General features: G+C 37.5%; 1 protein-coding gene and 1 pseudogene across 3 annotated transcripts; both read right to left on the bottom strand.

The window, feature by feature from the left end:
- Positions 1-108,876: 108,876 nt before the first annotated feature.
- Positions 108,877-233,292, bottom strand: GABRA2 (gamma-aminobutyric acid type A receptor subunit alpha2). Of its 2 annotated transcripts, none has more exons than XM_084797283.1 (10): positions 233,154-233,292; positions 232,148-232,235; positions 229,651-229,766; positions 176,510-176,577; positions 158,876-159,096; positions 157,194-157,276; positions 151,927-152,070; positions 150,434-150,586; positions 122,637-122,839; positions 108,877-111,095 (listed from the first exon to the last, which is right to left on the bottom strand). In XM_084797283.1, exons 2-10 carry the CDS (start codon positions 232,216-232,218, stop codon positions 110,799-110,801), a joined length of 1,356 nt encoding a protein of 451 aa, XP_084653409.1. In that variant the 5' UTR covers positions 232,219-232,235; positions 233,154-233,292; the 3' UTR covers positions 108,877-110,798. The 2 variants fall into 2 exon arrangements, with proteins under 2 accessions (XP_084653409.1, XP_084653410.1); XM_084797284.1 differs by lacking the exon at positions 233,154-233,292 and adding an exon at positions 232,575-232,787.
- On the bottom strand, positions 169,818-171,309 carry LOC311607700 (adenosylhomocysteinase-like; annotated as a pseudogene). The gene has a single exon. The product of its transcript is annotated as an adenosylhomocysteinase-like (transcript).
- Positions 233,293-269,882: the final 36,590 nt, after the last annotated feature.

Raw genomic sequence — 269,882 nt, 5'->3', positions numbered from 1 at the left:
AAACATAGGACCTGACACAATGCCCTGCACACATGAGCTCTCAGGAGATAGAGACTGTAAAACTCATTGAATGAATGAGCAGGCTGGGTACATTCCCTTTAGTCACGGTTTCGTCCCCACCCCCTCCTAATGCCTGCGTTCTAGTGTGCTCATTTGCAATGTACATCTCCCATCAGTCACTGGAAGATGACAGGAATGAAGAATACCGGGCAAGAACTCTGTCATTTTACAAACACAAAAGCCCACAAAACTGATTGTCCTAGCTCCCCCAGTCAAAGGCGTTGTAGCATTTGACACAGATGATCTTGTTCCTTTACCCCTGCCCAAGCGCATTTCATTTGCATTTGTGGAGCCCCTGTGTTTGGTTCCTAACTTCAGAGGCTCTGCTTTGAGTTCTCAACAGAGCCCAAGGGTTGTCATGGCAACCAGAAAGCCTCTGGCAGCTGGAACAACTGTACTGCAAAGGACCGTGGCTGTGGAGAAACAGGCTCAGTGCCCAGCCATCTTCTGCCTTTACGCCTTGCTAAATCTGTGCGTCCCAGGCATGTCGCCCAAGGATGGGGTCCTAGGCTGCATCATTAATCACTCCACACCACCTGGAATTGCCCAAATTCGGAGATGAAGTGAAATGTACCATGTAGTGACTTGAGGAGCAAACAGTTCAAAGCAGAAGCAACAGTGTTTGTGCATGCAAGGCAGGAAGGGAACTGTTGCTACAGTAGCCACTGAACTCCATTAAAGGAACGAGATGAGCCTTACAGGGTTACTGATCGACTTCCTTTGTCTTTTTCCCTTTCTTTCTTCCTTTCCTTTTTCTGTTGTTCAGAATAGCAGACATTGCAATATATTTCTTCTCGTTGACTCCTCATCAAATGAAAATACGTATTGGCCTTCCTGATTCTATTGTCTTTCTCCACACTATTTACCATTTTTCTCTTCCATAAAGTATGTGGACTAAAGCACATCACATCTAATAATTCAAATAGTAATTAAACTTCATTATAGTAGATTCTGAAATAAGAGCATTTAAGTGGCCCATGACATCAATATAAATCTAAGCTGCTTAGCCCCCTATATCAGTTAACAATGTGTTCTGCAGGATTAGTTAGCTGTTTACCAGGATGCACCCACAAATTCAAGGATCTGATTAGCCACTGAGGCAGGAATTAATTCACTAGAAGCACAGTGGAGAGTGAACGCTTTCTGGTTACTCCTTGAATTTGGCTTATAGTAAATGGGTTTTCACCACATTTTTATGGAAACACAATACCATCTAACATTCCACAACAGTAATCTTGCCAATGACTTTTAAGAAGGACTTGCTCTTATTCTTCCCATATGTGACTGGAAGGCGCTGACAGCAGTTACAAGAAATTAATGGACAGGAAAAGTGAAGGGTGTTGCCTTGGATGGTATCAAAGTACTAGTTACATTCATAAAATGGAAAAGGCTACAACTATGGGAGTTTTCTCTATTTTCTAAAATATAATTTTCCCAATATGTGCTGAGGCATTCTTCTTAAATATCTCACTGTCTGTAGCTAGTATGGCTAATCACAGTTCACCCTACAATATGTAAAATCGATGAAAGGGCTCTGCAACTTGAAAGGAAAGGAACATGATAGGTTTGTGTACTGGCCACAACTGGAACACTTGACTCTAACAAATAAAATAGTCTTACACATATTGTGACTAGGGTGCCTAGGTTCTAAAACCATCCAGTATCTTCCAGTGTATCCATCAAAAAACCTGATGTGTCTCAGGAGTACTCACGTAGGAAGAACAGTCCATGTGTCCTACTGACTCAAGGCTAGGAGGCCAGAAGTAGCCACAGGTGTGCACGTGGGGACAGTTGGCTCCCATGAGATTTGGTCATGTTGGGAGATATTTTCCATTGTCGCCATTGGGGACTGAGGAAAGTTGGAGTGGGCTGTTGAATGTTAGTAAATGGAAGCCAATATGTTTGCTTTATATTCTGATATATATATCAGAGGATATATATATATCCTCGTCCTAGGATGAGGAATTCAACACTAAAATCTCACTGGTACCAGGGAACAAAAGGCCTTCACTACAAGTGAAGAGGGTGGGTAAGTAGACTTTACCACAGTTATAAATATTTTTTCATTGACTGTTATTAAAGTCCACATTTCCTTAAACATCCTTTTGAATGACTGACCCTCTGTCATTACCTGTTCATTTTATGTTTCAATTTTGTATCTAAACAAGTATCATATGATATATTTGAACATATTTCCCTTCCAAGATCATCCCCACTTTTCTACCCACCCAACTTAATGTTTTCAATTTTTCTCAAAAAATAAGACAAAAAATCAAAAGCAAACTAAACAGTAAAAAAGGATATGATAAAAATCATCTCACATACACAAAAAATGTTTAAGTGTTAAAAATAAAAAGGAATATGGAGTCAATTTGACGTGAGTCAACTGCTCCTCACCATGAGGCCTGGCCTGGAGTATAGTTAATATACCCTGGAGAATACTGATTTCCTCTCTCTCAACAGGTATCAGTTACAAATTGTTTCTCGGATAGGGGTAAAACATTGTGTTTACCTCCCTTTTTCTATCTTGGAAGTCTGTTATGAGCCCATGCAGGTTTTGTATGCACGCTCATTGTCTCTCTAAGTACTTACATTTATCAGGTCTTCTGTGTCCGGAGCACACTGTTTCTTTGGGGTCACCCACCTCCTCTGGTTCTTACAGTCTCCCTGTCTTCTCCTTTACGTAGAGCCCTGATCATTGGAGGGATGTGTTTGATAACATCCCATTTAGGCCTGAGCACTCCAAAGTCTCTCAGTCTCTGCACGTTGTCAATGGTGTGGTCATGTATTATTTACCATCTGCTGCAAAAAAGAAGCTTCAAGCCTAAAGAGGGCTGAGCGGTTCTCTGATCTTATTTTGCTAAAGGAAATAGCCATAAAGTAATTTCTAATGATATATTGCTATAGCCATGCCAGTTACATGCCTATTAAGTCTTATACGTAGGTGTAATGACTATCAACTTGAAGGCTCACTACTTGTCATTTTAGAAAGGTTTGTGGGTTGTTTCTGGTTTTGAAATCTCTTTAAAATAAAACCATTGTTACACGTACAGGTGGACCTAATGGGTTAAGCATTATAGTAGCAACCACTTAAAGTTTTCACACATTAGAATTTGAAAGATGTTTCCATTTCATCATCTCAAAAGATCACTAGTGATAAAGTGGATTTATGATGCCATGTGCATCACTGACACAGGCAAACAGGAACCACTTACAAGCCAATCTGTCATTTATAAACTATGACCTAGGTACAAAGGCTGGTATTAAAGTGCAATGGCTACAAAGGTACTTCTTTGTCCCTTTGTTTCTTTTTGTTGTTTTAGGGTTTTTTTCCACGTGTGTGTGTGTGTGTGTGTGTGTGTGTGTGTGTGTGTGTGTGTTTATGCACACTGGTGTGCAGGTGCATGTATGCATGCACAGGAGGAGGCCAGAGTTCAACATCAGTTGAAATGACTACTTCTACCATTCTTCACCTTCTGTTGGGGTATCTCTTATTAACAGGGAGATAGTGATGGAGATGCCACATTGGCCAGTGAGACATTAATAAGACCTATATGTTCCTGTCTGTCTCCCAGAATGAGCTATATGGGCATTCAACCATGTCATGCTTACTATTTAATGAGCTGTATAGCCATCCAAACTCTAGTGGTCACGCTTGGATAGCAAGCACTTTATCCACAACTCAGCCCATTCTTTGGTCTCTCTCTCTCTCTCTCTCTCTCTCTATATATATATATATATATATATAATATTTATACATAATATACATAATATATGTATATTATTTATACATAATATATATAATATTTATACATCTGTCGTCTGTCTATCTATCTACCTATCTATCGTCTACCAATCATCTCTGTATTGATCTTTCTCCCTGTCATCTATCATCTATCTCTGTGTGTGTTTGTATCGTCTGGAGTGTAACAAAGTTGTTTTCAGGATTACATTGAATAGCATGTCAAATTAATGAATTGCCTGAATAATAGAAATAAGTCCAAATGTCAGCTATTATTACTGTACTATCAATGGTATATTTCAAATATAAGTAATTTTGCTCTGACCTTGGTATAGCACAGTCTGAGGTGTAGAGAAGATGAGTGGAGATGATCTCTTATGTCCTCAATATTACCCTTCTATCTGCCTTCTTCAAGAAAAGATACATTTTTTTGGTTTGTTTAGAAACAAGGTTTCTCTGTGTAGCCTTGACTGTTCTGGACTCACTTTGTAGACCAGACTGGCCTCAAACTCACAGAGATCTGGAAAAGATAGATTTTAATTTAATTTTCCTCTGTCTTGATATGCTTTTGTTATGATCTCTATGATCTAACTATAACCACTGAATAGCACAGTGTTTTCTTCCTTCACATAGTATCTTAGACCGTGGTTCTCCCAGCTCCATTTTCTACAAGACACTTCATCATTTTTTCTGATTGTAATTTTTTCTGAAAAAGATGTATGGATTGCTCACTGAAAAGTATTCTGCATTATAGGGCAGACCTATGGCTTTTTAGAGTAATTGTTATACATGTTCATTTGTGTTAGTATTTTTTTATCACTATGGCAAATAATTTGCAAATGACAACTAAGAAAAAGAAGGCTTTCAGGTTCACAGCTTTTGAGACTGTGGCTCATAAATGGCTGGTTAAAAAGTACATAGAATATCATTATGTTTAATATAGCAAAAATATGATCAACTTATGACTATCAGAAACAAAGAATGGGAAGAAAAGTAAAGAAACAGAAATAGCACAAATTTCATAAAACCTAGGTTTAGGAAAGTTTTCTCTTGTTCTATAGCTTTCTTTCCTTTTTTTATCAGTTGTAATTATTTTATCTTATTGGTTTGTATGAGATTTTTTATTAGTGTGTTTTTTATTCTTAGTGTTTGCCTATCATATATTATTAGTGCATTGCCTATTGGGGTTAGAGAACAAGTTTTAATAACTAAGTACCATCTTTCCTTAAGATCCTGGGATCCTAATCGGGGCTGCACTCCTCTCTCCTGCTGAGTCGTCCCATCAATCCTCATGCCAGGTATCTTTTTTCACTTTTTATCTTTTTTTATAAATAAGCAAGCACTTTGTTACTATAAATATCAGGGCCAGATTACCTAGTAGGTAAAGATTTTGCCACCAAGCATGATAATCTATGTTTGATCCACAAGACTCATATCTTTAAAGAAGATAACCATTTCCAGCAAGTTGTACTCTGACCTCCATTCCTATATTGTAATACACACATACTCTCCAATAAATAGATAAGTGTAGTAAATAATTTTGAAAAAATATATCAGTTTTGCAATGAGAGTTAAAATAAGTAAAGACCTCACCTGGGAATTGGGGATAAGAATGTAGAATAAGAATGTTGTCTCCAAATAGAGGCTCCCAGTAATGAAGTTCTCAAACCAGACTCCACCTTCTAGTTCCACTGACTCCTAATAACTGCGTCAGACTGTGTGTGTATCTAAAGAATATTCCACTAATAACTGCATCAGACTGTGCATCTATTTAAAGAATAGTCCACTAATAACTGCGTCAGATTGTGTATCTAGCTAAAGAATATTCCACTGATTACGTCAGAGCCATCAGGTTTAAGAAACATTTTAGTGATTACATTCAAGAACAAGGACATAGTCTTCAGCTTGTAACCTTTTGAAAGTGTGCATGACTATTTTAAAATATATTTTTATTAATTCTTTGAGAGTTTCAAACAAATTTTGTATGTTTGAATTTTTGTCCCTTTATTCTCCTGCTCTCACTATTCCACCCCAACTCCCTAACCACAAACATAATTCCTACGTTTTGTTCTCTTAACACATAGAGTCCCATTTTTGTTGATCAAATACTTAATCTTGGATGAGGAGTTGCTTTAAGGCTATATGACCTTAAAGAATTCCTCTCACTATTACATACCAATAGCACTGAAGGTAGTGATTTAATTTCAAGTCCCCCTCCTTTCTTCATATTGGGATTAGTCTGGCTTAAATTTGCTCATGTCTTGTGCACAGTGTCACCAATACTATGGGTTATTTTGTGAAGCCACCATTTTTAGCCCAGAAAACACTGTTTCTTTGAATTCTTCTAGTACCTCTGACTCTTAAAATCATTTTGCCCTATCTTCCATGATATTCTTTGAGCTTTGAGAAAAAAAGGTGTTGTACTGGTTTGAACAGATATGCACTCAATCTTCCTCCTCCTATAGACTCATGGTTTTGAATGCTTGGTCCATAGGGAGAGGCACTATTAGAAGTCCTGGAGTGGGCGTAGCCTGGCTGGGGGAAGTATGACACTGTGGAAGCAGGCTTTGAGGTCTAATATATATGTTCAAGCTATGCCTAGTGTTGAGCCATTCTCTCCTGGTTGCTTTTAAATCAAGATGGCACCCTCAGCTCTTAATCGAGTACTATGTCTGCCTGGATGCTGCCGTGCTTGCTGCTATGATGATAATGAACTTAAGCCCTGAAAATGTAAATTGGCCCCAACTACATGTTTTTGCTTTTGGTTTTGTTTTTAAAAAATATTCCATGGCCATGGTACCTCCTCACAGCAACAAAGCCCTAAGTAAGGCAAGTGAGTTAGACATGGCCTATTTATGACTGAATACTCCGTGTTTCCTTATTCTCTGCATCTTGACCAGTTGTAAATCTCAGGGTTAGTTTGAATCAACAGCAGAAAGAATTTTCTCTAATGAACATTGAAAGATGCACTAGTCTACGAGGCTAGCAACAAGTCACTAGGAGTCATTTTGATACTATGTCCGCTTAACAGAGTAATAGTACTAGGCTTTCCCCTAGGGTCTATGACCTATAAGTCACAGACTCTTGATAATGGTGGCAAGTATTGGTTCTATCTTGAGGAACATGTCAAAAATATAATTTAAAATATTGTATAGTTACTTTCCTAACATTTGTGGCACTAGTGAACCAGGACCTCCACTCTAGTTACTCAAAGGTTTCCTTGCTAGGTAAGACTAATGATTACTTTTATCCTGCAATAGCATTCATAGCACCTTCCACATTGTACGAATAAAGTTTCTTCATCAATACCAACTTGAAGTCTCTGTTTTATGACTTGTCTTTATGAGTAGGATCTCACCATCAATTTCTGGATGATAACCAAGAACATTGGAAATATCCTGTAATTTTTTGGGAACTATGGGAGCCACAGTAAAACAACTCAGTGAGACATAACCCGTTCATATAATGGGTTTTTATTTGCTAGCACACCATGTCTATTTGGGGTTTTGAATGGATGTATTTTATATATAAATTTTTCTTGGTGTCTGATTTTTTTCACTAACATGCAAATATATCTTTATGTATACCATTACAATTTGCATAGATGGTTTAAAAAAGTCTTTGCCCTTATAAATTTGAAGGTGAGTGGGGAGGGATAAATAGGAGGGTATGGAGGAAGGGAAAGGAAGAGAAAAATGTAATTCGATTAAAATCTCAAAAATTAAAAAATAAATAATTAAAAGCCTTTGCTCTTTCTATCTTCATTTTCTGCTGCTTCATCTCATGTTCGCTCACTAAACATCCTTGTTTGGCTTTTGTCTCTGTTACAGTAACGCTGCTCTGTTGATAATACTGGTAGATAGTCTCCATATGACCAATCAGGTGCATTTGATCCAGCTGCCACTTCCCTCATTTTCAAAAGCCTGCATTTCAACAACATCTTGTTATTCCAACTCTCCATGCCTTTGGCTTTGTTTTTAGGCTTTACTAAGTTTACTTCTACGTTCTTAACAATAATATTTTGTACTCATAAAATGCCAGCTTAGCTTATTTTCTTATTATATCAACATATGACTTTTTCCAATCTTACCTATATAAATATATGCATTTACCAATATTAATTGTAAATATTATCACACAACTATTCAGACCTCTATTGACAAGTACTCCAATTGGCTTCAGCTCCCACTTGGATATTTACAATCACAGTCTGTTTCCTGATTTGTCTATCCCTTATTTATTTGATTATATCCGCATGTACCTTTATTTAGAAAATAAAACTCTGAAATTTTTATTAAAGTACTCAATCATTTCTTATAATAGTTAAAACATGTCCTCCAAGAAACTTTTGGCCTCTCAACATGAATTAATCATCCAATTACCACATCTAATGGCACTCAGCACATTTCCTTCCTGACGCTACTCTGTATTATAATAATTCATTGATTCAATTAGTTCAAGAAGGCCACAGAACACCTGGGACTCAAACACTCTTCAGTATGCTAAAGATACCAAATAGTCTATCACGTTCTATATTTCTTAAATTAAGATATATTTTACTCTAAAATGTATTCATAATCATTATTTTATCCTGTATTTATTCTCTAGACTACCATATTTGATGACTCAGAAGTTTGTATTATTTTTCCTCTTCAGGAATGTAAACTATCAGGAGCTGATAACTGGGAAATAGTTATTTGATTTGGATAAATTAGCATATTTAAATGGTTTCAAAGTCCTGTCTATTATTTGTTACTATGACTCCTTCATTCTTCAAGTATGAAATCTGATGACAGAGTTAATATCCCTGGGTTATTAAGTGTCTGGAAGAAGCACATATGAACCTAGAGAGTAAGGTTTCTGAATTCATGTCTGGATTTGCTACCTGATAGTACCCACTACAAATAAATTATGGCACATGCCTTTAAGGAAAGGGTTCATATTTCTTTGAAGATGATCTTTGTCCCTCTGTCTAACCAATACTGTTATTTCAGTGACTACATTTTAGGCCATATTTGACATGAAAAGTTTTCATATTTCACTTTAAAGGGTCATTATATAAAAATGTCAAAAGGGAGAAAGAATTTCTGAAGAATGACCTTCAATCAGCTATGTTTCAAAGGTATATAGTCTTGTTTAAGTTATAAGACACTTGCAGGAAAGAAGTCCAGGACTTGAAGATTTATTGTAGCCTGACATTTAATGAAAACCCTCAAGGCTTCGATGGAGCTTTATTATGTAATTACTCAACTCATCTTGTATATAGCCTAATATATTTTATTTTTAAAATGTCTTGCTAGCAGATCTACATTGAAATAGTAGCCCCAGAGCACCTGTAGATGGGACCTATCCAGTACCTAACTCCCTACTCATCAGGTTTATAGCACATAATATGTCTACCTTTGTGACTTTGACTAGTAGTTGAAGAATAACATAATTTCTCCTGCTCATTATGACTGAGAGAGACTGAAGCAGAGCAAATGAGAGAGGAAAACAGGAAGATTCTACTTTATACTTTCCCCTCACTTGTCCTGTCATCGGTACACCAAGGGACATAACAATTGCGTGACAATGGTAATGAAGTATATATTATTATCAAGTGTCTTCTTAGCCCACCCAAGGAGATGCCATAAACACCAAAAGAGTTGCTAATCTCTACACAATAGAAATATTGGAATTTCTTTTGAGAATTATATATAAGGATGTTTGATCATCATAAAAAGATTATAATACTCCTTTGAGAGAATGTTTCAAAGATGTCAATACATAGAGAAAAGAATCTACATTTGCTATTGTATTACTTTTGTATAACTGGGATAAAGCAACTAACTTAACTTACTGAAGGAGTATTTCTTTTTGCTCATGATTTCAATAATTTTAGTACTTAGGCCTTTGCTCCATGGATGCTTACTCTACAGAGACACAGAATATATATCATTGAGAAAAAGGTATTTGGAGGAGCCGTCTCTTCACCTAGTGGTAAGGTTAGTAAAACGTCAAACTAATCCTTCCTTTAAGGGCATGCCTCAAATGACCCATTTCTTCCACCTACACCAGACTTCGTAAATATTCCAGAACATTTCAAAATATCACCACAAGGTAAAGAATATGTTTTAGCACACGAATCCTTGGAGAGCACTAGAAAATATAACAAATCTGGTAAAAATAAAGAGAAAGAGTGTCTCCTAAGAGTGTACTTTTCTGCCTCTCTAATAGTTTTATGGTAACATACATTAATTAAATCGAAATGCCATTGGATAAAAAATAAATTTCCAAAGAAGTATGGAAAAATTATTAGATATTCCAATCCTATAAGACTTGATAAGCCATCCCCATGCACATGTTTGAGTTTTTTAGATATACTTTCTTTCTTAGCCTAAACGTGTTTCTGAAACAAGTTCCAGCAGATTCTAAATTCTCTGTAACAAGACTTAGAAGGAGAAATAATCTTGACAGTAAATATAAAGAAGTTGCCATCATTTGTTGGTATGATGACGTTAGAGAGTTGCAGGACTAAGTAGCAGAACTTACCAGAGGCTGTGTATGTTTGGTTACATCAATACACAACAGAACACATAAAGTAGTCATCATAATTTAAGAACAACATTGGCTCATGTAGAGCCTGGGAAATATCTCACTTGGTACGACGCTGGTCATCCATGTGTGAGGCCATGAGTTTGATCTCTAGCACCAAAGGGTCACATAATTACCATAGTGTTTCCCCCTAAAATTCATTAAGGTTGAACCTTATGCCCAATTTGAAGATATAGCATAATGCGATCATTGTGATGTAAATACACTATGCTGATGGAGCCACTGCAAGTAAAATTAGTGCCTTTATAAGAATAATCTTTGGGGAGAAATTTTATTTGGACGTAGAAGCATACAACACGAAGGTAAGCTTTTACCAGACAACAGACCTGATGGCTTCATGATCTTGTATTTCCAAACCCACAGACTTATAAGAAACACATGCCTTATGTTTAAGTGTGTTATTCTGCTATACTAGGCCAAACTATGGTTGTTATTATATTATGCATGCAATTTTAGAACTGAACTAAAGGATTATTCTATAGCCTCACTGATGGATGAATATAGGAGAAAAATATCACAATATGATAAGGAAATTTATCATCTGAATTAGTATAATAACAACAAGACCATTTTACCTATTTCTGTTACCTTTTTTTCAAAACCTCGGGTATGCTAATACAAACAAAACTATTATCCTGTAAATTTACTTTTTAGTCTTTATTGTCCAAAGAATGATGCTATTGGTTTTTATATTTGTAGATGGCATTAAACCAGACTCTTTGAATTTATGACACACTGATTTCTAATTATCATAAATCCCTTAGAGGAAAGTCATATGAAGGCTATAAGATACCTTTACTAAACATTTTTACTAATCATGGACTGTATTTCATATAACATGAGGTACCCATTGTGATCTGATTCATTCTGACTAACATCATAAAATTGTTATGAAAACAAGTCCATTGTGAATTGACAATTATGCTTCATTAGTACTACCTGATATAAAAAAATGATTTAGATGGACAACCATAAGCTGAAATACTGTATTCTTTATTTCAGGTGCAATATACTATGTATAGAATGTACCCATACAATTTCTCTGAGGGTTTCTTTTAGCTGTTTATCTAAAGGAAAAAAGAAAATATGACATTATTTGCCAATAATTGAATAGAAGTGGTTGGAATGGCAAAAGGCAGACAACTAAGTTTCTGTAATCATACTCTGAGTTTATGTGTAATAAAGTCCCAAAGGCAGTATTTCCAGGACATTCTGAACATATGTAAGTTTTAGAGTCTTTTTGATGAAATGATAGTCTCATAGAGGTAGGATGTACATTAATTATAGGTCGTGGCCAACACTCAGAGGCACAAGAGTCACCATTAGAAAACTGGTGATAAGAAAGATCCCGAGGAAAAAAATTAGATGGATAATTTAAACAAGTATAGGGTATGAAGATATATATTTATGCCTGCTGTGAATTCTCACTAAAAAAACCTTAACAGAATAGAATATTCAAAATCAGATTAGTGGGATTGAGATGAGCTATATGGTAAACATCAGGAGGCCTCTCTCTCCAGCCAGTCCTGTTCTTAATTAATGCATGCCTACACAAAGCAAACCTGGCAGGAGAGAAAGGTATTACTGTGAGTGACACAGGTATAGAATTAAATAATTTTGCTGAGATTTATACATTTATGTCTACATTTATAAAAAATGAATTAGACGGACAATTGTAAGCTCAAATACTGTACCCTGTATTCCAGGTGCGATATACTATCTATAGACTCTACTCATAGAGTTTCTCTGAGGGTTTCCTTGAGCTATTTATATAAGGGGGGAAAAAGAAAACATGACATTATTTGAAAATAATTGAACGTAATTTGTTGGAATGGCAAAAAACAGACAACTAAATGTTTGCAATCATACTCTGAGTTTACGTGTAAGTAGTTTATTTGTAAAATGATATATTTTTTAAGTTCTCACTTTACATCCTGGATATAGGCCCATCTCTTCTCTCCTCCAAGTCCCTCCCTCCTTCCTTTCCCCTCCTTCCTCCCATATTCCTCAGAAAAGGGGAGCCTCACTACCCATCCACCCTATCTCATAAATTCACATTAGGACATAGTGTGTCCTCTTCCTCTCTTGCCCGACAAGGCAGTCCCACCAAGGGGAAGTGATAAAAAGGCTGGCAACAGAGTCTATAACAGAGAAAGTCCCCACTCCCCTTCCTAGGATACCCACATGAAGCCTGAAGTGCCCATTGGCTATGTCTGTATGGGGGGCTAGGTCCAGTCTGTTCATGGCCCTTGGTACTTTAGTCTCAGAAAGCCCCTCTAGGCCCTGGTTTGTTGGCTCTGTTGGTCTTCTTGTGGAGCTCCTGTCACATTCAGGTCCTTTTCTCATTCCCTCCACTTTTCCACAAGACTTCCTAAGCATTGCCCAATGTCTGGCTGTGAGTCTCAACATCTGTGTTGAGCCACTGCTGGGATACAGTGGGGGCAGGAGGTCTGAAGGCCTGCAGAGAAAGGAGAAACTATGGGCAGGGGAATCTCTGTGACAAGCTGGAGACCTAAGTCAGGGTAGGCATCTGGGTGAACATGGAAGTCTCTGGAAGAGATATCTAGTAGCAGGGGCCATAGTGACTGAAGCAGAAACCCTATAACTAGACAAGATTCCTAGTAAAGGGAGGGGAACACCAACCAGCCCACAAAAACTTCAGCCAATAGTTGTAGCCTGACTACAAGTTGTGCAGAGTCAAGATAGAGCAGAGATTGAGGGAAAGTCCAACCGAACCCTGGCCCAACCCAAGACCCACCCCATGAGAGAGAGCCAACACCTGACACTATTAATGATACTCGCCTATGCCTGTAGAAAGTTGCTTAGCAGAGTTGTCCTCTGAGAGGCTCCACCAAGCAGTGGTAAAATGATAATTTTTTTCATGAAAAAAAAATCCCAAGAATTAAACATTATCAGCACACCTTGCAGCACAGGAGTGATAAATAAAACACAGAGAGATATAAAGGTGAAATCAAAATGATTCCAGCTTTGCTGCAGCTGAACCCTTATAATTGTGATAGAATGCACAAAATCAGAGTGGAAAGGTAGAAATGCAAATTATGTCAGCAATAATTACATTAAAGTCTGCAACCTTATAAGGCACATAAGACAGAAGTCAGAAAAGTTTACAAGTGGTGTAGAAAAAGAGGAGAAATCTGTGAGAGATGTTTCACAAGATATGTGCATGTGATTGTGACTACTTTAACAGAATTGCACATTTGCCTAAGAGTTCCCAGGCTAAAATCTTTGGAGCTAGGCAATTTCAGGGCTCTTCTTCAAGTGTAGTATTTTGAACACTAGTATTTTCAAAATGTTCTGAAAATATAAATGTTATTTTAATTATGAAGTCAATCTTACACTCAGTAACGGTACATTAATTATTGCTAATAGTAACGGCTACTCATTCTGCCCCAAAGATATGCTTTAAGGTTATTATGAATGAAATAATCCTCCATGGTTGGTTTACATTATATTTGTTATGGGGAATATTCTTCATGGTAAAGGAAACAAAGTACAAATTAGACAGTCTCATACTTGATTTGGGTGCAGGATATGATTTAATAAAAAGACAAGAAAACATTGGCCTGTGAAACCTGGTAATACTTATTTTTAGCCACATATTCACACTGTGTTTTTAACAAAAAGACCTACTGAAGACTTGAAAAATGCAAACCTCCTGACACTTTATAATTTGATGGACAGTTTGAAGAGGTGAATCCTGGATGAATGTGGTAAAGACATTTGTCAAGAGATTATTAAGAATTGATTTATTTCATTAAATGTGTGTAGGGGCAAAGTACATGTGTGTACAAGCAGCTTACATTTTCAGATGTACTGGGTCCTCTGGCGCTGGTGTTAGTGTTGGCTGTGAGATTCCATGTGGAATCGCAGAAGAACAGCACTTACTCTAAACTGCTCAACCATCTCTCAAGCCCTCTCAAGAGATTCTTACGCAAAAAAAAGTTAAGTCAGAGATACAAAATACATCGGCAATTGCAGTCTAAGACTTGATTATGGTTTTGGGAAATATATTCTTTTTCTGACAACCTTAAAGTATTTTCTATATCTTAATATATATTCACTAACTGGTGAAATTTCACTGGACTTCCTTTGAGGATTTATTGACATTTTAATGAAAAGATAGATGAGATTTGTGGTCTTGTACAGTACTACCTATGCATTTAAATTTTCAGAAAAAAATTTTCCATATTTTAAATTTTTATTAAATATTTTATATATACATTTATATTATTACACATATATACAATAAACTACCTACAGCAAGAAGGATAAGGAAATGATCACGAATTATATAAATGTTACATTTATACTGTTTTGGCTATTGGTATTTGGTAGCCTTGAAGAAAACATCTTTCCTATCTTGGTGTGTTAAAATTCTGAATGTAACTCAATACCTGTCATATCTCATTATTACCAACTTAAAGCATCTATCTAAAATTAAAAACATCTTAACTTCTAAACAAATAAGCTTAATTGTAAAACTAAACTATCTGGTCTTCAACCATATCAGTGACTTCAAAAGGAATAAAATTAATTACCTGAGTACAGAGGGAATGCAAGTTAGCAGCTTCCTGAATGAATGAGAGAAGCATGGGAGAAAGGCAAAGTAGAAGGATCCAGAGGGTCCTAGAAGCCTACAAGTAGAACATTATGATAGGCAGATTTGAGCACAGGGTTCCTGCTCAAACTAAGGCACCAGCCAAGGACAATACAGGTGGTAAACTTTAAACCCCTACCCAGATCTAGCCAATGGTCAGAACATTCTCCACAGTTGAGTGGAGAGTGGGGTATGACTTTCACATGAACTCTGGTGTCTCATATTTGACCATGTCCCCTGGAGGTGGGGGGACCTGGTGGCACTCAGAGGAAGGATAGCAGGTTACCAAGAAGAGATCTGATACCCTATGAGCATATACAGGGGGAGGTAATCCCCCTCAGGAACAGTCATAGGGGAGGGGAATAAGGGGGAAATGGGGGGAGGGAAGAATGGGAGGATACAAGGGATGGGATAACCATTGAGATGTAACAAGAATAAATTAATTAAAAAATGTAAAAAATTCTAAATTATTAATTAAATATAAGTGTGCTGTTGAGCTAAGGAGATGACTCATTAAAAACAGGTTTATGTCTCACAAGTATGATGACCTTAGTTCTGATACACATGAGCCAGGTAGAACAAAGTATACACAGGACAAAACAAATACACGCTCACAAACGCAAACACACAGTAAGTGTATAAAGTATCTCTGTGTTTTTCATCAATTAATTAATTAATTAACTTTACATCCTGAATGTAGCTTCCCCTCCTTCTTCTCCTCAAAGTCCCTCCCTCTCGCCTGCCTTCCCTCCGTTATCCTCCCTTTCTCCTCAGAGAAGGGAAGACCTCCAGTGGATCTTGCACAGCTTTGGCATATCAAGTTGCACAAGTACTGGGTGCTTCTTCTATTGAGGATAGACAGACAGCTAGGTTAGGGGAAAGGGATCCAACGGTAGGCAACAAAGACCGCCCCTCTCCTGCCCTCAGGAGTGCTACCTGAAGAACAACCAGTACCCCTGTTACATGTGTGTATGGGGCGTAGGGCCATCCCAAGCTTACTCTCTGGTTTGTGGGCCCAGGTTAGCTGATTCCGTAGATTTTCTTGTGGTGTCTTTGGCCTCTCTGGCTCCTACAGTCTTTCCTCCCCTTCTCCCATAGGACTCCCCAACCTCCACTTAAAGATTGTTTGTGGGTCTCTGCATCTGTTTCCATCAGCTGCTTGGTGAAGCCTCTCAGATGACAACTTTGCTAGCTTCCTGTCTGCAAGTATAGCAGAATATCATTAATAGTGTCAGCAGGTGGCTTTCTCCCTTGCCATGAACTCAGGTTGGGGGATTATTCGTAGGACATTCCATCAATTTCTACTCCCTCTTTATCCCTGCACCTCTTATAGGTAGGAAAAACTGTGACCCTAGGGTTTTGCACCTGGGTTGGTGTCTTCATCTCTCAATGGAAAGTCTTGCCTTGTTGTAGGTGTGGCTATTTCAGGTTCCATGCCCCCTATTGCTAGGAGTCTTAGCTAGGGCAGTAGTGAAAAGCACTGTCTGCTCTTTCAGAGGTCCTGAATACCCAGTCACCACATGGTTGCTCACAGCTGTCTGTGATACTCTTATGTCCTGCAGGTATACATGCAGATAGAGAAGTCATATATATTAACAAACTAAATAAATCTTTAAGACAACACAACAACAACAACAACAACAACAACAACAACAACAACAACAAACTCCTCACATCTTCCTCATATCTCTGTATTTTAACAATTTTAATGGCTACTTTTGAAAATTCTGAATTTCTCCTTCTACTCAAATCGAAGGCCCATAACTCTGTTTTACTCCACAAAAATAAATCTAGTAATTAATTCTCTGCTTAGAATAAGTTTGTTCAATTTGGTAGAATAATTAACACTTCTTCTGGCCACTAATATCCCCAAAGTTTAACTGAGATTTGCGGGTATATTAGAGAAGACTCTACCTAGTCTAGATCATAGGAAATGAATTCACAGAGTGATGTGAGTGAATGTAGTCCAACACTGATCATGACACATCGCAGTTCTACCTGAGTGCATTTCGAGTGTCAAATATTCCAAAAAGATTTTCCAGCCATGTTAAAACTAATTTTCTAAAAATCTCATGCCTTTTAAAAATTATACAGATTGCTCCCAAGGATATACCTAATTTTTTAAAATAGTGACAATGCTGGACAATAGAGACTTGGGTAATATTCCGACAGAAATAACAAAGGCTCTATGTAACCTACGAATATCTAAGATATATAGTTACTATTTAATGACAGAAATCAACTTCATATTTGAGGTTGTGTTTTTGTTTTGTCTTGTTTTGGCTTTTCAAGACAGGGTTTCTCTGTGTAACTTTGGCTGTCCTGGTCTCACTTTGTAGAGCAGGCTGGCTTCATGTTCAGAGTAATCTGCCTGCCTCTGCCTCCTAAGTGCTGGGATTAAAGGAGTGTCTCACCACATTAATTGGTTTTAATTTTGCTTTCTCAAGTCATCTCTCCAAATTAAAAATTCTTCAAAATGTTAGTCACATCACATTTTACTATGATAACATACTCCATATGTGTGTGTGTGCATGCATGTACATATATATATATGTTATAATTGTAATTAGAGTAAAATGCCTTTTTACTGCGATCATCTTCATGTGTCTTCACAAACCTAGGGCATCTTTAGAGTGCTGGTTTAGCAGTTGTGTTTTGTCTTTTCAGTTGTGAAGCATTCTATATAAGAATAAAGTAACATGCTTCAAAATGGAAAGACAACTTGAGAAACAAGAAGAAAATCAGCTCTGCAAGACTAATTGAAATCTTCTAAAATATTCTAAAGAATCAGCATTTACATTCAAGACATTGTTTATAATATTTATATTCAAACTGACTAAAAATTTAGTACACTAGTAGATTAAAAGTAATAAAAGCTGTTATGAGTGATAATTGATTTGGATGGGATTTGTGTTTTCTCACATAGATTTATCACTTTCTTAGTCACTAGAAGGATATTGCCACATTATTATGATAATTTTCTTGATGGAGTCATGGAAACCCAGAGAAGTTGAATTAGTTGCCTAAGGTTACATAGTATCTAATAGCGAAACTAATATTTATATCAGACTTCCTAGCTATAACTCCCTACTGCTTCCAACCATACTTCAAAGGATTTAAGTAGCTGCTTAAAGCTAAGAGCACATTTCCTTTATTTAACTAACATGGTGCTAGAAGAACATCAAAGAAGGAAATCGCAAATTGGATATTAATGGCACAGGAAGCATCGATTTCTATAATCATAATGAAACTTGGGACTTGAATACTTAAATAACTAAAACTACTTTTGCCATCTAAATTTAAGAATAGGCCCTCCACGGTTTCCTTTGTTCTTTCTAATTTGCTTATTACATGCATGGGTTCATTAACAGGATTCTATGATTGCAGATTAAATTCAGGGCATCAGAATTTATTAATTAAGTAGTCAGTCTCACACATATCAGTTTAAGTGTCTTTATTAGATTCTTTCATCAAAGACATCACAGGCTTACACAGAGACAAGATTAAACGGCCACAGTGTTATACAGATGAACATAATTTATCAAGCATAGAAATACATCCAGTAAAGATGACTACAGGGAATAGTACAAAGAAAAAAATCAATCATATAAGCAAATATTAAGCTATGGTCTCTGAAGCCTTAAGCAACTCTGTGGTAGTAAAATAAATGCTTAGTAATATCTCAAAGATATTTGAAGCTAGTGTCATGTATAATGCAAAACAGTGACATGTCTGTCAGGTTGTAAGATCTTCCATCAGGACAGGGTTCTCAGTAAAATCTGCTGTATATTCTGATAATTTATGTTTAAATTGAATGTAACCTTGCATGTGGTCCATCTTCTATGGACAAAATGTGATTTAAGGGTCAGTTACAAACTATTGTTCATGGCAGTCATGGAACTACCATGTACACAAATGTGGGCTCCATTTTTTTCATAGAGCAGAATCTTATAGGCAAAGAGACTTGAATTAAACCCCTGGTCCTCACAGTTTTATGTCAACTTGACACAAGCTGGAGTCATTTCGGAAGAGAGAACATCAATTGATACAGAAAGCCTGTGGGCAAACCTGTGGTATATTTTCTTGATGGGTGATTGAAGATAAAACCTGGCTAGCTGTGAACAATTCTGCCCCCTGAGTTTGTTTTTCTGAGTGCTACAAGAAAGTAGACTGAGTAAGCACTGGGGAGTAAGCCAGTAAGCAGCATTCCTCTTTGGTCTCTGCAATAGTTCATGCCTACAGTTTCTTTTTTTTAAATTTTATTTTCTTAATTTATTCATATTACATCTCCATTGTTAGCCCATCCCTTGTATTCTCCCATTCCTCCCTCCCTCCCGCTTCCCCCCTACTCCCCTCCCCTATGTCTGTGACTGAGGGAGACCTCCTCCCCGTTTATATGCTCATAGGGTATCAAGTCTCTTCTTGGTAGCCTGCTATCCTTCCTCTGAGTGCTACTAGGCCTCCCCATCCAGGGGACATGGTCAAATATTGGGCATCAGAGTTCGTGTGAAAGTCAGACCCCACTCTCCACTCAATGGTGGAGAATGTCCTGTCCATTGGCTAGGTCCGGGTAGGGGTTTGAAGTTTACTGCCTATATCTTCCTTGGCTGGTGCCACAGTTTGAGCAGGACCCCTGAGCCCAGATCTGCCTGTCATAATGTTCTTCTTGTAGGTTTCCAGGACCCTCTGGATTCTTCTATTTCCCCATTCTCCCATGCTTCTCTCATCAAGAGCCCCAATAGGATGTCCTCCCCTCTGACCCACTTTCCTCTTGCCTTGAGTTCCTGTCCTGAGTTCCTCAGTGCTACCCACTTCATCCAACATGCAGAAAGTGATACCTAGGAGAATACATGGGTCCTGTGGAGATCCCACAGACACACACCATCCAGAATGACAGAAAAAATCTTACTACTGTTTATTTGGTAAATAGATTTTATAAATCAAATATGAACATTTCAGCATAACAAAAAAATGTGAAAGCCATAGGCTGCATTTAAGGGGGAAAGAGGTACTAAAAACTGAACCAGAAATGTGTTGTTGTTGAATTAATAAAATTTATAATTTACATATGAAGAACTAGATATTGATGACAAAAGATATTCTTTCTCTGAGTTCACTATACATAGTAGTTTAAAGAATTCCATATGGTTTTCATAAATGAACCTAAATTATTTTTATGGGCTTCAAAACAGTTTCAGTTAAGACAAAAATGAGCATATTCAGATATTGATGTATGAACCACAAGGGCCTTTTCTGAATGTTAGAATCAAGGTCTGCTATACAGAGTGAATAAAACCAAGAATAATTTTGCCTTCAAAGGCTTTAATTCTATTTGAGTATGCTGAAGTAATTCTGCTTTTAAAAGCCCTGATTCTGTTTGAGTATGCTGAACATCACAGGAGCGTTTGCCTCTGTATTTGAAAATTTATATTTAGCACTTGTATTCTAAGTAAACTGAGAATTTGAAGGGAGAATTGAGCACTATTCATTTTCATGTCTCTAGTGCTTAGCATTGTGCAAAGAATACAGCTGGGGCTTAGTGTTTTTAAAAATAAATTGAATAAAATATGAATGAATAAAGACTAGCACAAAGAAAAGCAATGTGTGCTTTATAAAGAGAAACATCATAAAAGAAGAAATGGTCTTACATGATGTCTTTAACATTAATCAAAGCATTACTTAGGCCTTGAGTTACCACCCTCTCAACAGCTTAGACCTTGAACTATACCAGTCATTTAAATGAGTTTTGCTGAAAGAATTAATTGTTATCAATTTCTGTTATGAAACTTTACACTCCAAGGCAAACTTTTCATGAATCTCGGTGTGCAAAAAAAGGTAGAAATAGATGCATGAACTGGCTGAAACCAACTCAGGGGAAATTGCGCCTAAATTCCTGATTTACTCTGGTTCTTACTTTACATTATCTGGTAAACATATTCATTAATGTGGCTTTTCCTTTGGACTCCCAAAAGCTGTTTATAAACCACAATTCATATAAACATTGTTTATGTGTCTGCCTACAAGTAATTTGAATCATGAAGTATTTAATATGTCATATGCCAGCACAATGCCCTAACCCTAACACATATTTGCTGCTACAACTGAGCAATGGTTAGGATTTTGAAGGGAAAAAAACTGTGAATACAGCTAAACCAAATATAATGGTCAGTTAGGTATTAATGATAGAAATTTTTCTTGACTTTTTCAAAAACAGTTTTGCTCTTATATTTATACTTCTGCATGGTTTTTAAAAATAATTTCAACATTTATTGGCAACTTTAATTTCTTTTATTCACTTCACATCCTGGTGGCAGCCCCATCCCTCCTCTCCTCCCAGTTTCACTCTCCCTGTCCCTCACCCACCTTCTCCACTCCTCAGAGGAGAGCGCCCCTGCCTCACCAAAGGCTCATCAGCTTGCACCAGAACTGAGCATATGCTTCTTTAGAAGAGTCTCTGTGACTCTTTTAAAGCACCTTAATTTTAATGAATAATGTAGTTATAATTACTAAAGTATATAACATTTTAGAAGATAATTAAAGATTAAGGATTCTATCATAAGTATGGTTCTTTCAGAATCCTATATTTTCCTCTTCAGTTAATTTGAAAGATAATTTCTTAATCTAATTAAAATATCACTTAGCTCATGCTGCCAGTAATGAATGCACAGAGAAACTGTACAGTCAATTTTTTCTATTAATATGCTCAAAATACTCATTTAAACAGGCTTAATTTGCATGACAGGATTTTTATTTCTAAGTGTGATATAGATTGAATTCATTTTGTCATCCAGGCATGAGTATTGAGTTATGACATGCATGTGTTTTCCCACTCTACCAGGATAGTTAATATTCTTAATGTGTCTTAAGAGCTCAGTTTCAATGTGCTGTTCAAGTTTTATGGTAATTGAAGTTAAGCATTCCTTTAAAGTTATTTACTGCCTAAGAAATACAATAAAGTCTCAACTGTTTTTTCAAAAGTACAATTCAAACCTAACACATGTTCACAGTGTGCATTTGTGAACAAAAGAAAATTTAAAAGTATGCTTTTATGTCTATCCTGCAGTTTGTACAAAATACTGAACTAGATAGTGTGTCCTTGTTTTCATAGAGGCTTTGTATATAATGAACAAGATGCAAAAAAAAAATCCATGAATGATAATACCTTTTTCTTGATGAGTTAAGTTGTGCAGGCCCCACTTAGGTATTTTTAGGATGTTAAACAAAAAGAAATATAGACACAGAACCAGGGGTAAGCCTTTAGCAATGACTACCTAATCCTCTCTCAGCCAGGAAGTGAAGAATCAGACAGGCAACACTACAGTCGTTGGCTTTTGAGAGGAACTGCCTATAACAGGTATGAACCAAGAATCTTCCTCCAGCTTTGGGCTCAAAACTATATTCCTAATTTCTCCACAGAGGGAGGAGGGTGAGACAGAAGTTTGTACCTCTAATTTTTATATTATTTCTAAATTCAAATTTTATAGTAATGCATCTTGTTTGTAAAGGTGAAGAGGACCCAATTTTTAAATAATACAGAAAAACCATAATTTTAGCATGTTTCTAAAAAAAAAAGTTCAATAGGGATTAAGTAAGCCAATCTCCTATATTAATCATACTGGCATTTTTGTTTTTGTTTGCTAAAATTATAGACCATTGTTAGTCATTGTAACCTTTTAATGACTAGATCAAAACCAAGCCTATTCATCATAAGCTGAAATGAACAGCGATACAAAATTAGCCAACCAGAAAGAATGAATGGCAGACAGGAAACATAAAAATCAAGAGATGGAAGAGCTGTTACATGTAACATGAAGAAAGCCATACAGTTCAAATATATCCTAAGAGAGTACTCAGAATTCTTCTCAATGTTTTTATTTTTAAACAGAAATTATGAAGCACATTCTTAAAATTATGTGTAATTTGTATTTTTTGGTTATAAAAATCATAACATATGATTGGAATGGAGGAGAATATGGCCTATCTTCTATAGATATTGCCACTATGACACACCCATTATCATAACAAAAACAAAATGATGCTCAAAAAATAGCCCAAGGCTTATCATAAAAAGTCTTTCATACATAGACTGACATGGTAGTAACTATGACCTAAGCATTAGAAAATATCAAGGATAAGCTAGAATTTAGGCCTGAAATACAAAATGAAGGAAAACTCAGAAATGGTACAGGACAACTGACTTATTTGTGAATAAGCTCCAGTTATTAGTCTCTGTTTAAACTAATCACAAGGTAGAGATCTAGAGTTACAGTAGTCTTAACTGCACAATCCTATCTATATAGCTTACACCATTAATTGCTGTTACTAATATTTACCAGTTTAGGAATTCCATTTTTTTCCTTTTTTTATTAATTTATTCTTGTTACATCTCAATGGTTATCCCATCCCTTGTATCCTCTCATTCTTCCCTCCCTCCCATTTTCCCCATATTCCCCTCCCCTATGACTGTTCCTGAGGGGGATTACCTCCCCCTGTATATGATCATAGGGTATCAAGTCTCTTCTTGGTAACCTGCTGTCCTTCCTCTGAGTGCCACCAGGTCTCCCCCTCCAGGGGACATGGTCAAAGGTGAGGCACCAGAGTATGTGAGAAAGTAATATCCCACTCTCCACTCTACTGTGGAGAATGTTCTGACCATTGGCTAGATCTGGGTAGGGTTTAGGTGTTTTCCGTTATAATGTACTCAGCTACAGAGACAAGTTCTATTGATTATTTTAGTTCAATGTTTCCAGGACAAATAAAACGTATTTAAAGTCATATTTTACTTTAAACTTTTTGAGTAGTAGCCACATAAATGTTACTTATGTCAGTACCACCTATGTGTCTCAGTACTTTTTATCACAGATGAATTATGGGTATTGAAGTTGTGGAGATGTTTTCACAGTAAACATCCTTCTTTCTTGTTTTAAAAGGAAACATAAAACAGTGTTGATAACAAACACTACTTGTGGAATGTTTAATTTGTCACTATGACAAGACTTGATATGTCACTAGGACTGCAGGAAAAACCAGGACTATTTGTAGTTGAAAAATAAGACAGTAAATAATAAGACAAGGCACTCTGCTTAACAGATTAGTTATGGATTGGATAAAAAGCAGGGAAGGCAAGAGGAGAGGAAGAGATGCCCAGTGCAGTGCTGTGGTCTCAAGTGATACCACAAATTCATACAAAGACCAAACTTCAGGACACCTCGTTTGAAATCCATTCCCTATTAGTTTGGATTCTAGAATGGAGAAAACATTAATAAAATTTATAGTAGTTCAAGGTCATATCCCTCAACCTTCCCATAAAAAGCTGGAGAAAACTCAGGGTTACACAAATAATTTGTTTTTGCCTCTTGTGAAGACTGGTAGAAAGTGCCTCTATGCCCCAGTCTCTAGGGGAAGGTGGCTTCTCAATGTCCATGTTTACTGCCAGGCACTGGATATATCTGAACCAATAAATGCATATATTATCCCTGTTAAAGTCTCCATTTCTCTAACTTTGGTGTGGCTGCTTGTCCCATGATTCTCCCTCTTTCTTCCTGTCAATATTCAGCTATCTATGGATAAAGTGAAACTTAGCTGATTTTTTTTTCTTGACTCTTTTAGTGCAGTAAGTATTGCTCACAAGAATCAGTCTTAAGTACTGAATCCTGGCATTCTTATTTTGGGCTGATGAGTTAAGACAAGTCAAGTGTTAGGATGTGATATACAAAAACTAACAGCAGTCCAAACTGCTAACTTTCTAGGCATAATCTCACAAAATGGAGCAGGTCACTAAAGGCAGATAAAGCTTTCAGCCATATGCTGTACCCCAGGAAATCGGAACCAGTAGGAGATAACATCTTTAATTCACTACAGTTGTGTCCTGAAGTTGTAGGATCTTATGTTTTGTTTCTGTTTTTAGAGAATTAAACTTTTTCAACTCTAAAAACATATCCAAATGTATTGTCTTTATAGGACAAAACACTATGATAATAGTAATCTGCATTTGGTTACCATAAAATGTGACCCAGTGGTAAGAATGGACTTACTTGACTGCTTCTAGAATCCAACCTTTTATTTATTTATTTATTTATTTATTTATTTATTTATTTATTTTTATTTTATTTTTACGCAATAGTTGAAAGTTAGTCTCTGTAAAACAAAATGATTTACTTCTTTCTTGTAGGCCTTTGGCTTCTAAGAGAAGTAAAAACACAGATTTTTATAAGCTAAATAGGTTGTATTTATATATTTATGCAATAAATAAAGAAAATAGAATATCACACTTGAGAGAGGAGCATGAGAGAGATTGAAAATAAGATTCCCAAAAGAAGATGGAGGGAAGAAAGAGAGGGGGAAAGTTACATAATTCTACTTCAAATAAAACACATTTTGTTTTGTGGTGTGTCTGTGTGTGTGTATAACAATTACTACTGAAAAATAGATCATGCATTTGAAAGAAAGCACAAAGATTTGTATGTAAGAGTTTGGATGGAGGAAAGAGGAACTGGTATAATTTTATTTTAATCTCAAAAAACTTAATAAATTTTAGTTAATAAGTTTATGATTTTATTTATACTTTTCTATTGATAGTTCTGTGCAAAAGAGTAGAAAAGCAATATCCTCCCAGAATGTTTGATTTTATCTCACCCACAAAGTGGTATTTATATTCCTTGAATGTTGTGGTTTCTCCTCGGGTTCACTGCTATTTATTTGCAGGTCTAGATATTCATCCACCTTTCTCATTGTCTCATAGCTGTAGGGATCACTCTGCCATGAAATATAAGCTGTTCACTGCTTTACTTTTGTTGCTTATTTTGACAAAATCAAACATTCCTCATCTTTAAAAAATTGTTTTCTTTGTTTCTCTTTTGAAAACCATGCCTATTCTTTGCTTGTGCTCCTCAAAATAATATTGTTCCACTGAAATGGAGGTCACTTGGCTGAGGAATGATTTATAAATGTCAAACCGAAAGCTAGACATTAGAGAAGCTACAGTAACTATCTTACTTTCTGTTTTGACAAAACTATAACTTGAAGTCTACTAACATTCCTTCCATACTTGAGAACATGAGATCTTTGTGTATACTTAATCTTTAAACATTTTTCAGTAATATTGTTTATCATTCATTAGAATGCCTCTAAATTCTTGGTATTATGATCCCTCTCATTGTATTATAAAGAAAATAAGTAAGGTGAGTGTGCTTTGTATTCTGGGAATACACATAATAACATGTGACTTTACTGATTTTGCAGAACTCATCAAAGCAGCATCTGGGCACAATGTTAAGGAATTCATAATACTTCATTACAGAAAGCAGATAATAAATAATGCTTGTGGGTTGATATTTTTAGTTGTGTGTAGGGATTCAAAAGCCTTATTTCATGGAAGATAGATTGCATATAAAAACATAAATACTTCCCAAGATTTATATCAGCAACTGATTACATTGATTAAATAATAAAGATGAATTCAAAAGTGATTTTTATTTGTATTAATCATTACTTTATTTGTACACATTTATAGAAAAAACTATAGTATATCTATAGTAGTGAATAATTTGCAATGAGGAAGTGAGAGTTATTAGCATCTTGGTGTCCTAAAAATACTATATAAATGTTTTGTGTTTTGCTTAAAACATAGTATTTGTACTTATGTAAAGGTTCTTTGTGGTTATCATTAGTCATGCATACAAGATATGAAAAAATCAAATTAGCATAGTCAATGATACTTCTTCACTATTATGACTTTGAGTTCAACATCTTTGATTTTCTCCATCCTTGCAAATCATAAAGTTATGCTAGGTAATTTTAAATTATAATCCTCCCACTGTTAGGTAGAACATGAGGACTCATTTCTTCTGTCTGTGTTTTCAATTATTTTCTAGTCTCTAATTAATTTCTCCATCTTTCCTAAATTCCAGTAATGATGAATAAATTTTATATCACACATTTTCATGTTCATATATGAGATAGAACATTTCATAATTTTTGAGTGTTTGGATAATTCCACTTAAAATGACATACTTTATCTGCCTACAAATTATAAGATGCAATTCTTTATGTGGAAAACTAGTAATCCACTATTTGTATGTGCTGTACTTTTGTTATACATTTATCTGTTGCTAATCATCTAGCTATGTTCCCCTTTGTAAGCATTTGTCTTAAAAGTTCAGAAGAGTTTTATAATTTGCCATAGTGTTGTTTAATAATATGCTTGTTTAATTTTATTTTGTTTTATCTGTTTAGAATACAAAAGTTGGCTTATTTTAGTGATTCAATGTGCAATACATAAGAGGGAGAGGAAGTGTCAACAATAAGTCTGTCCAAGGAAACTTTGATCATATCTATGTAAAATAATAAGGATCACAAATAAAATGCTAGTAAAAGAAAATATGGTAGACAATTGTTATAACTTGAATGTTTTCTGAAGAGAAATGCCAAGATTCACCACGGAAAAGATTTGCACGATGATACTGACATTGTTGTTGCTACTGCGTTTGTTTGTTGTTTTTTCTTTCTTTCATATTTAGAGTGAAAAACTGTTCAGAAAAGCCAAACAAATGATGATGTCATAGAAAGTAGAAGAAGAAGAAAGTCAAAGAAAGAAGAAGAAAACCTAAATTCACTCCACAGAGATCATGGAAAAGGGAAATAAGAAAACCAATGTGCACAGGGTTTTCCCCTGACCTCCAAACTCATGCCATCCCATATGCATCCACTTAGGTGTACCATACTCACAGGCCCTTCTGGAAAAGTATCACTGCCTTGCCTAGTTCCTGACAGGCTGATGAGTACATGTTAAGCCTCTTGTGTGTGAACAGGCATGTGTATCATCTACTAATCCTGACAGAGAAGTCTTGACTATATATAAACACACAAATTAAGATGAGTATTTTATTATGGGTGAAATTAATTCATGCAAACCCATCAACCCATCACACATGATTAGTTTACACAGGAAGAAGTAGATCAATCTTCATTTAGAGTTGTATGCTTTGATTAAAAACACTGCCCAGTGGAAACAATGATTGTGTTTCTAATGATGTAGTAGGCTAGGAATTCAAAAATTTCAAGTTTTCCATGGAAATACTCACAACTCGAATCCAAGAACTCATCAAATATATCATCCTACCACGATCAGGTAGGTTTCATCCTAGGGATACAGGGATGATTAAATATATGAAAATCCATCAATGTAATCCACAAACCTTAAAGAGAAAAGCACGTGATCTTCTCATTAAATGCTGAAAAAGCCTTTGACAATATCCAACTCCCTTGCATGATAAAAGTCTTGGACAAATCAGGGCTACAAAGCACATAGCTAAGCATCATAAAGGCTAAATACAGAAAGTTTGTAGCTAACATCAAATTAAATGAAGAGAAATTCCATTAAAATCAGGAAGAAGACAAGACTTCCCACTCTCTTAATATCTTTTAAATATAATACTTGAAGTTCTAGCTTGAGTAATAAGACAACCAAAGGAGATCAAGGGGATAAAATTTGGAAAAGAAGAAATCAAAGTATCACTATTTGCAAGTGGTATGATAGTATACATAAGTGACCCCAAAATTCTACCAGAGAACTCCTACAGCTGATAAATACCTTCAGCAAAGTGGCCAGATACAAGATTCATTTTGAAAAATCAATTGCCCTCCTGTATACAAATGACAAAGGGGCTGAAAAAATCAGGGGAACTACACCCTTCATAGTATCCACAAATAATATAAAGCGTATTAGTGTAACTCTAGCCAAGCAAGTCAAATATGTGAATGACAAGAACTTCAAGTCTCTAAAGAAATAATATTGAAGAATATATCAAAGGGTGAAAAGATGTTCTATGCTCATGGACTGATAGGATTAATGTGGTAAAAATGGCCATTTTACCATAAGCAATCCACAGATTCAATACACCCCCCCATCAAAATACCAACATAATTCGTTATAGACCTTGAAAGAACAATTCTAAGCTTCAAATGGAACAAAACAAGAATAACCAAAACAATCCTACACAATAAATCAACTTCTAGAAATATCTCAATTCCTGACTTCATGTTATACTACAGAGAATTAGGAATAAAATTTAATAGTGTTGGCATAGCAATAGACAAGATCAATGGAGTCAAATAGAAGACACAGAAATAAACCCGCATAAATAAAGACACTTGATTTTTGAGAAAGGAACTAAAACCATATAACCAAAAAGGGATAGCATCTTCAACAAATGGTGTTGTCTAACTGGATGAATACATGTGAAACTGCAATAAATCCATAGTTATCACTATGCATAAAACTCAACGCCAAGTACATCAAAGACTTCAACATAACACCAGAGAATGTAAATTTATTAGAAGAGAAAGTAGAGAAACTTCTGGAAAAAACACCGATATCTCAGACTCTAAAATCAACAATTAGTAAATGGAACTTCTTGAAACTGAAAAGCTTATGTTATACCGAGGACACTGTCAATAGAATGAAATGACAGACCACAGATTTGGAAAAGATCTTTACCAAACCTATAACCCACAAAGGACAAACATTTATATAACTCCTGATTCTTTCATGGTTCTTCTTGCTCTGTGTAGTTTATTGTCTATATATGTAATAATATATATGTATATGTAAAAAGAAACATAGTAAAATAAAAAGAACTCAAAACATTAAATGTCAACAAACAAAATAACCCAAGTAAAAAATGTGGTACAGAACTAAACGGGGAATTCTCAATAGAGAAATCTTGAATAGCCAAGCAGCACTTAAAGAAATGCACAACATCTTTAGTCATCAGGGAAATGTAAATAAAATCAACTCTGAGATTCTTCTTACACCAATCAGAATGTCTAAGATCTAAAAGTCAAGTGAACGTATATGCTGGTGAGGATATGGATAAAGGGAAACAGTTTTCCATTCATGTTGGGAGTGCAAACTTCTACAACCACTTTGGAAATCATGTGGAACTCTCTCAGAAAATTGGGAATAGTGATACCCCAAGACCCAGATATACTACTCCTGGCTATATACCCAAAATATGCTCCACTATTTAACAAGGGCATTTGCACACTATGTTCATAGTAGCCTTATTTGTAATAGCTAGAAGCTGGAAACAACCTAGATGTCCCTCAACTGAAGAATGGATGAATAGACTGTGGTACGTCTGTACAATGGAATTAAATCATCAAACTTGCAGATAAATGTATGGAAGTAGAAAAAAATCATCCTGAGTAAGGTAACCCAATTCCAGAAAGACACACATGAAATGTATTCACTTCCAAGTGGATTTTAGCCATATAGTACAGGATAAACAGACTGCCATGCACAGAGCCGAAGAAGCTAAGTAACAAGGAGAACCCAAGGGAGGATGCTTAAATCTCACTCAGAAGGGGAAATAGAATAGACAGAGGTAGTAGTTGAAGAGAGGGAACAAAATAGGAGAGGAAACACAAAGAGATATGAGGGGGGAGATCAGATGTGGGGAGAGCAGGGGTGGGAGGGCAAAATGCCTGTAGAGAAAAGAGAAACTGTAGTTGGGGGCACCTCTGTGACAAGCTGGAGACCTAAGTCATAGTAGGCTCCCAGGGAATATGAGAGAGACTCTAGCAAAGCCACCTATAGCAGGAGCCATTCCCTAACCCTAACCTTGCCTCCCCCTGGCTTACTACCCTTCTCCTCACCCTGCTCGGGCCCCACGTTGGGCGCCAGATTGACTAGTCCATGTAACGATAACTAGTCCACCGACCAGTCCAGCTGGTCAGTTATTGGGGGGCCGAGGGGGGTCGCAACCTGTATTTAAAGAAATGGGCGAGAGAGATGTAGAGCTCAAGCGAACAGTTGCTTGTCAAGAGCCATTTATTGAAGGTAATGGCAGGCTTTTTAAAACCTGCTTTAGTGAGGGCGGGGGTACGCAAGGAGAGTAGTGGAAAAGTACAAAATATTCTGGGTTGAGCCCCGGGAACATTTGCAAGGGGAGGGGTCTTTCAGGTGAGACAAAGCAGGATGTCTCTGTGGTTATCTTAGGATCAGATCGCTGTCTTCTCAGGACTAAGCCGGATGCCTTGCATACCTAATGAGTGGCCCAGCAGGATGTTTGCTGCAAATGCTGAATGGGTGGGGGTCGGCCTCAGGCCTTTTGGTCCCTGGCAGAGCCATAGAGACAGAAGAGGACAGCTTCTAACTAGGCACGTCTCCTCATAGAGGGAGGGGAACATCAACCCACACACAAAAACTTCAACTCAAAATTCACCTTGCCTACAAGACGTGCAGGGATATAGATAGAACAGGTATAGCAGCAACTGAGGGAATTTCCGACCAATGAATACCCCAACCCAAGACCCACCCAATGGGGGACACCAGCCCCTCACACTATTAAGGATACTCTGCTATGATTGCAGACAGAAGCCAAACACAGGTGTCCTTGAGAGGCTCCACATAGAAGTGCTTGGAAACAGATTCTGAGACCCACACCCAAACTTGTCCAATGAGTAGAGATCCTTGTGCAAAAGTCAGGGGAAGGAGAAAAGGACCTGAAAGGGACAGGATTTTCAAAAGAGGACTAACAGAAACAACTAACCAACACCTAGAAAGGTGTGCGGAGACTGAGGCACCAACCAAGGACCTTGTACGCACTGGACGTAGGCACCCTGCAAAGATGTAGCTGATTGTCACCTCAGAATTCATGTGGCTTCCCTAGTAAGCAGACTAGGGGCTCTCTCTGACATGGACTCTTGCCACTTTTTAATACTTCCTCTTGGCAGAATTGAAGAGGACACACTCAGTCCTGATACAAAAGCTTTGGTGGATGGAAAGAGGGCCTCCCCTCTTCTGAGGAACAAGGTAGGGAGTGGAGGAGAGGTAGGGAGCATAGTACTGGTAGGTGAGGAGAGATGAGGCTACAAAAAGGATGTAAATTGTATAAATATACACATTTTATTAATCATAGAAAAAAAGAAAAGAAAACCACTATGGAATAAGGTACATTGTCACTGTATAATTTCATTTATTTATAGAGTTGTTGTATTGTACAGTTCTAGTTATTATATCTCCTTCTAAACTAAGAAAACAACAAGAATCAAATATTTTATATTGGTGTGGATTTCTGAGTGATGATAGAAGATTAAGGTATATTTGCAGCAATATACATTATATATTATTCAACTCTTGTTTAAGGTATTGTGCATATGCAATTCATTTAAATATAATGCAAAGTTCTAGTCCTATAGAAGCTATTATTGTAGACTGTTTAGGATAACTATTTAGATAGGTAGGTGGCCCTCAAATGCTTCAGAGATCTACAGAATATGGCATTTAAGGTGGTTTAAAAACAAAAGGCTTTTCTGAAAGACACATCAGCTGCTGGCAGCACCTAGCTTCAAATGGGGCAAAACTAGCCGCCGGGCAAAACAAAAACAAAAACAAAAACTGTTCTTACCTCACCTGTAAATAGAATGCTCTCTACACTGTGGACACTGGGAAGTCTGTTATTCAGCTTTGTGGAGATAAGGTAGAAAAGTCATTCAAAATTCCTTCTTTACAGAAAAGTCTGTCAGAGCTTCTGGGCCTGATGGCCAAAGACAGATGCCCCTAGGACACAGAGTAATCTTGAGTGAGTGTCCAGGTAGTCTACAAGACTCTGCCGTGCTTTGTTTGGAAGCTGCTTGCTCTGTACTTCCTGTTTCTCAGGTAGACGTCATTCTTCTCAGGTCTCTGATGGGGTTGAAGACTAGGTAGTAATAGTTTTATTTATTATTAGATTCAGAAAAATTAAAAGACATAAAAAATAAGATGTTTAGGATCAAAGAAAATGTTTTAAAATCTAAGAAGATGTGTGAAAGTTTGAATACAGATAGAAAATGATGTAGGTAGAGACTTTTGGACTCACCAGGATAGGATAGGTAGTGGAATACTTTCTCCAAGGTTACCAAATACAAATACACTAGACATTATTAATATAATTCTTATCTGATAGCTCTCATAATTGTATTTATTGTATGTAATTTACTAGTGTTAGTGAGAAAGCCATTAATTAGACTAAGAGTAGAGATGTTAGGGACATTGTTTAAAGATGTGTCTCTGTATATTGGATTGCTGATTGGTAAACTAGTAGAGAGCTAAGTGTTAGCCTACTAGATGGATATTATATTGTTATTTCTATGGCTCATAGCTCTTCTCATAGTTTGTAAATATGTGTTCTTCCTCACCTGCTTATTGTATGTAATACAACAGTCAATATCTGGGCAGGAAGTGGAGGGCAGAACTTCTAAGAGAGGGGGGGTGTCTCTGGGAGAAGAAGGTAAGCATGAGAGATCCACCGGATCACTAAGGTGAACAGATGCATGAGAAGAGGAGTAGAGAGGAAAGGCTGGCCATGTGGAGGGACACAGTGACATGCTTAGTTGAGTTAAGCTAGAAAAATTGCTGAAAATCTGCCTAGATAAACCATCTAAGCTTTAAAAAGCCTCTGCGTACTGCTGGTGGGTCCATAAGTCCCACTCTAGCACCTCCCTTTTAAAAGATTTGATGAGTCTGGAGAAGAAGTTGATGGAGACATCCCAATTAGGACCACGTTTTCCAAGAGCTCTCACTCTTCACCTTGTCCAGAAGAAGATTTCTGTATTTATTCCCAACTACTGTAGAAGGAAGCTTAACGTGGCCCCTATGTACATGTCCCCTTTCGATTCTCACCACTGCTGAAAATTCCCAATTAATCTCGCTTGTATTCTTTCCTTTTGAATGGGGTGTTCAAGACAGTGCTTCTCTGGAACTCACTCTGTAGATCAATCTGGCCTTGAGCTCAAAGATCTTCCTGCCTCTGCCTTCCTCCCGGTGCTGCTATTGAATGCATGTATCATGACCATTCTGCATGCTTATATTTTCTTAATAGTCAAGGTTTCCTCTTTAACGTCTCTGTCTTTTAAAAACCTACTGTGTAAGCATTTCCCCAAACTGTTCAGCTAGGATTCCATTCTTAAATACCTTTCAATGTTTCCTTTTTCTCAAACACTTAGCTGTTTAAGAAAATGTCATGACCTTCATAGCAATGGATGTAGCTTGAAAAAAATTAGCCCAAGTTTGTTAACCTAGACGCAACACAAATAATATTGTGCTTATTCACAAAGATGTGATGTTAGATAGGAAATATTTACCAAGCAGGCTACGGTCATATAACCAAAATTGTTAGGAATAAAGTAAGGGAAAGAGGGCAGAACTATATTATCCTAGGAAGGGGAAATAGAGTAGACAGGTATATAAACAGGGGGGTGTTGAAAGGGAGAATCAAACAGGTCAGGGGGGGGGAAGTGGAAGATGAGGGAGGAAATAAGGAGAGAGACAGCAATACTAAAAGCCATGTAAGCAGTCATTTGGAAACTGAATAGAGTAGAAGCTTCCTAAACTATACATATATCAAGGTAATCTGAATGGCATCTCAAAAAACCTTGAAGGGGATGGAGTCCCAGCTGACTAGACATTCCAGTCTCTCATCGGCAAAGGAAGACCCCAGTTCCAGAAATGGATTACATCTAATTGACTTTTTGCCCAGAGGCATCTCAGGGTAATGACCAAAGAACCCCGGCTACTACCAGTGTTATCAGTTGTTCACCATAAAATGATTACCAGGGCCTATTTGTTGAATACAATATCTTCATGACTCATTGAACATGGAGAAATTGAGATGGTGCCTACTATAGCTGTTACCCCTATAGACATTATGGTATTCATGGTACTGAAGGTTGCTGTGAAGGGTACCAAAAGACAAAGGTAGACACCAACCCAGCAACAAACTCTTTGATCTAAAATGGTGTCCTATCTGCAAGCTACTCTGGTACAATAGTGGTACAAATCTTTTGGAAATAACAAACCAATGTCTGGTTGGATTTAAAGCCCAATCCATGGGATGGAATCCATTCCTGAAACTGCTCAGGTGGCCAAGAACCAAACACTTAGTAGGTCCGGGTCCTAGAGGTAAATGACATATTACTATTCTGCTAAAGAAGCATATCAACAAAATGATTCTTTTTTTAAACAAAATGATTCTTAATGATATTCTGTTATGATAATTAATCAATGTCTTGCTCAGTTATCACCAGAGAAGCTTCTTCCCACAGGAGATGGGAGTACTACAAAGACCCACAGCTGGACAAGGTACAGAGAGTGAGGGACCTTGGAGCACTCAGTCGTAAATGAGACGTATCCATCAATTCCTTTTCCTCGTGGCGTATGAAACACCAGTGAAAAGAAGCACAAAGTCTGTAAAAGACAGAGTGGAAGGACAGTACCAAGGGAACAAGGCCCTCGGAATACAGTATGGCCTTGCATAAATAAACTCAAAGACTGGCAGCATCCACAAGGTCTGCACAGATCTGAGCCTAAATGTGATCCATTTGCTGGGGTTAGAAGTGGACTCAAGCCTGTATCCCTAACATAAAAGCTTAGTCTAATCAATAACCATTTGTGAATAAAAAATTAGGGTTTTCCCAATAGAGTCTCATTAGGGAAACAAACAACTCTTAAGGCCTGGCTCAGCGGAAGATAGACAGCACAAAATGAAGTATCTCAGTGATATTTTAGGAGGTTTTATATCTCATAATGCTTTATTTTGGTATGCTGTTTGTTTGTTTTGTTGTCTTACCCTCGGGTCTTTTGTTTGTATATTATGGTTTTCTGATAATGTGTCAATGTAATTTTTGTGTTTGTGTCTGCATCTATATACATTTATTGGGATTTTTATTTGGCTCTTTGTTTTTCTGTTTGTTTGGCTGTTTGTTTTGTTCTGTTTGGGTTTTTTTTTTGCTTTTATTTTATTTTATTTTATTATTATTTTTATTTTTTAAGATATTGATATGTTTTCTAATGAGAGAAAGCCAGAAATAGTGTAGAATTGGGTGTTGTTGAAGAATTGGGAGGAAGGAGAACAGTAATCATAGCATGTTATATAAAGACAATCTACTTTCATTTAAAAAGTACATGAAGAAAAATTTCTATATTTGTCTAAAGTTTCTTTTTTTACTCAACCAATTTTCATATAACCCATTTTTGGTTGATTGTTCATGGTATTATATGGGCACAGAATTATCTTTACTGTAGTTATTTTTAAATCATAAAAGCAAATAGTATTTGTTTGTCAAACAGCAAAACACAATTGTTGATTGTAAAGAAATAAAAGTATGTTCCTAAAACACTAAAAATAAAAGAAAAAAACCTCACATATGCATTTTCAATGCAAGATACTTAAGTATTGAGCCCAAAGCCTATGATTTCAGAATAGCATGTGAAGCTGGAAGGAACAAAGGGGCCAATGCTTAGCCTTGCACTGGAAGGTTGTTGCCTCTATTTTAACTCAAGTGCACAGTGTTGTTTATATTTTGAAATACTTATGCTTATATTTTGAGTAAAATAATGTTGAAACTACATGCAGAAACTACACAACAAGACAACTCAATAATTTCTGTAGAGATTCAAATTGTATCAATTTCCTCTCATTTCAATAAAGACTATTACTCTGGTTGCTGATACTGAATACTGTCAAGAGCATCACAAACCATAACCCCTTCCATGGCATCAATTCAAGAGGTTTCAGTCATATTCATCAAAATCTTGCTAACAGATTCACAATAATGTGTGCTGTTCTAATCTTCATGAACTTGACAATCTGCTTTAGATATTTCTGATCACCTGCCTTTGTGAAGAAATATATTTAGAGAGAAACAATTTTACTAACTCTTTCTATGTTCTTTGAAAATTTCCACATGAGATCAATGCATCTTGCTCATATACATCTACCATTGCTCTTGCAACTTCCCAGGAATACCCTCAGCACATCCATATAGCCCTCTTCTTTTTTAAAATTTTTTATTTATTTACTTTTTTTTCAAACCAGTTTCTCTGTGTAACCTTGGCTTTCCTGGAATCACTTTGGAGACCAGCTTGGCCTTGAACTCACAGAGATTTGTCTGCCTCTGCCTTCCCAATATTGGGATGAAAGGCATGCACCACCATACCCAGCTTATTTATTTGCTTTTCAAAAACTATGTCCCATTAGTGTGGTTTATACGCACATGAATTTGTCTTTAACTAATGTGACATGGGAAATAGACAGGTGGCCGCAGTCTCAAGAAAAGCTATTTTCCCATCCCCAGCATCCATTAACTCTCAACAGCATCTCAGCTAGGGTCTCAGTAAAACTTCCCCTCTCCAAGCTGAAACTTTTAACTGGTTTGAGCTTGTCCAGGTGTTGTGAGGATAATAAGAGTTGTTGTGTGTTTATGTCTACAACAGCTGTGCCGTGTCCACATCACAGACACACATTGCACTGTCATCCTTCAGCTCCTAAACTTCTTTTATACCCCTTCTTCCAAAATAGCTTGAGCTTGAAGGGTAAGGGGTTAATACTGATGCCTTATGTATAGCTAAGCACTTACACTCACTTATTCCTGATCCTTTGAACACTTAGAAATCTCTGCATGAACAATTACCCACTTCTGTAAGAAACTTCCTCTGTCTAGATTAAGAACAACATTAGTCTATGGCTATACATAAAACATTTAGATATTAGTTTGAAAATCAGACCATTTAGAAAAACAATAGTCCTGACCATTGTCTAGATCTGGGTAGGGGTTTGAAGTTTACCGCCTGTATTGTCCTTGGCTGGTGCCTTAGTTTGAGCGGGACCCCTGGGCCCAAATCTGCCTATCATAATGTTCTTCTTGTAGGTTTCTAGGACCCTCTGGATCCTTCTACTTTGCTATTCTCCCATGCTTCTCTCATCTAGAGTCCCAATAGAGTGTCCTCCCCTCTGTCCCAGTTTCCTGGTAAGTGAAGGCTTTCGTGGGACATGCCCTTTGGGTTAATATGCAGATATAAGTGAGTATATACCATTTGACTCTTTCTACTTCTGTGTTAACTTACTCATTATGATCATTTCTAGCTCAATCCATTTGTCCACAAATTTCTGGAATTTCTTGTTTTTAATAGCTGAGTGGTATTCCATAGTGTAAATGTACCACAGCGTCTTTATCCGTTCTTCTACTGAGGGACATTTACGCTGTTTCCATGATCTGGCTATTATAAATAAGGCTGCTATGAACATGGTTGAGTGGAGAGTGAGGTCTGACTTTCACACAAACTCTAGTGCCTCATATTTGACCATGTCCCCTGGAGGAGAGGCCTGGTGGCACTCAGAGGAAGGATAGCAGGCTACCAAGAAGAGACTTGATACCCTATAAGCATATATAGGGGGAGGAGGTCTCCCTCAGTCAGAGTCATATGGGAGGGGAGTAAGGGGAAAAGGGGATGGAGGGAAGAATGGGAGGATACAAGGGATGGGATAACTGATAACCATTGAGATGTAACAAGAATAAATTAATAAAAAAAAAGAAGAAAGGAAAAAAAAAAAAGAAATTAAAAGCACCATGAAATCTTGACTAAACCTTAACTAACTAAAAAAAAAAAAAAAACAATAATAAATTTCCTTGGGTGCCTATGACATTTATATTCATGGTTTTGGACTACACTTACAGTACAAGACATGAATTTCATCCAGCCTGATTCAGAGAGCAGTTGGTTGTCCCCATTAACAGTCTTGACATATCTTGCCTGTGTGAATACATGGCGTCGCACTGGGAAAGCCCACTAATGTATTTTCTCCTGAGAAACCTACCTATCAACTTCCAGAACTATTAAAGTTAACCAGAAAGAAAGCTTCCTGACCAATTTACCATTCATTTCTTTATTCCAGAACCAAAATGTGGACATCATCAACAGAACGGTCTTATCTACTTATTGTGGGCAACTAAGAGCAAAAGTACACATACTCCTGTTAATCTCTTCTCCCTGTCCATGACAAAGGTATTTCTATTGTAAAGTTATGCTTCCTCACTTTCCTCTAACAGGTTCTACCTCTTATGCATTTATATATTAACTCTCTTTTTTACACCATGATATCTTTGTGAATATTATCAGAACCAAGAAGATACCTCCTATTGCCTTATGCACGCAATAATGGATTTCTCCATCTCATTTATAAACATCATCAAAATGATCTCAATGTCTACATTTTAGCATCACTGTTACCTTACAACAAGATCAAGGACAAATTCTGCCTTTCTTTTTTGTAATCCTAGCATCAAAGTAAATCTGCAAAACAATAACTAAATGTTATGGTGACTGGTTTTGTGAAGAGAAACTCTGTACAGCATATTTACAGGTCCTCGCTGAATCTCTACAGCGTTCCGGTTAATATGTTGGGTACTAGAGTATATATATCACAGGCAAATGTATTATGAAAATGCTAAGGCAAAATCACTTGGGAAACAACTGCAATATGCAACAATATTTCTAACCTGGGTTTGGAAATCACAGATGGCTTCAGTAAACTTGGTACTATTCAAACTAACTTTTATAGTTAATGGAGGTAGTGACTCTTGTTCTGAAATCTTCGGGGCACATGTATTCATTCAGCTTCAGATGTTCCTATAGTTTACAAAGAGGTAACAGAGTGTACACATAGCATATCTTACCACAATACTAATGGGAATTGGTTCTGCAGCCCATTATATGTAATTTTTTTTCTATTTCGGTAAAGAACTATTTATTATTATAATTGAAAAACAAAAAATACTTGCACTTCGGGTCAGATCTTGCCTCTGAGTGAGTACAGGTCATGATAGGTCCGCTTTTTATTTGTGCTACACCCATTCCAAGAAATAATTTATTTCCAGAGTTTCTGGGATTTTATAAAAGGAGTAAACATTTTCTGTATTTTTTTTACAAGCACTATGACTTCATACATTTGTGATTATATCATTATTACCACACTGTAATGGGTTGTACTCTTTTAGAAGGCAGACAAAGGTTAAGTTCACAGACTCAGTGCCACGAAGTAGACTGGTTTAATCATATTTCACCAAGACAGTCTGGTATAGAAGACCATGTGATAAATGAGTATAATGAGATACCTTCCTGTGAGTTACTGAAATGAAGGAAGTTGAGGATGAGAGCACAGAAAGGAGAAATGAATGATTGGGAAAGGGAGGGTGTAACACTCCAAACCCTTGTCAGAGGGAACATCATGGACCTTCTTCTAACACAGGAACTGGGATTCCGTTTCCAATGATCTCACTCACTATGGATTTGTAAAGGGCTAGCAGAAGATAAGGTTCAAGCAAAGCCAGTAAGCTTCGTTTTAACTTTATTGTAGTTCAGCTGTCTGAGAGTTTTGAATAAGTATGTAGCTTAGTGAGAAGGGTTTGGGGGTCTTACAGAGCTGAGGGCACCATCAAATACATAATAATTGAGCAGCATGCAGGAGTGGTACCTGAGAAAACATGGTTCAGAAGAGTGAGAAGGAGAATAAGGAAAGGAATAAATTTCGAGGAAGAAAGATTTATGAAAAATGCCTAGGGGAAAACCCCAAACAGCTGATTTCTCTCACATGTGTGGCTGTACAAGTTCACCACCATTACACTGTTAAGAGGGCACAAGTTCAAATTGTCCTTATTGCTGGTTGCACTTCCTCGTATTCCCTACATTACCTGCTTTCCTATTCCCCTCCCCCATTTAACCCTCCTATTTCAGTTTCCTCCTTACCTCTCCACTACACTATATTCTCCTTCCCTTCTCTTAAGAGGTCCACTCAAATCCATGGCCCATTAATAGATACTTTACCTCTCTTATTATCCAGATCATAGTACATATATGAAAGATTAAAAGCTAACTTTCACATAAAAGAGACAACATAAAATATTTCTACTTTAGTTCTGGTGTACTTCATCCATTTAATTTCAAATTTAATAATTTTGTGTCTCCTGAAATATAAATAGTGTTGCATTATATAATTTTACTATGTTTTCATTACCCACTCATATCTTAGTAGACATCTAGATTGTTTCCATTCTGGCTATTATAAATAGACCAGTAATGAACATGGATAAACAAGGGTCTCTGTAGCAGGGCATAGGGTTTCTAGAAACATACTCAGGAGTGGTTTAGCTGGTTCTTGAGGTTTATCTAAGCCCAGATTGCTGAGGAATCACCTGATTTCCATAACAGCAGTACCAATGGGCACTGCTACAAGCAATGCATGAGTGTTCTTTCCCTGTATCCTCAGCAGCATGAGCCATCTTTTGTTTTACTGCTCTTGACAATTCTGATCTGTATAGGATGCTAAAGTTGTTATAATTTGCATTTCACTGTTGGCTATGTATTTTGAGCATTGTTAAAGACTGTGTCAGCTGTTTGTGTTTTATTTTTGAGACCTCTCGGCTTAGTTCTGTATGCCATATTTTAATTGTGCCAACTCAATTTATTTGTTTAGTTCAATTATATATTGTGATGCTCAGTTTATTTAGTTCTTTATATATTGTAGAATCAAACCCTCTATCAGATGTCTAATGGCTAAAGAACTTTTCCTATTCTGTAGAAAGATGCTTTGTTCAAATAATCATTTCCTTTTATATACAGAAGCTTTTCATCTTCCTGAGGTCTCATTAGTTAATTGCTGTTCTTAGTATTTGTGCTCCCAGTGTCCTGTTCAGAAAGTCCTTTGCTGTGCCAATGTGTTGACGACTATATCCCACTTTCTTTCTTATTTTTCTTAGTTTATATGATTTTACGTTGATGTTTTGATATATTAGTAGTTGAGTTGGGGTGGGTGATTGTCGCGTCCTCCCACCGGCAGGAACGATGCAGACACCAGGATCCTTCTCAATCATGCTTTATTGGGAGCCTCCTTTGAAGCTGAAGCGAAAGACCCCGAATGCCTGCGAGCACGCTGCTTAAATACTGTCTGGATGTGGCGTGTCAATGTCTCATTGGTTACATTTGGATGCCTCATTAGCATGCCTCATTAGCATGCCCCATTAGCATGCCCGCATTAGCATGCCCGCAGATGAGAGGCTGTGTTGGAGTACTTCATTTGCATACCCCTGTCGGGAGGGGTGCATTGAGAGGGCTTATGTCTGCGCATGTGCGGGAGCTGTAGCAACTGTCACAGTTGCCACCAAGTGGTAACAGTCGCCGCCATTATCGGGTGTGGCTGCGCCTTACATCTCCCCCTTATTTATTTTATAAGAAATGAGCAAAGGGAAATCAGTCTGATCAAGGTTGGACCATCATCATGGCCATCCGATCGAGGACCAATGTGGGGGTAACACTCAATGCCGTCCCACGTGCAATGGGCAGAGTCCCTGTGCAGTGCAATGGCCATTGAGCATTGGAGGGGAATGCGTGCCTTCCGGCATGCAATGGCAACAAGGCTCAGCCGGGTGCAAAGGCCACGCAAGGGAGAAAGGGAACGCGTGCCTTCCGACATGCAATGGCAACAAGGCTCAGTCGGGTGCAAAGGTCACGCAAAGGAGGAAGGGAAGAGGGAGTCTCATTTTCTTAGGCTTGCAAGCCATACTTGAGGAGAGGCACCTTGCTCAACCGCTAGCAATGCTTGGACCATAAGCATCTTATCACGGGTGTGATTTCTTTTCATCCGACATAGTAACCAGAGACAGAACACACTGCCACAGACCATGACGGCTCCAAAATTTCCTACCCCCACCCATTCCTTAAAGTAGGAAAATGCAGAATGCAGCCAAGAGGTAAATTCCCCAAGGGTCAAAGGTTTCAATCGAGTGTCATTAAGATGAGCGATTTGGCTCAAGAGCTGTTGGGATAGCTCTTCAGCCTCCAGCATCCAGTTTCCTTTTGTTATAAGTTATGTTCTATAGCCTGGCTTGATTACATCTTCCTGTGGGACCAAAAAGGTTCGATAATGCGGAAATGTCCATAGACGCTCCGGCATCGTTATTCAGCATCCATTGGAACCAGGGCCACCCCTTATTGCCTCCTGTTGTGTTGTCTCAGGTTCGTCAGGAACACCAGGAGGATCAGGAGACTGGTCTTCGATGTATTGTGACGTAGAATCTTGTTCCTCCTCTTTGATGATTCTTGTAAGTCTTTCTGGAACCCACACTGGATCACTTTGTTCCTGTGGAAAGATACAGACAGCTCCCTTGGATCTAGCGATTACTGGATCTGGGCCTTTCCATTGTTTTGTTAATACATCCTTTCATTTTATGGACGGGAATTTGGTAAAGGAGGTATCTCCATGACGTTCCACTGCCGTCCGATCGGCAGAATCAAGCGTCAAAAAATTAATAGTAAATAGGGCTAGTGATAATTGATTCTTGGGGGTAAGCCCGGAATTTATTCCCCCTTTTTGTTTTTGTAACAATTTCTTTAGGGTCCGATTTGTTCGTTCTAAAATGTCTTGCCCTTGAGGGTTGTATGGTAACCCAGTGACATGCTTGACTTGTATGGTGTCACAGAATGATTGAAAACCTTTAGAGGTATAGGCAGAGCCATTGTCTGTTTTTAGTTCTTTGGGCTTGCCCCATGCCACCCAAGCCTCCAGGCAATGAGTGATAGTGTGAGTCGTCTTTTCTCCAGTAAAAAGGGATGCAAAGATTATCCCTGAGCAGGTATCAATGGACACATGCATATATTTAAGTTTCCCAAACTGTGGGGCATGTGTTACGTCCATTTGCAAGAGGTCTCCAGGACGTAAACCACGGGGATTAATCCCTGTGTGAGGAGGGTGATGAAAAGGCACACAGGCAGCACAGTTGGTGACTATATCCCTTGCCGTGGCACGGGAGATGTGAAATATCTTTCTTAAGGTTGCTGTAGGTACATGGTATAGGGAGTGAAATTCTTTGGCTGCCTTGACATTGTCTAGCACTACAAAGGCTATGGATCTGGTAGCAGCATCCACCAATCTATTGCCTTCGACCATAGGCCCAGGCAACATTAAGTGTGCTCTGATATGCTGTATAAAGAATGAGTGGCGTCGGGACCATATAATCTTTTGAAGGTCCCTTAGGAGGTGTGCTATTGGACTTCTGGGATAGCTGTTCCTGCCACTTCTAGCATGTGCACTGCATTAACTACATAGTGAGAGTCAGAAATCAAGTAAAATGGTCAGTGAACCATTGAAAAACAGCATAAACCGTTTGGCATTCCACCAACTACGGGATATTGTGAGTGAACTGAATCAGGACTGGTTTTTGTCCTGATACCATATAGGCCCCTAATCCTGTCTTAGACCCATCTGTAAAAATGCCAATAGCATTCGGAATAGGCGAATTAGCCGTCATCCGGGGAAAAATGACAAGATGAGTAGACACAAAATGTAGCAATGGGTCTTTAGGGAGATGGTTGTCAATCTTACCAGGGAAAATTGTTCTCAAAATTGCCCAATCATCAATGGTGGCTAACAACACTTGCAGTTGCTGAGTGTTGTAGGGAGTAATAATGACATCAGGGTATTCTCCAAAGTGGGTTAGCAAGACTTAATGCCTTGCTGAGCTAATATTGCCCACCTTTAGGGGGTTTCTGCTCACTAATGAACTGAGGATTACATGGAGGGGGTGCCGACAGGGTTATTCCATACGGCCCATATCTCTCCTGCTCATATTGAGCAGCTGCCTCCTCCAAATCTTATTCTTCTTCAGTACTTAGCTCTTCCTCTCCACTATGATTCTCGGCCTCTGATTCACTACTTAAATGCAAGTCAGTGAACTCATCGAGTACCGGGTACAGCTTATTGTTAAATTTCTTCTCCTCCTGCATTTCGTTTTCTTTTTTCTGAGCTGCTCTTTGACTATATTTATCCTTTTTCTTGCTATTCCTCTCCCTTTTCCTGTTAATTCCTTCTGTTTCCGACATACTATCTTGGTGATTAGCTAACATTTGCTGACTGTATTTTATGACATCCTCACATTTCTTATCTGCTAGGCAAGCACGTACCAGGTGCCATAACGGTTTCGTTCCTCCCCGCAGCTTTCGATCTTCTGCTGCTCTGTCTATGTCTCGGCCCAATTTATCCCAACTAGTGAGGTTTAAAGCGCCAGAGGGCTCAAACCAGGGGGCAACTTGCTGTAATCCCTGAATAGTCTATTCTGAGACTTTCAGTTTGCACTGTTTAAGAAACTCCTGCACTGGCTTGAGGAAAATTGTAGAGTGCTGATTTCCCATTTTGTGCTTTTTTCTACAAGCGGCTAACAAAAGGGTTGCCCGCCCAGTTGTTTACCTTGGTTCGTCGGGCCTCTTATTCCTAACAAAAGCACTCTTTACTCTTTACCGGGGCGGCACCTCAAAAAGAAACAGCACAGCAACATAGTTGCAAAATCAACCCAGCGTCCAGAAGGGGGTCTATGCCAAATGGAGGCACGCCCTTGAGGGGAGATTTACCGGTACCGCCGCCGCTCCGCACGTTGAGTTCTGAATCCTCCCGGGGTCTCTTGATCCCGAGGGTCCTCGCAGGTGTCAAGTGGTCCCTGTGCTGTTTTGCTGTTTTCTCCCGGGTTTCGGCACCACTTGTCGCGTCCTCCTGCTGGCAGGAACGACGCAGACACCAGGATCCTTCTCAATCACGCTTTATTGGGAGCATCCTTTGAAGCTGAAGCAAAAGACCCCAAATGCCTGCGAGCACGCCGCTTAAATACTGTCTGGATGTGGCGTGTCAATGTCTCATTGGTTACATTCAGATGCCTCATTAGCATGTCTCATTAGCATGTCCCATTAGCATGCCCACATTAGCATGCCCACAGATGAGAGGCTGTGTTGGAGTACTTCATTTGCATACCCCTGTCGGGAGGGGTGCATTGAGAAGGCTTATGTCTGCGCATGTGCGGGAGCTGTAGCAACTGTAACAGTTGCCACCAAGTGGTAAAGGTCGCCGCCATTATCGGGCATGGCTGCGCCTTACAGGTGATAAGTTGGATCTATGTGCAGCCACCCAATTTGATGGCCATCACTTGTTGAATATACTATCATTTTTACAATGTGTATATTTGATTTCTTTATTAAAAGTCTGGTGCCAGTGGTTTTGTGGACATTATATCTACATTTTCAAATCAATTCCAGTGACCAAGTTGTCTATTTTATAACATGTTGCTTTTATTGCTATAACTCTGAAGTAAAATTTGAGATTAGGGATAGTGATTCATTTCAGCAGTTTTGATAATATTCAGAATGTTTTTATCTATCATGAAATTGTATTATTTACATATGAAGTTGGAATTATTTCCAATTTCTGTAAAAAGAATGCTACAATTTTTACGGAGATTGCACAGGATCTATAGATTGCTTTTGGTAAGATGGCCATTGTCACAACATTAGCCATGCCAGTCAATGACCATTGGAGAACTTTCCATCTTCTGGTGTCTTCTTCAATTTCTTTTCTCAATATCTAAATAGTTTATTATATAAGTCTTTCACTTTCTTAGATAGAGTGACCCAAAGATATTTTAAGACTATTGCAAAAGGTTCTATTTATAAGATTTCTTTCTAGTTCACCTGTATATAGGAAGGCTACTACTTTCTGTGTGTTAATTTTGTACCCTGCTATTTTGTTGAAACAAATCTGTGCTGGTTTTAATGAGAATGGCACCCATAGCCTCATATATGACTGGTACCTAGTTGGTAGAACTGCTTTTGGAAAGCTTATGAGGTTTCATGGTATTAGAGAATGTTTGTGACTGATGTTGGGCTTTGTGGTTTCAAAAGTCTAAGACAGGCCAATTATCTCTTTCTCTGACTCCAACTTGTAGATAAGATACAAACTTCTAGCTACAGTTCCAGTGCCACCTGTATCCCCAAAGCCATGATCTCTACCACGACAGTGCTATGAGTCATCCTCTGAAACTGTAAGCATTCTCTCAATTAAATGCTTTTTTTCAGAGGTTTCCTTGCTCATGGTATAACTTCACAGCAAATAGAACAGTAACTACATCAGAAACCTATTACTGAAAAAGCTTACTGAATTATATACATATAAGAAATATGTTTAAGAGGAGTCATCAAATAATATAGGAGAGAATTTCCCAAGTGGATATTTAAAACCACTTATTAAAGTCTCCAGAGATAGAAGTAGATCACAGTTTGTTGAATTATTGGACAAAGAATTCCCATGGAATCCATTTAACACCACAAGCTGTTTCAAAGACTATTTGTTGCTTTTCACAAACTGATGGTGAGATACTATTGCTGAAACCAAAACTTACTTATGTCATCAGACATAGAGAAGCTGAGATATTGTTTAACCAGAAGTGTTTCCCCTACTGACTAGCATTCATGGTGCTATATGGTATTCTGTATGCTACCGGAGGAGAAACATCATATGGAGTATCACTCAATTATGAAGCCTGTAACCTATAATAATGACCTGCCTACAAGATATACTGTTGTAACAGTGGCACAAATGTTAGGGCAATAACCAACCATCAAGGACATCCCAGGAAGAGGAAGAGGAAACAGAAAGATTGTAATATACAGAAGTTATGGATGACTCCAAGAAAAAAACCTTCTCCAGACACAAGACGGATCTATGTGTGAACTTACAGAACCTATGGCATCAGCACAAGACCTACACAGTTTCAAGGCAGATGGAGCCTCAACACTGAGACACTGCAGTTGACATGGGGTCCCTGCCTAAACAGAAAGCTATTTGCAATTGATATCTGCTGGCAAATGGATAATCAGTACCTCCAGTAAATGCTACTGAGTATATCAACCATACTCCATGGCAAGCCACATGCCACAGAGCAACTGGTCAACACAAAACTGATTCCATGGTCTTCTGTGGCTGTTCTGTTTAGTTTTGTGTGTGTGAGGGTTGGTTGGATCCTTGTTTGGTTTTGTTTATTTGAGAGTGGGTTTCTCTGTGTAGCTTTAGCTGTTCTGAACTTACTTTGTGGACAAGGCTGGCCTTGAATGCATAGGGATCTACCTACCTCTGTCTCCCCCGAGGCCTTTAATTAAAGGAGTGCACCACCAAGCCCACCTTGCTTAGTTTTGTTTTGACATGGTTTTTGTCTTATTGATCTTTTGCCTGTTTATCTTGATTGCCATTATCATGTATTTGTGTGTGTGTGTGTGGGGGGGGTGTTTGTCATTGGTTTCTTGTTTGTTTTGTTTTTTGTTGTAGTTCTGAAAGAGAAGGAAAAAAATAAAGTTGCATGGGTAAGGAGGTGAAGAGTATCTGGAAGTAGTTAGGAAAGGGAAAGAAATTAAACACCACCAAACCAAATAACCCAATTAAAAAATGGAGTACAGAGCTAAACACAGAATAACTCTACCTCAAGACCCAGCCATACCACTCCTGGGAATATATATAATAAAGATATTTGCTCAATTATGTTCATAGCAGCCTTGTTCATAATAGCCAGAATCTGGGAACATTCTAGATGTCCCTCCTTTGAAGAAGGGAAAAACTGTGCTTCATTTACACTATGGAATATTATTCAGCTATTATAAACAAGCTAATCTTGAAAGTTTCAGGCAAATGGATGGAACTAGAGACAATCATCCTGAGTGAGGTAACCCAGACCCAGAGAGACACCTATGGCATATTCTCACTCATAAGTGGATTTTAACCATTTAATTCGGGATAACCATATTACAATACAGAGACTGATGTGCCAACCATCATCCATGTATAATGTGTACCTAGCCCCTTTGCTCAGATGCAGTAAATAGGCAGCACAGTCTCCTTGTGGGTTCCACAACTTAAAGTATAGAGACTACTTCTGACATGGACTCTGGCCTCCTAGTGTTGATCACTTCTCCCCTGGCAGGGTAACCTTGCCAGGCTACAGAAGAAGAGGTCACAGGTAGTACAGATTATAGTGGATAGGCTAAGCTCAAATGTTAGGGGGGATGGCTCACCTTTCTGAGGACTAGGAGAGGGAGAGGAAGGGGTTGGGATTCAGAGGTGATGATGGAGGGGGCTACAATTGGGATGTAAAGAATTCAAACTGCAGAGGTAACTTACATTGATAATCCCACTACATGGCAATAGCTCTGAGACCGGCTGAGATATGAATGTCTATATAGACAACATTCCTTGTTGGTCAAAGTCCATATGACTTATTATTAGATGCCATTCTTTATGACATGAAGACAGATTTGCAGATGTCTTACTTCTGCTCATACAAAGAGCAAAGAACCAGCCTTCATTGTTCGGTGCATCCAACGCACCTCATACAATTATAATTATAGAACTGTATAATGCTTGTGAGAAATTATTTGTTTTCAGAACAAAAGAACTGGACACTAATCCTGGATAAGACCTGACAGGATTCTTTCCTCTCAGCATGCTGAACACTGACATCCGGCATCCTTCATGTTCCAGCCCCAGGCACTTCAGTAGCATTTACCATTGGAACAGGACAGCTTTGTAGGAAGCTTCTGATATCAATTGGTCCAGTATTTCAGACTGTCCCACATAGGACTCCTGTTAAACCTGGAATTTCTCAACATTTAGAAACTTGAGCACAAATGCTGTCCCTGGCCTGTTTAACCATTTTGCCTAGTTTTATTTAGGCCCCTTCAAAGGTATTATTTGCCTTAAATCAGCCTGATGAAATCTTTTTTTTTTGTATGTATATATTTTATTTTGTTTTATCTATTAAATATTTTTATTTTTATATATATTTATATTATTACACATATATACAATAAACTACCTATAGCAAGAAGAACCATGGCACAAGCAGGAATTATATAAATGTTACATTCTTAGTATTTTGGTGATTTGTATTTGGCAGCCTTGAAGGAATCATCTTTCCTATCTTAGTGAGTCTAAAATTCTGAACGTAAATCAATATCTGTCATATCTTGTCATTATCAACTTAAATTTTCTAAATAGACCTAAAAACATCTTAACCCTTAATTAACTAAGCTTATTTGTAAAACTAAACTATCTGGCCTTCAACCCCATTAGAGACTTGAGAAGGAATAAACTTCATGACCTGAGTATGCTGGGAGTGCAGGTTAGCAGCTTCACAAATGAGAAGATGACAGAGACAGTTTGCTACCTGAGCAGTCACCCAAAACTCTCTATAACACTGGAGCATCATCTTCAGCCTTCTGTCCCCAAATTTTGACAGACATACTGGTGAGGCAGAAACTATTGAGAACTTGCTTACCATGTCTTGCCAGAGTGTGACTGTTGACTCTGCCTGCATCCAAGCTTGCCGCTTTTAAGGCAGAATTTTGTCCGTGGTAGAAGTGAGGACACTTTGCCCAGTGGCTTGTTTGCAACATTTGAAGCTACTACATCTGAGTAGGAGGTCTAGGTCCACATCCTACATGGACCATGGTTGGCTCATCAGTCTCTGTATTGTAATGCAGTTAACCTGAAATAAGTGGCTAGTATCTGCTTATGAGTGAGATCATGCCATGTGTGTCTGTCTGGGTCTGAGTAACTTCTCTCAAGATGATTATCTCTAGTTGCCCCCTCCATTTGCCTGCAAATCTCAAGATTTCCTTTTTTTAATAGCTAAATAGTATTCCATAGTCTAAATGTACCACAGTTTCTTTAACCATTGTTCAACTGAGGGGCATCTAAGTTGTTTCCAGTTTCTGGCTATTACAAATAAGGCTGCTATAAACATAGTTGAGCATATGTCCTTCTTGTGTGATAGACAACTTCCTAAACAGAACTCCAACAATCCATGCTCTAAGGTTAACAATTAATAAATGGGACCTCATTAGGCTGAGAAGCTTCTGTAAGGCAGGAGACACTGTCAACAGAACAAAGTGACAGCCTACAGACTGGGAGAAGATCTTAACCAACCCTTTATCTGTTTTTATTATTCTAAAGGTTTTTTCACAGTAAGACAGGCAACACGCAGCCTACCACAAAGAAGATGATGAACATCAAAGAACCTCCTTATGGAGACGGCTTCAAATGTGGCAAACAAGTCACTGGGCAAAACGTTCTCATTTCTGCCACACACAGAATTCTGCCTAAAAATGGGCAAGCTTAGATACAGGCAGAGTTGATGGTCCAGGTCTGCCAAGACAAGGTAAACAAGTCCTCAATAGTTCCTGCCTTGCAAATATGTCTGTCAGTTATATTGGACCAGAAACCTAAAGATGATGCTGCAACATTATAGAGTTTTAGATGACTGTTCAGCCAGTAAGTTGTCTCTGTTATTTTTTTCAGTTTGGAAGCTTCTAACCTGTACTTCTGGTTCACCCAAGTAATTACGTTTTATTCCTTCTCAAGTCTCTGATGGGGTGTAATATCAGATAGTTTCATCTTACGATTAAGCTTAGTTGGTTAGGAGTTAAGATGTTTTTAGATCTAGACAGATGTTTTAAGTTAATAGAGATGAGATATGATAGATATGGATTTTCATTCGGAATTTTAGACTCAACATGGTAGGAAAGAAGTTTACTTCAAGTTTGCCAAATATGAACAGCTAATTCCCTATGAATGTAACAGTTTTATAATCCCTGATTGTTTTGTGGTTCTTCTTGGTCTATGTAGTGTATTTTATTTATGTGTATTAATATAAATGTATATGTTAAAAATAAAGAAAATATTAAGTTGAGATTGTCTAACAATCTAAAGATCTAGAAACAGAAGGTTGTTAGGGGACTCAATTGAAAATATCACAATAAATGTGTGGTAGACAGGATTATAATAATCACAACCAACTAATGACATCAGGTTCATATAACCTTCCTTTAAACATATAGAATTCATTCATTTTTATATACTATGGCAGAGATTAAATAATTTTACAATGTAATAACTGCTCATTTAATTAACTTTGAATGACTCAGAAGAAAAATAAGCTCTCCTTAACCTTTTAGTAACATTTAGCTTCTGAAAAAAAGAACAGAAGCAAGCAGATACTGCTATTCCTCCTTGAGTTTAGATAAGTATAAGAGGTCATAGAATCAAAAAAAATCATGCCAGTATTTGTTTAAAAACAAGTCTAACCTTTCCATGAAAGAAGAAGAAATGGTGCGTAGAGATTTCCCTCTTGGTCTTAAAGAATTGGCCCTGTTTTGAGATCACCAATGAGGAGGTCATTTGCAAGGAAACTATTCGTACCCTCCAGGATCTGAGAGTGATTTTGACAATCTCACTTTGCTTTGTGAGACTGGCCTTCTGGGCAATGTGAACTATTACTGTGTATGTTACTTTCATAATGAACTGAGGAGTGGAAGGCCAACAGTGCCTCTTCCTGTAGACAATATAAAGAGTGGCCCTGGACTACATATAAGGTGACTCAATAAACTAGAAAAAAAAGGAGAGCTTGAGGGCTTCTTTTTATAAGATATTAATTGCTGATAAAAGAGAAAACATATGGGAAATAAAGTGAATATAAAAGTGGGAAACAGCAAGGAAATGGTAAAAATGAAGCAAGCAGTATGTATGAAATAATCCAGTGCTTTAAGGTGTAGTAATCAACATCCTTATTTGGAGTTCACATGCCACTTTTAATCACTGGAAGAAAATACCTTACATTTTACCCCATTTCTGAGCATTTGTTCCTCCAGAAAACATACCATTTTCCACCAGCAATAAGTCAGGAAGAAGCCTCCAGAGTGTGGCGATTTTCCATGCTCCATTAACAAAAGCAAGAAGAGTCCCGACTTAGACACAATGATTCCCAGGAGTGAAGACAGGTCAGAGATCAGAGTAGAATATACTTGCCAGAAAGTGCCCAGCAAGAGAAAAGAGATTTCAAAGACACGTCACATTTGTAGTCTAATTTTATCCATAAGCATCCCAAGGCAGTTAAGCTGGGGTATATTATTCTCATATTTGAAAGGTGAGCCTGAGGTATCAAAAGGGAAGCAATCTGTCCATGTGGAAGGACAGTGCATATTTTGGGGACTTCTGTCTCTAACACTGTGTGAGAACTGAGGCGCTTCAATTGTTTTTCCTTTTGATTGTTTTGAGAGTTTAAAGAACTTTGAACTCTCTGAACATTAATCTCCCTGCCACCTGCTGCAATATTTAGTTTTGTTGAGTTTTTGCAATTTTTCTTTTTACCCAAAGAATTTTTGACAATAGTTAAATCTGGAAGGAAGCTATAACAGATGACTTTTAGTTTTACATTTTATTCTTGTTTCTTTTTGGTAACAAGTTTCTAAGAAATTTGTGACCCTGGTCTATAATTGTTATTAATCTGAAATCTTATTTCACTACTGAATTGAACACTTTCAGACTAGGTAATCATCATTAAGCTAATTTGCAACAAAAGAAAAATGAACATTGTAAAAATAACATTTATTTTAAAGATAAAAGTAAATGTAGAACAACAAATGCAGCTTATTTGTTAGAGACAAAGACTATAAACCTATGATCTGGGGAATGTGCATTCTAGCTTGATGAGCCATAACCCCAGGAAAAGCTGTCATACTAATCCCCTCACAATATCTGGAACATGGCCACAGACTTCCTAAACTCTCCACCCATAAGTGCATTGCATTTATAAAAAAAAGCAATACATGTTTTGTTTGCAAAGTAATTGAGAAATAATATTTAGTTTTTACTCTTATCTGTATTTTACAAAATTATAAATTATTCCTGCTTTCTTGGATACTTAGACTAAGTATTTAATGTAGAATAATGGCATTCTCAGAGAATTAATTGTTTGAAGAAGCACTCTGTTTAAATGACCTCTGGTTTAAAATTAACATAATAATTCAGAGATGTCTAAAATATACACAGTTCTGCCAGGATCATCACATATGACTGTGTGTGTGTGGGCACTCTGCATTTGTGGGTACATGCGTGTCATCGCATAACTGTGGATTTCTGAGGGTGACACCATGAAATAGATTGTCTCCAACATTTATGTAGGTGCTGGAGATGAGAAACAAGTCACCAGGTTACACAGGTGGCGTTTTACATGCAGAGCTGACTTGCTAACTGAAGACAACTATAGATATCTTTGTAGGTGAAGTGTTCCATGTCAGCATACAGCCACATTCAGTAATTCTGGGTTGTAAAGACAGGGCTGTGATCCCTGTTCCTATAATGAGATAAGAATCCATCATAGCTCATGGGGCATGTAGCATGGCCTACACAGCAATTAAAAAAAAAACTACATCTTTATCCATTCTTCTACTGAGGGACACTTAGGCTGTTTCCATGATCTGGCTATTATGAATAAGGCTGCCATGAACATGGTTGAGCAAATGTTCTTGTTGTGTGTTGGAGCATCTTCTGGGTATATTCCAAGGAGTGGAATAGCTGGGTCTTGAGGAAGCCCTATTCCCAGTTTTCTGAGATAGCGCCCAGTCCTGCTCAATCTATGGCACCAGCCAAGGACAACACGTGCAGTAAACTTCAAACGCCTACCCAGATCTAGCCAATGGACAGGACATTCTCCACAGTTGAGTGCAGAGTGGGGTCTGACTTTCACAGAAACTCTGGTGCCCCATATTTGACAACGTCCCCTGGATGGGGATGCCTAGTAGCACTCAGGAAGGATAGCAGGCTACCAAGAAGAGACTTGATACCCTATGAGCATATATAGTGGGAAGAGCTCCCCCTCAGTCACAGTCATGGGGGAGAGGAGTAAGGGGAAAATGGGAGGGAGGGAAGAATGGGAGGACACAAGGGATGGGATAAGCATTGAGATGTAATATAAATAAATTAATTAAAAAAGAGGCAAAACTCAAAAAATTACATCTCATCTTAAAGAAGATGAGAAGGACAAACAAATGCACTTTCCTTGTCAAAAGCAGACCCCCTCACATCATTCCAAAGGCCTAAGTTTTAAATCAGACGCTTGAGAGATGGCTCTATAATTATAAGCACTGACTGCTTTTCCAAAGGACCCAGATCAATTCCTTTTTCCCACTCAGTAGCTCCCAGTCTCTGTAACTTCATTCCCAAAGGATCTAACACCCTCTTCCCCCATCACTGCATCCAAGTGGCACACAGTCACACAAACAAACAAAATAAGATCTCGAAATTTTCAGGCAAGTGAAGGGAACTAGAAAAGATCATCCTAAGTGAAGTAATCGAGACCCAGAAAGACACACATGGTATATACTCACTTAGTAGCTCAACATACATGTCCTCTGAGAGACTCCACCCAGTTGGAGGGTCTGGACTGATGCTGCGACTCACTCTAGGTGAAGTTCTGATTCACTCACATGCACCATTCAAAATAAGAAAATACCTCATCAGGAGAAAAAAACAGTAGCAGAGAGAGAGAGAGAGAGAGAGAGAGAGAGAGGGAAGGAGGGAAGGAGGGAGGGAGGGAGGGAGGGAGGGAGGGAGGGAGACAGAGTGCCCTCCAGTAATTTTTCCTAATTTTTAAAGAAAAGGTATCTCAAGGAAAAAGAATCTTCGCCAGCAATGTTTTTGGACGGAATAGATGTTCAGGATGAGACTCAATAGAACAACCCCCTTGTACTCCACTGATGAGAACGGAATTCACTGATGCACTGATAAGAAACCTATTGTTGAGCTGTGTGCCAGCACTCAGACTATGTTTTCATTACTAAAAATCTTTCATTAATTTTTTCATCATTTGTAAATAAATTCTGTTGTCTTACCTCTAGACAAGGAACAGCAGTGAACTCTCTCTTGATCCTTTGATTTTAACCATCAACACTGTAAGATGATTTAAAGACTAAGCCTGTGTTGACTAAGCCATGAATCAGTGCCTTCCTCTTTCCACATATTTGCTGTGCTGCCCCGCATACATGTATAGTGATTTGACACATTTCTGGCTGTTGTGTAACAGTACTTCTGGGGAGACATTAACAAACATCAACTAACCCCAGATAGATAAATGATGATAGACCAAAGAACAGAAAGCGCCAAAGTCCAACTCAATGAACCACTGGTTTTTATAGTGGATGTACCTTCAGGAATATGGCTGAGGGGTTATTTTGGGGCGAGAAATGATTCAAAGACAGGTACATTCCAAAAATTGTATCTTAGTGTTGGTGACAGATCACTGAACCTGGAAACCTGGAACACCCTGCCCAGCCTGCCAGGAGCTCAAAGGTTTGGAGACAGACTTTCACCTCATTGACGGGTTCTAGGTAGACAGCTCGGTTTGTGTGGGAATGTCTCTTAGCTACTCTTATGGTAGAGGACTAGTAAATCAAGTCAGTTTCAGAGATTTCCTGAGCTTACTGAACTTCCTTACAGGATAGAATATTTTACTTTCTCTTATAACATCCTTATTGATTCACCTTCTTTCTAACATCTTGCATTTTAATGAACTTCCCTCTAATATGGAAGAGTATAATTAGAAATTAATGTAGCAACAAAATTTTATACAAAGATTAGGTAAGTCAAGAACAGAATTACACATGTTTTTGTAGAGATAACTCAACATTTAAGAGCACTTTCTGCTTCTGCAGAGGAACCAGGATTGGTTCAAAGCACCCACAAAGTAGCTGACAACTATCTGCAACTCTAGTTTCCAGTGGTTAGGTGTCCTTTTCTAGTTTCCACTGTATGCATGAGGTTCATATACATACATGTAGTAAAAACACTCATATACATTAAATGAAAATTAATAAATCTTTGAGATGGAGAGATGACTCTTCACTTAATACATGCTCCTCTTGCAAGGCTGAGGTTGGCTTCTAACACCCATTTCCAAGGGCTGGGATTAAAGATGTACACCACCATGCCCAGTTGCAGGATATGGCCTTTTATTTTAAGTTTTACATCCCTTTATTAATGCCATTAACCTGAAAAAAGTACCCTGTTTATACTGAACTAACATTTTCCTTCTGTAGTACAGTGAGGGAAAAATCAGATGTTAACCAGAATGATAGGCAATTAACAATGCTGGTAATACTTATAAGGTCATTTTTTGGACACAGTGTATATTCCAAGTTACATAAGGTCTGCATTGCCCAAAACAATATCACTTATTATTGCAATGCACTGTCCTAAATTGCATCCTGGGTCTAAAAGGTGGACATTTGTGAATAAGTTGTCTTATCATAACATGCTTTTTTATTTCAAAGAAGAATAGAGAGGTGGGGATTTAGCCCAGTGACACTTCCTCTGTATTTTTGAGGGACATTAGAACACAGAAACCCATAGTATAAGAAAGAAAACTCTCCTATCAATTTTCACACTTGAATGATTCAAAATTAGGCACCCTGTAGCATGCCAAGTGGCTATAGACTTTTAAGTTATTATTACAGTGACTTAAATGTATGTTTCATGGAAATATACCTTCAGCTTTCTCTTAACTTCTGTAACCCATGGATTTTAGTAATAGAATCAATGGATTGAAGTAAAACTAAACTAGATTCATTTCAACCACTCAATAGTATAAAATGGAGTGTTAGTCAGAATAGAAAATTAAGTTCAGGGTGTTGGTATACAGCCAAACTCAAGGACGAAGCCAGAAATGAAAACTATGTGAAATGACGTTTTTGTACCTTTGGAAGTCAGAGGGTAAACTGAAGGTGACCGAGCTGTACTTCTGCTCCAAATACTGACTCAGGGTCCCTGTCAAGTACACTTTTGCCTTGGATCGTGCCTGTAACTCCAGTCAATTCCCCTATCTAGCTGCTGTAGGATATGTGTATTATTAAAGCAAGGAAAATTGATTTCTATCCAGATCTATGCTTACAGACAAGAAGAGTTCAAAGGCACTCATCCAACCATATCAATTATTCCTGAAATCTATGAAGCACAGAGTAATTACATCAGTTGCAGGAACTGACTCTTAATGATGAATACACTTCCCGTACCTTAAGACCTCAAAAACATAGAGAGGAAAATTCTCACATAGAGACATATGATTTAAGAAGCTGATAGATTTGTTTCTTCTCTCATTTTATAGTAAAAATAATGCACTTATGAAATTCTTAATAAGTATGCATATTAAATATATAGAGAAAGAAACATACATGTCATTCATATATATACATATGTATGTATATATATTTCCTCACAGTCCTCACCAATTCATTACCTCTCAACTTTAAATACTTTTAACATATGCAATAGTTTCACCTCAGTTTGCTAATGAAAGCACATATGTTTACCCCTAATGTTGAATGTAATTTCACTGCTACATGACATTCCTTTGAATAACAATAACAAAATTTATGTGTATGTTCTGTTCTTCATGTGTACATCTAATAGATATACATACCTATTAAACATATTAACTCCCTAGCTAACTAACCTGGCATTTATTATTTTTAAACTACATTCAAATTTAAATCACATTTTAATAAATATTTTGAACAGTGAAAGTCCCTAAGTATGATTTAAATATATGCCACATTAAGTTATTTCAAATAGTAGATAGAATGCACAATTAACCTTGGAAATGAATCCACATTTTATCTTGAAAAATCAGAGTTCTCTTGTTACTTAAAACTAACGACAAATAATTACAAAACTTCTCCAAAGTGTTCAAAATAGAAATTGTTTGACTCTTGAGTGACAAATTGTGCTTCTTATTTAAAATGCTATATTAGTCAGAGTGTGCACAGACTTGATTGTCTTTGCTTAAGAGACTGTTGCGAGTCCACGATGACGTATTATGACTAAGGCAAAATGAGCAGTTAAGCACATAAAAAGAGAAAGGTGGCCATTTCTGAACATGGTCCCAACTGTTCCATGGCTGACTGCCAAGAATTTTCAATAAGATGGAAGCTTCAGACAAGATGCAAGGCTTCTGAATTAGAAGGTCCTTATCGACACCCTGGACTGTAATACAGATCTCAACTGATATTCTTAAGACTTGCAGCCTGCTGAGATTCCTTTTCCTTTGTAATTCAGATAAAATTGATATTTCTCCACAGACTTAGGTGGACTAACAAGATCCTTCTTTTTATCTTTAAATGCTTAGCTGTCTGGTACATTGACTAGGAAAAACATAACAACCGTGTTTTCCTTCATATCACCTGTGACCTCACTCCTGTGGTGTTCTGTTTTTTATTTCCCTGTTAGAAAATATTGTGCTTGCTTAAATAGAGTTATATTAAAAGAGGTAACTCCATTGTTCCTCCAGGGATAATATGCTAGGTCTAATTTTAAATTGTCTTTAGCTATTTTACTCCATGGTGCTCATTTTTAAAAGTCCTTAGCATTAGAAAATCTATAATTATGACAGGGTAAGCGTCTTTACTTAAACTTGATGTAAGGGGCTTACCCCTAACCCCATGGAAAAGAGATTACTGAAAGGCATTATTATGGGTAAATTTTAGAATTGTCCAATGGGCTCCTAAGGGAGTCCACAGGATGTAGTAAACAATTCACAGTGGCGAATGTGAGTTTTATCACATGTAAGTGAGATGATATTGGAAAAATTAAGAAGCATATGATAAGCTCCAAGTCAACATTTCCCCAGAACATCTTATAGGCAGAGGAGGTTTTAGTCATAGATTTGGTGGCTGGATTAGTGCTCCAGTCCCACCAATGGGAGCTTAGCTAGGTTACAGGAGAACGCTGGTGCAGACCCCATAGCCTCCATTACTGGGAGTCCTCACAAGTGTCAATCATAGGCTCCGGGGAGTTTTCACTGCACTAGGTGTCTCTCTCACCCCTAGGTGCACACCTATTTTAGTTGTCTCTACCTGTACTGTCTCCCTCTGATGTACCCTTCCCCACCTGACCCCTTGTGTTCCCCTCCTGACGCATCGCCAGTCCACCCACAGGATGAGAGGGAACCCGTGCCTAACACTGCTGCCAAGATAGCCAGGATACAGAAGATGGGTGGCTTAGAGGTTATGATAGAATAAAACAAAGCTGACTAAAAAGTCAATGAAATGATTCCTAATGATTTCTGCTATACTCATAGGATAAGTGCCTACCCCAATAGTCATCAGAGGATCCCTCCAGCAGCTGATGGGAACAGAAATGGTGACCCACAGCCAAACATTAGGCATATCTCAGAGAACTCCACAAGAGAGGATGAGGAAGAAATGGGGGAGACCGAGAGATTGAGGACACCAAGAGAATACAGCCCACAGAATCAACTAAGCAGGGCTAATAGGGGCTCACAAAGAAAGAGGCAGCCAAGGAGCCTGCATGGGGCTGTACCAGGCTCTCTGCATACTTACCTTGAATCTTTAGCTTGGAGTTGTTGTTGTTGTTGTTGTTGTTGTTGTTGTTGTTGTTGTTGTTGTTGTTGTTGTTGTTGAGTCCTAGCAATGGTAGTGGTGAGCCTCTGACTCTTTTGCCTTTTGTGAGACCTTTTACTTCTGACTGGGTTGCCTCATCTAGCCTTGATATGAGGGTACATACCAAGTTTTATTTCATCTTGTTATCCTGAGTTCAGTTTATATCAGTGGGAGGCCTGGTGGACAGGGAAGAGGGAGCACTGGGAGGAGGGGATTGAGAGAAAGCTGGTGTCAGGATATATTGTATGAGAAAAATATATTTAAAATTAAAAAGAGCAAATGATAAAGAACCTACTCCATATAGAGTTTACAGTTGACATATATAAAGTACCTATTCAATGTGCAATATAAGTACTTTGAATATGATGAATAGTTCAGTTACATCATAGTCCAATGCTTTAAAAAAATTACACATAAAAGTTACCTGTAAAATTCCTAACTAAAAGGAATGAAATCAGAGTAAGATGGAGTATTTAATGGACTGTTCATTGCCAACTTGTCTGCATTGAGAACTAAGTAGATGGCACAGTTCTTCTGGGCATATCTGTGAGTGTATTTTTAGCTGTTTGATTGAACAAGAAAAATGTACATTTAATGTGGACAGTACCTCTTCATGGCCTATGATTCTAGACTGAATAAAAAGGAAAATAAAGATATCAACTGAGTCCAGAAATCCTTTTTGCTTCCTCTTCCACAAAGATATGGGTGGAGTCTCAGATAGATGTTTTTGCTAACATGTTTTTTTTCTGGTGGGTTTTCATAATATCTTTTAGTTATTTGACAAAGGTGACATAAAAAATGATTCAGGTGTCAGTAGATTAGAGGCAGAGGGCAGAAATGAATCATCATACCTAAACATGTCAAATTGTATCTTTCATTCCTTCTTAGAAAACCAAGAGAAAAGGATGTTACTTGAGACCTCTAGAAGAATGAAAAGTACTTCACAAATAAAACATGACACTTTTTATTCTTGATATTCTCCAGACTTTCAGATGTATCTCTGCTTACCTCAAAAGGAGTGATGTACCCCAGACTACAGACTTACACACAGGAGTCAGAGTAAAATGAAATTTAACCAATGGCTTGTATTAATGGTCTTGAATTTATTTTATTTTTTAAAGTTTGTCAGAGCAATATTTATATTCGAGCTATTTTCTTTGACTGATACTTAGTATACTTGTAAATTACATAGGGTGAAGAGTGATAGAGGATTTGTTTCCAAAAATCATGGTATTTACATGTAAATAATATGATTTCTTAGTTAAAATAATACAGCACAAGACATTCAGTCATATGTGTATTTCTTATGGCAATGAAATAAGGGAAATTAATAATAGTGGGGACTGACATATAAAACCATCACCTAATGTTTTCAACATTTTGCTATGAAAAAAGGTGAGAACATGCAGATAAACATGATGCTACCAAAAATAATGTATGAGTTGGATTCCTGAGATGTTCAAGAGGAGGAGACAACCCCTGCAAATTGTCTCCTGATCTCCACCTGTTTGACATGTTTATGCACACACAGAGGTAGAATGTAATAAAAATTACAAAAGTAGAGTAACAAGTACAAATAAATACATTTAACTGAATATAAGAACATTATTTTCCCTGTGAAGAATGAATAAAACAGCAGGGATGGTTTTGATATAGTTTTATTTACTTATTTATTCTTTTTATTTTATTAATTGTTCACTTTGCATCCCCGTCATAGGACCCTCCCTCTTCTCTTCCTGCTCCCATGCTCCATCTCTGTTTCCCCTAAACCCCCTACTCTACTCCTCAGAGAAGGGGAACCCCATCTACCCATGCACCCCAGCATATCAAGTCTCATCAGGACTGAGAGCATCCTCTTCCCCTGTGGCCTTGGGAGGTAGCCCCACCAGGGGAAAGTGATATAAAAGCAGGCAACAGGGTCCATGTCAGAGTCAGCTTCCAATTCTCCTTAGTAGGGTACTCATATGAGGATCAAGCAGTCCATATGTTACATCTGTGTAGGGGACCTAGCTCCAGCCCATGCTTAGTTGTTAGCTGTAGCTTGAGTCTCCACAGGCCCCCAATGTCCCTGGTTAGTTGGCTCTGTTGGCCTTTTGATGCGCTCCTTTCCCCTCTGAGTACTCCTTTCCTTCCTCCCACTCTTCCACAAGATTCCCTGAGCTCGAGAATCTTTTGGCTGTGGGTCTCTGCATCCCTTTGCATCAGTTTCTGGGTGGGTAGCTATGCTGGGCTCCCATCTGCAGGCACAGCAGAGTATCAGTAATAGGGTCAGAGGTTGGCTGTCTCCTATGTGGTGCGTCTGAGATTGGGCCAGACACTCCTTGGACATTTCCTCAATGTCTGCTTTATTTTTGTCCCTGCATATCTTACAGGTAGGGTAAGTGTTGGATTGAAGTTTTTGTGGATTGGTTGGTGGAATCCTTCCAGGAGGATTCATGTCTAGTTACAGGGTGACCTTTGCAGTCTGCTGCACCACTGCTACTAGGAGTCTCAGGTGGAGTCACCCTTGCATCCTCCCAGGAGTCTACCCTGTAGCAGGTCTCCAGCGTGTCACAGAGATGCCCACACCCATGGTTTCTCTTCTCTGTGCAAGCCCTCTGTCCTCCCACCCCCCAACTCTCGCTAGGTCTGTTATTGACCTTCATTTCTCCATTTTTCTCTGTGCTCCCTCTCTTACCCTGCTCCCCCTCTTTAACCAGTCCTATGTTTAGTCTATTTCCTCTTGAGTGATCTTTTTAAGCACACTCCCTTGAGTCCTCCTTATCATTTATCTTCTTTGGGTCTGTGAATTGTAACATGGTTATCCTGTACTATACAGCTAAAATGCACATAACAACAGAGTATAATTCAGAGATTCTGGGTAAAAAATTTAAGATTGATTGTGAATTTTAGACAAATGGTAATCATTGCCAGTCTTCTTATGATATTGTGTGGAGGACATGTATTTTCCCCTTCCTGAAAAGGTAGGGAGTCAAGGGGTAAGAGGGGGGGAGGTAGGGCCAAGAGGAGAGGAGGGAGGGGGCTGTGATAGGGATGTAGAGTGAATAGATAAAATAATTTAACTTAACAATGACAGTGTTTCCCCGTCTTAGTGCGCTGGCACTTATTTTCCTCTCTTTATTACTTTCCTATCTAAAACAATGGCTTTATAAATCCCTAAAAGCAACCCAGATCACTTTAGTTAAAGTGTCAGATTGTCCAGCTAGCTTCTAAAGCATATATATGCTAGAGAGAGAGAGAGAGAGAGAGAGAGAGAGAGAGAGAGAGAGAGAGATTATAAAATTTTCTTTTCCTTTTATCACATAATTTAATTGATCATTGAGCTCTGTCCTTAAACATATCAATTCTGTTTGTGCCCACATTTTCTGCACACAGTTGGGACCATATCATTTATGAGTCCTTTCAATTTATGTGTTTTATATACAAGACTTATGGCACAGCCTTTTCTTACCCTAATTATTTTTTTTTTCAGTTCTTAGTTTAGATATCCTTGCCTCAAAGAAACTTCTCCTGGATGTTTCACTATAATACCCACCCCGAATCATTGTAATGAAAGAACAGTAAAGACATAAAGTATGCAGTCTCCACACAGAGCTCTCACAATGAATGACAAGTGAAAAAATGCCTGCCTTAATTTATTATTGATTTGACATAGGTGAATGGAGTTAAAACCTTTTAACAACTTAAATTGTACTTTTAATTAATTAATTAAACCACTTTGCATCCTGATCATAGCCCCCTCCCTTCTCTCCTCCCAGTCCCACCCTCCCTTCCTCTTCCCTCCTCCCCTCCCTTATTCCTCAGGAAAGGGGAGTGCTCCCCTACCCACCTACCCTAGCTCATCCAATCCTACCAGGACTGAGCATTGCTTCTTCCCCTGTGGCCTGCCCAGGCAGCACAGCCAGTGATTGATAAAAAGCAGGCAATCTTTGGGTATATGCCTAGGAGGGGCATAGCTGGGTCTTGAGATAGCACTATTCTTAATTTCCTGAGAAAGTGCCAGATTGTTTTCCAAAGTGGTTGTGCAAGTTTGTGCTTCCACCAGCAATGGAAGCGTGTTCCCCTTTCTCCTTATCCTGGCAGCATAGATTGTCAATTGAGTTTTTTATCGAATCCATTCCGATAGGTATGAGATGGAATCTCAGAGTCATTTTGATTTGCGTTTCCCTGCTGACTAAAGACATTGAGCGTTTCTCTAAGTGTTTCTAGGCCATTCCACTCCTGGGCTTATACTCCAAAGATGCTCCACCACACAACAATTACATTTGCTCAACTATGTTCATGCAACTTTATTCATAATAACCAGACTCTGGAAACAACTTAGATGTCCCTCAGTTGAAAAATGTATAAAGAAACTGTTGTACATTTACACAACAGAATGCTACTTTTAAAAACAAGGAAATCTTGAAATTTGCAGGCAAATGAATGGAACTAGAACAGATCATCCTGAGTGAGGTAACCCAGACCCAGAAAGACACGCATAGTATATCCTCACATACAAATGGATATAAGCCCAACATAGATGTTCTCTGTGGGACTCCACACAGTGGGAAATCAGGACAGATACTGGGAGTCTCAGCTGGACTATGGGCAGAGTGCTGAGAGTTTTATGGAAGAATATGGGAGCAGAAGGCCCCAGAGAGTCAGGAGTTCCACCTACAGACCATCAAGGCTAGCAAATCTGTACCCAGAGTGAGGAACCTGCACATACTGATGCACCAACAAGAACAATGCATACAGAGTACTTAGATCCACTGTTCAGATGTAGCTGACGGACAGATCATTCCTCACATGGGGGTAGAGGGTGGGAGGACATCAGTGACTTCCTCTGACAGGAATTCTGGTGCCTCTGATTTGATCATTGCCCCTAGGCAGGGCAGCCTTGCAGGCATGTAGAAGAAGGGGATGCAGGGTATCAGGATGAGACTTGATAGGCTGTGATTAGAAGGTGGAGGAGGAATGCACCCCCACCAGAGGTCTCGGGGTGGGGAATAGGGTGGAAGAGGGAGAGAGGGTCAGGACAAGGACATAAGAGTGAGGGGAGAGGATAACAATTAGAATGTAATGTGAATAAATTATAGTATACAATTTAAAAAATAAAAGAATAGAAAAAAACCAGGCAATCAAGGCCACGTCAGAGACAGCCAACCCCTCCCCAGCTTCCTTTGCTATGGACCACATAGGCCTCAGCAGCCCATCTGCCACATCTCTGTAGGGGGCAGAGGTCCAGTCTATTCACGGCCCTTGGTTTGTGCTTCACTCTACATAAGCCCCTCTGAGCCTTGGTTAGTCGGCTCTGTTGGTCTCCTTGTGGAGCTCCTGTCACCTCCAAGTCCTTCTATCCACAAGACTCCCTACACTTTTCCCAGTGTTTTGCTATGAAGTCTCCATATGTTTGGATCTGCTGCTATGGGTGGCCTCGCAGAGGACAGCTCTGCTAGGCTCTTGTCTGTGAGCACAGTAGAGTATTGTTAATAGAGTCAGGGTTTGGCTCTCTCTTATGAGGTGGATCTTGGCTTAGGCCAGGCATTGGTTAGGTATCCCTCAATCTCTGTAGACCCAGGATGATACACATGGTATGTATTCACAAGTTTTAGCCATATAATACAGGATAAACATACTCCAATACACAGACCCAAAGACGATAAGTAACAAGGAAGACCCAAGGAAGGATTATTAACTCTCACTCAGAAGGGAAAATAGAATAGACAATCAAATGGTTGAATAGAGGGAAGAAGGTAGGAGAGGGAACACAGCGAAATGTGGGTGGAGATCTGACCTAGGGAGAACAGGGTGGGAGGACAGAGAGCCTGCAGAGAGAAGAGAAATCATGGACAGAGGCATCTCTCAGACAAGCTGGAGACAGGCAAGGGTAGGATTCTGGGAGGATGTGGGGGTGACTCTAGTTGAGATTACTAGTATCAGGGTTCATGGGGACTGACTAGGACACCCTCTCACAAGACAAGATTCCTGGTGGAGGGAGGGGAGCACCAACACACCCAATAAGTTGTGTTTTATACAGAAAGTTTTATTTAACTGCAGTTAGTCATCCTTCTTATAACCTAAATAATAGTAATTTTACAGAGTTATTAAAACCTAATCTCATGTCAGTAAGCCCAAACTAAGCAACAAAGGTGGAAATTGGGGATGGCAAGATGACTGGGTTCTTGCTGTCAAACCTAATGACCTACAATAGATTTCTTAGACATTCAAAGTAAAAGGAGAGAAAATTACCATAAACTGTCATCTGAAGTTCATGGGCATGTGCAGGTGCATGTGTGAGTGAATGTGCACACACACACACACACACACACACACACACACACACACACACATACACACACACACAAACACACACACACACACACACTTGCAGGCATACCTCTAATAACTAAATACAAATTTACAACTATTTTAATATGATACTTACATCTAATATATTGCAGCTGAAATATGCATTCGAGCTAAATGTCCCCAGTTACTCTGTGCTTGGACTGCTTCTTAATATTACACATATGAATATGAGGAAGGTGCTATTTTAAGTCTTAATTTTATTATTAGAAATATTTTTATTTTACTTTTGAGATTATAATATAGATACAAAATTTGTTCCTTCCTTTTCCTCCCTCCAAACTCTCCCATATACCCCCTAACCACCATCAATTTCATGGCCTCTTCCTTTCACTAATTATTATTTTATGAAGAGATGCATATGTATATGCTTAGGTATAACCTGTTTAGTCTGTGTAATGTTGCTTGTGCATATGTATTCTTTGTTCAGAAAAGTTCTAGAATGTTTTCTCTGTCTTATAAGGCTGTTAATACACAAGGGATCACTCAGGCACTACCAAGAATATCATTGTTGTATAGTAAATTTTACTGTATTACTAATAATAGTTTATAGATTTATAAATATTGTAAATGTAAATAATTCTGAACTTTAAATATACTTTATCAATTAAGAAAAACAAACTTCTGTGGAACAAATCCTTCCTTGAGTAAAATGGACCTCTACATGCAGTCTATTTTACAAATGACCTTTGCTGCTGTGACTGAAACCATCTTTTTTCATCCTTTCATCCCTGTCGTTCTCAGTTGTACAGCTGTCAGTCGATGATCAAACATATACAGAGAATTTCATCTGTCTTTCATCCTGAATGGAATCACTCACAGGCTCCCAAATCTAAGCTTTTATTGCACAGAATATATGGTAGCAGATTCAAAAGACATTCTCTACCTCCATAACAATAATTACAGTACCTTTGGGAAACACTAACTTCAAACAGAATGAATATAAAATCAAAAGACCTTTCTGGCTTTGCGTAAGTGATTTCTAACAAGCAGCCCAAGTTTAACAATCATCCATAAAGCTGTATTCACTCACGTGATGAGAATCTAAAAAGCTCAGTAGCAACCTTCGAGGCATTCATTCATTGGCTATTTATTTTGAACAGTTTATCCTCACTTCTTAATGTGCTGCTGGGCAGGACCTGCCCCATGCCTGTTACCTCATGTATATCATCCCAGCCTGTGTAGTCTCATTTGAGTTATTTTCCTTGACCAGACTGGCATTCTTTCTGCTTTTTTAGCTGCTATCTACACTGTGCAAAGCTTTGTACTTTCTATAAAATTTCACCCCTTTTCCCATCTTTTCTTGAGCACAGATTTTTTTTAACACTTTAACAAAATTTCAGGAAATAGTCTCCTTAGTTACGTTCTATGACTTATATGCCAGGATATATACTTATGAACATGTCTCTTGATTGCAACGTGGCAGAACATTTGGCACAATTCACAGAAAAGTTAATAATGTTATTTCTTATGATTTAATCTGCTACCCTACAGTGGACTCAGCCTGTTTAAGTTTACCCAACCATTCAAAGATCAATATGTCCAGCCTTAGTAGGCCCTGTATGTCTGAAGCATGCTTTACAATTTAGGCTAATCTACTTATGTACTCTTCCTTGCCCCAGTTCATAAAAATGTGTGTGTGTGTGTGTGTGTGTGTGTGTGTGTGTAATATCCTGTAGGTATCTTCTAGGTGATTTTATGAGTCATTTTGTTCTCAGGCTTCCCTGTTTATTTTTGATCCTGATAAACTGTCTATTGGAAAAAATGTGGCACTGAAATCATCTACTATCATTGATCTTATGTTAATGTGTGCCTTTAATTCGACTAGTGTGCTGTCTATGAAACTGTGCACACAAGAGTTTAGTGCATAGATGTTTAGTATTGTAGTTGATTATTATTGAAAATTAGTCCCTCCTAGGGATGAGACCTCTTATTGGTTATCTAATGCAGATCGATCAGACTTGAACAGATACACACCAACATCAAAAACATATTCAGGAGTTCCTAATGGCGTGTTAAGAAAAATATTCAGTAAAAAAAAAATACTGTAGTTGAAAACACAGAGTAGTCTGGACTCTGGTCCCTGGTAGTTGAGGAAAACTTCATTGGGACCACATGGTATGAAGGCATGTAAGGTGCAAAGCACAGATTTGTGTTAAGATCCAAGGCTCCAGTGACGTTTCATGAACGAACATGGCTGAGTGCTGCTAAGAACAATTCAGATTTATTATGTTGAAACAATTAATGTTTAGACATATTGTGTTCAGAAACATTTTACAATTGTCAAATCCATATGATTCCTACAGTCAGTTGTGCTATTCAATACAAGTTTCTATACACAGATTCAGTGGTCATGATTTAGAAAGTACCTTAAAGTTTCATTGTCTCAGTGTTACCTCTTAAAAATTTTCTGCCTTTGCAGACATTTTTAAGTCAATGCACCTTAATTTTCATTTTCCCATTTTAAAAAAAGTCATTACAAATTATTTCAAATTTGTTGGTAATTATATATGAGGTGGTTTTGTTTTCATGCAAAATGGTGAACAAAACTTCAAACCATAGTATATGTCAGAAATCATTGTCATTGTGGGTTAATGCTCATAACTGGCCATGCCTGCATGAAATTGTTGCTACAAATGGGAATCTATATATCTCCTGAATATTTCTAGTGAGTTTATGGGCATCACCAGATGACCTAAACTGGATAGGTTAAGGGTTTAATTTCAGATGGATAAAACTCTTCAACAGGAATTCAGAAATTATATTATATGACTGCAGAGATTAATGGCATTCCAAGTGGAATTATTACATATGAAACAGACAAAAATTTAGTGCCTTGTCATTTCCATTACAATTATAAGTAGAAATATATCACTTCAGGCAGATGGATCGCTGTGAGTTAGAGGCCAGCCTGGTCTACAAAGTGACTCCAGGACAGCCAAGGCTACACAGAGGAACCCTGTCTCGAAATAAAAAAAAAAGTAGTTAAAATGAAAGTTAAATATGAGCTACAGAAGTCACAGAAGCCATAGACTATTAGTCTTAGCAACACTGGAATAAGATGTCTAGTGGGAACAAAATAAATATGCACTTTTGACAAGTACTTCTCAACACAACTTAAAGACAGTGACATTAATTTTTTTGTTCCAAAAAGCCTTGAAGTAGCACTGGGAAATATATAAGTAATTTGCAGATGATGTTAAAGGTCTTAAAGCTATTTCTTAAAATCTGGAAGGGTCTACAATAGGCCAAGTGGGAAAGTGGAGCAAAGTGTTTCAAAGAAAGATAAAACAGAGCCTATCTGAAGGTCAGAAAACATCTCCAGGGAATGGCACATAAAATAATTTAATCTCAAAGAAAAATGGCAATAGAATGCTGTTTATAATTTAGAATGTGTACAAAGGTCATATTACATTTAATTTAAAGTTAGTCTTTCTGAGATTATTCATTAAGCCATGCCCTGGCATAATTGAATTTAGGGTTTAGAAAACTCTGTCTGGGCATGAATAGTCAGCATTAATTGAGACACTCTAGGGGAGAAACTCTTTAGAGGGATGGGGAAGGGGACTTAAAGGAGCAATAGCATTAAGGGGAAATAAAAGTGATAGGTTCAAGGTCAAAAAAGTATTCCAAGTGTTCATTTTATCTACTATGATGGTTTGAATGTCATCCATACACTCTTGTAGTTGAACATTTGATCCCCAGTGCTACTTGGGGTAAATTAATACTTTTAGGATTGAGAACATACCTGGAGAAAGTATGTCACTAGGGGAGGGCTTTGAACCTCTCCCTATTTCTAGATCTCTGTTCTCTAGGACAGTGACTAAAATATGTTCAGCCAGCTCCCTGCTCCAGCCACTGGCTGTCACGCCTCCTTGCTTGTATTGACTCTAACACTCTGAAGCAGAGCGTAAGTCAAAGCCCACTTCTTCCTTAAGTTGCTTTTGTCAACGGTGAGGCACCAGAGTATGTGAGAAAGTCATATCCCACTCTCCACTCTACTGTGGAGAATGTTCTGACCATTGGCTAGATCTGGGTAGGGGTTTAAAGTTTTACAGCCTGTATTGTCCTTGGCTGGTGCCTTAGTTTGAGCGGGACCCCTGGGCCCAAATCTGCCTATCATAATGTTCTACTTGTAGGTTTCTAGGACCCTCAGGATCCTTCTACTTTGCCATTCTCCCATGTTTCTCTCATATAGAGTCCCAATAGGATGTCCTCCCCTCTGTCTCAGTTTCCTGGTAAGTGAAGGCTTTCATGGGACATGCCCCTTGGGGTAATATGCAGATGTAAGTGAGTATATACCATTTGAATCTTTCTCACATACTCTGGTGCCTCACCTTTGACCATGTCCCCTGGAGGGGGAGACCTGGTGGCACTCAGAGGAAGGACAGCAGGTTACCAAGAAGAGACTTGATACCCTATGAGCATATACAGGGGGAAGTAATCTCCCTCAGGAACAGTCATAGGGGAGGGGAATAAGGGGAAAATGGGAGGGAGTGAAGAATGGGAGGATACAAAGGATGGGATAACCATTGAGATGTAACAAGAATAAATTAATAAAAAAAGGAAAAAAAGTTGCTTTTGGTCAGAGAGCTTTATTATAGAGAAAACTACTATCTGATATAACTACTCACAAAAGTGAGGACAAGAGTTGTTGAGAGAGAGAGAGAGAGAGAGAGAGAGAGAGAGAGAGAGAGAGAGAGAGAGAGAGAACGAAGAAAGGAAACATAAGCATGCATAGATGTAGGCTTTCTTAAACTGGCAGTGTGGATAGGGGCACTGAGATGACCTGTTCCTACCATATCACTTTGAGTGGCTAATTCTGCCAGGCCTGTGCTTTTATGGTAACAAGTATAAGAATCTTCACTCATGGAAAGTTGTTAATGCATATGCCTCTGCAAGATTTTTCAAATGCTATTCATTTTTGAAAAGGCTTCTAATCACCAGCATGAAGTTAAGACAAACACTAGAACAAAACGGACAGATAAAGTGACTATTAAGATGGTGATTGGTCCTGACACTCATCATGTGTTGTCCAGGCAAAGTTATTTAATCAAACAAAGACACCGATTTAAACATGAATCTTTTTGTTATGTTACTAAAATAAACAACAAGTATGAAACATTTGCCTTCTAAATCTTATTTTAAATAATTCCTTGATAATTTCATGCAATGCTTTTTGAACATATTAACCTCCATTAAGTCTTCCAGTAACTACATTCCCCACCCCCATTCCTTCCTATTCAACTTTGAGCCCTGATCTGTGGTTACCCTACAAAATGTCACGTCACTAATATAAACAGAAGCTCTCTCTCCCAACATTTATAGAACGTTAATAGGTCTCCATCCAGTGGTGGGTCTAATTTTACCCCTCTTTAGTGGAATTCTGTCTGGTTGGAGCTGACATAGGTCTTTACATGATGTTGAAACTACTCTGAGATTATATGTTTTAACTTCCCCCATTGAATAGATAAAAAAATCTTTGTTTAATGTTTATCTCTATCTTGGGCTTTTATAATCTTTCTGTGTCCTATTTCTTCCCAGATCTCTGAGCCGCGACAGTAGGCATGTGATATGCAAGATACAACAAAGACAAGAACAAGGAAAACAACAATAAATAACATTATCAAACAATTCCCCTAATGAACATATATGCCAAAATTCTCAATAATGTTCTTGCAAACTCAATTTAAGAATACATAAAATATTGTCCTTGGCTGGTGCCATAGTTTCAGTGGGACCCCTGGGCCCAAATCTGCCTATCATAATTTTCTTGTAGGTTTCTAGGACCCTCTGGATCCTTCTACTTTGCTATTCTCCCATGCTTCTCTCATCTAGAGTCCCAATAGGATGTCCTCCCCTCTGTCCCAGTTTCCTGGTAAGTGATGACTTTCATGGGACATACTCCTTGGACTAGTATGCAGATATACTCCGGTGCCTCATATCTGACCACGTCCCCTGGATGGGGAGGTCTGGTGGCACTCAGAGGAAGGATAGCAGGTTACCAAGAAGAGACTTGATACCCTATGAGCATATAAAGGGGGAGGAATCCCCCTCAGTCACAGTCATAAGGGAGGGGAGTAAGGGTAAATGGGAGGGAGGGAGGAATGGGAGGATACAAGGGATGGGATAACTATTGAGATATAATATGAATAAATTAATAAAATTTTAAAAAATTAAAAAAGAATACATAAAATATAGTCCATCATGATCAACTTCATCTCAAAGATGCAGCATGGATCAACATATGTAAAACAATAAATTCAACACAACACAAAATGGTGTTGAAACAGAAGCCACAGGTTCATATTAGATGCAGAAAAGTCATCTGACAAAATCCAATACCTTCATGGTAACAGTTGTATAAAATCTAAGAATGCAGATTGGGAGTGGCATTTTAAAAATCCACCTGTATTTAAATTTCTGGGTAAGAGTGAAACATCTTCTGGAGTCTACATATGAACTAGAAAAACAAAAAACAAACAAACCAACAAACAAAAACCAAAGCTATTCTACAAAATAGAAATGGAAGGAGCAATACCAAAATCATTTTATGAGGCCACAGTCACCTAAACCACACAAAGACCAAACAAACAAAAAGAACTTGAGACCATTTTCTCTTATGTACATTAATGGAAAAATGTACTCAATAAAATACTCACAAACAAAATCCAAGAGCACCTCAAAGATATCATTCAACATGACCAAATATACTTCATCCCAGGCATTCATGGGTAGTTCAATATACAGAACTCCATCAATGAAATCCATCATATAAACAAACTGAAAAATAAAACCATGATTATCTCCTTAGGTGCTACAAAAATATTGACAAATTCTAACACCCGTTCATGTTAAAATTTTTGCAGAGATCAGGGATACAAGGCACCTACCTAAACATAGTAAAGCCAATATACAGGAAGCCTATAGCTAACATCAAATTAAATGGAGAGAAATTCAAAGAAATCCCACTAAAATCGGGGAGTAGACAGGGATGCTTACTCTCTCCATATCTCTTCAATACAGCACTTGAAATCCTAGCTAGAGCAATAAGACAAGGAGATGAAGGGGATCCACTTCATAAAGAAGTAAAAGTATCACTATTTTTAGTATGATAGTGTACATAAATGACCCTCAAACTTCCACCAGAAAACTCCTATAGCTGATAAACACCTTCATCAAAATGGCCAGATATAAGATTAATTTTTAAAAAATCAATATCCCTCCTGTAATCAAATGAAAAACAGGTGGAGAAAGAAATCAGGAAAATGACACCCTTCATAATAGAAACAAAATATATAAAGTATCTTGGTGGAACTCTAACTAAGAAAGTGAAAGACTTCTATGAAAAAAAAAAACTTCAAGTCTCTGAAGAAAGAAATTGAAGAAGATCAGGAGTTGGAAAGATCTCTCATGCACATGGATCATGAGAATCAACATAGTAAAAATGACCATCTTACCAAAAGCAATCTACTGATTAGTGAAATCCCTATCAAAATACCTACACAATTCTTGAAAGATCAATTCTCCACTTCATATGGAAAAATAAAATAACTAGAATAGCAAAAACAATCATCTACAATAAAAGATCTTCGGAAGGAATCTCTATCCCAGATTTCAAGCTGTACTATGGAGCAATGGTAATAAAAGCAGCATGGTACTGGCCTAGAAACAAGCTGGTTGATCAATGGAATCAAATCCAAGACCCAAAATAAACCCTTGATTTTTTTTTGCGAAGAAGCCAAATTCACACAATGGAAAAATGATAGCATCTTCAACAAATGGTGCTGGTCTAACTGGATGACTACGTGTAGAAAATGCAGGTAGATCCATATTTATCATCCTGCACAAAACTCAAGTTGAAGTGGATTAAAAACCTCTACATAATACCATACACAATAAATCTCTTAGAAGAAAAAGTGATGAAGAGCATTAAACTCAAGAGCCAACATCCTGAACAGGACACCAATAGCTCAGGCTCTAAGAGCAACAATTAATAAATGGGACTTGGTGAAACTGAAAAGCTTCTGTAAGGCAAAGGACACTGTGAAGGGAACAAAATGACAGCCTAGAGACTGGGAAAAGTTCTCTGTCAGCTCTACATCTGGCAAAGGGCTAATATGCAGAATATATGAAGAACTTAAGAAATTAAACACCACCAAAACAAATAACTTAACCAAAAATGGGGTACAGAGCTAAACAGAGAATTCTCAAAATAGGCATATCAGATGGTCGTAAACCACCTAAAGAAATGCTTAACGTCCTCAGAAAGCAGGGAAATGCAAATCAAAACAATTCTGACATTCCAACTTACACTATCAGAAAGGCTAAGATCAAAAACCCAAGTGACAGCAAATGCTGGCGATGATGTACAGAAAGGGGAATGCTCCTCTATTGCCTGTGGGAGTGCAAACTTGTATAACCACTTTGGAAATCAATCTGGAGCTTTCTCAGAAAATTGGGGTTCATTCTACCTGAAGACCCAGTCCTAACACTCTTGGGCATATACCCGAATTATGTTCCACCATACAACAAGACATTTGCTCAACTATACTGTAGCAGCTTTATTCTTAATAGCCAGAATCTGGAAACAACCTAGATACCCCTCAACTGAAGAATTGCTAAAGAAACTGTGGTACATTTACACAATGGAATACTACTCAGCTATTAAAAACAGGAAAACATTAAAATTTGCAGGCAAACGGATGGAGCTAGAAATGATTATTCTGAGTGAAGTACCCCAGACCCAGGAAGATACACATGGTATGTACTCATTTATCAATGGATATTAGCCCAATGTTGATTTCCTCTGTGAGACTCCACCAAGCAGGGAATCAAGACAGATGCTGGTACTCACCACTGATCTCTGGGTGGAGCACAGAGAGTGGTATGGAAGAATCCAGGAATGGAAAAACCAGAGTGTTCAAGATCCTCACGAGGAAACCATCAAGGCTGGTAGATCTGGACCCGGGGTGGAGGGCTGCACAATCATTGCACCAACCAAGGACCCCTGTTCAGATATACACAAGAAACAGCTCATTTTGGGGCAGGCGGCTTCCTTGTATACGAACTTTAGTGGTCCTGGGTTGATCACTTCCCCTGGCAGGGAGACCTAGGTTGCACATAGAGAAACAGAAAGCAGGGTTTCTGGATTAGACCTGATAGCCTGTGGTCATACGTTGATGGATGAGGTCCTCTTCTATCAAAAGTCTAGGGGAGAGGAATAGGGAAGAAGTGGGAGGGAGGGTGGGAACTGGAAGAAACAAGGAAGGGATACTGATCAGGATGTAATCTTAATGAAGAATAATAAATTTTTAAATTAATATAAATAAATAAATACCCTAAAAATAATTCTGACATTCTTCTCATTCTGAGCCCTGTGTTATCATCGTAAACTATGGTGTTTGCTTTGAAGATGGGTATTGTAAATTGTTTTGTAAATCTAGATCACCAAATAACCCAAAGATGATTTACTGTTCTGAATAAATGTGAGAGTTAATTATTATCAGAAGATGCTCCAGCACACAACAAGAGCATTTGCTCAACCGTGTTCATAGCAGCCTTATTCATAATAGCCAGATCATGGAAACATCCTAAGTGTCCCTCAGTGGAAGAATGGATAAAGAAACTGTAGTACATATACACTATGTAATATTACTCAGCTATTAAAAACAAGGAATTCCCAAAATTTGTGGACAAATGGATTGAACTAGAAATGATTATAATGAGTGAGTTAATCCAGAAGCAGAAAGAGTCAAATGGTGTATACTCACTTATATCTGGACACTAGCCCAAGGGGCATGTCCCATGAAAGTCTTTCCTTACCAGGAAACTGGGACAGAGGGGAACACTTCCTATTGGGACTCTAGGTAAGAGAAGCAAGAGAGAATGGGGAAATAGAAGTTTTCATAATGAAAAGTTTCATTTGTGTCCTGATTTGAGCATTTCACAGAATCTGCAAAAAGTGGAAAATAGGATTTTTGCAAGAGCACATTCCCTGAGAATGTATAAAGAGTGATTCATATACCTCCAGAGAATCACAGATGCTCTTGTCCTAGTAGTCACTTGTGTATAAGTAATATTTAAAAATGATTCTTAATATGTACTAGATATTTCTCTCACTATGCTGTAAGATGATTTTTATGGTTATAACACTTAACATTAGATCGTCAAATTAGTGTGTTCCCCCTCAAGTTCCTTTGACATTCATGTATCTGTGCAATAAACAAGGAAGGACCTTTAAGGTTCTATGGCAGAAAGAAAAATGTTTTAATGTGTCATTACATTCAAAATAGCTTCTAATAGTCTAGCTAAATGAGTCTTCCTAATTGAAGAAAAACAATCTCTCAAAGTTTTATTAAAGAGTAAAATGCAGCAAAGATTACATCTTACTCAGGGCCTGGATAAGTAAGGGAAATTAGAACATCAGTTATAAAACTACTTTAAAGAATGTAATATGATTTACAGGAAATAGAAAATGCAACGGTTGAGTTTTATTTATGATTTTGCATTTATATCATTTCTCTATCCAGTTATATTTCTTCACTAATGCCTGACCAGTCTTGCGATATCCATCTGAGAAGAAATTACAAAAACTATGAAAAAAGTAAATATCATTACACGTATGTTAAGGCATGATGATTTCATGCATCCAGAAGATATGTATATGGGAGAGAGCCTGCTGGATGATCCTTTACATTTTCTCCTGCCTGATGCTGTTACTATGCAAGCTACCTAAGGGAATTGTACTTCAGTCTTCACACTAGAAAACTGGGTGTGAGAGTAGAGAATTTCTCATATTTTGAATATAGTAGACACATAATTATTTGTGAAATTCTTTGTAAAGGGCGAGTCAAAGTAAATATAGCTTAATACATGATAATACATGAATTTTTTTAACTGAACTATGAAAATAGGAAGCAAGAAAGAGAGAGGTGAATAATATGGCTAATCTTGGTTGTCAACTTGACTGCATTTGGAATCAACATCAACCGAAACAGCTGTACATTTCAGTGAGGGATTTTCTTTTTCTTCCTCTTCTTCTTCCCCGTCCTCCTCCTCCTCCTCCTCTTCTTCTTTCTTCTTTCTTCTTTTTGTGGTCAGAAAGTGTATATTCAGAAATAGCCAGAGCTGGACTCAGCTTAGATGATCCCAGTCTTGTTGGCAACAACCACAGCATCATAATCGGGAGCCAGACGAACACACGCCTTCTTCTCTGCATCGGGCTCTCTCAGAGTGTTGACTTTGGCCACATCAATGTCAGAGTTTCTTTATGGCCAGTTTGATGTGGTGCTTGTTAGCCTGGATATCCACGCTGAACACTAGTGTGTTGTCATCCTCTATTTTCTTCATGGCTGTCTCTTTGGGTTACCTCTGAGCAGAGGGTCTTGGTTCTCTGCCTCCACTGTCCTTGGTGGGTGAATCTGCTTTGTCCAGGTCCCTAGGCCACAATGGTCTCCCTGTGGGGCCCCCGCTCCCTCCCAGACTATCCATTCCTCAACTCTTGCATACAGTTTGCAGCTCATCTCCCTCCCATAGTCCTGCTGCAAGTCCCAGCATCTGTCCCCGTCCCCCTCAGTGGAATCTCTCAGAGGGTATCTATGTTGGGCTAACATCCACTTTAAGTGAGTATATACCATGCATATCTTTCTGGTCCTGAGTTACTTCAATCAGGATGATTGCTTCTAGTTCTGTCCATTTGCCTGCAAATTTCAAGATTTCCTTGTTTTTGATAGCTCAATAGTATTCCATTGTATAAATGTACCACAGTTTATCCATTCTTTGGTTGAGGGCCATTTAGATTGTTTCCAGATTCTGGCTATTAGGAATAATGCTGCTATGAACATAGTTGAGCAAATGTCCTTCTTGTGTGGTGGAGCATCTTTAGGGAATATACTCGGAAGTGGAATAGCAGGGTCTTTAGGTAGTACTATTCCCAGTTTTCTGAGAAAGCACCAGATTGATTTCCAATGTGGTTGTACAAATTTGCACTCCCACCAGCAAGGAGGATTGTTCCCCTTCACATCCTCACCATGTGCTGTCACCTGTGTTTTTGATCTTAGTCATTCTAATAGGTGTAAGATGCAATCTCAGAGTCATTTTGATTTGCATTTCCCTGATGACTAGGGATGTTGAGCATTTCTTTAAGTGTTTCTCAATCATTTGATATTCCCATGTTGAGAATTCCCTGCTTAGCTCTGTACTCCATTTTTTAATTGGGTTATTTGGTTTGGTGGTGTTTAATTTTTTGAGTTCTTTATATATTTTGGATACTAGCCCTTTGTCATATGTAGGGTTGGTGAAGGTTTTTTCCCAATCGGTAGGCTGTCATTTTGTTCTGTTGACAGTGTCCTTTGCCTTACAGAAGCGTTTCAGTTTCATGAGGTCTTTTTCCATTGTATGGATTTAGCTTCTATGTAAAAAATGAAGTGTCCATAGGAATGTGGGTTTCTTTTTGTGTCTTCAATTCAATTCCAGTGATCAACCAGCCTTTTTCTATGCCAGTAGCATGCAGTTTTAATTACTGTTGCTCTATAGTACAGCTTGAGGTCTGTGATGAAGATTCCTACAGAAGATCTTTTATTGTACAGGATTGCTTTAGCTATTCTGGGTTTTTGGTTTTTCCATATGAAGTGAAGAACTGATATTGAAGATTCTATAGTGAAGATCTATAAAGAATTTTGTAGAGATTTTTATGGGAATTGCATTTAATCAGGAGATTGCTTTTGGTAAGATTGCCATTTTTACTATGTTAAATCTCCTGTTCCATCTTCATGAGAGATCTTTCCATGTTCTGATATCTTCTTCAAATTCTTTCTTCAGAGACTTGAAGTTTTTCTCATACAAGTCTTTCGCTTTCTTAGTTAGAGTTACACCAAGATATTTTATGTTATTTGTGGCTATTGAGAAGGGTGTAGTTTCCCTAATTTCTTTCTCAGCCTATTTTTCATTTGTACACAGCAGGGCTACTAATTTCTTTGAGTTTGTCCTGTAATCAGCCACTTCGCTGAATGTGTTTATCAGCTGTAGGGGTTCCTTGAAAGATTTTTGGGTCACTGATGAATGCTATCATATCATGTGTGAATATTGATAATTTGACTTCTTACTTTCCAATTTGTATCCTCTTGCTCTCCTTTACTTGTCTTATTGTTCTAGCTAGGACTTGAAGTACTACATTGAGGAGATATGGGGATAGTGGAAAGCCTTGCCTTGTCCCTAATTTCAGTGCAACTGACTTAAGTTTCTTTAAATTTAGTTTTGTGTTGGCAATTGGAGTGCTCTATATTGCCTTTATCACTGTGTGCCTTGTATCACTGATTTCTCCGAGACTTTAAATATGAATGAGTGTTGTATTTTGTCAAGTGCCTTTTCAGCATTTTTACCCCATTTTAAAAACTGGATTATTTGTTTTGTTGATATTTAATATATTTGGTTCTTTATAAATGAGCCAAGAAAGAAATTAGGGAAACAATACTCTTTGCAATAACCACAGGTAATAGAAAGTATCTTTGTGTGACTCCGACCAAGCAAGTTAAAGACCTATATGACAAGAACTTCAAGTCTCTGAAGAATGAAACTGGAAAAGTTACCAGAAGATAGAGAGATCTCTCGTGCTTATAGATCAGTAGGATTGACACAGTAAAAATGGCCATCTTACCAAGAGCAATCTACAGATTCAACGCAATCACCATCAAAATACCAACACAATTCTTACAGACCTTGAAAGAACAATTCTGCACTTCATATGGAAAAACAAAAAAATCCAGAATAGCAAAAACAATGTTAAATAATAAAAGAACTTCTGGGGGTATCACCATCCATGATTTCAAGCTGTACTACAGAGCAATGGTAATAAAAATGACATGATAATGGCATAGAAATATGGTGATTGAGCAACGGACTCAAATAAAAAAATAGGAATAAACCCTCATACCTACAGACATTTGATTTTTGACAAAGGAGCCAAAACCATACAAGGGAAAAGTGGCAAGATCTTCAACAAATGTTCCTGCTCTATCTGGATATCTACACTTAGAAAAATGCCAATAGATTCATCTTTGTCACCTCACACAAAACTAATATCCAAGTGGATCAAAAACCTCAAAATAAAACCAGAAATGCTAAATCTATTAGAAGAGAAAGTGGGGATAAGCCTTGAACTCGTTAGCACAGGAGACAACTTCCTGAAGAGAACGCCAACATCTCAGGCTCTAAGATCAGCAATTAATAAATGGTTCCTCATGAAACTAAAACAAAATGGTAGCTTACAGATTGGGAGAAGATATTCACTAACCCAACATCTGACAGAGGGCTAATATCTAAGATATGATAATCTCAATATGATGGTATTTAAATGTGGAACTTCTCAGAAGTGATGAGCTAATGAATCAACTTGGAGTTTTTATTATCACACCTCAGGAAATACCCTAGTCATTTATTTAGTATGGGAACACAGCAGCAAGACTGCCTTTCTATCAATATCCAACCTGTCTTCAACTTCCCGCTTTCAGAAAGGAAAGCAATGTCTTTTTATTGGTTATATGCCGTTATTGTGATTTTTAAGGTTTATTCACATAGACTATGATACTAATGACCAATGTTAGAAGTAGACACATTACCTCTGAAATTTCTAGCTCTGGTTATCAAAGCCTGATACAATTCCTTCAGTTCTAATTTGAATATATAGAGTTTATACAGATTAACAAAATCAAACAATACAAATGATCTGTTGACTCAGATCAGTTACTATGGCCATTTGTTAATTGTAAAGATGGTATAGCATTATGTAAAAATATGACATGACCACATTATGAATGTCTAAAAGGTAATTTTAAACCCAAATGCAAACAAGGCTAATTTTCTCTCAACCACTGTTAACATAGCTATGTTAGATACAGGAAGTTCATACTGGCAGGTGTGTGGGTACTAATTTGTAACCTGGAGCTTTGGTTAAGTGAAGTCAACAGAAGGTCAGTATGTATGGCCTACATGGTTAAACCTTGTCTCAGAAAAAAAAATTAAAAAGGAAAGCAGTAATGAAGGAAGGTGAGTGGGAAGGGTGGAGAGAGAGAAGAAAGGAAAAAGAAAGATTTGATGTGAATATTAATATTACCATTCCTGAACAGCAAATCCCAAAAGGTTGTCAGATGCTGAGAAATGGAAATAGCACTTATATGCTTCACTTCAGAAGGCTTAATTTCCCTAAAATTATGTGCTGTGTATGAATAACGAAAACATATGGGAATAGAGCTTGATGCTTGTGGATTTAAAGAATATTAACAATCACAAGTTTCCATACGTTTTTTGAGCAAAGGAGACATACCTAGCATTGCCCATTGTATAATTTGGCATTATCTGCATGTCTCTGAATTAGGTTTTTAAGATATACAATGCTTTAGTTAATGAGAAGAAACTGGGACATAGAAAATCAAAGGCTAGGATTAGCAGGGTGATTTATTGGGTGTTCTAAAATCCCCTGTAACCAAGGTGGGCATACAGGTATTTTAATTAAACAGCACCATAAAAACCAACTAGATATGGAATATTATTGAATGTGTTTGGGTATCATAAGACCTTGGCAAAAGATCTGAAACAAGGATTGCATCAGAACTTAATAGAGAGATATTGAAACTCACCTAAAATGAACGTTTTTCACACTCTCAGATTTCCAATTTTAACAGCCTATGACAACCATGTGTACTTTCTGGTGTGGTGTAATATATTAACTGCAGTTCTTGTTTTTAGGACTGAATGATAGAGACACCCTTTGTGGTTATGAATCACATATCAATTATTTATCAGTGAACGCGTAAGCTACTTCCATATCATGGAAAATTTGAATAATGATACAGTGAAGACAAGTGTGCAGATATCTCTTTCCAATTTCAATTTCCTTGACATATACCAGGACTGGGCCTGTCAAACTGAGAGATAATTAAATGTTTAATTATTTGACTTACTTCTATATTATTCTGCACAATAGTTGCATCAATCTACACTTGCTCCTGCACATTTCATATTCAGTACATTCCAGTCAACATTAGTTAGCTTTTGTTGTTTGCAATAACTATTTACAAAGGACGAGGCCACAGATCCATTGGGTTTTATCTTTCATTTTCTTAAAAATTGGAATTAAATGCTCTTTTTTTTACCTTCTAGATATTTGGAGAATTGTCTAAGTTGGTAGCATTTCAATCCACTCCATTCAAAAATGAAGAGAACTTGCTTTAAAAAAACATTCTAATGGAAGGATAAAGAAGATCAAAATAATAGTAAACTTAACTTGAAGAAAATTAGGTCATTCCAAACTTTAAAATGTAGAAGTTAAGAAAGTTAAACATAAAATAAAAAATGTCCTGTGCTAATAGATTAAAATAAGAAATATTAATATTAAAATATCCGTGCTAACGAATCTCCTGATTAAATGAAAATATTAACAAATCAACAAAAGTAGTTTTTATAGATGTAAAGCAAAAATCTCCTAGCATCAGAAAGAATAACAGAAAGCTTAAAAGACAGAAATTTTTGAGAAATAACAAATTGAACACAACATGTTATCTGTTTTTAAAAGTATATTAAAAGTATAGTGCCATAATCAAGATACATAGAACTGACATCAAAATAGACACATGGTTCAAAAGAGTAAACCAGATACACAGAAGTAAGCAAACACATATAGTGTGCTATGACTGTAATATGGAAAGAGCAGTTTCCTCAGTAGCAGGGAGTAACAAGAATACTCAAAGGAAAAGGATGTAAATGGACTTTTACCAAAGCCTTGCATGAAGCTGGATATGATGGTCAATGGTAGAGTCCTTCTCCAGCAAGAGTGAGCAACTAGATTCTGTTCATAACACTGAGATGGCTGAGTGGAGGGACAGAGATAGATGGATAGATAATTTAAACATATACAAAATCAAGCCATAGGACATTAAAGCCTTAGATGTCAACCTGAAATTATGGCACTCATATAATAAAAAAAATTAAAATGAGTCAGCTGCCTTGGCAATAATTTCTTGGATATGATAGACACACATCACCAAAACCAGAAACATAAGTAGTTAAGTGAGTTTATATAAAATTAAAAACCTTCCACTGATGAAAGAAAAGATAAGCAAAATGAACAGAGATTCTAAGGAACTGAAGAAAATATGAATCTGTTAATATTAATATTCAAAGTATAAAGGGGGTAGAAGTCCCCCTCAGGCACAGTCATAGAGGAGGGGAATAAGGGGAAAATGGGAGGGAGGGAGGAATGGGAGGATACAAGGGATGGGATAACCATTGAGATGTAACAAGAATAAATTAATAAAATTTTAAAAATATATAAAAAACTTCATACAACCTAATTTCAAACCACAAAAGCAAATAATATACAGCTATGTTTTTCCTTTGTATAAAACCCATACTTATCTCAAAGTCTTTGTGTATAATTTCATTTTAAGCTGGTGTGAAGGCTTCTCAGCTATATTACTTACTGTTCTCCAGAGAAAATGAAAAAGAAAAACAAAGCAGTGAAGTCTCTGATTTCCCCATCCAAGGTCTTATACTGAAGGATGACTGTGCTGTCTCTGACCTGTCAGAATTTACAGAAACTCTGTTCTTATGAGATATAAGAAGCATACAGGCAGCAGAAGTATAGCACAAATGAGCCACAGTTTACCTGTAGTTCAGAAAATATGAATATGAAATTCACAGAGATTTTAAAATAGTGAACATCACCTTCATTAAATGCACTCAGGATATTTAGGGAAGAAGTGAATGTAATGATGTTAATCTGAGCAACTTACTGTGACTTGGGTTAAGAATTATTACGATTTTTATCTTTCTAATGCAGCAGCAAAATGCCCAGCAGGTATTATCTGAAAGGCCTTTCCAGATATTACCTAGGTCTTTGATAATTTACCTATATCCAAAGGAAGCAAAAATTTTCAGCAAATCAGCATGAAATCTTTATATTAATTTAAATATGAAAGTGATGTGTCCAAGTCAGCAGAGTGATGATGCTGATATACATGATGAACACCAAGTGATTGTTAAAAAGTAAGTCCCTTGTACTCCATACGTCCTGTACATTGTGTCACGGTAGGGATACTTAGTTGAAACATGAAATACAAACAGAATTACAGTGCCAACAGCCAGAGCAAGAGAACATGATGAATTAAACTTTAAAGAAGATTCACCCTGCCAATGCTGTCATCTAATAGTAGACATTGTAGAGCCAATACCTAGAAACAGAGTTTTGTAAAATATTGACTAGGTCTCTTCGTGAATAGAGCTTGGATGGACATTGCAAGTATGTTTCTGGCTCCTACTTTGTTAGGCTGTCCACTCTTCTTGAAATATTAAATATTGAAATATTAAAAACCTGTGGTCACATAAAGTCTGGCCCATAAAACCTAGAAGACCAGTAATAATTTAAATGTGACTTTCTGATTAAATTTGATATATGAACATATTGCTTTGACTTTAAGATTTAACTCCATGTGTGAACCTATTCCTTTGATATCTGTTGGTTTGAATGATTGGGAATTGTGTGTCACTGAGCCCCAAAATATTTTAGAAGATTTTAAAAAATAAATCCTTAACCAAAAATGTATTGTTTTTAGTAAGAGGCTTTCCCACTGAGGAGCTAGTGTGCTATGTGTGAGTTTGCCATGCAGTTCTTGGAAGTTGGTAGTTTAATTGGACTCACACAAAGAATGGGCACGCATGTAGCTGTACCAGCATGCTCAGAAGCTCAGCAAGATGAATCCTATTTTTCCGAACTTACAATCTGTAATTGCACTTCAAATAGCTATTCTTTGTGTACTCTGTTTAAATATACATGTCTACTCATCCCATTATTCTTAACCTATATGAGCAGCTGGACGCAAATCAAAAACAGACTTATTTTTTTTCTAAAGAGACATAGACTAGGCAACAATTTAATACATTTATAAAGTTGTTTGAATGGCAGAACAAAGAGGCAGTGTGTGAGCGCCTTCCTGGGATTTTCTGTTTCAAGGGGTGACTTGCTTCCCAGTCCACAGAGTGCTGTGTTTTTCTTAATGAAGCCCAAGTGTTCTGCATTGCTGCCCTATAATTTTCTGGACAGAGCGAGCTGTTTCCTGTGCCAAGAGAGAACTACACTCCATTATCTTTTCAATAGGCCTGAAAATTGTTTGTTTAAAAATCTTTCCCACTGTCACTCTTAGAAGTGTTTGCAACAGTGATTGTTATTGATTTCGTTCCTTAATTACAATTTCATAGTTGCCTCACATCCAGTTCTTCTTATGTTACAATAAGAAAATGAATTAGAACTTTAAAAGTCACCTGCTTCTTCCCCCAATAATGTCTCCCTGTTTATTTATCAATGTTTTGCCCGCCAGCTGTTCTTTTCCATTCCTTTCTTCATTACCTCCTTGCGGGTCTCCTGAGAGTACCCCTAATGTACCTTCTAAGGGAGGGACTGAACCAAGTCCTTACCTACTTTCTTCAGACAGAGTTAACACACAGTTGCTCCCTACCTCCCAGGAAATATTTGTAACTCTTGATTTTGTCCCTGATTCACTACACTTTAAAAAAAAAACATTTAAAAAAATTTTTGTCACAGTCCTCTGTGTTCCAAAACGTTCTATTAGTCAAATCAATGAGTCAATGAGCAATTCTATAGTTTCAAGAGATTTTTTTTTAGAGGTGCAGCTGTGGTTTGTGTAGATACAAGTTAGTTTCAAAGAATTTGGACCAAACTTCTCATTCTGTGCTTTCAATAAATTTGTTCAATGGTTAGTGAAGAAAACCAGCCTGACATAGCCCTCATGCCTGCCTTCAATAGTTTGGATGTTACATAATATCCAAAAGTACATGGGTAAAACTTGTCCTCTATGGAGGAAGTATCTGAGATGTTCAATATGTTTAAGAGGTAGGGTCATATTGAAGGCCCTTTGGCCACTGGGAACGTGCTCCAGAATATCCATGTGGGTGCCCTGCATGGTCCCTTTCTCTTTTCTTTGCTTCATGATTTAAGCCAGTGTTTCTCATCCTGCGTGTCAAGACCTCTTTTGGGGATCAAATGACGTTTCCACAGGTGTCCCCTATGTGATCTCCTGCATATCAGATATTTACATGGTGATTATAACAGTAGTAATATTACAGCTATGAAATAAAAATAAAAAAATGTATGCTTGGGGGTCACCACAACATGTGGAATTGAACTAAGGGGTTGCAGCATTAGTCAGGTTGAGAACCACTGATTTAAGCACTGGTTCGTCCTATCGTCAAACGTACGATTTCAAGGATCTTAGATTTAGTCATGAAATTTAATCTCAGTTTTAAGCCTGAAAATTGTGACCTAAAAGAACTGTTTATCTTTATTACTTGCGTCAGGCATTTTGTTAGAGCATCACAAAACCGAATAGCATTGGTATTAGGAAATACTCTGCTCTCTCACCAAGTGAATTTCAATCCCCATGACCAGGCTTCCTTTCCTCATTCTTCTACAATGTAGCAAATAAACATTAATGACCCTGCCTCAAGTAATTGGCGTATATAGCACTAATCATTTCTATTTATAAGTTTACATGTCTTGCTTTACAACGTAGCACCAAACAAGCCTAACTGACTTATGAGAAATAGAATAGAATCATGAAATAAAAAGAGTTGTAAGTAAAACTTATTTTTTTTTTTTTTGCTGTAGCTCCATTATTTGTTATAAGATATGTAACCTGTTTGGATTTGTTTTTCTTCTCTCTCTCTCTCTCTCTCTCTCTCTCTCTCTCTCTCTCTCTCTCTCTCTCTCTCTCTCTTCTCTCTCTCTCTCTCTGTGTCATGTTTGTTTCTAGCCTTCGGTTCTACCTCATCCAACTTCCGGTTCCTGCCCATCCAGGTAATGTGAGACATGAGACTCAAGTTAGAGAAGTCGTCATTGATTGAGCGCTCTCACACGCTCAGCCACCACGGCACCATCACATCTTACAGTCAGGACAGGTTGTAGGTTGAAAGTTTAGTGCCTTTGCTGATGTCACAGTCCCATCGTGGGAAGCTTTGCCTGGTTACTGATGGTGGCTGGTTCAGGCTTCATATCTGCCATTACTAGAAGTCCTCACTATGGTCACCTGCCTAAGTTTCAGGAAGTTTCCACTGCACTAGTTTTCCACACCACCCACCAAAAAGAGCCCCAAATTCCATTTGTCTCTCCCTGAGTTCTCCCTCTCCATTCCTCCCTCACGACCTGACCCTTCCTGTTCCCATCCCCACCTGCCCCAGTCTACCCATGAGATCTATTCTGATTTCTCTTCCCAGGGCAATTCATGTGTTTCCCCCACCTGCCCACTAAAGCTCTCCTTTTTACTCAGTCTCTCTAGGTCTGTGGATTATACCAAAAACATCCTTTACTTAACTGCTAATGTTCACTTATAACTGAGGACATATTATGTTTGTCTTTCTGGAGCTGAGTTTCTATCTGCTGTACTGAAACTCGGTGCATGAAAAAATAAATTTGTTGCATGGTTCTCTACATTTTCTCCACTCCTTTTTCAATATATCTTTTTAGACTCCCAGGGACCTAAAATTATGGATTTCATTTAGACTCCAACAAATAATTACACTTACACAGGACTTGAAAATTGAAAAACAAGAGAAGAGAGGCTTGCTTGGCTTTATTCTTTCAAAGCATGCTGGGTAAAATTGGTTTTTACCTGCCGTAGTAAGACCAGGAGTTTCATGCTTCTAGCTCCAAAGAACTTGAAAGTAATGCCAACAACATACATTTTATTCATTTTGATTTGGCTAAAATATTCCATGTGCTTCTACATGTAGACATATTAGTCTCCTGATAGTGATGGTCAGCTGTAAAGGGAAGGGTATGAGTGCCCCCCATATGAAAAGATAACATCTCTGTTTGTAATCATGTTTTTGAACTTCTTTGAGACTGTCCTAGTTTCTTCTCTTCATGTTATACCAATAACTACATGTAATTCCTATCCAGTAAATTACCCTTTGCTGATCAAAATTTAATGGATACTTTTCTTTGCATATGAACACTTTTTGGGAAAATAATCTCTAATGAATTTTAAACTTATAGCCTCCCATGGAAGAGAGAATTTGGAGTTAAGTAACTTAATTCTACTTTAAGACACCACTATTCACACAGTTGTGGCTATCCTACGCTGGAAGGCAATTATGTAATTGGCTACTTGAAATTGTTTAACTCATAGACTGAAAATTCATGTTCTATATTATACCCTAGGGTCATCGATGTTTTAGCTAAGTTATTTTTAGCCAAGTATCACACTGATCTGCCATAATTTTCTAAATCATATATTGTCTATTTATAACATTGTTGTAAAAACAAATAGGTTAATGTATTTTAAGTGCTACTGACTTGTGAGATTGCTCAGTAGTTATAATAAGTCAAGGCTCTTGCAAAGCACCAAGGCTCAGTTTCTAACGTCAGCTTGGTGCCACACAACTAGCAATAAGTGCAGGTCCAGTGCATGTAATGCCTGCCTCTGGCTTCCATAGACTCTTCCATGCATGGAATACTTCTTTTTTATTACTCTTTTTTTTTTAGCAGTTCCATTGTTAGATTTATTTTTCCTAGTTTTCAAATATTGTTAGTGCTAACATTTTATAATACATAAAATTTAGAAAGTTAACCCAATACAACTTTTTTTTTTGCTTATTAACAAAAGACGTTAAAATTCCTGGATAACACCATGCTTATGCCAGTAACTGAATCCTCAATTACTACAGATCTAAGTAAATTGAAGGAAAAAAAGAGATAAAAGTAACAAGCAAATAACAACAGCAACAAGAATAACAAACACTCAATAAATTACACTCTAGGAACAAATAAGGAAACAGAAACCCCAAGCTTAGGGATAGCAATGTTCTGTAATGACTACTACACTTGGCCTTACAGAAAGATAGACTTCTCCTATTATGCTGTAAATAAGTAGGCGTGGCCGTCTCTGGTTGGTTGGTTGGTTGGTTGAGATATGGTTTCTGTGTGTAGCATTGGCTGTTCTGTACTTGCTACTTTTATCTTCCAAGGCTGTTCAGAGTACAAAAATATTTTACTAGGTAGTCTGGACAAAGGACATTTGGTGCCTGCATTGCTGAGACATGCAGTGTTAGAAGTCACTCGTGGAGAACTGCTTTTAATGAGGTCTGCTTCCTATTCATATACCACACTGATTTCTTTCAAATGTTCCCCAACTATACGCTACTTCACAGAGTCCCCTGGTCAGTGGGACCAGCATCTCAGAGCCTACGAACTCAGCTTCTCTCCTGCAGCATTCAATCAAAGTTGTTAGCAGGATCTCTACAAACACTTTTCACGCTTATGAATCCTATATTTAAAAACTCAGTACCTAAATGTTCAAAATGATTATGTTTAAATGAATATATACTGATATTACCTTTGAAATAACTGTAATTGTCACGCATAATTTTAGAAGGTGATATGTGAGTGATATGAGCATTGATATTCTGACGCAAGTCAACTGCCAGAATTTGAAGATATGGAGGTTTCCTGTGAGTTAATGATTTTCATAAAGTCTTAACAAATATTTCATATCTTATTGACCTATTTTAAAGCTAAAGATCTATCAAAACTGGACAATTTACTGCAAAGGAAATATTAAACACATGGTTTTAGGCAAAGCATTTGCTTTTTCACATACTACACAAAAGGTAGGCCAAAGACATGAGAACCTCAACCAGGGACTAACAGACAAAGAAGACAGTTAGAGAACATTCTAGCCTATATCTAGGATTCCAAAAGATAGTAGAAAGTAAGGGAAAGTACAAGAAAGAGCTTCCAAAAGAACGGATGCAACTGCAGTCCCTAAGCATGCCGCAGCCTAATGGAGAAAACAGAAGCCAAGTGCTTATGAGCAACATGGACAGTCGGCAAACACAAACGTTAATAACAGTGATTTTGAACTAGATTCATATTCTGAATAAGAGGCAAGGGAAATAAAACCAGTACTTATCTTGTGTTTAATTTAATTAAAATATAATTGCATAAATCTCCCTTCCACCCCTTTTGTTTTATCCATCCCATGTCTGCTCCAACCCAAGTTCAAGGCCACCTTTTCTTTAACCTTTGTTGCTAATATGCATACAGTTGTTTATATACATAAAAATCTGACCTTATGAGTCTTTTCAATGTTGCCTACATGTAATATATTTATTGCTGATAACACGGGGGCATTATCCCTTGGGAAGACTAATTCTCCCTTATGCATGGGTCGTTAATTGCCTATAGCTCTTCATCTGTGGGTGAGATCCCACAAGTTTGCCCCATTTAAATTGGAATGTAACAGTTGGAATTGTTCAGTACTGTTTTTAGACAACCGTGCTATTGAGATTTCTTGGGTGTAGCTCCTTTGTCATAGCTAGAAGGCACAATCTCACAGCACACTTTCTGGTCCTCTTTATGGAAGCAAGTAGGCATTCAATGGGACTTTCCTCAAATGCAACACCTCATTGTAAGATAGCTGAGGAGTGTTGTGCTACTCATTCTCGGAAGCATGAACAAAAACTACTCAGCCAATGTAAGACACAAGTGTCAGACCAAAAGAAGCATTGCACCAAAGTGAGTATTATATATATATGCACAAATATGGCTTTGGTATTAATTGTATGGAAGTGGATGACGGAAACATCTTCATTATTGGACAAACCTGCTTGATCTTGGACAATTTCAATTTAATACTTAGCTTCAATTATCTTTCCATGGTAGATAGAATCTAAAGTCTCCTAAAATCACATGTACCTAGGAGGTAGGGGGCCGAAAGAGCCCGGACCCCACCCTTCCATAAGGGAGTACTAATAACCTTGTTTCCATTACCACAGATCTAGCTCTCACCACTATTCTGTTTATTTCACTGCCTTAACTATGCAGTAAAACATTCCATAAACCACAAAAGCAGGCTGCGGTACTGATAGCCAATAGTCATCTCAAACCTTTGTCCAGATGTTTCCTTTCTAAAGAAAGAGGAAAATTAAATTGCTTGCCCAATATAATATTATAATTTTATGTAATAGTGTATGGTTTGTTAAAATACTTAATCTCAGTAATCAGAGTGTCACACAAATAACAAATTATTAGCTGGTGTTTAGCTTCTGTTGTTAATAAAATATTACCTTCAGCTGCACCATTTCCATATTGCTAGAGATTGAGGTCTGATAGTGTACAAATTATGTATGGTTAATATTGTCATTACCAGTGCCATTATGTATATATTGGAACTTCATACTTCTGAGCAGAAAGTAAAATTATAAATTTGTGCTTTCAGTACAATGTGTTGTCATGAAAAATGCTAATCTTTTCCAGGATCTTGTTCTGGCCTCTGAAAGGAATTCAGATGAGGCTGAGTGCAGTGTAGAGGACAGAGTTTATACGGAATCATGGGAGATGAACATTGTCGATGTCCAAGGGAACTGTTGAAAGGAAAACACTTTCCTTGCATGGCAATGGGGAGCATTGACAAAGGGAACATTGTGCCATCTACTTACTAGCTTCACATTGATGCTAGTTTCTAAAATATTTGGTTCATCCATCTTTCTGAAGGGTATTTTCCTGTTGATGCAACTGACAGATGCGTTTGGATTAAATTATTTAGGGAGAAGATAATAGTAGTGGTTCCTAACAAAAAAAAATAATGCATGCCTTTACCAAGATCTATAGAAACATGAAATATAACATCTTTTGACCAAAACATTACCTTAGTATAAAAGAGTAGACTAAAAGGAACTAAAGAAATAAATTTCAAGATATAAAAGAATAGCTGGGTTTCCTTAATGTTTTACAAGATGGACGCAGTCTTCCTTTATTGGGTCTTAAATAATGTCCTACTACCTTAACCTTCCTCCCTCTCACATAATATTTACAATTCTAAATTCTAGATTCTAAATTAAAACTTTATTATTATTAAATAATAATATACAGATTATATATTTACTGGAATAGATTAATATTGAGTGTAAATGCTAATATCTATTCCTAGAAAACAGAAGAAATATTTTGAGTGATATTTCTCTCTACTAAGGTCATGCCACTAGTTATTTAATCATTATATTCTGCTAGTGACTTCAATTTTTCTTTATAATTTTAGAATAAAGTCACTTTTTAATTTAAATAAAATATAACTACATTATATTTTTTCTCCTTCTCCTTGCAGTCCCTCTTATGCCTTTCCATTCTATCTCAAAACAATTTCATGTCCTTTAATTACTGTTGTTCATGTGATATAATCCATCATGGATGAACACCATGGTATATGGATTGTGGCCATTAAGAATATTAGAGCAGCATCCCCTCAGGCTGCTTCCATTGCTCAGGCCTTTCCAGCAGTGATAAGACAGAAGGGGCTTGCTTTGAATAAAACAAAACACTGTAGAGTGAGTTCCCTATGGGCGTTCCCTCCACCAGAAATTCCATGACCCCCCAATACAATCTGCCCCAGATACCATAAGGGCAACTACTGGAGGAGAGATTGTCACTCCCATTATGACAAAGATGGAAGGCCACTGGAGCCTTTAAACTTAAATGTAGCCATCTTCAGCCGTGACACTAAGAGGAAAAACTCCTCTGATAGAGGCTTTATGGGTTTCTAGCATCTCAGAAGGCTCCCACCCATAGATAACCATGAAAATAGGTGACAAACTGTTCAAATGACTCTCTGATACTGGAGCGGATGAATAAATTTTTAGATAATAAGAGATCCCACTAGACAAGGAACTAATTCCCAGGGCTCAACTTCTAGCCATAGGAGGTTGCTTTCATGTCTTTACAATCAAAGAAGCCTACAAATGGGACGGCCCTAATGGGTCTAGCTGCATGATACACCCTCTTCCTGCCCACATCACCACCAATCTTCTACGAAGAAATATGCTGGAGGCTCTGGAAATTAATCTCAGTAGTCAGCAAAAAGAAAATTACAGTAGAGTAAATGATTATACCCATAATTATAATTATACTCATTAAAAACTGTAAAAACTCTCCCCTGGGTTACTCCCATCTCTGAGGGCTGTTTTAAATATAACACCCCTGCCTTGACTGGCTCTCTAATGAGCCTATCTGGGTTGAACAAAGGCCTCTATCAAGGGAGAAACTTGGAGCACCAGCACAGTTAGTAGAACAATGGCAGCTTCACCGTATTTGCCCTTCCCTCAGTCCATGGAACTCCCCTGTGTTTGCTAGAAAATAGAGCTCAGGGGGATGGAAACTGCTACACAACTTCAGGGAGGCTAATACAACCATGCAGGTGCAGGCATCCCCTGAGAGCTACTCCTCATCTGTGCCATCCCTGCCTACCTCGCTGTTCTCTTCCAGCAGCATTGCTGTTGCTTTGTGTTCTCAATACCCCACCCCCCATTAACCACTCTGGCCTGGCTTCATTATATGAGTGGACAGTCCTCCCCCAAGGCATGACAAATAGCCCTACCACCTGCAAAGAAGCTGTTTCCACAGTATTAAGGCCCTAATAGACAAAGGCATCCAGTTAATCATTATATGGATGATATCTTGGTGTGGGGCGACTTCTCTTCCTCCCCAACCCAACTTAAGAATCAATTAGTACCTTCCATCTTTCCTAGGATTTAAAATAGCTTCTCCCAAAATATAGCTTATTCTGCACATCTCATTCTTGGGAATGAAAATTTCCCTTACTTCAATACACCCACTTAAGCCCATCCTTCCCTTCCCTTAAACCTTAACTCTTACCCCCCTCCAAAGCTGTTGGGAAACACTAATTGGCTTTCCCTCCCAACCAGGACCCTGTAGGCTTTATTTGATCTCCTAAAAGGGGATAAAAACCCATCCTAGCAGCAAAATTTCTATTCTGAGTTGAGGTTTTAGGAGCAATTATTAGGAGCCAAAACAAATGGCACTCACTAGGTAGGATTAAACGATGCCTGTACAGCAACTTCTCTTTTATAATTTAATTTTCTATTTTTAATTAATTATACTTTATTAAGATTATATCCTGAACATTCTCCTCTCCCTTGTATCTTCCTGTTCCCACCCTCCCTCCTTCTGCCCTATTCCACTCACTTAGATCTCTGACAGAAGGGAGTCTCCTCCCCTAGCATATGACCACAGCCTGTCCGGCCTCCCCACCAAAGGGAAGTGATCATATAGGGGCACCAGGGTTCATGACAAAGACAGTCTCTGCCTGGAGAATGAGCTGTCCATTGGCTAGATCTGAGCAGGGGGTCTAGGTTCACTGCATACATTGTCCTTAGTTGGTCCAACAGTTTGTGCAGGCCCCTTGGGTCCAGATCCATCAGCCTTGATGGTCTCCTTGTGGGACTCCTGAACTTTCTGGGTCCTTTCATCTCCCCCCCCCTAATTATTCCATACCACTATCCACACTCCACCCAGTCACAGCATCTGTCCTGACCCTTCACTGGGTGGAGTCTCTCAGAGGACATCTATTATGGGCTAATATTCACTTACAAGTGAGTATATGCCATGCATATTTTTCTGGGTCTGGGTTACCTCACTCAGGATGATTTCTAGTTCCATTCATTTGCCTGCAAATTTCATGATGCCATTCTTTTTAATAGCTGAGTAGTATTCCATTGTGTAAATGTATCCCAATTTCTTTATCCATTCTTTGGTTGACATACATCTAGGTTGTTTCCAGATTCTGGAGTGAGGTGCCACCCATATTCCCCAATTTGTCTGCTAAAAATATGTCTTTGTTACTGCTGACACATACTCATATTTCATATGAGCTATAGTACATGTGGGAGAAGCTTAAAAAGATTAATTCACTACCTGCTCTCCACCTTTCCAGTCTGGGCATTCCTCAATAGGTAAAAACTGATAATGATCCTGCTTTTACTAACTCCCAGTTCACAACCTTATGCTCACAATGGGAGGTTTCCCATCACAAGGGGATTCTTTATAGTCCCCAGAGTTAAGGAATCATAGGAAGAACACATCAAACTCTAAAAGTCCTACTTAGAAAAACAAAAACAATCACCTATCCCCCTAACTTACAATTAGCAATGGCTCTAGCCATTCTAAATATAGTTAATATTTACAAAAGCTCCAAACATCCTCCTATATCCCTCCACTGACACAGACCAGGAGTAACTCCTCCCATCATAGTATGATGCTGTGATCCCCTAGATGGGATATGAAAGGGAACCGACCCTCTTCTCAAAAAGAGAAAAGGTTTTGTTTTTGTCTTTCCACAAGTCTATTTGGGTCCCAGACATAAATGGCTGATATCATATACCAACCAAAAAGATGGCTTGTCTCTTCCTGATGGGTCAAGGAATGAGGAGGCAAAGAAGATGCCATTTCCAGTGGGACAGCATGATCTCCTGAAAGGATATCTATGATCTGGTGGCTGCTGTCCAAGCCATGTCACACCTACATGCCTCTCTCCCTTCCATTCTTATGACTGTCTTTGTAATTCTCCATGCTAATTCTGTTATCACTCAGCCGCTCCCCAACCCTCCCAGTACCCACCACTAGAGATTTTTTTTTTTTTTTTTTTTTTTTTTTTTTGGTTAGAGGAACCTGCTTCAGATACAACAACACTACAGAAATGGGATTGCCCTCCAAAAATGGTGCCAGGAGCCTTTGAGATTCCCAATATACTCATACTCTCCTGGCCTTGATCACTCCTTTACCTGCTTCCTATATTGACAAGCAAACGGGAAAAAGTCCTGTCTCTAAGATCTTGACACCTATGGGAGCTGCTGCACTGGCAATTTCAGAATAGAAGTGACAGGATCTGATATATCCAAGGCAACCACAACCCGCCAGACATCTACATCCCAGACCCCTGGAACAAACATCAGATGACGGGAGTAATTGGCAAGTTTTACTCTCACCATTTGCTTGAAAACTTGCCACTGACTTTCACATTGTTTAACAACTTGTTTTGGATCCACAACCAGTCCTACCCTACGGATACACTGTGGAACAGGACATCAATGTCACCAAGGAGGTCCGAGCCACTGTTTCCTTGTTCTAATACATCCAGTACATGGCTGAGCTCCTTTCTCTAACAACTCACCCCAGCTCCTCCCAGTGCTTTTTCTGTGCTCCCCTCCTCCACCCCCACCATTGTTGGCAGCTGTTCCCATGAACATCTCATTTCACGAACCCTGTGGGCCCTAAGCCACATGAAAGTCACGAAACATTCCTCTTTTTAATCTATCTTTTCCTTGTAGGACCTTCTTCCAGCTCTCATTCTGCATGTTCCTGTAACATCACTGTCACCAAGCAAATACGTGGAACCCATCTCTGGTACAATAACACCATCAGCCCCTGCACTAACTCCTCCTCCATCCAAGGTTTTTACATAACCATAATGATTACCCCACGTGTATACCTGTATGAACCAGAGAAAATTGCCTGGTGGCCAGGAAGTTTCTAGAGAAAAGGAGAGATCTTCATCCCTCTGCTTATCTAGTTTTGGCCTGGCTGTGTCAGCAGGAACAACTGACACCAGCCCTGGTGCAGAAATATTCCCTGGCTGACAACTTCCAGGATAAGCTCAATCAGCCCATGGCCTCCATCTGGACAGCCTTGAGTCCATGTGGCAGATAACCTTGCCTGCAGGAGTTGCCTTACAAAACGTGAGCACCCTTGACAACTCAGCAGGGTGGGACTAGTGTTGTACTGGGAGAGAAACTCTCTTTTTATGTTAATGAATCTGGGCTAGTACAACAAAACCTAGAGTTGCTTATGACTGCAGTGAGATCGCAAGCCCACTATACTCTGGCACCTCCACACAATGGTACTCAAACCCTCTGGTAGCTTGGCTTTTTCTGTCATTAGCCCCATACAAGCCATGGGAGCCTTCCTCCTCTTGACTCATGGTTTCATCCAATTTCTAAATCAGACAGTAAGCAACATTGTCAAAGTGACCACCAACCAGGTTCTGGTTCAATACCAAATGATTGCCAAGCTGCAGGCTGACTACTATGATGATGCCACTCCTTTGTAAAACAAAAAAGGGGAACAGTGGGGTCAGGGACTGGGGAAAGCTCACACTGAGCAAGAATGGAGTCTAGGTGTTTCCAAACTCCAGAAATCTTGCCATGAGATAGACAGCAGTAGGATCACCCCCCCTCCCCCGGCTGGCTCCCAACCCTGCCCTGGGCCTGCAGTGTCCCAGCACACGTAGCCCTACAACCCCCCACCCCCAGGACTTCATGTAGCCCAGTAGGCGTGTTAAAACTCCTCTCCCCTTATAAGATCAAAGGGCCAGCAACTGGAATCCCTCCTTATGCAAACGAGGCATCCCCATATTCAGCTACCCACCCCAAAGGTTTTAAACACCCTTTCTGCTCCCCACCCCGTTAAATGAGCTATCTCACCAAAGCTGTCTCCCTACTGTCAGTTCTCGTTGGCCCACAGCTGCCCCAGGTGTCCCTCACTTCCAGCTGTTCCCACCTTACTCCCCTCGATGGAACAGCCAATATAGTAACAGGCAGATAGCACAGTGACAGGCGTGGAAACAGACCCTGATGGCATAAACGCATGCAAACATACATAAATCCCATCAGCTGAGTCCATTTGCTGCTCCTTGTGTATATATTTTTAGGGCTGCCTACTGGTATCAGGAAACTAATTAGGGAATTTAGCCCTGTGGAAGGCTGATTCTCCCTCTCCCAGCAGTTCTTAATTGCTTGGAGTATTTCATTTAGCAGTGGGACCCCATGAGGTTTCCTCCATACATACTGGTACGTCGATGGTGTTGCAATTGTTAAATTCTTGTTTAAGCAGCCGTATTGTTGAGGTTTCATGGGTGACTCTCCCCTGCCTTAGCTAGAAGACACAGTACTGCCCCAGTCTTTATGGTCTCACTGCTCTTACGATCTCTACTCTCCCTCTTCTACTATGTTCTCTGAGCTGTAAGTGTATGATGAGACTGTATGTATGTATGTATGTATGTATGTATGTATGTATGTATGTACCAGCTGGATTTGAACCCCGAAGGTCACCGTCTGTGGCAAAAAGCAGTTTCTTTGCTAGGATGAAAGCAACCCTTACCGTGGGTATAAGGATCCATATTTAGAAAGTACTTAGAAAGTACTTATACTCATTTAGAAAAATGGCTTTAGTAGGATCTCCTTTAAGATCCATAAATCACTAAAAAACAAAAACAAAAACAAAACAAAAACAAAAAACAAAAACAAAACAAAAAACAAAAACAAAAGCAAAAAAGAAAAGAAACATTCTCAGAGCTTTTACTCCTGATTTTCCATGACGTTAGTGTGACCTAACAGGAATCATGAAGATAAATAATGCCAACAAAATGAATATTCTCATTACACAAGAGAACATTCCTTTCTTTCCCTCATAGCTTGTTTTCACACTCTACTCCAGTTCTGCTTCATCTCTTAGCCATGTTCATACCATTCCTCTTGACTGAAATCTGTGTGCAATGTATATTGTCAAATAACTTGTTTTAACTTAAACATCTCCATAATCCTAGCACTGGATTTGAAAGATTTTCACATTGTCCTCTGGAGCCTCACTTGCTAGGTTTGACCTACTTGCTTGAGCTCCAAGTACGTCCCATGTTTCTGAAGGGTCTGCACTGGCATGGGTCCCTGTGGACAGACATTCTTATAAGATCAAAATGCATTCATATTCATGTACACAATGAAGTATGTGAAATAAAAGTTTTCTCTTAATTACTCTATTTATATATATTTATACTTTATGCTACCATTGTTCAGTAAAATGGGTGAACAATTATTTGTCATCATTAATTGATTTTTGTTAACTAGAGAATATATTTATATGAGTGTTGGTGGTTTAGTTCTTATTTTCCTTTTATGTTGTCAGCTTTCATTTTTACTTCTGGAACTTTACAAAATAAAAAACAAAATGCGTTTTTAGTATTCTAGTCAATATTTCTAAGTCTGTGGAGCCTTTATACCTCCTTAGTGGGCACTCAGTACCCACATGTGTCCTCTTTAGTCAAGATAATTTAGGAGATAGGACCAAACTTCTTTAATCAAATTATTTTATCAAAAAAATTGAGCTGAGCTGCTCAAACAGTGATTCTTTTTATTTGATTACAAAAGTTAAGTCCATAGCCTAATTTCTTTCTCTCTTGAGCTCTGGAATTTCCATTAAATTATAATCACATGAGATTTTTTTCTCTGACTTGTGTGTGTGTGTGTGTGTGTGTGTGTGTGTGTGTGTGTGTGTGTGTGTCCATTAGCCTGAGATTTCTCTTGCTTTCAATTCAGGATTTATGGGCAGAATAGTGAAAATCAGTAGACAACATATGATTTAAAGTGAAGCCTTCTTTGTATTTGTTAAAGTCAAAACCAGAAATCACGATATTCACTATGACTACTTATTGGGCACTATATTATAATAGAAAAACAGTGATTGGTAGGAGGTATACTCTAAAATTTGGAATTTTATATTTAGAATATTTTGTTAGAATCCAGAATGCAATGGGATTTTTAATCCACCTTAGTGGCCTTTATTTACGAACATTAAAATCCTACTGTGGCTGAGGTTGCAGAAAGACTTGTGTAAGCAGAAGGGATAATTAATATTGAGTATTGACAATTTGTTTTATTGCTGCATTTACCTGACGTCTCATGTGTATTTTACAATGGAAGATCATGTTATGGTCTGGGTGTAAGTTGTGCCAAATGGCTCCTACATGTTAGGCTTTGCCTTACATTGTGGTGCCATAGATACCAGGAGTACACTTACCTCGTCCAATGATTAGTCTGTTGCTGAGTTCCTAGTGGACTGTATGAACACAGGGCTTAGGCAGAGGGAGCAGGTCACGGGATCTGGAAGGTGTGTCTTGTCCCAATCTTCCCCTCACTGACATCTGGCTTCTTGTCTGTCATGAGGTAAGCACCCTTCCTTTGTCAGAACCCTCTGGCATGGACTTGCTTTACTACAGACCTCAAAGCGATGGAGCCAATAGACTCACAGATTAAAGCTTCTACTCCCTAAAAGGAAAACCCACTTTCCACTTTAAACTGTTTTTCCTGTGTATTTTGTCATACTGACAGAGAACTATCGTGAAAGGTAAATATAAGTGGGAGGGGAATAAGGGGAAAATGGGAGGGAGGGAAGAATGGGAGGATACAAGGGATGGGATAACCATTGAGATGTAACAAGAATAAATTAATAAAAAAAAACTGCCCTGCTTAGTTTTCAGTGCCTGTGACCCAGACGTTACAGGTGCTAAGGAAGGAACATCACCATGTGTTGGAGTCCAGGCTGAGCTATGTAAAAAAGTTCAAAGTATCTTGATCTACATTCTGAGACTTTGTCTCTCCAATCAAACAAACAAAAGTAATAAAAAAATTTTTTTCTCTAAGTAAACAAAAAGCTGATATGGATCCATAGTTAATATGCATAGCTAAATAGTTATATATCTAAAGGCAATGTTATAAAACATTGATTCATAAATTAAATGTTATAAAATTTTTAAGCCATTAATAGGCTGTGGCATTCCACAGGTGAGTTCAGCTAATCTCAAAAACGTAGTCAGTTATTGATGGATGAAAGTAAATTGAAAAACCATCTCCTTTCCCATACTAAGAATCTTTCTTAAAAATTTCATATTTTCTCATCAGAAACTGTGTCTAGGTACACATTTGTCTATATTTCTCAGTGATTCTGAAATTCTGTCACAGGGAGGTGGTTTGAGACGCCAAATCTTTTCAAATCAACCTGCAACCATCTTTACAGTTTGACTATTGTTATGAAAGTCACTCTTTATATGAGTATTTTACATGTTTCACCTGAAAGGTGTTACAATTATTCTACATCTTTCTGAAGCCCCTGATGCCTTGGCTTTTCTTTTGTGAATCTTTCAGAACAAATGTGATAGTAATGTTTCTATTTATAGCTCACTAGTAGTTAAATGACTTAAGCAAAATCTGTATGGCAAATTGATGTTACAGAAATGGGTTATTCTGCCAAATCGTTTTAATTTCCAAAGGTTGCAACTTTACAAAAAAATGTGAATTTTGGGATAGCCACTTCTCATTTCATTATTTAAATCAATTATATTCATTTCAGGCAAATATCAACAAAAACATGTCAATGAGACTTTTAAAATATTTGATTAAAAAGTCACAGGGTGGGGATGATAATTATGCCTTCAACTTACACATATTGATTATTAATTTTATTAAACACAAAGGGTGAGAGAGAACTTTTAATGACTATTAAAATTGTAATTACAGAAAAACTAATTTGTTATCATGATTTGATAGTACAGCTTGTCGATTGTATTGACTTGAAATATATTCACTTAATTATATGGGTCATCTTGTCTTGCACATTATTGACCAAATCAAATGTAAAGATTAGCAAGATGAAGTCTTCAAAGGAGCATAACATTAGAAAGAACGATTACCTACATATCATAGAATAAAGCACATAAAAGAACCTTTAGAGTGGAATTACTCAGGTATGTTTGCTTGTTTTTAATTTTCCTGCTTCTCTCTTAAAATTCTGAGTTGCAGAACCAAAGCTGTAGGGTCTCCATGACACAGAACAACACGCATATCTGAGAAGAGTCCCGATGAGCATCCAGTAATGAAAGAATAGCCAGAGAAGCTTCAAACCAGACCAAGGACTCATTGCAATGAACATTTGCATGTAAGGATGTTTGAGCAAAAAATGTATATTGTGTGACACACGGTGACATATTACTGCAGTTTCCATGGTGAGATTTTTGGTTTTGTTTGTTTATTTGTCTGTTTGTTTGGCGGGTGGAATTGCAAGGGCAGAGGCTGATACGGAGGGAGAGGGAGATGAGTGAGATTGGGGTATATAATATAAAGTTAAAAAAAATCAGTGCAAAGTTAAAAACTAACTCAAATGGTTTGAAAAACTATTTCTGAGAAATGCTCTGAAGAGCTTAACATGTGGATACTTGCTATTTTCTCAGTATATTTTTTTTGTATTCATAAACATTTTATTGAACTAATCTTCACAATAACATATTAACCAAGACAATAAGGTTGATTATTAAAATAGATCCAATGAGAAACTGTCAGATTTTGGGGTTTGAGGTTGATTCTATCTAAAGAAATAAAAGTCACTGTGGAGCCAGGAGTAGTGGTGCACACCTTTAAGCCCAGCACATAGGGAACAGATCATCATGAGTTCAAGGCCAGCCTGGTCTAGTAAGCCAGTCTAAGACAGCCAAGAATACACAGAGAACTGCCTTCTTGAAAACCAAAACAGAGGACCCCAGGGCCCAGACTTGCCTATAGTTTTCCAGGACCCGCTGGATCCTTCTAGTTTCTCATTTTCCCAGGCTTCTCACACCTAACGTCTCAATAGGATGTCCTCCCCTCTTACCCACTTTCCTGGTAGGTACAATTTTTCATGGGGACGTACACCTATGGCAACAGCCAAGGAAAATATAGGCAGTAAACCTCGAACCCCTACCCAGACTAGCCGATGGACAAGATATTCTCCACTGTTGAGTGGAGAAGGAGATTTGACTTTCACACAAACTCTGGTGCCCCATATTTGAACATGTCCCTTGGATGGAGATGCCTGGTGGCACTCAGAGGAATGATAACAGGTCACCAAGAAGAGACTTTATACCCTATGAGCATATACAGGGGGAGGAGGTCCCCCTCAGACACAGACATAGGGGAGGGGAGTAAGGGGGAAGTGAGAGGAAGGGAGGAATGGGAGGATACAAGGGATGGGCTAACAACTGAGATGTAATATGAATAAAATAATAATAAACATTAAAAAACCAAAACAGAACAAAAAGCCATTATGGACCAGGTGATAGGTATGATTGGGGAGCCAGCATAAAGCAAGCGTGTGGTCCAGACATGTATAAACCCTGAAAATCTCCTGAGCCCTGCAGGAGTAAGGATTGCTGCCTCCCTGTGCTGGGCATCGATGCCCTGCCTCATGTAGCATTCCATCTCCTACCTCTGCCATCCTTGATATAGTAGGGTTGTTTGGTGGCCAGGTTTCAGGTTAAAACTTCATATTTCCATATAAGGACATGTCTAGCTAACATCTGAAATTCCTCTTCATGAAAAATGAAGGATTCCCAGGACCTCATCCTCAGCCAATGATGTAAACTTACCCCCCCCCAACGTCTACCTACATGCCCAAGGTTTATATAGGCCTTATTCACCCCCAACAAAGAGAGCTATTTCACTTAATACGATCCTGGGGAAGGCTGAGCTTCCTTCCTTCCATTCCAGCTCAATATGCAGGAGTATTATCAGCACACCCTGAGGGCGGAAGCAGAGCTAGGCCAGAAAGCCATGTTTATTTCATTTTTCATATGTTCATGTGGACATGAAAGTATAAAAATTATTGATTATAATTTTTATTATAATTAAATAATTATAGAAAGGATTATTTGATTATAGAAGGGATCCAATTATCAGTGTGAACTTACAGTTTTCATAGTACTATATTTTTGATATTTAAAAAATCCACATTGTCATTTCATACTTTCCCCTCAAAAGTTAAAGGTGGAGTTTTACTTTATTTTCACTATATAGCTTTCTTTTAAAAAAAAAATCAAGAAACTGAGGATACTTAGAATCATTATTATATGTAAAGTATGTTGTTATATCTCAAAAAGCCACATTTATAATAAATCATATTCGTAAGTAGTCATATATGAACTAGAGAATAAAACACATTAATTTCAGATCAAATATATTTAAATCAATTTTAACGGATACAAAGGGATAAATGTTTTGCCTAATTTGTGTGTAATTAGTTATGAATGTTTAATGAAATTAACATGATGACACATTTAATATTGACCAAATTGTTTACTATATGTGTAAAAAGCAGTGTCCTTTCTCAATAAGGGAACAAATTACACATATTGATTAGCACTTGAATATTTTCTTCAACCAGGAAATAGACTAGTGAAGTGCATCACCCGGAAAATTTCAAAGTATTTGCAATGACACTGCGTGTTTATTGTTGAAGTTTTATGGTTTGTTCTCTATGTATATGTACATGTCAATTTTATATTTGACTTCAGTTTGGAGTGATGTCAAGAATGATGGTAGGATACTTTGGGCTGTGTTTCATTTTTGAAAGAGGAATAACTTCACTTAAAATATTTTTTTCCAATTATCTGGACACTAGCCCAAGGGGCATGTCCCATGAAAGTCTTTACTTACCAGGAAAGTGGGACAGAGGGGAGGACATCCTATTAGGACTATAGGTGAGAGAAGCATGGGAGAATGGGGAAACAGAAGGATCCAGAGGGTCCTAGAAACCTACAAGAAGAAGATTATGACAGGCAGATTTGGGCCCAGGGGTCCTGCTCAAACTAGAGCACCAACCAAGGACAATATGGACAGTAAACTTCAAAGCCCTACCCAGGTCTAGCCAATGAACAGGACATTCTCCACAGTTGAGTGGAGAGTGGGGTATGACTTTCTCACGAACTCTGGTGCCCCATATTTGACCACGTCCCCTGGATGGGGAGGCCTGGTGGCACTCAGAGGAAGGATAGCAGGCTACCAAGAAGAGACTTGATACCCTATGAGCATATAAAGGGGGAGGAGGTCACCCTCAGTTACAGTCATAGGGGAGGGGAGTAAGGGGAAAATGGGAGGGAGGGAAGAATGAGAGGATACAAGGATGGGATAACCATTGAGATGTAATATGAATAAATTAATAAAATATAGTATTTAGAAAATATATATATATTTTTTCTTCTGTCCAAAAGGAAAGCATGGTATATTTCTAAACTTGGTAAGCATTGAATTAAACAAACAAAAATATATCTCAGCGACAACTGTAAAAGCACCAGAAATGTACAAAGTTTCCCTGTTGTCTTGTCTTAGAGGATTATGCTGTAAGGTTTCCGCTGCTCTGTGAGAAGGTCACAAGAGCATGGTTTTGTATCTGCTCAAGAAATCCTCCAAAGCAACACACTTATTAATAAGCATCAGACCAAGAAGGGCACAGATACAAGAGACAAATAAGGAAACAGAGAAACAAATTTAATGTGTGACAATGGTGGCTGAGAATCACTTTCCATTTATACGTTAAACATAATCTATATTTAAAGCAAAATCCAACTCCAACCTGTATTAAGGACCAGGGGATGTGGAAACAAATATGTAACATTGCTCCCATAGCAACGATTCACAGCCATCTAATAACACTGCTCACACCTGGCAGTCTGTGAGTCTTTACATAGAAAGGAAGTCTTCCACATAGGCGTAAAAACTGAAAATGCCATGCCACGTGAGTTAATTCCTACAACAGTCACAGAAATAACATTCGTTTGGCATCTACTTAGCCTTTTATTTTCCCCTACAAATCAGGAACTTAAACAAAAGTGTTGATAAAAATAATGCAAAATCTTTTATGTCCAGTGGGTTAGCACTTCACAAAACTAACAGTATAGAAAACAGAAATACTGCCAAAATAAGAAAGCACAAAGAAATAAGCAGAGTGATACTTTTTATTAGTTTTAAAATATCTGATGAGTTCCTGTGAGTGAAGTATGGAAAATTCAAGAAATTCTTAAGAATGTTAGTGAGTGGGCAACATCCTGAACATGGATGCTGGGTGAATGACAAATATATTTCCCTTGATTTCATTGTATTAAAAAGTACACATAGGCTTCCCAACTGGATGGACAATCTTAAAAAAGATAGGAACATAATAGAGACCAAAGCAAAAGAAAACCCGTATTTTTGTTACGTTTTTCTAAGTATGTAAGTTAAATGGATGTGTCTATTATATAAAATTGCAGACATGAAGAATTTCTCATCATAAAATGATTGCAGTTTTTGTGAGTATTAAATGGATGTGTGTGTGTGTGTGTGTGTGTGTGTGTGTGTGTGTGTGTGTGTAACTTATCCACTTTCTTAACAGTTAAAAGGGGGAGAGATTTCACTTTTCCTTGTGATAGTTCTTTCTCATTCTTCTTTTTGAATTTGCTGAAAATATGAGCTGTTAAAAACTGATAGAAAATATTAATAAACAGTATAAATGTTAATAGTAATGTTAATCAACACATACTATCAATTTAAAACATACATCCAAAAGAAAACATCTTGTAATTTGTCTTGTCCATGTGGCTGTATCTTTTGTGCAGTGCATATTTTTCTAAATACATATGTGTTAAAAGTGACTGTCTCCTCCTCATTTTGTACTTTATTCTTCTTTAAACTTTAAAGGCTGTTTTGTGTATAAATAAGTATTTACACCTCATATTTATTGTATATATACTAGTCTTTGCAAAGAGATCTGTCCTTCATGTGTGCGATAACTTTACACTTATATCGTTAAAAAATGTTTCAATAAAATACAGTTTATTGGCTTTAATAAAAATCCTGAGGCTAATAAAAGGAAATGGAAAAGTATTAATGAGATCTAAAATAAATGAAATAAATGGAATTTTAGGTCAACAATCAGTTTTCTCAATATTCCCTTGAAATTTTGAATCATTTTAAATGAAAGTAAGTCCAATAATTGCTTCAAGAATATGAAAATGGATGTAGGGATGTTTAAAACCTAATAACAAGTATCACATGTTTAGTGTTATGTCTCTAGATTTCAGTTAAGTAAGAAATGTTTCTGTTCCACCGGTCTGTGTCTGAAGGGATGAAGCAAACTTGAGCACACAGAACTAGTCCTCATGCTGCTGAGGCACCATGACTGAGTAGAAGGGGACAAAGCCTCCTCCTTCTCTCAATAGAATGACCACAGGCCATCAGGAAGTACAAAGTAAACTATCCACACAGCTTCGGTGCTTTCTCAAAATATCTGTACTACAGAGATTCCATACAGTCTATAGGGTCAGAGTTCATTTCCCTCAACCAAGAATACAAGCAAAGTTATTTATGAGATATGATAGAAAAAAGTCTATCACTATATAACATTATATAACTATATAACACTATATAACATTAGGTGGATATATATATATATATATATATGATAGATAGATAGAGATGATAGATAATAGATAGATATGATAGATGATAGGTAGATGATAGAAGGTGATAAATGATGATAGATATAGATAGATAGTAATAGATTGATATAGATATGATGAAAGATATCATCAACCAAAGATTGAGTAAAATCATGTTTTGTTTACTGTAAATAAATTGTGAGCTATTGAAGGGGATTTTTAGAAATATTGTTCAAAATTTCACTTATCCAGAGTTAAGTGATCAATTAAAGTACATCCCTGAACATATCTTGAAATATTAGGATTTTCAGCTAAAAATCTATGGAATATTTATGTTCACCTCACTTCCATAATTATCATTAGGTAGGAGAAAGAGAAAAATGGCCTCCATTTTAAGACACTTAGGTACATATCTCATAACCTCTCAAAATTAATTTACACCTTTGTGTAAATTATGTATTTATAATGAAGAAATACTGTCTTTATGTGGAGTCTGTGTCTTTGATATGAATGATGTACACACTGGGCTTTGGGAGGTTTACAAATGGTGAAGTGCAAATAAGAGACCGCTGGAGAAGTTTCTGCATGATGTGCACATGTGTCTCTAAACGTACATTCCGCACATGCACACGGTCCTCATCTATGTACATTAGATCATACTTAACCTGCCTTTGATGAACCAAGTAAACAAATATTAATATATGTTGGGTATCTTCTGAAATGTTTTTTATAGCGACACAGATGTATTCTCCTCATCTTATGTTTTAACTTTTTATTATAGAGTAATTATAAAAACCCACACGCTTTAATTGGGTCGTTTTGCTCCGTGATATTGAACATTTCTACAGGAAGAGTAAAAGGTCATTCATACATATTTGAATATTTAAAGTTTAAGAATACATGAAATTACATCAAAGTCAGAGACCAATAGAAAATTCTGAAAGACATGTTTGGGAAGTCTAATCCATCAGGATGTCATTTGATTCAAATATGATTTTCATGGATGAAATGAAAAATATTCAACTCTGTTACTTCAAGGAATAACAATAATGGTAAGTCTTCTATTCTGCCATAAAACAAATAAACAAAAATAACAAAAATACTGCCACCAACATAATCCCAGCACTTGTGAAAGATATAGATGAATCTCTGCTGTTTACCTGTGGAAAATTATTTAGAACTATTTTTACATATGTACATATTTATAATAATGTGACTAATAATAAAACAGTAAAAGGGCAGGGTGGAAGTAAAAGCTATTCATTTTAAAGATTTATTTTATTTTTTTGTTTATGTTGGCTGGTAGGGTATGTGCACACATGTGTGGTACCCGTGGAGTCCCGAAGACAGTGTCAGGTCTTCTACAGCTGGAGTCACAGGCACTTGTGAGGCACTAAGTGGGTGCTGGGACCTGAAATCAAGTCCTCTACAGAGAAATAGCTACTGTTACCCTCTGAGCTCCCTTCAGCACCCTAAACTGTTCTTATGGTATTGGCAACAAACACCACAGAAAACCCCTTACTATTTGCCTTCAAATATCACATTCCTTCACATACAGCTGCACCCATCCCCAAGCTGTGCACAAGAGCCTTTGCTGCATGTAAGTATTTAAGAAAGAGCGGTATCTTTTATTTCATTGGATGGATGATATTCACACTTTAAAATTATTTAGATGATAAGGAAGATGCTACTGGAAGGGAATTAACAAAATACATTTATTGGCTCATATAATCATTTTATTAAGGTTTATGGATTACTTTTGTCAGGAAGATTTTAACGTCAAGGCTGTCTTCATAGCGAATTGTGTTGGTGATATCCAGCTGTGACCCTGGTACTACTACAGTCATGCAAAGAACATAGTAGAATCACACTTGAAAAGAAAATTAAAAAGTTGAATGAGGCAAAGGAACAGTAGGGTTTTTTTTCTTTGAGAGTTTGCTTATTTCCAGGAGATGCCCCTTTTATTGATTTTTGTGAACAGACCTGTTTTGCACTATACTCAAATACTGTACAAAATTACAAGAAATTCCACTATTTGACTACTTAGGTTTCTACAAAACATCATTGAGAAGTTGCATTTAATTTTAAAAGTCAACTAATAACTGCTAATATACATGTCAGTCAAAGGTAAATTTAGTTTTGACAGAAACACAGTTAACTTTAGCATATTTCAGGGGCATAAATATCTTTAAATATTAAAAGAAAAATGAAATTTTCCCAGTAACAATCTGTAACTTTATAAAATTGAAAATCGTGATTTTAATGTAGCTACATTGTGTGTGTGTGTGTGTGTGTGTGTGTGTGTGTGTGTGTTTCTGTCAGTGTATGTATGTGCTGTGTGTGTGTAGGTGTGGTGTGTGTGTGTGTGTGTGTGTGTGTGTGTGTGTGTGTGACATAACCTACAATCTGTTGATGATGTGATGTCTTAAATTTGTGGTTTAAAAATGTTCAACTCTTACCAAAATCTCTTCTGGTATACAAAGCTGCTGTAAATTTGAGTCAATGAAATTGAAAGTTGCAATTTACAAAAGCAGATTTACATTAATTCTTATCTGAAAGAGCTTCTTTCTGGACAGAAAAATGTGCCAACTAACTGTCCTTTCCTTTATAATTAGTGGCTTCTCAGTCTTAATGAGAAGAAGCCTTAAGGCAGAATTTGCAGTAAACAGGAAAGAAGAGAATCATATAAGTGTTCATCTGTACCTGGGACACCTATGAATCCTCATCGCTTGGAGTTTTTGGCACAGCTTTCTAATCTGACACGAATGAACTGCACTTTGTTGCAGCCCAGGTGGCTGCTTTCTTCCATTCCCCAGCACCAGAAAATTTCAGCTGACAGCACATACCTGGAAAGACCAACTCCATATATCTTCCTTTTTTTTTTTTTTAATGTTAGGTAGTTTCCAATGATTGAAGTGAGCTGTGAGGTTCAGTTACACTTTCAAATAAACTCTGAAACTAAAATTGTAATGACCATGACATTCCAGTAGTTATTAAATTTAAGCATAATTAACATCCTGTCATGGTGACTCATAGTTATTTGAGCTTGTCATGCTTGTAATATGTACATGGCTATAGATATTCTACATAGTAATTAAAAGTTGTTTTCACATCACTATCTTTCTCCTTATGTGTGTCAAGGTTCCAATTACATTAGCAGGGGTTCTGAACACTCCTGAAGGTAGCTGACCATAGGTTCAGCTGTTCTCATATTTGAATGTCTAAATTAATCTCTGATCATCCCTAGGCAACAATAGAAGTATTTTTCTATGTAATATCTAAATCAAAGATTCTCCAAAGAGTGACATAGGATTCCAACTTTCCTGATAATTAGAAAATTAGGAAATTGTGTGATCTGAAATCCACTTTAACTAGATCCTACAGTAAATCTGTTAAGAAAAGGCAATGGCTCTTTTGGCACGGGGTGTTTTCTGCCTGTATTTCCATGAGTTAGCAAGTGCAGGTAGGTCTTCTTTAGAGGTCTACTGGTAAGCAATATCACTATATACATACTGTACACATTGGGTCATAGAATAGCAGTTATTGGTGAGACTGTACACAGCAAAAAAGAAAAGTGTAATGTTGCTATATAGCTCAAAAAACAACCAACGTCTAGACTCACGGACTGACCCCTAATACAGGCTCCCTGTTTAAATAGGTAGCCCAATAAACTAAATTAAATGTACCAAACAGAACTGGGAAAACTATTCTAGACATTCTGTCAATTTTGCTGACACTGTTGAAGGTTTTCTTGGCTTCGGCCGGCTTGTTTTCCGGCTTCTTGTTAGGCTCTGGCGTCGTTGCACTTTTTGAGATGGTGGAGAGAACAGGGTCTTTGGAAAGATTTGGTGCATAATTGGCGACAGCCACCGCATAGGCATTGTTCTGTATCATGACGGAGCCTTTCTCTTTTTTCTATTGGAAAATACAAAAAATGTATTGAGTGTGAGTTGAGCCTGCTGCTTAAAATTTTGCAAACTTTAGTTAAAAAATCTAGAAAAAATATTACTCAAGTCCACATCATTATTGGTAGAGAAGAGGAAAAGTAAACAAAGCAAGTTCAGTAAATCCTAACGCATCGGTGAGAAAACACATAGAGTTCAACACAGGCACATTTTCCTTCAGAATGAATTTCTGCTGTGTACATGGAAAATAACAATAGAGGTAATATAAAATGTTAATAATAGTTTTACTCTTAAAAATCACTCACATATGTTTTTAAATTAATGAAAAATAAATATGTAAAATGTGAGGATTTTAAGAAGAGCTCTGAACATCAACAGTGAATGACCTCAATTATTTGTCAGGTAGCGGAACTCCACCCATCTTATGATTAACTTGTGAGGCTGCAGGAAATTGTTACTTTATGTGAATGGAAACCTGTAAATCACTAGTATAATAAGACAATATGAATTCTGTCTTTTCACCTCCATAAGCCGCCTATCCCTTTATGTTTTATTAATGAAGAATCTCTAGTTCAAGTACCCACAGTTCTTGCCTCAGTTACCATCACTTGCTCCGATTCCCCTCTGTGATCCTCTGGGTTGGCCTGACCTGTCCAGCCATTAGTCACTATAGCAACAGAGATGGCCTTAGGAACCAAGTGAGAATACATCACTCCCAAGTGTCAGTCTCTACAGCAGAAGCTAGTGGAGCCTAAGATACAAACAGTATCCTTCAAACAATTGCTTCTCTGTGCTCACTACATACAACACCTGTGGGAGAACTTTAGTTTTCTAAATATTTGACATCTAGGGTACCTTGCAGTATTCCATCTTAGATACCTCTGTATTCACCCAACTTTTCACAGTATTAATTTGGTTTCATATTTTATCCTGGATTGAATGTAATTTCTGTGGAATGCCTTGCCTATACACTGACCACAAAATAATCTTTGTTCCTCATATATTCAGTCTCATAATACTTAATTTTTTTCTATCATAACATTTATTAAAGTATATAAGTACTTTCTTTGCAATGTGATTATTTGATTGAAATCTTCTATTCTCATTAGGATCTAAATTCAATGAGAACTGATTGTGTCTCTGCCTTGTTGATCTTTGTAACCTCAACACATGGTACAGAACTTTCCTATAAATATCTTTCATGAAGAAGGAATAAAATATACATGACAAAAAACTGAAAATACAAACACTACTTATCTATTTACTCAAATATGAGTACATTATGACTTACCTGTATGCCAAAAATCGAACCAACAATGAGTTACTCAAAAGGTAGGAAGCAATTTTCATATTATCCCCATGTTATTAGGTTAAGAACAGGGGCTACGGAGGTTTGAAAGCACAGCAAGGACTCTCATCAAAGAAATAGTTGAAAAAAAAAGTCACAGAAATGAGAGATGTCAAACTTCTAAACCCCTGCAATGAATGACTTTCTGTATGAAAACTGTGTTTGAAGTTTTGAATTAGAGCATTTTCCCCAAAAATATCTTAATTGAGGATTATATCACCATGTCCACATTTAAAAGGTTCAATAATCCAGAAATGCATGACAGATACTGGCTCAATTGTAATATATATGCATATATATGTATATATATATGTGTATATATCACATTTTAAAATAATGATCAGATTGAGCTTAAAGAGAATGAAGACCTTGAATAAAACTTTTGGCCACTCCCTGTTTCATCTCCCTGACTGATAAAAGGGAGAGATACTGATTAAAAATGCTATACTGACTTACTGTGATAAACAGATGAATTAACATATTCCATACTGACATTATAAAATTACTTTTTTCCAAGAGAAATGGAGTGAAAATTGTAACTATAATAATCCAGACCAGTGGTTCTCAACCTTCCTGACGCTGTGACCTTTAATACAGTTCCTCATGCTGTGGTAACCAAACCCTCCAACCACAAAATTATTTTCTTTGCTCTTTTATAACAGTAATTTTGCTATTATGATAGTTCATAATGTAAATATCTGCACTTTCCAGTAGTCTTAGGTGACTCCTGTGAAAAGGGCATTAAACACACCCCCACAATAAGGTTCCTGACCCACCGGCCGAGAACCACTGACTTAGACAATCATCATCAGTAAAATGTTTGTATGGTCTATATAACTTATTATGTATTTAGGGAAGACTACAAAAACATTGAACGGGAAGACTCAGGATGGGTTTCACGGAAATAGAGCATTAAAACTATAAATTATGGTATAGAAGTTAAGAAAGATAAAGATATATTTTGTCACTATAAGCATTTATAGATAGAAATGGAATTTTATTTTACTAATGATTCTTCTACATTTCATTTTACTATCATTCAATTTTAAATGTATAAAGTTACTAGTAAGGTCATCAATAAATGAAAAAGAAGTGTACAGTGTACACATTGTTGTCAAATAAGCAAAAGCCTCTCCCAGTAAGTACTAACCAAATATCAGTCCTGGGTATGTGTGGCATTGTTTCTGTTTCTTTTATACTAATACTATGACTCTGTAAGAACCACAAAAAAAAAAAAGAAAAGAAAAACTCCCCAGCATTTCCAATATGTGTTTGGAATTTTTATTATCCTAACTGTAAAAGAAAAAAGTGAATCTTTTTTTCATTCTAGAAAATATTGCTTTAATATTTAATATTTTATATATATTAATATTTAAAGATAAGTACACAATTCACAGGAGGTCTAAGTATGAAACAAATGGTTGACTTGACTCCAAAACACTCCCTTGGAAGTTGGAAACATTACCATTTTCACATCAGCATCAAAGAAAGTTTAACAGACACACACCCTGTCTCCTCAGGAGCCTACACTGGCTGGTGAGCTCTAACAAGTTCACTAAATGAAGTGCATGGCATCCGTACGGTGTCATATCTCCTCAGTTCTAGCCACAGCATAGCACAGCTTCCCTGACTCGTGATATAACCAAGTCCAGTTTAAAGGGAATACTGTTTCTTTCTGTGCATTTGAAAATAATGATGATTCTAAATAATTCCAACTTTCTTCATTGTTTTAAATTAAATATACATAGAAAAATATGTTATTGAACGCATTGTTCTATTTTAAACAGAAATCTTTCTATGAAGGCATTTTGTTGTATCTCCATATCGTTTTGATTCTTTGGAAAATTAGAAATGCTCTTGTTTTTCTTACTACCTATTTCCCTATAGTCAAACATAATATCTTTTTTTTCTAGTCTTCATATTTTTTAATTTTATTAATTCATTCAGATTACAATTCAATTGCCATCCCATCATTTGTATCCTCCCATTCCTCCCTCCCTCCCTCCCTCCCCACTTTCACCCTATTCCCCTCCCCTAGGTCTATGGCTGAGGGGGACCTCCTCCTCCACTCTATGGCCATAGGCTATGAAGTCTCATCTGGCTATTCATATATTAAGTCACTATGTAAGTCACTCTCTGTCACTTGGAGACCTATAGCAGAAAAAAAAAAAGAATGATACAGATCCAGGATAGATGTCAGAAACAAACTTTTTAAATGTAACATTAAAAATCAAGAATAGACTTAAACAGAAAGAGAATCAGAGAGGAAAAGTCAATGAAACTCTGTGTTTCTGAGCAATTTTTAAAAATCCTCTCTACACTGCTCAATCACTCAACTTCACTTTATTTATTTATTTATTTATTTATTTATTTATTTATGCAACTAAAACAGAAACCATTTCAAAGTAAGCTCAGCTTAAATCTTTCCACCTGCTGGCCAAATGTACCCACCCATGATCACTCCTTGGCCTGGATTGGTGCCATGATTCAGCATGGACCTCATAATTAACTGCGATTTATCCTCAAGTCAGATATACTAGAGTTTGCACCATTGCTATGTTAGTAATGACTACACTCAGCTCACACTCAGTGAGACATCACTTCCAACGGCCTCAAGTGGCCCTTCACGCCTTACCATAGCATTTAGGAACTAGTTTTTACAAAAGACCACATATATGGTCTTTCCCCGTCTTTTTCACTTAATTGGGAGCAGATTGAAAGCACAGAATGTCATGCAGAAAGCCTAGCTTAATTACTGCCACACAACAGACTCAAAAATGCTTTTGCAAAATGGTAAAATTCTATTAAAACTAAGTTTAAATAAAATAAAAGTGTAATATAAGGCAATTTGCGTTATAGGACAGAAAAAATGCTTTGTGAGACAGAAATAAAGCCAACAGTATATGCACAGTTTTACTACATTATTATCCCGAAGCTCACCATTTTTCTATGCAGAGCTGTGGAAGACTGAACAAATAACCTCAACTTATATGTGGTGCTGGGAAAGATGTGTTTGGATTGTGTGCAAGTAACCTTGGGTCAGGGGTGAGATTTATATTCAATCAAAAATGGTGTATTTTAATACATCTCTTGCTAAAAAACAATAAACTGTCACCTGCTACACACTCTGTTGACAGCTCAGTTGTCAGGGAAGTGAAATAAAAAGAAAAAGGAATATTATAAATCTCATCACTGGGAGGGAAGGAGGAACAGACACTAGATGCTTTCCTATGTATCTACTGCTGGGGCTCCTGCCCACTGAAGGGCACACACTCATAGGCCTACAGGCAGCAGTAATTGGATGGTTTGGCTTATCTATAACAAAAATAAGCAAAAGAGGCTATGAATCTGGGGAGAGACAGAGTAGGGAAACTATGGAGAATGGAGATGGTGGTTAATGGATATGATCAAATGCATGCATGGGATTTTTCAAAGAATAAAAGTATCATTAAAAATGAGAAGTGAACACTATCTTTGATAAGATTGAAAATGTTTTTACTTTATTACATTATTGGGGACTGTTGATCCATATTTAAAATGTCAAGTCTAGATGATTCCTGACTGCTAAATCCAAAGGTTTTATACATCTGCTTTACCTCGTGGCATCTTTTATGTGATAGAGAAAGTAACGTGCTTGCAAATTGAATGAACTGTCTAGGTGAAATATGGGCACCAATCAGAAGCAGGACTTGCGAGATGAATGCAAATAACTATCAGGTGGTTTCAGAAATCGGCCCTTACAGTGAGCATTTGCAAATTCCTGTTAAACAGTCAATGCAACTGGCACTGGAGGGAAAAATATCTAAGTGTACAAAAGCAAAGGTATTTGCTTTCTGCCATGCCATGTTGTCCTTTTACAGTTTGTTTTTGGCCACTGGAAATTTCAGTACTTGTAAAACAACAATAAGCTTTCTGGCCAGAGGATGCTACCCTTAACTGAGTAACCATCCTGACAGGGAAAAGTTATACTTACAGAAGAGTATTTGGAGGTTTAACAGTCCATCAACTTCTCTAAGTACTCTAAAGGCTTTGCTTGGCTTAAACTGGACCAAGAGAAAGTTATATACTTGCACCATATTAGTTTAGCTCCTTGAAGAATTGCCTTTACTGCCCTGTGTCTTAATATAATTCCTTCAGCTTTTGCTGAAGGGGACTACAAGAAACATTAATATGAAATTCATTACAGCATTTATTGTGAAAAAGTTGACACCACTTACCACAGAACCCAGATCACTCTATCATAAAATCAATTGTGAAATGAGAAAAAATTTTCTTTATATGTATTTATTTTTTTCCTCCTTTTTGATTAAAAACATATCAGCACAAACCCACCTGCAAGTTTGCTGACTTAGAACCTTAGAATGTTAAGCACAACTAAGCACAATTAAGCTGTGAGTTGTCTCCACTGAGACAGATCATAGGGGACCCTTGAAACTGCTTTTCTTCTATTTCCTACTGCTAATACATAATTTTATGATAAATTTATTATTTGATTACATAAGGTCTTTAATAAATTACCTCAAATTATTTCAGACCAAAATGTTATCAAAATTGCAAAGAAAAGGCTGGAGAGGAAACTCAGCAATTGGAAGCACCTGCTACTTTTTCAGAGGACCTTGGTTCAGTTCTCAGCACCCACACTGGAGCTCACTTTCAACTGTAACTCCTGTTTCAGATGATCTGATGCCCTCTTCTGGCCTCCATGGGCACCCTTGGTACACAGACATACGTGCAGTCAAAACATCAATACACAGAATAAAATAAAAATATTTAAGTTTACAAATGAATAAGTATACTTTGAAATGTGGTGTTACTTACAAATTAATAAAGCAAACCAAAGAATAGTGGCTTATTTCATTCGTTTGAGTACTACAGTGTTATATCTGGGTTTTATATGATTTATTTTCCTGTGTATTCTCTGCCCTTTTTGCCAGCTTGTACTCTCTATCTCAGATTTATAGATGGAAACAATATAAAAAATGAAATTTCAAGCTAAAACGGCTTTAAAACCTTGCTAAGTCCAGCTATATGATACATAGTATACTAGGTGACAGGAGATACAATGAACTGTAAGACACCTTCATTTTCTCAGGTTTTCTAATTCAGTAGTAGAAGAAATCATTTACAATAAAATAGTAATTTAGTGAATTGATACAAAACAACTTGGTGTCAGGTGCTCTGAAAAAGCAATAGAGGGGTTCAATTTATATCTAAGACTGGAAATTTTCAGACTAAGATAAGACATTTTAGGCAACCGAAAGTCAGGGAAGAAAAGAGGATATTACACCAAGAAGGAGCAGCATGTCTAATGTCAGAGACATGAATACACACAATATTTTGAGGGAAATGACTATGATTCATAAATGGTAGAGGTAGAATATGAGCACCAAGCCTGGAAAAATTGTACTTCAGTTTCAAAACTTGTGAAGTACATATCCTTAGTCAAGTAATTTTACTAAACTAATCCTCAGACTTAAATTAAATATATTTACGGGTATATAAATATAAACTCATAATACTTTTAGAAAATTCTACTTACCATTCATCATATAAACTAATCTATAAGAAAACTACATATTTGGATAATGTTAGTTGTAGAATTCTACCTTTAGTAATTCCTTATAGAGCTGAAGAGTTAAATGATCTGTACTAATAAATAGGTAACCCTAAGATGATGATGTATATTTTAAAAGTGTTACAAACAGGAAGCAGTAAATAAACTGTAAGAATATTGAGGTACATGTGCATACTTTGTAAGAAGGATAATAAGCATGAGGTAATGTCAGATGCTGAAAAATGTCTCCTGTTTGTGGGAATGTGACATGTCTGTCGTGCCCCTGACTGAGGTATCAGTTGCTGAGAAGTACTTAAATATGAGCAAAAGACAAAGATGTACATGACATTTGATTTCCTTTGTTTAGCTGTTGTTGTTGCTGTTTCTTTGTCTTTTAGGAGTTTCTTATAGCCATGTTTATTAATTATTAGATTGTTGCCAATTCATAACAATTTTACAGACACACAACCCTAGGAATTCCAGTGCCTGAGAACACCTGAGTGAACACCTGAGTGAACACCTGAGTGAATCTGAGTTGAAGTTACTGGTGCGCTTCACTGTTAAGAACACTGAGTCAAGAGAGTTTCCCCAAACAGCTGACCAGGCACATACCAGGAACATGACTCTGTCCCAAATTTCTAAATCCTTAACTTTGTTAATTAAAAAAATATTTATTTATTTATTTATTCATTTATTTTACATGTATGGGTGCCTGATTTTTCTGTGTGTATGCAGGTGTACTGCTTATATTTCCAGTGCCTTAGGAGGCCACAGTGGGTGTCAGATCCCCTGAGACAGCAGGTACATATAGTTGTCAGCCCACATGTGGATGCTGGGAATCCGACCCTGGCTCTTCTAGAAGAACAGCCAATGTTCTTACCTGCTGAGCCATCTCTCCAGCCCCAGGCCTTTATGTTTTATCACAATATTTGTAAATGTCTGGAAATATCTCACCATATGCAGTTCTCAAAGACTGAAGTCTTAGCCTCAGGTGGAAATGACCAGGGAAGAAGATGGGTGCATGGTGCTGGGCAAGGCAAACGACGTGGATGGTGTGACACGGAACTATCCGACAGGAGTGCTAGTTATAGAGTTTTGAATTGGTGTTATTTCAATAGTTCATGCCATATTTACTGAACATGTAAGTGTGTAAGAATGTTGCCAATTCATAATGTGTAATGTGACAGAGGTAAATGATTTATAAAAATAACTATGTTGAAAATAAAATAGCAGTTATTATGATGATTGGCAGGCTTAAAGTGCAAATATTCAGTCATGAAGAATGTAGGGGTTTTTCCAAAAATCAGAAAGGCATACGGACTTTTAATGGGACACAATAATAATGGAAAGAATATTCAGCTGATATACCAAAAACTGAAATTTGTGTCAATTATGAGCAAGAGTTACATGATTTTGACAATTAATGGGCTGATCATATGTTTAATGTTGTAGATATCCCTGCAAATATTTTCAGTACAACTTTGAAATTGAGAACTGCATTGTAAGCAACGATCGCTAACAAATGCATCACAGAAGGCTGCCGTGGCTTTCTCTGGGGAAACACGAGCTGCATTCTGACGGGGCCAAAGGCCTTCGCAGTGTGGAATGAACTGTGCCAGCTGCCAGGGGCGGGCAAAGGATGCTGACGTCACTAAAGCATTTCTCAATGAAAAGAGAAGAGTTGCCGAGTTGGACCCAAGGCTGTGTCCTCAGCAAAGCGGCAGAAGACTCTTGAGAACTCCAAGGGGAGGTGGCAAGATTCATGCGGTGTTAAACTAGAGAACAGATAAATTAGGGAAGGGAAGAATCCCAGGCTACAGAGGACTAAGAACTGAAGTAAAAGAGAACAGTTGGGGAGAACTCATTTCAGAAAGCCCGAGAGGTGAAAGGAGAATCAAATCTGGGGAGGGGCCGGTGCTGTAGATTTGCTTTCATGGCAAGTTAACTAGGCCGCTTATCAGGAAAAAATGAATGAGGCAGTTAATTGGGAAAACGAAGCTTTCAAGAAATAAAACCAATAAACCTGGGTGGGATAAGTGGAAGAAAAGCTTGGGTGTGGCTAGAGAAGGGCCCAGGATGTGAAGTCTTTTGCAAGTACTTGGGTGCTCTATAAACACACATCTGTGTGTCCTTCCAGAATCCACCCTCTGATCTAGGTATACACTTGTAGAATGAAGTTTTCTTCACTAACGTCGCAACTGAGGCTAAAAGCGCATAAAGATCCATGGAGATCCTGGGGCTCAAAAGTATCTGAAGCATAAAAAAATCTTTGAATCCCATTCGTTCATCACTTTGTATGTGAAGTCTAGGATCTAGACACACAAATTTAACTGCACATTTCTCGTTTTCAATTCATGGTATGGACGTGTATCTCTAAGCATTATTTTAATCTGGCAGGTATTTTTTGTATTTTACAGAACAGTGAATGAGCTATGGCTGTTCTTTGTATTGATTGACAATATAACTGCATTTACTTATGTTTACAAACGCCAAAAGCAGAGGACTGCCTGCTGTCAATGGACTGTGAAAGCACAAAACCTCTGTATTTCAAGAAAACCACTACTTTCCATTTAAAAATTAAATCTAATAAAAACTAAAGCAGATGGTAAGATTTAGTGAAGTGTCTTCCGGGAAGCTAGTCACCTCATGGTAGTCTACTTTACTGCCTTCCAGTTCTAAGGACCTATTTATTTTAAAGGTAAGTTAAAGGAATATCTCTCCAAATTCATTTTATAATGAAACTGAATGGAGTGCTCATGTAAACTCCCTATTACAAAGGTTTTGAAACACGTTCCGGTTAAGATAATTACATTCGCTCATCAATGTATATTGCAATACTAATATTAAAAATCATTTACTTAAGGAAACCTTTCAAAAAGCCTATGGTGCACTGCCCTAGTCATGTCATCTATTGAGAAAGTCTATGTATAACCAACACAGCAAAAGGGAAGTAACCACATAAATAAAATGAAAAGCAATTCACAATATGGGAAATGAAAGCAATACAAATCAGCAATAAAATGAGATGAAAACAATCAAATCAATCAGAAGTTAAGCATAGAAAATCGATCAAGTCTGTTTCCATATCTCTTTACTAGTTCTGTTAGTAGCCAAGCACAATTTACAAGTGAACCAGCTACTATCACTTTGAAAGTAGAAAAAAAGAAGAGACTTGATACCCTATGAGCATATACAGGGGGAGGAGGTCCCCCTCAGTCACAGCCATAGGGGAGGGGAGTAAGGGGAAATTGGAAGAGAGGGAGAAATGGGAGGATACAAGGGATGGGATAACCCTTTTTTGACCATGTCCTCTGGATGGGGAGGCCTGGCAGCACTCAGACGAAGGATAGCAAGTTACCAAGAAGAGACTCGATATTCTAAGAGCATATATAGGGGGAGGAGGTCTCCCTCAATCACAGACATGGGGGAGGGGAGAAGGGGGGAAGTGGGAGGGAGGGAGGAATGGGAGGAAACAGGGAAAGGGCTAACAATCGAGATGTAATATGAATAAATTAATAAAAAAAGAAAAAAGGATGGGATAACAATTGAGATGTAATATGAGCAAATTAATAAAATATATTTAAAAAAGAAAATTAGAAAAAAGAACAGATGTTTTAAACTGTAACATTCAATCTTTGTGTCATCAGCCTGTAACATAGTATAGAAATTAAATATATAAATATTTAAAACCAAGCAAATAACTGAAACAAAAGTCAAATCAAAGCAAAAGTGTTTCGAATTCTATGAAAAAAATATATATCATAGTGTTCGAAGAAATTTTCCAAATAGAAGTTTCTTCCAGTTCTAAAAATATATCTACCACATTGTGGTATGTACAAAATCTTTTCCTAAAACATATATTAATTTATAAAATTAGAAAGGAATCCACTGGTGAGTCTATACACAAATATCCATTAGCCTCTCGGTATTTGAAATATGAAAAGGTAGCTATTGATAATCTTAAAGATTAATATTAAAAATAAGTTTCACCAATTAGACCACGTGAGCAATTTAAAATCCTTGGATACTTTAGTATCCACATATGACATGAAGAAAAACGCCACCTTCCCTTATACAAAGTAGTAATAGAGATATGGATGTATGAAGACTCCCTGAGCTATTGACAGACTCAGGAAGTCTTCAATTGGGGAAATTAATGCTCATTTTCTTTTCTAAGCTCTATCCTAGTATATTGTTGTTGGACTAAAGACATGACCTTTCTGGGCAGACAGACATGGCCTCCAGTAAACTCACTGATCGGTTGTATGAGTTGCTGCGCATGAACAGCTTTACTAAGCTTGGGATTCTTCACTATGGAAGATTAGGATTAGGAAGAGACTGTGCTTACTACCGAGACTGAGAGACAGCTGGCATGTGTGAACACACAACAGTGCCTGGCATGTGTGAACACACAACAGTGCCTGGCATGTGTGAACACACAACAGCACCAGACATCGAACGCCACAGCTGCCGAGGGGTGGTTTTAAGAACTGTCGTGATTACAAGCAGCCTTAAGGATTTCAAGCAAGAGCAAACTTTTGAAGATTGCTACTGATTTTCTTAATATTAAATTTTAGGACTAATTCTGCTACAAGCTGGAATGTGTGCAAACTTCTCCTAAGTAAGATGAGAAGGGAGCGCCCACTTACCTTGTCGTTTACTACACTCTTCCCATCCCAAGCCCATCCTCTTTTGGTGAAGTAATTAACTGTTGCAAATTCAATCAGGGCAGAGAATACAAATGCATAACAAACAGCAATGAACCAGTCCATGGCAGTGGCATAAGCCACTTTGGGAAGAGAGTTTCGAGCACTGATGCTCAGTGTTGTCATTGTGAGAACAGTTGTTACTCCTGTAAAAGAAGAGACAAGAGCCAGAGGCACAATCAGTGGTCGGAAGAGAGAGTATCCCAAAGGTATTCTTTTCCTTCCCTCTGTCATTTCTGTCCACTAGAAAGTCCTAAAAAAAAAACCAAACACAAAAACAAAAAAAAAAAAAAAAAAAAGAGGAAACAAACAAAAACCCAGTGTAAGTCCATTATTTGTTATACTGCTTGAAACAGAGACACCAAACAGACCCTGAAAGTGTCTTCATTTTTCACTTTATTCTGTATGTATTAATTCCAGTTTCTCTTAAGTACAGCTGATATTTTAAAAGACTGGTAATACTGAAGCACTATTAGCTATGACGGAATGCAGGCACTTTAGAGTAACCTATTACTCATCAGCATTAATTTAAAAACTCATCCACCATACCTCATAATGATACCGATTTGTTTTATTTAGATGAACCATGTGAAAGCACCTACCAAAGCCTCATAGTGATTACAGCAGGGTAATGATTGAGAAGTGAAGACGACACTATTCATTTTAAATAGTGCTATGGAACTAACTCTGCTTGCTAAGCATTGAGCAGCATCACTTTAATTTTTTTCATGAAATGAAAAGGACAAAACTTATAAAATAGAAACTCCATTTTAAAGAACCATAAAGCCTCTTTTCAAAATGAGAAACTAACAGGGAGTTCATGGCTGTGGTGAGAGAGAGAATCAGACTTCTTCAAAGACTAGATCCCAATAGGCAATCCAATCTTAAGTGTTCAGTATTAAACACTTACACATATAAACAACACTGAATGAACTCAACAGCCTTTCTCTTTCTCCACATCCATTACTCTGTGCATATGTAGCAACGAAAAGAGAACATATCATAACTTTGAGAGGAAGTGGGGGACACAGGAGAATCCTAAAGAGTAAGAGAGGTAGAAAGAATGTAAATATGGCATTCATGTGTGATATTTTTAAAATATAAGTTAAAGGATACTTTACACATATTTAGCATTTTCCCCCAAAAGTACTTCCTCTCTCCTATAGCTCATTTTCCTGGTGGCAGACAACTCACATTTAAGGGAAAAAATGAAGATGGTAAGCTTGGTACAAAGTTGTAGCATCAGTACTCAAAAGGCTATCATCAATTGGAAGTCCAACAGAATCTTAATTGTATACATGGTTGGTATTTGAAAGAAAAAGAAAGTAAATGGCTTGACAATGTTGCTTAATAATACCACAGTCACACAGCATGGGCAAGACCACTGGTCTTATCAACAGCACCAAAAAATCAAGGGTCAAGAAGATGTGCTAGATAGGTGTATGTCAATTAGACACAAACTAAAGTCGTTTGACAGAAGTGAGCCTAAATTTTAAAAATGCATCCAGAGGGGTCAAGAACATCACAATAACCCAGGCCAAAGAATCAACTAAGCAGGGCTCATAGGGGCTCACGGAGAATGAAGCAACAATCAGGGAGCCGGCAGGAGCTCAGCTATGTCCTCTACATGTATGTTATAGTTGGGTGGCTTGGCATCTTTGTAAGACTCATAGCAGTGGGGGCAGGTGGGTCTCTGACTCTTTTGTCTGCTCGCAGAACTCTTTTCTCCTCTTGGGTTGCATTGTCCAACGGTGACATCAGGGCTTGTGCCTAGCCTGGTTGTAACTTGTTATACCGTGTTTGATTGATATCCCTGAAGGGCCTTCTCTTTTCTGAAGAGAAATGGAGGAGGACTTGCTATGGTGTAAAGCTGAGGAGAGAAGAGGGGCTGGGAGGAGATGCGGACTCCATCTCTGCAATGCAGTATATGAGAGATGAATAAATACATTTAAAAGAAAAAGAAAAATGCCTCCATGGATTCTGGCAGTGGACAAGCCTTTAGGGCACATTCTTAATTAGTTCTTGATGTGGGTGATGGCATCATGGGGCTGGTGATGCTGCTTCTATAAGAAAGTAGGCTGAGCGAATGTTGAAGAGCATGGCAGTAAGTGGTAAGTAGTCTTCCATGGCCTCTGTGTCAACTCCTGCCTCCAGGCTCCTGGCCTGCTTGAGTTCCTGTCCTGACTTCCTTCAGTAATGAATAGTGAAGGAAATGTAAGCCAAATTTTTATAGTTTGAAGACTTGGGGACTGTATTATGTTTAACTTTTACTTAGGATAGGGTAACATTTTCCCCTCATGTACAATAAAATCCCTAGTATAAAGTAGCAATTATTCCATTCAACCATGAGCAAATGCAAAAAATATGGTGGTGAGAAGAGAAAGAAAAGGCTGGAAAATAAACTGATCTCACCAGCTGATGTTAATATTAAAAATGCATTCATAAAGCCAACAAGATGACTCAGTGCATAAAGGTCTTCAACCTATGCTATTTGTGCATATGCACATTTTCACACACACAAGTAAATAATAAATAAGTGTAATTAAAATCCTTTAAAAGAGGGAAAACACATTTTTTTTATAATAGGAGAACACTGTTTCAGAGCAATATATTGATTTTAGACTGATGGATATTTTCTCTTACTATTTTTGCTCAAGTAGACAAATGAACACGTACAAATACATGACTATGTGTATACATATACCCACAATAAAAAAATGGAAAGACATCTTCCAATACTGTTTGCTACATTAATTTCCCTTTGTTTTGTTTTATGCTACAGTTTAGATATTATTTCAGCATACTCCAAATTTTATGTCCTGGAAGCTGCAGATGGTTGAAGTGTTGGGATCTTTTGGTGAAAGGGCCAGTTTGACAGTGACTGGAGTATATGGGTGCTACTCACGAATGCGTTATAGTAGTGCATGGGGAGTTGAGCTGAGTTCTAGCCAGCAAGGGAAAAAGAGAGTAAGATAGCAAAGGCAGACAGTAAGAGAAAGGAGGGGAGAAGAGAGGGAATGCAAGTCCTTCTCACAGCAGAGAGAAAGTTCAAGGCACATCTTGGAATAGCCTTGGCTTCCTGTCTCCCGATCGACTTTTTCAAGAAGCACTCTTAACTGTTGTGATGTCATATGCCATTAGGCCCTCACTAGACGCTAAGCAAATGGACCCATCTCATCTTAGACATTCAGACTTCAAAAGTGAATGCTCTTTATTATAAAGTACATGGATGTCTGTTTTGTTATAAGAAACAGAACAAACAGATATTTGTTAGTACTGCATTTTCAAATATTTTCTTAGTGGTTATCTTTGGCAACAAAATTTATAATAATATAATTTATATTAATGCCAACTAAATATCAGCAGCATACACATTTTGGCTTACTGTAACTCCATCACAAATGATAAGATGTCTGCTTTTTTTTTACATACATATATAATTCTCTCATTGTATTTCACTGCAAAATCTGAGTAAAACAAAAATGACAAAGGAAAATATACTTTTACTATTTTTTACATTTGCTCATACAGCAATGGTCATAGTGTTTTTCCCTGTGGATTTGAGTTATTTTCCAGCACATTTTAATTAGTTTGATGATACTTTATTCAAGGTCTGCTAATGACAAGATTTACTCATCTTTTGCATATCTGAGGGTAAGTAGATGCTAAGAATAAAATCTGACACATCATACATATTTATTTTACAGATTTTACACTTGTTTTACTTTGTTATTATTCTAAGAAGAATATGGGTTTTGCTTAAATTATTAAATTTAGTTTTGATTGCTTGGATTTACTGGGTGACAGTCTTTCTTTTGGCATATTGAATATGATAAGATCTCAGTGTCTTCTGGTCTCCCTATGTATTCACAATTATTAAATGATAATTATATGGAGTGCTTCTTTCATGACAAACATCAGTTTTGCTTTTTTTGGTTTTTAGTGTATTGTATTAATATCATCTATGCCTTTTTATTCATGTCTTAGTTTGAGACAGCTGGTGTGTGTTTGCGAGCTTTATAGACATCTATCTTATGAATGCACAGAGAGTCTTCCTTAATCGCCTAAAAGCAGAAACAATTTAGTCTTCCCCAAGCAGCTTCATGTGTAGTTTAATATACATAAACACAGTATTATCACATTTTAAGACGAATCCTATGATTCTACTCTGGCATACACGTTCTGTTTGTGCAGAGTCTTAAGGTCAAGCAGAAATGAGAATATCGGGTTTATCCAGGTGTCTCCTAAACACACATATAAGGCTGGCAGTATGTGACCTTATAGACCCAATAAGTAGTGTTTTCCACAATTATTATGTGCAACTCTCCTGATTCCTCTCACAATATTTGTGATCAGTCCATGGTTTGCTCCAAATATTCTTTTGTTGCTTTAGTGAAGTCTAACCCTTCAAACCTCTGCCTAAAAGTGAGCTCACTGGATATCCTCACCCACCAGATTCTAACTCTGACATAGAAGAAACTTTAGGTGGAAACAAGTACCCACCTTTGAAGTGGTCTTCCAGGGACTCACCATAAAGTCCATACAAGCTAATACTCTCTTATGTGTAAATAGGAGTGTGTGTGTGTGTGTGTGTGTGTGTGTGTGTGTGTGTGTGTGTGCGCGCGCGCGCGTGTGTGTGGTATCCGTGTATTCACCCATGTGCAGATATTCTTTATGCACTATGAAGATACCTTAGGTGTCTTCCCCTAACTCTCTCCACCTTACTTGTTTGAGACTGGGTGTCACACTGAACCTGCAACCTAAAACGACAAATCTGATTGGCCAGTGACCCCCTGTAAATCTTTCTGTCTCTGCCTCCCACCAGTGGGATGTCAGACACCCTGTTTGTAGATAGGCATCTGGAGTCAAATTATCTTACAGCAGGGACTTTACCCATATAGTCATCTCTCCTTCCCTCTCACTATCTTTGAATTCTCTGTTTTACTTTCTCCAGCAGACTATTATTTCTATGGTTTATGTTTAGCTGGGATATGAGCAATGAGGCTATACACCTTGCAGCTTTTTACTATCAACAAGATTCAGCTACTTCTTCCTTAAATAAGTACACCCTGCATTGCTGCAGCTAGCTGATTTCCAAAGTCCTGAAAAATGTCAGTTTTGAAAATGGTTTTTATGAATAGGTATAATTTCAGAACTCCATTTCATTGTTTGCGGATGTCACCTCTCCCAAATTTTTGAAAAGAATACCCTGTGACTCTGCAATTCTTTCTGATAGAACAAAGTCATGTAGGCCATTAGTTAACAGAGAGATAGGTCCTTGCAGACAGACTTCTTAACCTTGTATCCGCTGTTTGCGAAAGTTATATAAAAGGTTTAGTCCTTTTTTCTCTGGTAGGAAGCAAATATAATTTGTAATTATTGCAGTATTACATGATAAAAGGTAAGTGCTCACTTAGGGCAAAGTCTGATTCACTGTATGTGAGTGTTATTTTTAATTCTTATTTTTTCATAATATAATAATAGTTTCATAAGTCTGTGTTACCAATACAACAAAATGACATGGATTACATAATTCAGGAAGACAACCATGTGGACACTTCTCTGAAAGAAAAACTCACAAATTGACATTTACTTGCCAGAAACACTGAAAAATTATTAACTCCCCACAGTATGAACAACAGAACATAGTGGCAACGAGAAAATAGATGCAATTTTGTCCATCAGATGTTATGGTTAAGGAAATTATGCTAATTAAATGTAATGAAAACTTATTGTGTTTCTGTGTTGATACAGATTTGTCTCAATGAACTCAGCAAAATAAATCAGGCAGGATATTACAGCAATTATTTTTTAGGTGAATGTAATATCCCAATTGAAAGTAGAAATGAAATATACCTAATTTAATATTGTTCTACTTTTTTACGTTATTACATATATCTACATATTTCTATTATTTTAAAACAAATGGACTCTATCATTGTTATAGTAAAATGTAAGCTGAATGTCATTTGCTAATTTGATTTTCACATATTTTTCTCTATTTGATTCAATTTTGTTTTATTCTTTTATTAAAATTTTAAATAAAATATAACTTCTTTTCCATCCTCTTCCTCTCCCTCTCCCTCCCTTTCCCCATCTCCTCCCGCGGAATCTTCTCATATCCTACACTTCACTCCATCTTAAATTGATGCTTTCTTTGACCATTATTGTTACACACACACACACACACACACACACACACATACACACACTACACACACTACACACACACAAACACACAAACACACACACATATATGTACATGCACACACGTGCGTGTGCACATGTATGCTTCTAAATATAGTAGTGTGTGACTTGGTTGTCCATCATTTAAGGGTCGATCACTCTGAATTGGATGAGCAACTAGGAGGTCATCCATGGAAGAGACTAACTTTCCCTCCCTGAAGGTTCCTTTGGTGTCTGTAGTGTTTTGTCTGTGGGTAGCATCACTTAAGAATATTTCCTTCCACTTCAGCCCATTGACATTGTTACTGATCCAATCTATAACTCAAAGGGAAATGTTTCGTGCCTCGTACCGGATTTTTCAGTATATTGTCTAACTTTTTGTGTCACCCATGTGGTTCATCTCCAGTTAAGAAAAAAAAATACACATAAATACACACACACACACTCACACATGTATGCATGTATGTATAATTAGACAACCTATCCTCATTTTTCCCATTTCCTCTTTGTGTTGTTAAAAAAATGCAGAGGGACTGAAGAGATGGCTCAGTGGTTAAGACTACTTGTTCATACAAAGGACATGGGCTCAGTTCCCAGCGTCAACATACCACCTCACAGCCATTTGTAACTCCAGTTCCAAGGAAGTCAAACATCTCTCTAGCCTCCACGGGCACTAGACTTACATGTGATGCATGTACAAACAATAGGCAAAACACTCAAATATATATAAATAACTAACTAGATAGATATTAAACATTAGAACAATTAAATAAATAGAGTAATATATAAAAATCTTCAAGTGTAGGTTATAAGAGGATAACACTACTCACCTGTGGCAATTGATACTCAGGGAAATTTATTAATTCTCATAATTTTTTTCTTCCAGTAGTTTACTTTGCTTTTTGCTTGTTTGCTTCTTGGGTGTTTTTGTTTTTTTAAATTTGATTAAATTAATTAATTTCAAAGGGGGCATTTAATAACATCTTTAATTTCAATTAATTATGAGTTCTCACAATTAATGGATATATTAATATTCACTAATGTTAAACACTTTAGTTACTGCAAAAGTTCCTTAAATTAAAGGAGATCTGATGGAGTAATTAAATAGAGAGTAGGTAAAGGTGCTATAAAGTGGGAGAATGGGAAAATCAGGACAGGAATTTAATTGGGAAGTGGAGAAGAAAATCAAAATCAGAAGAAGGAGGAAGCAGTACAAATAACTCTACAGATGTAGATAAAGACTTAAGAAATCATAGTTTTCATTTATTTAAGTATATAATACATTAATACATAATACATATTTACATGTTCATAATTAAATATATATGTATGCCACATGGGCTGCCAATACTTCATACAAGAGCAGTAGACTAACAAAACCGCTAGTACCAGTCATGAGAAATTGCCCTTCAAATTATAGGTCAGAGTAATCTACATAACTCACAAAACACAATGGTTGTTTCCTTTGGCTGTCACAGATTGAAGGTAAGCCTCTATTACTGAAGATACCACATATTTCAAACACAGAACTCAGAATATTTGCCCTAAATGTCATCTGAGAGCCCCTTTCTTGCACTCTGTGTTCCATAGTCCCAGAAAGTACTATATGAGCTGCAAAGGGACCGAATCCATCAAAAATTCTAACCTGCTAACACAATAAGGGACTATAACAATAACCCGCATGGTCGGCTAACCCTAAGGGTGCAATAGCCGCACACATGTCTTGAGAGCAACTGACAGCTGCCATTTAGACTTCAGGCGTGCCCAATAAGAGGAAAGTAATGCTGATCCTAGAAACTTAACCAACTCCTAGGAACTGTGCAGTGGTGGATTTTTAGAGACAAATATACTACCACCATTTTATAGACCACCACAGTGTTTAAGTGCTTTCCAGAACTATGCTTATACCCACAGATAAGTATTTCTTTTGGCCCATATCAAAGAAGCTTTTTCTGGCAGCAAATGGAGGCTCTTATAGAAAACCACAGCCAGACATAATTAGGACATCAACTGATCATGAGAAACCCAGGCTTAGGGAATGCATTTACAAGGCAACTCCCACACATAAGGCTTAGGTAGCATGACAGAAGAGCAGGTATAAAGAGTGTAAGAGCAAGAGAAACAGAAAGTCAACAGTGAGATTGTTTCTCCTATAAATGACAATTAAGCTTTATCTACAATAACTCAACAATACCGGCACCTAAACAAGACTCCGTAATGACAATGACATTGTGTTGACATGAAGGTGAAAGGGGACTTACCCACAGACAAAGAACTACAGGCAACTAAGGAATGTTAAGAGAAGGAAAACTGGACTTTCCTAAGGATGAGGCCTCTTTGGTTACGTAATGAAGACTGGAAATAAGTCACGCTGTATTTAAAAGCCTGTAGCTACTAAATTACACACACACACACACACACACACACACACACACACACACACACACATATATATATATAACAATAATTAACATAAAAGAGGTCATCAAATTATGAAGGAAGTGGGGTGTGTCTGAGAAAGCTTAGAGGCAGGGGGCTTTGGGGTATTGGAGGGAGGAAAGGGAAGAGAAAGTGGTGTAATTATACTTCCATTAATTTTTTAAAATTAAAAATAATTTAAGTACAAATGACTGAGGACCATAAGCTCAGTTTTGTTTCAAAGCTGGTACTCAAAGATAAAAACCAGTGTCAGATGCATTTATTGAAGTGAATACAATGTGGCATCTGATCCCAGCGAGAATCTGCCATGCAGACAAGAGCTTTTTTACCATATTCAAATCTTTTCCATATATACCTTTTATTTTACTTCAAAAGGTTTCTGAATTTGACAAGGACATTGCTAGCTTCATCTGCAAAGTGCCTTCCTCGTGCCCTTCCTCCATCTCTCCCTTTTCCCCTTTTCACTAGGAGGATAAGATGTTCATATGCCAGCTTTTCTGTCTAATGGTTCAACCCAGATGGTTCTCATTACAACGGAAACAGAAAGAGCTGAACATTAAGAAGAGATGCACTCTCTGGAAAGCTCAGAAAACTTTGCAGTGTCTTCCAACCACAGAATCTTGCTAGCTCATCATGCACTGTGTAAATGAGGTTTCCCATAACATTATTTCAGTGTTCCTCCTGTTCAACTTGGTGTGACCTCTACAGTGCACATCTCCATTGGAAGAACTAACTCTTTCTCAGTAACACATAAAGACCACTACCTAAAGTGCTTCATCCTTAAAATCTCTGCATGTATGTGAATATGTGGGCAATACTGATGACAAAGTTCACATCTAACCCCTACCTCTTGTATATCCTGTTTTCATTTTATGTAACAGTACAAATATTCATAAAATATTGCTATGTTGAATTGCTATTCTACTCCTTGTAGTAGAGTAAATGGTCTCTATGTAAGGCAACCCTAGGCACTGGGCTAAAATATATGTTGACTATAGAAAGTCAAATCAGACAGAAGTTTCTTTTTTTTTTTTTTTGAAATGTGTAGTTGTATTTTTAACATGTACATTTATTTTGTTACGCTTGCATAAAACAAACTACATACAGCAGGGAGAACCATGAGACAATCATGAGTTATATAAATGTTACATTCATAGTGATTTGGCTATTTGTATTTGTCATTCTTGAAGTAAGCATCTTTCCTGTCTTGTTGTGTCTAAGTTTCTGAATGAAATTCAGTACCAATGTTCAGGCAGTAAACTGCCTCAGTCCTTTGTTCATTCTGGAAGATCCCAACCGGCACTACCAGTTCACTCAGACATTTAAGTTTTATCCCTTCCTAAGTCGCTGAGGAGGGTTGAAGACCAGATAGTTTAGTTTTACAATGAAGTTTAGTCGGTTAGGGGATAAGATCATTTTAGATCAAGATAAAGGATATAAGTTAATACAGAGAGAAGTTTCAGTATCACCCAAGAGTGAGTCACCACTACCAGATGTCTGAGTTGTGACCTGTGACCTTGGAGGATTTTTTCACTGCTTCTTTTGTTTAATGTTTCTTTATTTTTTTTAGAGTGCAGATTTAAAATTGTGCTTTCTAATAGTCCTGTTATTGAGACCAAATGAATTAACACATTGTGAAGCTGGGTCTTCTATTTTGAAAAGGTACACCTGTGCATATGAAGAAGGAGTAACTGGTAGGTGAATTCACGAAATTAAATAATAAAAATAATGCAGAACTACTTGTGTGTGTGTGTGTGTGTGTGTGTGTGTGTGTGTGTGTGTGTGTGTGAGAGAGAGAGAGAGAGAGAGAGAGAGAGAGAGAGAGAGAGAGAGAGAGAGGCAGACAGAGACAGAGACAGGGAGACAGAGAGAGACAGAGAGACAGAGACAGAGAGAAAGTGATAGGCAGACAGATAGAGGTGGGATAGAAAGGGTAGTCAGAGAGATAAAGACAGAGAGGGAGAAGGAGGAATAGATAGGGTGGACGGTTGGTGTGTGTAGTACAAGTTAGGAAAAAGAACTCTGAATAATCAGAAGCAAAAACTGCAACAGGAGAAATATAAAATTGTTTGATACCACCTGCTGGCTACTAGTAGAACTGGCAGTAATAAGAGTCTGAAAAGTGTTTTGTTTCTTTTTTCATTACAGTGGCAAAACAATACTCAATCCTTTCCCAAACATAATAATGTTTATGATACGTTACTACCACACTGAGAAAGGTTACAACTGTAACTTAACATAATAACGTTTGGAACACATTACTGCCACACTGAGAAAGGTAACTTAAGGCTCCCTATACCTGTCCAATAAGACGCTGAGCCTTCTATATCTTAGGTAAAATTTAGACATTTATCCTTGTTGTAAAACTTAGTTGTGAGAACACAGAAACAATTATGATCTAGAAGGTTCTACTTATGTCTTGTGGAGCCACAACATGCCTTCGGGGATGACATGTTATTCACCTGGCTTTTATGAGTAGGTCACAAATTTATTATAGCCAAAACTCATTTCCAGACTAAAAACACTTTGCTTCTCAAAGGTCTCTTTTTAGTGAAAGTGTCCACAATCTAAATGACAGCAATTTCAGATTTTAGGATCAAGTGCAGAGGCATACGTATTTTTGTCAGTGTAGGTAAATGCACATGCTTTTGCTTGACCTGTATTCTTTCCTCTGGCACACATTCCCCTTTTATATTTTGATGATTCATATTTCTGCATGCAATGAATTATTAATAATAGTTACTGAATTCTACATTTGTAGGCCCTTGTGAGCACACAAGTCAAGAAAAAAAAACAAAGGCTCTCGGTCTCTATAGAAGCCATGCTATGAGTGCGTCCCTTGCTTTCTTTTCCATGAGATAATCTTTGACCTGTCCTGTACATTCTTCTCTCTCCTCCTGTTTGGCTCAGGTTGTGCACGCATTTGACAAGTCTACACCTCAGTGCACTCTATAGGTTACACTCTGTCTTCTCTTCAAAAATAAAAAGGTATCTAGTAGAGGGTAGAAACTTACTGGACAGTTATTGAATATATCAATACTTATTTATACTACTCCCCTAGTGATCGATAATGGAAAATTATGTAGTTATTAGCATAATATCAAGAATCCTATAGCTAGTCAGACGCGGTGGCACACAGCTGTAATCCCAGCACTTGGAGAGGCAGAAGCAGATGAATCTGTCTAAGCTCAAGGTCAGCCTGGTCTACAGGGGAGTCCAGGTCAACCAAGCATGCACAGAGAAACCCTGACTTGAAAAACAAAGAAACAAGCAAACAAACAAGCAAATATAAATCTATACCTTCTGTCATGAAGGAATACCAACTTTTTGTGAACTGGGGGGCAAAATCAGAATTCACCAGGAGTGGTGGGGCACACCTGTAATCCCAGCACTCAGGGGGCCAGAGGCAGGTGGATCACTGGAGTCCACAATACACAAGGCTACACAAAGAAAACTTTTCTCAAAAAAAGTAAAAACAAATGTATGTCGTATACTACAATTGGGCTAGCTGCTTGATAACCGATAATAGGTTCGTCTGTGTAGACCAGCAGGACTGGCAAGGCTACTGCAGAGAAACAGGTGGTAAAAAGTAACGTGGTTTTTAAAAATCTACTGCATTAATAGGTAACATTTTCAAGACTACAGGACACAGAAACTAGGCCATCAGGAGCAATGTAACAGGACACAGGGAACAAAAGATAATGTGGTGATTTCAAGCCCGACCTTGACACCAGAGCTCGACTTACAGATTACTTCTTATACTTTGTCTACAACAGTAGTGATGACTTTACTTTTATTTTTGGTGATTACCATTTTCCTTCTTTAACCCCATTAAAGATTTTATAAATGCCTTTAGTTTACTGTAGTTTAAATAGATAGATTTAAAGATTTTTTTCTTAGATAGATACATACTTACTATGTAGTCTTGGCTGGTCCAGATTACTTTACAGACTAAGCTGGATAAACATTCTGTGAGCTCCTCAGTCTCCGTTTCTCTGGGGCTGAGAGTTTGAATCACCATGCCCAGATCTCTGGGTGTTCTTCATACATTTGTACTCATTCTGATTATCAAGGCTTTCTGCTCTGGTCTCTGTGGTTTGGCCTATAATTAATATCCTTAAGTTTTCAGTCATTATTATCTCAAGTGTTTATTTTATATTATCCTTACTTTCTTCTTTTTTATTTTATTTTTTAATAATAATTTTTATTAATTTATTCTTATTACTTTCTTCTTTTTTATGTTCCAACTATAAATATTTAATATATGTTGAAGTTGTAGTGATTCACCAACTAGTGTTTAGCTTTATTTTTCTGTTTGAGTTACTCTTTGGTAATTATATATATGCATATACATATACATATATATATTTACCATTCTTTTATTTTTAGACATCTTACTGCTGAACCTGTTCCTTGAATTCTGTTTCCACACTGTCTTTTAATTTCAATAGTCCCTATTGTTGCCTTTTAAATTTGCTCTTTGTTCTTGGGAATTCACGCATGCACACAATGAAATCCATGTTTTGTTTTGATTACTACCCAGTTACGTTCCTCTGCCTGTGTTACCCAGCCCTTTCTTGTCCTGTGTGTTTACCGGCAGATCCATTAAATATTAAATATTAAATGTCTGTACCAAACACAGTTTATACTTCCCATCCTGCTAAATCACGGTTTTAGTGTTGGTCTTGTCTCTACTGTTTCTGTTTTTATTTTACCTTTGGTCATATCATGCAATGTTGTTGTTGCTGTTACTGAAAACTGTAATGTGTTGGGGAATGGGAGCTGAGGCAGATTTACACTGTAGGATTTATACTAATTGTTCTAGTTTAATTTAACGTTTTCTCTACTGTGTTAATAATGCCTGCTGTACTTATGAAATGAATTCCTGGGTGTTCTATTTATCTATCTTAGAGACCTTCAATTCCTTTAATGTTCCTTCTCAGAGAAGGTCTGTGTCTTTCAGTTATTTCAGGTATAAGCCACAGACATATTGTTAAAGTCCAGGCATGGTGTGAGGAGAGGGTAAAGGGAGGGCTCTCGCTTTTTTTTGACCTGCTGACTATATCTCACTTCTGGTGGACCTGTGTCCCGTGTTACAACACTCACAAATGTTTCTCTATTGTCCTAGATGCTCTGACTACAGCATTCATTAAGTTTCCATGATGCCATTATTGCCAGACTGTAAACCATCATCTTTTTCTGGTTAAGTCAGAAAACCTACATGAACTGGATAGAGAAAGCTTCATTTCTATCACCAGGGAGAATTTCTAGCCAATCAAGTCTGTTCTTCTGAAGGTTTTGTTCTGGGTGAAGGTTTGGGAAAAGCTTAGAATTATTAGTTGCCCTGACCCTGGCTGTATTTCTCAGACCTTTCCTGAGTATCTAGTAAAGGTTCATAGTCACAGCTTGATAAATCTCTCATTCTCGCACTAATGCAGATTCAGGCGCAAGCAATTCATCAAAATTACCGTGACAGTGTTCCAGCCAGCATATGGCTCCCACGGCTTCTCTTCCAGGTAGGAGCTGCTGGCTGTGTCACTCTGAGTTTGCCTGCCTTTCCACAATTCGGGATGACACTCTTCCCGTTCCATCATCTTGGCTCTCTTGTGAATGCAAGGAGACACCGTAGTCTCCATTTTGTTCAGCTCTAGTTTGTTGTAAGAATAGGAAAGACAGATTGCAAACTCTGCACATGTCAGTGTTGAAATGGGAAGCTGAGCCTCATGGCATTAACACAGGATCTTAAAAATAAGATCCCTATTATTAGTCGGATGCCTGTCATTTACTTCTGGGATATATTGTTTTGTTCTGGGTATTTGGGTCTGATTTGTAATCAGAAAAGCTGCATAAAAGCCTACTAAAGTAACGAACCGACATAATACAAGCAACCTGTGAGAATTAAAGAGTCAGCTACTGTAAGTATTAATGGTGTGGAAAATTCACAAATATCTGAATGTGGCCAGAAAATTTAAGTAGGATGCTCAGATATTCTAATACGCCACTGTGTACTGATATCTTAGTCTTAAGAAGAAGCCTGAGCAAACATGCAAGACTGAATTTCATTGAGTTATAATATGTTAGAGAGACAGAGAGTCAGAGACGGAGAGATGGGTGCTTTCAGACTGTTGGCAACCACAGACAGATGGAAGGCACATGCAAAAGTCAAACTTCTTAGCCAAACAGATGCAGAAAAAAAGTATTTTTGTGTTTCTTTTCATCCGTTAATGTACCATTGACATAATTTCTGAGATTATCTTTAATGCATTAGCTGACAAAGATAATATAATGTATGTACAAAAAATTAAAACAACATAAGGTTAAAAAAACTCCACCTTTTTTACCAAAAATGTAAAAAGGCAATTTCTTTCAAAATCAGTTATAAGTATAAATTTCTAACATTTCATTTTACTGCTGAAGCCTCTAGGGCCTCTATTATGATAAGAACATAGAATTAACAGAACTGTTTTAATTGCTTGGGAGATGGCAAGGGGAAAATGGGTATTAAGGGTGAATGGGGTTTCGAGTCTTCTTACTTCTGTAGAATGACATGGAGCCTTAATTGCATCAAAATATAAAAAGGCATTTTAAGTTACAGAAAATGGTGGCCTTTGCACAGCACCTGAAGCTTCTCCACAGTAAACTTTTCTACCTGGAAAATGGAACTGATGCTCTCTTTAACGTTGGGCTGGATAGTATAAGCACGTATGTCTGACATGCGCTTACCTAACAACTATAAGACTCTCCTTTCTGTCTTCCTTCTCTCATACTGTAGGTCACTGACTTTGTCTCCACAATGCTGATTGGATTTTCCATTTTACAGACTTTCAATGACAAAGGTAAATGACATGCAGAATCTGCTTAATTCAGATTTCCATAGTTTCTGTTTATTAGGCTTTGAAGCCCTTCCCCCTGGATCAATGGTGGATAAAGATGCTGAGAATGCAAAGGAAGGATGTAAGAGTCCCATCTAGTGGTAGACTGAGAAAAACCAAAGAACATTGAACTATACACATGGCTTCCAAAAAGACCTAGTCATTTTATTTTTCAGTTGTTCATTTTCCATTGGGTGGAAGGATTTACCATGGATCATTAGAAAGGAGCATGGAGAAACTTCTCCTCTTCTCTTCTCCATTCTTCCACTGTTTCTTCAAATCTGAGACTCTTTTCAAAACCACTCTGTAATTCTGGATTAATTAAACCCTTGATATCCATGGCTGACCTACTCAGGCCCTAGATGTCTCAAAGGACACAATTTAGCTCTTTAATTAGGCATAACTTGATAACCATTTGGATCCTGCAATGCCATCAGCACTACAGACAAAGCTCTTGCCAACATAACCTGGCAACTCCTAGTGCACCTTGTTGAAAACTTTGACATGGTTCACACCCAACCTGAGGGTTTCTGAGATGAGGATTGTTCTGACTGCATTAAGGCAAGGTCAGGCTGGATATAAAAAGAGTCAACAGCAGATTCCTGAGTTATCGGTTTTCCTTCACCTAATGCAGTCAAACTTGGTGTGACTACTGCTAAGTCTCACAGTAATACTGTGATTTCTTGAGTTTATGATGAAGTCATATGTTTGGCACTATGACAATAAGAAAATAAGAGAATAGCAGACCAAACAAAGCCCTTTCTGTGCATATTCCCCACTGTTCCCAAATCCATTCTCTATTTCATTCTTGTAAATTGCATTGCTATAAAATGCAGGTTGAATATTGAAATGTTAATCATTTGGGAGACTTTTTATAAATCCCTAAGGTGATTTAGCTGGGAAGATATTATGTTATTTGTGATGAATAATGTATTAGGAAACTTTTATCACAAAAATCACCGAATTAGAAACTATTTGAAATGATAAGACACATTTGAACATAACTAGAAGCTTTTATAATTTTTAGAATTAAAACTCAAAAATATACATTCAAAATTTTGTTGTAGAAAAAGTAAATAGATCACACTTTAATAATGGCATGCACCTATAAAATAGTGGAAGAACCAGAATAGAGAAGCTATTATTCTCTAAATATAATTTCAAAGTATAAGTGCTGAAAACAAAAGCTCCACTTCAAAAGCTAAGTCAAATTACTCCAAATGAGAAAACAGGATATTTTGGAGGCTGAATCTAGAGATGACTTCCTTCACGGCTTACCTGCTCTTCACAACAAAGCCTGAATCAACAACAACAAAATGACAAACAAAAAACATCATAAATATCTGCAGTTTTCCTCTCACACTCTGTAAAATTGTAAAGATTTCATAGATAACTTCTGAGATGAAAATTATTGGGCAAATGTCTTGAGAACATAGTTAATACAGTAATCAGATTGTGTTCAGTTTATAGCATTGCCTCCAAGTCCTGTGAGGACCCAGCCCTGAGCAGTTACATGCTTAGAGATAGCTTAACCAGGAATTTTTTGCTTTAAAATGTAAACCATTCTATTTGGGCAGGGAAGATGAGAATGTTAAGACATATTATATCAGTCTTGGTCCACTTATAGTAAAATTTCACCTATAGTCCAAGGTACACAAAATTCCTCAAAATTCATCTGCTGATAACAAACAGTGATGATGAGAGCTTAGATCTTAGTGTTGTCCTCAAGTTCTGACATACTTTTAGTATATACAATTCTCACAAAGAATACACACACACACATACACACACGCACATACACACACACACACACATATATATGTTTTTGTGTCAACCTGGTACTTGAGAGTAAAAAGGTGTTACATGAAGTTTACAGAAGTTATAGGGCCTTGGAATAGCTCGATGGATAAGTTTTCTTGGCTGCAAATATTATGGCAATGTTAACTAGGAAATTGTTGTGGGAGTAAACAACAAATAAATTTCACACACCCAACTCAGCATGTGGTAGAAATAGGGTGTTCATACCATGCTGTTTTTACTGTTGTTTCTGAGCTAAAAATAAGAGTATCTTAAATGTCTTAAATGTTTGAGTATATTAAGTCAAGATTTGCAAAGACTTCTCAAAATCTCAATATTAATACAAAGTTAAGACAAAATGGAAAAACTAAACAACAGCATATGCTTTTAATCATCTTTGTATGGTCCCACTAAAATAAGTGATAATCATTTCCATTGAGAAAGCTTAGGCAGGCTACCTGTAGTCCTGCGGACTCGCCTCAGCCTGAGCTAGAACTCAGGGGCTCTCTAATTTTCCTTGCCATATCTTATTATTCCATTTTGCCTCAGTCACTTTTCTAATTGGCAGTGGGATGGCTGGGATGAGCCTGTGACAGCAGCAGGGAGAACGGCGGCTGGTGGGTTGGCAGCTTGCATCTGATTAGCATGTACTGCCTTGTGCCAAAGTCAATTCTGAGATGCCAGGTATGCCTCCTGTTAGCACTGTGCAGCCAGTGCCTCTTGGAAAACAAAAATCTGGAATAAATTCCGAAATTATCTCTGCCGTGTACAGTCTTCATGCTCATTGTTTTCATGCCCCATATCACCCACACAGTCTACTTCCTCTGCACCTTCTTCTTGTGAATTTCAGGAAAAATTATCATTTGCCTAATAAGTCAGCTCCAACTGCTTAGCTGCAGAAACTGAAGTCTCTATTAGTAACTTTCTCATTCCCCATTTCCTTTTCTGATATTTGGTTTTTCTGTTTGGTTGGTTGGTTTCTGTTTTCTTTTGTAGTTGTGGGGTTTCTTTTTTTTTTCTTGTTTGTTTGTTTTGCCTTGGGCTTCTACAGAGCTCTTTACTAACATTGGCTGCCCTCACCCACAGTCTTCAAATTAATGTGCCCATATATACCAGCTAGGAAAGCAAGGTGGATAAGGTGAGCAATACGGTTTTGACCATCTGGTAATAAAAAAGTATAAGCCTACAACTGGTGGTAAATAAAATTGTAAATATACAACTTGATTCAGTCAAGAGCTGCTTATGCAAGAATATGATTCCCTCTTCATTTAAAAACACCTTATTTTTCTTTTGTTAAAAAATGAACATATAAACACACACACATATGAACACTGTGTAATCAATACTTAGTTTGTTTTGTCACGCTAAGTACTACCCATCACCATACTTCTCGAACCGTATTCCTTTACAGAATTTGTAGATATATAGATACAAGAAATACAAGTTGGTCATTCATTCATTATTTTATGTATCCGTCTAGCATTTCCATAATGGAGATAGCGTGTGTTTCCTTTTAGAGTGGAACAAGCCTAAAAAGTATAGAGAAATTCAATGGATTTTTCTAACTAGAAATGTAGTCATATTAACAAAGGATACCTTCATTACTGGTGTAATATTCTTTCTACAATGTAACTTGGTTTTCATTAAATAGATATACACATGTACGTGTGTATGTGCATGTGCGTGTGTGTGTGTGTGTGTGTGTGTGTGTGTGTGTGTGTTTACACCTTTCCTTGTTTCATATCAGCATGATGTGTTTGGAAAATTACAATTATGTCATTACTAAAATGCTTTCTGCCCAAATAATGAATTTTCTCACAAGTTATAATGGAATAATCTTTTAGTTCTACCATTGTTCTGGTGATGCGGATTACATAGCTATGTTTTTTTTTTAAAGCAGTATAGAAGCCCCATTCTCTCTATGCTTTTACAGATTCCATGCAAATAGATGTGATTTGAATATACAAATTCCATAGTAAACAAGATAACTTTAACTTTGTGTCATTGCTTTTCTATTAGAGATGTCTAAATATGGAATACAGTGATGGTGTCAGAGATGGTAAAGGGTTACTGCAAAGGTAATCTTAAGCAAGTGAGAAGGATGCATTCTAATGCTTAGAGAAGAGGCTTGGCTACACAAAACCATAGGTAGTCAACTTTCCACCCTAGTAGCTCAAGGAGACGAGGCTCTGAGACTCCAGGTAGGACCTTTTTCAGCTGTTTCATTTTTCTTATTCAAGCTAAAGGCCAAGGCATGGCCAAGTTCAGTAATATGTAAATGAGATGTAAGAATAAAACATAAGGATGTATGATGGTTCTTTCCTCTAAAGCAGGCTCCAACTTTCCTTTCCTTCATAGGATACCTCTTTTTCCACATTTAAGGTGACGTAAAATGCACAGATTCATGGTTTCATTGTGACTCAATTGTTTCCTAGGAGGATTGTATCCATTCTGAGCACAGGAGCTATATCAAACAAGTAAGATTCAATGACGGCGTTTTTATAAGGCATGCATTTCTAAAGTGTTGCTTCTTAAGGATGTTAAACAGGCCAATAGTTAGTAAGAGTGAAGCAAATGCAATGGCAATGACTTAAGTTGAACTCAATTTCCTTCTTTGAATTGGATTTTAATACTTGTATTGAAGGAAATTTGCTGCTTGAATTGACTTAAATTGTACTTCCGAACTAAAACTGAATTCACACTATTGCACTCCACCCAAATAAAGGACTGTCAATGATTCAGGCACTCTCAAAACAAAACAACGGATACAAACAAACAAATGAAAACCCTGTATATCAGATGTCAAAGAGGTTGAATTCCAGCCCAGAGCTAGTGTTTCCAGATCTCCAGAGTTTATGGTTCCTCAGAGATGCTGTCTCACAAAGTAACTACTGTCACTCTAACTCAAATGAGGTGGCTTCATGTTACATGTGTGTTGATATAAAGAAGAAAGTTGTGTCAGAAACCACTGCAGATACATTGCATTTATCCTGTGCCAGAATCACAGTAATTCTGTGAAAGCATGTAGATGAGGGTGTTGTATAATGCTGTTCCCCTAAGATCATCTCTAAGGACAAATTATTACTAGCATAGTTTTATGAATAGATTAAATTAAAATACAGAGGAGCTTAGAAACCTCCCAGAAGTCACTCAGTAATAACAACAGGGCAGGCCTGTGCAAGATGCTATGTATTCTAAAGAGTAAGCACTCCTCGTCACTTTGCAAGCCTCATAGCAACAACTATGAATCTTAGCTTTGACAAAATATACTGGCAAATAATGTAATATGTAAACGACCCCAAAATAATATAGTACATATTTACTCAGCAAGGCAATTTCTCAGATCTTCTGGTTGTAAGTTTAGGTTAAGTGGAAAACTAAAGATTATTGGGAAGAGCTCTGTGAGGTGCATTTATTTGGCCAAGGGCATTGGGCAGGCTGTTGGTGAACTACCTTTACAAAAAAAGGTAGCTCTGTGCGCTCAAGGCATTGTATTTGGGTTATGTGCTATGAAAGTCATTTAGCCAACTGAATCCGTAGTACTAGGGAGGAAAATACGCAATCCAAATATTTCCTTTGGAGTTTGGTTTTATATTTACTCAAAATTTACATGACACACTGAAAATTCTTTGAATCTGGGTTGTGGAAATGGCTCAGTCATTAAAAGCAAGCATGGTTATCTGAATTTGGATCGATCAAAGCAATACAAGGGCCAGAAACAATGGCATAGCATCTATAATGTAGCATACTGTCATAAGAGGCAAAGAGACTGTCTCAAGCAAGGTGGAAGGGCAAGGACAGCACTCAAAGGATTTGCATTCCCAAACATATATTCACACATAATTACACACCTAACAGCATTAACAAGCACACGCTGACAAACAAAAAAAACCATACATACACATAGACTCAGCACATCCTCTCTCACACACATAAACACAAATACATTGAATTTTATGTAATTAGCCATTTTAATTTTATGTTTTGCACTAACACCTATACCCAATGGATCTCTTTATTCCATTTTAGTCTTTAAAGAAGCTCTCTCTATATAATACAAATTTAAAATTTCAAGGGCAATAATTCCATACATATATCTAACACTAACAATTATCTAGATGTAAGTAAAAAGCAGTATCATATTTCTTTCATAATTCTTTCTTATTCACATAAAGCTCTAAGAAATGTCAACATCTGAAAGCACCCCTCAATACTTTCACATAAAAAAAATTGCTGTACTATGAAGTGATGTCTGTGTACTATGAAGGCACGGTTCAACCTCGAGGGCCTTGAAAGCATAGCACCTAAGGGAAGAGGTTGGAAGTTTCCTCAAGTACCTTCCTACATTAACAAGAAGGAGCAAAAGCTTCCTCACAAAGGCAACCGTGTTTGGCTTTGTCCAACGATCTCTCTTAAGCCTCTGGAACAGTACTGACCAGTACTGACTAATACTGACCATACACGCCAGCAGCAAACAGTGAAAGAAGGATGGGGTGTGGGAGAGAAGTGTTGAAGCTCAGTGCAGCATTTTACGTCCTTCACGTGTCTCTGTGTACATATATCCTGCAGAGTTATATTAATCACAAAGAACAACTTTTAGAATTTTTGCCAAGAATGCTTTTACCATTTAACAGCATCCGTTTGTAAGAAAATTGCTTTTAGTATTTACATCTATACATAAATATTGAAAATTATACATTATTTGGTCTCTCTTGTCTGCCTGTCTTCTGTCTCTCATGTGTGCATTTGTGTGTGTGTGTGTGTGTGTGTGTGTGTGTGTGTGTGTGTGTGTGTGTGTTGGTACATACGTTTATATAGGTGTGCATGCATATATGCGCATGTGTGTGGAGGTCAAAATTAGGTGATATATCATGAAGATTTCCTATTTTTAAATTTTCCAAACGTGTGTGTATGTGTGTGTGGGTTTGTTTGTTTGTGTGTGTGCATGTGCATGCCAGTGCCATGGCGGCCCTGTAAAGGTCAGAGGTCAACTTGCAGGAGCTCTATTCTTTCCTGTGTCTTGTGATAAACTTCAGGTGTTGAGGCTTGACAGCCAGTGCCCTTACGCTCTGAGCCATCTCCCTGCACTTCTTCTCATTTTTTTTGGAGATAGGATCCCTTGCTGGCCTTGCGCCTGCTAATTAAGGCCTTCTGCTGGTGTTGGAAAGCCTAAGGGACCCTGTTGTTTCTGCTTCTCCAGAGCTGGGATTAACAATGCCATCATGCCTATGTTGCTTCCACCCACCCCACACATGAGTTCTGGGATTTGAACTCAGGTCCTCTATGTGTGTTTGGCAACCATTCTGTTGACATTTAGCCTTTCCAAGCTCCTATAGTTTTGCTTTTTAATTTTATATTTCACATTTAGCGCCAACCATTTAAAATATTTGTATGCTTTATTGTCATTTTATATAGTATATTATATATATAGATGTACTCATCACATTTCTACTTAAATGGATATTTTGTACATGTTTCCTGTAAAATCTTCATGTTTTTATGCCATGTTTTATGTTTTATGCCATGAAAACCTTATACAGACATTAATAAAATGTAATTTTCATTATAATCTCTAGTGAACAAATAAAGTATTATTTATTTTATACAATATATTATATGATTATAAAAATTTCTGTGGTGTGTCTAATCTATCCTACAAGTTCTCTTTTCCATTAATATATAGTTATTCTACATAAACATTACCAATGTCTGTTCTTTGAAAGTCATGCAACCTTACTTTTGAAGTCATTAACATGAGTATTTCTGGAAACATGTCTGTTTATAATCCAGTAGTTCTCAAAGCTGAAAATACATACCTCAGTATCTTAATTCTGAGAAATATCTGGTGTTCAAATTCAACATTCATTTATTCTGTCATGAAGAAGGCTGATACTAAATCCAGGAAACCTTGATTGAATTAACAATTAGATCCATTTGGTACTAAAATTTTCTCTATTTGAAGTGTATGGTTATTCACTTAACTTACTTATTTTAAATCTGTTGAAAGTTTTTAAAGTTAATTTGATTTTTTCTAGAAATCTATCCCATTGATATTACCTAATTTGTTGGTGTAGACTTGTCATTTAATTTTCATGTGGTCTGTTTACATTCTATAAAGTCAATATATATATGCTTAATTGCAAAACTAAACTATCTGGTCTTCAACACCATCAGAGACTTGAGAAGGAATAAAATTGATTTGCTAAGTATTCAGGGTATGCAGTTTAGCAGCTCCCCAAATGTGAATTGCTTCTTAAACTTCCCACATCTTTATTTTTAAAGAGTTTTTTTTGTGGTTATTGTGGTTATTATTAACTTTAATTTTGTATTTTTATGTTTATGTGAGTATAATTCTCTTTTATCTTTGTTAATATAAGCATGAATTGCTATGAATTTTCCTATGAGAACTATTTTCACTGCATTCTACAATTATGATTAAGCCTTGCTACACTGTTTGCAGATTATTGTCTCTATGCATACTCTGACTTCCTAAGTGGCTTACTGCTTGTACAGCTGGTTCCTTGACTGTTTCATTCCCACATATTTTCAGTTTTCTTGCTAATATTATTGATATATTTTAAAAAATATACTTGGAATGATTTCAACGACTTTGCTGGTTTGAGAAGAGATTTGTAGCTCAAAATCTCATCTGTACTGTATAATATTCCATGTGTACTTGACAAAAGTTCATAACTGTTTCTGTAGAATAGTGATTTCTTTTATTTTCTCTATCTTTTCAGTGTGCATTTTATTATTCTGCATTTTTAGTATTTCATATTACTTTCGGAATCTTTGCCCATGTCTTTGTTCATGTTGTTTCCATTTCTGAAATGTTCTTCTATTTTTTAACATACCCTTGCTTTATAAATATCCTCTTTATAGTTTTATTCCTGGATAGTTTATGTGGTTTTGTTTCACTCTTTTGTACTTACAATAACTACTGATTTTTAGAATGGAATATATTCTTCCTCTTATTGTGTATAAATATACAGTGAGTTTAACATCAGGGAATTCTTCACTGTTGTAAGTCATGTATTACATCCCCTTTATTTGGTATCCATCCGTCATATCATGTAGAACAATGGTTCCTATTTGCTATACATTTGGTATCCTTATTTGGTATAAATTCATCATTGTCATGTGGTTCCTAGCCCTTTGTCAGGAGCAATGAGCATCTACTTTCCAGATGGTGAGTGACACATGTTCAAATCTAAGTGTGATGAGATTTGATTGGTGTCATTATCTATACACATTTACAAAGCACCAAAAGAGAAAGGTTGGAAGTCTGCTTCTTGTTGAACTCTGTCATGCACTACAAGAGTGACACTATGGGCATTAATAGACTATAGCTAATCTAATTTTTCACATACTTACACAATATATTGAACAAAGTATGTGTTTGGAAAATAATCAACTTATAAACCATATTGTGTAAACAACTTCAATGGTTTCTAACACAATAGAATTAATGATCGCATGTAATAGTGTTACAAAGAAAACATAATTGACCTTATATAAACATATACTAACAATTTTAAGCTACAGTTGATTCTGTATATAAATCTTGATATAAATGTCATCCTTAAAATTTTTTACACAAATACAAGTAGGTATACACATCAAAAGTAAAAATGCCTCTCCATTTTCTTTCCTTGGCCTTTTATTTCTTTAAAGTTTGATTTAATTTTTACACAGTGTATTTTGATCATGTTATTTGCCCTCCCACAGCTCTTCCCAGATCTTCCTCACCTTAATACACACTCAACATCATGCTTCCTCCCCTTTTCCCAGGCCTGTCTCTCAAAAAGGAGAAACAACCACAAACAAAAATCAAAATTGGTTTTCAAAAAACAGAAAGAAGGGAAGGAAGAAAGGGAGGAAGAGGAGGAGCAGGAGGACCATTCTATGGAGTGTTCAGAGGTTTCTACATCTCACTACACTGCTCCCACGTTCTCCTAACTAATTTATCGTATATATAAATTCTAGATCCATGAATTCTGTTGCCAGTTACCCAATGATTCCCATGCAAAGCAACAAGCCCTGCCATTCATTTGTATTCTGTATACTGCAACCATTCACCCAACTGGACCAAACGCTGATATTACCAGTAACTTCAAAACTAAATCTACATAACCTAAATTACACTCATTTTCCTAACTTTTCTATGCTGCTCATTTTGCTTTTGTTATGGACAACATTATTCACTTAAATAAATAAAGAAAACTTATCTTAAATGTTATCTTATATTTTACTTTCTCTACAATCTTGATGCATATTTATCTAGACCCCTGGACCTTTTCCCTAACAAACATTCATTTTTATTCTTTTTTTCCTGTTCATTCTTTATTAATAACATCATTTTATTCTGCTAGAATACTTAAACATCTCTCTAAGTTTGCCCCATGCCTCTTGTTATTTCTTATATCTCAGCTGCTATAACAGTACCATTTTTCTAATTTACAAATAATATATTAATAATCATAAAAATGATAACTTTAAACAATATAAACACATTTTAGAGATCTGCCATGAAACATAATGTTTATAACTAACAATGTTGTATGATATGGATAACTTCTGCGAAGAAAACGGAACTTATATTAAGTGCCCAAACACTCATAGGAATGAGAAAAAAGTTCAGAGGAAGGAAAAAGGTAATGAGCATTGCATTTCATGTACATACTTTATTTGTATGTACTCACTGAGTGATGTGTATTAGTTATATATTGCTTTATATGTGTCAATAATACTTAGCAAAGCAGTTATCAAAATAACATGTATAGCATATATTGAATAGCAAGCATTTTTTTCCTGAGGATTTCACCAATATCATGACATCAGAGCACTGTAACAGCCTGCCTTTTCTGCAGCTGAAGATTCATCCTACTAAGATGAACGGTAATGCCCTTCTCCTTAAGGCTTCTAACTATATCTCTGTCTTATCTCCACTGTCAGTCACTGAAACAGTCATCACCAAACACACTGTGTCTCTTCGTTCCTTAACGTTACTGAACATTCCGTTCTCCTTGACCATGATTTTGCCAAGCCCATCTGTTCAAGTCATTCCTACTCACTTTAAGACATATTTCAAATATTAAATCACCATCTTACTCATTGACTGCAACTTAAGAGAATAACCGTTCAGGTTTCTATATCAGTATGCTATGCCACTGGAGGAAAACCTTCATCCTACATTGTAACTGTCCTTTAGATATCTTCTTCTGTCTACAAATCAACCACCTGGATGCAGGCGATATATTTTGTGTGTGTTTTTCTTTCCTAGTTACTGGGCCAGTACTGAAAGTAATTTCTCAACAACACTTTCACAAATGATTAAGAGTGCCCCATACACAAAAGACACGAAGATAATCTGTTTGTTATAGAATTTGCTCAGCCTTTCCTTTTTCTCTTGTTTTGTTTTTGTTTCTTTCTCTTTTCTTTTCTTTCTTTCTTTCTTTCTTTCTTTCTTTCTTTCTTTTTGAGACAGGATTTTTGTGTAGCCTTTGCTGTCCTTGACTTGCTTTGTTACCCAGGTTGGTCTGGAACTTATAATGATCCCCCCTGCCTCTGTTTTCCTTAGTGCTGGGAATAAAGGCTTATGCCACCACTCCCTGATATGCTTAGCCTTTTCTATGCTAGAAGGAAAAAGTCATCAAATTCTCCTGCACTGTTTTAAGACCTTGAATTTTAAGTGGTCTTGGTGCTGTGCACCTGCAATCTTAGCCCTAAGGACACTGCAGCCAGTCTCAGTTACAAGGTAGAACAATGCTGCAAAGGGCAGGAGGCGGTTATATCAAATATACTACATAAGTGAGTGACTTCCTCTGTCTCTCATGTAAAATGCATAGATTACATTTCTTCATTTCAAAATAAAACCAAAATAAATATAGAAAGCCTAAAAGTGTGATATTCTCTACTTTAAATTTGAAAATTCCATTACCAGTGTTTATTTAAGAAAATCAAATGTGCCAATGGAGGTAAAGAAAGTCTAGCTCAATATTTTTCTTGTTTTTGAACTGAAAGCACCAATTTTCTTCATTAAAAAGAGAGAAAAATAATGTAAGAGATGTGTAAACATAATATTCTCCCATTCCAAATTAAAGTCTCAAAAAAGAAAAAAAAAGCCCACACCTTCCTCTGTTAGCATAGAGATGAATGTTAAAATGCAGGGTGATTAAATAAAAAATAATAATATAAAAAACTTTTTAAAAGCCCAAATAACTAATTGTAGTTCCAACATATTTGAATAATTTATTCACTTACTAACCATGCGGTACTGATTACAGTTTACAGCTCTGTGCCTCTGTTTTCTCATATATAAACCAGAACCAACATTTTCTGCACTACACATCACAAGGCACTGACTGATGTGACAAGCATCAAGAAAGAGAAACTTTGGGAAGCACACTTTGAACAAAATGTGCTGTACTGCAGGCGTTCACTCACCAAACACGGTTCTTGCAGGAACAGATTCTCTGTTAAGCCAGAATGACACTTGGGAGAGAATGACAGTCATGATGCAAGGCAGATAGGTCTGAATCACAAAATACCCAATTTTTCTTTTCAAGTGGAAATGAGCTGTCATTACAGTATATTCACCTGGAAGGAGAATTTAAGAAGCTTAAGGAACTGTAATTGTCAATAGTCAGAACAATTTGGAGATGGAAGGGATTAGAAGAATAGTCCCTGATAAAAAAAAGAAAAAAAAAAAAAAAGAAAAAGAAAGGATCATAGGGGAGGGAAATAAGGGGAAATTGGGAGGGAGGGAAGAATGGGAGGATACAAGGGATGGGATAACCATTGAGATGTAACAAGAATAAATTAATAAAGGAGAAAAAAATGTAAAAAAAAAAAAAAAAAGAATTGCAACCAGATAAACTGGGCACAGAAATCAGCATTTGAATTATGCAATAACCTTATGTCAACAATATTGTCTTGATGGCTCTATTGAGAGTCAAGTTATAAGTGTATGAGTCCTTTTCTGTACTCTCTGTTGTATTCTACGACCCGTTTTCCTATGCTTGTCATTTCTTCACAGATTTGATTACTAAATACTGAAATCAAAAAAAAAAAAAAGAAAGAAAGGATCACATACATTTCATGAAAACTAGAAATGCTTCATTAGAGCAAGAATATTTAAAAAAGAATTAGAGAGTATCAACAGTTTTGCACTGCTATGCTTTTTTCTTTGTCATGCCCACTCCCCAGCATCAATCTAAAGACTCCCCCAGTAGATGATCATACTGGCTGCTGCAGTGATTGATTTACCACCATCCTTCCTGGATCTCTAAGCACAGGTACCACGTCTCATCCTTGACACTCCTCTTTCAGCCAGCTTTTCTACTTTTAATTATGTCACCATTTCTGACTGTCTCTTGGCTTTATGCCCGCTGCAATTTGCTTCGGTCAGTTTTGTCTACTTCTTATACCTACCTTCTTTTATTTTTTTTTCTCTCTCTCCCATGATTTTAATTATTGCCAGGTGTTAGATAATTGGTCTACACAGCTGCCTTTTTCTTCACTGAGGACAGCCTCAGATAAAGGGTAGGACAATCATAAAATATCCACAATGAGAGAAAAAGTGATAAAACAAGATAAATTATTATCCCTACTCTGAAAATAAATGCTAAAGTTGACTGATTTGAGAAGACAAATAATTTTGAATGTGTAGTGTCTTTGTTTTAAGACATGGTTTCTAAAACATGCTCATATATATGAATCTCCTTGGAATCTTGTTAGAAGGCAGAACCTGCTTCAGTTAAAAGAGTGGCCTAAGATTATGAATGTCTCAAAAGCTACCAGGAAATTTGTGTCACTAGTCTATAGAACCCAAGGCTAAAGTGTTTTTAGTCACTGATACATTTTTCAATGATTTTATGCTAGTACTCTTTTTTGGGGGGCGGGAGGAGCATGAGATTTATTTTTTTAATGTTACTAACCTGTGCTGGATTTAATTGTCTCCTTCCCAATTGACTGGCCCAGAAGATCATACTGATTTAACCTAGAGCCATCAGGAGCAACCTGAACGGAGTCAGAAGCATTGTAAGTCCAAATATAAGTAACTTCTGAGGTTGTGTAGGCATCTGTGAGGAACAAGGAACAAATTTTCAAAGCACTTGAATGAGAACTATTGAATGAGAACACTAACAGAATGATCTACAATTTAAATTCAATAGAATCCCCACTTCCTCACAAGTTAACATTTAATGATCACAGATTTAGAGGAAAATAATCATTTGAATCTTTAAGATTAAAAGTATATGGATGAAGAGGAGCAGGATGGCCAATCATGTACATGGAAATATTTTCTTTAATACCACTTTAAGAAGTGATGAGTAAATTTCTCTTTAGAGACAGTAAAAGTCACTGTTTCCCAAGATGGTTATAACACTCCCCAGGTCCTAAAGTAGCAGATGTAGATGTTGTGAAAACAAGAAGTGAAGGTGTCACACAGGTTATTTTGAAATAGTGACCACTCATGAAGTCAAAATTATAATCCAAAATATTTGGTTTTCTAAACATAAACTTATTGAGTTAAGAGATAATGATTGTAGTTATGAATGAAAGAACTTAATTAGGACAGTGAGAACTAATGTAGACATTAAAAATCAGAATATTATATAGTACCATCACATTATAAATGCATTTTTCCAACATATCCACTTATAAGCTAACTAATGAACACCAATGTACTTGTGTAGATTCCAGTTAAGGATTAACAGAAAGAGGAAACATAACCTCATTGTATTTGACTAAAGATGAAAAATATTAGAAGTAAGTTACCTCTGGAGTTAAACAGAAGTCTCATTTCTGGCATTAGTAATTTTCTATGCTGATATTTCCTTTGCCCTTTGGTGTCCTGTTTTGGACCAGGTGAGATTCCTTTCCCCACTACCCAAACCCCAATTCTGGGAGTCACATCACAATTGTTAATAAAGATAAAGAAAATTCCTGCTCTACTGCCAAGCTTTGGAGAACCTATTTATACTGTTGTTTATAGGGCTGCTTGTGAGACACAACAACATGATAGTGACATTCTTAACCCGGAAAGAAAACAGGACCAGTTTTTTCCTAGCATTAACCCTGCCTTCTGCTCCTCATGACATTTGAAACTATGTTTCTTTGTTCTGTGTAAATTTTTGCATATAATACCAGGGTACTAAGGTGGTCCTCCTACTGAACTCAAGCTAAGGTCTGTGACCAAAATTTATTTCTATTCAAGTAATCAGGTGCAACACAGCAGATGTTAGTATGTAAGCTTGTCGTTAGATTTATGGTCTCTTAACTGCTGTATGGCAGTTTCTGAATATTGCTACTAATAATATCAGTGAAATATTCCTTATACTTATACATAGATTTATGCATCCTCAAATAAATTATGTTATATAAAACATTTTTTGAAATAGGATTCTAAAAATTGGTGTAGATATACATACATATTTATGGATGTGTTTGTACATATTTTCATAGAGGAATATTTATATATTTGCACACGTAAATTCCAGTCTTTCTAGAGTCTAAATTGCAAACTAACTAATTTCAATTAAATAATCACTTGTGATGCCACTGTAAACATTAAATTATAAGTTAGCAATGTAGTTAACTAAGCACTCATTTGTAGATTATCAAATGGCTTGCTTGGTTTGTTTCCCCGCATTCACAACCATACTGGTTCTTTTTATGACAGCATTTCCAATGCTGCACAGCTTTAAAAAAAATCAAACAATCATTGTTAGAAACTTCATATTACCTTAGACATGAAGATCTATAAAACTGAGATATTATTTTTACAAATTATGAGACATAGATGGAAAAAGGCCATCTCTGATTCATTTCTGAAAATGTTCTCAATTCATTCCTGTTAAACTAACAATTAAGCCAACTGTGTAAATTACATTAAATCTGCATATCTGATAACAGTCCAAGAACATGTAATAGAAAATGGATGGTCCTCTATATGTCTACTAAAAAGCATTTATGGCATCTCTTTCATTAATAATCAATACGGCCTCCCTTTGAATATTGTTTAGTTTAATGAGAGGAGAATAAATATGTAATGCTGTGCATCTCAGAGGCATTCCCTTGTGCTCAGACGCACGGGTGAGCCAGGAGGCCAGCATGATACTTATCAATAAAGTATAAAACAAGAAGAGAGGGTAGGCATGTGGGTCAGCAATTAAGAGCAGGTATCACTCCTGAAAAGGACTAGTGTTTAATTCTCAGCACCCATTCTGGATGGCCTAACAGATCCTTGAAACTCCATCTCCAGATGACCCAATGACTTCTTTGGCTTCTGTAAGCATCTGCACTCATGTGCATTTACCATCACACACACACACACACACACACACACACACACACACACACACACACACTTTAAAATAAAGGAAAACATTTTTCAAAAAAGAGGGAATTTGCTTTTAAAATTTCCACATAAATCCCACTTTGAAGGAAGGATTTCATATAGCGATTCTAATTTATTCTTACAGTCTATGTTAAATTCTACTCTGTATTATGCACATTTATAATCACTGATTTAATACTTGGTAATCAATAACTGTATTTCCAAATCATTTTAAACTATCAACTTTTATACAAAAATGTAAGTTTTCAGTTTTTTATTTTCTTTTTATTTTATTTATGCTTATTTCATTAATTTATTCAGGTTACATTTCAATTGTTATCCCATCACTTGTATCCTCCCATTCCTCTCTCCCTCCCTCTTTCACCGTATTCCCCTCCCCTAGGTCTGTGACAGAAGGGGAACCTCCTCCCCCACTATATGGTCACAGCCTATCAAGTCTCATCCTGGTAGCCTGCTTATCCTTTCTCTGAGTGCCACCAGGCCTCCCCACCAAGGGGAAGTAGTCAAATATATGGAACCAATGTTCATTTCAGAGTCAGTCTCCAAGTTTTCAGTTTTTAAGGCTAATGTACAGAATAGCACTATACTTACATTCAGGAAGTTTCAAGTCAAATGAAACATTAAAAATATAAAGACGTAAGATGGTTGGAGCAAGACAAGAATGAATTTTGAAATGCACAAGTACACAAAGGATGCTTTTTTATTTGGGGAAAATGGTAAAGTTCCAGGATTTCAATTCTTTTAGGGTGGCAGTGCTTCTAAAAGAGAGTAAGAAATAACTAGAAGATAACGTCATTGTGGCTTCTGCCAAATTTTTTCTGTGCCAGTATGTTAAGGTTGCTCCCTCACTCCACACTGCCGTCCATACTGCTAGCACAGATGCTGCAAGCACAGATGCTGCAAGCACTTGCTGCACACAAAGATAAACACAAGAATGAATAAACTGCCTCCTCAATGTGTCAGAATATGAACCTCAAAAAAGCAAACTAAAAGTAATAATTACATAGAAAATGAGTAAGGAACAAAAAACTGTATGTTAACCACATGCATTCGGCACTGAACAAACTACACTAATCTTAGGCATCAAATATCCCATGACTTTGTAGCTGCACTCTCTGAAGCTTTTAATTTGAGATCAACTACTTCCAAACAAATGGATTTCATTTTCAGTATTGAGGCATCTTGCCACTGACGTCTGATGTCATAGTAACAATACCTCATCTACTGAAAACACTGTCCTTCCTATATCATTACAGCATCTTGCATAAATTCCTTTTGATGCCAAGACTTTTCAAGTTTCTCTTTAATGTCACTTATGCAATGCAAATGAGTTTCTCTGCTGCATCTGTTCTGGTTTTCTCAACACTGTGTTTACGTTGTATAACATGATTGACTATCTTAAATAATATTGGAAGGAAGGCAAGTTTTGAAGTTCCCATGACAATTAAGGGGGGGGGGGCGAAGGCTTGTGGTTAAGTCCAGAGGATGCTTTCAAAGAAAAATTGAGAACTGAGGGTACACGAAGCAAACAAGCCAGAACCTCTCCACAAAATGGTCCCCCTCAAAACAGTAGAGGAATCTCTATTATCTCGGCGGCCATTCTGTTTTCACTGAGTTTGTACATTCTGAGAAGATACACTCTTCCTCAATCAGTAATATATTTGATCAGTTTAGAAATGGGAATTTCTATTTACCAAGAAAAAGAAGAGCCTTTTCAGAATACACAAAAATTATATGTCAGAAAGAGCACAGTATCTAAAGAGGTCAGAGAAGAAGGCCTGCGCAGACAGAAGGCTGCCACCTAACTGCACTGAAAAGCTAATCCTGAACCTGCAGGGATTGACCTGTGGGCCCAGACATGTGTTCTGACTTTGCCCTTTCCATTTTTCCGTAGTGTGAATGCTTCTGCATGATGTATAAGATACAGCCTAGTGACCTAGAGAATGTCCAGAGGCACAGAAACTTTTATAAATATTCCATGTGCACATAAGATACTGGTACATAACCTGCCAAAGCTGTCACCTTCATTAAATATATATATATATATATATATATATATATATATATATATATATATATATATATATGGAGAAAAAGGACTTTTTCCATCAGGTCAGTGGAAGATAGACCACTGCACAGGCTTCATCTCTTTCTCTGACCTTTGTAACAGGCCAATGGGGAACAAGTAGCAGAATTTGTCATATATTATTCGCTCTAAGATGAAAAATAATTTATTTTGCATTAACATACTAGCACAAGGAGAAAATGTGAATAAGTTATAGATCTGGCTCTACAACAGCTGATTTAGTTTTATGCACCAACTTAAACATAGGATTTTTAAATTAATAAGAAGAAGAGATATCTGTTGTGGCTTGTTTTCTCTCCAGATATCTCTGCCTCATATTTGACCACATCCCCTGAATGGGGAGACCTGGTGGCACTCAGAGGAAGGACAGCAGGTTACCAAGAAGAGACTTGATACCCTATGAGCATATACAGGGGGAGGAAGTCCCCCTCAGGAACAGTCATAGGGGAGGGGAGTAAGGGGAAAATGGGAGGGAGGGAGGAATGGGAGGATATAAGGGAGGGGATAACCACTGAGATGTAATATGAATAAATTAATAATAATAAAAAGAGATGATGATTTAAATTCTGAAAAAAAATCAGAAAGGTTTAAAATACTTGAGTGAACAATAGGACATTCCAATCAGCTCTTTGAGGGCAATTACTATAGCTTTCTCTGCTGTATTCTATTAGCATCCTATGAAGCATCCCATAATATGATGTTGCCAACTGATGACTTTATTGATTTTAAGCATGTAGTTTTGTGCTTATACTTACAGCTTCCAAACTTTAATGGGCATGAGTGAGCATCCATTGGAAAATCCTCCAAGTGCATTGGACATTCAGCTTGAACTGTAAGCCTAGAAGCCAAAATTCCATTCTTGATTTAAGAACATTTTTATAGTCAAGATAAATCACTTGGTACTGTTTTTTAAAATAGAATTAGAGCATTAAATTAGGTTTGAAAAGGTTTAAACACAATAATAATAAAATATATATGTATTTGAAAAATAGTTTGCTATGAACATCACTGTCAATATTCAATAGCTGAAGACATTTAATGCTCTATTTTAGAAAGGATAATATTTTTTCATCAACTCATCAATTATAGAGAAAAGTTGATGTGTTACATTAATATATGTTTCCCTAAAGTTATGCAATTTTCTAATATCTTGTGTTTATATAGGTAGATGTGTGTTTAGAAAAAGATACAAGTATCGATAGATTGATATTTCTCCTAAAAATACATTGCTTACATGAATTTCTTGCTATAATATGGATACAAATTCATGAATGTCAAAAATATATTTTTATATTTGAATATAATATAGTAAAGGGTAATCATATAAAATCTGTTGCGAAGAACACTTCCTATTATTTCCCTTTCATATAAAAGCAAAGTAAATAAACAGGATCTAAAGTGAGTTGAAGAGAAAGTCTGTTCTAAATGAGCTGAGAAATGGGTGGTCTTCGGACAACTCTGGCATAAGCTTCAAACAGGATTTGATTAGACCCCTCCGTAACTGTTGCTAACGTAATGTAATCTCGATACCTTAATCTACAGGTGTAAATAGTTTAAGCATAAAGTCATTAAGGTTGTAATATCTAAGCTTTATAGGTCAAAAACAGGAAAAAGAATAACACACTGCTCCTATTGCATTACAGGCAATAGCCATCTAGAAATCAGTCCTCAATTCTCAGTTAAAGCACTTTACTCCATAAAATCTACTACTTAACATTTTATATGATGTTCTAAGAAATCAAATGCATAGGCAATGATGTCTGAATGTATACACAACAGATGGCAGTACCCTATTATTCAATTCCTTCATTAAACATTAACTTTTAATTCTACATTATCTTGCTAGGTTTAAACATGTTTGGTTATTATGTAATAAAGTTAACTTATTTTAAAATATTCATGAGAATGCCTAAAATGTAATTGTAAGTATCAACAACTACACATATTTCTATATTTTCAAAAAAGGATGAACTTCATGAAATTGGTGTTATGATTATTTTTAATCACAAAATAATAATTTCACATGTTTTAAGCTAACCAATTTACTTAATACATAAAATTATAATAATATGAATTAAAATACGTTCTTAAAATCACTTAATATTGGATAAGCTACTGGCTTGGATACAGAAAAGCAAATTACATGCTTTTACAAACAAATTATGGTCACATAGTAAAACATTTTAAATTAAAATATAATTAAAATGTGAAGAATGTAAAAATATCAATTTTAACATCTAAGAGAATATTGAAACTTAAAAATGAAATTTATTTTAAACACATCTTACTTATATGCTCACGTTTTAATGAAACAGAACATGAGTGATTTAGTAGTTTTAGGAAAATATTCCACTTGAGCTAATATTTAATCGTGCATTCCCTAGCTTTTAAAAGCACGACTTCCTAGGGCCATTTGCAACGTATCATACCAACATACCTCATGGTGTATAGCAGTGTTCCGTCATCCTGGATTCGAAGCAGCTTGTTTGGCATGGTCATATTATGAGCCACTGACTTTTTTCCATTGTGAAAGAAGGTATCTGGAGTCCATATTTTGCTCGCCATTAAATTGTTAAGTCGAAGTATATTCATAGGACCTTTAAATTTTAAACGTTCATCTTTCCATTTTTGTCGAAAGAAAACATCTATTGTATATTCCTAAAACATAAAATTACAATTCCTTTTAAAACAGTAAATATTTTAGAAATAATAAAACTCTATAAAAGTTAAAGAGAGAGTGTATTCTGAATAGTTTACAAAAACTGTATTGAGAAATGTGCATATTCATAAAGGTTAGGTCTTTAGGTTATCAAGAAATATTGCTTCTTACACTGTTGTAGACTGTGTCTGTTTACATAATTAGCTCTCTGTTCTTGAGAAAAAGAGAACAACTTTTATTTTCTCTTTCCCCTCTCAGTTGAACACTCTTTCAAAATACCTGCTTTAGGTGGTGCATCACTTAAGGGCAGTGCCTGGGTTGCATGCATAAGTATTAGATTATTCCAAGAGTGATTGAGAAGGTGGCTTTCCAGTAGCATGAATAAGTAAGCAATAAATAAATAAATAAATAAATAAATAAACAAGAAAAAGAAACAGCTATTTAATGTATTGTCAGATATGCCAGAGCCATTATAGTGTGTTGATATCATGTCCTTAAAAAATTAATCTTAACAATGATACATTATAATGCTAGACAAGTATGTCTTGGTAAATGATGAATTTAAAAAAATAGTGAATAATTTTTAAATAAGTTGTGATATAAGAATTTTAACAAGATTAGATAACTTAGAGTTTGAACTTTTCAAATAATCTTCATGTGAATCATGCTTTAACAAACTCATACACACCAGCTCGTGATTCCTCTGTTAATCGGTCTGCAATATTTTAGTTTAAGGGAACTCTGCCTCTTCCATTCTCACTGACCTTTCTCCCTATTACATCCTCCATCCTTCTGTCTCTGTCTCTGTCTCTCTCTTTCTCTCTCTCACACACACAAACACACACACACACAAACACACACACACATTTTAGATGAAATACATACTTACAGTGGTGACTATTATTACTAATAATCTGCTGGATGGTAGTTTTTGCCACTGTCTATATGTTTGTGCAGATGCACATGAATAATAGAAATGCTTGATTGTGCACCTCAAATTGTAAACTGAGAAACGATCTACTGTGTATAATAAAACCAAATCATCATATGCTTGAAAATAAGCACCTTTGTAAGAAGACTCTTATTACAAGAAATATGCTATTTGAACTAGTATAAATCGACTGATAGTTGCCTAATGATCCATTGAAATGACTGGGTGATGATAACGAGCATCACACGCATATCAGAACATCAGCAAGAGATGGCGAGGGGCTCTGGGCTATACTCCTAACACTCAGTGGAATATCCCATAATACAATCTTACCAGCACTCTCTGTAGCCTAAATAATCACTTTTTAATGTGGAATTTCATTTGAGTGGAAATGGTAAGCCAGATGAAAATGTGTTTGCTTTATGATAAACATTCATGCAAGGATCTCCAATAGCATTATCTAAAATTCCCAAACATGTTTATTTTTGAAGAAAATTTGAGGTTGTTTTAAAGTTTTGCATAATGCTTCAGACTTAAGTTTTCAACTTTTGAAAAATTAGAGTAGATTTTATAGGATTCTGAGATTCTTTAGTGTTTATCCTAGAAACCACTGAAAGAAGAAGTGTTCAAAGCACAGAGCTAGAGGATGGCTTAGGAATAAGACTTCGCAGCACACCAAGCACTCCCATCAGACCCACCCAACAAGAAGAGCACTGTTGTCCCCTGCTCCCACAGGCTCAAGCTGTCTCATTCTAGTAAATGCTGATAACCTACAGCAATCTCTGGACATGCCTGACCTGAGAACTGTATTTTTCTGTGATCACCTGGAACTGAATTTGATCTTTTTTCTCCTCTTCAAAGCCTTGCAATCTTGGAAGGTGATGTCCATCACTACAATATGTATGCTACTTTGACTTCCAAGAATCTTACAAGTTTTCCAAAATGGGATGAGGACATTCATATGTACTATACATCTTGCTTTCACACATGTAAAATTGTCTTAAAAATTATTACAAAGCTGCATAAGGAAACTTGCCATCAAGACTGATTATAACCACTTAGATTTCCATGACCCACATGGTAAAAGTAAAAAAAAAAATCTGCAACTTATGCTCTAACCTTCATGTGAGTTCTCTTTTTCTGTCTGTCTCTGTCTCTCTCTCTTCTTCTCCTCCCTATCATCTCTCACACACAAATTAATTAGTTAATAGTATTGCAATCACCTTGTAATGTTTATCAGAAAGATTATTCAAGAGTCCCTCCTGATATGATTATACAAAAAGGTAAAGTAAAATAGTTAGATAAGGTCTTCAAAAACCTCAGAGACATACAGAATAAGGCATTTAAAATGTTTTTATTATTTTAAACATTCATTGACATTGAGACAGGTTAACTCCTGGCAACACCCAGCCTACCTCAAAGAGGATGGTGAGCATCAAAGAACCTCCTTATGGAGATGGCTTCAAATGTGGCAAACAAGCCACTGGGCAAAATGTCTTCATTTCTACCACAGACAGAATTCTGCCTAAAAATGGGCAAGCATAGATGCAGGCAGAGTCAGCCAAACTCTGCCAAGACAGGGTAAGCAAGTCCTCAATAGTTCCTGCCTCACAAATATGTCTGTCAGATATATTGGGCCAGAAGGCTAAAGATGATTCTCCAACCTTATAGAGAGTTTTGGGTGACTGCTAATGGCATTCTAATGTATAAATATAAAACAAATTATTTATAATTCTATCATATACTGAATATATTAGTTGCTTCCAATTTGGGCTCTTAGGAATATTGCTACTATGAATATTTTTTCTCAGTGGTTTTTTATGTACTTTTCTATGTATTATATATAGACAGAATTGCTTGACTGCATGGCATGTGCAGCTTGGCTTTAGTAGTTACTGCTGAACAGTCTTCTAAAGTGATTGTAATACTTCATATTTATATCATAAAAAGCCCTCGGGTGAAAAAATTGTGGCTTTGTTTCATTTGCTTAGTTTCTATTTTATGTTGCCTGCATTTTATAGCAGTATAAAAGCAATTTATTTATTTTATGTTATATAGCATCTGTGGGGATCTATAACTCCAAAATAAATAACATAAAGGTATACAACCTATCATAGATATATTCATAGTGTTTGTCTAAAATGAGCTACCTCCACTTTTCACATTTAGGCTTTCATCTACCATATTACCCTGCATATGAAATAAAAGATACTTTTATTACTGTCAAATTGCAGATACTTGGGAATTTCCATTTTGGCTTTTCTCAATTTTATATTGGAAACATTATGACTGTATTTTTGTACTTTCAAATATATTAGTTTATTATGCTTATGTTATAATTTATTTTAATCCAGTAGTATTTTTAAAAAGGGACTAAAAAGAATTTAAAATGTCCTAAAGATTTAAGGACAAAGATGTTTGTTCTACAAACTAGCTGTCTTCATATTTTATGATAATTCTGTTCACTGACATTTATTGTTATATTAATCCTGGGCACACTCCCATGCTATATTGTTTTTAATGGAGAAAATTGAGATGATGACACTAGAAGAGAAAACAAAGTATCCTCATGAGTGAGGTGAGTGATGAAAACAAATATATATATATGGAATCATAAAAGGAAACACACATACATTCCTAGATGTGGTGTGTGTGTGTGTGTGTGTGTGTGTGTGTGTGTGTGTGTGTGTGTGCATTCAAAGGATACAGAGAGTATTAAATTACCCTCAGAGTAAAAAAACAGAAAAGGAAATCTTAGGATTAGAGAGTGCAGAAAATTCTTTAGTTTTAAAGACTAGCCCCTTGTTATTGGCCCCACAGTCATTAAGCAGAATGGGGCATCTCTTCTGTTCTCAGAATGGTCTTAGCTAGATTTGTCTTTGAGGAGCAGATAACTACTGGCCCGTCCACACGCCATCCCAAAGGAACAAAGGGGTAGCTCAGCTTGGCTTTGAGTATTTGTTTCTCATCCTCCTCCAGGAGGCAAGGGTCAAAACATGCACCGTGTTTAAAGCTAAGCTTAATTTTAAACATTATTTAACGACAAAGCAAAGACATTGCAAATAGCAAGTCATTCTGAAAACTAAGCATCTGGAATGTGAAGACAAACATCTAAAATTAGTGGATAGGTGTTACAAATGTGTATCACCACCCAGGAGCTAGCAGCCACTGTTGGATGCGTACAAGGAAAGCACAGTTAGGAAGAAAGAGAAAGAAAAGGACATGCACATGTTTAGCACCCCTACAAGTGAAATAAGAAAGAAATGTAATTGATGCTTGAGTAACAATGCAGAGCAGAAAATCCATACAGACCCAGGTTTAGGTGAAAATACTTCTGGATGTGGTAATAGATAAAGTAAGCAAATTTTCCTGTTTCTATGCTTTCTAGGGATAGAACAACAAAAAGAGTATGCAGTATACCTACAATAATTTTACAAACACTAAAATTCTCCACTTATACAGCAAATTTCTTTGCTGTTATTTCCATAATATGTCCTGCAAACAAGAAAATCACTCTCTTCTGCACAGCCTGTTATATAAACATAATTTCAAGTACACATTAACATAGTAAAGATGGCATATTCTTTAGTGCTTGACTACACTGATTATAATTCAAAGCTCATAGCCAATTTCTGAGAATTATATCTGCTCACTAAAATACAAGCAAATTGCAGGACTGATCGCCAATTGATTTCCCATTTACTTGTAATTACTAAGTGTATTTAATAGTACTAAATTTATTTCATTATCTTCTTTCTTTTGCTTGTAAAGACAAGCTTCTACAGAGTAAATTTTAATCAGTATTGTTTCTCCCATAATGAAGAAAAATGCAGTTTATGAAACTAGTATATGAAAACTAAAAAGCAACCCTTAAAATATACAAGATTAATTAATCTCAGAGTCATGTGTTTGTATTTAAAAGAAGTAAGCCAAAAGATTTAACAATTTATTACTATTACAAACATCTCAATATGTAAGGCACTTAGGATCAACAGAATACCAGTAAAAACAATTAGTATAAGACTATAAAGTCCTGTATACAAGCATGCTCAATGAAAAAAAAGTTCCAGAAAAACACAGATATTCAAACAATTACTAAGTTAAATACTTGGGCTTTCTCTTTTTTGGTTAATGGTCAGGAAATTGATACAATAGAGTTAGATTTTTACACTATATTATTAAAGCATGCCTAATGAAAGTATTCAAAGACACTCATCAATTGCAGAGATCCAAATCATCCTAAAAACAATTTATGTCATTTAAATTCCTAATTACTTTACTGAATATTCAAATAATTCCTATCACTTGATATACAAAAAGTGTCTCAACAGAGATATTCAAATTTCAACATTTTAAATTTCAGCTCAAACTTATGCCTCCAAATATTATTTTCTTTTCATTATATAATATATAGCAACAAACCTTTGAGGCAGGAAATCACAGTGAAATACTGTTCAGTCATGGAAAAATAAAGGACCAGTGGTCACAGATTATAGAAAATTAATGGGTTATGGGAAGTTATAGAAATAATTCCTGAAATTTGGGTGTTATAATTTCTGAATAGAAAGTCTCTTTCACAGTTTCTTCTTTCCACTGTTAGGATAACTGGGAATCCAGGTTCAGAAAAATGAAACAGGTCCTTCTCTCCCACCATACAAAGAAAGAAACTCAGAAGAGCTAACTGATCTGAACTTAAAGTCTGAAAGTTCAAAGTTTGTAGAAAACAAAACAACAACAACAATGGAAATCAACTGAAGGAGAGTGTTCCTGTGATTTTCTTCACTACCAAATTCCGAAGAAACTATGCACCAAAGAGCTAAGTAACAAAACCAAAACTAACAAAAAGGGACTAACACTGCATTTAAATATATGAAAACACAATGTGTAGGTTGGGAGCGGCATATCTCAAATACAGAACAACAACACATTTTAAATAAAACATTAAAAATAGCTTACAAGTATCTAAAAGTCATTCAGTATCATTAATCACTAGGAAAATGGAAATCACAAGACATGAAAAAGGAAGGTTATAAAAGGTTGACAGCTCAAAGCTGGCTTAGATATGAATAGTAGCACTTTATTGAACATTTTGGGTGAGGGTTAAAATTAGTACAGCCATTATGGTAGACAGAGTACCCCACAAAAAAAATTATAAGTATCAAGTACATAGCACATCAAGAAAAGATCTCTTAGGATTTCTTAAATTAAATTTTATTATTCAGACTACATCCTAATTGTCATCCCCTCACTTGTATCTTCCCATTCCCCCTCCCTCCTTCTTTCACCCTATTTTCCTCCCCTACACCTGACAGAAGGGGGTTTCCTCCCCCACCATCTGATCTCATCCTGGCAGCCTGCTTCCCCTTCCTCTGAGTGCCACCAGGCCTCCCCACCAAGGGGAAGTGGACAAACAGGGAGCTGAAAAGATCTCTTCTTTGGGCACCCCAAAGTCAATTACAAAATGAAAAGTTAAAATACTGGTATATAATATGAAGTGGTTGCTAAGAGCACACTCTTCAATTAGGTAGATCAGGGAAAGTGTTGGGGAACAGATTATTCAATCTGTTTTTGTTTCAGTTGAATTTTGGAAAATATGATGATAACAGAACCAGCATGCCAAAACTCCTTTTTAAAATTTTTTTATTAATTTATTCTTGTTACATCTCAATGGTTATCCCATCCCTTGTATCCTCCCATTCTTCCCTCCCTCCCATTTCCCCCTTATTCCCCTCCCCTATGACTGTTCCTGAGGGGGATTTCCTCCCCCTGTATATGTTCATAGGGTATCAAGTCTCTTTTTGGTAACCTGCTGTCCTTCCTCTGAGTGCCACCAGGTCTCCCCATCCAGGGGACATGGTCAAATGTGAGGCACCAGAGTTCGTGTAAATGTCATACCTCACTCTCCACTCTACTGTGGAGAATGTTCTGTCCATTGGCTAGATCTGGGTAGGGTTTAAAGTTTACCGCAAACCAAGCCAAACTCTTAAAACCATGAAAGGAGGTAATATATGGAAAGCTTTTTGGAAAAAGGTGGACATCAGGGACAGGTATAGACCACCTTTAAAATTGTAGCCTGAAATGCAGCACCACATGTTAACAAAATAATGGGCAAAGTTAGGGGGTGTATAGATTACCTCAACAGAGTGCTATCTTTAGACCAGGTGTATGTTATTTACATTAGTTTTGCCATTATCAGAGAAGTCCTGTCTGTGTCCAACATTTATATAAAAGATGTCTATAATACCAACAGCATTGTTTTTTTATTATTTGTTTATTCACTTTACATCCTGGTCATAGCCCCGCCCCTCCTCTCCTCCATGTCCCACTCTCCATCTCTCTCCCCCATCCCCCATCTCCTACTCCTCAGAAAAGGAAAGCCCTCCTTCTCATCCGCCACAGTCCATCAAGTCGCATCAGGACTGAGCATGTCCTAGTCCCCTACGGCCTGGAAAAGCAGGCTTGCCAGGGGGGAGTGATCTGGAAACAAAATCCATGTCAGATACAGCCCCTGCTCCCATCACTGGAGAAAATGGTGAAGAGTGTTGAACTTATTGACACAGGAGACAACTTCATCAAACTTCCTTCTCTTTGCCTCAATTTTGTATGATCTCATCAGAGAAGAAGTGTCGGTGGCCAAACCATTCCTCATGATACATCCCTCATGTGTGGAACAGAGACGAGATAGAGAGTTCACACTAAATTGATGGATATACTGCATTAATATGATGTCCCGTGTGCTGTAGGGTGCACTGAGGTGGTGTCACAGTGTGGGAGTGTTCTGAAGAATATCATATTCCTCAATTTGTTCACGTAGGTTTCTAAAACCCTTAGAATACTGTCTAAACACTCCTCAGCCTCCAGACTCTGGGTGATCTCTTCCCCTTTCTCCAGTTTTCCTGCAGCAATTCCCTCATCCCCCACATGCATGGACACATAAACATTCACACACCTAGCACTGCAGCAGTACTGGCAGATGTGCAAGCTTTCTGTTGTGTCAAGTCACATCTTCCTACAAAGATTCATCAATCTGATACACCTTTACTGTTCTTCATCAGGTCCCTGCACTTGGTCATCTCCTGCTCCACACTGAAAGGACAGCTCATGATTTCCCCCTATTGACTAAGTCAACAATATCTAGCAAACTACCTGGATCATTGTAATTAAACAATAATTAGTCTATGAATGAATATTGAATGAAAGAGGTGAGCTGAAGGGAGAAAAATGCACTGTAAGGGTTCTGAGCAATAGGCCATGAGCAGATGACAATAGCATCATCAGAAGCAGATGAAAAAGATAATGCAGATATTCTCCTGTACACAAGGCCCTAATCCTTGATCCCGCAGATGAAAAGTATATGGTATACACAAGGGTATTTTCATGTAGCTTCCATATGACTCTTTTAAATTAGATCACACATAAAAACATGAACACATGACAACTAAGCCATGGAGAAACTGGTTCTATTGTATCTGGAATATATTGTTTTAAAGTTCTATTCAGAATATTTATGTATCTTTAGCTACAGCAGCCTTCATGGGGAAAGACTTTGAATTCTTTACAGGCAATTTTCCCTGTTTGTACATGGCTCTAGCAGTAGTGAACTTTACATTTCACTAAATGTACAACGTCATTATTACTTGTGATAAAGAAATGAATCCATTCTTCTGCTAGAGGACATTCTGCCTTCCTTAGCTAGACTTCCTTTCCTAGAAAGGACCATTACTTAGGTTCAGTACCCTCCGCCATTACACTGTGTATAATGTGAGGACACACCCTAGTTATATTTAGATACATCTGGTCTCAATTTTGTCATGGCCACAGAATCTGCTTTTAAGTATTGAAATATATAGATACACCTATATCTTCTAACAGCCCAGACCACAATAAATAGAACAATAATTTTTACATTCCAGGATAAAAAGTCAAACACACATAAACACATACACACACACACACACACACACACACACACACACACACACACACACACACACACACATTTAACAAAACTACAAAGTGAAGTAGAGGGAAAGCAAGATTTACTACTTGGAAGACCTCAAAAAAGCACTAGAGAAAATTAAATTTGAGTTTAGCTGTGACTACACTTAAAAAGGAAGAAAAAAGTCCAGTTGGCAAAGCAGTAGATCAGTATAACAAGTATGGGGAAAAATATGTACAAGGGCAGCGAGCTGTTAGCGATAATGGCATGTTCAGAGAACAGTGAGAAGTTCAACGCAATCTTTAAAAATAAAAGCCTCGCTGAGAGTTATAATGCCTTATAACTGCTGCCCTCTGCAGCACCTCCTTCTCAGCCATGCTGCTTAAAAACGCTGCCTCCACTCCTTCCCCACTTCCTCACTTCCCACATCCCTCCGCCCACTGCAATCTGGTTGCTTTTACCACCATCAGCAAACACCTCCTTGTTCGTAATCTAATGACATATTTAAGCATCTTTCTCAGCTTTGCCATAGAAAGGGAGATAGTTTTCCTCTCACTACTTTTACAATACAATCCTGCATGGATATTCTTCAAGCCACAACTTCTTCTTGTTGTTACTACTGTTGGGATCCCACCATGGGACCTAGGACCATCTCGTGCCCGCCAGTCTATCTGGGTGATATGCCCTAGAAAGCATATGGCTGTTTACAGCAGTGGGTAAAATTTATACTTCCTAATCTATACATTTCTGGATTGCTTTCCTTAAAAAAAAAAGAAAAGACTCTTCCGGACTTGTAATATAGGAATCAAGCATTCAATATATGGACTTTTATTCTCTTGTCTATCTTTAGAAAGAAAGGGTTAATTTTGACTCACAGTTACAGGGTATAGTCTATCATACTGGGAAATCTGGGCAGCAGGAGCAGAATGCGGCTGGTGGTACTGCACCCACTGACAGGAAGACAAGAAAGATAGGGACCAGTGTAAAGTCCCTTTCCACTTTTCAGTCAATGTAGATTCAAATTTTTTATTAAAGATGTATGCATTTTTATTTTACCCATGTGTCTCATTGGCTCTGTGAGCCTGTGTGAGTGTCTTGCAGAGGCCAGAAGTGTATGTCATATCCCCTGGAGCTGCAGTTTTCTGTCAGTTGTGAACCTCTCTCAAGGTGAGTTCTGGAAATAGAATCCAGGTCCTCTGAAAGAGCAATAAGCACTCTCTTCCTTCCTTCCTTCCTTTCTTTCTTTCTTTCTTTCTTTCTTTCTTTCTTTCTTTCTTTCTTATGGCACTAGATATTTCATTTACGCCACCTTCCTCTGTTAACATTCTAAATAGTATTTAAACGTTACAAAGCAAATTAATCTCTTGTGTTAGGAACCATCAGGGATCAACAGTGACAGAGCTTTGCCTATCTGTTCTTCCAGCTCCCTTTCAGTCTTTAAGTGTCACTTGTCCTTTCTTGGTTGTCTCTTAATCTATTTTAACCCTGTGAGATAGGGACCAAAAGTAGCAAGCTCAGCATTGTGAGGTTTAAGCGACAGCCCAACAGTAAGTGAGCCAAGCTCTCAGGAACCTTCAAATTCAGGTGTTCCTGCCCTTAGCTGGAGCTCCTCAGGTCCTGGGCTGAGAAACCAGTGATCTGTAAACCAAGCATGCAGACCTAAACCAAGTGAGGCCTGGATGGTAAGGTGCATGGCCTTGTGACTACCACAGCAGCATCCAGCCTCAGGACTTAAAGACTGCTGAGCTCACATTCCCTGGGGATGGCTCCAAGGTAACTCGATCTTGACTGGGGACCCAGTTCCTATGGCCACCCTTGGAACTGTATGAGGGATACAACAGAGGCCAAAGTCAGAGTGACCAACCCCAGTGGGAGACAAACACTGGCAAAGCAGTGCAGTGGTAGCATTTGCTCCTGGAAAAAAGGTAGGGCCTAGAACAAGGATGGTAGCTGGAAGGTGAAGGGCAGTCCCGCCTCTCAGTAGCGGCAGTGGTCAGGCTTGACCTTCCCATGTACTGGGCCTGCTTGTCAGTTAGCCTGGTCACCTTCACATTCAGCTTGATCAGGTGGGCTTCTCAGGCAGGAAGTGAATCCTAACGGGGAATTTATCTGGGTGGGTCCACAGCTCAATATGTGCCATCACCTGGTTCGTGAAGAGGTTACTTGGCATGAAGCTGGGGTGCACAACCCAAGTTGACCAGCCGGCCTTCAGCCAGCAGGATGATGCGGCATCCATTCTTCAGCCAGTAGCTGTCCCCCTGGGGCTTGACCTCCACCAACTCCACAGCATCGTCACTGAGCCACTTCACATCAATCTCCACATCAATATGTCCAGTGTTACACACAATGGCAGCATCCTTCATCTGTGCAAAGTGCCAGCCAAGGATGCTACCAACCCAGCCTGAGGTGGTGACAAAGATGTCGCCCTCCTTACAAGCCTCATCCATGTGGTCACTTCATAGCCCTTCCATAGCAGCTTGCAGTGAATTGATGGGGTTAATCTTAGTGATGATGGCTCGGGCCCCCAAATCCCTCAGGGCCTGGGCACAACCCTTGCCCACATCACCATAGTCTGCTACCACCGCACCCTTGCCCGCATTCATCAAATCTGTGGCCCATTTGATGCCATCTATGAGGGACTCGCAGCAGCCATAGAGGTTGTTGAACTTGCTCTTGGTGACAGAATCATTGACATTGATGGCAGGCACCTTCAGTATCCCTTTGGACATCTTCTTGTAGAGGTTGTGGTCTCCAGTGTGGTCTCCTCAAATATACCTTGGATGCCTGACAGAAGCTGTGGGTATTTGGAGTGGATAAAGTTAGTAAAGGTCCCCACCATGGTCCAGAATCTTGTGGTGGGGTCCATCCTTGAAGGGCAACGTCTGCTCAATGCACCACGGGTACTCTCCTTGTGTCCAACACTGGAATGCCATCCTTGGCAATGGCAGCTGCTGCATGGTCCTGAGTAGAGAAGATGTGGCAGCTAGACCATCGCACCTCAGCACCCAGGGCCACGAGAGTCTCGATGAGGACAGCAGTCTCCACAGCCAGGTGAAGGCAGCCAGCAATGCGAGCACCCTTCCGTAGCTTGGAGGCTGAGTACACCTCCCTCAGGTGCATCAAACCTGGCATCTCATTCTCTGCTGCGTCCAGGGCCTTTCGTCCCCAGGCAGCCAATCCGATGTCCACGACTTTGTAGGGTAGTTTATCAGACATGCTGGCTGGCGGCGTTTCCACCAGCACTGATGAACTACAGTGGCGTCTTAGGACTTCTGCGGTAATGTACTTTGTGTTTACAGAAAGGGAGAAAAATACGACTCAAGCAGATAAATATAATTAATACATCAAGCTTACACTTACATGGATGTCTAACTTGTTAACAACATAAAGGATAACACAGTGGATAAGAACTCACAATTCTACTCCAAAGTTTCCAGTGCTCAAGCTATAGCACTAATACTGTGCTAGGAACAACCCCCAAGTGCTGGTTCTTTTTACAGGCCGTGGGCCACATTTTGTAGCTATACCACTAATGTCAAAAAAATACATGCATGCAATGAAATGTCCACCAATACAGGAAAAGAGTTCTGTATGATTTTTATAGAAAGGACATATTTCTTTATATGGAAATTCATGGAGGTGGGTCAGGCGTGGGAGAAATCGCTGTAGCATGCACGCCTACTACAGAATTTGCCCATTGTTAGCTACCAGTACATTCTAAAGCTTAATTACCTTCTTACTCATTAATTTTTAAATGTTGAAATTAAAGATTTTTAACTTAACAGCAAACACTGTAATTAGAATCATTAATTATAATTCAGATCCACAACTTCCTTTGGACAATTACACTGGTTAATGAGTTTCTGATAGCCAAGCGTGAGCATGTTCCTGCACGTCTATGTGCACATACACATGTGTATATGTGTGCATGGGCATCCTTTCTTTGGTTGATAATTCTTTGTGTTATGCTGCTATTTCCCTTCAGGCCAATGTCAGAAAATATCTACATCACTGACCTGAACAGGAGAACTTAGGGCCTAGGTTTTGCTACAGATTATGTACCTCATAAAAAGAAAAGCGGTTACATACTAAAAGGGAAATAAAATATCTTCTTTATTTGTTCTTATTAACAAATTTCTTCTATGAGCCATGAGCCATATGTCCTCTTTTGCCTGTAGGTTATAAAATTTGTGTGCTTTTCCTTCTTTTCCGGGGAATGTCTATTTAGATTATCTCAGTGTTTTCTAAACACAAGTTCAAACTTGTCCCCATTATTTTCTTTTTTTACTCTTCTACAAAAGGAACGCCAATCACAAATGAAATATTTCATTTTGTCATTATGAAAACTAAGCCTTTTCACCGCACAAAGTTGGGTATTTTTTTATATTGCACTTACTTCCTGTTTTCTTATTTTTTTTGAGAATTTTATGGATGAGTACTGTATTTCCAATTTCTTTTAAATTTTATTATCTTCTCTAGCAGACTGGATTGTGAATATGTATGTGAGTGTGAGCTATGTTACTTACATGTATGTATAGTGTATTTATGTAGAGATGTTGCTAAACACAGATACATGTATGTACATGTACACATATGTGTATACATAATGCTTTCAAAATACATTGTCTCTAATTTCATAATCCTTCCTGGATTTGGACAAATAGGACACAGAAGCATCTCAGTGAACAAGCTATCTCTTGTCCCTCTATTTAAATCATCTTTCCATCATACGTTATTATGTGTTTCAGTACTCTATTTTTTGTCGGGCCTCCAAACATGCCACTGCCCCTTCAGATGGATTATGTCCACATTTTTCATTTCTCAGCTGAGTAGTATCAGGTCTAGTCAAATGAGGTACCTGGAGGAAAACTCCAATGTTGTGTCAAGAGGAGTTAGCTTTTCTTCCTGACTCCTTTCTGGGGTTTTTCTCTGGCAAAGCTTCTGGGACTGACATGCTGGGAATTTTCAGCATCATGCAAGGCAGTGCTAGGAGACACACATCCCTTCACGTGTTTCCTTGGCAGCTATATCCAGGGCTTCCTAGAGCAGCTGAACCCTCCTCACTGAGCTGTGAGCTCGCTGCCTCCCATCATTCCCTGGCTCAAGTTGCTTCTGCCTCCGCATTCTGTTTTCCTCCTTTACTTCACTTGGAGTGCTATGTTAGCCCTTTCAGTACTTAATGAAACTCTTGATAGTTACCAATGCTCCGTATTATATTTCCCTGCTCAAATTCCTGCTATAGATCCTATCTTATTTTTAAATTATATTTGAAATTAAGATAAAATTACATCCCTCTCCCCTTCCCTTTTCTCCCTGCAGCATCTCTAGGGTACTCCTGCTGTCCCTTCAATGTTTCCTATGCATCCCACATCCACATTCAACAGCTTCTTTTCTCAGTTATTATTGTTACATGCATACACATATACATGCACGAATATGTTGTAGTAGGTGTGTGTGTGTGTGTGTGTGTGTGTGTGTGTGTGTTCAAACACAAAACCTACTATTTTTGTTTTGTTGGTGATGTGCATATGGTTTCAAGGCTCACCACTCAGAATTGGACAGCCATTGATATTTCTATTGTGAACATTGATGATACAGTATATTGTCATTTTTAGTTTTATGACTAATAAATCTTCCTCTAAAGGAGCTATTTGTGACAATTAGTGAACAAAACACACAAATGTAAACACAAGTTTAGAAATCCTATGATTAAGAAAACATGAGATATTTGAGGCTAAAAACATTAAAGGATGGCCTTCAAGGGGTTTGTAAATATAAATTTTACTTTGCAAAATGTTTCCTTAGTAAGTATAGATAAAAATATGTAAGTGCAAACACACTAATGCAATGCATTTGTGTGCATGATCTCTCTCTCTCTCTCTCTCTCTCTCTCTCTCTCTCTCTCTCTCTCTCTCTCTCTCTCTCACACACACACACACACACACACACACACACACACACACACTCACCTAGGACATGTTAGCTCCCAAATATACAAAGAAAACTAAAACAGTTAAAGAATGGTATCTTATTTATTTGTTATCAAGGTTAAGTCCACTCAAATCAATCCAATTTAAATGCAGTTGGAAATATGAGCACAGTAACTTGCAAAGGTTTCCCCAAATAAAAGTATATTTTGAACATACTAAATACTGTTTTAAATAAAAGTTCATGAGTTCTGTTCCCTGAAGAGACCAAAGCATTTCAAGTGAAATTTATACTTATTTAAAATTTGTTCTTCGTGGCTATATAACTAATAGTAAGCTTCTGGCTGCCTCAGTACTTGAAAAGAATGGTCAAAATGCATAGACGTGGAAGGTTAATAAAATGTATTATCCTTAGTAGAAAAAAAGCCAAGTTTATAGAGTTTGCCAGAAATAGCAATGTTCTCCACTGTTCCTCATTTTCCTCCCTCCTTCCCTCGCACATCTCTGTGGTTTACTTTAGAAGCAGAGATCCGCACTGTGCGTAGCCCACAATGGCCTTGAGTCTCTGAGCCTCGTTCAGCAACACTGATACTACAGGTCTATTGCATCCCAGTTTGCTTTGACCCTGTGTATTTTTTTTATAAAATCTCAGCACATGAAACACAGTCTGTTAGAAATTGATGATAACTTTACACGTTCTTCATTCATGAGATTTTAAGTGAAAACATTCCCTTTAAAAATCAAAACTTTCACTAAAATAACTCACTTCTTATATTTATAATACAATAATTTAAAGAGTCTCAAAATTCCTGTGACCTCATAACTTGAATGCATTTGTATTTCTATTTTAGCTAGTGATAAGACACCAAATGTATCCATTAAAGCTACATCATTTGTATATTATGCCACCAGCTTTTCAATATAATGATTCATAAAGTTTTGCCATTTTCTGTTTTCTGTACATAGAATTTAAGTATTTATTTACATGTCTAAAATTTGCAAGCATTTACTAAAACTAGTCTTATTAAAAACAAAAGACATTTTCAATGCAAACTCATTTTACAACCAGCCCTTAAACTTGGGCTATGTGCCAATATTAGATATATTGTTAACGTCATTTCAAGGTCCTGTCCACTTGCACTGACCTATAGATCATGACAGATAAGTATTTCAGGTCAGGAGCACTGAATGTATCACAGTAGTTGAGTGCTTACCTAGCTCTAAGACAACCACTAACAATAAAGGGGGAAAAATCAAACAATGAAAACGAAAACTGGTAATTTGTGAAGAGGAGAAGTTTAGGAGACCGTTGCTCCAAAACTGACCCTTAAATTAAACTCTGAAAGAATTTTAAAGACTTCACAGTTTTTGTGTCAACATGCTCCCCAAAACTGAAGCTCTCTCCTCAGGCCCACAACGCTTTGTCTACCACCTAGGTCATAAAAGAAATTAACTGACATAGGAGAGTCATTCAGATGTAAGGAAAAGGAAAGCCTTTCATTGTAAACCTGGTACTTGGTCCCAATGAAATGACTAACAATGATCATGAGTACCAGAAAAGGATGAGTATTTTGGTTTCTTTTGTTTTGTTTTCCTTCATCTGTATATCCAATTTGAAAATATATTCGTAGAGTGAGGGAATAAATCAGGAAGAGATGACCAGGTAGGGAGAATTAGGCACGAGGCCAACAAAACATTTCTTATGACTCTCATTCTTTGGAACTGACATTGTTTTTGCCAGGAGTAGAGGATGTCTGTGAACTTAAAGAGATCATGAGCCTCCAAGTTGTCAAGGAGGTGGCATGGGACAAGACAGGTTACGTTGGGAGGGAGGAAGTACTGTGCATATCAGTTGGAAGATGTAACAAAATCTGACATAGTACCAGTGAGAAAATATTATTTCATGAAAAAATTTTACTACCTTTTTTTTATATAATTAAGAATTTATGTTGTCCACCAGTCTTTCTCTCTTTTATATATCTCATTTAAAGAAATACAAATAAACATCAATTCAACAAAATGTAGTAATTTCAACCCCCTAATTTTGTTTTTTTTCAACACAAGATAGCCCTGGAGGTTCCAGGACTTGCTCAGTGGGCCTCAGACTTCCAGAGATCTGCGTGCTGAGATTAAACATGTGAGCCTCCACTGGCTAGTGTCAAAACTCTAGTTTTCTTCCACTTTCCTTGCATGTGCGTTTCCTATGTGTGACTGTACGGCAATGGAACACCTTGTTCAGTGACTGAGAGGCTGTCTTCATGCAGCGCTCACATGAGTGGTGAGAAGCAACTACCTAGGAAACGCATCAGTCACACGGAAGCCAATCCAGTCACCACCAACAATATAACTGTTCTTAAATTTTAATTGCATGCCACATTGCAGCAAGGTAGCTAAGTTTGGGGAGAAAATAGAAAATACATATAATGAGCTCATTTAAGGATTCAAGCTTAAGCTGTATGCCACAGAAGCAGAAACACATCTTCAACTTTCTGTTCATGTGGCCAGATATGACTTATATAAAGAATCCTATGACAGTGAAAATACTTACTTACCCTAAATTACCACCATTTTCAAGGGTTAAAAGAAACATTTTGATATTAAAAAAAAACACTCACCATATCTGTATCTGAGACGGGGCCAAAACTGGTCACGTAGATGTTAGTGAAGACTTCAGTAATACTGTCTAATAGGAAAAGAAGGAAAATAGACACAGGTTTTACACAGTGAAGTCTGTGAGAGGAAAAGAGCTGAGTGTGTCGTGTGACAAGGAAGGGGCTGATAATGGCAATATCGCTTTACACGTTCCAAACAATCCTCACAAAGAACAGAAGCTATGCCTAGAGGTACTTTCACATTTCTGTTTAGAAGGCATGCTTGAGTAGAATTTTTTTTAAAGATTGTATTGTTAATTATGAGTAGCTTCTTAGAAACACTCTTAAGTAAATCAGTTGAACAAATTATCAGGAAAACTGACAATAGATCATAGTTATTACATGATAGTCTAAATTTGATGATTATACTAATATTTCAGATGTCATTTCAAGATGACTGAGATTCATAGTTTGCACATCAGACTAATTATTTAGAGTACAAATCAATTTTCTTTCCCTAAAATAAATAACAAATTGTCCATCATCATAAATAAATGTGACTCATTCATATATAATCTTATTAATTAATAACATAAATAGTAAGTAACAGTTAATCCATATTGGATTATTTCCAAAAAAATCTTGGACTATAAATGTCTTTACGACTCTCTGAAGTGCTAAGCTTCAAATGAATTGAAATCTGAAATAATATAATATATGAACTACAACACAATTAACAGAAATTTATCAATTAACCAGAGGATGTAGGCATTTGGATTTAAATTAGAAAGCTAAATGCCATTTGTTGTCATCATCACATGCTAAATGTCTACTGTAATGCTTGTAATTCCACATGAAATATAAGGAAATACTTCCTGTCTATCGGGGCCACTAATTTACAAAGAAGTAACATACGTACACAATTTTGAAACAAGAAGACAATATTTTTAATAAAAGTTTTTTAATACACAGACTTTTTTAAATTAAAATTTTTACCTCACTAGGTATTCTTCAACGGACTTGATATAGAATAATTTTCATGCTGGCTGTATACTACAGATTCCCTGTTACATCCCTGTGACGTTTACAATAATTCACAGTAAACTATGAAACATTACCAAAGACCCACACCTAGTATAGTAGACAGAGCCCAGCTGTACAAGCCAATATCTCTGGTTTCTAGATCTTCATGCTAAACTAAAGCACTGTACCAGAGTGAGAAATAAACTTGATAATAGATGTAGATTCTTATTATATGCATTACCACTTGCTGTATGGTCTGTGTCAAGTTGCATTGATTAACATATTTATTTTGCATACCATTTCAATGTTCAAACTACGTTTATTAACTCTATTATATAGGTATCTCAGCACATAAATAAATCAACTCAATTGTTCTCCATGACAGCTGTCTGAAATTCATATAGAAAGTCAAGTTTCTGGGAATGCAACCTGTGCAGAAATACAAGATGCCCTGCTTAGAAAAGTTATGTGCTTGATTTAATTTCTCTTCCTTCTCTCTTAAAACCCAGCATTATTTTTTAACAAGGGTCATGCATTTCCATTTTGAACTGAACTTCTCAAAGTATGTTACTGTCACAATTCTATCTTGTATGATTATTATAAAGAAATTATAAAATGAAACCCAAGATTTTATTTGCCTCAAAACATCAGTCACCCTGCTGCATTTATTCAATACACAAATGACATAAACTTCAGATATTATAAATATCTAACTATAATGGGCCAGGAAAGAGAAATTACAATATTAAGGAGTTTTTTGTTGTAACTGGGGAAAATGATTCCCCTTAGTCTGAGTAGCAAAGTTAGGGAGGAGAGAAAACAAAATTGCATGATGCTAAAGATCCCTTTTATGTCCCTTTTATATTAAGGACAAGCAATGGGTAAAGAGCATTAGCAGCATCTGGTAGCTTTCAGGATGTGCCAGCTAATAGCATGAAGGTGAAAAATAAGATGAACCTCGGAGTTCTGAGTATATAAGAGAAGCCACAAAGACACAAAATATAGGTGTTCAATGTTACCTGAAAGAAAGGAAATAACTTTATGGTTTATGACTTCATAGACCTTGCTGAATAATAGATGCAGTGGAAGGGATTATCTCCAAGTACCGAATCAAGAAAGGGAAAGTCAGCCAAAAAGCATCTGATATTGAGTGTCAAACCGTTATGTATGTAATAGCTGAGCCCAGAAAATGTGGATTTGTGGGAGAGGTTTGAGGATTTTGGCATGGATAGAGGTATAGAGGTATAAACCAGCAATGTGGATTAATGACATATTTTAGTGACAATGACAATATTTGTTATGTCTAACACCATTCTAAGCTTCTATATCTAAATTTCAATGTTAATGATATGAACTTCTGTAAGATAGGAGAAGTAAATGAACAGAGTAAAAGAGACGAGATTATACAGATAAGATTATGTATGGATCATGTGACACTGATTTGTCAAAGTGGGTCTGTAAATTATTTCATGGATGTTGTGTCTTGTTTGTGTCTATGATTTAGAACAGTGTAAAGCTGTGTTAATGGTGTACATAACATTGTTTTGATTTATTGGTCTTGTGGCTACCGCAAAGTAAGCAAAGATACTTTCTAGATGGAAGAAACCTTGATCCATGCATTTTAGGAATGATGAGTCATCATACTTTCAAGTCCTGTGTGTTCTTAATGAACAGCCTAAGAGAGGTCCTGAGTCAGCCTTCACCCTGGCTATGAACCTGTCTTGGATAAGGTAGACTAATTTCTTCTCTGCCTTGCTGTTCAATTGTTTCTACTTTCCAACCATGGGCAGTTGATGAAGTCTAACAGCGCCAATCATGAATTCCCTCCTATTGAGAAACAACGTAAGTCCAGTTAGATATTGTTGATGCCACTATGGTAGGCAAAGTTGGGGTAATTGTGCTAGGAACTAGCTGGTGTCTACAGGCCCTCTGTAAGCACCTGTGATTGTGGTTTTGTAGGAAGCATTATTTTCAGACACTACAGAATTTTCCTTGGGTGAATTATGAGGCTGTTGAATTATTGTTGAATTATGAGGCTCTCCCTCCTGTGGCTGACACTGTGGCCTTGCGTTTTAAAGGCTTTGAGAGTCTAGATGAAATGTCTCCTGTGAAGGATGAAGGTTGGTAGGATTTTCTGATTTCATCATACTGCCATTCAGACGTACGGATAAAAATGTAGGTAAAAGGGAATGAAAGGGATGAAGATGCAGTCCAGGGCATGCATCCTTTTAACAGCAATTCTCTCGTAGAAATCTATACTACAAAGATCTATTATGGGCTCTGCTGTTACTACTCCAGAGCATGGGTCATAATGTTATTGGCATACTGTCTCCATTTCTCTGTCCTTACAGGCTATTCTTTGACTTTTAGTAAAATATTTATAGAGCTGCACCTTAAATAATATGGAATTTACCCTTTAAAATTGTATGATTCAGTGTTTTTCTGTGTAGCAGTAAGTCACATTTCTCCCTTCACCAAGGCTCTGAAAACAACTATTCTTTATTCATTGATTGGCCTTGTGCCTCTATAGGTCTTGTTCTTTGGCTTACATTTTGTTACATGGAATCTCTTTAATCTCTAGCTTTTATAGTATTTGTATCATGAAATAAAATAATCAATTACTTTTTGATATAATGTCTAAGTCTGTAGCCCAAGCTGGCCTGGGACTCACTAGTAGCTGAAGTTGGCTCTAACTCAGTGTGTTTAACTCTTGTGTTGGCCTCTTGAACACTGAGATTACAGGTGTGAACCAACAATCACAATTAAGATAATAATAATAAATGCATTTTGTTATACTTCATTTCACTCAAATATTTTATTCTCTGATAGTTCGCCCTTATACATGCTGAAAACGTATTCGTGTGTGTGTGTGTGTGAGTGTGTGAGTGTGTGTGTGAGTGTGTGTGTGTGTATGAGTGTGTGTGTGTGAGTGTGTGTGTGTGTGAGTGTGTGTGTGTGAGTGTGTGTGTGTGTGAGTGTGTGTGTGTGTGAGTGTGTGTGTGTGTGTACATGTATGCTCAAGTATGACTTTCTTGCTTTCTCAAATTAATTTTAGTTTTGATTTGTAATTTTAATCTTTAGTGCTTAGAACTCACACTACCTGTGGTTTTATTTTTCTTAAACTTATTTCACGTGGCTGTTGGTATAAACTTAATGAATGTCCTTGGAGAGTGATCCATATGGGGAAGAGCTGAGTGTGTGTAACTGTTCTGAGCATGGTCACATCAAGGACCCTAATGCTTCAGAAATGGTCAAGCCTTCCCCGGGTCAGCCTCCAAGGAATGTCAAAACCATCTCAGTAAGGATGAGAAAAGATGTTTGTAAACTTTTATGTTCAGTTAAAACCAATGCAGGCAGACGCTATAAGTGACTATCTCCCAGATGATGGTAATCAGAGACTGTGCCACCTCAGAGACCACATACTGAGATTATCTAGGCCGGCTCTGTTCTTACTGCTGTATATTACAAACCTGGATAGTTTCCACACATCTCCACCAGAGTGCTAGGCCTGCTAGATCCCAGATTCTCTGGCATTTCTTTATTGCTTGTTGCTCGATTCGGGTCAGTCCCTAAGCCATGCAGATCACAGAAGATCATGTGCAGTCAACAAGAATATGTATTATGCTGTTACTCGCTTACATAGGCTCTACATATTATATTTATTGTTCTAGTTAGTTTGCACTGTTGAAAAGTCTCTCTTTCCTTGGTAATTGCCAAATGTGAGTAGGCAGAACCTTGAATGCTATGTTTAAAATATCCATTTCTCCTTTTAAATGTTCTTTGCTGTGTTTCTGTGATTCCTAATTTTATTTGTATTATATAGAGATGTTAATTCCATGTGCATGAGAGAATTGTGAGTCGTTTCATTAATTATCAACCAGGAGATTATTGCCTTGGTGCTCTCAAAATTATTTAACTGGAATTAACATCAATTTAATACTAATAGTTAACAAAAGCTTGCTCCATTGACAATTTGTTTGAGTCAAAGAGCACCCAACTTTATTCATCTTCTGATCACTAACACACCACACATCTTGGTTAAGATAACTGGTGATAAATGAAATAGGAATATTTTAAGACAGAAAAGCACTTACTCAACTGTTGTCTTAGCTGCATAACAACTTTCTGATTGCTTTTAAGTGTTTGGAATCTTGAGTTGTTTAAAAGAAAGTGTGATATCAACGCTTCTTAAAGTTCAGTTTAGTTTGTATATGAAGCAGGTTTCCCTGTTTCCTTGCATTAGTCGTATTTCTATAGCTGAAACTTGACATTTTAGCTAATGTAAATGGTAACTACAACTCAGAAATCCACTCCTGCCTTCATTATATGTGTTACCATTTGCTCCTTTTACTACTTTTTTTTGTTTGATGTCTTTATAAAACTATTTCTGCAAAGCTTATATTCTATTCATTTTCTATTCATAGAAATGTTAAGTCTTTTAGTCCTAAGGCAGAGTCTGAGAGGTCATGTAGGAGATTCAATAATGTCTTCAACTATACAGGATGATTTGTAGCTCTCTCTGCCTTAGCTTTCACCTCCTGCCTGTCCTCCTCCCTCAGTTATAACCTTAGCTCCAGTTTCTTTTACTTATTTATTTTTTGCTTTCCTTTTAATTTTTTTCACCAGGTTCTTGTTAACTCCAGATGGTATCTCTGTTAAAATATCTAAACCAAAACAAGAGCTACTGATATTTTTTCTTGCACATGTCTTAAGAGTCATAAGGGAGGGGATTAAGGGGAAAATGGGAGGGAGGGAGGAATGAGAGGATACAATGGATGGGATAACAATTTAGATGTAATATGAATAAATTAATAAAATATATAAATAAAAATTTAAAAAATAGTAGTACCTGCACAGAGTCAACAGTACCAAGTTAAATGAAAACAATCCCTGATTAACACACATTTCCAAATGCAACAATTCTCTGGAGAGGGCCCTTTTCTTAAAAAATAAAAATAAAAAATAAAAGAGAGAGAGAGAGAGAATTCTGTTCCACTCGGGCCCACCAGCGATTTGTAGGGTGTTGCGTTTCATGATTTGAATAGGTTCAAGGTTGGTAGTTTTCAAACTGAGCGTGTAATACAGATCAGTGAACAGGATAATAAAAGTTAAAATGCCAAAGGAAGCCAATTGACTTATTATTATGCATCTATTTCTTTCCTTCTAAATAGTCCTGGGCTTGTTACAAGTCTCTGGTTAATTTCCAGGCATCTCTAAAAGTCAGTTATATAATCCTTGTCACTGTCCTTGCCACTTTTTGTGCAGGGGCAGATTTCTTGAGCACCTCATTCTGCCCCTCCACACGTGTTCCTTTCAGCCAGTGTTTCTTTTTAACTCATAAATGAGACTGGGCCGCTTCACTTCATGACAGCCTAGGATCTCGTCATCTCAGTGGAAGCCAGAGCTAAGCCCTTTACATCTCTCTAATGTACGAAACACTTGAAGATCATGGTGCACACACCTTTTTCTGTTTTCTGCTACTATTCAGTGGTCTGTCTCATTGGCATCCTGGATAGTCATCAAACATTGTTGGTCTTCGCAAGCATCAGAGAGATCCTGGTTTCACATACACGGCTCATTCTTTAACCTCACTTGGGTATATTGTGTTCCTATTTATTTGAAGAGGTATTTATGGAGGGTCAACTACTTCATGCTAGCCACTTTCCAAGAAAATATTATTTTGAGCCTTTTCTCAGACATCAGAATCTGTTTGCATTGAGCCATAGTGAGCATTGTAACTGAAGGAGCTCCATTCCTTTATATCACCAGCATGCCTTTGCCTTCTTCATAATATGAAGCTCTACCATCCAATGTTTCGTACAAGTTTCTTACATATTACATTCACTGCTTACAATAAAAACTGAAAAATCAGTTGTAGTTCTATATTGTACCTCCCTGGGACTGTGTGAAAACTAAGGCCTATAATAGTATAGGTAACAAGCTCCTCGGTTAACAGTGTCCCATGAGGGGGGCCTCCCCTTTTCTGAGGAGAAGGGGAAGAGGAGTAGTTGGGTGTAAGGAAAGGGGAACAGGAGAGAATGGAAGGAAAGGAGTGAGGGGAATTAAAGTAAATAAATATTTTTTAAAGCCCCATAGACATGGCCACAGGCCACTATGTTAGAGATAACCAGAATATGTTATTTACAGTATAATATTATTTGGCTTTAACAAAGGGGAGAAAAGGAGATTTGTTGTATATGACAGCATGAAGAGCCGTGAGGACACTGGCTAAGTGACATGATCCAGTGGGATGATAATAATAATGGTAGTGCTACCTCACAAGCTAGACAAGACAAAAACGCACGGCTGCAGCCAAGAAACACAGGAGAGGCTGCAAAAGTCCAGAGCCTGTTACAGTCAGCATATGAGGGAAGCACGCTAGCAAAGCAGATGCACGGGTCAGAAGGAGGCGGGCTACACTGAATCACAAAGTGGCAGTGACTGCAGAGAAAAATCTCAGGGAACTCAGAGGCCGCGTGGTTAGAAAACCTTTTAATTGTCTAAATAATTACATGTTAAACCAGGAGAAACATTAAGAGTCACAGAGAGGCAGACACTACGTGACTCCACTTACATAAGTACCCAAAGCAGTGGAATTCACAAAGATAAAACAGAGAATTCTGTGTGACGGGTGTGAGCACAGGGACATTGGTGGCTGTTTGGTAAGTGTAGTGTCAATTATGTTCAGTGGGGGAAATATGGAGATGTGTCTTGTAAGATGTTTGTGCTTGACATTAGTGTACAGTACAATTTTAAACTCCTAGGTGGAGCAGATGAACTTTACATTGTTAATCTGTTTGTTTGTTTTTATTTTTCAAAATAAAAATTCCTTAAAGAAAAACACCCCCCCCCCAAAAAAACAAAAACAAAAACATGAGATCAGGTGCCATTTTTTGATAGCTTCTAAGAAGTGTTTTGATTAAACCAGAGAAAAGACCATAAAAGTAAAAGAACACAGTTCCACAATTTGAAGAAATCAGAAAAAAAATGAGCCTAGAAATTGGGTCAAAAAAAAAAAAATGAAATCCAGAGAGGCAGAAGAGAGTATTGTAAGCCACAGATGCTATGAACAAAAGTTCCTAGAAAGAAATCCCTTCTCACACTGACCTTTCTACAACACCAATGAACAGATTAGAATAGTGGTTTAAAGAAGTGACAATGTTGCAAATTCAGGTCCAAATTATACTCCGCTTTTTTTTAGCCCACATTAATGGCCGTTGCTGGTCCACCTCTGTGTGCGACTTAACATGCTTGTGACTATGGTCAAATCATTTTTTAATACACTAGCCACAAATCTCTACCTTCCACCAATCCAAGAGCTAAGGATGCCATCACGTAGCCTTTGAAATCCTTAACCTAGATTCCAATAGGTGAGGCTTGGGGTACCCTGCAGAAGAGGTGGGAGAAGGATTCTAAGAGCCAGCAGCTTCAAGGACACCAGGAGAATATGGGCTATTGAATCAATTAAGCAAGTCTCACAGGGGCTCACAGAGACTGAAGCAACAATCAAGAAGCCTGCCTGGGTCTTCACTAAAGTCCATTCTGAGAGGGACTAAAGAGTAGGGGGCAGCCATCTATATCCTAACAGGACCAGTGAGAGTGAGCCTCATTCCTGCCTCCCCCAGTCCCGTGGCCCTAAGAACATCCATCAGGCTGACAACCTGTTAAGTGCTGTTAGACCTCATGTGAGGCTTTGGACTGGGGGAATAAGACCTGACCACGGAAGACCTTTTCACTCTCTGCCTTACCACCCCTCCCTCTGGCCTTGACCAAGACTGAGGCTTTGCTGCACTGGGAGAAGGGCCTTGTCTCTGTTGAATTCTAAGCTGAATTTACAAACTGGCTAGTAAATCAAATTTGATAAATAAGCAAGGTAGTCCTTTGAGTATTGTAAAAAATTAGATTTCTTTGTTTTGTCACAATTCTCCCACCTGATGTACTCAAAAATGTATTTGGAAATTATCGTGATTAGAATCTCTATTTGTTCTTTTACAACAAAAACCTCATAAAATGTTTTCATATTCACACATGAAGTTTGGATAACCTAAATAGGCATTAATATTTTACTGCAGAATAAACTTTTGTCTCTCTTTCAGAAGAGAACTGTGATTTTTGCATGCACAGCACATAACAAGTCACAAAAACAATTTTTACTTCTATGAATAAGGGAGGACTGCTGAGACCACTGTAAGGACGAAGAATCTGTGATCCAAACACTGGATTTAGAGATCTGGGAGCCATTACGAGAGTTAGGCCTCTGTGCAGAGGCCAAGCAGCATTAGGGAAGTGAGAAACTATGTTATGGTGGAATTTTAACTTGTCTTATTTAAGATGGATGATAATTGCACATATAGCCTACAGACAGGAAGATGGTAGTAGATAGGGGAAGATCAAGTATGTAAGGACAAAAAGAGATCAATGACAGAAGAAGACTCCTGAACAAGCTTTTTGACACCCATCACAAGAAAGGTGAAAGGTACAGAGAGAGGAGGAAAATTTCCGGATCGTGTTAAAAATGAATAGGAGAAATGAAGCAGGCCTCGACAGTGAACTGATTATTAACAGAAGTGTCCAGAACACAAACGGGGAGAGAATCATTCTTCAAACAATCAGATTGGGAACATTGGCAGACTCCATGCAAGGAATGAGCTTGGACTCTGTCTTAAACCCTCACACAAGGGACCACTGAAAACAGATTAAAGCCTGAAATTATAAAAACATTTAAGTGAAAGGACTATGCATTGGCCTGGGAAATACTTTCTCTTATAAAATCCTAAACTACAATCTACAACAGCAGGAAAGAGGGCACATTATCTCACACTTACCAACTACATAGAAGACCCAAGGACCAAACGGATTCACTACCTAACTGTAAGAAATGTTTAGATACTGAATACTAACTCTTCTTAATTTGTCCCAAGAGAGAGAGAGAGAGAGAGAGAAACAGAGAGACAGAGACAGACAGAGACAGACAGAGAGACAGAGACAGAGACAGAGACAGACAGACAGAGACAGACAGAGAGACAGAGAGAGAAAGAGGTAGACAGAGACAGACAGACAGAGACAGACAGAGAGAGAGAGGGGAGAAAGAAAGAGATACAGTTGGACTATCCCTCATTCTATACTTAAAATTCCATATAGATTCTACTAGAAAAGTCTTATGTCTAATAAACATTTACAAGAAAGTTTCAAAATAAAAAATAAATATATAAAAAACCAGTAATATTCATATATACCAGTAATAAACTCTCAGAGAAGGAAATTTAGAAAATATATTATCTACAATATCTCAAAATAGTATCTAGAAGTGAAAAGAAGTTTAAAAACAACAGGATGAAGGAAAAAGAAGTAAATGGGTTCTGAAAAACAAAACAAGACAAAAAAAAAACTTCAAGACATTGAAAATGGAAACAAAGGAAGATACCAGATGATAAAATGATTTTCCATTCTCCAGAACTGGAAAAATTGATATCATGAAAATGGCTAAACTATCAAAGTTAATGTACAGTGTTAACACAATATTCATCAAAATTCCAATGTCATAGTTCATAGATGTAGAAAACAACCCAAGAATTCATATTGACTACAGAAGAGCATGAACATTCAAAAGTATTCTAAAATGTGGAAGCACGGCTGGGTTATCACAATGCCTAGCCTCAAATTATATTACAGATTATAGTAATAAAGACAGCCTGGTGCTGTCATAGAAATAGACCGAACAACAGAACAGAATACAGGGCCCACAAATAAGCTGAAGCAATTAATATTAAAGATACAAACATAAAATGAGATAAAACTATTTGCAATGTATGCAAGAGAAAAGATGCTCATACCCAAACACTTCAGAAAGAAAGCAAACAGTAGGATAGCCTACAGTTGTAACAAATATACTCAGCATCACTAATTACCAAAATCATCCCACTGCTGTTAGAGTGAATACTATTGAAAACATTAGGTATACATACTAAGCATTGACAATGTAAAGAAAAAAGAGAGCTATAATAGTCTTTGGTGGAGTGTAAATTAATACAGCAATTTGGAAAAGGTAAGTTTCTCAAAAACCTTTAAAATTATTATAATATAGTAATCCTGATATCTATTTTGAAAATATTAAAATAATGATTTTTACAGGTCTTATCTAAAGGTATGTAGAGATAGATGCATAAATTTACTTGATTTCCCATATATACATATATATATTACAGTATGTGCCAAATATCTTTAGTTATTATTTGTCAAGCAATAAACATTTTAAAGAATAGAAACCTTTAGACTCCTGACCATGCTACAGACATTAAAGTTCAACTAAGGCTTGAGACAGTAGTCCCTTGTAGTAATGTCTGACTGATAAGACTAATTTGTATTTGAAGTCCATGCAGGGTTTCCCTCTCCTCCTCCCCTTCTCTGCCCTTCTCCCCTCCCTTCTGTCTCTATCTTTGTCTCTCCCTGCTCTCTCCCCCCCCCCCGTATTTCCCTCTCTCTCTCCCCTTCTCTCTCTCTCTCTCTACCACGCTTGGGAGAATATTACAGGTCCTAGAAATGCACCTAGGTAGAGAAGAGGGAGTGTGTTGCTCTCCTTGTGTAGATTTCATTTACTCTGGTTAGAAACAAAATTCACAGACCCTCCCAAAGCAACAGTGGAAGAAATCCATGAGGAGAGATAGCACACATTGCTCTGCATTGGTGTAATAGAACCATTTAGTTCCATTTGGTTCAATTAGCAAATACATGTCAAGGGCTTACTAAGTACAGCACAAAGACATCCCCTGCCTGAGAGCTGAGGCAGAGAATGCTCCCACAGAGAAAAGGTGCCTGTGAAGTCACAGGCCATTTACAATCCTCAAGGCATTATTTTATCAACTGCTTGTGGCTTCCTTGGCCTAGGCTTTTAACAACCACAGAAGTTAGGTTGATTTTTGAGACACAACTAATTATTCGTGATCTTCTGGAAAAAGATTCTAGTGACTGCCGCCTACCAAGTTGTTAAAGATGAAATCTAGAGCGCGCGCGCACACACACACACACACACACACACACACACACACACACACACACTGTGGTACAAATAGCTATGTAACAACAACAGATCAAGTACAGCTGGGTTTGATAGTAGCTTATAGTTTATTAGTCCCAGTTATGGTGTTTTCAGAGCCACTGATAGAAACTGGATTAACAGCTGAGTAAAGAAGATTGAAATATAAAATCAAGTTGACACAAAGTCTTGCCTGACTCCAATATTAATAATAATGAGAAATAATCTGAATATCCAGTATATTGTAAGGATTAAATTTATCTAAATAAGATGATAAAATGTTTTGCAAACCAAAATACATTGAGGATATTATTAATGTCTTGGGTGTCACTAAAGTCAAGTGTATGTATTGTAAAATACGCTAAGTATCATTTATAATCTTTTCATTGCACCCCATAACACTACGTCTGACCACATTCCTGTTTTCTTTGAAAAATGTTTTCAAATGCTTGGGGAGAGAGTTCAATCAATAAAGTGCAATCCCACAACCATGAGGACCAGGGTTCGTACCTCCGGCTCCTACATAAATGCCATCCCAGATCTTGGAAGATGAAGATCGTGGGATCCCTGGGTCTTGGTAGACAGCAGTCTAACTGAATCAGAAAGCCTCAGGCTCACTAACCTATTCTCTAAGTAAGGTGGAGAGTAGTTGATAAAAACACCTACGGCAACATATCCTACTAGGTAGCATACTACAGGCATGTCCTTACTGTGGGATTGGAAATCTCAGTATGCCTTGCTGACTAGGCAACCTAGACTATTTGCTAAGCTATAGGATAATATACATACCATGATTGTTACCTGCTCATATATTCCCATCCCCACCCTCCCCCTCCCTCCCTCCCTCTGTATTCTGCCCTATTCCTCTCCCCTAGACCTCTTAAGGGGATCATCCTCCCTCACCTTAAATATGGTATCTTAAAAGTGAGTAGGGGACTACAAGTAAGGAGTTGTACAAAGGTTGGTCTTTGGTTTCCACATGCATACATGCAACCATATGTGTAGGCACATGCTCATAGACATCCACAACACAGAATAAGTTAATAAATCATCATAGAAGTATGCAAAGCAATGTTCCAAGAAGATTCACTTTGTCTTCCCAGGGTTCCAGACTGAGGTAGAGAATTGATTTGGATTTCCTTCTTGCTCGATGGTATACCCTAATCAAGAATAAGCTGGAATAAATTAAATGTTGGAAATTATTTTGATGACAAATTGCTGAACTGCATTAGTCATCATGGGAAAAAAAAGAAACTTAAGTGATGGGGATCTAGATTTAAATGCTCAAGACAATGGACTTCAGAGCATTTACTTTATTTCAAGTAGAGCTGAGACTTCACACTCAACAATCCAGTGTTTTTCATCCCTGGCATTCCATAGAGACATGCATGGAGGACCTTGCTGGCAATATTAAAGCTGTTGCTATCTTTCCCTGAATCTCCTGGATCAGCCTCAAGAAGGAACTGTTCTCATTACACTGGACCACGGAGTTTATTGATACTCTCCTCTGATGATAGTATCACTTTCTTCTCAACAATAACTTCAGCTTAAAGGAACAGAAAAGGAAAGAAGATAGTTCCTGGAGTAATTAACTTCAACACATACTTCCAGATGCTGTTTCCTGTAGCTATGAATACTAGGAAATATTATGAATACTCTATAGTTAGTATGTAATTAGGAACTTTCAGAAACTTAAGTCACAACCCTGTATTTGTCATATCTGCTGAATACCCAGTGTGAGATAATAAAAGAAATTTACCACCTGTTAAGCATTTAGAATATGCTCTGCTAGGTTAAATTTATCACCATCATCACCTAATAAATTGGATGTGATTGTATTTATTTTATCTCTTACTCAAAGTTAACAGTTAAGAGAGGCAAAGCTATACTAAAGAATATTCTTCTGGTTTTATATTGAGTTGTCATAAGCATTACAGTAATAAAAGCCATTTTAAAACAACCATTATAGGTCTGGGGATAGAGGGTACTTGTAGAGCACTTGCCTAACATGCACAAAGTCTTCAGCATCACATACAATCAAACAAACAGCAGTAGAGAGACTTTGCAATTATGTTATGTTTAGCTTTTTTAGTGGTGCCATTATAAATCTATAGGTATATACTATGAAGTAATTATAAGTCACCTGCATACAATTGGAAATAAACAATGATGAAGGCTCCTGTACTCCAGCTACACAATAAATGCTCATTTAATATTTCAAGTCAACTTTCATATTGTCCTCTATATGGATCATAATGCCTCAGGAATGTCCTCTTTTAGCATCTGTTCTTAGATTTTTTTATTATTATTATTTCAAAGACACATTTACAATGAGACAGGTTAACTCCAGACAACACCCAGCCTACATCAAAGAAGGTGATGGATGAATATCAAAGAGCCTCCTTATGGAGATGGCTTCAAATGTGGCAGACAAGCCACTGGGCAAAATATTCAGGCAGCAAACTGTCTCTGTCATCTTCTCATTTGGGAAACTGCTAACCTGCTCTCCCTGTATACTCAGGTAATTAATTTTATTCTTTCTCAAGTCTCTGATGGGGTTGAAGACCAGATAGTTTGGTTTTATAATTAAGCTTAGTTGTTTAGGGGTTAATATGCTTGTAGGTCTAGATAGATGTTTTAAGTTGATAATGAGGAGATATGATAGATACTGATTTACATTCAGAATTTTAGACTCATCAAGATAGGAAAGATGTTTTCTTTAAGGCTGCCAAATACAAATAGCCAAAACACTAAGAATGTAACATTTATATAATTCCTGATTGTTCCATGGTTCTTCTTGCTGTAAGTAGTTTATTGTATATATGTGCAATAATATAAATGAATAGGTAAAAACTAGTTTAAAATTGTAAAAGAAAAGAGAGTTAAATAAAACAAACAACAACAACAACAACAACAAAAGACATTTTGGAGATTTATTGTCTCAAAAGTTGTGCTAAAGCTTTTAAAAAATTTTTATCTTATTTTGCATTATATATTTTTTCTCTCTTTTTACCCTCCAAGTCCCTTGGGTGTATACCATGGCCTACAGCTTAGTGTTTTTATGAGATGCTTTAGTGTGCCTCAGATTTTATAGCTGCTTATTATGCCTTTTCTTGGGCTATACTCCTTCTGTGTGTTTGCTCTGTTCTATTCCAATATGTTAGTTATTTTTTACCTTATTCTTTTATTATTATTATCCCTTAGATCCCTGTTTATTTCCTGATTGGAGGGAGGGTGGGAAGGAACTTGGAAAAGGAGAAGAAGGGGGAACCATAATCAGTAAATACTATGTGGAAAAAATTCTTTACTGTTATCAGTAGTCCCCAAAATTCAGCTGGTACTCCCCACATAAACATGGGTTTGTTGCTGTCCAGTGGAGCATGAGCAGGCTGCCAGCAGCCATATCCCCAAGGCAGAGCGAGTCTCCCACTCAAGCAGTCCTCAGCTGTCATAACTCATCCAAAACGAGTGAAGCTTCAGGGCCTCTCCCTAAACCATTCTGAGATTTTGACTGGCTTGGTCTGTTGAAGATAACCAGAGGTGTTGTGAGTTGATATGTCTGAGCAACCATGTTATTCCCAGAAGTCAACATTCCACAGCTGTCCTCAGCACCTATTGCACCATTTGTATTAAAATGTTTTCACCCCATCTTCTGTGAGGTCCCTTGAGTCTGAGATGGTGAGTTTGCTACAGATGACCTAAACAGAGCTAAGCAATCAGAGTTAAACTTTTACTTTTTTTTCTAAAAATATATTGCCTGCCATACAATAGGGGAAGAGGATCTTCTCAGTCCTAATGCAACTTGATAAACTAGGATGGGTGAGGAATTGGAGAGTGGGGAGGGGGCATGAGGGAGGGAGGGAGAGTGGGGAGGGGGCATGAGGGAGGGAGGGAGAGTGGGGAGGGGGCATGAGGGAGGGAGAGTGGGGAGGGGGCAGGGAGGGAGGGAGAGTGGGGAGGGGGCATGAGGGAGGGAGAGTGGGGAGGGGGCATGAGGGAGGGAGAGTGGGGAGGGGGAATGAGGGAGGGAGAGTGGGGAGGGGGCATGAGGGAGGGAGAGTGGGGAGGGGTATGAGGGAGGGAGAGTGGGGAGGGGGCATGAGGGAGGGAGAGTGGGGAGGGGTATGAGGGAGGGAGAGTGGGGAGGGGGAATGAGGGAGGGAGAGTGGGGAGGGGTATGAGGGAGGGAGAGTGGGGAGGGGGCATGAGGGAGGGAGAGTGGGGAGGGGGAATGAGGGAGGGAGAGTGGGGAGGGGTATGAGGGAGGGAGAGTGGGGAGGGGGCATGAGGGAGGGAGAGTGGGGAGGGGGAATGAGGGAGGGAGAGTGGGGAGGGGGCATGAGGGAGGGAGAGTGGGGAGGGGGCATGAGGGAGGGAGAGTGGGGAGGGGGCATGAGGGAGGGAGAGTGGGGAGGGGGCATGAGGGAGGGAGAGTGGGGAGGGGGCATGAGGGAGGGAGAGTGGGGAGGGGGCATGAGGGAGGGAGAGTGGGGAGGGGGAATGAGGGAGGGAGAGTGGGGAGGGGGCATGAGGGAGGGAGAGTGGGGAGGGGGCATGAGGGAGGGAGAGTGGGGGTAGAGGGCAGGGAGGGAGGGGGCTATGATTGGGATGCAAAGTGATTGTGTGTGTGTGTGTGTGTGTGTGTGTGTGTGTGTGTGTGTGTGTGTTCAAATCATAATTTGGTCTCTGTCCTTCAGAACAATGGTATACTTTTAAATTTTAAACATTGGTAAATAAAAAGAGTAGAGAGACTAGAAATATGTTTTTACAAACAATACTCTCAGAGTCAGAGCACTGAAGAGATAGATGAAGAATGATTTGAGTGTGTGCCGTCTGTGGCGCGGACTCTGTTGCCTGCTTTAGATCACATCCCCCTGGCGGTGCTGCCTCGGCTGGATTCAGGGGAAGAGGATGCGAGGATGCGGCATGATGTGCTGCTGGGCTGGCGGTGTCGGGGGCTCCCATTTTATGAGAAGGGGAGGGAGGACAGGAGGGAGGAGGATTGGAGGGAGCCATGAGCAGAAGACGGAGAGGCCTATGATAGGGATGTACGGTGCCTAGGTAATTTTTTAAAATCTTTTTAAAAATAATAGCATTCAAGACTGGTACATGAAAAACTGATCTTCAAAAAATAATTACTGCAAAGCATGCTTAAAATGTTGTAAAGTGTTTTCCATTCATTCTTCTGAAACATCAATTTTCAGCTGCAAGCCATATGTTACAAAATATTTCATTGTAAAGAGTCTTGCTTTGCCCTTGTTTCATTTCCTCATGAACATTCATGTCTTTTTCTTTTGTGTTCAGATAAACTGTTATAAAGTATTAGGATTTTTTTTTCTTTCTCAAATTCAGTTTCTGGGATCCCTTCTTACAAAAAAAAAAAAAAAAGAAGAAAAGAAAAAGAAAAGCTTGTAAATGTCTAAGCTTGTAAATGAGTGTGCTTGTGCCTTTACTAGAAAATGATTCCCCTGCTCTTCTCTGCTTGTGCCTGCCACTCCTGAGGGTCTTTTAACCGGCCATTTCCACTCACCAGCTAGTTTTCAAAGGTTATCTGTGCTACAGTCCCAGCTCACAGATCAAAGCTTTTCACCCCACGGTTTTCTTCACTGCACAATGAACTTGGAACTATGAGGCTTTGCTCTAAAGGTGAAGAATCACTGTCAATGAGCCTTGGCTACTCGCGTTTAGTCTGCAGCTCAGAGACAGTTACAGCTAAATCAGGCCATTCCATTTGTGCCCTGGCGCTCCACACCCACGGCTCCTGCTTGGAGCTGACACTACTGCTCTGAACTCTATTTACATCTGTTGAACCTCTACACTTTGCTTGTAGCTGTGACTTCACTGATTATGAAGGGGGAAAAAAGCAGAACAAGTGAGCTACGTAATTTATTTTTCCTTTGGTCCTCCCAGAAATAATAATGTTTGCGTCTCCTCTCAGTGTGAGGGATTGTATACATCTCATCTGTAATTTTAACAGGGATATAAATCTGATACAAAAAAAAAAAAGATGTACCATTTCCTGAAAGTATGGTGGCACTTTTCTATAGTTCTTAAGGGTATAACCACATAGAGAGAAAAGCTGAGGTGCCTTTTGGCCTAGAGGAGAGACATTTTAGACAGATGTCTAGATGTCTAGGGATTTATTTGGTCAGGTAATTTCGCCCACTGTCCGTTCCTGCCAGCTCCACAATAACAGTTTATGTGGTCAGAGAACAATGAAGCTGCAGAGCTCTCAGCCTCCTGCAGCAGACATTGTCTGAGATCACAAAGGCTGTGGCATCTATATTGATTCGGGGGAGGGGGCGTGGCTGAGCTGAGTGCCTGAGCTGGATATTTAACAGGAATGAATAAGCAGAACAAAATTCAGAGCTTGGGGCAGGGAAAAAGATTTTTATGGAAATCTTATTATATCTCCATCTGCTGTGTATTATTATTAGAATTGCCCCCATATATTCAATTGTACAACCAGAGTTTATCTAACACCTATTTTGCACATGTGTGTGTGTACACACACACACACACACACACACACACACACACACACACACACAGTATGCTTCATTAAATTTAAAAAAAACTCTCTAGGTATATGCTTACTGTTCTGTGTGGCTTTGGTTTTCGTTTTGACTGTACAAATCAAGAAGCCACCTATCATAAAATAACAATAGTTATCTTTCTTATTGTCCTTCCAGATGTTCAAGCCAATATTTTGTGATTATCCTTGACTTTCCTCTTCCACACACATCCATTCCATGAGGAACTCTGTTGAAACTACCACCAAAAAATATACAAAAGTTTCAGCAGGACCCCTGGGCCCAAATCCGCCTATTATAATGTTCTTCTTCTGGTGCCCCATATTTGACCACATCCCCTGGATGGGGAGACCTGGTGGCACTCAGAGGAAGGACAGCAGGCTACCAAGAAGAGACTTGATACCCTATGAGCATATACAGGAGGAGGAGGTCCCCCTCAGTCACAGACATAGGGGAGAGGAGTAGGGGGAAAATGAGAGGGAGGGAGGAATGGGAGGATACAAGGGATGGGATAACCATTGAGATTAATATGAATAAATTAATAAAATAAAAATTAAAAAAATACAAAAGATGCTACTGGCTCTGCAGAACTCTCACCTGGGAATGTGTGACCCAAGCATGAATACTCTTCTGCTTCCATCTTTGCTATGGGTCAATAGTGTCATAAAACGCATGACAATCAATCCAGGGTGTGGTTGGCGTTTAGAGCACTGCACCATTTTACTTTTCACTGATAAGTACATGTTAAATTTCTTATAATGGCCAATAGGGTCCTGAACAGTCTAAGTCATACTCATATGAACTCAGTGCCTGCCGATCTCCCTTCTATCATCCTGTCCTCTTTTCTCTAGAATTACATTGAACACCCCTTCAGATTGCTGTGCTGGCAGCCTTTCCATAGTGCAAATCACCTTCCTGCCATCCTTAAAGTGATTTCCTTAACCTTCAAGTCCTATTTAAAATGCCAGGGTCTCAGTGAGATTAATATTAACAATCCCATGTGAACTGAAAAATATCTTACTTCCAATTTTCCCATTACTCACCCTCTGCCTTATTCTACATTTACATTTATTTTTATCACTCACTTGCATTCATGCATGTTTTTTCTTTCATATGCTTACTGCTCTGTTCTATTCACTAAAATGTAAGAGAACCAAGAACCTGTTTGCCTTCTATTGAGTTCAGTGGATTGAAAAATGCCGTATACTTGATGCTGAACTGATGCATATTAAATAGTCAAAGGTAAGAAAGGTGAGTACAAACACCATCTTTTAAGATATTATATCGGGCCAGAAGGCTGAAGAAGATGCTCCAACATTATAGAGAGTTTGGGGTTAGGTAGAAAACTGTCTCTGTCATCTTCTTTTTGGAAAGCAACTATCTAATCTGCATTCCCAGCATACTCAGATAATCAAGTTTACTCCTTCTCAAGTCTCTGAGGGAGTTGAAAACCAGGTAGCTTAGTTTTACAATGAAGCTTAATTGTTTGGGGCTTATGATGTTTTTAGGTCTAGAAAGATGTTCTAAGTTGATAATGACAATATGTGTTTGGAGACTGATTTACATTCATAAATTTAGAACCACCAAGATAGGAAAGATGTCTTCTTCAAGGCTGTCAAATATGAATAGTCAAAAAATGAAGAATGTAACATCTATATAATTCCTGATTGTGTTACAGTTCTTCTCCCATAGGTAATCTATTGTATATATGTGTAATAATATAAGTGTATATATACAAAAATATATTATATACCAGTGTTTTGCCAAGTATTTTCTCCACATTTTCTTATCTCCCCTCATAAAACAGATGAGGTAAGTACTGTCCTTATTGGCTGCTGTAGAAACTGATATTTTACTTTTTGTTTGTTCATTTGTTCAAGGTTGCACAGCCTGTAAGTGTGAGAAGCAGGGCAGAAACTCACATCCACAGCTAAAGCTAAAGCTTGGATGTTAGCAGGCTGTTACCTGCAGAAAGTAGCAACTTGTTGCACCACACAGCTCTACATAACTTGGTGCTGTTATGTGTAGGAAAGAACATTTTCTAGCCTGGAGAAAAGACAGAAATTATCCAGGCTTATGTTATTCCAGAGTATAATCTAAATTTGGAAGCATTTTCACAAGATATTCGCTCACAATTTTTACAAAGAAAGGCAAATAAAACACTGAGTACATAGAATAATTTTAGAATATATTTTAGATTTGTTGTTATTTTATTTCTCTCTGGGTGTATTGTGTGTCTGAAAGAGAGAGGGGGCAAGGGAGGGAGGGAGGGAGGGAGCAACAGACAGAGAGGAGAGGGGAGGGGGAGAGAGACAGAAAGAGAGAGGCAGACACAGGGATGGAGAGACAGACAAGCACACACACACAGACAGAGAGAGAGAGAGAGAGACAGAGAGAGAGAGAGACAGAGAGAGACAGAGAGAGAGAGAGACAGAGAGAGACAGAGAGAGACAGAGAGAGAGAGAGACAGAGAGAGACAGAGAGAGAGAGAGAGAGAGAGAGAGACAGACAGAGAGAGAGAGAGAGAGAGAGAGAGAGAGAGAGAGAGAGACAGAGAGACAGAGAGAGAGAGAGAGAGAGAGAGAGAGAGAGAGAGAGAGGGAAGGAGGGAGGGAGGGAGGGAGGGAGGGAGGGAGGGAGGGAGGGAGGGAGGGAGGCCATGAGTGTGATGTATGTGAATGGTCACAGAGGCCAGAAAAGGGCATGGGCTGGAGTTGGAATTCAGGAAGTTGTGCGCTGTCTGATGAGGAACTGGTATCTAAACTGGAGTCCTCTGCAAGAAAAAGAATGCTCTTACCTACTCAGCCATCCCTCCAGCCCATAAATGAATTTTAGTTTCTTTGTTTGTTTTAATTTATTACGTCCTATCCTCATTCTCAGTTGTCTCCTAGGGATAATTCCTAAGCATGCCTCTGACTTGACCTCTGTTCTTAACTTCTAACTAACACCAAACCCAAACACTGACAAATTAGGCATACTTAAATCAATGAGATGATTGGTTTTATTCATTGACACTGTTTCAGTCACGTAAACCAAGTCCCCAGTTTCTATCCAGTTTTACCACAACCTTGAGCACTTGCTTTATAAAAGATAGTCCTTAACTTGCCTGGTTCACAGAGCAAATGCGAGCACTTACCCCGTCATACACATAACCTTATTTCAAGTTTGAATTTTTCATCCAGTTGGAGGGTCATGTGTATCCATCTGCATCATGTGTCATTCCTAACTCCATTTATGTCTTAAACCCCCAGGTTCCCTGGGAGAGGGGGCTGAATACAATTGTGCAATCTAACTCTCTTGATACTGACCTCACAGGCAGCCACGTACCGAACAGACTCTTAATGTGTGCATTCTGATAAAAATATCGTATCTACTCCCTGCTGAGGCACCCTCCACCCACACCAACACTTCACTTTCTTTTTCATTTGGCTGGTGAGTCATATCAATGCTGGCAATTTATATTAAATTCTTCAATCCCAATTCTTTCTTTTTCTTTTTCTTCTTTTTCCCCCTTAACCTGAAAGCTATAATAGTGGCCATTGTTCATGACTCTGGATACAAACAGAGAAAATCTATAAGTAATAACAGATTCTAAGCATCTCAATGCACGAAATGTTTTTTTAGGATGAAAACATTCATCGTGCTTTAAAAATATTCCAATAGATTGTCTTTCTAAATGGCTTTTAAATAGCAGTTGCCCAGTCCTTTGTAAAGTCAGTGAAGACATAATACATCCTGTGGGGTCAGGGTATGTTTCACTTTCCCTTTAAGTGCAAATAACTTTTATTAAAGGCATTTACATTTTTCTTTTTAATCCAAATTTATTATTAAATTGAAGAAGAGAATATTTGGTATGTTGAGGAAAAAAGATTTACAGAATGAGCTAAGATACCTGTGGAAAAGCTCATTTACATACACAAGGATTCTGTTTCTTCTACTGTGGGAGATATTTTGGGGACAGGAACTGCAAGTAACCATGCCTGCCCAGCTCACAGTACTGTCCAGCATTTACTGAAGACAACGCAACGCAGATCTGCTGCAGGTTTTCGCTTTGTTTTCATCTGCTTACTACAATCATTCACATTACTTTGGAACAACACCAGGCTAATTAAAATGTCAATTATATAATAAGAATCTCTAAGGCCCCTTTGAAGCACATGCTCTGTCAGCTTTGGTTTTTTTTGTTTTGTTTTGTTTTGGTTTTTTTGTTTGTTTTTTTGTTTTTTTTTTGATCACTGGAATCTAATGTGTTTATATTTTCCATCTATCATATTCACCTTGTCACCAAGTTCTTATTCCAAGAGACACTTGGCTTATCTCCGTTTTCTCTGAAATCACTAAAATAAAACTTTTTTTTTTTTGCTTTAAATATGACACTATTACTTGAATCATGGTACCTTCACCTCATTAATTCTCTGAAAGAATATCATTTCTCTCTCAAATCCACTCCTAATATTAACTTCTTTGATGGCTTTTCTCTCTTGTCTTCCTCAGAAAGTTTTCTGTTTTAAAATATATTTTATTAATATATTCATATTACATCTAAATTGTTATCCCATCCCTTCTATCCTCCCATTCCTCCCTCTCATTTTCTCCTTACTCCCCTCCCCTATGACTGTTCCTGAGGGGGACCTCCTCCCCCTGTATATGCTCAGAGGGTATCAAGTCTCTTCTTGGTAGCTTGCTCTCCTTCCTCTGAGTGCCACCAGGCCTCCCCATCCAGTGGATGTGGTCAAATATGGGGCACCAGAGTTTGTGTGAAAGTCAGTCCCCACTCTCCACTCAACTGTGGAGAGTGTCCTGTCCATTGGCTAGATCTGGGTAGGGGTTCGAAGTTTACTGCAAGTATTGTCCTTGGCTGGTGCCATTGTTTGAGCAGGATCCCTGGGCCCAGATCTGCCCATCATAATGTTCTTCTTGTAGGTTTCTAGGACCCTCTGGGTCCTTCTATTTCCCCATTCTCCCTTGCTTCTCTCACCTAGAGTCCTAATAGGATGTCCTCCCCTCTGTCCCACTTTCCTGGTAAGTGAAGACTTTAAGAAAGTTTTCCTAGTTCCAGCTTTCTATCTTACATCAAAGTCAGATTACTTCTGCTCTGATTAGCATCGCTCCCCTGAAGAATTCCAATTTTATCCTCTTCTCCAGTTGCCTCCAGATGTGTCAAAGTAAATCCTGGGACAGATGTTCTACTTCTTTCTCCTCAACTGACATCTCACCACTGGTCATAAAGAAATTCGCTAGTAACTGCCAGCAGGTCTATACACCTCACTGAGTCAGAGCAGTTACCCTCGCTATTTTCCATCAAGCTGATACGTGCGAATAGGGGTCCCTCTGAGAACTTAGTGTGTGCATATGTAAACCATGTCCAATGTCCATGATACTTTTATTACTGCAGCAGGGTCACCAGATGAGCAAGAAGGAAGCTCATGGACCCAGGATCCACATATTTAATGTTCTAGGAAGGGGAGAAAGTACAAGACATAACTACAGCCCCACAAAGATAAGGCTTTGTTGGAAACCTTTATTCTGTGCTTGATGTGTTCATGGTAGTTCCTGCTCCACAGTGAATGTTACTGAAGTGGCAGTTTCATGCCCATTCACTACTTATCCAGACATCCCCTGGGTGAGCAGAGCTGATTCATGATGAGGAAGACTAGGAGCACGAACTGAGTATGCTCAGCTCTACCTCTCCAGCCTGCTTAGGATCTTTACCTCCAAGTGACTTTTCTTTTTGCTTCTTGTGAGGTTTGTATCAATTGGTCATCCAGATGAAGGCCTAAAAGAGTACACCTTCCAGGCCCCATCATTAGCACTCTACATATGAAACAGTAATCAGAGATGGCCACACAAACCTCCACAATCCCTGCGGTGAGCTATCATCAAACTTTACTGTGATGACTTGAGCAAAACACACTCTGCAATCTAGTGTTATCAACAATCAAACTAAAAGAGCACTATGTTTGCCATTTCTGTGTCAAGTTGGCATTTGGGATATTGGTGTTGGAAGTTGGATTTAGGATTAGAAAATCTTTAGGCACCTTGTTTCAGGCCCCCATAGAATCTCAAGAGTGAGAAGTGAACTATGTGTGTTTCTCATGCTACACCCTTCAGTCTATGGGGAACTCATAGGGCAAGATGACTTCAACTATAATCTTAACCTTTTCTATAACATGTTGCAAAATTGAAAATGTATGTAAACTTTGAGAGCTTCAGTTCCTTGGTCATGAGGAAGTAGTAGGCAGCTAATGTTTAACAGGTACACACAGTATATTATGCACTGTCCTAGAGTCTGGGATTTCACAGTAATGGCAAATTGTAATCAGAAGTAATTGGCTTGTTACAATCGTGGTCGCAATTGCATGCATTGGTACGTTAAGGATTGCAAACTTATAAGTTTATTAGTTTTCAAAATAGTTTGGAAATGGCTACATCCTTGATCTTAGGTATATGCAAGTCTGCTGTCTGCATCAGAGAGAGCTTTAACTTACATATGATTTCAGCTATAACTGTAGGTAAGGAATGGTGGATTATTTGTGCAAGTAGTAACTATCAACCAGCTCATTAATTTATCTATTCAGTTGTCTACTATAAACACAGGTTTTTTCATTTATCAAATGATTAAATCTTCAGTTCCATCTTAATTTTGAAATAGAAAATTAAAACAAGAGTTTCAGTGGCTCATAAAAATAATAAGTACCTGATAGATTAATCAAAATATATTCTCCAGACATAAAGCTTTTCAAACTACAGACATCAGACTGAAAAATGTTGTCAAAACCTGCCCAATTAAATTATAAAATCTATTGAAAATCAATTTCTCCAAAGTTAAGATGATGTTCTCATTCAAAATATTTTTGGGATCTAAAATTCTCAAAAGCACTCATCTAATGAAAGTCTAGTAAAATTAGCTAATCCAAAATATAAAGATATAATGATAAGGAAAATCTTGTGTTTGGTATATTTGTGTGTCTGTCATATATATATGTCTTACGTGTATTCTCTTTTTTTTTTTTGAAGTTTCTAGAAATATTTTATTTCTAATAATTTCTACAGGCAGTGAAATCTGCTTTTAGAATTTCTCACGATGCAAAAAATGCCAGGTTCATGTTTTGCACGAGAAATGCCAAGTTAAAGTGGGCGCCTACATCTGAGAAACACCTGTTCAGGCTTAGAAGGGGATTTGGTCTCATTTGTGTCTGTTGCTAAAGATCTAACTCAACTCACGTGTGGGATTATTTTTCTTTCAAAGTTGGTGGAGATTAGACACAGGTTAACCCTTAGGCAGCTACCTAAGTATATTAAAAGCTAACAAATCTTACAATGTCAAAAATTGTCCTGAAAGATCAGGCATGCACCTCCTCATTAAAGCACATCTCCTGCTCGCTCTCTCTCTCTCTCTCTCTCTCTCTCTCTCTCTCTCTCTCTCTCTCTCTCTCTCTCTCTCTCTCCCTTTATTAATTTATTCTTGTTACATCTCAATGGTTATCCCATCCCTTGTATCCTCCCATTCTTCCCTCCCTCCCATTTTCCCCTTATTCCCCTCCCCTATGACTGTTCCTGAGGGGGATTACCTCCCCCTGTATATGCTCATAGGGTATCAAGTCTCTTCTTGGTAACCTGCTGTCCTTCCTCTGAGTGCCACCAGGTCTCCCCCTCCAGGGGACATGGTCAAAGGTGAGGCACCAGAGTATGTGAGAAAGTCATATCCCACTCTCCACTCTACTGTGGAGAATGTTCTATCCATTGGCTAGATCTGGGTAGGGGTTTAAGGTTTACAGCCTGTATTGTCCTTGGCTGGTGCCTTAGTTTGAGCGGGACCCCTGGGCCCAAATCTGCCTATCATAATGTTCTACTTGTAGGTTTCTAGAACCCTCTGGATCCTTCTACTTTGCCATTCTCCTATACTTCTTTCATCTAGAGTCCCAATAGAATGTCTTCCCCTCATATACTTGTGTGCTCATGTATATATGTATGTTCATGTATGAGTATGTGTTTTATGTTTGTGGTGTGTGTATGTCTGTGTGTGTGTTTGTGTGTATACTTATCTTTATGTTTGTGTGTGTGTGTGTGGGTATCTTTGTGTGTCTGTTTCTTTGTGTGTGTGTGTGTGTGTGTGTGTGTTTCTCTCTGTGTCTCTGTGTATTTGTGTGTTTTTTGTGTCTGTGTGTGTGCATGTCCATATGTGTATGTGTGTATGCGTGTGATTTTTCTGTGTCTTTGTGTTTATCTTTGTGTGTGTGTATGTATGTGTCTGTGTGTGTATGTATATGTGTGTGTGTGTGTGTGTTTCTGAGCACCACTTATGCTATCTATGTACCTGACACTTAGCCACATACTGAGATAAAACTCACTTTTTTTTAACACTTGCTCACTGACACTGTAGATCCTAACTTCAACTGTGGACACTCATGTTTATAATAATTAACTCTCTGGATTTAAGAAAATGTACTCTCAGCTCGTCCTAAAGTTGCTGGATATAAGCTGGTCCACAAGCATTGTTTTCCTTTATTCCATAACTGTGACTAACATAATCTACTATTACAATAATTTTAAAGAAACAAGTAACATTGAAACATTTCTGCTGAGACCTGGAGCTCCCCGCCCCAAACTCATTACCTTCAACTTGGAAAGGTACCCTAGTGTAGTTAATGGTTTATACTTCTGGATTATAATGCTAAATAAATATAACTTCTAAAGATTATAAAGGTAGCAGATGGAACCAAAGGGATCCTGAGTGCCTTCCAGATGTCCCACACTTAGCTTTTTACAGTGCTGGACTTTAGTTTTGACTTGATTGGATTTAGTTATGACTTTGCCTTAATTCTTCCCTCTAAGATTAAGAAAGTGGGTAACTTATTTTTCACTTTGTGGGAGCCCACAGTTAAGAGACAGAGGGATTTTATAGAATCTCTGACTATCATAAAGATGTTGAATGTTGAAACTTTGGGTGTTTTCCAAAAACTGGATATTAATGTGCTTGGATTTTTAAAACTTATTATAATTTATTTAGATTACATCCTAATTGCTATCCCTCTCTGATATCTTTCAATTCCCACCCTCCCTCCCTCTTCCATCCTATTCCCCTCCCCTAGACCTCTGAAAGAAGGGGACCTGATCCACCACCCTCTGACCACAGCCTATCATCTGTGTGCCCACTGGGCCTCCACACCAAGGGAAAGTGACTAAATTTGGGATATGCTTAGATTTTTAAAGAGTGTGCGACTTTTAAAGTTTGAAATGTGTTCTATATTGTAATATTGATATTAATATGAGATTTGGGAGATACGTATAAAAGGAGAGGTTATGATTTAATAGTGATGCCTTTGTGTGTCAAACGGACAAGAGGTCGATTGTACTGATTGGTTTCCATCTTAATACAATCTAGACACATTTGAGAAGTGGATGCCCAGTTGAGGGAATGGATCTACAAGAGCAGCCTGCAGGCAGGTAGTCCTGGGGTGGATGTAAAATCAAGCTGAGAAAGCCATGAGCAGTGGGCAAGCCAGTAAGTAGCATTCCTCCACAGCCTCTGCATCAGTCCCTGCTTCTAGGATTCTGCCTTAAGTAACTGCCCTGGCTTATTTGAATGATGGACAACAACTGTAAGAAGGAAAAGAAAAAAAGAAAAGAAAAGAAAAGAAAAAGAAAAAGAGAAAACCCTGTCTTCTCCAAGTTGCTTTTGGTCATGGTGTTTTATCACAACAATATAAACCCTAAAACATTGTAATAATATATTTAAGACAACTTAGCTCTTACATTCAAAAAGTTCAAAATCTATTGAAACACTAATACATGACTGCTCCCCTCATAAATATGCAGCAGCTGTGGTTACCTCCTCAAGACCTGGACAAAAGTCAAACTAGTTCCAGTAGGAATGGTGTAGGAGCTGAAAGGCCCTGCACACATCTTAGCACTTGATGCCTGCTGTGGAATTGAGGATTTTTTTTCCTTTGAGCATATGATCACAATTGTGTTGCACATACTCCAGTAGCTGGCTACACACCCACACACATATGGACAGCACTAAATGGATAAAATAGAAGTTTAAAAAAACATTTAAAGACATAAAATTGGGAGAAAGATATATTGGGGAGACCAGAGGAGAGTTGGGGCATGGTGGAAGGTGAATATTATATCATTTATATGTTAAGATTCTCAAATAAAAATACAAATATTCAAAAAGAAGTTAAAGTGGGCAAAATCATACCTATAATATAGATCTTTCCAATTTACACGATATTCAGTAATATCCCTTTGTAGACTCCACTCCTTGGCCTGAAATTTAGATCTGACTGTCCTCCAAAGGCACATGTCATAAACCTTTAAATCTAGTGTAGTGCCATATGGAAGATGTAGAACCTCTGAGAAGTGGGGCCTCCTGGAGGACTTCCTGTCATGTGTCCTTGGAGTGGATATTTGGAGACTTATTCATTTCCCTCTTATTAACTGCCCTGCTGTAAGGTGATTGGGCTGCCTCTACTGAATACTCACAGCCACAACAGAATGTCGACAAAGCAAAGTAACAAGTCCAGCACTCACAGACTGGCACCAACAAAAATGCTAACTAAAATAGACCATCCCTCTGCTAGTATTCATGTACCTTGGGTATTTTTTACAAGAAATAAAGAATACGTACACAAGTACATATGTATATACAAGCGTACATACACATGCATACATACGTATATACATACACAACAATATAACAATAGTAATCAAAGATAAAGGAGATATGAATTTGAGAGTAGGAGACATGAAAGGAGTTTGAGGGAGAAAGGACAGGCTAGAAAGAGGAGGAAGAGGCAAAGGAATGTATTTCTGTTTCAATTTAGTTAATATGTATTTTAAAATGTACAATTGAAAAGAGAGGAAAAAAGATAACTTTTGTGTTATCTTAGCTTCTCTCCTTTCATCTTTAGTAAGTTATATTTCAACTACCTCCAAATTATTACCCAAGGCTTGTGTTTCACACATATCACCAGTTAGTTACAAATAACATAGATAAGGAGGGTTTGGTATGCAGCACAAGTGGCAGAGTATTTGACACCTGGGATCATAAAAACTGAACACCACATACACTCACACTCACATCACCCCAACACACACACATAGTGGGTGGCAGTGACTAAAGAGGATAAGAAATGAAAGATTAGTGAGGCGGAGTGTGGAGTTGATGGCAGTAGCTCATAGGTAGACCTAAGAGATGTTTCTCTCAAAGAGCTCAAGTGAGATTTCTAAGCCAGAAAAAGATTCAGGAACCATGTCCACAGGAAGCAACGAATTTTTGAGAAAGGAACAGATCATCAAAATTGAAAGAGGGTGAAAAGCCCTTGAGGAGGAGAGACAGAAATATACTAACCAAAATCATGATGATATATTGGCCTGTTGGAGACTATAGAACAACCTACAACAAGCTAGAAAATAATTTTGCAAATAAATGCTTAAAGAACAACTAGATTTCACTACATGAAATTTCTAATGTGTGGTGGTTCAGCCCTTTAGCTATAAAGTTAATAGTCTAAGAATATTTAATGGCATATTCAATAAAGTTGTAAGAATATTACCAATCTTAAAATGGCTTTAAGAAACATTTATTGAATGTAGGAAAAGCAATAAAAATAAGTTTTAATATTATAAATGTATCAATAATATACATTAAAAATGAGCAGCCATTAGTACTATGTAATTCTGATCAGGTAAATGATAGCTTTGAGCTTTAACTGACACCCCAAAATTGTTGGATTTAATTCAACTTCTCTGTAGTATTTCAAAAGGAAATTTCACTTACACACAATGATTGAAACTGTAACATCCACAGCTAGTAATCTTATTATATAAAAATCAAATGAAATTTCTTTTTTTCCCCATGAGCATTCATAAATACATAAAACAGAATTGAGAATCAAAATCTGATTTTTAAAAATGACATTTCACTACGTCTGTAAAATGTCTGTTCACACATACTTAAGGGCCACACAAGATACCAAGCCTTAAAAACACAGAAGTCAAAATTCAAATCTGAATAACATACTAATAATTTTGTCTTTATGACTATTATATAGTTTGTATAGTTAATATTACCTAGTTAACAGTTTAATGGATTTAATAGCTTAAATGGTTAAAATCCCTATGCTATGATATATCGAAATAATTAAGTAAAGTGATTTTTAAAATTGATTATGGCTAGCATAATTTAATCATTGAAGAAATGTGACCTTTAAAAGCTATATTGTCTATTGCTCTGAAACTAACTAGTGCAAACCTGCTGGAGAGCCCAGTACCCATGCACAGTTTGGTACATCAGAAGTCCTCTAAGGAGAGACACTGTTCAAAATATTGAAGGTTGAACTCAAGGTGTTGACTGGCTTGTTTTGTTCCTGAAGCCTTGTGTGGCATTGCTAGGTCAGCTAGCTGATGGCAGCTTTAGGCCTAGAGTCCTCATTTGCTTGGTGAATTTGGTTCTCATCTCTCAGAGGCTACCTGCATTCACTGTTGCACACCGTCGTCAGTGATGAAGAGTCTCCCTTGTATCTTGCATATTTCTGATGTTTTTTTTTTCTGACCTTTGCATTCACATATAAAAGCTTCATGTGATAAGGTCACGGTGAATATTACCTTTCCTGGAGACCACTAGTTAGTGAAAGCTAACTATAGGACTGTAATTGGAATCAAAAACCCAGGAATTCTGCAGGACATTTGAAATGTGTAGCAAGAACCAAGTGGCAGAGAGGTCTTAGACTTCTGTTTACTACAATAGTTGTGATGGCAGACACCATAGTTCTCCATTAAATAATTCATCTAATTACTTTTAAAGTTATCTTATCCAAAGTTTAAGGAAATCATTTGTGATTGCGATTGGAACCTAGGGCATGTTCTGCTATATTTCATGTCTAGTTTTAGACAGACATGTGCACAGGTAGTGCGAGCCTGAGTTTCTAAGTCCTGAAAGACCTTGGCCGTTGTTTGCTTGCCTTGCTGAGATTTTCTAAGAAATCTTCTTCGGTTTTGCATTTACATAAATGTAGGCCCCAAAACTTCCAATTTTCATCCTTTCAATTCTGGTGTGAGACAAGGACTTCTGTACAAATCACAGATCGTATGGAGTGGTTTTTGGCTATATATATATATGCTGCTGACAATAATCCCGGTTTAATCACAGGTAGGTCTGGACTAAAGACTTACATGAAGACCACAAAACCCATGAGTGACTTTTGAGAATCTATTTGGGTGTGCCTTTTACCAAGGACCGCGGCTTTTACTGCACCATTTGCTGAACTGTGTGTAGGTCTCTACGTTATGTGGAGTAACCAGAATTTAAGGGTACGTAGAGAGTAAACTATGAACGAACATTTATCACGTGCTTCCTCCCTTCATTAGAATATTACACACATTTCATTTACTCTTTGTACCCCTTTCTATAAATACTTTTTAAAAGAGCCTTGGGCTTAGGGAAGTTAACCAGTGCATATAGAAAGTCTCTATTCCCCAAGCTTTACCGAATGTTTGACTGTGGGTCTCTGCCTCTGGTCCCATCAGTTCCTGGGTGAAGCCTCTCTGATCTATGAGTATAGCAGAATATGATTAGGAATCATTTTCTATGCAAGTTCGCTGGGCTCTCCAGCCTATACGATGGCTTGTTGAGATCCATGGGACACCTGCCATTCTCTGAGAAGAAATGGAGAAGAAGTGGATATGGGAAAGAATAATAGAGTACAGGAGGGGCAAGGGGCTGGGAGAAGAGGGAGGGAAAACTGTGGCCAGCATGTAATATATACATTAAAAGCATATAATATGAACTATAAACCCCAAGCAGATATATACCTATTACCAGCCATTGTATTTAGTAGATTAAGGGATTATAAATGAAACTTTGAGTAAAGAGACTTGAAAAGTATGCATTATGTGGGGTACCAACTCCATCTAAGACCAGAGTGACAAAAGAGAACTGGCCACTAGTTCTTATTGTCCCACTCTTCTTTTAATTACATTTGTTTATTTTTAATTTATTCAATTTCCATCCCAATTATAGCCTCCTCCCCCATTTCCTCCTGGTCCTACCCTCCCTCTCTCTTTCCATCCGCCTCTTTCCTAGTCCTCAGAAAAGGGGGAGCCCTCCTCACCTACCATCTGACCCCAGCTTATCAAATCTGGACTGTCTCCATCCTCTTAATCTATGGCCTGGCAAGGCTGCCACATCAGGAGAAAATGATCAATTAGTGGGCAAAAGAGTCCATGCCAAATGCAGCCCATACTCTCATATTATGGGACACACATGAAGACTATGCTGCTTTTCAACTACTTCTGGGCAGGGGTTCTAGGTTGCCTCCGTGCATGGTCCTTGCTTGGTTCGCCAGTCCCTGCAGGTCTTCTTGGGCCCAGATTGGCTCTGTTGCTCTCCTGTGGAGCTCCTGTCCCCTTCTGGTCCTTCCATCCCTCAACTCTTCCATAAGACTCCCTGAGCTCTGCACCAAAGTTTGGGTGTGAGTCTCAGCATCTGCTTTTGATCACCTACTGGGTAGTATTTTTCAGAAGACCTTTGTGGTAGGCTCCTACACTATTCCCTCTTTTTGAGTGCTTCTAGTGTCTGTTCTATTTGTGCTTCTGAATGGGAATTAAGTATCCTCCCTAGGGTCCTACTTGTTATTTAGCTTCTTTAGGTCTGTGGATTGTAGAACGGTTATCCTGTATTATATGGCTAATATCCACTTATAAGTGAGTGTATAACATGCATCTCTTTCTAAGTCTGGGTTACCTCAGTCAGAATGATCTTTTCTAGTTCCATCAATTTGCCTGCAAATTTCAAGATTTCACTTATTTTAATAGCTGAGCAGTATTGCATTGTGTAAATTTCTTTGTCCTTTCTTCGATTGAGGGACATCTAGGCTGTTTCCAGAATTGGAATATTATGAATAAATCTCCTATAAACATATTTGAACAAGTTCCCTTGTATGGTGGAGCGTATTAGGGATATATGTCCAGGAGTGAGTCCTGAGGTATCGCTATACCCAGTTTTATGATAAATTGCCAGATTGATTTCCAAAGTTGTTGTATAGCTTTAACAAGTGGTGCTGATCTAACTGGATGTCTACATGTAGAAAAAATGTAAATAGATCCATATTTATCACCCTTCACAAAACTCAAGTCCAAGTAGATTAAATACATCAAGCTAAAACTAGATATACTAAATCTGTTAGAAGAAAAAGTGAGGAAGAGCCTTGAACTCATTGGCACAGGAGACAACTTCCTGAACAGAACACCAACAGCTCAGGCTCTAAGATCAGCAATTAATAAACGGGACCTCATCAAACTAAAATGCTTCTGTAAAGGAAGGACACTGTCAACATAACCCACAGCCCACAGTCTAGGAAAAGATCTTCACCTGACAAAGGGCTGACAAAGGGCTATTATACAAAATACACAAAGAGCTCAAAAAACTAAGCATCGCCAAACCAAATAACCCAACCTAAAAATGTGGTACAGAGCTAAACAGAGAATTCTCAACAAAGGAATATCAAATGGGTGAGAAATGCATAAGGAAATACTCAACATCCTTAGTCATCAAGGAATTGCAAATCAAAGCAGCTCTGAGATTCCATCTTATGCCCTTTAGAATGGCTAAGATCAAAAGCTCAAGTGACAGCACATGCTGGCGAGGATGTGGAGAAAGAGCAACATGCCTCTGTTACAGATGGAAGGGAAAACTTGTACAATTACTTTGGAAATCAATCTGGCGCTTTTTCAGAAAACTGGGGAAATTGTTGTCTCACTTAAACTGGGATATTATCAATTTTCCTATCTTAGAGATTTACAAGGAATACATCATAGATATTTAATACTGTTCCTAACACTCAAAACGTGAGAAATAATATTAACTTGATATTAGTTGTTATAACATTTCGTTATATAGCCCTTGTATGAAGGAGATTCAGTAAGAGGGAAGGCAGTGGATTATCCCATCTGATTATATAAAATTCAAGGTCATTCTAGTGACCTTCTATGTGCTATTGAAAATAAGGTTGGGGCAGTAATTCTTCTCACCTAGCAATCTGTATTGTTTCTGAGAAATATGCCGATTTGATAATTATCAGAAGTGTAAACTACAAAAATTTAGGTATAAAATGTTAACTGAATGTTAAGTGTCCAGATACCTGGAAACTCAAGATATCAAAGATCAGATGTACAAGAATATTGTATTTAAATACTTAGTCGTTAACAAATAGTAAATGTTAGACATCTGTATACTCACCATAAAATTACAGCAAAAGCAAAACAAAACAAACAAGGAAATCAAGCACAGCATTGCCCCGGTTCCTCTAGTTGTATTCTCCTTGGCAGTTATTGTCATGGATGTTTGAAATCTCAGACTAACACTTTAGAGATTATTTCTCTTAAAATGTTTATTCTTAATAGCTCAGAAAAATGGCTTTGACGTTATATTCAGTTGATTGTGAAAACACCTCCAGAATTTCATAAATCCTCTATGCATTTTATACACCACTAATGGTTGTGGACTAACAAATCCTCAGTTGAAACACAACCTATGTCACCAAGCATTGTAGATGGTTTGTCACTACCAGAGCAATTGGTCATTATTCCTAATTATGACTGCCATCAATCTACTTGCTAAATATTCCCATTTCGATGTTTAATTGAGTTACAGGGTTTCCCTTCTCTCCTCTGTCAAAATTAAGCACATTTTCTGACTACCATTTGAGATGAATAAGGTTGTGTTATGGCTAACACCTGGCTGCACCTGCCCACATCCCCAACTCTACTGTAACAGCATTTAGTTAGATTGTGAATGTTCCTCTTTCAGAGATGGCATTGATGGCAGTGTGTAAGAGAGTTCATGTGCAGACTTGTCATCCCACCTCAGTGAGCAAGTATTGGTTATAAACAAGGTATATAAGAGAGAAGTGAAACTATAAAATTGTTATTACAGCAAAAAACTAGTTCCCGATAATGCATTTGTCCTGTTAAAGGAACTAAGTCTTGATCCTTACAAGACTGCAGACAAGCTCAGCAAACTGGAAGTCAGAGCATAGCTTGGAGTCAGAGGGATCTCAAGCTCACGTTATGTGGTAACAGTTAATGTCACTACCCACAGTTAATTTTCTTCTTTACTTAAAAAGATGCAAATAAAGAACTGTGTGAGGAAGAAGAAAGGAAATCATCATTTTAAAACATAAGCTTGTGGACAGATGGCAAAATTCGGTGTTCAGACAAAGTATGTCAAAGTCAAGAACATTGATGAAATGTGGATACAGAACTGAACAAGTATAACAATGTATTTGAAGGTTTGTTAAATGTTCACTTAATAAGTATTCTAATTGATTCCCTCATGTAAGTAAGCTAACAGCAACAACAAAGACCTTTTTTCAGATCAGAAGCTGAAAACTACATACATTTGTTGGATGTGTTTTGTTTTGTTTTGTTTTGTTTTGTTTTGTTTTAGAAGTAGACTTGTGAAATGACCTCCATGTGTCCAGTATGGCATCTATACATACACTCATACACACACATGAGTGCACACACATGCATACTAAGTAATAACAATAATAATGATGGGGTGGGGATGATGACAATGATAATAATAGTAGTAGTAGTCATAATAATAGTAATAATAATAATAATAATAATAATAATAATCAGACATAAAAACTGAGAATTTTTCTGTAAAGTCAAGATTTTCACCAGCTTTTGGATAACATTGAATGTCTGGAAATCTAACCTCAGGCACTATTTATCTATACTGAGATAGGCTCAGCCCATTCAGGAATTCTCCAGTTATCCTGCCTCCAGAAGGCTCAACTCAGGTCATTTTGTCCTGCTAAACGGTAGCATTTGAATGGATCTCTCGTTTTTGTTGTTATTAAATACTGTACCACACAATTGAATGGATATCTCATTTTTTGTTACTATTAAATGCTGTATCACAGATTGGAGATTTTACCAGGAAAAACAAATCCAGGAGGAATTTTGAGCCTGAGATTACATAATTTAATCCAATCAGAAGAAATAAACCTGGCAACATGCAAACAACCTGCACCTGGGTAGTTCCTGCAGCAGCATACTATGCAGTAGCTGGTAGGATCGGAACTGAAGGATGCAAACTGGGTAAGATCTCTCTAGTAAAATACAGATTCTATAATGGCAGGAGCTGTTGCCTGGTTTCAAGGAATTATTGTCAAGATAAAGTATATTCATTTTTTTAAAGAGAAAGAAAAAATCTGCATTTTGGTTAGAATATCATGATTCCAACTTTTAGGTTAATCATTTATTTAAATGCAACAGACCAATAAAACAGATTGATGCTTTAAATGATAGAGTAGCAAGACTGGGGTCAAGTGACTAGTAGAAGTAATATAAATTGAGAAAAACATATTGTCTAAATTAGTTTATTGTTGCAGATTGACAACTGCAAATACCATTAACCACACAGAAGAGCCATGACAGGCAAACCACTTTGCATGGGCAAAACTGTGCTTATGAAATACTCAAAACTTTTTAAATAAAAAAATAAAATTCTGATTATTAAAAACTAGGCACTCATTTTTTTTAAATCCTTCTGGTCAACAAATAATTACCATTTTTCTTCTAGAAATAAGCATACTCCAGATATAACAACAGACAAGAAGTCAAAAATCTCTACATTTAGAAAACTATGCTCAGTATAGAAAATATCAAAGCTTTACCATGTGTAGGAACCACATGATTTACTCATAAAAGGGTTGTGTGTGTGGAGAGGGCTGTTGGTGGTCCAGTAAAGCTTCCCAACACAGTGACATTTAAACTAGAACATGAAAAAAGGAAAACATGCTTGAAGCAAAATTAATAGTTTCTACAAAAAGTCCATGGATGAAAGAAACAAAATATACTATAAAAAACAAACAAACAAACAAATAAAGTTTATGCATTGTGAGTACCACACACAAAACAGCGGTGATTAGGAGAGATGAGAACAGGGGCCAGAAGCTACATGGACCCCTTTAAATGGTCTGTACTTGATCCAGAAGCAAGTGAGGGTACCATGTGGGAGGTCATTTAGACAATAATGAGCAAAATCATACAACAAAGTGGTGCATAAAGTAGAAACTAAATTCATTGACTGATCTTCTCAATTAATATTTTAGGGGAAGGACTTCAATGAGATTATGGGAATTTTACAGAATCTTGGGACACAAGATGAAAGAATAGAAAAAGTATTTTTTAAAATAAAGCCATGAAAGAAGATGGAGGACACACAAAAAAAAAGGGGGGTGGGGGAGAGAAGAATGAGTAGGTCAAGAAAGTCGAACAGGACCTGAGGTAAGAGAAGGTGTGCTTGTGAGAGATGCTGCCATGAACTTCACGTTCCCGTGGGGTAGAGGAAGGTTTAGATTCATAAGATGAGGTGAGCACACTCTGATGCACTTATCACTAGCTCTAGCAATCACTTCTGCTTCAAATCTTAAGCAGATCTGAGAACTCTTGGGTTACATTGTCATGCAGTGGGATTACGTAGCCTCCTCATCGCTAAGAGTCAAAGAGCCAAAGCAGCCTGTGTGCTCCTAGCCTGGACAGATGTCAGAGGCAGAGATGCCTTATTCTGTTGCCTTGTACTGAGACACACAGTCTGTCTCTCTCTCTTTCTCTACAATGAAAGAAAAAAAATGCTTTTAGATTTCTGTTCCAAGAAATGTATTTTTCTACTCTATTGGCCTTGAACCAATACACAAAATAAAGGAAGCTTTTCACATGGAAGGAACATGTGCCAAGTCGTTTTCTGTAGGCTTGGGATCTGCATGTTTTAGAAACCATGGTAAGCCGGGCGGTGGTGGCACACGCCTTTAATCCCAGCACTTGGGACACAGAGGCAGGAAGATAGGTGTGAGTTCAAGGACAGTCTGGTCTACAAAGCCAGTACAGGACAGCTAAGGCTCCACAGAGAAACCCTGTCTCAGAAACAAAAACAAAACAAAACAAAAAAGAAACCAAGGTAAAAAGTAGTAATGATTTAGTAAGGCTTATTGATTACCTGATATATGCTTTCGGTGTCTAACACTCCGCCTGTTTTGTTGAGGACAACAAGAATCTAAGAACAGCATTAAAAAGTGTTTTGTTTTATTATGCACTTTTGTATTATAACCGACTGGAGATGGTCATAATGAGTGAGTTAACCCAGAAGCAGAAAGAGTCATGTGGTACATACTCACTTATAATTGGACACTAGCCCAAAAGGCATGTCCCACGAAAGTCTTCACTTACCAGGAGATTGGGATAGATGTGAGGACATCTTACTGAGACTCTAGGTGAGAGAAATATAGGAGATGGGGAAATTGAAGGACCCAGAGGGTCCTAGAAACCTACAAGAAGAACACCATGATGGGTGTATCAGGGCCCAGGGGGGTCTGCTCAAACTATAGCACTAACCAAGGGCAATACAACAGTAACCATCTAGATTACATGAAAGGCCCACATTTCTCTTAATTCTTTAACACAAAAATATAATTAGTTCCTTAACAATAAATGATTCTCAGGTTCATAATTTTGTTTCGTTCAGGAGTAAATATAAATCATAAGTCTTATAGAATGTTTATAAAACATCACTTTTATTTCATGAAAATAAAAATTTGAAGTACTGTAAAAGGGAATGTAAAGGAATTTAAGGAAGCTAGACAGGGTTGGTATCAGCTATAGTTCTAAGTAGCCAGAAAACTGAGAAAGGAAAATTGTTAAGTCTAGGCACTCAAAACCAGGTGGGTAACTTAGATTCTATTCAAATAATAATAATTATCTTTATTTTCATTTTAAAAGAGATCTTTCTAAATCTTTCCATTTAGATTACATGTATAGGAAAATCATGCATAGCCTAATTCCATATTGAGGATTTAAGTCATTGTAATTCATTATTTATATAAATTTAGCTCACAACTTTAATTTTAATTAGTATGCCTCCAACTATTTAACCAAAATATTTGAAATATACCAATATTTAATATATGCGTAAAATATACCAAAGTAAAGCAATTGACATCATACTATTATACTTCAAACAGGATCTCGTGTAGTCCAAGCTGGTTTTGAAGTAATTATATACTAAAGAATTACCTTGAACTTCTGCTTCTTCTGCTTCTAGCTTTCAAGAGCCAGGATTGCAGGGGTATGTTAAATTGCCTGGTTTACCTGGTGCTGGCTATCTAACCAACAACACTGTGTATGCTAGGCAAGCCTTGCTACCTAAGCCATGTCTTCAGCCTCAGTAATATTCACTTCAGTTTTTCCAATATATATGTATATGTATTGTATATGTATGTACATATGTACACACACACACACATATATATATGTCAATTGTAGTGTATTACATAACTAAAGTGTATTTATGACTGGACAGAGTATATTTTATAGTATACTAATGATAAGTCTAAACTAATGATAAGTCTAATAGCTACCAACATTTTACAAAATATTAGCATAGAAAATAAATATATCTATGACCATATTCTGATGAAGATGAAGACTAGCAGCACAAACTTTTAGAAATAGAAGAGATATTGAAAACAAAAATAATGACATTTTAAAAGTGCATAATGCACCTCTGTATCCACGTCATATTTTTTTCTGGAGGCCTCGTGGGATTGTAAAATGCAGTGCAGCCCTTCTTTTATCTCAGCCCTTGGCAGCATGAGGCACTTCCCCATTTTCAAAGTGTGGGCCGAGACTAATGGCACAGGAATCACAGAAGAGCTTGTTAGAGAGCAGGATGGCGAAGCCAGAAGACATAATCCAATTCACACCACCCAAGTGACTCATGCCCATTTTACAGAACAGAAAACTAATTACAAATAGGTTTCATAATGCTTCTGCTGGAGAAACAATACAGCTGGCAGGTATGGACACTACTTTTTTGATTACCAAACAATGTACATCATCTTTCTTTCCTAAAAAACATCCCTATCTATTGAGGGTTAAAATATGCCACTCTAAGGTACACACTCATTTTCCCAGATTATCTTCCTACCTCCATAAAACTATAACCTAAAGGTGGAAATCAGTTGCAAGGGAAAGCTTGCTCTTGATAGCAGGCACAGAATTATTGAGTGATCTCTCCCTTACAGTTTAGCTAACTATTGTGGTTCTGGAGCCCCCATAGAGGTCCTGGGATCAGCACAGAGAGGACTGTTAGACAGGAAGCTCTACCTCTAGTCAAGGAGCTATAGGCAACAGATAGCTGCTAAGACAGGAAGGGGTCAGTTCTCCTTAATAGTATAGCACCTACAAGCTGACCACGCCGCAGTGAAAGGCCATGCATTCAAAAATATTGAGCAGCACAATTTATCCTTAATGGAGGAAAAGAAGCAAAAAGTTGTGTGAGAATAGAAAGGAAGTGAATCTGAAAAGAGTTGTGGGAGAGGGTAAACGTGATCAAAACTCAGACATTCTCAAAGGAATGATAATAATAATGATAATGATAATAATAATAATAATAACAATAACAACAACAATAACAACAACAACAACAACAATAATAATAATAATAATAATAAACAAATCCTGAAATTGTGAAGAGCTGCCAGCAATTCTTGACAGCTGAGAGAGGGAGAATAAGTCTTCCCTACACATGAGCACCCTAGTTAGTTGTCCAATACCAGTAGTCAACCTTAGTAACATATGCACACTACATACTAGAAATATTACATAGACTCAGGGAGTTGCATTAATATATTTATATGTATGTATAAACATGACAAGAATAATTAAAGAAAAACAAGAAGGGATAAAATTAAATACTAAAAAAAGATGACTTTCTCTTGTTCATGTACTCTTGGCATGGTATTTAATGTGTTGCCCTGGCCATCCTCCCTGAAGTTTCTAAGCATGGTATTTAATGTGTTGCCCTGGCCATCCTCCTTGAAGTTTCTAAGCACTGGGATCCTAGAAATGCACAACCGCTCTTAGCTTAGTCTGAGATCTTTATGTCACCTTTTGAAAATAGGACAGCTCCAGGAGCCTCTTACAACTAAGCTTGTTTATATGAAACTGACCCCCACAATGAAGCTCGTGTAGACTACATTTTTAAATACCACACTTAATCTTCAAAGGCTACTTTTGCCTATATTGGATGATCTGTTTCTAATTCTGGCCAGATCATTCCTTTTCTTTTTCTTTTTCTTTTTCTTTTTCTTTTTTTTTTCTTTTCTTTTTTTTCTTTTTTCTTTTCTTTTTTTTTTTTTTTTTTTTTGCAATTGTCTTTAGACATGCAGGATAAAAATCTACTTGGGAATATCATATTTTCTAATGTCTCAGGCAGACACACCGGAATGTCACACGACTCTATGTAAGTGAGTGAGCAAATTACAGAGATGGCAGGCCAGAGAACAGCTCCCTAGAGGAGAAAAGTTTTCATGAAGAGCCATCTGCTTTCTGCCCCACTAACTTTTAGTTCTACTCACTTAAGCATACACCTGCCCACTTCCTCATCTGCTGATAGATTTTGTTTAGCATCCCAGCTGTTCCCAGACAAAGACAACAAAAGCTGAAACTGCAGCTGCCTCCAGCAACTGGTGGCATCGGGAAAGAGCTGCCTCTATTAGAAGCACCTACCAAAAATGACAAAATCCCAAACCTGGAGCAGTGATACATCAAAAAGCACGACAGGCCAGTGATGTTACAAATGAACATGCCCCAAGATGGAAGTGCCTCCATCCTGAGTCAACAGCTAGATCCCATGAGACGTCACCACCCATGTGTTTCACACATAGTAATGTAAATCCCAAGTGACCCTCTCTGTTAAAGCTATGAGTCAAGCCCTAAGCTTGGTGACAGCCAAAAATATCTCCAAGAACCTTACAGATTCTGTGGGATGTTGAAAGGAATGAAGGCTAAAAGGAACCTTCTGTTAGAGCAATGTTATGTTCACTGATCCATCTGGCTCATGCTCTGCTTTAAAGGATGCAGTCACTAGGACCTAAGAAGATAGTTCAGTCAATGTTAGTATTTGTTCTGAAGGTACAAGGACCTATGTTCAACACTCAGCACCTACACAAAAAGCCCAGTATAATGGTGGACACTTATAATCCCACTGCAGAGAGAAGATGAGTAGGACCTTAGTGATCTTTGGCCAAACCAGCACAGCTTAATTGCTGAGTGCCAAGAGAATGGCATCTTTTCTGTCTCTAACACACACACACACACACACACACACGCACACACACGCACACACACACACACGCACACGCACACGCACACACACATGCACATGCACACACACACATGCACAGACACTCTCTCTCACACACACACACTTAAAAAGCTATTCTGATTTTCCTTATTTTTTTTTCTTTTTGGATTTTTTTCAAGACAGGTTTTTTTCTCTATATAGCCTTGGATGTCCTAGAATTTGCTCTGTAAACCAAGCTGGCCTTGAATTCAGAAATCTGACTGCCTCTGGCTCCCAAGTACTGAGATTAAAGGCATACACCACCACCACCCAGCCTGATGCATCTCTTTAAGTCCACTTTTTATAGTGGTGATATACTTTTATATAGGAATTACTAATAATATGGCTCTTATTCAGCTTTCCTTTGATCCTATATGTATTTCCTTTTATGCATAGTTACCATTGATTCTGTAATCCTGTAAATTGTACTAAGTCAAAAGCTCTTCATAATCAAAAGATGCCTTATTTTAATGTACAGGTATCAAGTGATATATTCTCTTAATATTTTCATTATTATTCCCTTGACAGTGACCACAAAACATTCACACTCATCCTCTCATTACTTGCTTCTACAGAAGCTTACAACATATAGTTTCCAAATACTCCAAGTATTTTTTTACTCATGTAATCATTTTTTATATTCTCCCCAGTATAATCCCCAGTTTCACTTTTTTTTTTTTGCTTCAGTGATTACCCTTACATGCCCTACATAACTAATTAAATCTAGACTCCCATATTCCCTTCTACTCGACTGAAACGCCAACCTTGAAATTCCATTTTCTTTTAATTAAGACTTCCTTTCTGGGTATGCAAATTTTAATCTTCCTTGTAAACCTGTCGGGTATTTTAGTCCACTATTTCATTTCTTTAGAATCTGAAGAGTTTCTGTATGTAATTATGGTAACAAAAATGAATTTGCTCCATTCAACACAATTCTCTATGCCTGGGCTGCTGAATTCTGGTGTAGCAACTTCTAAGAAATTCATAAAATAAAAATGTACTATACACCTCTAACACAACGACCTGAGTAGTAGCTCATCATATTTTGCTTCTAAAGTATTCTTATGTAAGTGGGAGTAGAACAGGACCCCTCCAGCTCTTTATAACTGTCTCCCAAGACACAGGTATTTCCCTTCCAAACTATGCCTACAGTTTATGTGTGAAGTCCCTCTCTGTACCAGAAAACGTTGAATGCATATCATGCATCTTTCTGAAAGCACATGAAACTTGGACATTTTTCATACTTTTCCTTACCAGCAATTGTACTCGCAGTATTATGCATCACTGAGCTATATTACCAGCCCCATAGTTCTCTATATTTTTAAGTTTAATATATAGTCTTGTTACTTAGCACAGATTAGCCCTGCATTCATTCTGGTGTCCAGACCAACCTTGAACTCTTTCTTGTTCAGTCTCTCCAGTAGCTGGGCTACAGGTCTGTGTCATCAGGCCTGGCTTCCCTTTGTTCCAGAATGCTTAATCACATCCATATTAGATTACTCAGATATCACCACAAAACAAAAATCTAAGCAAAATGTTTGGATATGTTATTAGGATACATCATTGATTATGAATCCTTTTGAAACATATAGAAGTATGACACTTCTTCCATCTTTTCTAACCCTGGCCTATAACTTGGCTTGTCTATTTATAGATAGGATCCAGATGCACTGTGCAAAATTCCAAATGCTTGAAACACTCACGGAAATCCTTAGACTTTGTTTCTCATCTTGACAAACAGATTAAAACAGTCTTATCTTATTCACCGTTCTGTTGTATGCATAGCCATGCAAACTGTATGTCAGCAATGGAAGATTCGGCCATTTTATTAGATTTTAAAAGAGGAATGTTCATCATTTTTGCTTCTCTGAGTCACACAGGATGGAGAATTATCTTGAACTGCATTTAATCTAACAAGTTCTTCAAGGATCCTGGAATGCTTCTGTACAAATAATGCTGCCACAGGTGGTACTGGGATACTTTGTACTTATTCATTTAAAAAGCTGATGACTGTCTGAGTTTAATAAAGACATTTGTCTCCTTTTCATAAAAAAAAAGGCTTCTTTTAAGGCAGGACTAGTTTTGGAGTTTTATATGAGACATTTTGTTGTTTTTAAGACACTTTAAACACCAATCAAAACAATAAGAACTATTTAAAAAGATTTAAAGATAAATTTTACCTACCACTCAAATTAAGATGTAGATAAAATCCTGCTTTCCTATGATAGGCTTTGAATTCATTAAGGGCATAATAAACATAAAAAACTTATTAACACTAGTATGTAACGGGAGCTACTATAAAATCCAATGGGAATGTTAAGGTCTATATCTTACAATATGTTCGTAACCTAAATTTGATGAGAGCTGTATGAAATATATGTTAGGTGTTAATTTCATTCTCTTGTAAATGAAAAGATCACTTGTAAATGAAAAGAACTGTACCTTGAATAATGAGAATATTTCAAGGTAAAAAGAAATTGGTTTTCGGGATTCTGCATTGTAGCAAAAATTAGAAATTCAAAAGAAATAAACATGTTGCTTAATCTATTATTTCTCAATTATTTGTTTTTATTTTACACTCCATGATTAACTATTTTTCCATGTACCTGTACATCAAAACAAATTAAAACAAGAGAGGACATATGTTTTCTTTAAAGTAAGTGAGGGTTATCCAGAAGTTTCTAATGGAATTGTACTTGACTTAGTGTCTGTAAGAATAAATCTCTGAAAGCAACACTATGTATACCTACTGGAGCCGAACCAAGATCTGTTTTTGGGGTGTCACAATGTTCCGACTGTTCTTAGACCTCAGATGACCAGACACCATACAGGAATTCACTCTATCTTACCAAGAGAAAGACTTCCAGCTCAAAAAGAAAAACACACTATTCTACAATATTCTTAAGAAGAAAAGGGAGCAATTTTCAAAAAACAGCATCTAGAACTGGGAAAAGGACAATGTTACTTTATACAAAGACAGAGCCATCAACATTTAAACTAATATCAGAAAACCCTCTGGTTAATAAGAATGACTGAACTCTATGTGTAACTAGAAATTTGCTCAGTTATATGTTAAAAAGTAAAAGTAATTGATTTGTCTAGACTTCATTAGCTTGTTCTTTCCGTGAAACTTGGTTATGTGCATAGTCACTTTCAGGATGGTAACACACATGTCTGCTCTGCCCCTCATCCAAACAAATTTCATATCTATGAGACCAAAACCATCTTTGAATCCTTCATTGTCTTCATATATCATGCCTTCAATTCACAATAAGAAACAAAACAGTAAAATAATTTCATTTGATCCTTTCCTTTGAAGAGTAATAAACTGCAAACTGCTAAATCTATTCAGGGGACCATCTCCACCTATGACTCAGATTTTCTACACTATGATTCAGGTGAAGTAATAAAAAAATACCACTAAGACAAAAGCATAGATCATGCACATGTTCACTCAATCCATCGGGTATTGACAAGGGGTGGGGAAGGCTTTTACTGCACTTGAGCTAAGTGTTAGAAACAGGTAAGTCCATTAAGTAAGGTATGTTTTTGCCTCCAAGAGGCAAAATAATAATAAATAAAGCATTGGTAATATTTATGTGTCTTGACTTCCAATGATGTCATCCTGTGAAAGCACAATACTGTCTAGCCTAACATACACCACTGCTATCATGAATTTAGTAAGCCTTTCCTATACAATAGCCACAAGCTTGCCACGGCACATAAGAACAAATTTGGGGAAAATACTGCAGAACTTTCACACCCATTTCTGAAGTAGCCTATCTTGGCACATTCTGTCTAGTGAGTAAACAACAATACACAGTATTGTTAGGGAGAGTGTCCAGAAATGCTAAGAGACACTCTAGTTACACCACAAATTACTGATGTTTATTATAACATCATCACATTTTTGTTTAACATAAAATACACTGTGATGAATCCATCAGTACACTGGTTCTGTACCAGACTGAGAGACCCAAGATAGTCCCAAACAAAACTGAAATGATGTCTAGGGTATGCATCTGCCTAGTGTTACTGCACCGCAGGAGGCTAGAGGCTTAGGCTTTCTTCACAGGCTCCAACAGAGTATTTCAAATAAAGAAGAAATGATAACTTACTTGATATCCAGCATAAGTGCTTTTTATAGAAACCTACCTCCCACCTTGTGTGAAATCCCTCCAGTTTATCCTACTTTGTCACTCTTGAAATCTCAAAGGCAGGTTTCTCTGTCACCTTTAGTCCAACTGAAATGGGCGGGTATGGTACTGAGCACAAAATAGGCTCTGAAATTCTTCTGCCTCAGGCTTATCCCGAAGGTTGTCCTCCCTAGGCGTCTCAGTCTGAGGAAAAGCAGGCCAGATGCTTGACTACAAGATTCCTGTGCAGAAGCATCGGACTAACTCTCAACTGCATGTGTGGAGAGCCTAAAGCTAAACTTCACAGCTCAAGGCTTTTAAGAGCAGCAGAGACACCCCCACCCCGACATCTATGGTTTACAGTTTCTATCTGAGATTACAACTTCCTAACAGCACAGCTCAATTGCCTAATTTCCAAACAAGTTGCAGCCTATCTTTCCTGTCTTAACTCTTAGTTTCTGTATGCTTAAATCACAGACTACTCTTGTTACTAGGCACAGTGGCAATCGCTAGGCAAGTGTTTTGCATCCAAGTTCCAGATACCACCCAAGTAGTTCGTTTAGCTTTGGCTAGCACCATCAACATTATATAGCATGTATTGGGTGAATGCAACCTTGTTTCATAAATGAACCTATTTCCATTAACTGATGATTCCATGTTGCTTTATTTCAAGATAGTCACAAAGAACACCAAAAGGGGGACTTACTTTTCTTTTCTTTTCTTTTTTGTGCACTGGTTTTGTTTCCAGAGACTTTTCTTTTCTTTTTTTTTTTTTGGTTTTTTTTTTTTTTTTTTTTTTTTTTTGGTTTTTCGAGACAGAGTCTCTCTGTGTAGCCTTGGCTGTCCTGGACTCACTTTGTAGACCAGGCTGGCCTCCTCGAACTCACAGCGATCCACCTGCCTCTGCCTCCCGAGTGCTGGGATTAAAGGCATGCGCGCCACCACGCCCGGCTCCAGAGACTTTTCAAACATACAAAAGTATGTGGACAAAGTAAAACTGTGTGACTTAAAGAAACACAATTATCGTCTATCCTTAACACTGTTTAGTATCTTCAGGCCAGTTGGGGGCATCCCTTTAATCCCAGGACGCAGAAGGCAAAAGCAGTTAGATCTCCAAACTCAAGGCCAGACTGTCCTACCTAGCAAGATTTAGGCCAGCCAAGGCTGAACAGCAATACCCTCTCTCAAAACCAAAACAACAAAACAAAAAATATTACATTTTATCTGCTTGAAAGTTAACAAGTTTTTCAAGTCACATGTCATATACAGCAAGTGTCATACTGAATATTGTCTGCACTGCATATGTAGTGCAAATAGTAACTATGATGATATCTACACATATTGACTTCATTCTCTGTTCACTTAAACTGTACAAAGGATGCAGATATACACAATAGAATAAACCCCTAACAGACAAACATGCCATTCATTTTACCTCCATTTTAAAAATAAAAAAACTCCAAAGAAAGCGTGAATAACATACCAAATATTAACATCTTATGACAGCAGAACTCATGGCCCAAAGAAAAGGTTTATCTCAGTCATTATATATATATAAATATATATATATATTATACACATATAATGTATATCATATATATAATGTACTATAGACCTTTAGCATCCTTCTCTGTACCAGAAAACTTTGAGTCTTTCTGAAAGCACATGAGCCTTAGACAATCTTTTTGCTTTTTCATACTACGGTCCCTGACTCAGGGTATATCTACAGCCCTGTGCTTCTTTATATTTTTGCATTTAATATATAGTCTTTCTAGATAGCATGGGTTAGCCCTGAATTCATTCTGTCATCTAGATTAACTTTAAACTCATGATCCTCCTTGTTCGGCCTCTCTAGTAGCTGGGAAACATCACATATTTTTTCCATATAGCCTGAATAGCTCATGTTTTATTTTTTTAATCAATTCCGGAGTAAAACAATCTGTGGAAACATTTTAGTATGCATCTCTCTGCAGTCTAAGGATAATCCTGAACTTAGAAACTGACCTTCAGACCTCACATCATTGCCCTGACCTCATGACATTCCTGACTGTAGGTGTTACACTTCTTAGGATTTCAGATCGTGAAGAGAGAGTGCTGGTAAGTTATTTACTAGATGAGCTCTTCAAAACAACTTTTCAAAATGCAGTTAAGCATGGTACTCAATCTAGATTTCACAAACTGCATCCATAATTTAAACATCAAGGCTCGTCATTTCTAATACTTATCACCGTTGAGCACTGTGAGTGTTAACTGTCATAAATGTGTGAGTCCTGGCTACAGACTCATTCTACCAGTGACCTCAGAAAATTGGTCCAAAACAAATATTAGCCTTTTTAGTCAACAGTTTGAAAGATTTCTCAGAGAAGTAGAGCTATCAGTTTCCCTAAATGGCTACCTCCAATGGATAACATGAAGACCAAAAGGCAACTTTATTCATGTATTAGCAAGTGCTGGATAATTTTAATAAATGTTCTTAAATGACAAGATTTTGAGATAGTTATACTGTGGGTTTCCACTCACAGAAAGAAGCAAGACTGCAAATTTATAAGACCTATAATTATTTCCTTTGTGTGTTTTCAAAGAATACTACCTCCTGAGAGACAGACTCCTGGAAGAGATGGCTTCTGTTTTTGTATAATACTTGTGTGATTTCCCCCCAGCAATAGGCCACACTATGCTTTGTTAAGGATCTACAGTTAACTAAGCCACATAAGATCTCTGTGAGAGAAAAGGTAGATAAACAGAACTCAGTCTCCATTTGACAGATATGAAGTCAAGCTGAATGTGAGAGAAGAGACTCATTTCAGATCATACTTTAGCTTGTTTCAGAGTTGTAGCTAATACGTTAGGTTTTGAATAATTTGGTAACAAAAACGCTCTGATTCACCTGAAGTGTCGCCTCAGAATATGTTGATGTCAATGGTGAAATGACAATCTGGTAATCTCTTCATAATCACTGCAGTTCTCTTAAGACAAAGTAAAATGTATGGGTAATTCTTTTTCTGCTGCATGCTAAAACGTTAATGCATTTAGCAGAATGCATTTAGTTCACTCAAGAGATTCTCAGGTGCTTATCTCAGCCATTTTATTCTGCAAGATTAGATAGATTCATCAATAAATCAAGCAGCAAAATTTGCAATAGATTACAGACTTCACAGTCTACAAGTGTCTTCAAAGAGACAAAATAAGCAATTAACCTTATAGTAATAAATAAGCTAACCTATATATTAAAGGGAAAGTATCTACAGAAGAATGAAGCCAGGACCTGGGGATCAAGCTTGACGGGATGGTTGTACTACAGATATTGTAGCTTGGTCAAGGTGGGGGATGCCAAAGAATATCCCATATGAAAAGAGAACAACAGCAGGAAAACCCCACAGGGTGCCCTGGTGTGTTCACAGGACAGGAGAGATGCCAGTGTGACTGAAGACGTGTCTGCAAGACCTGATCTGAGGTCAAAGAATGACTGGAAGACAGATCCCTCAGTGGTGCACATACGTCTAATACAGGATAGGCAGGGTGCGGTCACAGGACTCTGACCAGACAAGTGGAATGATCCGAGTTAAATTTTAGAAAGAATCTACCCTTACATATTAAATCCTTAAAAATGCACAATACAATAAATTGAATCGCCTGTGCTGTGTGTCTTAATCTCAATATTCTACCCTTCCCTCAGAACTGAGCATTATTCCTCTCACTCTCTCAATAAAAGTATCAAATCTCAGCATGTCTAAGTGAGATCTAACAGCAAAGATAGGTGAATAACATTTCAAACTTACTGTTAAAATCTGACTTCTCTTTTATAAGCATTTTTATATATTACAGTTATAAAAGGACTAAAATAACACTTGTGATTAAATATCTAATTAGCCATTGATGAAGGTGTTCATTTTAGTGCATTGTTATTGAATTGAACAGAAATCACTTGCCTTATTAATTTCCTGATATGACACATGAACTTTCTATTCCAAGTAACATATGCATATTCAGATTAAGACTTCCAGCTAGAGTGCTGGTTAGTCAGTGAAGAGCATATGTTACTCTTATACAGATCCTGAGTTCATTTCCCAGCACCCTCAAAATTGCCTGTGATTCCAACTCCAGGAGAATCTGACATCTCTGACCTCCAAGAATACCTGAACTCATGTGCACAGGAACTCACTCAGACATAGACATAATTACAAATAAAAAGAACGTATTCTGTAATATAAAGTGATTGTAATATTTTAAATTTTCACAGGCTTTCATTTATCTTCATTTTATAGTTGTCTATAGGCACATCATTTTGTGATATGTGATTGTATATGCCATCATACTGGACATTTAAAATAATTGTAATATAAACCTTATTTCATGAATAATAATCATGCATGTACAAAGGAAGAATATTTAAAATTCACACAAGTCTGAGGACCAGAGCTGGTGTGTTAAAGCTTTTGGGTAAAAGGCTCACTTCTCTCAATGAGTCATATTGCTTCTCTAAGCATTCCTAAGTAAAAGCAAAGCCAGGCACAAGCATTCCCATTTTCTAGGTGGCAGAAACTTAATAAAATACCAACAGTTATTTTATGGCAGTAATATGAAAATCAATATCCAGTTGCAGAAATCACAAAGGATTTATAATATGACATCCTTACAATCTTATTAAGGTAACAAGAGTCACATAAAGATGAAATAATTAAACAAAAGATAATATGTAGTAAGTTCTATGTGAAATATGAAACCAGCAACTGTTAAATAAATTCAGCAGACAACTGAATATCAATATTTCAATTCAGTTAAGAAGGTCTGTTCTAAAGACCACAAGTGTCACAACGGTAGACTTTCAGTTAGCTGAAAAGAGGAATAAAAGTCATTCTAGTAACAGGAAATACTACAGCCAAAGGCCAAGACAGCAGATGGAAGGCACTGTCAAAATAAAAAAGGAACATTTGAAGTGAAAGACGCATGGAAATTGACTCAACATGGAAAATGCACCTGAATAAGCAAATTCTAGGAAACTTTGGGATTATTGTTGTTGTTTGATTGTTTTTGTTTGTTTGTTTGTTTTCTTTTGATCCTAGGATAAGAGGGGAAAACGGAATTTGCTGAAATATTACTATGGATCACACATTTGTTTATCATGTGTTGTTATGCAACATTCCTAATCAACTTATAAAATAGTAGACACAGTACATCCACAGTTAATCAAAGGAAACAAGGCTTCTCTGATCTGGCAGCTTTGTGGACAGGGCATGTAGGAAAATACCAATCTATACTTTCAACCCTTGATCAGTTTACCTCTGTGTCCCAAATGCTGAGACTACAGGTGTGTGTCACCAGGCCCAATTTAATACAATTCCTAATCAGCAGAATTACAAAATTATTAATGCTGGATCAACCATGTAACAGTAATAATCATTAGCAGGAATGGAATGCCCAGCTAATTTGTCTTATTTTTTAATTCATTAAGCCTTTAAATAACTATGTGTACAGGAACATATTTATCACACATAGTTTCATAGTTAAAGTTTTAAGTTATATATCTATACTGTACAAATAAATATTTAACAACATTAAAACACATGAGTAACAATATTTTGGCTTGGGATATTTGTAGCAATTCCATATCTATGCTACTTTCATGTTGCTCTGGCATCACTTAGCAATTCTGATGGCTAAGAGATTTAGTACACTAGCCACCTCTACTTTCCTTTAATTTCTTGGATTTAAAAACATGGTTTTTTTTTCCTTGAAAATGGTTGCTGAAGTTTGAAATTCAACTGTATGACAACTTTGTAAAGCAGGATTATCACCCCTACATATTTAAAACATCTTTATGTCTCTTGCTATTATGTATCTATGCTGATCTGAAAACTGGCATCTGTAAAAGTGTTAATGTAGTAAGCCTTTCTACTAACAGGCACAACAGATCAAAACCAGCAAACAGATAGATCCTCTGCTTAAAAAACAAGCTATTTCCAATAAATTAATTAGGAAACTACACACACACACACACACACACACACACATCTGTCTATATTGGATATGGGCATCCTATGCAGCATGTATTAAATATGTTAGGCATGTGCAAAAGGAAAGTAATAAGGTTTATTTTGTGATTTTTATTTTCCATTATCTGGGACTTCAAATGCTTGACAATTTCTCCATGCATGAAATGTATTAAAATAAAAATATTACCTTTAGCTTGTAAAGCCATTGTTTTTTGAAGGTTTAAAATAAAGGAGAACTATTTTTACCTCCCAGTCCTGGTCTAAGCCGATTATCGTAACCATCCAGAAGTCTGTCTAGAATCCTTGTAAAGATGGTAATGTTATTTTTAGCCTCGTCTTCTTGGATGTTAGCCAGCACCAACCTAAACAGATAATTGTACAAGTTGGTATATATTATATATGTGCATACAGTGTTTGCCTAAGTGTCACAATGTTCTTCTTTCTTCATCTGAACTTAAAGCTCCTTTGGCTGTTAGTGACACAATTTTCTTGTACTAAACTTATGGGGAAGGTAAATATCTTGTTTTAAAAATGGATAGTAAATAGTAGGATATCAAAGGTATAACAGTAACACTTTTCAGACTTCTACCACTTAGTACTCTGTATGAACTACACTCTTAAAATCTATTCCTTTGAGTACACCGTGTTTACAGATTCTCACATGCAGACATTGTCAGCAAGATTGTTTTGAATTTAGGCGGATGTAATAGAGAGGCTTCTAGTGATTCTGTGTTGTTGTGAGTATTATTGGGAAATAAACTGTCATGTTGGTAGTACAAAATTTCTCTATCATTCTCATACATAGCATTATTTTTCTCTTATGTCTTTCACGTTTTTTAGAAGAAGGTAATTTCCTGACTTGGGGTATACCTCCACCCAATGGCCAAGTATAATATAGACACGAGGGAAACTCTACTGGCAGGCTGCCAGGCTCTAGTGGCCAGAGATGGAGGTGGGATCTGAAGACAGCAGCGAGATGCAGCCTCACAGAGTCTGAGAGGGCTAGGTCCTTTGAGTGGTCTCAGAAGATACATAAAGACGAAAGTGTCCTGTTACCTTTTCTTTGGTGATAAATTTGTGGCAAGAAAAAATAGTCTTAAAATGTCCCCAGCAAAGTGTTAGAAGCAGTGATTTTCTCCATTATTACTCCGTCATAAAGCGAGAGACATGATTCTGTGACAGCAATTTAGTACCAAAGAAACAATCTATAAGACAGAGTGTCCCCTTTCATTGCCATTTTTTGTCAGAATGATTCAGAGATTTAAATTACTGTCCCCAAAAAAAGAATCATTTATATAATAAAATAAAATGCCAGCATGAACATTATTGGTCAAATATAGAGCAGAAAGTGAGCAGAGTGATATTTAATTAAGCTGTCAGTGGTGAATCTCAACACTTAAAACTGATAATCAACCATCTATGTATTTAAAGCCAATGACCACCCATAATTACATTCTAGTCAGCATATATCATATAACACATGACTGGCAGGGACCATTTACCTTTAAATGAATTCAGTACCAATAGCTACCAATACTCCTAATACATCGAAGTCGGCAACAAATTTCAAGCTAGTGTTTTGAAGACCAGAGGGAATAATAAAGTGTGCAGATATGCACCCTCAAGTTATATAAGTAAATCAATTCATACACTCTAACTTCAAAAGTTTCTTAAGCTAATTTTTGAAGCCAGTTCACTAGTGTAGTCATAAGAGTTTAGCTAAGATTTTCACTCAGAAGTATTTCTCAATTATATTTCATATTCTCTCTCTAAAGTCTGTGTTCAGTTACAGTAGGTGTTTACAATTTCTAAATAGACTTCTTTTCTGTTCCAAATATACCTTTTCACACATTGAACATAAATTTGCCAAAACTCCTAAAGGGAATAAGAAAACAATATAATACTTATTAAAAAGTAAATGGCTACAAGAGAATTCTTACAAAATTTGTATTTTGGTTTCTCTTGGGCTTAGAAACATTTCCTACATGCATCAAATAAAATATAACCATTGCCTATTTTTTTAGTCAGAAAAGGCTACAATTAATTTAAAATTACTTAAGACATAAAATTAACTTTCCATGTAGATGATGGACAGAAGAAAAATCACAGATTTGAAATAAGCACTCTTTTTATCATTAACCAGCAGAAAAAACAAAATATCTGTAAATTAATAAGATGAAAAGTTGGTTCATAAACCAAGCTTTTGTTTTATTGTTTGTGATTGTCAAGTTGTATACTGCCTCCACCTAGAGGTTTAAGACTCACATATCAGTTTGCTTTTCTATGTTATCAATAGAAGCCTCAATGATCGAAAACAAAACTGCAAAGGAGAAAAACAGAAAAGAGAAAAAAATCTAAGTTACCACTTAAATGATTTAGCTGATACTTTTCTGTCTGTTCCAAGGAGAATTTGGCTTCTTTACCAGATTTTGATATTACTATAACTATGTGTACCTTAACTACAGCTTCTCTGCACTAATATACTCCAGATAGGGCAGTCTCTTCTTCTGCCAAATATTTCAAGTAGAAAAATTTCCCGTTCGCTTTTACATTCAGCTGCTTAAAAAAACATCAGCAAACTTTTTAGAGTTTCAAACACTTAGTAGGCCAATTTGCTGTATAATCCATTCCCACTAAAAATAATTCCTCAAACCACCTAGCTTCTTAAAGACTCTGGATATAGTTATGGCACTTAAAAGTCATGCCTATAATTGAAATAAAGAAATCAAACACAGCGTCTTACCTGGCTGGGTCCCACACCAGGAGAACAAGCAGCAGAGATAACGCGTTGCAGGTGCTCAGTTTTGTCTTCATCTTCCTTGTTTGCGAAGCTAAGGATGAAAAACAAGATAAAATTAAAATTGTTCTCAGTCAGTCCTACCATGCAAGTAACCAAAAAGAATGCCATTTCAATTGTGAGGGGGCGTTACTCCCTTCTAGGAGGTGCAGGGACTGAGGGAGGATGATTTTTTTTTAATGGCGAGATGACATTACTAATCACTTTTATTTTTGCCCCTGACAGTAACTTCCCCCAGCCCAATCCTCTGCAAACGTTTTGCTATGCACACATGAAATGGCAACACCCGGGACTCTAAACTGACACACGAGCTTGCGAAGGATTAGACTGGAGGAGTGAGTGGAAAAGAGGTGGAGAGATGGCTACTCCATACCTCGCCCTCTCAGGGAAGACCACCTCCGCAACCACAGCAGGAAAAGCTGGCAGCAAGCAGCCTACTTTTCAATTAGTCTTTTCTTCACAGTGAATCACGATCGGTCCTCACTTTCCCCAAAGACCCTCAGCTCCCGAAACAGAAAATCAAATCCAAATCACTCTCCCTGCCCATCCACATTTGCCCACATCCATGTTCAGAAGGCAGCAAGGTAGGAATCAAGTGCTGCGAACTAGGCGTTTTGACAGCTGCTCTGGATCCAAGACTGCTAAAAGAGCGTGGGGTTCAGATCAGATGCCAAGCAGAAAGGCAGCACGGCCACTGTGTGCAAAGTTGGAGACTAAAAGAGCCTGGCCAGCATGCTACCTATGGGCTGGTTCTTGGCTTTTTATTGTAGTTGCAAATACGTTTCTGGGGAGGGACATCGGAATTAAATTTTGGAGGTTGGAGGGCGGAGGAGACCCTGAGCCTCCGTTTTAAGGGAGCATGTAGAGTTGGGTTGGGGGCGGGGGTCATGCTAGCGAAGCCCAGGAGAATGGGCAAAGGTCCCCCCACTGCCACCAACGTCTGCGACAATACCTGTACAGCAAGCAGAAGTAGATGCTTTCCTCCAATAGTGGTTCCGATTCTGAGAAGACAGAAAACTTGAGAGAGAGAGAGAGAGAGAGAGAGAGAGAGAGAGAGAGAGAGAGAGAGAGAGAGAGAGAGAGAGAGAGAGAGAGAGAGAGAGAGAGAGAGAGAGAGAGAGAGAGAGACTGCAGCAGCCTAAAGAGCAGGCAGCGAAGGGATGGGCTGGTGAAAGCTGAAGCAGAGCGCGAGGAACTGTGGCCGCGCGAGGAGTAGGCGGCGAAGGCGTCCGTAGTGGCGGTGATGGGCGGAGGAGGAGGAAGAGGAGGAGGGAGTAGCGATGGCAGGAGCCAGGGGGTGGGGGCGCGGAGCCGCGATGCGCGCAGGCAGAGGCGGGCACGAGCCCTGCGCCTGGAGGAGGAGGAGCTAGCCTGAGGAGGAGGACTACAAGCTTCCCATGAATAGTGGACCCCCACCCCCAACTCCAAACCAAGAGACCACCACTGCTCTCAGGGCGCCTAGGGCAGCACACCAGAAGAGGCACGGGGCACCCCCAGCGCGCCCTGGAGCACCGCTGCTTGCCCAAACACTGTGGAAGAGTGGAGCCCACGCCCCACCCGGAGCTGCTCTCCGGGGGAGGGGGCGCTGCTGATGAGTGTGGGTGCTGAACCGTGAACCGTATGTGTTTGAGAGGCCCTAGATCCGGCGGACTGCTCCCTGCCGCTGGTTCCCCATGTCATCCCTGGTGAAGCGATGTGGCTGCCTGGAAGAGGTAAAGATATAAGGCTCCCACTGGAGGGCGAAGGGGCTAATCACGCCTTTACTTAGTCATCAACGCATCCACGCAGGACCAAGTTAAACGTACGTTACGTGAAATTACACAGCAGGAAGTTTCTTTGATTTCCTTAGCCCTATGGATGTACCTCTCATTCCTCAGCGCTCCCACAATCAGGACCAATTTCCTCTCAAGCTAGGAGGTCTGGAGAGTTTCCTATAGCAGGTCAGCGAAGGCCCTATGCTGATTTTACGCTTTAAGAAACCTCTTGCCTACTTTCAGCAATGCTTTCCCCTAATCTCTTTGCCCAGACATTTTCCTTACCTGGTGATCAAGACTCAATCTAAGAGCTATAAAAAGTTTACATTAGCCCAGAGCAAAGGGACCCGCTGCTGCCTTTCCACTGCCTTCTGCAGACAGTGGCGAGATGGAGCAATGTGAGTTTTTCCCCCCTTTGGGGCTTTTTCTTGACAGAGACTCGTAATTCCAATCCCATCATACACTTTGAGAATTCTGTGTTTGATCTGTCTGTTTTTTCTTCCGTTTTATCTGGGGCGATAAAATACAACCGTGCAACTTAAACAGGAAAAAAAAAAAGGACACAAATGAAAAAGAAAAGAGAGAAGTTTTCCTTTTTGTACTGCACCTGAGACTGAACCTTATATACATTCTACTCAGGCAAATCAGAGCTGGCGTTTATGTTCTTCCCAGAAGTTGTTATAAACGCGAGACACTATAAAAGGGAAAAGAGGAGAGTTTAGTATGCTTTTACCAGTCTGTTATTTCACATTCAGAGTCAATGTGCCAAATATGTAATTTGGTAGTTGGACACCAAAAAAGTTCAATTTTTTTTCTAGATGGTGCTGTTTTCCTAACAGACTGTGCTAGTTTACAGTAAAATTTAGCTTTGCTTTGAAGATCATGGGAGGAGAGGAGAACCTTTACAATGGAAATATTTCAGGCTGTTCATTTTAACCCATAAACCACCACTTTCCTAATGAGTGTTTAGAAGCTTATAACCTAAACACTTGTTCTTATTTTAGGAGCCCTGTGAAGAAAGGAGCAACACGCAGCCTTCTCCTCCTCTGTCATTAATATTCCTTTCCTGGCTTGCCCATTGCAGAGTCTAATTGAAATTCACAGAGATAAAAGGCATGCCATTTAAAACCTTGCAAGCAGGGAATCCGGTCTTTTTCTTGGTGAGAAGGCTCTACTTCCTGCTGCCCCTTCCTGTTTCACTCCTGTGTGTTGGTTCCTGCTGAGAACTCTCACTGTGCCCCGACATCACCACTAAACTCTTTATATTTTTTTTGATCAGGGCAACCATATTTGTCATGCCCCTACAAAAATCTATCTTTCATGGACATCAATCTCTGCAAATATGTTCACATACTATTCTGATGTTTGCTTACTACTATTTTTTTTCTCTTGATTCTGATATGGAAAGAGAGATTCTGATTCTAATAGCTTGTTTCCATTTTAAAACTTTTATCAATTGAAGTGTTTGTCTTTTTTTTTTAAATAGGCTTTGCCTGTTATACCCCAGTTAAACTTGCAATCTTGCTGACAAATTTGAGAAACTTCATAACGTTCAAGTAAGCTATTTGGAGTAACTTTTTGCCACTTAGGGTTTTGTTTGTTTGGTTGGTTTTTGGTTTTGGTTTTGGTTTTTGTTTTGTTGTTTTGATTTTTTAAGTATATGCTGAAACAGTTCAAAGATTTGGAAACACACTATTGGTCCTGATTTTTTGTATTTCTTTCCAGAAAAATATTTTATGGTTTCTATAATTTAAACTTCAAAGCACATTGAAGGAATTGGAAATCAGAAATGTTGATGACAGATAGCATTCATCTGCCTCAAAGCTATATACATACAGATATTCATGCAGCCCCAGGAATGGCAGATCTCTTCAAACATCTAAATGCAGCCTGGATTTCCTCTTAGCTCTCTAGGATAGAGGGTGGGTTAACTGCCTGAACTTGGAGAGCCTGCCCTGGGGTTGGTGACTAAGCTTTTCCTACCCACTTCCTTTGGAACAAATCCTGAAGAAGCTGACCCTGATAAAATGATAGATAATTGGTTGCCAGTAAATCCATTCTTGGCCAGTGCAGAAACTCCTGACTTGAGCCCATTTGATGTGCTCTTCCAAATTGGATTGGAGCAAGAGAAGAATTACATCTGCAGCATCCAAGGCCAGGAAAAGTCCAAGAATAAAGAAAGCACAAGAATTTAGAGAGCTTTTATTTATGTTGCATTTTCTTATATCTCATAATATTGTATAATTTTTAAATTTGTTACAAAAAAGCTGTCTCTTTCATTTCTACAGTGCAAGTTGAGCACTAGTACTTGAAACCCTCTACATGCCTAGAGGAAGAAATCAAATTGTATATGTGTGTATGCATGCATAAATGCACATTAAGAGTGTATTTCAGGAGTTTCTTTTTCAGTATAGCGCAGCTAGTATAGAGGTGATTGGTCAATGTGCAGAGCATAAGAGACTCTGGAGTGCTCAGGTATAAGCAGGCCAGCTGTATCACACCACTCCTCTCAAGTCTCAGGGACCATGAGAGAAGAGAGAGAGGAAAGACTGTAAGAGTCAGAGGTAGTGGAAATTTACAGCAAAACAATATTTTCTGGGTAGTACAAGGCTGCTACACACATCAATTTGCAATAAATGCAACTGTATACACAAGACCTGTACAGGAAAAAACGCTAGTATATGTTTTGGAGGGGTTCATGAAGGGGAAACCCTCTCTAAGAAAAACTTGACAATTGATAGTTGCCTGGGACAGCGATTAAGTTTTCTTCAGGGATTAGACATTGAAGAAACTACCCATGCATCCTCCAACAGATACTTCTACAACCAAGTACATACAGAGGATTCAGTAGGTTAAAAAAAATAAAGGAGCATATGAAGTTTAGAGGGGAAATTAGTGGAAGAGATTGTAGGGAGATAGGAAGGCAAGGAAAGGGGAGTAGAATATATATATATTCTGGACTATATATAGTCCATACAGGTATGAAATTCCCAAACAATGTTTAAAAAATTATAAAAAGAAAATATATGAGCTTTAAAAGTTAAGTGTAATAAAGACCTATGTTGAGTATCTGAATAAATCAAATTGAGATCACTATAATAATATTCCAACAAACTTTAGTTTTCCATTTGATTTCCTGTACTTCAAAATATTAATCCAGAATTAATGAAGACTAGCACCTCATCATATGAAAAATTTTAAATCCTCAATGTGAAATAAACTATTTTTTTCAAATGATGATACATGACCTGGTAAAATGGCTCATCCAACAATGACAACTGGCTGTTGCCAAAACTGAAAACTAGTGTTTGATTTCCCAGAATCAAATGGTAAGAAAGAGAAAATCAGCTCCCTCATGTGTACAACATGACATGTACCCTTCCCCAACATGGGTAAAATAAAAATAAAAAGGAAAGAAAGAAAGAAAGAAAGAAAGAAAGAAAGAAAGAAAGAAAGAGAAAGAAAGGATCCACATACCCCCAAGTAAGGATGCAAGTCAGAAACTAAAAGATGCAACCTTATTTACAAAATTATAAACTTTTCTACATGAATACCTTAATAATTTTCAAGTATGCCTTGAGTGTAAGTCTGTTTTCTCATTTTCACCAAGTTTAAAAAACCAAAACAGAAAAATGAAAAGAAAACTGGAGCAAACACCCATTTGGCAATTCTCGAGTCAAAATTGTCGCTTGATCAAACTCTATTTTCCTTGAAAGCTGTATTTAGATGGATGGTTAGACTCCCAGATTCTGAAAGAAAAACAGCTGTAAAATGGGAGTAACTAGTCCTATAAAGAAACAAACACAAAGCTACTTTCTTACACTAATTCACTAATGTATCTGGGTCACATTTAATTAGAGCTAAATGTATCATGGTGTACTAACTAGATTAAGCAGTAGACATTACTTTTTTAAGAGAGTATCAGTAAATGTTTGTTAAGTAGCTTTGCACATTCTTATCTACCTTACAAATTGAAAATATTAATCATTCAGTGTATACTGCTGGTTTCTGATATTGTTAAGGCTGACTGTTCATATAAATACATGCATGCAGAATAGTTTGTAAGAAATTTATTCCTTCCTTTTTGTGGAATTATTAATGGATTTCTTTTCAGTTAATTCAACTCTTTCTAAAGCACAAATAGGACTTCAATAATTCAGCCAAAACCTCCCAGAAAAATAAACTATGAATTTTGTTCACTGGCATGCTACTATATGACCAACAGACTTTGCCTGTGAATGTCTTGTAAATGCTAATTAAAATAATTAACTTATAGGAATTTCATTTGTAAAATAGCTTATTTTATAAATAATTTTATATTAACACATATAATCTTCAAAATTAAGAGTTAAGGTTTTATTATTCCCACTACACTGATGAAAAAACTCGGAATTTGCATTCTTAACTACTACAGGAAGGGCAAATATACACACACAATATATATATGGAGAGAGATAGAGACAGAGAGAGAGAGAGAGAGAGAGAGAGAGAGAGAGAGAGAGAGAGAAAGAAGAAGAAGAAGAAGAAGAAGAAGAAGAAGAAGAAGAAGAAGAAGAAGAAGAAGAAGAAGAAGAAGAAGAAAATCAAAGGTACAATCAGGCTAAGAATATTTCATCATCAATCAGAGACATGAGACAGAAAATAGAAATGTCATTTCTAGGAAAAAATAAACAATCCCATAGTAAGTTAATCATAGATGTCAAATTATTTCAAGTATAGATCATTGTCCTTGTACACTCATTGTAGTTTCCAGAGAGATTTGATAATAGATCTTTATAAATAATTACTGACATTTGTAGATTTAAGTCCTTTGGAATACAAAGCAGAAGATTTGATGCCAGTATTAAAGATGACAAGACCTTGGGTGGTCTCCTTTGTAATATATCCTAGTAATTCCCAAAATTCCATCTAAAAGCTCTGGTCATCTCTGCTTAGCCATCTGCATCCTGAAAAACAGACTCTCACCTTTTCAACACCTCATTATTACCACGTAAACATATTGCCTGTTGATGAGAAATTGCTGATGGCTGCTGCTATCAGTTGGAGTGTATCTTCCTTACCAATTCCATAGCCTTCACAACTTCACTATTGGCTTGTAACATGTCCATACCGATAAGCAATAGCCCATCGCCTTGTTTCTCTCCTGTTGCAGATGGATGTTTTTTTGGGGGGTAGCATTTTAAAAAGACAACGTTCATTGCTGTAGGGAGGGTATAGCAACCAGAGTACCTTTGCAGCTATAGTAATGAAGGCTTGGTTACACTCAGTAGACACAGAAGCAGTAGCAGAAAAGGAGTCATGCTGACACTCAGCTACCTTCTCACTTTCACATTTTATTCAGTCCAGGACCCAGCCCTTGGGTCAGTGCCCCCAACATTCAGCCTGTACCTTTTCATGTAATCCTCCCTAGAAATGCAAGTGAACTTGCAGAAATATCCATAGGAATGCCCTACTAATACCCTAGACTTTACCCAATCCAAACGCATTGGCCATCACATGTCACATGTGCACATGTATGTGCCTGCATGTGATTGACCAACAAACAAAGTCATCCTTCTCCCTTCAAGCATTTTATCCTTTCTATATGCTTTATATCTCCATAGCTCTTTCTGCTTCTTTTAAATGCTAGTTGCTTCAGACCTTGATGCCTCTGGTTCCCACTGCTATAACAAATGGGATGTCATTTTCACACTCGTCCTGGTGAACACTTGAAGCTTTGGGCCTGGAACATATTAATGAACTTCCCAGACAAAAGTGGTCAAATTTTTATTTGTAACCCCACTCAATTTATCACCAGCATTTAGCATGTGACCTAAAATATTGAGCTTAAGTCTTCTATCTCATTTTCTGTTATTATAAAAAGTGCCATATCTCAGAAAGCTTTTTAAATAACAGATCATTTCTACATGGTCCTAGAGGCTAAAAAGCCTAACACTGTGGCCAAGGTAGTCAATATGTGCTGAGGAGCTACTTTCTTCTCACCATGTCCTCACAAGGTAAAACACTGTGAACTATATATCTCTGGGACCTCTTTTATACATGGACCTGATTTCACTTATTTCAGGTGGACTTGCTCCCATGACCCAAACACCTCCCCACAGTGACCCCACATCCTCTACCTTGGACTGTAGAGATTTGTTATATAAATTTAAGCAAGACACATACATTCAAACCACAGAAGAGGTGTGCTGGCTCTGGTTTTCTCATTTCCCCATGGTATTCAGTCCAGGACCAGCCAGTTGGATGGCACCACTAACATTCTACCTGTATATTTTATTATAGATAATTTAATTAGGTATCTTCAAATCAACTACCTCTTCTTCTTTGGAACAGATAAAGCCAGATATCTATAGTCTTCCAAAAAAATCTTGGGGAATAAGTAAAATGATTCATTAAACGATGAGCAGACTACTGAATTAATGAGAGAGGACAAGAGTTCTGGTGCTTCCATATGTGTATGTATGTATGTATGTATGTATGTATGTATGTATTTACATATGTATCTATGTATGTATGCCATCAACCTACGTTCACTGACAGTGAGATGTGTCGACAATGCGAAGAGTGCATCACCTTCTAACACCTAGGTGAACATCTTTCTGACAATCTACTAACCATGCAGCTTGAGACAAATTCTTCAGCTCCAGCTTCTTAGTTTTCATTCACAACGAATAAAAGTAAAAGCACATCCTAATTCATTTGGTTGTCACGAAGACTCGGTGGGATAATGTAAGTGCACAGAAAATAACTGGCTAGTAGGCAACACTACACAGTCCTTGTTACTACCGAAGTGTTTGAAAGCTGTGAGATCCTTGTCTCTACATTTAGAAGAAGGAATTCACAGTCCTTTTAATATATCAAATCTTCTTATTCTTGTTTTTCCCATGAGTATGTTCACATTCATTCTGTCCTGGCCACAGTCAAGCTTTATAGAATAATCAATCAGAGCCCAACACACCCTAGCATGGGGAATACCATGCACTTATGAGGCATACAGATGAGGTGTCTAAGCAAAGGGGAATGTGAGTTCCTGTTGCGTGGGCACATGAGTTCCTGTCTATGTTTCTCTTTGTGGGTCCCTAAATTAAATCTGCGCAGGTGTATTGCACTGACCTATTGTACTAATTAATTGAAAACTCAAGTAATTATTTCTATTTGAATTTGACATTAATATACTTAAATTAATACAATGATCATAAATCAAGATTAAAAAAATAAACTCCATGTCTGAAACATTCAAAGAGCCAAACCTACGTGGCAACATGAGGCATCCAGTTGTCCAATTCTTGTCATATCATCAATTAATGTGACTTCTGGGAATGCAATGTAATGTACTTTCTTTCATTTGTTTTTTCTTTTTTAGACAGGGTTTCTCGGTGTAGCCTTGATTATCCTGGACTTGTTTTGTAGGACAAGCAGGCCTCTAACTCACAGTGATCTGCCTGCCTCTGCTTGCCAAGTGCTGCGATTAAAGGTGTGCACCACAACCAAGCACCTGGTGCAATGTACTTTCTGATGTTACATTAGAAGAAAGGAAAATCTTCTGTATTAGGAGTTGGTATTTAACAACTTATCCCCTAAAGGGCTTTATTTTTAGTGAGGAAGAAATTTCCTGAGAGGCCAATAAAATGTATCATTGTCCTTCAGAAAATTTTACCAGCCTAGATGTACAAATGCATTTTTGATTGCTCTTCTTGAAATTAGAGGGTGCAATAGCACTGGTTCTTACCAGGAAGTATGAAAAACAGAAGAGCAGTTGTCACTATGAGTATGAGCCAGCATGGATCAGATTCAGCATGTTGCCTTCTTCCCTGTTATCAATCTGTGTGGAGTAATGGCCTAACACTGTTCGTCAATGGGTACCCAAAGTGGAAGACAAAGATCAGAGCTTCCAGATTACTTACACAGGATGTATAGTATAAAAAATAAAAAAGATACATTTTTAATGATTCTAAATCTTGCATTAATCTGAACTATAATAATAAGTTGACTTATTATGACCCCAAAGAAAATAGAAAAAAAAGGAAGAGGGTACAACTATGACTTCTGGTGTTGTGTTACTTTAATAGCCTATATAATCTAATCACATACCAAATATTTTCAAGCAGAGGAGACTTTCTAAGACTCAGAATTTATAGTCAGAAATTAGCTGCTTACATAAGGGTATACCAATTGTTTCCTACTGTCTTTGTTGATATTTGTACTCTATTCCTATCTTTCAAATAGTCTTTCTTTCTCTACATAAACACAAAGGAGAAAAATTCAGAAGTTGTTTTTGACAAACATTTCAAGTGAAACATTACTTCATCCTTCTCCATAGTGGCAGGCATTGGGTAGGTAGATGATATTCACTGACTTCTGATGAGAGCTCTGATTGTTAAAATATATGACAGGTATTATAATTCCAGACCATTAAAAGTATATCTTAAAGAAGAAAAATAACCTGGAAAGGGCATTTAAAAACAAGGGCTAAAAAAGAGGCTGAACTGTGATAACAACTTCTAAACATTCCAGTTGATGAGATATGAATGAGAAAACTGGATCTGAGTGGGGAATCAAGTGAAGACTATATCTCCAATCTTTACTACATGAAGAAAAACAAAAGAAATCAATTCTAACCTAAAAATTCAGTGTGAGCACTTGAAGCAATTTTCATAGATGTCTGACAAGGCAGAAGAGGCCAGCCAGCCATAGATTTTAATATGAATTCTATTGTCATTGCACAATTCACTGAAGCAAAATTTTCTCCCTTTAAAGTACTTTAAGCCAGTCAATCAGCATCATTCAAGTACAAGCCATGGCAGAAATTTAACATTCAAATTACCAGAAGAAAATTTTACTTATCTTTAATAAGTTCTTGGGGGAACCAAGGTTGAATTATATCTCTTTCTATACTCCAAATTGCTTCTCGTGTGGAAAACAATCAATAAATGTTAACTGATGGAAATATACTTAAGTGAGTGCAACACATAAATAAATTAGTAAGTGAATACCAAAATTCCAGAGAACCCTTAAACATTGTTTACAAACACCCATAAGAGTCCCACTTATCTGTCTAGCCTTCCTGCAACAGTCTAACCATGCCACTGCACATCAGGTTAAGACCCAAATCTTTATCATAGCGAAAACCTCATACAGTTTAGCTACTACTTTGCCCTAGGCTACTAGTTCTCTCATTCCATCAACTTCAGCCTTCTCTTTGGTTCTTAGAATGTGACAGCTTCCTGGCTGCTACTTCTCATCCTGTCATGGGATGTTCTATCACTATTTGCCTGTTTTGGAAAACTCTTACCACCTTCCTCATCTCAGTAATATCTATCTACTCATCAATTCTTTATTGAAAATGAATAGGAAGTGCTTCTCAGAAACCCTTTCCCAGTAACAGTTTAACCTCTATTGTGTTTTGTGATGTGTGCTTTCTTTCTCATAACTTCTACTTGTTTTGTTGTATGATTATCATATCTGCCTACAAGATATGTTGTGTGTTGCATAATTTCTGGTGCTGTGCTTATTTTTAGATAACATTGAATCTCCTTAAGTGCATTTATCAAATGATTTGGAGTAACCATTGAATAAATAATTGCTGGGAGAAATAAAAGAACATTTGCTACTGGCAAGGCCAGTCTCTCCTATCCCTAAATTTAAGATTTCAGTCCAAAACCAGATATAGTTGCTGCCTAACGAATCCCTGAAGAGGAAATAGGTGAAGACCATGGCACTGCTTTTGTGTTTATATGCAATGAGAAGGGACACATTGTGTTAATAAGTGTAGAGCCAGGTGGGACAGAGTATTCAATGAAGGTAAGTTTTCACAATCTGGAAGACAGTCTGCAGGTGTAAATGAGTTCATAATCTTGGAGATAAATGAACTATCTCACCTTGAAAGGGAAAGGTACCATGCGAGCCTTTGCCAGTGCTCAGTAAAAAGCGATCTTTGTAATTTCTGCCTTGAACAGGATGATCTGATGTTACTTTGAAGGAGTGTAGAATCATATAGATACAGGATTGAAAGTATTCCTAAACAGATTAGTGTCATGAACGAGTGGCAATAGATAATCAAGAAGATGGTATCTTGGCCAGTCTTGTTTTGTTTTGTTTCCTAACATAATGTGTGTCTCCTTATTTTCAGGAAATTAAAACATTATGAAGTATGCTAAGATATCATACACAAGAAATTGAAGAAAACATTAAGTATCTAGGAAGACTGAACACCAAAAAGCTCTAAAAATATAACTGTTGGTAGTCGTTACTTAAAAAAAAATACCACATACCACAACTTGTATTATTTTTTAAAAAATTATTTTCTCTAAAGGAAATCTTACCATATCTACAAGAACTTATACTATATTGTTACTGACATTAATGTTGAGATGTATTTGAATTTAAAGTTTAATTAATACATCCCAACCACCCATGGCTTCCACTCCACCCAGTTTCCTCCCACCTCCCCTCTTGCCCAGATCCACTGCTCTTCCTTTTCCCTTCAGTAATGTGTAGGGCTATTTGGGGTATCAAGAACATGGAATAACGAGGTACAATAAGACTACACATATACCCTCCTGTCAAGGCTGGATGAGACAACCAGCAGGAGGAGAAGAGTCAGAAGAGCAGTCCAAAGGGTCTGAGACATTCCTCTTCTCCTACTGTTATGAGCCCTAGAAATATGCCAAGCCAAACAACCATAGCATGTATGCAGAGGACCTCGCAGAGTCCGTGAATATCCTGTGATTGCTGCTTCGGTCTCCATGAGGCCCCCTGAGCCTTGTTTCCTTTAATTTTAATCATGTTCTCATAGTGTCCTTGGCCCTTCTGGCTCCTCCAAATATCCCTCCTCCTTTCCCACAGAGTTCCACTAGCTCTGCCTAATATTTGGCTGTGGGTCTCTGCATCTGCTCCCATCATCTGCTGAATTACGCTTCTCTGATGATGACTGGGCTAGGCAGCAATCTATGATTATAGCAGAATACCATTAGAAATCATTTCATTGACTTTTATGTCAATCATGTTTAGTTTTATCTTGGATCTTCAGGCTATCCAGGCTCTGGTTCTTGGCCATCCAGGCAGTGCCAGGCATGGGCTCCCTCTGGTGAAGTGAGTCTCAAATTAGACTAGTTATTGGTTGGCCACTCTCGTGAGCTCTGTGATGCCATTACTGCAGCACATCTTACAAGCAGGACGAATTGCAAGTCAATAATTTTGTGGATGGGTTGGTTTTCCAGTTCCCCCACTGGAAGCTTTGCCTTGCTAACTTACTCAGGATACCTTTTTAAAAATTTCATCCATTAGCCTACAAATTTCATGATGTCATTTTTAAATAGCTGAGTTTTACTCTTATTGTGTAAATGTACCACATTTTCTTTATCCATTCTACAATTTTCATTTATCTGTTTTTCCTAAATCTTGCATCTGATGAACCATTTCTCTCCCTATGTTCCTATAAATCTTTGCATGTACTCAGAAAAACATGCTAACATTTCATAGGTGTTTAAGTGAATAGCTTCACCCTACTGGCAGAAGCACACACACACACACACACACACACACACACACACACACACACATGCATGTATGTATACACATACATTAAATTGTTTCTTAATGGCTACTTACTAAGTAACTATTAATGAACCTATATGGGCTAAAGAACCTAGTATAGTAAATGATTGCCCTCAAAGTAAAAAAATAAAAAATAAAAATAAGAGTCACTACTTTCTGTATTAAGTAAGACTTATGTATAAAATCTGAATGATAGATTAGAAAAGTAGTGCTATCAACACAGTGGTTCTTTTCTGCATTTTAAACAATTAATATTTAAATAATGACTATTTAAATAATGAAAATTGTTATAGATTTAGTATAAAAATATCTTGGTAAATCAGAAATTATATTTTTTAAAAAAAAATAAAAGTGTTTTATATGCAATTTGTAAGATACGAAATAATGAGATAGACTCTAGTTTAGATGGGAAATAAAATAAGCTAGAGTTACTACCCTTCAAGAAAGTGTGCAATGAATGATGATGAAATCTAGGCCAAACAAACTTAAGGAAAAAGCTCTTGTGTGCATCCCTGTCGGTTGTGTACTCTTGTATTGCCACATGTTTCTTTGCCTGCACGCTTACTCTCTATTGAAATGATTGTCATCCTTCTCCTCAATGGGCCTTGAACTTCTAGAAACGAATAGCTACTAATTTATTCCCGCATCCACTTCTGTGGAGCACAATAATGGATTCTTAACCAAAAATATTTTAGAAAACACATCTATGCATCATTGACTCTGTCAAATCAATGTTGCTCGTGTACAGGACTATTTTATCCCCAGGCAGCAGATCCTGAAACAAACTGACCTTCAAAGGTGCTAGCTTTTATGTTATGGAGACATCTGTGAGCTCCCTGTTCACTGTTACCCGCCCTTAGCAGAAGAAGACTCTTGTCTTTCCAACTAGTGTAATCCTGTTACAGTTACTCTAAATTGTTTCCACTATTTAATCCACAAAATATACTGAACACCAACAACAATTTACATCAGTTGATTCTTACAATCATACATTAAAGCAGGTAAGTTGACATGAAATCAAATTAAGAGCAGACTGGGCTGCCTTAAGTATCACTGCCTACCTATTGTCAAGCAATCATTTGTCTAGGAGATCAAACATCAGTGTCCTTAGCCTAAGATCTATGATAAATGTGATTTCTCAGTCTTTGACATTTCTGTTGTTTGTTGGAAGAAATATGTACCTGAGTAAAGCAAAGTGAGTCTGTAAGGAACTGAGAGACAGACACAGAAAGACTGTCATAGAGCGCAGACTGAGAGTCTTCTCTGCGTCTACATAGGATGTTACTTTGCAGGTCGGTATTAGATTAGGTGATGGTATGACTTCCTAACATTAGTTAAGAAACTGTAAGACTTTGTGGCAGGAAAGCTAGACATATTATAGGAACAAGCACTTGTAGGTCATTTAGTTGCATCCAAGAATGGATCCTACCCTGGGCTCTTAAAATTACTAGAGCAGAATAATTCAGTGTGCCCTGGAAACAGTTTAATGGCCAAACTTAAGTCAGCCTTGCTGTGATTCCTCTCAGATCTGACCTTTTAGTCATAGAAACAGAACATTTTGGTTGACACAAGTTCTAGCCAGTACTAGGTTTTGATGAGTGGACTTCCACTTTCTTCTTCCACACTCAACTGTGGACCACTTATTTATTTGCCATGTCTTTTGAGAATTGCTTTGTCCTTACGCTTCTGGGACTGTAAGTCATGGTCTCGGATTCTAAGTCCCTGTAATTATTTTCTCATGTGCTTGTTTATTTTTTTCTTGAGGTTTCTATTTCTCAAGACAAATAATAGAGTCTATTAAAGTTGGACTAAACTCTAGTCCATTAAATAGACAAACAGGTTGACAACGTATGATGTCTAAAAACTGATGGCGTTAGGACCTCATATACTGGTGTGGTTGAAGGTCCTTAAGTACCACTTAAACATACCTACCCATTCATTTATACTCTAGATAGTGTCTCACCTGTAAAGAGGAGCTTTGCCAAAATACCACTAATTCAATCATCACATAATTTAGGAAATCTGAGAAGAACTTTTGCACAAAAAGGTAGTTTACTCTCTGTATTTTCTGTATTTTCTAGGTGTAATTAACTCTAAAATCTTAGAATTAGTATAACACATAGGCATGGATAAATTAAATTTAACAGATAACTTAAGAGATCTTAATTAACCTAATAAAATTTCAGTGTGAATCATACACTTTATGTTAATTACTTAGTGTAAAACCTGTGAGAAGTAGCTTTCTTAGCAATTATATTGTAATCTGAGACATGTGAAAAGTTAAGAGAAGTTTAAGAAGACCCAAATTCTTTTCAGAGATCAGAGGAAAAGAGATCTCACTGAAGCATTTGACTTGGAGACAGCTTTCAACCAGACCCACTGACAAGGCCAAGAGATCCTACTATTCAAACATCCTGTAACCCATTTAGGATAAAGCCTTCCAGAAGATAGTGGTTAATTCATGGGCCTAGGAGAAAAGGATGAACAATTACAAGAAAATTCTGTGGTTAGCTGCTTTTTAAGCATCTTCTGATGTGCTGATTTTGAGCAACAGCTATTTTCACTGTGACAGAAATACAGAAGGAAAGAGACCAGAGGCCAGGAAAGGTTAATGGTGCTTGCCTGGCATTAGGAAAGGATCAAGTTGGCTTTAGCATACTTGGATGTTCTCGATGTATCAGAACTAACCAGAAAGTCTGAAAATGAGAGAATGAGGATAAAGTGTCATTTAAGAAAATATACTAGAGTTTTGTGTTTGTCGTAGTGTGAATGTACCTATGGTGGCAACAGCATATAAAGGAAAAGTGTTCCTCACACTGACCTCTGCCCTCTTCAGACAGATATGGGAGGCAGAGGTGGTTTTGCCACAAGTAGATGAACTTGGAACAGAAAAGGAATTTTATTTCTAGAACATTTTTAGGTCATATGAAAGCAACTGTTGAGCATTTTTGTTGGATTATCCAAGTTAAAGCCAAAGTACATTTTAGTTACGCTTCCCCCCAAGAGTAAGATGGAAATGCAAGGGAGACAGATTTATAGCCCTGAGCTGGAGAAAAGAGCAAAGAGGGAGGGGGGAGGCTGTTTCCTACAGCTGCAGGAGACCTGACACTGTCTTCTGATCTCCACAGGAACTGCATACACGTTGGTGTCCTCACTCACGTACATGAAGGCAAAACATGTACACACATAAGATAATAAATAAATCTTATTTACAGAAAACTTTTCTCCAGCATTTAGGTAATGTATTCAAGATGTGAAAGAGGATATAAAGCTAATAACGTTTCCAGTTCTAACCCTATAATGGATTTTTCACTTCAGATGATAGATAAGTACATAAAATATTTTTATTGAAATAAAAGTATACACTCTAATGAGAAGCTCCATACCTTCCACTCCATATTCTTACTTTTATTTTTAGTTTATTGAACTTTATAGTTATTTGGTCTGGATAATTTTTATTTGAGACCTTTTTATCATAAAAGTATTTAAAAATGTTAGATTTTTCACTCATTTATAAAACATCAGAACACAAATAATAATAAAGACACAAAAAATCTATGTACTCTTTGGTAGTTCATCTGCCAAGGATACTGACATATTTATCTGCATGCCTAAGGTCAAGCTGTTAACTTTACAAAGGCTACAGTTGCATTTACATTATATAGATGGCATATAAATTTGGCAAACCCCTACATGAATTTCTTCTAGTGGCAATGTAACAAAACAATGTCACTTTAGGTTTTGCATTTTTTAAACACCTTTTTGGCTTCAAAAATAGACCCAAATTAGTGACAATTCCCACTTATTGATCTGCTATTCCATATATGAGATATTATCTCTGCTTCTACAGCATACTGTATAGATCTTATAATGGTCTGCTTAGATATTATCTCTGCTTCGAAGATTAGAAGATTAAAATCTAACCCAGATGTTATTCCAAGTGACTCTTTTAGGATGATTAAGCTGCTTTCACTGAAGTCTGAGAACTTTTGCCTATTTAAAGGGCCACTTTTACTATAAAAAAGAAATATGGAAATGTAAATCCAATATTAATGCAGGCTGTATTTGCTGTTAGATGCTCGTTATTATTACATTTGATTATTTCTATTTGATTTCCAAAGAAATTAGAGTGTATCTGTGAGATCCTAAAAATCTGTACATTCTATTGTGTGTGTTTACAATGATTAAGATGTAAGCTGATCCTGCAGGAAAAGCTCTTACTCAGACTAATGGGCCTGGTATGTTGGCTCTTCCACACCTTCCTTTCATCTTCATCACCACCAGATTACAACGCTCAATGTTTTCCCCATCTCAAAGGTTATTAAAATAGTAATATAACTACCAGCTTATAGAAATCAGAATACCAATTTATTTTCCTCTCTCTGGGATGTAATAGTTGAGGATTTACAGAGGAAATTGACCCAGTATTTGTAGTGCTACAAAGGGAAAGGTAGTGTTTTATTCATAGTTACTGAAAGTCTTAAAGCCATAAAGGATAAGCATGCCTACCACCTCGTTATCATTTTTTTTTTTTTTTGGTTACTGAGCCAAAAGTGTCTCCAGGTGCGTGTGGCTATTTAAGGGAAACTGTAAATCGCTTTCATATCTTCCTAATGTAGTCAGGACGTATAAATAGTTGCACGTGGCGGATAATTAGTTTATGCCAATGCATTATTGTGCTTGCGAGCATCTGGATATCAGCTACTTGGCAAAAGAGCCAAAGGATGTTATTGCTAAGAAATACTACAATGTAATTTACAAAATGCTGAGTGGTGAATATTTAAGCAACAAAAAGAATATGTTAAACTTGAGCAAATGAATGTGATCTAAGTTTTAAAAAATAATCACAGAAAAAACAGACATAAAAAATAAGTTATACTCCATATTTAAGTTTCTTTGGACCTTATCATTTTAATACATTCTTATGAGATAATAGAAGTTAACAATTACGTAGAAACATGATATAAAGGCACACAAATGAATTACATAATTTGTAAATTTATTGTATAGTCTATAGAGACACATTTATATAAGACAATGTAAAAAGTAACATTTTATATCTCTTACATGAGAAGTTTTTAGGTGAACGTTTTATTTCTTTTCAGTATTCATTTCTGTTCTTTCTTTTGTCATAGTCTGGATTTTGTTCATTTTTGGAGACACCTGAGCTGTCTCCCTCATATAAGCTTTGGCTGTTCTTTGTTTTGTTCTACTTTATCTTTCTTCAATACCACTTGTAAAACTAAGATGCAGTGTCTATTTGATGAGCAGTAGGAAGGTATGCTATTAGCACTGCTCCCAAGTCTGCCTCCCAAGGTGCTTTTATTATGAATCATATAAATTTGGTTAAAAGCAGCTAGCGTTGTTTCTTGTTTTTATGAGAAAAGACAATCTTTTGTTGCCTCTTTGTTGATACCTGCATAGGTCATTTGATGTAAGTTATCACTGGCTCACCAAGAGCTTTACATACAATTCCTCATTCTCACACCTTTGAAGTACCACTGTCTTAACTTGGACTCTTAGATACCACTTTGTCTAGCTAAGTTTCAGCTTCTCTGGCTAGGACTCCTCTGTCTCCTTTCTCTGGGCCTCTCATCTTCCATGCTTCTCACCTCACCAGCACTCTATTTCCACCCTGCATTTCTTCAGCCTACTCTCACGCATTAGGTAATCATGCTCATTTGTATTTGTAAATTCCATCAACTCATTGCTTATCTGAGTCTAAGTCTCTAGTTTAGACATGTTCAGGTCTCATATATGCAAATAATTATTGGTGTTTCCACTTAGAAGCTTATTATGCAGAGCAAAGTCCTCAGGTCTACAGAACTGATATTTATCCTCAAGTCTGAGATGATTCACCTCTTTTATGTAATCCGCGTGCTAATCTTCTGCTTCGGCCTCAAAGCATATGTAGAACATTCTCTAAAAGAGCATGAGCACTTTAATACAAACCTGAACTTTTTTATTCAATTAGGATAATTACTTCTAAGTGCTCTCTATGTGAATTTTTCCATGTCTATCTCCACCTGTATGGGATTCGCTGGGCTAACTGTGTAACTCATGTCAGGCGACAAAGAGTAGACATCAGGTGTCTAGATAATCATCTGGATTATCTTTGTTGTTAAACTTACAAAAGAAAGTTTGATAACCTCAGTGTATGCTAAAAAACAATTGCATGCATAAAGTGCATCTAACCTAGTGAGATGTAAACACAGAGTAGCTCATTGTAGCATAAGTTACAGTGGATAACACTAAAGATTGTCTATTTCACTGCCCCCTACCCTGTACTGGCAGAGGGTACCACATCACATATCACAAACATAAAAATGTATAAATTTCAAAATCAGAAATATTGTTACTACTAAATATTCTGTATTTTAAAGGCAACAAATAGTTTACTGGGGTCTGTCCATAATAGTAAACATTTTGGATAACTTACGGTCACTTAAAGTCGTTTTTGAGCAGAGTGAAATGCTCAGACATATAAATATTACAGAGGGCATCAATGCAAACCTAAACCACCTATCTCAGATCAAAGTTGCCCCACCTTGGACAAAAGACAATGGGTTCTAACCATTAGCTGCTTTTCCAGCACTTTCCTCTCTATATATTTGTAAATATTTATTTATAAATATACACAAATACAAATAAAAATAAAAAGGACAAAAAGTGTCCCACTTTGCTGAATCTTAACATTATCCATAGTCCTTGCTATTTTGCATGAGGAATTATGTCTTTATAAACCAGCTCGTCTTTCCTCTCTCATGGGTCGCTGTGTTTTTACTTCTATGCTTGTTGAATAAATAAATGTGCACAGATGAATGTAGTATGTAAAAAAAAAAATTTGCACTAGAAGCCAGCAAGCGTGTCCCTTGTCCATTTCCTAATATTTAAAACATTTCCTTTTCCCAAAAATTTTCATTGCATTTTATCTTCTTTTACTATGCGTATAAATGTTCTTTCAAACATGCTGCTAATAGTTCCACCGACCCAGCTTCTGGGCTCCCCACTCTCCTGTGCTGATTTAGATAATGTGATTTGGGACAAGAGGATTCCACCTGTAACAGAGAGATAGGACACATTTTACACCATGTTTAGAAATTTTGAGGACTGAATGAGAAAAGAGAAACTACTTCATCAGCTACAATATTATCAAAAGGCATAAAGGTACTATTTATTTTCATCATTCAAATTACAGTGCTCAAGTGAGCTGTCAACCAGCTTGATATGGCAAGCCTTAAGAAGACAGTAGTTTTCCATGAACTCTGCTGACCTGCCCTTCTGGGTGTCTGGCTAGGAAGCAATGTAGAGCATTAAAAGAAAGCTAGTCTACTTACTGCAAAGATCTAGACTAAAGCCCAAATGTTCAGTAACTGACGTTAAAGATATTTAAATCTTCTATGGTATCATAAAAGCTCATATTTTACACCTTTTTGTGAGACAAGGTTTCATGTATCTAGTGCTGGCCTCAAACTTCTGATCTAACTGTCTCCAATCCCAGAATACTGGGATTGCTGGCATGCGACACACGTCCAGCTTATGTAGTACAGGAAGTCAAACTCAAGGTTTCATGCTTACTAGGTAGCCACTCTAAAAGGGAGCTACATCTTCATCTCAGTCTCAAAGAAGTGGGTGATGTTGCTGTACCATTGAAGGGGATGTTGATGAATAATTTTAGGAAGAGAACATAAACCATTCTAAGCAATGTTGAAAAGCCAATAGAAGGCCTTTTACTATAATCTAAAGCATTTGTAGGCTTTAGCATAAATGACCATTATAGGGTAAATTGTTTTTCTGAGCCTGTTATTGCACCTAACTGAATCAATACCAGCATCTGGACCATCCCTCTAAACTCCTACAAGTGCCAGACAAGACAGCTAACTGACTGATAGGATCAGGAATGCGCAGCCCACAAGGGATGGATGACTCAGCACTTTACACAATGGCTGACTGAATGGAGTGACTGGCAGTATTACCACTTGTGGCTTATTCAAAACAGAGCCTATCACCAACTCTGTCTCTCTTTTCTGCAATAGCTGCCCCCTCACAGCTACGGCTGGCAGCTTTTCTTCTGTTTCCAAGCGTACATATGGAGCACTCTCACATGTCCTCCATTCCTTTTCTATAGTTAATTGCTAGGTGTGTCCACTAGATTCACTCTTTGAAGTCAATGATAAAATTCAAATTTTGAACCTCTAGTCTAGTATTCATTATAAACTCAAAGTCCTTCTAATCACTCAACACATCCCCTGGAAAATGAATGTGAAGACAATAAAAGGTGGCGCCCTTAGGAAGTGGATATCGTGATATCTTGTGTCTTGCTGATGGGATCAAATCCCTTATTACGGGATGTTGCTCTGTGTCCAGCCCTTGTGATCCTTCTACTGTGTACATCATCAAGCTAGAGCAAGAGGACCCCCATCAGCTATCAACTCCTTGACCTCGGACTTCCTAAACTCCAGAAGGGTAGGGACCAGGTTATGTTCTTTGTAGTCTACAGAAAATGATTTCCTGCTGCACTTCACTCACTTATTTCTGCCAACTCTGCAACATTTCTCTTGTCACCCTAGAGGTCTACCTTTCTATGGGTATTTCAGGAAAAACCCATGGAGTATTATCTACCTTTGGAAAACCTATAGGTGATCCATCTAGATTTCCTGTCATCTCTAGAGAAAAGGAACCTAGAAACTAAGCACATCTCAAGCATACCATTGATATCCTAGTCTAAACTATTCCCATTGCAAACCTGGCTCACAACGAAGGCTTTGAGCCCTTCTGCTTCCAACTCTTCCTACCACCTAAGCCACTTCTCCGCCACAATCACTGCTGCTTCCCCATTTAGATTGAGATACCACCCAAACGTATTAATTTATAGGGTTGTAGGTATTCTATGACATCCATGGCTTTACAATGTCTGGATGAGCCATACTCTCTGCAAGTTACCCCAATGCCAGTAATCATGCTGCATCTTTTCCTGCCACAAGTCTGTTTCCTCTCAACTATAAACATCAAAAATCCTCTTACCCTTTCCATGTGCCAGGCACATGGTACATGTTTTATCTTGGTCACTCTCCTCCCCCCCCCCACACACACACAACCCCTTCATGGACTTAATCTTTTTTCCTGTTGTTTTTTATTATTAATAAAAATATCTATTCACTTTACATCTAAGTCATAGCCCCCTTACTACTCTACTTCGAGTCCTACTATCCCTTCCCTCTCCTTTGTTTCCCCAAAAAGAGGAGACACCTTACCCACCCACCACAGCTCATCAAGGCACATCAGGCTTGAGTTCATTCTCTTTCCCTGTGGCCAGGTAAGGGAGTCCCATAAGGGGGAAGTAATCAAAACACAGGCAAAGGGATCCATGTCAGAGACTGCCCTTACTACCCTTAATAGTTGACCCACATGAAGTCTGAAGAGCTTATCATCTATATCAATTTAGAGGACCTAGGTCTGGGCCATGCATCGTCCTTGGTTGCTACCTTAGTCTCTTAACTTTACTGATTTCTGCTTAGAGAACTTTATCCCAAATATCTGCCCTCTCTGATAACTGACATTAATTGTATATACTATGCTTTTCTTTATGACATCACAATCTGATATTATATTATGTATCCACTCAGTTATGTACCTATTTTCCATGCTGTAGGCAAACAAATGGAATGCAAATAGCATGAATGCAGGACTTTGTTCTATCCACTGTTCTATTCATTAATCGATACCACATCATAAAACAGTATTATAGATAGTACATGTGAAATAAATGACTGAATCCATAAATAAGGAAGAAGGCTGAGAGAGTGCTCTACCAGTGCATAGTGAAGCCAAAAGACAGGAATAAATGTGGACAAAGTGTCATGACATACAGTTATCTCCTTTCAAGGACAGTTCAGCAGGAATCCTATTCTTGTGGAGTAGCTAGAGTAATTCAAGGTAAGGCACCAAAATTGATCAAGCTATTTCCAAAAGGCTTTGAGCACCCAGGGTGAGCCTGGCACTTGCATGAATACTAGACACACAGAAGCAAAATTCAGAAGTGCTGCCTGTGTTCTGAAGGTTTGTAGTTTAAGAGTATCCACAAATAACTGTGGTGCACTGTGGTAAGTAAAATAATTGGAGTGTAAGTCTCATAAATACTTTGTAGCGACCCAAATTAGGATGGGAATCACACTGGGCTAGATGGAGGAGACTGAGAGAGAGCTTCACAAAGGATTATTGCGTCAAATTAGCCCTTGGGCCAAAATGCATACACGATAAATGTCTTCTAATTTCTTACAATTTGATTTTGTGAAAAATCATAATTTATTCATAGAAATGTTAATTTATTCTTTTAAAAGCCTTATTCTAATTAGTCTTTCTTCCAGACAGATTAGAGACAAATCATCTTATCAGTCTATTCAAAAGAAATAGAGGAGAGAATAATATGGTTAGTCAAACAGAACACATGTCAAAACTTGACGTGGTCTAAGTTTAACCTTTTAATACTGCTCACAAAAGCTCATTAAGCAATTCTGAACACTTCAGTACCACTGGTAGTTTCATGTGTAGCATAAAACTCAATTAAGAGGATCATATATATTGAAACTAATTTTAAGAGAACAAGTGAAGAGTAAAAACATTTTAATGACATTCTATTTTCTGCAATCTTTGAAAAAGCATATTTTAGAAAAAGCTGATCAGAAGCAAAATTATTGCCAAATATCTTAAGACAGTGTTTAATCTTCAGTGTCAACTGGATTTGCAATTAAGCTGGAGACACATCTTTGGGCAGCACTTAGTCTGTTTCCAAAGAAGTTTTACTGAACAGGAAGGCCTGACCTGGAATGTGGCTGGCACCATCCCATGGAATGGGATCCTAAGACTGAGTAGAAAGGGAGACATGGGGACTGGAGACACGACTCAATACTTAAAACACTCAGTACCCTTTCACAGGACAGGAGTTCAGTTCAATTGTTTGTTCATCTCCAGGGCGTCAAGCACCTCCTTTTGGCTTCCACACTCACCCATATATACACAAGTACATATCATATACTCTGCCTTCCACATAAAAATACATTAAAAACTAATTCTTTCTTTGTTTTTCTGTTAATTAAAATACAATTGCATCATTTCTTTCCTTCCTTTCCTTCCTCCAAGAAAGAAAGCTGAGCATCCATATCCCTGTCTGCTTCACTACTGTAGATTCACTGACATTAGTGCAATGGCAGACTCTATTCATTCTTAAACTCTATGAGAAAAAATATATTTCTCAGGCTTTATGTTGCTTCTTGCCAGGTAGTAGGTCAAAGCAATAAGAAAAGTAACTATTGTATACACACACTGCATAACTGCTTGACTGCTTGCCTTTAATCATTTGATGTTAGAGGAATTTTCTTGAGGATTTATGAAGAAATCATTGTATGTCTCCCTGCCTCCCAAACAGAAAGGGTGCTAACCAACTAAAGAAAGAACCCCATGCAAGTCTGTATAGGTGAGGCAGTGGGTTTGGGGGGCTTATTTTAAGCAATGTGAGTGACCCTCAGGCAGTTGTACCATCAGACACTCCCATGCCAGGCATGACTGACTCACAAACAACTGCATCCCCAAAGACTCTTAGTCCCTATCCTCTCTGCTCTACTTCTGCCATACTTTAGAACCCTCAAGGTCAAGTGCAGCATGATCAGGAGGAAGCAGTGATGGAATCTCAGAACAGGCTAGTTTGACCTTCCTTATAGCAGGTGTTCACAGCCTCCTTAGTATCACCGTAGGCCTCGTAGGCCTGTCTGTCATCTGTACTGTTCTTAACTTGTTGCCATGACTGCAGGCTAAGGTCTTTACAGTTATCGTTTTGTGATGTTGATGGTCATATCAGGTCTAGGGGAAATACATACCAATGTTGTAAAACTTCTATAAGCTGATGAATAGAGATACTAAATATGCATGTAACAGGGATAATGATACACATAATTAACCTTGTCAGGTGTGGTGGTACATGCCTATAATCCCAGTGGCTGGGAGACTTGAAACAATAGTACTGCAAGTTTGAAGATGACCTGGACTAGTAGCATACATCCCACCTAAAATTCCTAATTGAAATATTTTTGGTAGCTTCATACTTACATTGAATAGCTTCCCCCTGAAGCACTCAATAAATACAGGCCTGCCAGTCACCTGGCAAGGAAAGGCCCTTCAGGAAAACTGTTTATCTTAGGAATTTTAAGAAACTAGGGTAAAAGTAAAAATCATCCTGTGTGAGGTAACCCAGACCCAGAAATACAAATACAGTATGTAGCCACTTATCAGTGGATTAGCGGTAAAGGAACGGGCAATCGTGCTACAATCCACAGAGAGGCTGAGTTACAGGGAGGACATTATAGGGGAAGCAGGGGTTTCTCTGTGAAGGAGAAATAGAATAGATTTCATGAGAGGACTAGGGGAGGGAGGTTAGGAATAGGAGGGATTAGATGATGTGAGGAGAAAATACTTGGAGAAACAACTGGAGCTCGGGGGCATTCGAGGGCTAGGTGGAAACCTAGAGTAACAGAAACTATAGATGCTAGCGAAGACTCCTAACAATTAGGGGACACGGAGCCTGAGCACGCCATCTTCTGTAACCAGGCAAAACTTCAAATAGAGGGACTGGGACACCAACAGAGGCCCAATTTCAGCCTATAGTTTGTTCTTCCTGCAGAGTGTTTGGGGACCTGCATATATCCCAAGCATTTGCCAATCTGACCCTTCTCGGGCTACTTTTCTCCTCCTCCAATCAACTCTCAACTCTCAGCTCCTCCCCTACTCCAGGAAGTCCTGCCTTCCACTTTCTGCCCTTCTGCTCAGCTGATTGGCTAAACAGCGCTTTATTGACAGTTGTTACATGCACTCAAGACATTCCTCCATACTTCCTGGTCTTTTTGGAATCCTAACAGTAGGAGATGGGCTGTCCCTGAGGTTTTTATGTACTCCTTGAGACCCTTTTCTTCCTACGTGGTTGCCTTATCCAGCCTTCAAGTAACGGTATGTGCCTGGTCATATTGTACCTTTTATGCTTTACTTGCTTGGTGTCTCTGGGAAGTCTGGTCTTTTCGGAGGGGAGTCAGAAGGGTGTGTGGGTCTGGGGGAGAACACAGATGAGAAGGAGAGACTGGGTGAGGGCGAACTTCAATAGGGGCGTAATATATGAGAAAAGAATAAAAAAGGAATCAAGTAACAATGAGAGGGGGGAGAGGGAAAGAGGGAGAAAGAGAAAGACAACAATGCTAGTTGAAAATGTACACTGTGGCGCACGCCTTTACTCCCAGCACTCCGGAGGCAGAGGCATGTGGATCGCTGTGAGTTCAAGGCCAGCCTATAAACAAAGTGAGTCCAGGATAGCCAAGGCTACACAGAGAAACCCTGTCTCAAAAAAACAAACAACAAAAAAAACAAAAACAAACAAACAAAAACTACCACAAAAGCAAAAACAGTAACAACCACCAGCAACAAAAATGTAAATTGGGAAATGATCCCTTTGGTCATTTCCCCCTTGAAACTGTTCCGCTTTGCTCTGTAATACAAGCCTTCTCTCCACTACAATATTATGTGCCCTGTCTGAATTTGTTCCACTGAGATTACCAGGAGCAGGGAGCCAAGGGGAGATTAGAGTGAGGTCCTGGTAACGGAGTCTCTCATATGACTAGATAAGCTCTTATAGTTAATATGTATTAGTTCTTGTTTTTCTGGTTGTTTTTCATCTAAAATTTTCATTTTTTGAGGATTTTACTCTTGTATTTATATCAGTTGCACCATTTTTCCCACCTTCAACTCTAGTGCCCCCGCAACTCCCTTTAAAATCAATAACCTAATATTGTTGTTGCTACATTATTTACACACACACACACACACACACACACACACACACACACACACAGCCCAACGAGTCCATTTATTATTGCTCATATGTACACCACCCCTAACACATAGCTGACCACTTGGGACTGAACCAACTATCTGGAATTTCCTTTGTTGAGAAGATTGCTTCTCCCTCTCTTGATGCCTTCATCACCTCTATACTTGGGACCTTGTCATATTTCCTATTTACACTGGCATTTCAGCTGATGATGTCACTGTGCATGTCTTCTGTAAGCAGCCATATTGCTGAGATTAAAGGGGTGCAGCTTCCCTCCCATGTCTCAAAACACTATCTCATAGCAGGTATCCTGGCCTTTTGCCGCTGACCTTTTAGTACTGTATGGGTTCTTCTTTCTTCCATCCTTCCCTACCCTTTCCCTACCACTGTGTCAGCCCTCTAAGACTACATAAGAGAGAGACACAAAAGGATAGAGAGCGAGGGAAGCAGATCCCTGAATAAACTCAGCGATCAGAAAGAAGTCACCTCAGTCTTACAGCTAGACTGCTTCCTGCTGACTAGGGGTGCTTAGTTCCCTGGGGAAAGTTTGATCTTCACTGTCAGGATACCTAATTTCATCTTTTTCTTGTTTCTTCTTTGCACAGAACTACTTAACAAACCATGACCAACAACCCACCAACACCTCATGGGGCCCTAGCATTTATATACCCTCTGAAAAGTCCCCAGAATTCCAAATATCACACAATTGCAGCAACTATCTACAGCTGGCAAAATCCCACCTCTGCCAAAGCAAGAGGCAGATCACAGTTAGCTGCTGTGAAGCAGCCCTATAACCCCAGACCTGGGATCAAAACAAAAACATATTCATGTAATATTTCTGTGTGTTTTAAAATAAAACCTAAGTTCCAGAATTCTCACTACATACTAACTAATAATGGGTTGTATATATTGGGTGGTAATTTCACCAAACATCTATTCTACTTCCCTCCCAAGGTCTGTCTGTTTCACTTTGATGGCTATCCTCTTACGGCAAATGAGTGAGTCCTTAAAACTGGGCTCTTGTAAAAAGTATTTAGAGTTTTGATTAAATATGTTATTTAATACTCATACATGCATATAATTTGTATTTGTATACAACCTTTTCTCTAAATTCATCCTTTAGTCCAAAGCATTTTTTCCTCCCAACTTCATCAAAATCAAATGGACTCAATGAGTATTACATTTTAAGTAGTTTTATCTTGGGATATTTGATAATTAAAATTCTTCATTAAATGTACACTGTAAAGTAAACAATCAATGTAGTTCACATTTCTCACTTTTGACAGTTACTTTTTATGTATAAAGAATTGAAATATGCAACGTAACAAATTTTAGGGATTTAAAAAAGTATTGTTAGTCACATTCACACCATTGTGCGTCCTCAGTCAACCTCCACTTCTCCCCCTCCCCTCTCTCTCTCTCATCTGTGCAAGGGTATGTATATAAATTCACTTCATCTCACAGTAAGTGATAATTCCACTGGCTTCTAGGGGCAGTTTCTTTCCCCTAAAAAGAGACATTGAAGAGGAGAGTGTTCTGTTACCCACTTTACACAGACAGCTTCAACAAAGGATTAGCTCTGAAGCCAACATCTGTATCTTATAAAGGACTTCACCTGCGGCATTACAGAAAAACAGAAGAAACCTTACTCCCAATGGAATACTGATTTACAAAATTAACTAAGTCTCAAATCACTACTGATCTCTTCTCAACTTTAACCTTTGTCTTTTACTTGACAAAATTGTTCTATTACTGAAACCATTTCTGTTACGCACAGCTAACAGTATGTTATCTGCCTTAGACTCTAAACGAAGACATGTGAATTATCAAATTGTGAAAGATACAGACTCCCAATTCTATTCACTCCATATCATGCTGAGATCCCTTTATTCCTAATTCTTGTACCCAGATAGAAAAATATACTGCAAACAGGCTGCAGCTGCTGAGTGACTCAGCCTGGCAAGTTTCCTGCCTGGAATTATGTGCTGCTATGAGTACCTCTCATCAATGATCACCCCAGGAGCAGAAGCATCTGCAGTCAATAGACATTAGACCCACGTAGCCAAATGGAGAGACTGGGTGGAAGACAGCAGGCGGCTAAGACCCAGTCTCTGTCCTTGGCACTGACCATCAAACTCAGCAAAGCAGCATGAATAAATGAAAACTAAAAACACACAAAAAGAATGCCAAAGACAGCACAACAGTGAACACCAATGAAAGTGAACTCTATAAGCTCCTAAACAGCAAACTATTTGTCATGGGAAGCAAGAAATGGTTCAGTTTACATCATTAAACCAGATTGGCATTGAGTAGTAATAAGCTGACTTGACTGAACTGATAGTTCCATCGAAGAAACCCTGGTATTTGATATGTGTAAGTTAGTAAGATTCACAGCTCATCCATCAGACAAGTAGAGCAGGAAGGATTGAAATAGATAAAGAGTACTTCTCATTGGTGGTAGATTCTAATTCACTTGGTGTTGTATGTGACTGAGAAAGTCCTGCACAATGATCATGGAATAGAAGGAAAGCATGTGGGAAGGGTCAGTGTTAAGAAAGGATGTGCATTTGGATTGACTGAGGAAGGCCTTGGGTACCAGACACAAAAGTACTCACAAATTGCATTACTATGCAAGGCTGCCACGGAATATAACTAAATTGACTTGAGTGAGTAGAGAGTTCCATTAAAGAAACCTTGGTGTTCAGTACACTGCCCTTTGTAAAATAACCATCATTGTGCTGGCGCTTCATGTTTAAGATCAGAGTTCCCTGTTGATGTATGTATGTATGTATGTATGTATGTATGTATGTATGTACGTACGTACGTATGTATTATGTATGGTTAGTTGGTTATTTAAAAAAAAGATAGCCCAGCCTCCAAAAGCACCTATAGTCTGCCTTTTAGCCAAGTTCCCAAGTCAGTTGCATTATTATTGACTGTAGTGTTGACCTTGGACACTCTAATTCTAATGTTATTCCTCCTGAGTATCCATTATTGGTGATGCCTTGATCTCTACTTTCCCATTTCTCCTTACTTTCTGCTCCTGCCAACTAACATTTTACTCTCTGAGTGTTCAGCATTTACAATTCCATACACAGGGGATATTTACCAGCATTTTCGTTCTGAGTTTGGCTTATTTCCACAATGAGAACATCTTCCAAGTTTATCTATGTTGTAATAAATGGCAGAATCTTTTGCTGTGAATACAAACAAGATCCCAGTTTTCATATGTAGCACAATTTCTTTCCCCATTCAACCACTGAGAGTTCTGAAGTTATTTCAGAATTTGATGACTATGAATAATGCTGCAAAATACAAGGGAGGAATGCAAATGTTTTATAGTGCATTGATTACAATTTCGTATTAAGGCATGAGCCCAGAAAATGGAGTGCTGAATCTCTTCCCCCACCATTGTTACTGTCTGCTGGCTGAATCTCTTCCACCGCCGTTGTTACTGTCTGCTGGCTGGTTTTATGTCAACTTGATACAAGCTAGAGTCATCAGAGAAATAGGAACTCAGTTGAGAAAAATGCTGCCATAAGATCCATTTTCTTAATTAGTGATTGATAGAGGGAGGCACAGCCCAGTGTGGGTGATGCCATCCCGAGGATGGCGTTCCTGGATTCTATGAGAAAGCAGGCTGAGTAAGCCATATGAAGCAAGCCACTAAGCAGCACTCTCCTGTGGCCTCTGTGTCAGCTTCTGACTCCAGGTTCCTGTAGTGTTTGAATCCATGTCCTGGTCTCCTTTGGCGGTGAACAGAAATGTGGAAGGGTAAACCTTTCCTGCCCAGCTGGTTTTTGGCCATGGTGTTTCAGTCAGCAACAGAACCTCTAACACAATGGTTTGCACGATGGTTGCATCGGTATATGTTCTCAACAACAGTGTACGCAAGGGTCCCATGTTCTCTAAATGGTCACTGCTGCTTCTCACATCAGTAGTAGTGAACCTAAGAGCACAAGGCAGTCACCCACTGTCGTTTTAATTTGCATAATCTTAGTGATTAGTTAAATTGAGGAACCTCTTCCATATATGTTGGCCGTTTTTACATTTTCCTTGGAGAAATTTTTATCCAGGTCATCTGCTTATATTTTTTCTCTCATTTTGAGTTATTTACTTTTCTTTTCTTTTTAGAGATCTTATATTTGAGTTTAAATAGTTTCCCCCATTCAATCATGAGCCATTTTTTTTTCTAGGCTGATTTTTTTTTCTGTACGTAAGTTTTATTAGTTCAGTTCCTCCAAATATTTCTCTGTACTCTGAGTGATTGGATAGTGGTTTTGTTTTAGTATTTTGTTATTGTTGTATTTTTTGTTTTGTTTTAATTTTTTTAATATAGGCCAGACCAATTCAGGAATAAGGTTTTTGTGTCTATTTTTTAAACTGTTTTTGATTTTACGCCTCATGCTTGGGTCTATTAATTTTTTGGGGTCATCTTTACTGTTAATTCATGGATGTAGATGCTGCCTCGAGTAGTCAAGCTGAATGCAGATTTGGTGTCCTGTATGTAATAAAAACACCACTGATTAACCAAGTTGGAAAAGAAAAATGATATTTTTTCCATTGATTCAGAACCTGGTTATATTTTTTAAATTATTAAGTCCATTTATTTATCCAAACATTCACTCAGTAATTTATGCTGGAATTGAAAAATATTTAGTAAGTGCTTCCTATATGCTAGCTTTACATACTAATAAGTAGAGACACTAAAGCTATAAGAAAGAAAGATGTTTTTATCCTTGACTCTTAGTCTTGGAGGAGGGCCCAGTGAACAGCTTTATCTCATTATATGAAACAGGCAAGATGGTATACTAAACTACATGTAATTCTCAGCAGAGATAATAGTTCTTCTATTGATGTACTCATTGTGATTATTAAGTAGATTAAACCTTCTGTGTGTATAATTTCTACGTTAGGATTCCTCCACAGTGGGTTTCTTGTACAGTGAACGTGCATATCTGATGACTGCTGCCTAACAAATTAATCACTCAATGCTCATCAATGATCACTCCAGCTATTACTTTTACTTCATCAATATTGTAATTATGGTGAGTCATGGAAAAGGAGTAAAAGTTGCTGAAATAACAAGGCAATATGATAGAAAATTCCTCCATGCAGATGAAATGGAAAGTCTAATTAAGGAGAGTGGGCATGAGAAGTGTTTTCTAAGATGTCAGTTCTACATCAGTGCTTTCTGAGCAGAACTTTTTGTCAGTTTTCAAGGACTCACTACTTTCTCATACTTTATATATTTTCCATTTCATGTAGCACATATACAATGGATTTTTTTTTCTCCAAGCAGCACCTTCTGTGTCTAATCAGAGTCAATACAAGGCATGTTTAATCATGTACCCATTCTGGTAAGAAAAAGATTCTAGTATGAGGTTGAGGTTAAAATAAACCCCACTGGGTAGAAATTAGAATACCAAATGTCATTTTGTGCATTACTTTTAATGTGACTACTCCCAACTCAAAAAGCAAACATCTCCAAGTTGCATGGAGATGTTTTTCTCCATGTACGTTGTAACCTTTCCCCCTTTCTTTAATTTGAACTATGGAGAGGCCAGTATTCTCATCACATTTTCAAAGAGCTTTCCTGGTCCCTCAAATTTTCTATAAAAAAATGGATGATAATCCTAGTCCGTCCTTTAGTATAACATTGGCTAATTAAAAAATGTTCAACACATTTTAAAATGTGTCTTTCATATATCTTTAGATTTCTAGCTTATGATATCTGCTGCTGTACTGAATTCTACCAGGATATGCTTCATTATAAAAAGCCATCATTTCCATTTTATATTAAAACATTTTGGGCATCAATTTATATCTATATTCATAGGGTCATAAGAGTTAGAAAATATATCTTCAAGAAGAGATGACCTGTGAGAAAAACATATTTTTTCTTTTCTTTCTACTATATTACATAGAAACACCATTTCCAAATAAAAATTTTAAGCATGGCAATATACTTCATAAATAGGTAAAATATACTATCCTAAAGTTAGCTGTCTTAAAGAAACTGGACACAAAAAGTATCACATCATCCATCTTACACAAGCTATTCCACTTAATTTTTATAAGAAAAGAGGAAACGTGGACATTTGAATAGGGCAGATAGAGAATAAAGAGGGAGAAGTGAGGAAAGAGAGACCCTTTGGTAACAATCATTACAGACAGGGTGCTGGCACACTGCTAAGATAGAAAGGATGCTCTTTCCAGTGTGAATCCAACCAAAACTGAACAGCATAGTTAATTCCCAGAGTCATCAACATTAGGAAAATTCCAAGTTGATTACAGGGAGATTCCCTGAGTCATTCTTGGTGTTACTAGGTAATTAAAGATTTTCTGTAGATGAAAAAGAACAAAATTATGTTTGCATTACACTTCCAAATAAATGTACAATGTGATTATACAATTATGGGAATTGATTCACAAGCTGTATCTATTAAACCACAAATCTCAGTTTTGAAATAGTTTACCTCTTTGACTAGATTTTATTGAAGGCAGACTTAAATCCCCATATGGCCATAGGAACATGTTAGCAGAAATTATCAACTAGAAAAAAATACAAAGCAAAATATACACACTAACCTCATCATATCTTGTTATAATCTATTCATAATGGTGCTGCCTTGGTGGCTCATTCTTCCTCACTAGGCCCACAGGGCTAACGCCTGTGGAGTATGCCTACTTGGACAGACCCATTAAAAATAAAGCAAACACTAGCTTAATGTTCTCCCTCAGTTCTGTGTCTTCCAGCCGTCTTGAACTCTGTTGATATCAGTTTTATTCTAGGCTTTCAGGGCAAAAAAAAAAAAAAAAAAACCCTTATTCAGACCACACACACACACACACACACACACACACACACACACACGGCAATTTTTCTTAAATATTTAGTATGAGCTAGACTAGGAGCTAAGCTTTATGTAAAATAACCTGAAGATTCCTTGTGAGTGTATGTTTCTATGTGGAGACACACATGTATAGAGTTGTAGATGCATGTGTGCATACATATAGGTAGGCACCAGAAGTCAATCTCCAATATCTTTCCTCAGGCACTGTCTACCTTGCTTTGCTTGTTTGTTGTTTATTTCTTTGTTTCTTTGAATTGAAGTCTCTCACTGGCCAAAAATTTGCCTTGTTAACTAGGCTGGGTGGCCAGAGAGCCCTGCGTATTTTCCTGTGTGCCTCCCCCCACCTGAAATCACGCATACAGCCACCTCACTTAGCCTCTTACATGGGTTCTAGAGATTAGACCTGCCCTCTTACTGGTACAGCAAGCATTTTCTTACCTGAGTTTTCTCCTGAGCCATATAAGCATTCATTAAAACAGAATTCCCATGCCTGGGTATATCTCAGTTATTCTGTTTGCAAATGAGGAAAATAATCCTTTGAGAAATTAAGTAATATGTCCAAATCAGTACAGCTAAAAAGTTGAAGTCCTTGGTATGAATTTATGCAGATATTGATATGCTGTGCCCCTCACCTCCTTTGAAAGCATATGTGTTCTATAAATTCAGTATGTGATCAGTATTTTTCATCTTTACAAATATTCTCAAATGTTTTTCTTGATAATACTTCTATGGCACAAAACAGAGATTCATTAATGGACAAAAATCTAAATTTTGCAACCAAAATATAAACCTTTGGTTTGGATTCCCTCTGTCTTAGCAAGAAAACTGTTCCCCTCCCCAGCCATGCAACCCACACTCTAGCCAATGGTACCGTTTTGTCTAGAGCCTAGGGTCCGAGCAAACGCTGGGAAAGGGTGAAGGTTTGCTGCAAGTATGAGGCATGTCTGCAGGGCTGCAGGGGTGTGGCTGGGAAGGGCATGCGTCAGCCTTGCCAAGGGGCCAGATTCTGAGTCTAAGACTGTGAATCCATTTTAGAAATGAAGGGGAGGATAAGGACTAATCAAAGAGGCATGTGCCTGTGGGAGAATGGTTCTTTTTCTCACAGTGTTTTCATGGCACTCTCTATAAAGAAACAAGCTATCTTTGGCTTTATTTTTGTTTTCTTTTGTTTTGTTAAGTTTTACACCAGCAACAAAAAAATTAGAACTTATGGCAAAATCAAGCCTTTTTCTTCTAAGTTCTAGTAGGTTAATAGAGATTATAAGACAGCCTGAGGCCAGACCACTTGATTTCTCAAGATTTTAAGGCATATCTCGTTGCAGGGAAATGTCAGAAGAATCTCTTAGGACATTTGATTAAAATATAATTACTCACTTCTCTCTTTCCTCCCTTCCTTCCCACCCCCTTGATGTTCACTCCTTCCCTCCCTGCCAAATTCACTGCCTCCTCTTCCTTAACCATTGTTGACACTTATACCTATAAAGAAATCAACATATAATTGCAAACTGCTGAATCTCTTTAGTGTTGCTTGTATGTACATGTTCTAACATGGACCATGTGATATTGGATAACAACTCAGGGGATTCAACTCAGAAGAAAACTAAGACTTCTCTGAAGAGGCTGGAGATGGCTCAGTGGGTAAAGGCGTTTGACAGCAAGCATTATAACTTGAGTTCAGTCCTTAGCATATGAATGGTAAAAGAAGAAAACAGACTTCTGCAAGTTTTTCTCTGCCCCCCACATGTGTGCCATGATGTTTTTACACCCATACACATAAACAAGCAGATTTAATAATGATAAAAACATAAAAATACAATAACAGACAATTCAATATCTTATGGAGCATTTCACATGCTTATTTTATTAAGAAATTTGGGAATATTAAGTAAAATGTTTCTCATTATGTAAAGTATATCATTTCTTTACCTAACCTTCTTGGAAAACCCAAGGTATAATAAATGTATTTTACACATATCTATGTGTATATTGATAAAAATTCTCAAATTAGATGTTATTACCAAAATGTCTCAACTAATCATCAAAAATCATATTTTGTATTTAAACAATAAACCACAAATTCTTTCATTTTTAGTTCTACAAATTACAAATGCATTAGTAGAGCTCAGTAAAATGTCTTTCATAGCATGGAATAATCTCTCTCTGGACTATTTAAAGCAGAGTCCCCACACACTGCAGAACAGCACTGCTTATCCTGCATTCCATGCATGTGAGAAAGACAACCAAGGCCCAGGAATGCATGCGTTTGGAAGACTGAGAATCAGATGGGCATGACATTTCCTAGCCAGATAAAAATACACATGCACATGTCTGTATGACTCATTCTACACAACTCAGAATTGCTGGAGAGTGGGTGTAGCTATGAATATTACTGCACAATGTAGTTCTCAAAAGAAAATAAAACAAATCTGGCAGTTTCCAATCTTCCTGGGAAACCAAATTAACTCAGGTTTCAATTAATAAAATGATATGCAAAACACTGGTGGAAACAAATGAGGGAAATTAATAGCACATGGTCTGTGTGAAAACTGTTACATCAGGTACACAAATCTACCTATCTGACCAAAGTATAATTGTTAGGCCACGTCTCAGCCAGTGCATTGAAATGGGAAGTTGATGCTATATTTTATTGTATCTCAGATCCAAATTGTGATAGCTGAATTGTCCAAATAGGGGTTTTTTTTTTTGTTTTTTGTTTTTTGTTTTTTTTTTACCATTTCAACCATTCTGTCTAAATTATAGCATATGTATCACTTCTAAATGAGCCAAGGTATTAGTTACAAAGTATTAGTATTTGTAGATGAGAAAAAAGACAAATAATATAACACATTACACAGAACTAACATACACCTAACAAAACTCAAAGTCATCTCAGCCATTATCTGCTGCTGGACTCTGTGTCACAATTACTATTTTTTTAATGTAGGAAATCTTAGTTAGACTCCATATATTCTGTAATTAAGGCCAACAGTTGACAAGTGGAAACTCATTAAACTAAAAACCTTCTATACAGCTAAGGAAACAATCAATTGAGTGAAGAAGAAACTTATAGAAGAGAACTTTTGCAAGTTATTCATCTCACAGAGGATTAATATCCAGAATATATAAAGAACTCAAAACATAAGGAGTAAAGAAAGCAAATGCCTAATTAGATAATGGGCTATGAATCTGAACAGAGAGTTCTCCATAGAAGAAGCAAAAAATGGCTTAAATACCTAAAGAATTCACCATCCTGAGCAATTAGGGGCACATAAATTAAAACAAGTTTAAGATTTCATCTCATCCCAGTCAGAATGACTAAGATAAACAAAACAACCAACAAGAAATGGGACAGGGGATTTGAGAAAAGGGGAAACCTCATTCACTGTTAGTGGGAATGCAAATTTGTGTAGACAGTTTGGAAATTATCATGGAAAATACTCAAAAGGATAAAAATTAATATGGCATATAACCTAGCTACATGACTTCTTGGCATATGTCCAAAGGACTCAACATCCTATTCTACAGGTACTTGTTCATCAGTGTTCACAGCCATCCAATTCAGAATAGCAAAGAAATGGAACAGCCTAAATGTCCTTTAATGGATCAAGGACTAATGGGAATATAGTACATATACACAATGAAATACT

This window comes from Acomys minous (genome assembly GCF_964271855.1).
Source record: "Acomys minous genome assembly, chromosome: 10".
NCBI classification, from domain to species: Eukaryota; Metazoa; Chordata; class Mammalia; order Rodentia; family Muridae; genus Acomys; species Acomys minous.
This window is presented reverse-complemented; position numbering and strand designations above follow the sequence as displayed.

Bases quoted from the DNA above. Each gene is read 5' to 3' on its own strand.
- GABRA2 (XM_084797283.1), bottom strand. From the start codon at position 232,218: ATGAAGACAAAACTGAGCACCTGCAACGCGTTATCTCTGCTGCTTGTT. The intron at 229,767-232,147 runs GTAAGACGCTGT...TTATCTGTTTAG, and splicing joins CTGGTGTGGGACCCAGCCAG to GTTGGTGCTGGCTAACATCC. The intron at 150,587-151,926 runs GTTAGTAACATT...TTCTCCTTCCAG, and splicing joins GACAATTAAATCCAGCACAG to GTGAATATACTGTAATGACA.